The 286,389-nt window shown below is 45.3% G+C and overlaps 2 protein-coding genes across 8 annotated transcripts; both read left to right on the top strand.

Moving 5' to 3' along the window:
• Positions 1–45,222: 45,222 nt before the first annotated feature.
• Positions 45,223–143,233, top strand: BICD2 (BICD cargo adaptor 2). 3 transcript variants are annotated; one of them, XR_008468687.1, is made up of 8 exons: positions 45,223–45,693; positions 97,391–97,603; positions 118,512–118,664; positions 120,797–121,249; positions 122,259–123,278; positions 124,414–124,565; positions 137,586–139,489; positions 141,066–143,233. XR_008468687.1 is itself a non-coding variant. In XM_054216113.1 (8 exons), exons 1-8 carry the CDS (start codon positions 45,454–45,456, stop codon positions 141,069–141,071), a joined length of 2,403 nt encoding a protein of 800 aa, XP_054072088.1. In that variant the 5' UTR covers positions 45,223–45,453; the 3' UTR covers positions 141,072–143,233. The 3 variants fall into 3 exon arrangements, 2 of the variants coding, with proteins under 2 accessions (XP_054072088.1, XP_054072087.1); XM_054216113.1 differs by having other exon boundaries at positions 137,586–137,751; XM_054216112.1 differs by having other exon boundaries at positions 137,586–137,796.
• A 17,147-nt stretch (positions 143,234–160,380) lies between these two features.
• On the top strand, positions 160,381–280,438 carry FGD3 (FYVE, RhoGEF and PH domain containing 3). 5 transcript variants are annotated; one of them, XM_054216125.1, is made up of 21 exons: positions 160,381–160,604; positions 213,884–213,928; positions 220,871–221,041; positions 227,202–227,370; positions 228,504–229,101; positions 236,811–236,900; positions 238,092–238,228; positions 239,958–240,114; positions 244,397–244,535; positions 245,380–245,438; positions 248,394–248,540; positions 249,111–249,203; positions 249,670–249,749; positions 250,205–250,235; positions 251,006–251,107; positions 255,612–255,674; positions 268,212–268,334; positions 270,149–270,301; positions 272,719–272,859; positions 279,009–279,234; positions 279,686–280,438. In XM_054216125.1, exons 1-20 carry the CDS (start codon positions 160,469–160,471, stop codon positions 279,231–279,233), a joined length of 2,859 nt encoding a protein of 952 aa, XP_054072100.1. In that variant the 5' UTR covers positions 160,381–160,468; the 3' UTR covers position 279,234; positions 279,686–280,438. The 5 variants fall into 5 exon arrangements, with proteins under 5 accessions (XP_054072100.1, XP_054072099.1, XP_054072102.1 ...); XM_054216124.1 differs by having other exon boundaries at positions 279,009–280,438; XM_054216127.1 differs by lacking the exon at positions 213,884–213,928 and having other exon boundaries at positions 160,382–160,604; positions 279,009–280,438.
• Positions 280,439–286,389: the final 5,951 nt, after the last annotated feature.

Genomic DNA, 286,389 nt, shown 5'->3' with positions numbered 1-286,389 from the left:
GATAGTGGTGATCTGGGCATCACTCAGAACTTAAACCCAGCCGCACCCGGCCTCCCGCCTCGGTGAGGAGTGTTAGAACGCAAGGGGGTTTATCTTCTGCCAAAACCGCTTTGCCCCTTTTCACGCAACACGCATTGCTTACAATTTTGGTTCCAGTGCTCTCGTGTAGTTCTAATCTTGCAATGTTTTTGCTGCAGCATAGACATTAAATCGAGAAAGAAGGTCTTCCTCACCCACGCGCAGCCCTTCCCCACAGCTCAAGGTGAACAAACAAACTGGTCGGAAGGCGCAGATGGGGTTCGAACCCCTGATCTTCAGTTTATGAACTGCCCTCTGCTTGGGGGAAAGAAGGAGCAAGGGGGGCACTTTCAGAGTGATGGCGCTTGTCTCCTGGAATCACCGCTCTGCGTGATGGAGCCCTGCTTTCCTGGAGATGGCTGAACGCCTGCCTGCTGATGGGAAGCAGTGAATTAATTCCTTATCTTGCTTTGCTTGCACATGCAGCTTTTGCTTTACCTATTAAACTGTCTTTACCTCAACCCACGAGTTTTTCCACTTTTCTCCTTCTGACGCTTCTCCCCATCCCCCTAGGTGGCAGTGAGCTAGCGGGTGCGTAGGGCTGAGCTGCCGGCCGGGGCTAAAGCCAAACGGTGTCTGTCTCTGTCCTGTGTTTGGACTAGGAGTGCTTTAGAAAGGAGCTTTCTGCTGGGATCTGTGCAGCTCATAGCCCAGGATAGCTGCGTCTGTGACTACCACACAGGTTTCACTCTGTCAAGCCAAGCTGTGATACAAGGGCTTTGGTCTCCCCTGTGTCCCGAGCAAAGCCAGAAATAGCGTTATATGATCAAGCTCCGGTGGGACATAGAGGAAGCTTGTAAGGAAACCATTGTGTCCTGCCGTGTAGGCTTTGAACTAGCCCTGGTGAAAAAGCTGACCAGCAGATTGTCACGAGAGGACGCTCGGGATGCAAGGGCATGTGTTTCCCAGAGCTCGCTTGCCTGGTGGGACGTGTGCTTTGGTGGTCCCATGCCAAAAGAACGTGGACTGCACAGCAAGGCATTTATAGATGTATCTCTTGTGCTTCCCAGTGGAATAATCACCTAAGGCAGAGGAGACCGGCGCAGAAGCAGTGAAGTTCTGGCCTTTTTCTCAAGCCAAGGAGGCAATTTCACCAGGAGATGGCTCTCCTTAACAGCTGCAGGCAGCTGCCAGCTGTCTGAAAACATTGCAGCTCTTTCCAGGGGTGAGCTGATTGTTTTGTACCCGCTAATGGAAGGCAAAAAGAAAGCATGTTTCTCTTGGCTGAATGAATGGCTGGAGAAATGTTACTCACGTGGACAGGGGCGATCTTGGTGTTTGTCTTCGGAAGTCTGCAGATGGGATATGCTGGAGCCACATCCTCCCCATTCCTGGTCACGGAGGGCTTCACACTGTCACGAGGACCCAGAGAGCAGATGTCTTCCGCGGGACGTTTTGCCCCTTTAACCTGTGTAAGTGGCGGCTTTGGTTTTGGAGGGACTGTGATTCAGGTAAGCTAGGAAGAAAAGCATGTGAAAGGACACCTGCATGCAACTGCATATTTAAAGCTCCTTTGTAACTGAAGGAGTTTGAATTTCCAGCCTCATGAAATTCCCTTCATGGGTGACTTTTTCCTCCATGAATAATATACGTGAGTTACACGGTGCCTTGTAGTGCCAAAGAGTAAAATGCTAAGCACGAAAGGTTTTGCAACTGCATTGCTAAATTATCTTGAAAAGAAAGTGGCTCTCCTGCCAGCAGGGTTCCTGAAACAACAATGGAGGCACTAAATAGTTAATGGTAATATCAACAATATTTTATTGTGCTGAAGTATTCTAACCCCATAAGTAGCAGCTAAGCTGACTTGAAGCAAATGTAAAGAACGATTCTGTGATTATTTTCCTTTTTTTCTTTTCCAGGAGTCCAGATAGGAAGATCCCCAGCAAATGCTGCACAGTCACTAGCTGTTATCGATAGGAAAATGGCACCTTCCTAGCCACGGCAAAGCAGAGCTTCATAATGAAATAAAGTCCGTGTGTGCCACAGAATATCTCAAGTTGGAAGGGACCCCTAAGGACCATCTAGTCCAACTCCCCACTCCTCGTAGGACTGCCTAAAACTAAACCACATGACTAAGTCTTGTCCAGACACCCGGTGAACTCTGACAGGCTTGGTGCCATGACCACTTCCCTGGGAAGCCTGTCCCAGTGACTGACCACCCTCTCAGTGAAGAACTTTTTCCCAATGTCCAATCTGAACTTCCTCTGACAGAGCTCCTTTCCATTTCCTCGTGTCCTGTCGCTGGTCACCAGAGAGGAGATCAGCAGGAGATCAGCACCACAGCACCACCCCCTCCGCTGCCCTCCTTGAGGACGGTGTAGACTCTGATGAGGGCACCCCTCAGCCTTCTCTTCTCCAAGATGAACAACCCAAGTCACCTCGGCTGCTCCTTGGAAGTCTTGCCCTGCAGACCTTTCACCATCTTGGTGACCCTCCTCTGGACACACTCTGGTATTTTGGTGCCCTTCTTATATTGAGGTGCCCAAAACTGCACCTCATACTCGAGGTGGGGCTGCATTAGTGCAGCGTAGAGTGGGATGATCACCTGCCTCGACTGGCTCACGATATTGTGCTTGATGCACCCCAGGACACCGTTGGCCCCTTTGGCTGCCAGGGCACACTGTTGACTCCAATCCAACTTGCCATCAACCCAAACCCCAGATCTCTTTCTGTGGGGCTGCTCTCCAGGTTCTTGTCCCCCAGTTTGTATGTGTAACCAGGATTACCCTTTTCCAGGTGGAGAATCCGGCTCTTGCTCTTGTTAAATTTCATACAGCTGGTGATTGCCCAGCTGTCTAGTCTATCCAGATCTCTCTGTAAGGTCTCTCTACCCTCCAGGGATTCCACAGCTCCCCGTAGTTTAGGATGATTTGCAAACTGACTTAACCTACATTTGACTCCTGTATCCAGATCATTTATAAAAACTTTAAAGACCACTGGCCCTAAAATGGACCCCTGGGGAGCCCCACTGATGACTGGCTGCCAGGGTTAGGGTTTGGGTTAGGGTTACCTGATGTAACCCCATTTACTATAACTCTTTGAGCCCAACCCATCAGCCAATTGCTCACTCAATGTATTATGGACTTGTCTAGCCATGCACCGAATATTTTGTCCAGAAGGATACTGTGAGAGACAGTATCAAAAGCTTTGCTAAAATCCAAAAAACCGACGTTTTCTGGCTTCCATTGGTCAACGAGGTGTGTGACCTTGTCATAAAAAGGAAATTAAGTTCATTAAACAGGACTTTCCCTGCATGAACCCGTGCTCACTATGACCAATGACTGCGTTGTGTCTCAAGTGTTCTTCAATAACTCCCAAAATAACCTTCTCCATGACTTTACCAGGCACTGAAGTGGAACTGACAGGCCTGTAATTACCAGGGTCTTCCTTCTTTCCCCTTTTGAAAACTGGGACAACATTTGCCAGCTTCAAGTCGACTGGCACCTCTCCAGACTCCCAAGACCACTGAAAAATAAAGGAGAGAGGTCCCCCTATAACATCCACCATCTCTTTCAGTACCCTGGGATGAATTCCATCGGGCACCATATGCACCAATGCACACCCAGCTAAAGCAGCAAGTCTTGAACAAGTTCAGGGTCAGCTGAGAGTTTATCATCCCCCCAGTCACGGTCTTCCAACACAGGGCTCCACAGGTCCCAGGGCCCATCATTACTGTTAAAGACAGAGGCAAAGAAAGCATTAAACATCTCTGCTTTGTCTATGTCCCTAGGCACGTGAGGTGACCCCACACAACTTCATCAAGTAACAGACCAATGTTTTTTCTTATCTTCCTTTTGCTGTTAACATATTTTTAAAAGCCCTTTTTGTTTTCCTTCACAGTGCTGGCCAGCTTGAATTCTAATTGAGCTTTGGCTGCACAAATTTTCTCCCTGCAGCAAAGTGACCAGCATTCATGGACCCCATTAACTTCAAAAGCATATTCCCAGGGGTCCTTACTAACCAGCTCCTTCAGCAGCCCCGAGTCTGCTCTCATATATCCAGGGACAAAGTTTTGCTGGCAGTTTTTCTCCCATCACCAACAATTTGAAACTCAGCTACTTCATGGTCACTGTGACCAAGACAGCCCCCAGTCACCACTTCCCCCATGGGTGCCTCGCTGTTTACAAACAACAAATCTAGGAGGGCACCTTTCCTAGTCAGCTCCCTTAATACCTGCACCAAGAAGTCATCTGCAATGTGCTTCAGGAATTTCCTGGGCCTGTTTGTGTCCGCAGTATGCTATTCCCAGTTGACAACTGGGAAGTTAAAATCACCCATAAGGACAAGGGCAGCTGATCTAGAGATATCCCTTAATTCCTTGTAGAATAATTCAACAGTGCTGTTGTCCTGTCTATGTGGTCGATAGTAGACTCCCACAACAACATCTGCTTTATTTGCTTTCCCCTTAATCCTTACCCAGAGACTCTCAACCATGTCATTGCCAACTGCAAGTGCCATACAATCCAACCCCTGCCTTACATCCAGCGCCACCTCCCCCGACGTTGCCTGCCTTGCCTATCCTCCCTGAAGAGCCTATAACCATCCAGCACAGCAACCCTGCCAGAGAACTCATCCCACCAGGTTTTGCTAATGCCAATGGTGTCATAGCTCCGTAACCAGGCCAACGCTTCTTGCTTCTCTTGTTTATTCCTCATGCTGCACACATTAGTATAGAGGCATTTCAAATGTGCTCTGGTGTAGTCAGCACATTGTGGACCAGGCTGAAGGCCCTCGCTAGCACACTGTCCCTCAAACATTGATGTGTCGCCCCCAGGCTTATCTCTAGCGAGCCTGGTTTTACCTCTTCCCTCCCTTCAAATCTAGTTTAAAGCTTTTTCAATGATCCCTGCTAACCCTTGTGCAAAGATCCTTTTCCCCCATTGAGAAAGGTGTACCCTGTCTGTAGCCTGCAGGCCTGCTGTCGTGTAGACATGATCAAAAAACCCAAAATTCTATCAGTGAGCCCAGTCATGGAGCCAGGGATTGATCAGCTGGATCTTCTTATTTCTTCCCTCTTTGTTCCCTGCAAATGGAAGGATAGAGGAAAAGACTACTTGTGCTCTTGATCCCTTAACCAGTCATTCCAAGGTCCTGAAATCTCTTTCGATTGCCCTCAGACTTATTGCAACACCATCACTGCTTACATGAAAAAGCAATAATGGATAATCATCTGAGGGCTGTGCCAGGGTAGGAAGTTTTCTCGTCACATCTTTAACCTGGGCCCCAGGGAGGCAGCAGACTTCCCTAAGAAGTGTGTCAGGCCGACATATGTATTATCTTTATACAACTTATGTTTCATATGTATTATGAAAGTAATTTTAATAATATGTAGTCAGGAAATTGAAACTTTACTCCTATTGCAAAGAAGAAGAAAACGATGAGGTGGGAGCAACAAGTTAAGTGCAAAGATGCAAGACAAGATTCGTCCTGTGAAAGCCTTTGTTTAATTTCACACGCAAGGGAGTTATACAGTCAGGCCTGTCTTTAGCTGTCTGGAGAGCAATGGCTCTTGATCTTGAGCACCGAGGCTGACCCCAGCTCCCCACAGCAGAACTGAGCAGAGGCATTTCTGAGTTCCCCTGGTGCATCTGTCCTGAGCGCTGAACAGGCAAACTACCCAGCCTGGGTGCGGCAGTGGCGTTTTGAGTAGCAAGGTGTTAAGGGGCAGCTGAGGTTCCTCCTTCCTTCCTTCCTTCCTTCCTTCCTTCCTTCCTTCCTTCCTTCCTTCCTTCCTTCCTTCCTTCCTTCCTTCCTCCCTCCCTCCCTCCCTTCCTCTTTGTTGTCTGAACAGTCATGAAGTCTGACAACATATTATAAACAAAGCTTTATTGAGGGCAGTAAAAAAGAGGATCAACAATGCGCGCATTGTTGATCCTCTTTCTTACTGCCCTCAATAAAGCCACTCACCCAGTCACCAATAGTAAACACAAGATCACAAACGATGGCTGCAGTGGACTGCCAGGTACATAGAATCATAGAATCACAAAATGGTTTGGGTTGGAAGGGACCTTCAAAGATCACCTAGTTGAACGCCCCTGCCTTGGGCAGGGACATCTTCCACTAGACCAGGTTGCTCAAAGTCCCATCCAACCTGATCTTGAACACTTCCAATGATGGGAAGTGTGCGCTTCCACTGAGCCCAGGCTGCCACCAATTTTGACTTCTCTAATTAGTTCGTCTGTGTTGGTAACACAGATCCAGTTATGCTTCTTCTCTCGTTGGGCTGTCATATCAACTGGATTAAGAAAGTATCCTCGATGTATTCCCAAGGATCTCCTGGACTGCTTACAGCTTGCTGTGGTGCTTTTCCAGCAGATGTCAGGGGGATTAAAAACTCACCTTTTTAGAGGAACATGCCATAATTCCTTTTAGACTTTTCACAGGTGTTTCCTATTGGTTTCTAATACATCAGCAGCCCTTAGCTCTTTGTAACTACTCAAAACTCCATACCCTCCCCCCACAAAATCTAGTTTAAAGCTCCCCTTATAGGTCTGGCCGGCTTGTTGGCAAAGACCCTCTTGCCCCGCTTGGTCAAGTGAATCCCGTCAGCTCCCAACAGATCTGGCTTCTGAAAGGTAGATTCATGATCGTAGAAACCAAATTCTTGAGTATGGCACCAGCCATGCAGCTGAGCATTCACCTGTTCAATTTGTCTCTTCCTTCCTGATCCCCTTACTCTGACTAGGAGGATGGAGAATACCACCTATGCCCTGATCCTTTCAACATTGCTCTCTTTGAATGGTTTTAAGTTGCCTTGTTGCAGTGTCATTAAACCCTACATGGAACAGTAGGAGCAAATGATAATCTGTAGGGTTCACCAGGCTTGGAAGTGAACTGCGAATGTGAATGAGAGGTCTTTCTAGGCAGCAAACTTCTCTAGAAAAACTGTCTGGACAGCAAATGGGTGCTTTGTTGCCTCTCAGCAAGGAATCTGCAATTGCTAACACTTTAACATGCTTTTCTGGTAGCACTGGTTCTAAGGCAGATGGGTGGATGGATCAACTTTGTACAGTCAGTTTTTCCTGGATCCTGTCCATTGCTCATGTGCTCTTCATTCTCCAACACCAGAGCCTCCTACCTGTTACAGAGGGGCACTTCAGGGGGAGGGGGAAGGGTCTTTCTGTTCTGAGCAGAAACAAGGTACCTGTCTCCTCCATCTCATGAATTACTTGTGTCAGTCAGCTTGAGGTTGATTTCGGGTTTACCTTCCCCTTGCACAGCCTTAAGACTGTCACTCAGCCTGGGACAGTGAACAATACCGCGTATCAGTCTCCTGTTCGCATTCCCAGATGTACTGCGTCGCCTGTTGAGCTTCTCTTGTAACGTAGCCACTTGTTTGAAGAATTCTTCTAGCTGGGCACACTTGCAGGTGTGACTGCTGCCTTCAGGTAGCAAAGGTAGAGAAGCCTTACAGAGAGATCTTGAGATATAAGAGCACTGAGCAATCATCAACCATATGGAATTTAACAAGGACAATCACTGGATTCTGCTCCTGGGACGGTATAAACCTGGATGTACATATAGACTGGAAGACAAGTAGCTGGAATGTAGCCCTGCAGAAAGGGATCTGGGGGTTTTGGTTGATGTTAAACTATGTGAGTCAACAATGTGCCCTGGCAGGCAAAAGGTCCAACTGTGTCTTGTGGTACATTAAGCATAGTACAGCTAACCATTTGGAAAAAGTGATTGTCCCACTCTACTCAGCATTGGTGCGGCCTCATCTTGAGTACTGTGTGCAGTTTTAGGGCTCCACAATATAAGAAGGATATAAAAATATTAGAATATGTCCAAAGGAGGGCAGCAAAGATGGCAAATGGACTAGAGGGCATGACTTAGGAGGAGTAACTGAGGATAGTAGGTCTGTTCGGAACAGAGCAGAGGAAACTGACAGGTGATCTCATTGCTCTCTACAACTTCCTTATGAGGGGGAGCAGAGAGGGAGGCATTGATGTCTTCTCTCAGGGAATGGCTTAAAGCTGTATTGGAGAAGTTCAGATTGGCTATCAGGAAAAAGTTCTTCACTGAGAGGGTGGTCAAGCACTGGAACAAGCTCTCCAGGGAAGCGGTCATGGCCCCTAGCCTGTCCATGTTCAAGAAGTGTTTGGACAACACTCTTCAATACACTCTTCTTGTACATCGCCCTGTGTGGAGTCAGGAGTTGGACTTGGTGATCCTCGTGACTCCCTTCCAACTCAGGATATTCTATGATTCTATGACAAGCCTCCACAACAGCCAGGTGCCTGTTTTTGTGCTGTCATCTACTCAGCCACATATGGCATCACAAGAACCTGAACAAGCCAAGTTCTGGGTCCTGCCCAATCAGCTACCAGGGACATCACGAGCACCTGTACAAGACAGGTTTTCCTCCTGAGCTATCAGTTATCAGCAGCTTATTCAAACGGTGAAATGTTGACACGAGCAGCAGCAGTTGAAGTGCTGAGAGGAGTGCAAGGCTTGTGAGGTTGCCAGGAGAGGTCTGAGGGTGTTTCTGTGCCCCTGAAACCCTTGGGCTGTGTGAGTGGGGAGGGACCAGGCGGCAGCAAGGATGACCAGCTGCTGGAGGACACCAAGATGCTGGGGAACTGCGGCTTCACCAACCAGACCACATGCTCCCAGTCTCTCATCACTGGTCATAATTCCTCCACTCGCCCCAGGCACCTGACAGAAAGCTATGTCCTCTGCATCCTCTGTGGTATTATCAACCACTGGGTCCAGTGCAGCTACCGAGACAGAGCTCCCAAGGGAACATGCAGCCATCCAGATCTCCAGCTGCAGGTTGTGCCCAAGGTTTCTACTGGTGTAGAAACTGGGCAGTAGCAAGAATGTCTGTGGGAGACGTGCATCCATGTAGAAGAACTTCTGAGCTTGTTGGCCAAGCTGAGGTTGACTGGTGGAACCATACTCAGCCCTCATTGGAACAGAAATGTCAACTAGGCTTTACACATGACAAAGGAGATCCTGCACTCCACCGGGCAGAACGCAGTGAGCTGAGCAATAGTGGTGAATGGAAACAATTCTCTGCTCAGGGCAGTGGGAGAAGCTCCTCCTTGTCTACCTTGCCTTCCTAGGTGCCCTTATGCAACACATACAAGGCTCTAGAATTGGAAGGACAAGGACATGATGAGGTGGATGACAATCCATCTATGCTAGAGGAGTCACCGAGGTCAGGACAGCCTATCCCCTGCGTCATGACCTCCATGAAGTCAAAATGGCCAGTTTTTCCAACTGATCCTACCCTATCATCTGCACAGCTACCAGAAACACCACAGGCACCTGCAGAAGCCAAGTGCCTGCTCCTGCCCTATCATCTGTCTATTCGGGAACATGTGACATCACACGAACTTGAACCAGCCATGGAAAACAGGTGCAAAGTGGATGTAAAGTCTTACACTTTTTCTATAACTAGAGATCCAGCACGTATTTTAGGGACTTCTCTGGGTGTTGCTGCAAAGAAATGTCTCTTAGTGGCTGGCACGACAGGAAGGTCTGACTCTACCTCTACATCAACCATGTAGAGCACCAGCTTGTCAGGGCCTTCGCGCTTCCTTTATTGTGCTGGGCCCCCCCAGCCCCCTGGGGCCCCGCCGCTGGTTGGAGGAGCCTGTGCCTGGCTCCTGCCCACCGACACTGTGGGCAGCCACGGCTGCGCCCGGCTGTGGAGCTCAGCCAGTGCTGGTGCCTTGCAGAGTTTGCTGTTGGTATGAGCCAGACACTTGCATGACAGCTCTATGTCACACTCTGTCACACACTTTTGTGTCGCACAGTGGCTTCATTTGGAGAGAAACGACTGATCCTCAAAGCTGTCAGTAGGGTTTCTGCCACTGCACTCCCAGCCCGTACCTCATGCGGAAGAGCCAGAGAAGTGGGTGCTGGGGACAAGGGAGCCATTTCAGTTTCAGCTTGTAGCTACAGGGTGGCCAGGGTCAGGCCAGGGAGCGCAGGGGCTGGGGACAGGCAGGGCATGCTGGTTTTCCTGGCATGAGCTGCAGCTGATGACATTGGGTCCAGCTCTCAGGGCTGCCAGGGCGACTGGTCCGGCTGTCTAGGTGCAAGGGGCAGCCACTGCTGTCGATCAGGGCGACCAAAGCTGCGCAGAGGCGCCTGTGGAGCGAGAAAGCTACTGAGACCCTTGGCTGTGGGTGGGATGCAGCAACTCTCTGGACTAGAAATGCTTTGTGGCTCTGAGTAGCCATCTAAGAAAGCAGTGGAGGGGAAAGCAGCAACTCGTTATTCTCTCCTCCTCCTCTGCCATTTCACTGCACAAGCAGCAAGAAAACCAGGAATGACACTGTGTCTGTCATACAGCGCCTTTGTACATCTTGGGGATGCGAAACCCTTGTGCTTCTCTTGCCGACCACATCTGGAGGAGCAACTTGGGCCGTTACTCAGTCCTGTGCACCACAGATAACCTCACAGCAGGTTTGATAGGGCCAGGAATTCTCTTTTTCCCTCTGTTAGCAGCTCTGCAACGCCTCCTGGCTTGCAGCAGAAGTAAAGAGAACTCCCCAAGCCAGTGCACATCAGTATGCTTGGGAGCCTCTCCTTCGCCTCTCAGCCTTCTTTACATGCTGGGATGTCCATAATCCAGTTTTCCCAGATAAGCACTGTCACCCCCATCATCTAGAGGCAAGCACAGATGAGAAACATTTCCATAGCATGTTAGGCTCCTTGTCTGTCTTAGTGAACTGTAGGCACTGGAAAGGGATCAGGTAACAACATGGGAGCCAGACATAGGTACGGCTTATCAGCCTTCTAGCTGCTTGTGAACAGAGACAGTGGGATCTTTCAGCGTGTATGTACCCATGCAGGAGGAACAGAACTGTAAAGCTCCCTGTGTGAAGCCAGAAAGGTACTTTGAGCTAAAACGACTTTTATGATCATTACATCTCTTGGTGAGACTATTTCTGTTTGCTCCGAGCAGCAGGTAAGCACTGAAACTTGTCTGAAAGCCTGCACTACAGGGCCCAAATGGAGGTATAATTTAAATAGATACTAAAAAACTAATGCTAGTAAAGGCTGCTGATTTGCTAATGTTGAAGATGAAGGCTCAGTGCAGAGGTTCATTACGAAGTACCAAAGAGGTTCATTCGAACAGCCGTGCTTGGAACACTCTGGAGCCAAGCCCCTGTTTCCTCTTTGCAGCATCTCCATCTTCACAAGGCTCTTAACTCACAGTAGTGCCTGGGGTGCGCTGTTATGCTGGGGTGTATCACCGGCGTCACAATGGTGAATGTTCATGTAAAGGATTGCTAGGGCTTTTTTCAACCGCATCGACAGCCCTGCAGAAAGAATAAAGGGCCAACATGGTGTAAAGAAACCCAGTAACTGTTTGCCCTTGCCCCCCTTACCCTCATGTTTGCGTTGATTCTACAACAAGGCAGGAGGCTTTGCAGTGCAGTGAAAACAGAGCTGGTAGTGCTAATTTCACCCAAGACCAGGACATTCTTGAAGCAGTAGAATGTCTGCTGTTTTGTTTTATCCATGAGAGGATTTTCAGATTCCGTTTTTGCTCTCGATTGACTGTACCTTGTGCCCTGACATGGATTTACTGGGATGTTGTGGAGTTGAAGCCTCCTCTCCAGCATGCCAAGCCCTCGGGTGGGAGAGAAGCAGCACAACCCCCAGTTAACAAACACGCAATGCACTAAAGGAGCTTCAGTGCAGTGCTCTAGGATTTGGGTCGTTTCCAGAGAAATTAACAAGTCAAACCAAAAGAAAAAAGGGAAAGGGCACAGATGCTCTCAGGGTATTTGAGATGCAGTTCATCAGACCCGTTCCATCAAAAGTGAAACCAAGTGTGAATCGGCATGATGATTCGGTATCATTTATTTCTGGTTTTGAAAACCCCAAAAAGACATCTGAGCAGTTTGTTTCTCTTTCCATATTTCTAAATAGATGCAGGGTAAGAGTGAGTCACTGACTAAAAATAAAGCCAAGCCTCTTATTTTTTCATATCCTGAAGTAGAAAGTGGGATGTGCTGCATTAATCAAGCCTTGATTGGAAGTCCTGTGTAGGTTGGGTGTACTGAAAAAGGGGACTTGATAAAGCTTCCCTTTCTTGGGCGATTTTCCCCCTCTTGGGAATTCTTCATCAAGAAACAGAAATTATACAAAACTGTCACAGGGAATATCTTTGATAGGCTCTTACTTTCTATGTACACATGTGTCAAATTGTGATTTGAGAAGGGTTCCTTGAGACAGTTCCTAACTTTGTGGGTACCTAGTTGTTGCGGTTTGGCCTCAGACGGCAACAAAGAACCACCTGCCGCTCTCTCGAGCTTCTTCCCCCACGGGGAAGAATCTGAAGGAAAAGGCAAAACTCGTGGGTTGAGACCAAGGCAGTTTAACACAACAGCAAAGGGAAGAAGAAAACAACAACAGTAACGCGGACAGAGGAATGTACAAGCACGATTACAGAACCACTGCTCACCGACTGGACCCAGGATGCCCCCACCTGCTCCAAGCGGTGGCGACTTCCAGCCCCCTCCCCCAGCAGCTCAGAGTGGGCATGGCTCACATGGGGTGGGATACCTGTGTCCCTGATGGAGCCTGTGGAAAATTAACCCTATCCCCACCGGAACCAGGACATTATCCACCCCTTATTCCATACCATCTATGCCATGCCCACATCTTACAGGTTCCAATAAATTGCCACCACTTTCTCCTGTCTTACATAATATATATATATTTATGTACATATATATTCATGCAGATATAATGCCCTTAGCCTATGGGCCATCCCTCTAAAACGTCTGTTGAGTTCATTTAATCCATGGCTTTGGGGTCCATCTGTTAGAACAGGCTCTCAGGGCAGGTGAGATGGTGTGTGGTGCTGACTGTTCAATGCTGTATTTTCGGAGCTTGCGGCTGGTGTATCCAGTGTGGCTCATGCCCACAGTCCGTGGGCTGAAGATGTAGATCTCAAGGAAGTTGCTGGGCGCCAGCTGCTGAGGTCAGGTCTGATCCCATCACCGCTGTGCTTTACTCAGTTTTTCCTCAAAGTCCATCTGTCCTAAATTTGGGTGATTCTCACTGTAGTACAGCTGATAGCAATTATAGTAATGAGGACATACAGTGGCAGGGTTACTTAGCAATTAACATCATACCATTTGATTCGTTGGCTATTCTCGCCCAAAATCAGATCCCCATGAGGTACACATCGGACCTTCCCATCCTTCCACATCACCCACCAAGTGCACCGAGGTCCTTGGGAAAAGAAATCCCACAGATGGATTTGCCTTTGCCTGAGGCAGGACTAACCCCCACTGTCTTCCCTAACACGTTCTTCACGTGCACTACAGGGACTTTATCCCCTTCTACAGTACGTGGAAGTTTTGATTGGGTAGGGCCCGCCCGATTGTTAGATCCCCTGGTGTTAACTAGCCAGGTGGCCTTTGCTAAATGTGCATCCCAATGTTTTAAAGTCCCACCACCCATTGCTCTCAGTGTAGTTTTTAACAATTCATGGTATCGTTCTATCTTCCCAGAGGCTGGTGTGTGATAGGGGATGTGATACACCCACTTGATACCATGCTCTTTGGCCCAGGTGTCTATGAGGCTGTTTCGGAAATGAGTCCCGTTGTCCGACTCAATTCTCTCTGGGGTGCCATGTCTCCAGAGGATCTGTTTTCCAAGGCCCAGGATAGTGTTCCTGGCAGTGGCATGGGGCACAGGGTATGTTTCCAGCCATCCAGTGGTTGCTTCCACCATTGTGAGCACATGGCGCTTGCCTTGGTGGGTTTATGGCAGTGTGATATAATCAATCTTCCAGGCCTCCCCAGATTTATATTTCAGCCATCGCCCTCCATACCAAAGAGGCTTCAAACGCTTGGCTTGTCTGATTGCAGCGCACGTCTCACATTCATGGATGACCTGTGCAATAGTGTCCATGGTCAAGTCCACCCCTCGGTCATGAGCCCATCTATATGTCGCATCTCTTCCTTGATGGCCTGAGGAGTCATGGGCCCACCAAGCCATGAAGAGTTCACCCTTATGTTGCCAGTCCAGATCCACCTGAGCCACTTCAATCCTAGCGGCCCGATCCACCTGCTGGTTGTTCTAATGTTCCTCAGTGTCCCGATTCTTGGGTATATGGGCATCTACATGGCGTACTTTCACAACCAGATTCTCTATCCGGGCAGCAGCAATATCTTGCCACAGTTCAGCAGCCCAGATGGGTTTGCCCCTGCGCTGCCGGTTGCCCTGCTTCCACTGCTGTAGCCACCCCCACAGAGCATTTGCCACCATCCATAACTATCCAGCCTCTGAGCAGATCTCTGGGTGGTAGTCTTAAATAGTCGTTTAACCCTAAACAAGACCTGGAACACATTCAGGAGACATAACACTAGGAACATGCTGGTTTGAGCATTCAAGGATATTAAAAATTCTCAAAAGCTGTCACACCTGGCCCGAAGGAAAAAAGGGAGGCAAAAGAGCTGGGGAAAATGTTCCCTCCTGTTTCCCCCATAGACTAGGTGTGATTATTAATAAATGCCGAGAGATGATGCCCAAGGTACAGACAGGTCAGCAATACCACATAAACACCCCAAAATAACTGTCTGAACAGTGATGTTATCATATCATAAGCTGATATCGCACAGGACAGCAAAATGATAATCCTGATCCCTCTCCCAGAGGTGATAAACAGCATCGCGGGGAGTACATAAATCGTATAGGAAATCACGTAACACAGCCACGAGAACAAACCGAGCAACATGGTGACCAGCAACTATTTACCTAGTACAATAAATGCACACAACAAATTTGTTTTTACAAGCTGTAGTTTGATTTTGTTGTTATCTCAACCCTTCGAGCTCCACGTTGGGTGCCAAAAAGGATTGTCGTGGTTTGGCCTCAGACAGCAACAAAGAACCACGTGCCACTCTCTTGAGCTTCCCCCACCATGGGGAAGAATTGGAAGAAAAAGGCAAAACTCATGAGTTGAGACAAAGGCAATTTATCAGAACAGCAAAAGGGAACAAGAAAACAACAACAATAACACGAACAGAGGAAGGTACAAACGTGATTACGGAACCACCGCTCACCGACTGGGACCCAGGACGTCCCCAGCAGCTCCCAAGAGACGACTTCCAGCCCCCTTCCCCAGCAGCTCAGAGTGGGCATGGGTCCCATGGGATGGAATACCTGTGTCCCTGCCAGAGCCTGGGGAGGATTAACCCTGTCGCCACCCATTAGAGTTTTTTGGCCCTACTGGTCACAGCCTGCTGTCAAGAGCCATTAGAGTTAACAGAAATTGCAAAAGAGCAGAGGAGTTGACAGACTGTATGTCATCTGCCTCACAACCTGCAAAGCACCGTACTTGTGTACCATCCACCAAGGCAGCTCAGGGGTCCTGTTGCCTGGATTTGCCTATACCATGGTAAGCCACAGCAAGCCTTCTAACTCTTTGAGGAAACCAAGTATGAGTCCTGATTATCTGTGTCTTTTCTCCTCACTTCCCTCAACGCTGTGCCACTATCAACCACATAAACAAAGCATCAAGATTAAACCAGCTTTGGGGAGAATCCTTCCTCAGTCCCTATGATCCCTCTCGCAAGGCGTCATACGTAGGGGATGTTTGTGCACTAGCCACCATTTAACTGCACGCAGTGGTTTGTCTGTCATCTAGTGTCCAATAAAACATGCTGGTGAGATTAGTCTATTATAGCTGCCAAGTGACACTCAGGAGTCTGCAATTTTAAGAATGCTTCCGGCGTTTGGCTTTACCAGTTTCTACAGCGAGACCAGTATGACTTGCTTGTTTAACATGGACCCTATGACTTAGTGAGATGCTCCAACATCATCCGACTTCGTAATTTTGAAAGTATCACAGCATCACATGGCCTTATTTGGGGATGTTGTAACCTATTATGCTCTTTGTGGTCTGATCAGTAGTAGATCCTTAACCTTAATACAGAGATAGATCTTATTAGGTCTTAATACAGAGCCTCTGCAGTTCGAGTTGTAATTAATCAATCACATTTTTCAGGTATGGAGGTCACTAATTCATTTTTAAGAAGGGTAGAAAGGAGGACCCTGGGAACTAACAATCTGTCGGACTCACCTCTGTGCCTGGGAAGATCATGGAACAGATCCTCTTAGAAGCTATGCTAAGGCATGTGGAGGGCAGGGAGATGATTTGAGACAGCCAGCATGGCTTCACCAGGGGCAAGTCCTGCCTGACCAACCTCGTGGCCTTCTATGATGGATTGAATGCATCAGTGGACAAGGGAAGAACTAGGGATGTTGTCTATCTGGACTTCTGTAAGGTCTTTGACACGATCACCCACAACATCCTTCTCTCTAAATTGGAGAGAGATGGATTTGATGGGTGGACTGTTCAGTGAATGAGAAATTGGTTGGATAGTTGCATCCACAGGGTAGTGGTCAATGTCTCAATGTCTGAATGGAGATCAGTGATGAGTGGTGTCTCTCAGAGGTCCGCACTGGGACCAGTACTGTTCAATATCTTCATCAATGACATAGACAGTGGGATCAAGTGCACCCTCAGCAAGTTTGCAGAGCTGGGTGAGTGATGGGGCTGATATGCCTGAGGGACGGGATGCCACCCAGAGGGACCTGGGCAAGCCCAAGAGGTGGGCCCATGTGAATCTCATGGTGTTCAACAAGGCCAAGTGCAGGGTCCTCCACCTGGGTCAGGGCAACTCCCAGTATCAATACAGGCTGGGGGGTGAAGACATTGAGAGCAGCCTGGCCAAGAAGGACTTGGGGGTACTGGAGGGTGAAAAGCTGTACATGAGATGGCAATGTGCACTGGCAGCCCAGAAACCACCTGCATCCTGGGCTCATCCCCAGCAGCATGGGCAGCAGGGTGAGGGGGGAGATTCTGCCCCTCTCCTCCGCTCTGGGGACACCCCACCGCAGGGCTGCCTCCAGCTCTGGGGCACCAACATCAGAAGGACACAGAGCTGTTGGAGCGGGGCCAGAGGAGGCCATGAAGATGATCAGAGGGCGGGAGCCCCTCTGCTGTGAGGACAGGCTGAGAGAGCTGGGGGGGGTTCAGCCTGGAGAAGAGAGGCTCCAGGAAGACCTTATTGTAGCCTTCCAATATTTAAAGGGGGCTTATAAGAAAGATGGGGACAAAGATTTTAGCAGCATCTGTTGCAATAGGACAAGGGGTGGTGGTTTTAAACACAAAGAGGGTAGATTTAGAAAGACATTTTTTATGATAAGGGTGGTGAGACACTGGCCCAGGTTGCCCAGAGAGGAGGTCGATGCCCCATCCCTTGAAACATTCAAGGTCAGGTTGGATCGGGCTCTGAGCAACCCGATCTAGTCAAAGCTGTCCCTGCTTACTGCAGGGGTGTTGGACTAGCTGGCCTTTAAGTGTCCCTTCCAACCCAAACTATTCTATGATTCCATGTGTTTCTGTCTGTCTCTTGGCACAGCAGGACAGTGAGGCTGTAACCCAGCCTCAGGCAAATCACTGATGTTGGTGGTGCCAGTGGAGACCTGAGAAAAGAGTCTGAAACTGCTGGTGTTTCAAAACACTGCACACAACTGGGAATCCTTATGCAAATATCTGAGATAATTTATTAAAAATGGGATTATAATAAGGACTCTAGAAAGCTATTTTTGCTTCAACACAGACTTCTGTTTTTTCAACTAATGTAATGCAAATCTGTGACTGAAATAGGAGTCCAAATATTCTGTCCCTTGTTCTGTTTTTTCTAAGAGTCTGTGATTTCTAGCTACCTTTTTTGTGCACCACTGCATCTTAGGGCTGGAAAGGGCCCAAGTGATCAAATTCCAACTGAGTCGGGAGAAACATGAGCTTCAAGAGGGCGTAAGTGACACATTCATAGGGCTAGACTTGGGTTCTGATCTCCTCCCTCTGCAATAATTTCATACCAAAGACAGAAACCTGAATCAGCATATGCAAGAGTTCACCTCTTCTGTTATTTAAAAGTGTACAGGCAAGCAGCAGCAGCACAGACCCCGCAGTGGAGATCTGCAGCAGAGCAGTAGCTTGGTCTTCACCTCCTTCTACTTCAGAAGAAAGGTCCAAGACACACCAGGGAGAGAGTAACGCACGTGCGCCATGTGAGAACTGAATGAAGGGCCATAGTTAAAGCACGCTATTGGGGAGGCACTAGCTAATTTTTGCCAAAACTGGTTTTGTCAGATAGATGACACTAGGCATATCTGCTAGATGTTTCGGTTCCTTGCTTACCTCTCCTTGATAAGATGCTCTCTCTTAAAATATCAAATCCTTAATATAAACCAAGCAATTTTAATGCATAGGCATTTTATGATCCATAAAAGGGGTGACTATTTTGCTATCCATGTTTATGTACACATGCCTTTGAACAGAACCTATGGCCAGCTAGATAAACAGAAGTACATGCCGCTTGATAATTAAAAAGAGAGAATCTTCTGCACTATCTTTGGTGCTTCCCTTTAACCACAGTTCCTGGGTTACTAACCTTGGCAAAATTTAATTAGAACAACACAATAGCCACAGAATAAGCTTATCAAAGGGCACGCGGGCATTATAAAGTGCCGTTCCCCTTTGTGAGTCACAGTCCCTATAAAACTTGCAAATAACCGTGCTACAGTGCTTAAAGATCAGCTTTGCATATCCTAAAAGAAGGAGCATTTTATATTAATTCAAGCTCTTGTGTTATATTGATATATATGTGAATATTATATATCCAAGCTCTTGTGGCTAAGCAGGTTAATTCAAGCAACGGTTTAAGGCCATTGAGTTAATAATGATGGGTCATCTGCAATTACCATCTTGAATATTCCTGCTTAGAAAGACCTCAATTATGTCTGCTCAACTTCAGAATAACTAACTGAACAAAGCTAAAATCAGGGCTTGAACTGCTTCATTCTCTGCCCTTACACAGCAGCACATCAGCTCTGCAGCTAGTGCTGGGCTACTTAGGATTAGTCCAGCGCTTCTCCCTTTGACTCCAGCCAGCCATACGAGCAAACGCGAGTTGCTCTGTGTCTCGGTGGCTGTGCCTACAGGTCGGTGCTTTGACCACAAATAGAGAGCAAGGATCAAAAAGGAAGAAAAAAAGAGGTGGTTTGCTATTCTTATTTATGTTACAATAACACACAGACTTTTACTATTATTTGATGTGCTCAATATAAAGAAATAAAAGCTCCAGAACATTACGGGTTTTTCACTTGTAGCAATTGCATTTGTCACAAATTAATGTGACTGCTTTAAGCGGAGTGTCAGTGCAATTTAGGATGTTACAGGCAAACAGAGCTCTCTGAAAGCGTGCAGGCTGGCAGGGATGACTGAGGCCTTGATGTAGCAGACAAGATATAAAGAGACAAAGCATAAGATCTTCTTCTGGCAGGATCTGGGAAATAGGTGTTAGCTATGTTAGCTTATGTTCTTAGAACAAAGGTATTTATTTATAGAAAAAAAAAAGATACAGAACGGAAATTTAATATCAGGCATTCAGAAAGAAAATTACTTGCTGCAATTTTCTATGCTTAGTTGAATAGCTACAATCTCGCTCAGCCCATAAAGACGATGGCTGGAAAAAATCCACTTGAAACAATGGGAATTTTTGATGTATGTTTCACTGGGGCCAGGATGCGTCCCGGGGGAGGAGGGATGGGGAGATGTTTTGCTTATTTGTATTACTGTTTGCCCTTTCTCCTCCTTTCTGCTTTTACTTCTAAAGACCTTTAGCAAACAATCGAAATAAAAATGAGAAAAATAATATAATATTGAAATTAATCGTCTATTTGGTTTAACAGGTTTATAACTGGTAGCACAACAATAAATGCTATTTGTGTTCAGCAGCCTCGTGGAGAAATGGAGCATAATCGTGAAGGGTTTTGGCTAAGCCTTTAAGGGTTTTAGGACATACACTATACATTAAAGGAGACAATATTTAAACAGGCCTATGGGCATATGCCCAACACTCAGATTATGTGATAACAAAAACTTGCCACCAGTGAAAGATGCTGGTCCCCACCCCCTGAGCACGACCTGCCCGCAAGTGGCCTTATCAGGCACTGGGAATTACCGTTGTGTTCGACAGTTCGACAGTAGCTGGGCTTTACTGAAAGGTCCTGGATTTTAAACACTTCAAGTCATGTACTTTTGCGAAGTAATCATAGAAGAATTTTTCAATGTCTAGGCAAACGCTGGCAAGGGAAGACCGGAGCAAATAACGAGGGGGGCGGATGCTAGCTGAATGCGTTGCTTGGGCTTAAGACCAGACTTGCCTGTACCTAGAGGTTGGAGCCAAATAATGGACAAATACACACTTTACTGAAGTCTGGATCTAATTAAAAGTCAATTGATCATTTCTGCTGTGAAAAAAAAAAATAGGTTTAGAGAATTTGTTTTGTATGTGATCCATTATTATCTCAAACCACTACTGCTTCCGATCAAGCAGAAATGGGATCTAAATATGTCATATTACCCAGCTGCTTACAACTTGAGCAAAAGTAAGTTAAAAATGTTGGGGAGCCTTATTATTCACTTTGCTCAGCCACGCTTTCTTCACTGGTATGGACAGTGGGTTTGTTCAGTCTGCACATGCAAAAGTGCATGAAAACCCACATGATAGTGGGTTTGTTCAGTCTACACAACTGCTGGAGAGGGGACAGCAAAGGGCTACCAAGATGCTGAGGGGACTGGAACACCTCTCTGATGAAGAAAGGCTGAGGGATTTGGGTCTCTTCAGTCAGGAAAAAAGACGGCTGAGGGGGGACCTTATCAACGCTTATAAATACTGAAAGGGTGGGTGTCAGGAGGATGGGGCCAGGCTCTTCTCAGTGGTGCCTGGGGACAGGACAAGGGGTAACGGGCACAAACTTGAGCATGGGAAGTTCCACCTAAACCTGAGGAGGAACTTCTTTGCTGTGAGGGTGGCAGAGCCCTGGCACAGGCTGCCCAGAGAGGTGGGGGAGTCTCCGTCTCTGGAGACATTCCAACCCCGCCTGGACGCGTTCCTGTGCCACCTGCTGTGGGTGACCCTGCTCTGGCCGGGGGTTGAACGGGATGATCTCCAGAGGGCCCTTCCAACCCTACAATTCTGTGATTCTGTGATTTTGGCAGGCGCTAGCAGATGGGAGTTAATGAGGTTTAACTGCTGTCAACCCTCCTGGCAATGGTCAAGTTTCATACTTCCAGTTCGGAACTTCTTACTGGTTCAGGACTCTGCTGTGCAGTGTGGATGGTCAGTGCCCCGTGGTGGCCCTGCCTGTGGGGAGGGCAAGGTGAAACACTTCTGAAATAAAATTCTGAGTGACAAAATAGAAGACAAAGGGCAAAGGAATAATAATAATTTTAAAAAAAACCCATATTTTGATTAAAAAAACCCAGAACTTGGAACATTGCCTGACTGGAAGCAATTGAGGGACAAAAAGTCACGTCAAAAGCAATTTCAGGTATTTTCTGGAGAGTCCTGCTGGGATGAACTAATTCGGTGGCTCAGTTAATGCAGCATGCGATGAACAGAGGCAGCTGAAAAGGCAGAGCATATTCATTTCAGCTAATTCTATTATGGAAAGGGGAATAAGAGGTCTAATCTCCATCAGGATGGGAAGGGCAGCTGAGGGAACTCATCTGCCCCCATAAACACCTCCAGACATTTTTTGGAGCACCCTAATGAAGCAGAGGAGCTCAGGACCAGAGGGAGAGCCTCAGCAGCTTTGTACCACACGTCTGTACGCCAGAGCAGAGATCCCCACACACCGGTCAGTCAAGAGCTGAGGATAGAGACACAAAATGACATAAAACTGAGGTTAGTTAAGGATGGAACAGCTACAGAGCTATATTAGCCGGGCACTGGGTGGCACATGACTTCCATTTGGTGAACAGTTCTTAGTGTAGGTTGGAAGGACAGAACTGACACACACACATTAGGGGTTTCTATGCCAACAGGCATGAGAAAAGATGTGGGCCTCAGCTTATGTACGTGAAAGAAAAAAAATGAAAAAATGAAAAAAACCTTACAGCCCCATGAAACCTTTTGCTTCCTACTGCCAAACGTATAGGAGACCTCCAGAGACGGAGAGGCAAAATTATTTATAGCTAGTTTTAGAAATACATGCATGACAGAGAGTAAGAACTAATACTAAGTTCAGAAAGGAACTGGTGTAATTTTTTTTCCTTGATTCAGATTTCAAGACAAGGCAAGGAAACAGGAAGAAGATGTTTGTAATTGTTGAGTCTATTTGAAAATGCCTGTCTCAAGAACATGATAACGTAATCTAACCATTTTGTAAGGTACAGAATGATCAGACCTCTGTGGGCCTTATTGTCATCACATCATTTCTCTCTTCCTCTGTCTTTCTGTATGGATGGATGTATGTGTCTATATATAAAGTGTGTGTATAAAAATATTGAAAATACAAGCCTTCCAATTTCATGCCAAAGCAAGAAAATGTTGCCTTTTGGGTGGGTTATCCTGCAATTCCCACATTTTTTGTGAAACATCTCTTGCTGGCAGGTACGGCAGGCAGAACTCTGAGACGCCACGGTACTAGCACGCCTGGGGACTGACACCAGCAAAATAGCTGCGTATGAGCTCAAGGGAAAAACCTTTATTGTAAAACAAGTTAACCGATGGAGATTACAAACTGAAAAGACTAAAATGCACCCGACCTGTGAACTTCTTAACCCTCATTCAAACACTGGTTTCTGAACGCTTCCAAAACCTCACCAGTATCAGTTTATCAGCAGCTGCTGTGAACGGCAAGTTGCAGACCCAGGCATAAACTCCTCAGAGTTTGGAGGGGAGCATCCGAATGGGCATTTGGGCTCTGATCCAGCCAAACCCTGCAGCTGTACTAATGACCTTGAGAAAGGAGAAGCCCCAAACACTAATAATCAGGGTTTCCTAGGCCATCGGTTTCTCACAGATGGTCATTAATCCCCAGAAAACGCGTGCTGTGCCTCAATTGTTAATGCCTAATTAACCCCATAATGGCCACACCTCTGCCATAGCTACAGGTTTTCTGTTCCCCCTTAAATGTATTGAAGACCCTGATACTACTCAATCAAGGCATGTGCTTTCCAAGAGGCACAGCAGACTGTATCCTATCAATTACACTCCAATTACTGGGAAAAAAAGATCCCCGTGGAGTATAGATATGTCAGATGACACTTTGTACTGCTGCAAGAAACGCATTAGCCAATAAAAACCTGCTGATCCCAGGACTGTATGTGCATTCCAGATCCCTACATACAATATTCCCTTGGAAATTATAGTGCAGAGGACGGCTGTCAGCTTTAGTAACTTTTCTTGCAAAATACCCTTTTCCCAGGACTTCCTTCAGCTGTTGCACGTTGTGTGACTTTCCTGAGAACGGTGGCTGTCGCTGAACCTATCAGAGCAGCAGTGAGCAGCCGTGACTAAACAGTTAATAATTTATTTTCTCTTCACTAGCAGCGGGTGACTCAAGTCTTACCTCCTGCATCCACGATGACGGTTGAGAATTACCAAATCCTCCCAGCTGTGGTGTACGGTAAAGGCATTGGTGCTTCATGACATCTTATTTTCAGCCCTGGGAGGGCAGGGGATATTTTAACCCACGTTTTAGAGAGAATCATAGAATCATAGAATCATAGAATCTTCATGGTTGGAAAGGACCTTCGAGATCATCGAGTCCAACCATACACACACAAAAAAACCCCGACAATCTCTGTCACTAGAGCATTCCCTGAAGTGCCAAATCTAGATGTTTCTTAAATACCTCAAGGGATGGGGACTCAACCCCCTCCCTGGGCAGGCTGTTCCAGTGCCTGACCACTCTTGCAGTAAAGTCATTCTTCCTAATATCTAACCTAAACCTCCCCTGCCGCAGCTTCAGACCATTTCCTCTGGTCCTGTCATTATTCCCCTGGGAGAAGAGGCCAACACCCACCTCTCTACACGCTCCTTTCAGGTAGTTGTAGAGGGCAATGAGGTCTCCCCTCAGCCTCCTCTTCTCCAAGCTGAACATGCCCAGCTCCCTCAGCCTCTCCTCATATGCCCTGGTCTCCAGACCCCTCACCAGCCTGGTCGCTCTCCTCTGGACACGCTCCAGCACCTCAATGTCCCTCTTGTACAGCGGGGCCCAGAACTGAACACAGCACTCGAGGTGAGGCCTCACCAGTGCCCAGTACAGAGGCACCATCACTTCCCTGCTCCTGCTGGCCACGCTATTCCTGATACAAGCCAGAATGCTGTTGGCCTTCTTGGCCACCTGGGCACACTGCTGGCTCGTGTTAAGCTGGCCGTCCACCAGCACCCCCAGGTCCTTTTCTGCCGGGCAGCTTTCCAGCCACTCTTCCCCAAGCCTGTAGCGTTGCTTGGGATTGTTGTGACCGAAATCCAGGACCCGGCACTTGGCCTTATTAAACCTCATCCCATTGGCCTTGGCCCATTGATCCAACCTGTCTAGATCCCTCTGTAGAGCCTTCCTACCCTCCAGCAGATCAAATCTGCCACCTAGTTTGGTGTCGTCTGCGAACTTACTGAGGGTGCATTCAATCCCCTCATTCAGATCATTGATAAAGATATTAAACAAAACTGGCCCCAAAACTGAGCCCTGAGGGACACCACTGGTGACCAGCCACCAAGAGGATTTCACCCCATTGATCACAACTCTCTGGGCACGGCCAGCCAGACAGTTTTTAACCCAGTGAAGAGTACACTTGTCCATGCCATGATTCACCAGCTTCTCCAGGAGAATGCTGTGGGGGACAGTGTCAAAGGCCTTACCAAAGTCCAGATAGAAAACGTCCACCGCCTTCCCCGCATCCAGGAGGTGGGTCACATGGTCATAGAAAGAGATCAGGTTGGTTAAGCAGGACCTCCCTTTCCTAAACCCCTGCTGGCTGGCCCTGATCCCTTGGCTGCCCTGCACTTGCTGTGAGAGCTCATTCAAGATGATCCTCTCCATGATCTTTCCTGGTACCGAGGTCAGGCTGACAGGCCTGTAGTTTCCCAGATCCTCCTTCCGACCCTTCTTGTAATGGGTGTCACATTTGCCACCCTCCAGTCATCTGGTACCTGCCCTGTTGACCAGGATTGTTGATAAATGATGGAGAGAGGCTTGGGGAGCTTCCATTCCCCCCCATCCTCTCCTAGTTCCCCTCCTTCTGCCTGGTGACAAGAGAGCAGGTGATCCTCTGCCTCTCAGAGAAGGAGATGAAGCAGAGGGACATCTCAATCGTCTCTCATTTTGGATGCCCATGTCAAATAATCTCTGACCAGATTTTTCAGAACACGTTAATAGGATGTAGGTGACCCTCCCACTGCTCCTCATATGCTGGGGCGGGGAGTGACAGCCCATGCACCTCTGCCAGCAAGGTGTTAAGCTTCTCACCTGATGTCAGCTCCTCCAGACCCTCTTGTTAAACTTTTCTGTCTTGGGCTATTTCTCCAGCATCTGTTGAGCGATGCCTGCCTTATTCCTGGTCAGCAAAAGTGAGTCATCGGTCTCCCTCCCATGCTCACTGCAGTTGTTCATCAGAGTGGGAAGGGTCGTTTGCCTCCACAGTTTATGACAGAGAAGCAGAAATTGTGTCTCTCCAAGCTTCTTACTGTTTGGAGCAAACATATTTAAAGAAGGAGGGAGAGCTATCTTTGTGTCATTTGATTCCTACAGATCATCTGAACTCGGTTAATTCTGGCTTGGATTTTGGAAGCTCATCCATGCTGGCCAAATTACCACTCTCTTTATTGCCATCTCTATTTCATTGTTGTCTGGTCCTCTTGAAATCTTTCTGAGAGATCTCCTGAGCTGATGTTCTTTGCTTGCACGGGCTGTGTGCAGCACGACCTGGGAGCTGAAGTGCTGGGAAAAGATACAGGAGCTGTTTCAATCATGCTTTAAAATGACTTGTTCCAGATTTTTACTTTTGTAAACAGCGTTCAAAATTTTAATAATCAACTCAAAATTTGACAAGAGGTAATTCCTTTCTTAAAGATATGCTAAATATATACTGTTCCTATTTTTCCCACCAGTGGAGAAATCGGTGTAAAAATGCTCAAAACACCCAGCAAGTTACTCCAGCCAGCATGATCCCCATTTGTCCTCTCGGGCTTTCCTGGCTTATTTTGAAGGTAGAATAAGAAGCTCCTAAACTCTATGCTCAAGCCCACAGCAATTTTTGGGACCATCTTGATACATACCGGAGAAAGAAGGGTCAGGAATCTGCACGGAACCTGTTACTCCTTTGCCATTGCCATTTACCTCAGTTTAGCCATTTTTTGTTTTAAACCCTAGATGGTACCAGCCCACCCGTCTGAAACATTACTATGTTTATTTTAGCTTGCAGCGATCTGGCAGCTGGAATCACTCAGCCCCATGCACCCCATCACCTACCACCAGCTCAGACCCATAAACACGGTCCATACAGCTTGCTCAGGGTGTTTCCCTGTTTATAGCTGGGACTGAGGTCTCTTTTTGCTGGGGGCAGCAGCTTGCCACCTGGAAGTTGTTTTTGCTTTGCCGTAGCCACTTCCTGGCTTTCACATACTGCTGGAAAGAGCAGTGACTGCCTGCAAAGGAAAGGGCAGCATTTGAAATGTCAGTGGTCAAAATGAAAGAGGGTAGCAGCTGTAGCAACTGTAATTTTGAGGGCTACATAGATAGATTTGAATAGCAGAGTAAAGCTGAAATATGAAGATATTTCTTTCTTTCTCTCTCTCACTCCACTCCCTCCCTTTCCCCTCTTCACCCCAAGCCACAGTAATCTGAGCGTTTTTGCTAATTCACCAGCTGATTCAGCTCTTTGCTTGGGAATTTCCCTTGCAGATGATAGAGGTCACCTTAAGAAAACTGTCACATTCACTCTGGTAAAAGGCATTTGGGAAGCAGAGGATGGAGACGTTAGCTCCCTTGAGGGACTGGGACGTGGGTATTTGGGGGTTTCATTTGGTTTTTTTCGTAATTTCTTTTGACAAGCTGTGTACCAGAGGCTTGAAACAGAAGAGGACTTCAGAAAGATATCCTGTACCTAGCAACAGCATGTTAAATTTAAATCCTCATGGCTGTGATAAACAGGGAAAGAACATCCAACTCATTCTTGCAATCTGCAGCTGACAGGCTGTTTCTCAGGAATTTACTGTGGTTGTTTTGTAGAAGAGATAGGAAAAACATCTCTCCTCCTAAAACCCCTTCTGGGGATTTCCAGGTGATCAGGCAGTTCCTTCTTTCTCCAGAATGAGTTTTAACACTTTGGCAAATAGGTGGGTTTTTTTCTCTGACATTATATTGAATAGCATGGAATATTTTAAGTTCGTTTTTACCTAGCCTGTAGGTCATGAATTTTCCTTGATCTACTTGTTCATCTAAATTTTGAATTAGCTTCAGTGGAACAGGAATTAGGTTTGGAAACAATCTAGCTTAAGTTTAAAACGTATTCAAGCCTATCAGCCCTACCTAAACTCCATCTTAGTGTTCCTGGATGGATGGATCTGTGTTACAAGGCATCACATCCATGGCGACCTACGCTATCAAGTCGAACTTTTCGAATTTGGATATCCAGGTAGAAACCTGAGAGCTTTTCTCCCAGATGAGCTGACCCCCACCATACTGATGTAGAAGAATTGGATACCACCATTTAAAGGAACTTTTTATAAAACGGCGAGAAGTCAAAGACAGCCTGTGGCCCAGACCTTGGTACAAAATAGCATAGATCTGCCAGACTGTCCACTAGATGGAAGTGTTATCCGGTCCTTGTGCAGGGGATGTACAGGATCGTCCTTGCAAGGACAGAAATGTCACATGGACTTGAAAGGCCACAAAAATCCATGTGGAAGACCCTTGCGGTCCGCCTTTCCCTGCCACCCGCGCACTCAGCCCCAGTTTGAGCAGAGCCGAGTGGGGGGGACCTGCAGAGCACTTAAGGGTCCTTGTTTGCCTGCAGTTGGCAACCACAGGACTTTTTGTCCTGGTATTATAAGAGCTGCAGAGAGGCTCAGTAGTGCTGCCTGACAGAGAGGGCAGGGAATGACAACAGTCAGCAAAAACCAAACAGAAGACAGTATTTGTTTCAGCTTTTCTTGCCACAGTCATGACCTGAAATCCAAGAGACAGTTTTTTCCCTTTTATCTGTTTCTGCCATCCCCTCCCCAATTATTTCCTTATTCCTGCCTTCTTTGTTTTCTTGTCTTCCAAAAGATCAAGTACTGTATAAACATTATCTTCATCATTACAACCACCTCTGGGAACTGCCCAGTTGTCACAAGTGCCCTGCGCTCTCCTGGTGTGTTCTGCACTACAACACTTAAATTATTTTTCATTTTTGATAATCCTGCCAGAAAAGCTCGGCTCTTTGAGCAATTGCTCTTACCATTGTTTCCTTGTTAATAACCTCCACACCCTCTTTTTCCTACGCTCTTGTCTCAGGTCCGATCACGCTTACCTTCAACTGGAAATGCCCTCAGGCTAGGGACTGTGTGTAATTATGAAAGGGATGATTAAATCTCATTACTCTGAAGAAATTACTGTTAATAATGTTCTTAAGAATCCAGGCGAATGTGCATTGAATCAATGATGCTATAGGGAGAGGGAAGAATTACTATATGACCTCTTTGCCTTTACAAAATCAGCCTCAAATAAAGCTTATTTTTGTCCGAAACCTGGAAAAAGCCCTTATAATCTTATGCTGTCTTTATTCTAGGAAAGAAAAATCTCTGCTTGCGGCAAGCTGCTGCATCGCATTCTTTACTAGAGAAGAACTGCTAAAACTCTACTTGAAATAATAAAATATAAGTGTTGTGATTGGAAAAAAATGATAGGATCAAGAGCCATACCCATGTACAATTGACACCATCATCAGTCGAAGGCAGCCTTCTTGTTATAGCTACTATTTCCTTAGTCATTGGCAGAACACACGCAGCTGTCTGAGAGAGAAGCGTTAAGCAATGGGCCAAAAATGTTAGCAAAACACTTTCAAGGCTCACAACGTACTGGTAAAAGAGGCTTGTCTTCATTGCAGCTGGTAAGGATTAACTTCAGCGACTTTGCTCCGAAGTACCTTGCACCTACAAATATTTTTTTTGTCTTGGATTTATTTTTTTTCAATAACTAAGTATTTGGAGTAATCGTTCGGCACTTGAACATATGATTAAGCCCATTTATGGTGACGCAAGACCTGCTGGCTTCCAACAAAGTAGGTGTGGAAGCATCTCCGTTCCAGCGCAGCTGTTGCTCACGGGTCAGGTCCTCCCGCTTCCCTGCTGCTCTGCTGAGCCCCGTCTTTTCACCCGTGTTCCCTCTGTGATGACAGGTCTTCCCTCTCCCAGCATGCAGCACCAGGGTTCGTCCTCTCTGACAGACTCCCTGTTTGCTTCCCCACCTTCTCGTACTTTGGGTTACCCGGCAGTTTCAGGGAGACCTGTTCTGGCAGCTGGGGCTGGCTGGTCTCAGGGAGACAGGAACTGCCATCGCTCCACCTCCGTCTCCAAATAGACGTCATAACAAATACAGGATAGTGTGTGAGTGGGCTTTAGCTGGAATAACAGTGAAGCAAAGAAGCTCTGGTGCCAGTACAAGAATGTTAACAGCACAAAAGGGTTTTAGGAGCATACGCAAGGCACGCGGTTACAGAAACAGGTGAGATCGCACCACCAGCTGCTACATTTTGTAGATTTCCTAATTACTGCCCAAACTCTCGGGCCACACAATTTGCACAAAAAAATGTTGTCATCTGTCTTTTTTTTTTCTCATTTTTCCTACTGTAACATCAGCACAATGAAAAGGGGGGACGAAGTGCAGAGTGGGAAATGGCCGCCATGTCACAAGGAGAGATGTGACATGAGCTCCCAGGAGCACAGAGCTTTGAAAACCTGACTTTGTCCACGTACACAAGTCCAAAAGGTCTCACTGCACATAGCACGGTGCAGCAATCCTCTCCTGTGCTGCCCAAGCAAAGCACTGAGGATGTATTTCAAAATCCCATGGTGCTGCCCGGCTGCGGTGATCCCCAGGGAAAGCAAGCTGGGGCAGATGAGCCCCGCACGCCCAGCTGCTCCTGCTGATCCAGTGACAGGGAGACAGAAAACCTGCAAAAAATGAGCACACCCTGAGATATTTATATAGCCTAGGTATGGTAACAAAGCTGGGGTCATAAAGCGAAGTGTTTGAAGTGGGGATATGAGGAATGTAACCATACAGGAGAAAGAATTACGGCAGGAGATGAACTAAGGGCTTTGATGGCAAAGCTCTAGTACAGGAGGTTGTGGTCATCTGCAAGTGTTTAATCTAAAGGTGGGGTTGGGCCTTTTAAAGGTTTACTGGACAGGCAAGCAGCATGCGGAAGTGGCAGGAAAAAAAAAAAACCTGAACAGAAGAGAAATTCAACCCCACAAGTACAGCTGCACAGGATCAGTCCCACTGGAAACATCATCTATCTGCCGGGAGTGGAGAAAGAGGAAAGGGCAACCTCAGAATCTGTTTCTCAAAACACTCTGGTTCCACTCATTCTTAGTTTACGTAGAGTGTAAATAGTTCCGTAGAGTACAGACTCTTGAAGTAGGGGAACAAGGAGGCCACGCTATAAAGTCTCATTCAGATGTCTCCAAGGGTGCCTCACAAATCTCAGTTTTCTAATTGACCTTCTTAATTGTCACCCTAACCTCAGTTCTTCTCATTGGGAAATTACACTGTAGCCAGCGCCTGCTGCAGAACTAGGCTAGAAAAGTGGGGATAACGATCCCTTTCTTTTGATGTTTATTTTATCAATATTTGTGGAAATGTGGAAGTTTCGGTTCTGTCCAAGCTGAATCGCTGGTGTAGAAAAATCTGTAACAGTGATGTGCAGACATAGCTGTCTATAGCCAGCATGTATGCTCCTGGGAGCTTGGGGTTGACAATGTATTTGCTTATTTACAGAAGCCGTAAAAACAAACAGACTCTTCATTTCACCCCACAAATGTTTTATTTGAGTGTAGAGTACGGCACGTGGTAAGTGTTTGGACCATGTAATAAATACAGCTTATGTTCCCATTTTTATATTTTATCCTAACTTTCTGTATAAAAGCCGTGGGGTTTATATTTTTTCAGTCGTCTCCTTCTACCTCATCCTTCATTATTTCCTTCAGAGCGACATTGGTTCCCAAACTGAAGATGTTCATGATTCAATTATCTCTTTTCTAAAGGGAATAAATGCAAACATCTCTATGCAAATTGCAACCTTCTGGTGGGTATCTTCTAAGTCAGCAGAAGAACACAAGATACCTAATTACAGGTCCTGTATAGGCTAGTTTGTTAAAATGTGTACAAATCTTCTAGAAGTAGGATCCTCTGGGCTTTGCCTTACCTTCCAAGACTTGAGTGGGGAATCCATTCCCCTTCCTCCTTCCCACACTGACACTTCAGTATTTCCTTTCTGTTTGCTTGTGCAGCAGCATCAGGATAACAGCCGCAGCCACAGAGTAAATGATTTAGGGGATATCTGGGCTTTATTCTGCTGGAAAGAAGCTGTGGAGAACAAGATATAGAAGCCATATGTGCCAGGCTCTGGATGATGCTCTCTTTCCTCTGTTTGCTCTTTCCTGTTAGGTCAACAGGCAGCAGAGTTGGCTGGCAAGAGCTGTTGAAGCAAGGTCACCTGTGATGTTCCAGCCTGGCGTGCCTCTTCGCTAATGGCCAGAGCTCATCTTGTGCGTGGGGGCAGGTTTGCTGATCTGAGGGGCCAGTTTGGGGTGGTGGGGTGGCAAGTTTCTACACAGTGCAAGCTGAAGAAATTAAACGTGCTCTCTGAGGGCGCCTTTAACCATGCCTTTAATGATCTGTAATCACAGTTGGGCAATTGGTAGAGAGGCCATCGCATGCTAGCAATTCTGCCTAAACAGGGGGAAGGAGCAAAGTGGGAGATGTTACCAGGAGAGGCTGGGAGTAGCTGCACCAAGCTATGGGAGACCTGATCTTCCAGTGTCCCCCCAGGTGCGACCTTCCAACCTGCCCTTCCATGTCCTGGAGCTAGGCGCAGGTCTTGTGTCCACAGGAGAGGCTAGAGGGGCAGCCCGTGCCCCAGAGACCCCCTGTCTGTACAATCCTCTATCCCTGGACCGGTCAGTCTCCTCCAGCCTCTTCAGGTATCTTCGTGCACAGCCATTTGGTGCGAGCCTTTCAGCCCACCACACTCAGGGAGAAACAATCCTCCTCCCAGGGCACAGCATCTGCGCTGGTTACGTGCAAAGCTCTGTGAGAAGCTGTAAAACTGATGTGGTGTCCGAGGAATTGGAGCCGCAGTTAGCCTCTGTGGGGAGTGCCTGTGCTGGCCCCCTTCTTCTTTCTTTTGCACTTGTAGGAAAGAATATATTGAGTTCCTGCTCCTGCTGCTGCAATCCATTAACTGCCTTCCATTTCACAGCCGGGTGCTATTTTCCTCAGGGAAAGTGCTGCAATAAACATGCTTCGAATAATGAAAGCTCTCTACCCCATTAATGGCTTTTTGAGTTATGCCTGGAGGGAGAGATTTTCAAAGGTACTGCATGAGGTCCCATTTCTCCCTCTGCTTTTGAAACCTTTCTCTGTTACTGTACAGGCTCCAGGGGTGTCTGGGTCACCCAGTACAAACAAGAGCAAGGTCTTGGCTTTGGCCAGCTTTCCCCTCAGGTAAGTGGGTTGCAGTGCCCGGGTGGGTGGGTTGCTGGTGAGCACCACCTTGAGTTACTACTGCTTGACTGTTTACACCAGACCAAAAACATAGTAGGTAAAAAATCTTTCTGTGTGGGGAATATGTTGTGCTGTAGAGAAGGGAAAGGAGGTATTTTTCCTTCTCCAGAATGCAGTTATCCAACTAGTAGAGAGGATAGCGGACATGTTATTTGAACGGATAGGGGATATAGTATTTGAAGTGTTCAATGAAATTAAATTTTAGTCTTGTCTTTGAAACAAGTCACTTTTTTTTTTTTTAATACAACACATTTATTGATGACAAGAATATTCTAGAGATTAGAATGTGAAATTGTGATTTTCCTGGATCTCCTCCTGGCTGAGGGCATTGCGACTACCCGCCAAAAAGCACTTTCAAAGCGTGTTCTCCATACCTGGCTTACGGGTGCATGTCCCTACATTCGCTGGATTTACTGCATCTCCCACTGGCTTTAGCACTGCTGAACATCCAGAGCAGACGCGGAAATTCCAAACACACAGCACCTAGAATCCAGAGCCATTCCCAGAAATTAATACATACCTCTACGTGAAAGGTGTTATACTTCATAGCTGTTACATGGCTATCCCTGCAGATATCAAGCCATATAAATAGTAGTTATCTATATCAAACATTCAAATAATCATTATGTAGTTCTGGGAATGTTATCTGAAGACTGTCACACAAAGGCAAGGCATACCTTTCAGCAGATCAATTGCTTTCAGGGCTTTTTTTACCTGCAGTTTGTATTTCATGGGACTGACTCACCTTTTCCACAAAAGACCAAATGTACTTACTGGCCACTCTCAAACCCAAATTTCCTATGTGGTATGAGGGACTCTTGCGTGCTTTTAAAGAAGAATAACGCCTTCCCTGTATAGGTACCTTATACGAAAGCAGAATGTACAGGACACGCTGTGAAGCACACAAGGGTTAGCATCCGCACAATAAAAAGTCGGTCCTGCAGTGACATTTCATTTGGGTGTGCGACGTAACAAAAGAAGGTACACTGAGGTATACAATTTCCTTTAGGCTGGTTTAGGTTTAAGTTAAATGTCGTGACGTATGTCCAGTTAATGTGCTTTTATCTGGTTATGTCGAACCAGGAGATGGTATCCCCTTCCTCACTGGACTAGCAATAGTTAAGGAGCAAAATAAAACATTTCTCCAGCCCTCCTGGCTCCTGCATGGTCATGCAGACACTCAGGTAAGGAATTTTACTCATGTCAATAAGATCTTTGGAGTTATTCAAATACAGAACTGTTTGCAGAAGTTGGCCTGTGGTTTGCCTAAGCAGTGTTGCAGTTTGAGGCAGATAGTCGGGGTCAAAGCTCTGCTTTCTTTGTTCCTAGCTTTGCCCTCATTTCTGACATCTCCTTATTCCTAAATCCATGTTCAAAGCCCAACTTGATGATTCCAGTTGGTTTATTTAATTTTTCTTAATGTTTATTTCTTTGCACTGAATTATACTGTCAAGCATTGGAACAGGCTGCCCAGGGAAGCGGTGGAGTCGTCATCCCTGGAGGTATTTAAAAGATGGGTAGACGTGGCACTGAGGGACATAGTTTAGTGGTGGACTTGGCAGTGGCAGGTTTATGGTTGGACTCAATGATCTTAACGGTCTTTTCCAACGTAAATGATCCTATGCTTAGAATAAATTGCCATTTTAAAGATGTTACATAGCAGTACATAATCAGCTGGCCAAGTAAAACATTTGGTTTACTCTTTTCTCCGTAAGGATGACTTCAGGAAGCAATGTGACTTGCCCATCTGCAAAAGGTCTACCGCAGTAGGAGTTTAATATTCAGTGCTAACAGGTAAAGATGGGGATGATGGATTTAGAAACATCGTAAATGGCACTGCACTGTGCTGGGGACCATGCACCTTTGGGACAAAGAGAAGCTTTCCAGGTGACTGAAACCTGGTCCCTTGCGCTCAGCTGAGCAGGGGAACATGGGAAGTAAGAAGAGTTTGGAAAGATGGGAAAGAAACAGAGAAAAACATATGGGTAAAATACTGATAAATGCTGCACTCTTAAAAACTAATAGCTACAGCGACGTAAAAAATACAGCTAGTTTCAGTGAAGTGACAAATATGGGGAGCATCTTTTTCAAATGTGACAGATCTGGGATATGTATGGGATATCCGCATGGAAGGGATGCTTAGATGGAAACAGGAGAATGCTGGTTATGTTCTTGGCATCGTGGGCTTTCCATTCTGGTAGCACTTTGTCAGTGGACCTTCTAATTGTAATGATGTGCTACAATTACGATACAATTTGCATTTGTTAACCCCACAAGAATTGCAGTTATTCCAGTCAAGAACATGACCAGTAACATTTCTTTTATTTGTGCTACGTGTTGAATGGTGTTACCTGTATAATAGTGTGAATTTCTTCACGACAGGGTGACAGAGGGTTGCGGTTCTTTGGACGTGGTTTCACATCAGGCAGTCTCCAGGTTCTAGCTCCTCCCCTCCGACTGCAAGTCTTTTTCCAGATATGGTGATGAAAGACATAGGTAATGCTTTGGCCAGCTTACAGCCTTTCCTGACAGAAGAAGAAAGCAAAAGTCTAATTCTATTTTTGTTTGTATTTTTGCCCACCACTTTCTTTTTTTATGCGTTATTGGCAGCCCACCATCACATGGGGAGCTACCAAAAGAAATGGGGCATGTGCTCAGAAAAAAGCTCACCTCTTTCTGTGCACAGTCCTAGTGGCCAGTCTGGTGAGCTGACACTATGGATGGAGGCATCAACTCCCACTGACAGTGCTTAGGAAAAGCGGTGGTGCATCTGCTTTTACCTTTCACAGAATCATAGGGTTGGAAGGGCCCTCTGGAGATCATCCCGTCCAACCCCCTGCCAGAGCAGGGTCACCCAGAACAGGTGGCACAGGAACGCGTCCAGGCGGGGTTGGAATGTCTCCAGAGACGGAGACTCCCCCACCTCTCTGGGCAGCCTGTGCCAGGGCTCTGCCACCCTCACAGCAAAGAAGTTCTTCCTCAGGTTTAGGTGGAACTTCCCATGCTCAAGTTTGTGCCCCATTACCTCTTGTCCTGTCCCCGGGCACCACTGAGAAGAGCCTGGCCCCATCCTCCTGACACCCACCCTTTCAGTATTTATAAGTGTTGATAAGATCCGCCCTCAGTCATCTTTTTTCCCGACTGAAGAGACCCAAATCCCTCAGCCTTTCTTCATCAGAGAGGTGTTCCAGTCCCCTCAGCATCTTGGTAGCCCTTTGCTGTCCCCTCTCCAGCAGTTCCCTGTCCTTCTGGAACAAGGGAGCCTAGAACTGGACACAGTGCTCCAGCCGTGGCCTCCCCAGGGCAGAGCAGAGCAGAGGGGGAGGATGACCTCCCTCCACCTGCTGGCCACACTCTTCTTGATGCCCCCCAGGATGCCATTGGCCTTCTTGGGCACAAGGGCACATTGCTGGCTCATGGTCATCCCATTGTCCACCAGGACTCCCAGGTCTCTTTCCACTGAGCTGCTCTCCAGCAGGTCCCCCCCAACCTGTCCTGGTGCAGGGGGTTATTCCTCCCCAGGTGCAGCACCCTGCACTTGCCCTGGTTGAATTTCATAAGGTTCCCCTCTGCCCAACTCTCCAGCTTGTCCAGGTCTCTCTGGATGGCGGCACGGCCTTCTGGTGTGTCGGCCACCCCCCCCAGCTTTGTTTCATCGCCAAACTTGCTGAGGGTGCACTCTGTGCCCTCATCCAGGTCATTGATGAATACTTTCTGTGGACTTAGCTTTGCTTATAGCAGCAAAGAATTTGACCGTTGGGTACACACACATGCCTTTGAAGTACTGCAGCCCTGGGGTTTTGTCAGTGTCAATGTAGGCTCATTCTTTTTAAGCAAGTCTCTCTGGAGAAGGGACCTGCCTTGCTGTGCACCGGTAGTATCTCCGGTGAAGACAGTACAGCCACGTTTGTCTGTAAGCAGTGTTACAGCCACCTGCCGCACAGCCTGTGAGCGTATACCCTGAACCAATACACCCCTGCGTCTGCTTTGCAGATACACAAAAGCCACTTTGGAAAATAGTTCAGACATATAAAACTGCTGTAGCTATAGAAAGTAGCCCATTAAGGCCTAGTTGTCTCAATGGTTACATTTAACAAGGCGCAATTAACTTGGCACTCCGTTTCCTTGTTTGACTGCACCCTCCCATGGGGTCTCTGAACTGAGCAGTGAAGCATTTTATTATATTTTAATTGTAGACTTTATAATACCCAGTGAAACACTGCCCATACCAACACATTAGTGTTAGCCCTTTTTATACATCTGATTTTTTTAGTTGCCTGGGGTTGCCTTCTTATGGATTTTGGAGTTTGATTGGGTTGGTTTTTTTTTTTGATAACAGATATTTTTAATCAGTTCCGGAAAGGCAGCATTATCTGAAGGCCAGAGCAGAGGGATAGACATCAAAGGACAAAGACTAAGGTATAAGTCTGTTTATTTCTAACCAGATGTATAAAATAGGAGCCTACTGTTATGATCTTAAAACCACACAGGATCTTAAAACCACAGGCTGAAGTTGAGCCCTGCCTCAGTTATCAGCTGCTGACATTGACCACAACGATACATTTTCCTTTAACAAAATTTTTAATTAGAAATAAGAGGAATTTAATAGGCATTCAAGTTGTCGCAGACGTCAGTGAAATCTGTGAATTCCCAAAACACGTAAGTGGAAATAACGTTCTCCAAAACCCAGCACCTTTCTGTTCCATAACTCGTTAGCGCAGTGCTAAAGGCACAGACTAATTCAGCTGGGTGCTGGATCACACCCTGTTTCCCTTACGGTACCGCTGCCGGTGAGCTGGCTGGCTGGCAGCTTTGTCCCGGCACGCTGTGACCTCTCCGTGTGCTTCTGCTTCTTTCCAAAATGCACTAACTTTGCTCCGCTACCAGCCTACGCAACTTCACCAGCCTTGTGATTATTCTTTGTTTAAACCTGATGCTCTTGTCAGCGAGGGCCCTTACAGAACAGAGGAAAATAACGTCGAGCTCAGACCAATTGTGAATTATTTAGTTGATCATCTTTTAAATGAATGAAATGAATGCCACAGCCAGGTTTTGGGTGTTTGGGGGTTTTTTTTAAGTTTTTCCTTAATCTAATCTAGAAAACTGGCACTGCGGAATGCTACGTTTAGAACAGGGCAAAGTGAACAGAGAAGGACCAACAGCCATTTCCCACTTTGTTGAGCTACTCAGCAGCGCAATGGGCATGTGAATGCATCAGCGAGAGATGTAAGTTACAGCTTAACTTCCCTGATGTGGGGAAAATGCTCTATTTTAAACTCATGCGTCATCTATTGAGTGACATTAAGTCATTCAAAATAGATCAAATTCTGGCCAAGAGGTGAGATGCCACAGAAGCGCGTTTCTTGGAAGCAGAGAGAAACTTTTGAAAGTGACTTTTACGTGAGCTTTGTCTTGAATCTAAAGCAGATCTGACGCACTTCCCAGAGGCTTGCTTTATATTAAGAAAACAGGCATTGCCAGGACGATATTCTAGCAGTGAGAAAATTATCCAGCTGCAGAAATGCTGCATCACTGTTTCTCCCAGATTAGCTCTTCAGCGAAAATGATGGAGAAGGTGCCAGCAGCATCCTGGGACTCTGGCACGTTGCCGGGGTTTGCAGAAACACTCTTCAAAGGCACCAAAGCTGCTGTATCCCATTGGTGTTTTAAGAGCGTCCTCTCTGGGGCCAAACCCCCAACCCACTGATTTCAGGCACATCACATCAATTTGGAGTAATTCAACTGACTTCAGTGAAATTCCTGATGCGTGTAACAACGCAGCCAAAAAGCAGGCTCTGGCTGTGCCAGACTCGCTTCAGAGCTTATGAGAAGAGGGAAAACATACAAACGTCTTTTCTAACACTGGTGGAAGTAAGTAGAAATATTTCTTACTTGTACAGAGAAAAGCAAAATCTGTCCCTGCCAAAATACATGCCGCATTTCTGTGTGTCCATCTAATATATAACTATATTACGCCCCTGGAGGTGACCTTTGACACCTGAGGCCCTTCTGAGTTACAGTAGGAAAATGAAGAGGGGAAAAAAAAAAAATGAGAGAGAGAAATAGCGTTGCAATGATCCACTTGGTTATACTGGTACACCCCGCTGTGCGGGCTCTAGTTTTGCTTCAGTTTAAACATGTGCCTAAATGATTTATCTAAAATGGAACAGGCTTGGTTTAAATCCAAATAAGGGCGTGTTTACCTCATCAAAAGAGAATGAGTAATGGCCGTTCGTTTACTGCTTGTCGGTCAGATTTGCAAAGATGTTGTAAAAGGGAACATTTTCAGCAGTGTGAAGCATAAACATGGTCCTTTCCTGCAGCTCAGTTGAAGAGGTCAACCACTTGGGATGACTTTGCCCTTTCTGCAGACCTACAGGAGGGGCTTCCTCAGGTGAATGAGACCAAGGAAGGAAAATGCTGAAGAGCGAGAGGATGCAGCATGGTCTAGAGAAGCTGTCGGTGGCTCTGAGGGAGGTGCTGGGCTTGCAGTACAGGCGGGAGGAGGAGGAAATGGAGATGTTTGAGGGGGGGGGAAATCCTCCCTTCCTCTCTGGCTTGTTCCCTCCTGGCAGAGTAAGGAAGTATCCTGAGCATCTGCTCCCTGCTGCGCCTCGCAGGTGGTATGCCAGGCATACCATTATGTGGACCCTCCAGCCACGCCTTCTTCGGAGCTCCTGGCAGTGGGCCAGGCGCTTATCAGGCTGCACATCCAACCGCTCGGGCCAAGGCGCAATCCCCGCCGTTGTTGTATGCTCTCAAATCCAGCCCAGGCATTCCATCAAACGTCCAAAGTCAAGGCACCTCTTTCTCCTGATGCTTAGACATCTCAAGAATTCAGTTTCGTGACAACCAGCTCTTAATTCCTCTTCTCATTTCTTGCATGCCCATGTTACCTCCAGCAGCTTTGTCAGCCAGTTCAGCCAGGAACTCACCAAACTCTTGAAAATAAATACTTACAAGCCACCTGAGCCTTTCAGGTTCTTATTTTGAAGCATGTTTAAGACCAGTCAATGCCATACCTTACCCAAACATCTAGCTAGTCACAAAGTGTTCTTGCCCCTAAAGTAATTCTTTTTTCTCAAATAGAAAACAAGAGTAGGAACTGGGGACCGCTTGTCAGGGTTTCTTACGGTTGTTTCACGGTCACTTTAAAGATTTTTGGTTCTGGTGTTTGCTATGGCTGAGCTGCACACAAATGCAGTGGATAAAAGGAGAATGAAACAATGTCGTGCTGTACCACCTCATTTGGGTACACTTCAACTAATCCAAAGTAAGATATAAAAATAAGGGCATTTTTAAAGATTCTCATGTCTGCAGGCATCCCAATTTTAGGCACAGGTTAGGTTGGCTTTCCACATTCATTCAGCAGGGTTTATCAGAAAATTCAGCTTGTTCCAAGCTGGTCGTGCCTGCAGATACCTGAACATTTAGAAGCATTGGATTAGAGTGCCTACACGCTGTGGGGGTTGGACTCGGGTTGAATAAAACTAGCATTGCAGGGCTTTGCCTTTGCTGCGATCTTTCAATCCGGGAAAAATTTTTCTATGGGTAAACTCCCACAAGGAGAAACACTACCCGACTTTATTTTAGTATTCGAGATGGCACCACCTTGTGCTCCGTGGTTAGCTTTAAAATCTCAGCAGGAAAAAAAGACCGACAGTCTGCCTTCTCCATCTATTGTGTAAGGCTTACAGCACTGTAAACACACTCGGCCGCGACACCTTCAGTCGGTGGGGTAACAGCTGAGCCTTTGCATTAGTGGCATTTGGGGGCAGTGAACAGTGCCGAAACGGGCAGCGGACCCTGGCTGTGCCCAGGAGGAGGCGATGGGCACAGGCCAGGCCGTGCTCATGCACTCATTGCGAGCTTTTATTACGCTGCATCGTTAGAGCGAACAGTGACGGGAACCTGAGCTGCGACAAGGCCACTCCAGTTTTCTGAAACTGTGCAGAAATGCTTTTGAAATAGCTATTGCCGTATTTATAATTGCTGCTGGATATTTGCCTTTGCGTCTTGGGCAGTTTATCAAAATAACAAAGCGTGCAACCTAGCAACAGATCTTAGTTTTAAGAATGACCTAGAAAACAAGTAATTACCCAATGAAGTCACTTGCACTATGATGAGTTGATCAGCTCGTCTGTATTAATCCCCAAAACTGGTCAGGTCTCACAATTTACTCAGGATGTGAACCGAAGCTCTGTGTCCTGAGAGCAAGTACTTACGTGCAGATTTCAGCTTTGGAAAGGGAGGAGCACCAAAGGGCAGCTAATTTTGTTCAAGCCCGGGCTCGCAGAGAAAAACCTGAGCACAGTGAAGGCTCAGAAAGTATAAGGCAAAAGAAAACAAGCCAGTATTTATAAATTAAAAATATCTTATTGATGAATGAGTTGCGGATGGGTAAGATGAGCAATGCTACCTAGCAGAGGCAGACAAAAGAAAAACATAAAAGGCAACAGATTTGAGAAGAAATCCTAATACTTAAAAACAGCGTGTGGAGGTGAATCTGAGAGACAATGTTTTTATTTTCCTTGCTTTGGTTTAAAATAGAATCAGGAAGTTTAAACCCCCTAAAAATGGTCTAGGTTGCACGGTGACAGTCATGGTGGTACAGCAGCATAAATAATAAATAGAGTGAAGACGCCTTTACACGAGGATTCAGCATTATGGAAACGGCCTCAAGTTGCGCCAGGGGAGGTTTGGGTTGGATATTAGGAAAATTTTTTTCACTGAAAGGGTTATCAAACATTGGAACAGGCTGCCCAGGGCAGTGGTGGAATGGCCATCCCTGGAGGTGTAGACATGCTACAGAGGGACATGGGTTAGTGGTGGTTTTGGCAGTGTTGGGTTAACGGTTAGACTCGATGATCTTGAAGTTCCCTTCCCACCTAGACAATTCTATGATTCTATAAATAGCATTACACTTTTTTGTTTTCCACATTAATTTCATCTGAAAACAGTGAGTTGCAGCTACTGCCATTTTAATGTGGGCATTTCTCGATAAATGCATGGGGGGGACACTCTTTGAAAGCCACCAGAGCTTGAGCAGACAGGAGCAGGAGACAGTTCTGCCACAGCCGAGTGTGCCTGGAGCAGGATTTTAGGAGGTGAGGTCCAATCATAGAATCATAGGGTTGGAAGAGACCTCTGGAGATGATCCCGTCCAACCCCCTGCCAGAGCAGGGTCACCCAGAGCAGGTGGCACAGGAACGCGTCCAGGCGGGGTTGGAATGTCTCCAGAGACAGAGACTCCCCCACCTCTCTGGGCAGCCTGTGCCAGGGCTCTGCCACCCTCACAGCAAAGAAGTTCCTCCTCAGGTTTAGGTGGAACTTCCCATGCTCAAGTTTGTGCCCGTTACCCCTTGTCCTGTCCCCAGGCACCACTGAAAAGAGCCTGGCCCCATCCTCCTGACACCCACCCTTTCAGTATTTATAAGCGTTGATAAGGTCCCCCCTCAGCCGTCTTTTTTCCAGACTGAAGAGACCCAAATCCCTCAGCCTTTCTTCAGAAGAGAGGGTTCCAGTCCCCTAATCCCCAGTGAAGGTCGCCTCCCAGGCCGATGGCTGCCTCTGCATCATACACCCTTCTGATGGGTTTCAAGGTATTCTGAGATGGTGCAAGATTCCCACCACAGAGCTGTGGTATGGTTTGCGTCGGAAGAGTTGTTAATTTACGCTTCATTTATGATATATTTTTCCGCCTTCCTAGTGCGTTGGCTACAGCATGTTAACTCCCAGGGACACCTGTGTTGAGGGATTAAAAGTAACTCTGAGGAAGTGTTACTGACTTTAAGATGCACCTTCTCCCTCTGAGGACACCTGTTAGAGGCACCTCTCAGTATCCAAAACCAAATCTGCATGATTCGTGATGAACTACCTACCTGGATTTTAACGATCCCTTTGGGGTGTAATACTAGAATTTGCCAACGTAGCACATTCCTTGAAAAAAAAAAGGTGAAAAAAACCCCTACGTTTCTAAAGGGAAAGCCGATGCGACTGCTGCGCCTGCCAGCCGTCCCTCTTCTCCATCAGTCCATGGTGGGGCCAGTGTGGGGCAGAGACGCTCCTGTGCCGCCAGCCTCCCAGTTCTCTTAGGGAGTAATGGAGGAGAAGCAGATTCCCACAGTTTCACATGAAATGCGGTTGCCTGAAGGTTTTGCAGTCCGGCGGCCGTATGGTCCAAACCGACAATGGTGTCTTTTGCACCAGCTGGAAACGATGCAAGATCACAGGCAGCCCCAGGTAGTGCCTAAAAGTAACAGGTGCTCAAAGGTAACGAGCTTTGGCATGTGCGGCTGACGTGGCTTCAGAGGAACACCGAAACCCGACACCGCGCCAATGCCAGCGTATTCATTACAGAGTGAGTATGTGAGTATTTTCTGGCTTAGGCCAACCAGATATGTGTCTGCTATTAGAAAAAGAACTTTCCTGCGGAATTCTGAAAATAAAAAGCTAAAGCGATTTCACATACACAACGTAGGCTGAGGACATCGACCTGCGACTTCTTAGATCCAGGTGACTGAGTGTTGCATTGGTGCTCGTGGGACAAATACATCCCTGCACATGAGGCACGGGGAGCTCCAGGCAGCGTCGAGGCCCTTCAGAAAAAATTGTCTGAGGCAGTTTCATGACTAAGAGGCAGTGTTCAGATATTACACAGTTTATTCAAGGGACAAGGGTTTATATCTACCAGGACAGAGTGTGATGAACACACGCAGAAGTTGAAAGTAGCTTGAAAAAACCCTGCAGCTGTGAGCAAATACGTCGCTTTATGTTCTAGACCTTGTGGGGCACTCAAACCTGTAATTGTTTTTATCATGTTTGGCATTTGCTTACCAGTTCATTACCAATTATTTTTGACACTGGAAGAAACCCTGAGCCGCATGTGCTGCCCTAAAGGAGAGTGAAGCAGCAGGGGAGCCAGGCGAGCGCTCCTGCTGATGGGGGTGAAGCCATCATCTCCCCCGCCCTGGTGTAAAGCAGGGGCACATTCACACCGCCTTTATAGAGCTGCTTAGGAATTACAACGGTCCAACTAAGAGAGGCGTCAGCCTTCATTATGTTTTAGAAATTAATTCTACGCAACTTCTGTGCCTTTGCCACCACACTTGCCCAATGGTGTAACCTGTAGCAACAGCTGATTACATTTTCCTACCAGACTGACAACTCCTTTTTCAAGCGGTGTGGTGAGGTTGCCCAAGTATTACCGTCTCACCATTATTCGTGCTGGCTGAACTTGCTGCGACGTTTCCTTCCTTCTATCGGGCAGTCCGGCAGTATGTGAGCACCCTGTGGGTGCTCATCCTCAGTGGTATGGTCTGATAAATCCACAACAATTTACTGTTGTTGAGACACTTATTCTGTCACCTGATGACCCCTCCCCACTCGAGAAGGGGAACTGGGGAAAAACAAGGAAACACAAGGATTGAAATATAAATAGATGTAATAGGATAAGACTAAATAATCAACATTCGTAATACTAAAGAACCAGTATTGATCCTGATGCCAGTATAAAATACGCACGGACTGTTCCCAGCCCGTTCCATCAGCAGGAGCCGTGCACTCCCCGCGGGGACACCCAGTGTGGGACCCCGCGAGCGCTGGGGCTGCGGGAGGAAGGGAAGGGCTCGGGGCTCTGTCACCGGGGCAAGGAGTGCTCAGGGTGGCAGCCGTCGAGGGAGAGAGAGAGAACTCCTCAGCAAACTTTCTAATTTATATTGAGTGTGCCGTTTGTGGTATGAAATAACCCTGGTGGCCAGCCTGGGTCAAATGCCCGGGTCTCGCTGCTCCTCGTCCCTGCACCTGGCAAGGCTTGAAAACACTGAGACCCTGAATCCCACATGCCACAGCTGGCTATAAAGTAAGTATTTTCACAAATTCAAACACTAGAGTCTTCTAAAAGTGCGGTTCTCCCAAGCATTAGAAGGGAAATCAAGAAGAGTCGCTCAAGCCAGGATGCTCGGGACGGCGCTGGGGAAGAGGGTCTGCTCCCCCCCCGGCGGACTGAGCACTGCTCGAAGTGGGAACGGATGTCAAACACCAGAAACAAATGCAACGCTCACAGCCCTGGCACGGGCTCGACGCCAGTGCGTGGCATGTTAACCTTCCGTTCCGTCCGTGCTGGTGGGGCCTACCACACCCTCCCTTCTGGCAACGGGAGCCATCCCGCCGCAGCCCCGTGCCTTTGACCCCACGCGTGGCTGTTGTCAGACCTCCCTGGCGCAGCCCTCGCCCTTCCATGCTCCGAGGCCTCCTGGCTCCCGCCCGTCCGGGATGCGGGGTGTTTTTGACGCCGCGGCGGCTGAAGGCCGTACCACCCCGACCCCCGGGCCCGCTCTCGCCCCGCCGCGCTGCCGCCGCCGCCCGGCAGGGGCCGCTCTCTCCCCCCGCAGGCGCCCCCGCCGCCACCGCCCATCGCGGTGCATGCTGGGAGTTGTAGTCCAGCGGGCGGAGCGCCCCAGCCGGGCGGCGGCGGACGCGGACTACCGGCCCCAGCGTGCCGCGGGGCGCCGGGCCGGCCGTTCCTTTTGAATGATTTCACTGCGGTCGGCGCTCGGGGCGAGTTCGGCGGCGGCGTGACGGGTTCGGCGGCGCAGCGCAGCTCAGCTCAGCGGGCGCGTCGCCCGTCGATGGCAGCCCCAGCCGGCTCCGCCATGGCCGCCCGCCGGCCGCGCCGCTGTTAGGAGCGGCAGACGGGCTGCGCGTTCCCCCTTTCGCCCGGCCGGCTGGGACCCGGCGGCCGCCCCCGCCGACATGTCGCTGGCCATGGAGGAGGAGGAGTACGCCAGGCTGGTGATGGAGTCGGAGCCCGAGTGGCTGCGCAGCGAGATCAAGCGGCTCTTCCAGGAGCTGGGCGAGACCACCCGGGAGAAGATCCAGGCGGCGGAGTACGGGCTGGCCGTGCTGGAGGAGAAGCAGCAGCTGAAGCAGCAGTACGAGGAGCTGGAGCTGGAGTACGAGACCATCCGCACCGAGATGGAGCAGCTGAAGGAGGTGAGGCGGCGGTGGGGGGCCCGGCGGCAGGTGCCCGCCCTGCGGGCGGTTTGGGGACGGCGGGGGCGGGACAGATGGCCATCCCCGGAGCCCGGGGGTGGTGGGCTGCGGGGCCCCGGGGCTGCTGCGGGACGGCCGGAGGGTCAGCATTCCCCCCCCGCCCCCGCCGTTTCCTCGCAGAATTTGGAGGGGGTCGACCAGGCCTCGGCCTTGCTGCAGGCTGCCCGGTTAAAGCTTCCCTCTGCAGAATGACAGCTCTCGGGGGGGGGGGGGGCGGGAAGGAAAAAAAAAAATGGAGGCTTTTCTGCCCCAGCCCCTCTGCTGCGCCAGGGGGACGTGGGAGGGAAGCTGGCAGACGCTCTGTTTTCCCTTCCCGTCCCGCTTCCCCTCGGGCTCCGCAGCGGGGAGCGGAGCAGCCGGCCCCGGGCCGCAGCGGGAGCGGAGCCTGCCGGGGAGCGGAGCCTGCCGGCCGCCCCGGGGGACAGCGGAGCGCGCCGCCGGCCCCGGGCACCGAGCGAGCGGTGCTGGGGGTCGGGGGGGGATCCGGGGTGCTGGGGGGGCCGCCACATGCCTGCTGTGGTGGTGTAGGGAGAAACCTTGCGTTGGTGTCAATGGCTCCCTGATGCGGACCACCACCGAAAGGCTATCGCGGGCTTCAGCTCACACGGCTTTGTTTTGGTGCGTTTCCCTGTTCTTGGCCTTTTTTTTTTGTTTTTCTTTAAGGGGAACTTCAGATGTAATCTGTGCAGCGGAGCGAGGTTTGTCAAATCCCCTTTTCTTAGGTCAACTGGCGCATACGTTTTTCTCGTGCAAGACCTTCCCCAGGTCTCGACCACGGGAAAAGCGCTGCCTTGGGAAGAGTCTGTGCGCAGGGCGGCACTGACTTGCCGGGATACTTGGACACATGATTAGCTCTTCTGACGAGAGCATCGCTGATCCCCTGCCAGTCTACTGCATACTGTGTGTCCCAGGGGAACTTGCTTGCCTGCCTGTACCCTTGTTATTTTGGTGGCTGTTTCCGTGCAGGCAAACCCTGCGCTGCTTTTCGACTGATTTAGGCCTTGCCTTGATGGCAAAAGATCTGATGCAGCCTATAGAGGTGAATATGAATATACGTGGATTTATTTGTCCAGTGCAAACTGTATCCGGTGGGTCTTTGGTTTAGCTCATTCAGTTGGAAATGGACTTGAAGTAACATCAAAACGTGCTATTTCAAAGGGAAAGTAAATACTTGTAAATGGACTGGCACAAATTCAATTGAGTCTGTGGACACCCTCACTTCCTGTATCCCTTGTGTTTTTTGGTCTTGTAAACAAAGCTTTATTCTGCTTTTATTATGTTAAACAAGCATAAGCAAAAGAGGTTAATTACTTTAAATTACACGGCTCTGAACTTGTTAACTAAATATGCAAGCTGAACTCGTGAACTGCTATAACTAAAGCCACTTGAGACCAACAGGGTTACGGCAGCGATGCTGTGTGAAAGTCAAGGGTACAGGCAGCCTTGAAAAGAAGGTGAGAGCCAATAGACTTGTGCTAAAGGGACAGAAAAGTCAGTAAACCCTTTTAGTGGGTGGGATGGGAGACACGGCCTCGAGGGGTGACGGGACTGGCCCAACCCCATTCAGCAAGCCAGTGCCTGACCCGTGAATGGAAGCCAGATTGCGTCAGTCACTGGTAGTGCTTGATTCACTGGGCTGCGCTGCGTACGCTTGGGCATTACATGTTTTGGCTTTCAGGTGGAAGAAGGCTTGAAGACAACTTTTTTTTCATTCTTTTAGGGCTGCAACACTTCAGAAGATTGTAAAAGAGATTTAAAAAAAAAAAAAAGAAAATGGCAGGATCGGCAATGATTCACTCCTTTTTGCTTTTAACTTTCTGAAGGATTTGCTTTGTGTGTACGTGTCCCGTTGTAATTAAGTCAAAACCTGTGAGGCAAACAATTCTGGGAATAGCTTGAGGACTCTGCTAGTTAGCCGACTAGCAGAGTAGGCTGGGGAAAATGGGGAAAAAGAAGTGCTCCTCCAGCTTTCTCGTGATGCTTGTGGAGGAATCTGGTCTGCATTAGATCTTGTAAACCCCTAGCAGATGCATGAAGCATGCTCTCAGAGGAGGAGTTTGTCTTCTTTTTTGTTTATGCAACTCCTTGCTCTTCCCAGACACAGCTAGCGGAGCCTTGCGTACAAGGCTTGCCACATGTCAAGCTCCAATCTAAAGGGACTCCACCTTGGGTTACCTGAGGTTGTTCCTGGGGAAGGCATGGGATTGATGGTGGCACGTCTGACTCGAACAGGAGTGCTTTTCCATCTCTTGCTTCTGAACTATGACTTCACGCAGCCTTTTAAAATACAGCAATTCTAGCTTCTGTAAATCTTGTTTTGTTGTTCTCTACTACATCTGGAGACCTCAGTAGTGGCACAAGGCCACGTTATGCTGAGTGCTGTGTGGACACACTGCAGTTTCCTGTCCTGCTGGGTGTTGTAGGTTTGTGTAGGTTTTAATTTGTTTAATGTTATGAAGCACCCCATATCATGGCCTTGTTCATACCGTAGGTAAATGGGCTCCAAGCGTGGTAACTTTGTAATGCAGTCTGTTGAAAGTACAGGTTTTTCTGCTCCAATAATCAGATCTTCCGTAGCTTTCTGGCCAGGCTCTCCTACCTCCCCCCATCCCTGACTGTGGCAGAATTTCATAGCCTGAACCTCCGCAGTTTTATCCCTTCAGTAAGTGCAGATGGCATCCCCGGGGTGTACCCCATTTTGTAAAGGTGTCTGTGTACACCCAGTATTTGCCATTCGGGTCCTCCTGGTGAAGCTGGGAAGCTGTTCTGTCCTTGCACTGCGGCTCCATGCCAGCCGCTCTTTACCCAGGGTCCTTGATAAATCGTCCATTTACTGGCTTGTGTGCTGACTTGATCTCATATCTTTTATGATAATTATTTGTGCTGCATTTCTTTTTTTGCTTTTGTTTGAGAGAACTAAATCTAAATACAAACCTCTCCCCAGGTACACTTATTGGTTATCTTGAATCTCACCTTTGCTTTTGTAAAAGGGAATTGATTTCAAACTTTTATAGATAAATAACACATTTTGTCGCTAGTTCAGAGAAAATAAGCTACTGGCTTTCTTGTGGTGAAGCACTACATCGCATTGTATACGTATAATTTTTATTGTTGTTTTTTCCCCTCTAGGAGATGAAGTAATAAAGAGTTGTTTCTGTAGGTTGTGTTCAACTAGTAAGTCTTCCTGCAAACCTTTGTCTGCAATGGCGCTAATTGTATAAATTGTAGGACTACCTACCTGTCTGAGCTGGGATTTCTGTACTTACGGGGAAGATATGTAGGATCAGCTCTTTGTGCGCTCCAGCTCCCAAAAGTGATTGTCTGGGGATTCGGTTACTGGCGTTCCCGATGATTTGTAGGGGAATGTGGCATGGAAGGTTAGGTTAGAAAAGGGGTTATCTGGTTTACTCGCTACTTTCAAGTTGCTTTTGAGCTGTCAGTTAGATTTATAACTGTTGGTTCAGTTATGAAACCGGTGGCTCTCAAAAGCTCCTTTCTGATTAGGTGGTTGTGTTGTATTGGTGGTTGTAGACTCGTGTTTAAATCCCTCAGAAAACATGGGTTATTATATTATGCATTATTTATTTCTGTAATAATGTAAAAGTATGCAAGTAGACTGTGGCTGTCATTAAAGTCTAAAAGCATGTGTCAGTACATCACAGTTAATGTGATGTATATGGTTTTTGAGGCGGGGGGAAGCTTACAAGGAAGCGTGGAAATGATCTGTACGTGCCTCTTGATTTCTTTGTAGGATAGCAATGGGTCTTGTTTCTTTTTTTTTTTTTTTTTTCCTGCTTTTAAGGATCATATATTGACTTTATGCCGTGACGTGAATTCTCTCTAGAGGATTCCTAGATAGACTTGGAAGCTGTTGTTGAAAGAAAAACATTCAAATGACACCTTGCTGCTCCATTTCCTCTTTAAAGTGGGGCAGTACTGCGCAACTGAGGTGATATGTCCCGCGCTGGAGTATTTGTGCTGTTTATTTGAATGCGCTGCGCAGGTGGAGTGTACAGTATCTGTGATCACCGATGGAGGTTTTGCTTTGCCTAATTCACTTAAATATGTAACAGTTAATTGGATATGTGATACTTCATCCAGACTGGTCTAACATTTTAGCTGTGCACCTTCAAAAGTGAAGGAGAAATCGTACCCTTTCCTGTGCACCTTATATAAAACTGTATACCTTCGAGAGAGACGTATAAGCTGGTTAGTGAAGTAGCAGTGATTTTCCTCACTGGATTCATCTGCTTTCAAAGCACTTTACCAGTTGTGCTGCTGTCCTGCTGTGCTCACATTGTGTGTAGGAACATGGGAGCAAAGAGGGAAGAAATGGCTGGACTAAAGTCACCGAACAAGCTAGTGGCAAACTGGGATTAACTCCTCTGTGCTCCTAGTTCAGTGCTGGATTGACCAGGTCTTTCTATTTAATCATAGTAAATAATGATATTCAGTAGTAATAACTCTTAAGGCCTCAGGTACACCTCTGCAGCCTCCTGCTAACAAATATTCAGGTGTAGTACTGATTTCTGCTGCAGGGGAAGGACCTTAATGACACTTGAGATAACCTGTAACCTTCCAGCGCTGTTAAAACCAAAAGGTTTTGTGCACAAAATGAAGGAGATGTTTTTTTAAACAGACCAGCTTAGGTGAAGTTTAATTCTGGTTATATGGTATGTAAATCTAGAATAAATATGATTACAAATTGATGTTGTGGAACTGATCCCGGTTTTGCCCATACTAATGGAAAATAGTTATATTTTTGTGAACCTGTCTTGTGGATTTAGTGGTGATTGTTAATTGGACTCCCACACCTGCCACGCTTGAAATCTAAGAAGAGAACAGAATTGTTGTCTCTAGTGTAAAATGAGTCTGAAAACTGTGGTTGGGGTAAGCAAAATACTCCTGTGTAAACTAAGCTTCTTATATTTTGATAAATCGTAGTTCATTTATGTTAAGAATAGAGCCACCTGTAACTTTAATGTGATGTCTGCAGTGGTAGAGACACTTAGTACTGTGTTTTGGAAAAGGTACTTTTCTTACAGATCCTTATTTTGGAAAAAACAAAGCCTGAAAAGTTAAACATTCCAGTTTTTCCTGCTATACTAGAAATAGTAACCTGTAAGGTTTCATGTTGCAAACTTCTTTTTCTTTGCCAGCGTTGCTTAAACTGCGTTTCTTAAAATTCATAAAAAAAACTAGTCTTAAAGTGATGACTTCAGATTATTTTCTTGTAAAATTGCTGAATTTTCTTGGGCTTTTTCTGATAAAATTCACTGTACCTTGTGTAATAGAACAGCCATGAATATTTGGATGAATAGTAAGGACCTTCTTGTGGAATTAAATTATTAAAAAAAACCCTACGTTTCCAGAGTAGTGGTTTTCCTTAAACTGCTGTAGCCTCAGCTGAGAGCTGGGTTTTACTGAAACAGGATGTTTTATTTTTGTTTTGTGATGTTTGTCTGTACCTTGGCCCAGAATGACGGCTGTCCCTGACCCTCCAGCAAACATTAATTTTTAATAATTTCTAATTTTCTACATTAGATTAAACCCAAGGTTTCATTAAACGAAAGTTAGGCAGCAGTAGTGCCATTTACTACGTATTTTTCCCTGGAAGTATGGCAGCGCTGGGTGTTTGCTGTCCTGGTGGAGGGGGATACAGTGAACTGCACTATGGAAGTGAGCCAAAACTTCCCTCTTTATTCGTTTTTCCTTTTTTTTGTTGTTTTTTGTTTGTTTGTTTGTTTGTTAGCAAATTTCTCTTTGTTTTCAAATGAGATCAGTTCCCCGATTTGGGTCACCGGTGCGCTGCATGTGGTTGTGGTGGTACCGCCTCGCTGAGAGCCTGTTGGAGCAGCCGCAAATAGGTGATGAGAAGAGCATCTTAAGCCGGGCTTCTCGCTGCTGAGCTCAACGGAGAGACTGCTGCTGTGCAGCCCGCGTGGGTCCTTCTCGTCTGCCTGCTGGGAACTGGCCGTCCTGGGGATGCCGCAGTGGCGACAGCGTTATTGTCAGGCTGGCGTTATGGTAGGGGTCTGTACTGGGACGTAGTCTCTCCTGCAACACTCTTTGTCTTTACCCAAATAAACCGTTCCTCTTAGAGGCTGACATTTGGCATCCTTCAGCGTGCAGTCCCGGCCGAGGGCACTTTCGCGCCGAGGCTCTGCATGTGGGGTGGAGAGCGCGGCGGTGGGTTCCGCGGCAGGGGGCTGATGGTCTCGGCAGGAGGAACAGGACTCCTGCATGCCGGCAGCCTCTCTCTGCAGGTGCTGCAGGGGAAGGTTTCTTCAAAGCCGTATTGCTCAGGGCTCGGGTGAACCTGGAGGGCTTCTGACAGGCACCGCTACGTGGTTGCCGGCTGCGTCCTCCTGCCTCCCCGAAGCAGAAGTTTACGCAGCCCCTGAGGTGGAAACTAAAATCCTCACCCTGACTGGAAACTGGAAGTCTCAAACCTACAACCATCAGCGTTTTGTCGCATGGGGGTTTTTGTACAGCTCTGCTATGGTGATACCTGCGGTTCACTCATTTCAAATCACAATTCTTGCTTGCTATTTCAACATCGGCTGGAACAAACTCGCTAGTTTCAGGGGTGTTAATACCCAATTTATCCCTTTGAATTTAGGACCATTTTTCTTCTAATGTGAAAGAAAATTCTAATGATTTGGAGAATTGCCTGGTTTCCCTAGGAGGGGGGCAAGTGTGTGGGAACAGCAGTTTTTAGGTCTGCGTGCTGCTCTGGAGTTAATGGATTCACCATTTCCTCTTTCGTTCTACTGTATGTGAGGTTGTGACTAATCTGTAGCAGCGTGGGGCCATAAGATGACTTCCAGAGGGTGATGCATCCTCCAGGCATTCGTTTGCTTTCTTTCTTTGCTTTTGGCAGACTGCGGAGAATTGTTTGTTCAGATCTGGTAACCCAGCAACAGAGGAATATAACGTGGGTTTGAAATATGATCCACAAAAGCTTAGCAAAGGGAAGCGACGTAAATAAACGTTGCCATCCAAATGAATGCAGGAGCCTCCATTTCAGAGAATAGCTGAAGTTTTAAGTGCAATAGCTGCAGAACTGTGACTTCTTTTCTTATTTTCCCCTTCTTCCAGCTCTTGCCTTCCTTCATCCCGCCTCCTGCTTTCCTTCCCTTCCTCTCTCCGGCTGTTTTCCCTGCTCCGGCTGAAATGCCCACCAGGCAGCGGAGCCTGCGTCCACATCCCAACTGGTGGCAGGCTCGTGCTGCAGACAGGCATCACTTTGGAGTGGGCAGACGGGACCTACCCGAAGAGTCGGCTAAAAGCCATGCTCTGTCTTGCCCGTAAAGCAGATGGGTTTGCCACCAGGGTTCGGGGGAAGCAGGGACCCGCATAATGTCTAGAGGGTCCTTGAGTCATAAAACTGCTTGGCTCTGGGGTCTGTGTGCCTGAACATGGGCCTAATTGGGAATGTGTGGCCCAAACATAGTTGAAGCGTGGTGTGGGAATGGTTTCTCTGCAGTCCTGTGGCCACGTTCGGCACTGGGCTGGGCAGCGGCAGCGCCGTATCAGGACCTGTACAGCTCTCTCTGAAATTAATGGCATGTCTGGTGGTGTGCAGCGCTCCTGCTGCATGGCCTGGCCCCTGCGCTGTGCCGCACTCCTTTGTCTCCGTACGTCTTTTGTTTTCACCCCTTAATTGCTGCCTGGATTGCAGTCTGGATCTTAGCGAGCTTACGGAGTGGTGCTGTCGGCAGCGAGGCAGTATTAAGGTAAATTCATTAGAAGTCTCTCCACGTGTCCTGTCTGTCAGCGCTGCACAGAACTGGTCCTGCGGTTTAGCTCTGGCTCCAAGGCAGGGACGTGTGTTGACCTGATGGATGAATAACCTTATTTCTTCAATATTGCTACGAACGAAAAAGATGTTTGAACTGCCATCTAACCTGCCAAAGCCAAACAAGTTTAGTTGCTTCCTATGCACAGAGAGTTTGTTACATCTGCTTTTGGTCTCTTCCCAAGGCCAGAATCCTTTTTGTTTTCAAATGATCAAGGGATGATGTTTGTTTGGAGCTTGTTCTGTTGCATGAACAGATGACTCTGAAGTAGAAGGGCTTTTCTGGCACTCCCTGCACACAGGCTGTGTGTGTTCTGGGGGAGGGATCTGGTTGTGATGCCCAGCGCGCCGGGTATGGTGACCTGTGTAGTCCAGCCCAGCTCTCTCGCTATTGCTGGAGCTCAGTAGCACGTGCCTGGCCAGGAGCAGTGAATGAAACTTTTCAACAGTAGGACGTCAGGAAGAAAACAGAGAGAATGCGTTTTTCAAGCAGTCGGTATATAATTATTTTGTGGTTATCCCAGATGTCATTTGGAGGGGGTGTTCTGGCTTTGAAATGGGAGTTGGCTATTGTAGGGTGAACGTGGCTGTCCCCGAGAGGTGATGAGCAGAAGAAAGCGGTGTCATGTAGCACGTGCCCTCAGGTTTGGTACATGCTATCAAAAGAAGATCAAGATTATTTTGCCAATACATACTTCCCTAAATAAATTTTGGTCTCTGATTGAGCTGAAATCGTTCAGCAGTGGTCCTGATCGAAACTTTTCGCTGGCAGGGTTTAATCTAGTAGCTTTCTGAGACCTGTACCTATGTGAATAAAGGCTCCAGTCTAACTCCTGTCTTAGTTCACTACGTTCAACAGCTGTGCAAGCAATCCCGCTTGGCTCTCTTTTGGTGACGCTTTCGTAAAGTGTTTGTTTTTAACCAAGAAGTGGTTAAAATCAAATATTCTCAGCTGTTTAAATCAGATAATCATTTTTCACATTAAATATTTCTCTTGAAATGAGGAACAGGGATTGATCGAGTAATTTCCAGCTCAAATTTTCTTCTGTCCCCTTCAAATCTATATAAATGTACATAATTTAACAGCTGTAATACCAATAACAGTGAGGGTTGACCTGTAACAAGAGGTGTCGTTTTTCCCTCTGTCAAATACCTATTCTTCCGTGTGGTTCCTTTTTCCCCTCCAACTTCTGTGGCTTCAGTCTCTGGCATTTCTCATTGCAAAAGTCCATTTTACACATTTGGTAATGGCTTTCATTCTGTCATTTAGCAGTACTGGGATATTCTCCCACATCTTACAGCTGCGGTGGTAGGCAGAGGGTTTTAAAGGAGAATTTGCATTTTGAGTACGGCAGCATATTTAGCGTGACAAAATGTATAAGAAAATGCAAACCTTTGTGCCCCCTCTGAAGCGTTAGTACCCTTACGAAGGCTTTGTCCTGACCTTGTTCTCTAGAAAAATACGCTGATTTTCTTTTCTTCCAATTATAATGGAATGATAAGCTTTGTGATCTTAAATAAATCTGACCGCTCTAGCTTTGGTTGGCCAGCTTTCTGGTCTAACAATATGGATGGTTGTTTTTAAATTTGAATGGCTAGTTGGTTTTTGAGGTGAATGAGACCCTGTCACGTAAAAATCTCTCTTATGTGTACGTACCAACTAAGCCTAATGTGAAAGCGGGATCTTTAGCATACTGTTTAGCTAGACGGAATCTGCATTTAAATAGTATAAATGAGTTAACTCCAAGTCCGTGAAAACCAGAACATTTTGTTAAGTTGGAAAATCCCCTTGTTATGGCAGATTTATTAGGCATTGCTTGTGTGTTTGTGGAGGCCTTTCTTTCCTGATGGGAAGGAGAATATGACTGACTTTTATTTTTTTATATATATATATATCCTCTGACTTTTGTGTCATTAGTTTTTGGTAAACGCTTCTGAATTTTTCAGTCTGCTTGTGTTAGGGTATAATGGTCTCTTCCTCCTGGTGTTTTTGTGATCAAAACCATTCCAGGTGGGCAGGAAGGTACTTACCTGTCCCCTCATCTAAACTGCAAAGGTTACAGTTACATTGAGCTGACGAGGGCAGAATTGTAATTTCCTTTTCCTAATTAGTAAGATCCCTCTGATGAATCAGATGAAGTAATATCTGATTATTCAGTTGTGATGAGATCCTCTGGGATCTCATCCTGAGGTCCTGAGACTTCAGTGGAGCAGAGACCAGTCCAATATGACTTTGTTTCACAAGCGAGTTGTGGCAGTCCTGCCGGAACTAATTGAAGCAAGAGGGACATAAGAAAACATTAAGGCTTCTGTTCTGCCATGTGCTGGGGGGGACGTGCCGAGATCTGTGCCCGCCCTTGTGCAGCAAACTTGTTCAGGGGAGACAAACGAGAGAAAGCTGCCCCTCTAGCCTCAAATACAGTTTTTCATAGACAAAATCTTGGCTTTGCACACCTGCCTATTTATTGGCAGGGTTGCCAGTCTTAAATGCCAAGATATCAGGAATTGTGCCTTAAAAAAAAAAAAAACCAACCAGTCATGCCTATGGTTTTTTTTTTTGAAGTGAAGATAGCAGAAGGAGGAATTGAGAGTTAGGTTGACTTGTTTCTTTTGTGCACCCATAGAGGCTAGAAAGTACCTGAACCGCCGTGGCATTTCACCCTTCCCCTCTCCCGAGGAGAGCAATTTCCGTGGCTCCAGTAGTTGTGTTTTAAATGCCAAATAATTTAAGACCTCTCATACTCATGAGACGGTTTTGTATTTGCATGTCTGAAGTGTTAACTGAGCATCTAACCTTGTACAGATGTTTGTACTCCTAAGCCCTTAATATAAACAAATGCATGCACAAAATCATGCCCTGAGCTCTGTAGCTGCTTTGAGTTTAATGTGAGTTAAGGCTTGTGCGCTCAAAGAGCCTTTGTTGCAACTTTTCTAAAAACAGCAGAAAAGTGTAGTCTGTGTTGTGCTCTAATTACTTACAAAATGGGAGATTTAATGGGAATGCAGACAGACCCTGAAACCTAATGACCACGACTGCAATGACCTTTCTTCCCCGCCAACAGGAAAATTATGTGCTGGCATTTCCTTGGAGCTGAGCCTCAGTGTTTGGTGGGAGAGCATGCACGCTGCAGCGGGGAAGTTCAGTGAGACACCCTCATAAATACTTGGATTTTGTTCTGCAGTTGCAGCACCAGATTTTTGTCTTGTTTTTCTCCCTCCTTTCTTTAAAATGGGTTGGGAATGTTTTATGGGCAGGAAATGGGAATGGCTGTTTTGTGAGCGCAGCTGTTTTAAATAAACTTAAACCAGTGGAAGGGTGTTGAACTCTCTCCTTTTGGAAATGGCCAAAAATTTCATGGAATTGGAGTTTTTGGAATAGCTTATTTGCTTTTTGAAACAGCAAACTCAGTTTTTAAACTGTCCTCTTGCATCCTTGGTTTACAGCATCACAAGTTTCCTGACTCCGTCAACGAGGCTATTAAGGATGTTTTCCTCATTAAATTTGTGAGAAAGTAAATTGAAGGGAAGGGATTTTAGATTTTATGCTTTACTGCTGTTTAATGCTCTTTTATGCTGTTTAATCTGAAATTAACATTCTTTTCTTCTTTAATTCTGTTTAGGGTTTGAATTTCTAATTCTTGTTACCCTTGTTGAGAAAGGAAATACATCCTGAAATTCCAAAAATCTGTTTTCAGGTAAAACTTAATGTGCTCAAGCAATTCTTGATAAAACTCCCTTAGCTACAGTCCATGAGATTAGTGCTTTCTTTCACCTTGGTGCTACAGTACAGGCAATTAAATACTGAATGGATGGACTTGGCTAATTTAACGTGAACTGCGTTGAGAAATCTCTTTGAAGACATCAAACCTAATTGTAAACACAAATTTCCCAATGACACGCAACTAACACAATGCAAATATCTGTATTACATTGGAAGCTAATAAAGTATAGATGCGTACTGAGTATCTTGCAACAGGAGGCAGCTACTTGTATTTTTAGTCCTTACTTTCAGTGGCTACATATGCATACGTCTGGCAAATTCTAGCCCTATGAGAAGACTGAAAAAGGTCAAATCTTTCTTTTTTGCATACATAGCTAAATACAAGAAGAAAAGACCTTAAATCTGCTGCTGTTTTTAAGAATGTATTTTGAAAGATGTTTATGATCTCTCACATTTTTTTATATATAATGAAAGGACGCGTAAATCATTCTCTTATGTAGATCTTGGCAGCTGCCAGTTAAGTAGGGGGAAAAGGTAAGGAGAGCAAAAATGAGATATGAGCTAGCAACTGAGCTTGTAACTGTAAATCCTTGTTTATGCTGAGCATTATCAAAACATTCCCCATGACTACCCAAGCACTGTGTTCGACAGAAACCTCTTTCCTGGAGCTGTGGGGGTGGAGGATGTTGCAGCCCTGCCTGATGATTCCCTTCCTGATTCCCTTCGCCTTCCCTCAGTCTTCTAAAGTTTTGAAAAGGGTGTTGTGTCTGGTTTCCAAATAAACTTTCCTGGAGAGTTTAATTGGATCCGTGAAAGGATTTTTGAAGGCATTCCCAAAAGTGAGTTGGGCAGTTGTAGAGCTGCCTCTCTCATTTTCTGGCTCCTAGTCATTCAATGCTTGTCATTGCACGAAGGTTTGTCCCTTCTGTTCAGATCCTTTCTGATTACAGGTGCGGAATTCAGTCTCCTAATTCAATATGCATCTTTTTGGTAATTCAGTTAGGTCTTAAAATTTCTTCGTGTTCAGAAGATAAAAGGAAATAAATGGAAAAGTCAACAGATTTTTTTTTTTTGGTATTTTTTTTTCCTCAACGGATGCTGCTTCTCTCACCCTCCTGCCTGTCCCTAGATGCATTGTGCGCTCAAGAGCCACTGTCGTCTTCATGAACTTGAAAGGGAATCTCTGAGGCTGGGGGTAATCTACGCTGGACAGGCGGGACGACTGGGTGGCGGCAGGTAGTTCTGTCTGAGCTCCACGCAAGGAGAAACTGCAGTGGTTGATCGGACAGACATCAGCCAGCTCCAGCTTCCCTCCGGCCGCCCCTCCTGTGTTCCTCTGTAAACCCAGGGGGCTTTGGTTTTGTTCTGTTACTGGTGCCGATTGTGAAATCACTGCAGTTGGAGAGCAGAGCACTTTACATAACGTTTTATAAAGTTTCTCCTTTTTCTCTTCGTGAAGGATTTTTTACTGAAAGGTCTTCAAAAGTGAAGGCTTAGAGTAAAATAAAAATTATTCAGAGTTTTATTTGAAACTTAACATTACTAATCTGTTACAAGCCAGCCATATTTTTCTTAAAATGTTACCAGTTACCATGTGTAACTGTTGCTTTCAGTTGTGTGGGTATGCCAGGTTTTGTCCTGCGTGGGTTTATTTATATAATAAACATTACATGGTAATTTCTGTATTCACTACATTAGTGTTATAGCAATGCCAGATGTACAAGTACATGCACAGTTGGCTTAAAAAGAAAACAAGCCTTGTCCCAGGCTACTTTGTCTAAAGCATAGTCAGCAGGAAGGAATGTTGTTCTGCCCAGGGTCAGGTAACGTCCGGACGGCAGAGCTGTCTCTCTCTTGTGACTATCTCTAAATACCAGCCAACTTCAAATGAAAGTTTATCTTTGCAAGATAAGTAAGTTTGTCAGTGGTGGAGAGAGAGCTGATGGTGATCTTACAGCACATTTGCATGTTAATAACTTGGTGCTTCTGCGTCTTTTCTTGAGGAAGGGATGGTTTATCGGGGTGAGCATGCTGGGTGCCGCGATGGTGAGCAGCAGCGGCACAAGAAGGGGACATTCCACCGGGAAGCTGCCGTACGCCAGCACGAAGCTGACTGACGAACTGATGAGAGGCTGTACGTTCTGTGTGAGAATAAGTGAGATTGACCTCGCGATGGCTGCAGGCTGGGGGGGATGGAACGGAGTCAGGCCATGCTGGTGAGGAGCATCCGCTGGTGGGAACGTGTCTGTGTGTCCACTGGACTCTTGTGGCTCTGGGGTGCAACTTGGGGGTTGGGATATCACATCTGCTCGCTCCCACCTGCAGCTTTGTTTGTGGCTTCGTTTCAGCCACACTTGACTCAGACATAATAGGTGAAATATAAGGCAGCTATTTTTGTAAGTTTCTTCTTTTAAGGGTAATTAGTACTTTTTTTTTTTTTTTTTTTTTGCATGAGTGCAGCCTATGTTCTCTACTGTGAGACCAATTCAGGAAGCTATTTAAAGGTCGGCTGAAGCCAAAATACCCAAATTAATCCCTGGGAAATGAGACCGCTTGCACTTAACTGGCTAAATTAGAGCAGTGTTTGGGGAGCAGGGGTGTTTTAAAACGTCCCCCCCCCTCCGCCCCTTCCCCCCATGCTGGTTACAATGAAGTCTTGTTCTAAGATCCTTCAGTAATCATAGAAATATTTTAAGAGCACATTTGAGTCACTTGGAACAAATCCAGCTGTGTAGCTGTTTAGCTCCAGCCTCTAGTGTATTTGTGTTGCTACAGAACAGTCCATAAAAAATAAAGACTGAACTACAGAACATACGTGAGTAACCACAGACACAATGTGCCATGTTTAACTTATTTTCTCTTTTGCTGTTCTTTGCCCGTAACTTATGGAGCCTTCAACTTTGGAGGCATTCAAAACCCAACTGGACAATGTCCTGAGCAACCTGCTGTGGGTGGCCCTGCTTTAAGCAGGGAAGTTGGACTAGGTGATCTCCAGAGGTCCCTTCCAGCCTCAACTATTCTGTGACTCTGTTATTCTGCTGCTTTTTAAAATACATATATATCTGTGTGTGTGTGTTTTACATACTGTGCTTTATAGTATGCCCCATGGTTTGGGATACAGTTCTGAAGTTTGAACTCATTTTTATGATTTCCCCCTTCCAGCTATTTTTAGGCAGCGAATACTTGCTGAAGGATTGAGTAGCTGAATCTAGATTTTAGCAAGTGGAGCATGTGAGCTATGTTAGTTGTTTGACTGGATTTTGGGAGGGCTAAAGGAATGCTGTCTGCTGTGACACTTGCAGCATTACCTCTTAGGAAAGGAATGCAGAGATGTGTTGCCTTCTGTCAGTGTTGGGCCTTTCACAGGCTTCGTAGTTTCATTCCTGCATTTAGGTTTTTGCAGTGATCTTACTAATAGCTCTCATGTTCAGGAGTTTTGAAGCCCTCCTCTCATATGTTCTGCGTCATTCTACCCTCTATCCTTGCAAACTGCTATTTGATTCCTAGAACGGTGTGTATGAATCATGGTCACCTTTAACTTCTGAGGGGTTCTGGGATGGGAAAAATCCTGTATTCCAGGATTAATTGTGACTCAAGTGAGCCATGGTTGTCCTCCTGGGTCCCCAGTGGAGGTAAGCACAGTGGTGAACTGGAGGGAAACTGTACCTAGGACTGTCCACGGCCAGTAGAATCAGGCTTGAAGTATGTATTTTAGCTTGTGACTCCTCCTTTCTGAATTTTGGGAGGTTTTTAGGAAGATGAGAGAGTCTGTGAGGGCTGGGATGTAGGCTTTGCGTCACGGCTGCTGGGACAGTGGACTTGAACAGCGAGCTGACCAGGAAGTTTGGAGGAAAACTTGCCCATCCAAATGTTCTTCATTTCAGTCTCTCATGGATATGTGGGAAGCTAGGGAAAGCATAGCTTTCCTGCCAGTTTCATGTTTGAGATACTCCCCACCCAAAGACTTACTAATAAATCAGCTTGATCTTATCCTCTGTGTGGAAGGAGGCAAGGAAGAGGAATGTCTCTAAAGATTCCTTGTCGCCTGCTCGTTTGACTTTGGAATCAGGTAGAAACCAAACAACAGGAGCACTGTAAGAAATGCGGTGACAGAGAACTGCTAATATCTGCAGATACATCTGCAAAGAATGAAAGCTGTGTAGATTTACACTAGCTACTGTACTGGTTTGTAGCTAGTTGTTCTAATCTAGCCTGTGTGGCCAAGTGCCCTAAAATATAAACGAGTTATTGGGACCGAAGCAAATAGACTCTTTTAACATGACACAATGCCTGTTAACATCAAAATTGGTCTGATGTTCCCTCTGACCCCCCCATTGTTAGGGTTTGCAGGGAGCATAGTAAGGCATTCATTCCTTTCATGCTCCTCAGCGTGTGGGACTGCAGCTGGGGAACGTCTCTTGGAATTTGGCTTATCCAGGGAGCCTTTCGGGGCTGGTGAAGCCCCTGCAAGGTGTCTGTTTGCTTTTAAGGTTCTTGGCTCTGGGAACTGTGAGGACCGGCCTCAAAGAGCATTTATCGACCCGACCCTGTGGTCTGCCATGCCTTTTCTTCATCAGCGTGGTTGTGTATGTCCTTATCTTCACAACAGGCCTGTCCTGTACTGACTCACAATAGGCCTGAAATAGCATTATGGCTGACACTGTATTCCTATGTGTGCTTCACAAGGAATGTATTTTCTCGTCTTACTATCGTTGTTCTCTGGCAAGGTCATCTGCATAGAAAGTGATTAATTTTGATGAAAGTATTTCTCTTGCCCTGGGCTCCTCTGTTTGCTGCATAGTACCATGCTGTGTTAGTCATGTGTTCGCTTTGTCTTACTGCACATAATGTTAGGCTTTGTGTGAAGAACGTGGCCTTAATCTTCAGCGGGCACTGCTGTAAAAGGGAACAGAGCCTCCACGAGATGTGGAGTTTATGCAGATCTCCGTTTTGTTCCATGGCGCTTGGTTCAGTGAGGTTCTAAATCCAGGTTTTACTTGTAAGAGATAGCCAGAGCTACCAAGAGCAGCCCAGTACTTGGTGTCGGTGGGCACGTGAATACTCTCCAGTTCACAGGCTTGGATTCTTTAACTCTTCCTCTTGTCTTTCAAGATAGGTCTTAATGCTGCCTTTATAACTGGTGTTGCAGCAGAGTAGTTACAGCGTTTTCCCTTTGGATTTACTGATCCTAGTGTCTTGATACTTCAGGACTGTAGATTGTGTATATTTCTGTCTTTCTTCGTGGAATGCAGAAAACCACTCTAATAATGGAAAAGTTATGTTTGAGGAATTTGAATAACATCTGTGGAGAAAGCTAGAACTCCTCTTACTCCATTTATTTGGTTTTTCTTTAACTTTGAGGCCTTCGTGTGCCTGAAAATGGTGTCTCTTTATTATACAACAAAACAGCTTGCTCAAATTCCAGCTCTAATTGTGAAACGAGCTCTTGGAGAGACAGAGAATTCTTCCTTGTAGTCTTAAAAATTAAACCTGATCTGCTTCAGTATGTCACTGAGCGCAAGATGGGGTGCTCTGCTTCTCTCGGTTCTGTGTTGGGATCGTAGTTTGGTTTTGAATTAATCGTGCTTTAGGTGTTAGTCCTGTATAGATGCACCCAATGTTTTGTTTGAGAATGAACAGCAAGGGCAGCAATGGTAGTGAATGCAAAGAAGTTTAATAATATCCAAGGAAATGGTGGGGTGGGTAGCATGCTATTAAGTGTGCCCTTAAGAAGAGCCATGTGTTTGATTCTGAAAGGCTGAAGAATGTAGCTTTAAAACTTATTTCGGTGTTGACTTTGCTCTTTACTACAGTCTCTTGCTTAGTCTTCTAAATCTAGGAAAATGTACTTTTCATCAATTACCTCTTTGTGACCAGAGTAGGGCAAACCTGAATGGAGATGTGCTACAGCAGCTCATGAAGCTGAACACTGAGGTGTAGTTAATGCACTCCATGGCTCTGTAAACATCACAGTGTATCTGCCGTGTCCCTGATGTGTGGCTGCATTAAATAAGTATTGCATATTTGGGGTCTGGTTTCCTTCCAGGCCCACTCTCTGTCTACAGCACGCTACATCTTAAATGTAGTTAGATGCTTTCAATCATCTGTTGGCAGTAACTTCAGCGTCCGTGAGCTGCGGAATTCCTTCACATTCGGTCCTGGGGAGAGTGGTAGGGCGATGAACTTCTTTTATCAGCGTGCCAAGATTGTGGTAGTTTGCAGTGGTTTATTCAGTCAAATAATATTACGCAAGCACCCTGAATATTTAACTGCAAAAATATATCCCTCATTAAAAAACAAAACCAAGCAAGTCAAAATCTCACTACTGTTCGTTCCTCTAAAGTGTCTTCCAAGGTATTTTTGAATGCAGTGCCAGGCTACTTGGTGTTGAAGGGAACTTACATGTTTAGGGAATAATGTCCTGGGCAAATGACACAGTTATTCAAGTCAGGTATTGTTCTCACATAACCACTGTATTTCAAACTAGTGTGTGCTTGCTCGCTGAAGCTGAAGTTTGGTCATCTGCTTTCTCCGCCGCAGCTGAAAGGTCAGAAATGGCCTGCTTGCATGTGTGAAAACTAGACAAAAACTGTAGTTCTTGCATACTGCTAAGTTTGAAGCAGCACTGTTCCTTGTCCTGGCTAGGGTGGTTTCCCTGTCCTATGTAAAGATTTAATCTGAAATAATGTCTTGAATAGACTTGTGTCTCTGGCAGTTGCTGGTTAGCTACATTTGGTCAATGTGTGATTTTTAAGGACTCTTAAACAGCTCTGTTGGAGGCCATGCTTGTCGATCTTTACCTTGGGAGACCAGCACGGGAGACAAACTTTAGCCTTAGGCCAAGAAGTTGGAAGCGGTTACAGTGCAAAGTGGATGAGGACAGCTGGCTGCCCACTTGTATCTGAAGGGCAGTATGGTCGCGTCTCATCTTCCCCCTCCGACTTCCTCCTGCTCTTGGTTTTGTTCTTCCTCAGTTTCCTCCTGAACCCCATTGCAGCCTCTGCCCTGCAGGTTCCTTGATCTCCCTGTGCCATTGTCTTTACTGTCTTCTCTTATCTTTTCCCGTGGACACATGCTCTTTGCCTCCTCCTTATAAGATTGGCTTTCTCCCTTGAATCTAGTAGTTCTCATGGTTCCTCATCTAATCAGTCCTTTCCTGACAATTTTCTTCTCCAGCTCCCAGTCTCCTTGCTGAAGAGCCCCTTTCCCCCTTCCCTGCTTTCCAGGATGTTCATTCCCATGGCTCGGTCACTAGGCAGTAGCATCGTCTTTCAGGCCTGAGACCTTCAGAAGTGCCAGGCGCTGCCAAGCACTCGTAAGAAGTGGAGGAGGAGGAGGTTTAATGTTGGCTTAAGGCCTTCTCTATGCATAGAAATTACTACCTTTCATTGAACTTTTAAAAATAAAGTTGGGTTGAGTTAAACTGTGCAGCAGGCTTCGGGATGTCCAATGCCAGCCTAAACTGGGATTATTCCAGTTTATTGTTCGAGCACAGCTGCAAGACAGGTGTTACTGCTGCAGCAAAATCTGTTTGAACAAGAGTTAGATTTTCCTGGACCCCGTTCTGGAAGAGCATTAGGATTGCCCCAAATTAGATAACATTTGTAACGGGCTCCCAGGTGGCTATGAGCTATTGGATCTTGGCAGGAATATGGCAACCCTACACCTGAGGCATGTTGTGCGTCTGCTCCGGCAGAGCTCTCGCTATCCAAAAATACAGCCCGGTGCCTGGCTCACCCTGTCGCCAGGGAATGGCAGCGGCATGGCGAGCTGAGGTCTGTGGGGACATGCCCCTGACCTGGCCAGTCTGATGCCAAAATGGAAGAAATTGGCATCTCCCCTGGTATGTGGTCTCTGCCTGAACCAGTCGGGGCCCCGAGCTGAGCCCCTGCAGGCTGGGCCCTGTGCGTTATTTACATCCGAGCCCCTCTCAAGGCCGCCGCTCCTCCCCGTCCCTTGCGGCGCCTTCTCTGCCCCTCATCACCGCAGGCTCTGCCAGATTCACATGCCAATGAACGAGGGGTTTGTGTCTTCCTTCACACGCCATTGACCACAGAGCCCCCAGCAGCTGCAGCGCCACCAGCTGCCCCTTGCCCTGCCAGCCCCCAGTGGCCAGCTGGGGACAGCCCGGGGTGGCCATCGTGCCTGGCCCAGTGGCTGGCTTGGGACAGCCCGGGGTGGCCATCCTGCCCAGCCAGGCTGGGGACAGCCAGGGGTGGCTGTCCTGCCTGGCCTGGTGGCCAGCTGGTGACAGCCCGGGATGGCGCTGAGCTTCTGGCTGTGGAGCTGTTGCTGGCTGGTTGGAAGCTTTGCAGGATAAACGCTTTTCATTGCTGCCTGTGTCTGCCAGCTCCTATTGCAATTAAAGGGTAATCTTTTCTAAATGGTGCTAAATTAAGGCTAAATCCCTCCCTCATGCCACATAAGAGGATGAATCCTCGGTTTTCTAAAAACAGCTTATTGTTTGGGCCACTGTCCAGCTGACCCGTACAACAATGGTCTGGATAATTCGTCTGTTGAGAGGACTCAAACTTTTTGGTCGGTCTGTCTGTGTAGATCGTAGTCAGACGTTCCCTATGGGGGATTTGGAGAAGTAGAGGGGTTATTCACCATTTCCTTGTGCTGCATTTGCTTGGAAACTTGGGAGAAGTTTTTGTTTGCTGAAGTTCTTATCCTGGCTGCCGTGGCGGTGGGGAGATGGCTTTCCCCATGACCGGCCTGTGCCGGGCCCATGCTGGCAGCCGTCAGCTCGCTGCCCACTGGCTGTGCGGGGTGTGAGCCTCGTCTGTCAGAAAACAGCTTTGGCAGCATTGGTCAGGTTTTTTTAATCAAGGCAACTGTGTGTGTAAAACTGTAGCTTAAATGATGGTTGTTTGACACAAGGCCACTGCCAACGCATAAATCAGTGAGGAGGGGGGTTAACTTTTGACCTCTCTTTTGGGTTTGCTGATCTGGATTAATAAACATGATATGCAACAAATTTCATCCTGGAGGAAAGGTGGAGACTGCCTTTTGATCACTTGGTAACACTAGGCTTTTTTGCCTCTCTTTAGGTGTGAACTACTGTGTCTGCAATCAGAAGTTTATTTGCTTATAAATACGTGGGCTTGTTTGTCAAAGGGTTCTTAAATAAGGAAATGCAGTTGAGTAATAAGGAGGGACGGGGCAAGAATGGGGGCAGAAATTGGTGCCCAACTCATCAGTGAACATGCTGTTGTAAAACATCCAGAAGCTTGTTTTTATTCCATGTTTTAACACAGGTTCCTCAGGGAGAAGAAAATCATTTGGGGAATTTCAGTGATAGGATATGAAATCCTGCAGTATTATAAAGTATTATTATATAAAATCTTCTATTGTTATGTAAGATTTTTTTTTTTCTCCTTCCTGTTCACTCTACAACCAGATGAATAAATGTCTGTAGTATTCCTACAAAGATCAGACCTGGTTTTGGCTTTCTCAGTGCGCATGCGGTCTCCAGGACTAGGTGACTCCTGAAGTGGTCTGATCTCACCAAAGCGTAAGAGTTGGTGGTTCTTGCTGGGGTGCTGGCAGGTGGGTTCAAAGGCATAACCTCAGGCAGGTGGCCTTAGGCAGCTGAACCTTTATAGAGGTGTTTGGATTATAATTAATGGCAACGAAACCTGCATTACGTTCGTACTAAATGTGAGTTCAGAACGTGAGTAAAGATCATAGAATCACAGAATGGTTTGGGCTGGAAGGGACCTTAAAGATCATCTCATTAGAACCCCCTGCCCCGGGCAGGGACACCTCCCACCAGCCCAGGTCGCTCCAAGCCCCGTCCAACCTGGCCTTGAACCCCTCCAGGGATGGGGCAGCCACAAATGATGTGTTTACTTGTTTAAAGATGGGGTTTCTATTAGCAGCTACCATCTGTAGGAAGTATTCGGAAAGCAGGCTGCACCCACGTGAAAGGCCTCTGGCTGGAGATATGGTAAAAATCTTTAATGGGCATCCCCTGTCTTGGAAAACAAAAACACAAACAAAACCGAAGAGCTGGCTCAACAGCAGCGCTGATCAAAAGTGGCCTTTGAATTAGTCCTTGCAGCAGTTAAAAAATGAAGCTCTCTCACACGTCCAAAGTCTTAAATGAAGTTTCCTGCATGTGTGGTTTTTTTTTTTTTTTAAAGTTGATAATGACATTTGTTTCTTTTTAGTGGGAATGGAAGCCACTGAGAGCACTGCTGAGAAATGTAAACATTCCTCTGTCCTTCCTGCTGCTCAGCTTCACTGCAGTATCCTGCTCTGCTGCAGTCAGGGGTGTGATGAACTTGTGAGCAGAAGAAATAAAATTAGATTCATTCAGAGGAAGAAAAGTACTTCCTTTTTATTTTTAAACACTACTTTGCTGTCACTTCCTTAGTACTGCTTAAAAACCTGCTTAAAAACTTAGCCCTGACCTCTTTTTATTGGGTTTTTGTGTATGCGGTTATGTCCGGTGTTGTTTAATAAGCAATTTAGGATCTGCTGTTTGTGGTCAGGATTTTGCGTTTTTCATCAAGGCTGTATTTACTGTCTCCCATGCAAACCACAGAGTTCTTCACACCTTTACACAGAAGACGTACAGTCATACCGGGTCAGCATGAGCAGTACTTTGAGCCTAAGTGTACATTTGGAAACAGTTACCCATGGAGCAAGGCAGCAAAAATGAGATTCTTATCTCCTGAAATGATGAAACACACGTAATTATTTTTAAATTTGTCTGGAGGAGAGAGAAAATCAGTTGACTAGATGTATGTATGAAGTCTCAGTCTTCTTAGTTGGAAAATAATTCTTTAATGAAATACAAGATATATTTATGTTTTGACTTAGCTGTAAGCAGATGTCTTTCACCATTTTAGGGCCTCCGACTGTGATGTGCTTTCAAGGACTCCGAAAATTCGCGGACTTAATTTACTGCCTTTTATTTCTGAATGTCTAGAGCTTTGGAATAAAGTAACAACGTAGATTATTCAAGTTGCCCGTCTTTTGATAATCTTGAACGGATTGCTACAGCCTGATCCGCTCCTTTCCTTTGTAGTGTTTTCTGCAGTTTCTCGCTGTGTATACATCCATCATGCTGTTTCAGCATCTTTGTTGCTCTTCCTTAGATTCTCTGGAGCACTAGTGCCATCTCAGGTTTCAGACCTTGGCTCTGGGCTCCCAAAACAGAGGTTTTCAAGACACTCTTCTTGAACTTGTTGTAATGCTTTATATATTTGTTGATTTCTAACTGTAGTTAAAATACCCTTTGCATGTAGTAAGTATCTGGGGAGCAATTCTCTGAAGAGTTTGGGAATTCCATCTTTTCTGCGTTGAATCCTGAAAGTTTTGATGCATCTTTTAACTTTGAAGATTTATTTTTTGGTGTTTTGTGTTTGTCTTTTTGTTTGGTTGGGTTTTTGTCTGTTTGTTTTTTTAACAGTTTGCTTTTCTGTTGTGCTTTACAGTTCAGCCAATAATTAAAAAACCTACATGAGTTTTCCTTTCATAGTTCTTTAATTAACAAAAAAAAAAACCCTTTGGCATTGCCAAAATGAGTCAGGCTCTTGTCCTGTTATCATTCGGTCATTTATTTTAAATAATTCTGGTCTCTTTTCAGTATCCTGTGATTGTGTACAACTAATTTGCAGTCTGAAGACAGCTTTTTCTTGACTCTTCCCTGTTGCTTGCTTGCTGCGGCATTGCCGGGAAGGACAGGCTGTTGGTTTGGTTTGCTTTGCTTTGCTTTTTTCCTGAAGGCCCATTTTGGGGTGTGTTTTTGTTTGTTTGTTTTAAATGACAATTCTTCTGGAATTTTTTTTTTAAGTCAGGAACAGCCCGTGTTCAGAGGCTGTCTTGGGGTTTCTCAGGTTACATCCAATTTGGAGGATTTGGAGTTTATGCTGATTTCGGACACTGGCCTTGCTGTGATAAGGTAGCTAGACAAGGAGTCTCCCATTGTGTTTAGCAGCTTGGTCTCTCAAGTGGTGGGATTCATTCACTGCCTCCCCTCCCCTGGGCAACACTTAAATCTGTCCTGGTGGAACTGAGAAGCTTCAGTATGAGGAAAAAGTCTGTATTTTAAACTGGTTTTTTTGAAAATCTTGAAATATGTAACAGGCTTTCAGTTTTCTTAGAGCTGTAGTTCCTCTCGGGTAGAAGCTTAGACCATGCCTCCCATGTTAAAAAAGTCATTTACCATTCAGGCCTTGAACCTGATCAATTCTGGGCGCCCCCAAATGTGGATGGGAACACGTAAATCCTTGTCTATGGCTGTCCTTAAATCACATTCCATAGTCAGCCACTTAGCAGTGGCAGTGGCACTGTTTGTCCAGGAGTGGGAACTGTGATGTCCTCGTTGCCAACGGCATGATGTTTGGCACAGGAGCCCATCAGATGGAAGGTGTTCACTGTCTGACATGTGTGATCTGGCATTTAATCGGTTGAGGGCAAATCTGCAGTTTTGTCATCCATATAAACAAACTGTGCTGAGTGAACTCTGGAACTTACGATGCATGGACCATGCTGACTGGTCTCTTTTCTTTAAAAAAAAAAAAAAAAAAATTAAAAAGGGAATTTGGAAAGCCATTGAGAAGATGCATTTCTTTTTTCCCACTGACATCTTTTGGTGGAAGGGGAAAGTATCTGAATGAACTAATTCTGCCTTGTAACTCATGCAGACACCGATGTTTGGCTGAGAAATTGGCCAGTTTTGAGGAATGGGATCTGTTGGGGTTTTTTCTTATCAGTTTTAATTATGGTGTTTAGTGCAATTTGAGCAAAGACCGTTATTTCCAGCTGAAGTGCCAGAAATCACTTTTGTTATTTGCTATTTGTATTTATGGGACTGACCTTCAGGGAGACATGCTGTCATTTGTAAATATGGGGAAGAGCAACGCTGAAAAGCGGCTGCCAGGAATAATTGTAGCTCTGGTGATCTTTGTGCTGGCATGCAGCGTTTAATTCCTCTCGAAATCAAGACACTGTGGCCTTTGTCATGGAATTTCTACGAGTCTGTTGATTTTCATTTACCTTCTCCTTGTTTCCATGCTAAGTTGTCTGTCACTTTTTTTTTTTTCTGCTCGTTTAACAGGGGCATTAAGACTGCGGAACTGATATTGAAGGGCTTTGTGCTTCTGATGATCGCCAGCAGATTGCCATTGCACAAGGTTATTCCTGGTGTAGCTGTATTTCCTAAATAGAAATCAAATATCTATTAATAGAGTCTTTATTATTTTGTGCACCCTGCACCTTTGCTGTTCACCTGTATTTTTCCATTGTGTTTCCAACAACCTTATTCCCTCGCAGGTCAGGCAGGATACATAAAAAACCCGTAAGCTTTAATGTCTTAATGCAATCCATTTGGGTCGATGCCCTTGTGCTGCATCGTGAGGGAGGAGGTGGTATGGCAGGGGAGACTGCCTTTGGGCTATATTTGGCCGCTGACTGCACCGTGGTCGGCGCAGACTCTGCCGCAGGCATCCCGCCTGCAGAGCACGAGCTGGACGTTGTCTGCAGCCGGGGACTTGGCATGGCTTCGGCTTCGCTTTTGCAGCGGCTCTGTGCTAGCAAAGATCCCCTTTTCTTAACGATGGCAATTGCTTTTGCGCGTGCATGTTAGACTAAATAAAGCCTTGTGAGGAGAGCCCTACGCTTTCAGGGGCAACACAGAAGCTCAAAATTTGTAAGGCTGCCTGTGTTAAATTTAGATCTAATGGAAGAAAAATGAATTGGCCAGAGGGGCTGCAAGATTCTGTGAAGCAACCTGGTTTCGGTCATTTGGAGAGTCCTAATTTAAGGAATGCTGAAAGTTTTAAACACAAGGGCCTTGCATAGCTGGAAGACTGACAAGGACTAAAGGACTGATGCTCTTAATGGGCATCTGTAATTCATAGCAGCAGGACCTCTGCCTGTGAGTGGTAATTTTTTATAATTCTAAGTAACACATGATGCTTATTAAAATCATTAAGAGCTGAAGAATGAAGACTTATTTTGATGAATTTTTTTTAGCGCTGACCATAGAAGAAATTAGCATCTGTATTGAGTGAGTCTTCCTGGGTGTATTTAAGTTGTCTTACTAAAACCAGCAATGGCACAAAAAAGCGGCAAGAAATCAGTACTAGAATGGCATATTTGTGAAAGATTTTAAATGTGTACTGAGTGCTTCTTTCTTTCTGTGATACAAACAGCAGTTAACTGGGTAGCATGTATGAAGACTAGGCATCTCTTCTGATATCAAAGAATCACGGAATAGCAGGGGTGGGAAGGGACCTCTGGAGATGATCCCGTCCAACCCCCTGCCAGAGCAGGGTCACCCAGAGCAGGTGGCACAGGAACGCATCCAGGCGGGGTTGGGATGTCTCCAGAGACGGAGACTCCCCCACCTCTCTGGGCAGCCTGTGCCAGGGCTCTGCCACCCTCACCGCAAAGAAGTTCCTCCTCAGGTTTAGGTGGAACTTCCCATGCTCAAGTTTGTGCCCGTTACCCCTTGTCCTGTCCCCAGGCACCACTGAGAAGAGCCTGGCCCCATCCTCCTGACATCCCCCCTTTCAGTATTTATCAGTGTTGATAAGGTCCCCCCTCAGCCGTCTTTTTTCCAGACTGAAGAGACCCAAATCCCTCAGCCTTTCTTCATCAGAGAGGTGTTCCAGTCCCCTCAGCATCTTGCTGTCCCCCTTTGCTGTCCCCTCTCCAGCAGTTCCCTGTCCCTCTTGACCCGGGGAGCCCAGAACTGGACACAGTGCTCCAGACGTGGCCTCCCCAGGGCAGGGCAGAGCAGAGGGGGAGGATGACCTCTCTCCACCTGCTGGCCACACTCTTCTTGATGCCCCCCAGGATGCCATTGGCCTTCTTGGGCACAAGGGCACATTGCTGGCTCATGGTCACCCTGTTGTCCGCCAGGACTCCCAGGTCTCTTTCCACTGAGCTGCTCTCCAGCAGGTCCCCCCCAACCTGTCCTGGTGCAGGGGGTTATTCCTCCCCAGGTGCAGCACCCTGCACTTGCCCTGGTTGAATTTCATAAGATTTCTCTCCGCCCAACTCTCCAGCCTGTCCAGGTCTCTCAGGATGGCGGCACGATCTTCTGGTGTGTCAGCCACCCCCCCACCCCAACTTTGTTTCATCAGCAAACTTGCTGAGGGTGCACTCTGTCCCTTCATCCAGGTCATTGATGAATATATTGAAGAGGACTGGACCCAGTACCGACCCCTGGGGAACACCACTATTTACGGACTGCCAACTAGACTCTGTGCCCCTAAGCACAACCCTCTGAGCTCTGTCTTTCAACTAGTTATCTATCCACCCCACTGTCCATTCATCCAACCTAAGCTTCCCTATGAGGATGCTGTGGGAGACCATGTCAAATGCCTTGCTGAAGTCAAGGTAGACAACGTCCAGTGCCCTCCCCTCATCTATCCATCCAGTCATGCCATCATAGAAGGCTATCAGGCTAGTCAGACATGATTTCCCCTTGGTGAATCCATGTTGAGTACTTCAGATTGCTTTCTTTTCCTCCACATGCCTTGAGATGACGCCCAGAACAAGCTGTTCCATCATCTTTCCAGGGATGGAGGTGAGGCTGACCGGCCTGTAGTTCCCCGGCTCCTCCTTCTTGCCCTTTTTGAAGACTGGAGTGACATTGGCTTTCCTCCAGTCCTCAGGCACCTCGCCTGTTCTGCAGGACCTTTCAAAGATGATGGAGAGTGGCCCAGCAATGACATCTGCCAGCTCCCTCAGCACTCTCAGGTGCATCCCATCGGGACCCATGGACCTGTGGACATCTAATTGACCTGATTGATCTCTCACTTGATCCTCCTCAACAAAGGCAAAGTCTTCCTTCTATACTTGTTTTTATCAGTCCAAATCTTTACCATCTTCCACTTACGTTCCTGTAAATGAAAACAGAACTTAAGCCCTTGGTGTAAAAATTTAGGGCAGGAAGTGGGAACAGGAAAGACTTTGTCCTAAAGTTGCATTTTTGAGCCAGCAATTATGGGTGGAAATGGCAAGAATGGTATTTGTCAATAGTTAACTACAAAGGTCTTTAAATTGCTTCTGTAACTTCAGAGTTACTCAGTAGGCAGAAGAGAAATACCTTTCTCTCATACTGTGGCACAACTAGTTAACGTGTGGCTCTGGCATCCACTAGGAATTCACAGAGAAGGGAGGCAGACTAGCCATGCTTTAAAAAAAGACCTCAGGTTTTGTTTTGGAATGTCAAGGTGCTTAATGTCATGGATGCTTTTTGTTCAGGGTTCATGTGGAATTTTGTGTCTCCTTTTGATGCTGTTACGTATCAAGGTGTGGAAGTGTTGATGCCGACAAAATAAAAGAATGGGCTTGCGTTAATGTTGTTTTCATCAATGTATTAAAGTGTCTTGGTGTTCCCAGACAGTTCTGTCCAATTCTACAGAATTGCAGTTTTTTGTCATAACTGAAGAACTCAACGTCAGTGAGCAAAGCCCATTGCTAGAAGGTTGGATTGTTTGTGGTTGCCTGTGTGATAACAGGAATTGAGCCACCTCTTGTTATTTGGTGCCAAATGTGGACGTCTTCATTATTATGGATCCTGTGATAAAGTCTGAGCTCTGTACGCAAGGTAGGGGGGTACCTGATTATCATTCCTCAAGTAGTTGGAAAAGAGGTATGTGGAAATACAGTGATCGTGTGTCTACAAAACTGAGGAAAATGAATGTGAAACTGATGTAGTGGTTTTTTTTTTTTTTCTTTTTTAATTTATAGTACAGAATAAGTATTTACTTTCTAGCTATTCCAAGGAACGGCCCACGGGCATAAAAAGCAAGCTGGAATCTTTCTGATTATAGTAATTGCAGACATTCTCTAATTATTTAAACAATGTGGTGCTTGAAATAATCTACAGAGGAGGTGCCAGAGCAGCCCGGGGTACTGTCAATCTGGGCTTTGGAGACTGTGGCCTTGCTCATAAGGTGAAAAACAAAAATTAACTTAAATCACGAGAAGTATGAGAAATATTTAAATGCTTGAAGAGAAAGAGAGGGCATTCGCTTTGCTGCTGATGCAGTGTCATGAGAAATTGGTGATTCGGAACGCCTCAGGTGGCTACAGAGCAGTAACTGGGCCTGGGTGCCATCCCTTTGGATACCGGGGATGCCGCTTCCACGCAGGTGTGGAACCCGTAATCGCTTCAGCACGTATGTGGTTGTGTTCAGGTCTGCCTTTTGTGCTACCCATTTTAGCAAAGCCTCTTGCTCTTTCTGTCTGCCGGCAAGAACAGTGTATGTTATTTCTTTATTTTGACAGGCGTTCTGCTGTGAAATAGGTGGCGACTGCGGTGACCCTGATGGGGCTGTGTGAAAACAGCCACCAGTGCGTTGGAGAGGTGCTGTGCTGGGCTGCTTCCTCCACACCAGCGTGGTTCGCTGCTGGGACCCGCGGGGAGCGATGGGGCTCGAGAGGAAGGAAGTCTGTGCTTCCTGTTTGCCGGTGTCGCAGCAACGCACTGGGGCTTTGTTTCCTCCTGTAGTTTGCAGTTCTGTCTTCCCTAATCCTTCTCTCTCCTCCAGAAAGCGCCTCGTGGAGTCGTGTGCGTTGAAATGCATTTGTCCTCCTTTTTTTTTTAAGTCCCGGGAAAAGCCTGCCCTTGAACCGTTCCTGGCAGTGCTGTCCCTAGCAGCCAGCCGCCCATCCGAGCACGGTGGCAAGTCCCCCGGCAGCGCTCCCTCGCGCGGGCTGAGCGCTGATTTGGCTGCATGTTTCAGGTGAAATGGCGCACGCCAGCGGCTTGGCCGCGTGTGCAAGCAGGGCTGGCAGTTCCTCGCTAGTGTCTGGTTGTAGAAATTGTGTTACAAGGAGAAGGCTGGGGTTTTTTCACTCTCCCTTCTTGCTTTTTAACTCAAGCCTTAACATAAAGGCCCAAATGTGTCTGTGTATAATATTTTTATTTTTTTTTTTTAAACGACATACAACCATTATGGGCAATGGTAAGTAGATGTGCTGTGGGTCAACGTGAAGCCTGGTGGATGTAGGCTGCAAGCAAAAAATGTGAAATGGAATCAAGAAACTCATCTGGAGTTTGCTGTAAATACATTATGTACTAGCTGGACACAAAAGATTATGCAACTGTAGTTGGATTAAATTCTCTGTGCCTTTGCGCAGGTTCCAAGCGTAAAATAAATTTGCTATTCGGGTTTAAGGAGTTCTTAATGAAAAGATAACAAGAAAAAGTCTGCTTTTGTAGTGCAGAAATTGCTACTAATGGTATATTTGACGATGTGCCTTGTGCAGTCTTGTGTGCGTATGCCAGAATGATTGAAGACCACTAAGACCAAGATGCCTGAGCAGGAGGTTTGGTTTTTAGAAAGCTCTCTGTGTACAAGGCAAATGAGCAACTGAGCTCACGTGGGCACAGGCAACTTTAAAATATTTAGTAAGTGATTCCACAGTTATTATCATTCAGTCTCCTTTACTACTTCAGTGATTTAAAAGTGCGCTTAGGTATTTTAAATAATTAGCCTGAGGTTGATTTTTTTTTTTTTTTCTTTTATTTTCCCCCAAAGTGCCTCATGGCTTGGCTCATTCTGGCCCTGACAGCTCACAGGTATTTACATCTGCTGGACTGTGTTTACGCAATCGTATTTCTGACTCCTTGTGGACCAGGGTTTGTTCACGAAAGCCTCTATCATTGCCACATCAGAGGAAGCCACTATCCTGTTCAACGAGCAGCAGGGTGATGAGCTTTACATTAAATATGTTTTGCAGGATGCCACTTACTTCCTCGTGTTGTTTCTTGAGTGGGTGGCGCCCACTCAGCGGGCGAGCATTGCTCTTTGTCAGGAGGATTCCTCATGCAATGAGATGCTAATGGCCATTAACTATTATATTAAAAACACAAAAAAAAAAGGAAAAAAGTTACATGAATATTACTGCAGAATTTCATGCTCACTGTTAGCTCGTGGTACGGATAAAAGATCATTTGCTGGGGATTAAAGCTCTCCATAGTGCACCAAGTCTCAGTACTGAAGAGAAGAGAATGAAGGCTTCTAATTCGGTACCCTGTGCGTGCGGGTGGTCCTTTGGTTACCAGTCATTAAAGAGTGAGTGGAAGCTGTGTCTTCTCATCCCTAAATGCTCAGACTTGCTCCCAGTTAAAACAGCAGTCTTCTCAGCTCTCCAGCTGCAAATGCTGGGTGTGGGCACAGGAGGTGAGAGGGGTTGAGTCTAATTTCTCGGGGCTGGGTGCTGCGCCAGGGAGCACTTCCCTCTACACTGACTCCAATTTTTGCTTGACGTTTTAGAAGTCTGCAATGAAATATTGGTTGCACAAGCAGGTTGTGTTCGTATTCAATCAGTAATCTTTCTTGTGTGAGAATAAGGTGTTATACCTGGTATTTTATTTTTATGCTAACTTTATGGAAGGGTAGTTCATAATACTGCGGCAGCATCTCTCCATTGTTAGGTTAGCCCATCACGTTGGAGGACATCTATCAGGCTTTTATAGGAGCAGATGAGGAGCCTGATACCCTGAATTTCTGCAACGTCGGTTTGTTTCCTCACAGTTGCAGTCTATTACTTAACAGGCACCTAATGATAAGCAAGCTCTGCCGCAGAGTTGTGCTGCAGTCGTGTTCCAGAATGACTAATCCTGCTCCAACTCAAACCACAACATTTTATAGAAAGGCAATCTAGAATTATTTTGTATATTAATTGGGCTTTCACTAAAAAAAGCACACACCATTATTTTAACAAAATCGAAGCCAGATTGTGGACTGGACTCTTTCCTGGAGTGTGCACAGATCTTCACTGTTGCATCCCCTCTTGGAAGATCTGGTGACCGTGTGTGGGGTGGGCTGGCATGATAGGAAGTGATGTGTTGTTTTGAAAAGCCTCATGACTTCCTGGTAGGTACGGGATCGACAGTGAGCTGGTGGTTGTGAATCTGCTCCTGCTCCTTAGTCAAGGTCTGTGTTTGGCCCCTGGGGATATTGGAGTGTGGGAGAAAGAGCCTGCTCCCAAGCTTGTGGAAATGCGAGAGCTTTTGCAATGGGAAGGAACAAATGAGGAGCTGAGGTCTGTCCCTGTGGTTACACTGACACCCCCGTGGTGGCTGGCCGCAGTCTGAGCGTGGGCTGGGGCTCCCGAGGGAGCTGGTGTTGGTGCCGGGCTGGAGAGCAGAGCCTGCCATGGGGAGACTCGGACACTCCTGCTTCAACGGGGCCACACACGTTTGCACTGCACATGGCCCAGGCTGCAGTCAAACTGTTTGCAGATGTTCAAATATAAACAAAAAAGATTTTTTCTTTTTTAGGGGGGGTGTGTGTGGGGGGGGAGTAATTACACTGTTTCCATTTTGGTCTAATGTGAAGGACATAATCATAAAATCATAGAATCGTTTAGGTTGGAAAAGACCCTTGGGATCATCGAGTCCTGCTTTGTCAGATAAACATAACTTCTCCTAACTTTAAATACAGTTACATGTGTGACAACCAAGAGAACCGAGATCTCATTTTATTTTTCTTTTATCTACTTTGCAGAAGTTTTTAGTTGTAGCAAAAGTTCAACTGACTCTGTGGGAATAGCATCGTGGTACAGTACATTAGGCTAAACGTAAAAGAGCAAAAAGGCACATGCATGGGGGGGAACACTGGTGCTAATGGTATTGAATATTACTTAATGCTTGTCCCCCTGCCAAGTTATGTTGTTAGGTTGAAGGTAAAGACAAAGAAGCAATGCAATACTGTCAGCAGAGGTATCTCCGTGATGCATTTGCTCAGTTTCCAGGGATTTATTGATCAGGCGCTTGCTGGACAGCAATGGCTCTCTTTGTGTTTAACAGCACTTGATGAAAGGTTTCTCTTGCATGAATTTTTATAACAAAGGCTGTGTGAGGCATGTGCTTAATAACCACCCACAGAACCACAGAATGGTAGGGTTGGAAGGGACCTCTGGAGATCACCTAGTCCGACGCCCCTGCCAGAGCAGGGTCATGACATGTATAATTTCAGTATGATTTTGTTGACTTCTAAGTAAAGAGCTAACATTTTAAGAAGGAATGGGCTTTTTCTAACATCACTAGTGTCCGTTACAGCCTTGGAAAGTTCATCACATATCTTCTCAGGACTGTTAATGGACTTCAGTTACTTAACGCTTTGTGGTCAGCTGCCAGAGATCTACTATAATGTTTATAGATCACTGATCTTGGTTTTCAGTTTTTAAAAATTATTTCATTGTACATAATACCTACATCAAATTTCTGCACTATTGTTGTTCTATGCGAGTCCTGAGAATTGCTCAGCTCAAGTGCCTGTAGAAGAGCAACAGCCCAACCGGACAGTATTGTTCATAATCTGCTTGCAGGGCAAGACGAAGACCTGATATCCTACTTAACAGGATCAAACTGATGTTGTGAACTGACCTGTACAAGCAACGCATTCCGTCAAATTTAGCAGAAGGGTTTAAACATCAGCAATTGATGATAAAAATTCCCGCAGTCGGGGAGTGAGTTTTAGCTGTGCTTTGGTTCCCCAGTGGGCAGTGAAGGGCACCCTTTGCACTCGTGAGTAGACGTTTATAGTCTCTTCTGCTCTCAAACTACTAAACAGAGCTGATGTTCAGCAGCATTAACTCCTTATCCCACACATCTCCATCCACGGCAGCATCTTTCATTTCTTTATGGCCTGGTCTTGAGCTGTGCAGATGTCTGCTGGCAGCAGACAAGACCATTAGTTCATTGATCTGTTATCATGCAGAGGAGAGAAAGATGCCTCAGGAGAGCTTTTTAAAATTTTTTTCCTTTATCCATCAGACTTGAAATTATCCTGAAAGGAGGGCTTTTTTGTGTTGACTTCTGTATTGCTCCCCTTCACGTTCCTGCCCCCACATGCTCTCCTTTTCTTTATTTATAAGAAAGCACAAATGTATGCACACCAAAACCACTGTTCCTCTCTAACTTAAGCTCAGAAAAATGCATTTGGGGCCTTCTAATTTTCCTTCCCTGCTATGGATACAGTAATTTTTCTTAGAAAAAAAATGACCAACCAACCGAAAAAAAAACCAAAAAAAACCCCCAAAAAACCCACCTTGGATGGATGCCCATTCCAGTTGCCGAGAACCACTAGCGCAGCTGCTGGTTAGCCACTTACTTGCAGGTGGGCTTTGAAGCCGGCCACTGGCCAGGTGGCTTTCCCAGGAAGATGTCTAATGGTGGAGGCAGCACCAGGTTCTGATCTGGTCATGGGGACATCGTCCCGCAAACTGTCCCCAGGGCAGGACTCTGGGGGCTGGGAAAATGCTCCACGCTGTCATTAAGTGTATTTTTGATGTCAGTAGTCGCGTGTGCTTGTGAGTGACAGAGAACATATTTTGGGAAGGTATGAATACTGATTTCTAGCATGAGCAGCGAAACAAAACTAGTGTTTGCATCTTCAGGGACAGGGCGTTGTGGTGAGGGCGATGCTGGCAGGAGGGAACAGTAATGACTGAAATGCCTTGTGACTAGTGTCCTTTGGCTTTTAACCCCAAGCTCTCCAGTGCCTCCCCTTGGAAGTCAGAGCGGACAGTAATAAGCCCTGGCAGGGCTGGCTGTGCTCGCTGACGCCCAAGGGAGAGCGCGTGTGCGCTGAGCACGTTCCGGTGCCGCTGGTTGAAGGAGGGGAGGATGTGTGGTGTTCTCTGCTAACCGATACAAAGCCTTCTGGAGGGAAAAAAAAGCCTTCAATCTCTTTGAGCTGTTGTAAAGAACAACGGAAGGAAAACGCTTTCTCTGATTTTTTGATCTCGTGATTTTTACCCATCTTGATTAACTGTAGCTTTTTTAATTTTCTTGCTGGTTTGGGTTCTATTTAATTGTTGATGGATAACCCCCTTTTTCACTGGAAGCACAGCTAATGATAGCCTCCTAAAAGGGGCAGTTTCTGCAAATCCTGCTTGATTTTCAGCAGAGAAGAAACCGAAACGCATCTACTAGAGTGCTCCCAACCTGCAAACAAGGACCTCTGTCGTGTGTTTGCTCTAGCGATGGTACGTACGTGATGCTGCTTTCCTGGAGCATGCACACACGCAGACATTGCTGTGCTTTTCAGACTTTATTGGGAAAGGCAAGGGATTATTTTCAATCAAGCTCTTTTATCACCTTTCCTCCCGTATTTATGCCTGCTTTTCTATTCAATGAGTTTGAAACTAATTCCTCTTCTTTTTAACTTGCCTCTGGGAGGAACACATTGTGCATGTTCCAGGCGGCTTGTGATGGTGCATCATACACGGTAACGTGACTGTGATAACAAGCTTCAGCCCTTAAATGTCCCCGGGCGAGTGAAAGCAAGGGTTAATGCCTCATGTGGGTTCATCGGCTGAGTAGAATTAGCTTCATCTAGTGGTGTTTCACTGCAGAGAAAAGGGCAGCATGGCATTTATTAAAGGCGGCCCCTCACTGCTTAACATCTCAGCATCACGTGCGGCTGGATGCACAGCCCGGAGAACGGGGAGAAACGTGCTTCTTGGCTGGGTGAACGCTGCTGTGGGACGTGCACCGACGATGGAGACTTCCCTCGAGCAGAAACGAGCACGAGGGATGCTTGCGTCCAGTTTTCCCTGCACAATTCCTTTATGAGGTTAAAGGAGAAAAACACGCACCCTTTGGTGTGCAGGCCCCAGGCAGTCAGTGGTGCCCCGTCTCTCCCTTCCAACTGACCGTGCTTAATTAGGGCCCGCTGTGATGAGGCCTTCTGACTCCAGGGCGTTTGTGGTCGGGCAGGAGTTGCGTGGTTTGCTGCCAGCATGCTTTATCGTGTCGGATTGATCCTGTTTTCATTGTATTTTTCAAACCTCTCTTATGCTTTTGAAGATTACCTTTCGATCTCAGAAAAGCAGTCACTGAGGTAACTGTCTGAGGAATTAGGGAGGCTGGTGACTAGCAGAAATGCATTGGTTTTCATGAGCGTTGTGATGTTGTTTGCAGGACAGAAGATCAAATCGTAATGGAAAAAATACTCTCTCGTGTAACTGCTGTCCGTTTTGTCATCGGATTGTGTATGTAACAGTGTAAACGTGCTCCTTCTGTAGATGTTGATTCTGAAGAGACGGCCCTTGGCCAGTGATGTGATGATGTGGAAATACGTGGGAAATGCTTGTCGTGACCCAGGGTGCAAATCAGGAGTGAGCACAAGCTTCTCGCCTTCGTTATGAAGTCCACAAATAAGTGCTCTTCCTAGCAAACTGGGTTCACAACAAAGTTAAATGAAGAAAGCTTACTAATGCAAGGATTGCCTTTGAAAACTGCTGCCAAGCATAAAAGCGCTGGGGCGTTATCACGGATTAAGTTTGTCCTTCCTCCCGTGTTGTGTATGAATCTCTTCTTGAGACAAGGGCACTTTTGGACTAGAGCTTAGGTTGGTTTCATCTGCTCCTTCGTACGCGAGAGTGCAAGAGGTGAAGTATAAACCCCAAACTTGGTTATTGGGTGCCTGCCCTCCTCTTTTGTAGATCTACTACTACGCTGTGCTTTACAGGGCATTGGGACTGTTGTTTCTGTACTCGAGGTCAGGAAACTGAAGCAAAAAGGGATGAAAACAGCAGTCCAAATAGTCATACAAGAAACTTACTGAAGAGCTGGGAATTAAACCAGTCTCCTGGCGACATACAGCTTTTAATTCTTAACTTTCTTACTTAACAAAGACTGTCCGAAGGGAAGCCATTGCAAAAATTAGATTCCACATTTAATATTAGCAAACATTTTATGGGCAAGGATGGTTTGGTTTTTGTTTGTTGTTTGGTTTTGGAGTTGTTTGTTGTTTGGGGTTTTTTTTGGTTTGTTTTTTTTTTTTTTTTCTCAGGCGTGTTTCCTTTAATCTCTGGGAGGGATAAAATTGGGATGAGGACAGGAAAACTCTGATTTTTTTTTTTTTTTTTTTTTTTTTTTTGGGAGGACAGATGAAGCTTGTGAGTTTCCTCTGTGCCTGCAACTGACCAGGCTGGGAAAAAGGAGTCCCTAAACACAGCATGACCAGCATAGGAGAATCCTCCTCTCCATTCCTTTTTGCCCACTCTTTCTTTTTCTAGTGTAGATCTTTGTACCTGTGCTAATTTTGGGTTAGATTTGCGTTGGTGATCTTGTTTTATGGAAGTTGGTGTTGACCAGCCTTTTGACCTCTGAAGTGAAATCATCCTCCTGGCATCATTCTCTAATTCATTCTCTGTTCTTCAGCATCAGATTTGATGAACAAGGAAGACAAAAAAAAGACCCCCAAAAGCAATAGATAGGACTGAACTAGGTCATACAGAGGGAGTGTGTGTAGGAAGAAAAATAGTTTTGTTTTTTTTTTTTTTGCTGGAACTCTTTATCAACCTATTTTGGAAAGGGCTTTTTCGGTTTGTACCCAAATTTGGATTGCCATGAACGTTGTATGTTTAGTTTAGGTTTAATTTAGTTTTATGGTGAGATCAGGCAACTCCTTCCCCCCTGTTTTTTCTTCTGAGATGGCTTTTTCTTCTCCTGAGATGGCTTTTTCTTCTCCTGAGATGGCTTTTTCTTCTCCTGAGATGGCTTTTTCTTCTCCTGAGATGGCTTTTTCTTCTCCTGAGATGGCTTTTTTTTGAAGCGTATTGATTTAATTATGAAGAAACCTTTTTGATACTGTCTCACAGACACCTTGATATATCACCTTTTCTGCATGTTACGCACTGTTCAATGATGTGGTGACCAGGCATGAGCAGGATCACTAGATACTACTGTGCGATAAAGCGTGCCAGTAGGAATAAATTCTCAATGTGGGTATTTGCCTGTAGGGAGGCAGAGTAATGAAGCTGAAGGTTGTCTGGTCAGGAGACTTGGCAAGCTTTGGGTTTATTCCTTCTCTCATTGATTGATATTTAACCTTGGGTGAGGCATTTAACCTCCTTGTATCTCAAAAATGGGCTGTAACACTTCGTCCTTCCTGTGAGAGTTGAATTTCCAGCATGAGGAAGAGTGTAAAAATGTTACAGGTAACGTACAAAGCCTCATTGCTTGTCACTACGCTTCTTCCAGCATCTTCTAAGAGCGGCAGAAAGCAAGATGTATGTGTAAATCCTCACCTAGCGTTATGCGTGTATATTACAGTAGATGGAGACCCTTCTGTAGTTTAATGCAAGCATTGATTGTGCAGGTTTTCTCTCAGAAACCAGACCTGCGGTACTAAACTCTGCAGCATTAATTTGTTAGCTTGAGCTCATTTTTTTTTTTTTTCTTCCCTGTGCCATCTCAGAGATGCTTAATGCTCCTGGTCTCTTACCTTGCATGAAATCCAGAAGCCTTTTCACGGAATCACGGAATCTTCAGAGTTGGAAGGGACCTCTAGAGATCATCTAGTCCAACTCCCCTGCTAGAGCAGGATTGCCTAAAGCACATCCCTCAGGGCTGCATCCAGGCGGGTCTTGAAAATCTCCAGAGAAGGGGACTCCACAACCTCCCTGGGCAGCCTGTTCCAGTGCTCTGTCACCCTCACCGTAAAGAAGTTTTTCCGTGTATTTGAATGGAACTTCCTATGTTCTAGCTTGTGCCCATTGCCCCTTGTCCTGTCGCTGGGAACCATTGAAAAGAGCCTGGCTCCGTCCTCCTTAAACCCACCCTTTAGATACTTGTAAACATTAATCAGGTCCCCCCTCAACCTTCTCTTCTCCAGGCTAAAGAGTCCCAGCTCTTTCAGCCTTTCCTCATAAGGGAGATGCTCCAGTCCCATAATCATTTCTTAAAATGTGTTTCATCACTTACCGCTCTGTTCAGCGTAGCGTTATACCTCACGCAATCCCTTACCGTCTCTGCACGGCTGTACATGTTGCAGGCGGAACGGTACCGTGTGACGAGTCAGCGACCGGTTTCTGATCTTATTCTTTGCAATAGCACAGAGCTGCCAGCTAGCAGCGCCTGCCTTATCCTGACAGATTGTGGGGAAGCTCCCATGAATTATGCGGGATAGCCTGACCCGTTTGCGGGGCAGTCTGTTGGCCATTCTGGGCAGGCGACTTGCTGGCTGTGGGATTGCCTTTGCCGTCAAGGATGATGGCTGCTCCAGGTGCCGGTCCTGCGTGGTTTGCCTTACCAGCCTGCCTTTTGTGTCCCCCCACCAGGGAATGGTGGGGAAAGGGCTCCAGGCGTGTTCGGATTGCCTGCTCGCTAATGACCTGAAGGGGCAGTTCAGCTTGGTGGATCAGGGGTAGTTTAAAATAGCCGATGCGTGTTTTTCTCTGTGCTTGAGCAAGTGTTGCTCTATCCCTGTGATTCTAACAGGGCTGTTTTGTGGGACAACATGTTAAGCAGATGTTTTAAAAGACAGGGAGCAACCTTTCCCCCTCCTTAGTATGTTTTATCAGCGTACCGTAAAGGGGATAGGAGCTGCCTCAAATTTTAACTTGACAATGGGTTAACGGGATGGGACAGCCCAAGCGATTTCACCTTGGGTCAGTTGGGTCAAGAGTGTCCAGAAATAAATAAATAATTACTGCTTCATATCTGATGTGTGGCCTTTATGAAACAAAGGGATGGTTTTGGCATGGGCAGGTGTCCATATCAGGAAAACTTTGAAATTAAGAAAGCAATCTGAATGTCTGAGACCAGCAGGGAATCAGCACCAAAGGAGCACAGGTACAAGTGTCCGAAGAAATTTCTAGTTTCTTTCTTTGGAGAAAAAAAAAAAAACCCAAAACATCTCAAAATTGTACTTTTCCAGTCCTGAAGTATCTAGCTGTTATCCTTTCTGCATAAAAAACAGTGAAAGAGTACGACTGGGTCATTTTGCAGTGCGATCTTCAGACTTTTTTGCTATATTTTTTGCATTGCGGGTTTGGTTGTGTTGTTCGCTTCTTTGTTTGGGTCTTTTTTTTTTTTTTTTTTCTTCCTCTCAAACAGCTGTCAGCCTGAACTTCTATACCTGGGGATGAATGTTTTATGAACAGACTTTGTGTTCACTGCTGCTGCCCGCCCTTGCTTAGCTCATGCTGCCTGACTCTGCCCGTGCTTATTAAGGTGGTCCCGGTTCGCACGCTTGGCCTGCTCATGGCGTCCAAGGTTTATTGCTGAATGAGGGAGCAGAAGGGCGAGAACTGGAATGGCTGAGAAAAATGTCCAGCTTGACTCCCCGGTGGGGCTGCTAGCCTTGCTGAGGAGAGAGTGGGCAGAAGAGCAGCTCCATCACACCTGAGCTGTGGTCCGCAGGGGAGGGTAGGCGAGGAGATAATGCTGCCGACGCTCCTCATGCTGGATCTTGTGTGCGTTTCTAAATCTCCTGATTCAAGAGCTGTCATGTTAACGCCTTGTCACATGAATTCACTTTGGAAGCAAACTGACTCTTTGCTGCTTCAGCAGTTTCCACCCTTGAAGCCAAACTCTCAGCTTCAGTAATCCCTTTGGAGCCTCTTGGTTCATGCCCATAGGAGGATCCTACCTACCGAATCGTAAAAGCAATGGAAATGGAGCACTCCTGCCTGTGAACAAAAGCAGTCAAGTGCTGGTGATTTTAAGTGGAGTGTCTCCTGCCTTGCTCTGAGCCATTTCCACTGCCTTCATTCAGCCTGTGTTTTATCCCTCACATATTTTTTTTTTGTTGTTTTTTTTTTGGTGTATCGTGTGAAAGGAGTATTTATTGAGGGAGGAGAGGAGGCTACAGCCTCTTCCCAGCTGTGTCCGGCCAACATCTGGCCACTATCTCCTGTAACAGTATGTAGAGTTCCTGCTCAGGTATTGATTTAGGCACAATTGCATTTATCCCTCTGGACTGTGCAAGTTAATACAGTTTAAGCGTCTAGCTAACTAAGCTGACAGGCTAAATTAGACTTTTATCATCAAATCCTTTCCTCCTAGGGGCAGTGCACTGAAGCAATATATTCTAAATATAGGCTCCAGTATATTTTTGCCATTCTAAAAAAAAAAAAAAAAAAAAAAACCCAAACCAAACCTCTAAATCATCTGTGGAATGAATGTCTGTCTAGTCTGTGAGGGAGAACACTGCAATCTTTTAAGGCATTTGCATGTCTTCCTGCTGAACTTGAAATTTTGTTAAATCTCGTGTAAATCTGAGGGAAGCAAAGGAGCCCCGGAACCTGACCACGCCGCTGCTGGCCTGTCCCTCCTGGCTTGTCCTCTTCTGGCGCTGCCAGAGCATCCCTTCTGGTCTGCTGCGCCAGTCTGGGGTAGGGAAACTGGACGGCTGGCTTTGTATCTCTGAGGAGAACAAATAGGAGCCTGCACGAAATAACTCACGCAACACAAGACCCAGATGTCCTCTGAACCTTGTAGTGCGGTATCCAAACCTCACGTTTGGTTTTGGGAGGGTTTATTTTTGTTTGGTTGGTTGGTTTTTTTTGTTCTCTTAAAAAGTTCAGTCTTGTTCAGTTTCTTGAAAGCATCAACTCCTGTACAGCGCTTTCTTCTAGGGATGTGATGGCACAAAACGCCTCTCCTGTTTGGGCTGGAGCTTCCCGGGTGCTGCCGAGGGTTTAACAGCAGCGAGGTCTGCGAAATGAAGCAAGGCTCCAGGTAAAGGTACTGGAGCGGGTTAGAAGAAGTGTGAAGGAGCTCGGTAGCCTTGCTGGTGTTAAGGACAGCGGGGCAGCGGAGCTGGCTGTTGCTGGAAGGAGCGATGAGCATCTTCTGGCCCTGGTTCGTGCCCCTCCATCCATCCATCCATCCATCCATGCCCTCCGCCATGCCAGTGCTGCCGTCGGCCCTGGTCACCCAGCTGAAGGCGCTGGGAGCGGAGAGGGACCGAGTCCGTGGGAGCGCAGGATCAGGTCACACTCAAAGGATTACGATGTTTATGGGAGCGCGTGAAAACGCTTGTGTCGCTGCAGCTTTCAGCTTCTGATACAAGTCTGGTGTGTTTGTTTAAGGACTTGGCTGAGAAGCTGTTAGAGCGCGGGTCTATTAACTGAACAGTGCATAAATGGCCACTTTACAAGAAAATTTAAAATGAAAATATGTGAATGCAATGCACAAGAGGAATGTAATACCACCTTTTATTAAATCTCTTCCTCCCTGTAAAGAGGCATCAGTCTCTTCAGTGTTTTTGCACTTCATTATTGCTATTTTACATCGTTATGGTCATAAGGAATTTGCTATTATGAAAAACATGCAATGCTTGGTGAAGCCATGGAAAACATCTTTGATTTTGAATAATAATGAATAATAAGCAGAAAGAATTAGGAGCTGAACTGGTGGTAAAATTCTGTAATTCAGACAGACAATGCAGAAAAATGAACAAAAATTTAAATGGCTTTAAGTGCTCATTAATCTTCTCATGCATATTAACATATCCTGATTAGTTTAATGTTGATGAGACATATTGATGATTAAAATGAAGTTTCTAGGAGCAAAATACGAAAACGTATTTTCATGAGGGAGGACTAGAATACTAGTATTGCCTGGTGCCATTTGAAGCCTGCTTGCAAAGGTGCCGGCAGCTTGTCTGTCACCGGAGGAGGAACGCGCTTCAGAATAAGAGTGAGAGGCGCATTTAAATTCAGATTGCAAGCTGGGTTCAGAAAAGCCGCAGTCTGCGCTTCTGAAAGTGAAACTGCCCAATACAGATTAAATTCTCCCCAAAATCACAAAATGGGGGGGGGGGGGGAGGGGGGGAAGGGGCAGGAGGGCTAGAGGTTGGGGAGAGGTGGGAGGCATCTCGTGCAGATGGTGCCCTTGGGCGGCTGATGTCACCATGGGCCTGTTTGCAGGATGGGTGGCTTGATTCAAGCGTTTCTCCTCTCATGCTTTCTTGTGCCTGTTTTGCGGGATTTGGGGTATGAGATTTTAAGAGCAGCTGGTCACTGACCGAAAAAAAGCCACGGTTGCTGTTGAGGGTGGGAGGGGGTAAGGGAGTGTGAATAAGTTGCCGTATTGAATCAGATCTGCCATCTCTTCAGTCCAGCGTGTTTCCGCCGATGGCCAGCAGCTGAAAAGAGGCATTAGGAAGATGCAGAATTATCCTACCGGCACGAGGTAGCAATCCCTAACGACTAGAGACCATCTTAAGCCCCGACGCCTGAACGTTAACAACTTTTCCAAAATGTTTTGACCTTTACTTCTGTGTCATGCAAAATGTTTATGTGCAAAAATGGCCAATGTCTTGCTGGTATTTTCATGCCAGTGGTCTGATTCTCTGTCCTGTAGCATTGCACTATGGTTTGTTCTTTATATTTTTATTGAAACACTTCTCTCTTCCTTTTTTTAATCAGTTAGGCATTTGGTAAAAACAAATCCGTAGTCACCCCAGAAAGGCACATAACTTTCATTCCAAGCTGGATATAAAAAGTTAATTGCTTTACTACAAATACCTTACTAACATCTTGACTATCCTTCAGTTGAAGGTTTTGTGGTTAAACGTTGACTTGAAGCTAGCATTTCTTTGTCTTTTCCATTGCAGTGATAGGTCTGTTTTCCCTGATTCGTTTTCAGTTACGGATAACTGGCAGGATTGAAGATTTGATCTTTGACTTCTTTTTTTAAGTCTCTTCTTGCTTTTTTGTTATCATACCAGGTTTGTGGAATAAGCAGCGAAACATCCTCAAAATTCAGTATCAATAGCAAGAAATGTCTACAAGAGACTTACGATTTTTATATGCTGTTGATCTTATCCAGAGCTTGTATATCGAACATTAATGCTGGCTGGGAATCTGTGATAAGCAGAGAGCATATTAACTCTGTCTGTCTTCCTAGCTCTCTCTTTCTGTGAATAAAGCAATCTGGTAGCAAAATACCCTACAGTACAACAAAGAAGGCTCAAACAGAGCAGTCTGGAGAACAAAGGAAGGTTCGGCACCTCTAGGTTTAGGCTCTCTATAGCGGGGAAAATTAAGTCTTGGCCTCTAAAATAGATACTCTTGAAAACTGCAGTACTAGAGTTTTGTCATGTCTAAAGCAAGCTGGAGCTTGAAGTTGCTGCGTGGTTTGTAATCTGGATGCTGTTTGTAACGCGCGTCCATGAAGGTTTTCTGAAAAACCAGGACTGCTGGAGGTAGCACCCTACCTGTCAGCAGGGGATGCCAGGGCAAGGCATCGTTACTATTATGCATTATAAAAAAAGGGAAATAAAAACTTTTATTACTAGCAAAGGCATCCGGTTACTCAACATTTTGAAAAATGGTATGAATCCTAAAAGGACAGTGGTGTTTTGTCATGTCCCGAGCAGTTTCAGGTGACTTCATTTGCATGGCTCCTTCTGTGTCCCTGATCCTAGCGTGAAGGCTTTGGGTTAAATTTTTATTTTTTTGTTTTTCCCCCCCCCCCCCATCTGAGATGACTTGGGGACAACGCTAGTGGTCTTTGGCACAGTCTTGTTTTCCTATTGACTGCTTCTCTGTTGTCTCTGCCCAGCTCGGAGCGTTGCAGCTGTAAAGCCGGCGTCTGTCCGCTGCTCCTAGCATTATGCTCAGAGTTTTATTTTCCCATTTCTTCCATATGTCTACAGATACATAAGCAGCTGCAACCGGTGACTCCTTTTACATCCCGTGTTTGTAGTCAGTATTAGTGAACCCCTTGGCCCAGGCAACTCTAGTTCTGGACTGGCAATGCCACAGGCTTATTCCTTTGGGCAGGAAATTGTTAAGGGGACACAAAGTGGCACAAAAGTGCCTCTTTCTTTTATCCCATATGGAGGGTGGGCTGTGCACCCTCAGTTCTAACCAGGTTTGTGACTGATCAATGCACAGGTCAAAGACTAGCCGGATGGCCATCGTCTACCTTCTGGTACTGCTTCCTACTTGCTCTCTCCATTGTGATGCTGTCGCATGCAAAATCACCTCTCCTTTTGAGGCTTTTGGTAGCCAAATCCCACTGAAACATGTGTTTGTAAACCAATGAAGGTTTTTTGAAGTGCAAGGTTTTGCACGTGCGTTTCATTTTTAGTGACATCACCATATGATCCACCTCTGTCACTGCGATGCAGGGTCACTTGCTTGCCCATAGCCCTCTGTCTCGTGAATTTATGTTTGGAGCCTGTAGGTCTCTGCCTCCGGAGCCCGGGACTCAGACCTTTCAGCTGAGCTGAATTATGCCTCTGCCCACCTGCTAATGCCATTGTGCTTGAATATTGCCACTTTGCTCTTTCTGATGTTCTTCTTGATTCAAAAGTTAATTGATATTTTCTGTGTTGGTATTTTTCAAGCTTTCTTTATCCTTGATTAGAAACAGCAGCTTAATTTTTAGATCCGTGAAGCATCAGGAGCAAAACCACATTGTGTATTAGCTTTTTTTTTTTTTCCCCCCCTTCCTGTCCCTTGGTGGATGTGTACGGCTTGGTTGGCAGGAGCGTCCTGCTTCTCAACACTGAGCATGTACTACACGTGTGTGACTGTGGAGTACCTAAGGATTTTGTAAATACTGTAATGCAACACCCCCCAACCCTCCACCCCCCACGCCCTCCCCCCGCCCAAGACCAAAAAACCCAACCCCATCATTCAGGCTCTGCTCCGTGTCTGTTTCCACCAACTCAGAAATCGATGTGCTCCAAGGACTGCATGCAAGCAGGAGCTGTGCGCAGGGGAAAAAATGGGCGATTTACTTGAATTTTACCTTATTCCCCGTTTTCTTTGACCTTGAACTGTTTTCACTTAAGGAAGGAACTGGTGTGTAGTATGAAAATTTGGCAGCATACGTGTAATTCACTGGAAGATGTGCTACTGTCTCTGTTCACCGAGGCATCTGTCCTTCCCTCTATCTGCAGATGGAGAGGAAAATTTTAGAAACACTCAAAACTTGTGTTTATCGAAGAAAGGTTTGACGTTCTTGACATGCTGAAGAAGAGGTGTGGTAACCTCCCTGAACGTTGCACAGCAGGAGGATTTATTAAAATTGGGAGCTTCATCTCTCAAGCCCCCCCCAGCCTTAACCTGCCCAGGAGATGGTGGGGGTGATGCGCGGGTTGTCTCGGGCTCCCTCCGAGGAGCTGGTTTTCAGTCAGGGGATGCAACTTGAGCACAGTGTTAGAGCCACTTGGAGCTGAAAATATCCTTGGCTGGCATTCATGTGGAAGTGCTAAAAGCAGTGGGCTGTTGTATGTGGGGTTTCATGTGCGCCCTCGTTAGGACTTTTGTAGACTAAGAAGGATGGATTTAAATTTGCAAGTGCTTCCACTTCATGAGGGTATGTAAATGCAAATTTTAAGCAATTACAGAGTAGATGTTAAAATCACTAATAGTTTTAATGCTATCATTTATTTAGTAACTCTATGCTATTATTATTTAGTAACTCAGGACCAATTGGGGTGAGCAATTAGTACGTGAAAGTTTGGGGTTTTTTCAAAGAATAATCTATGTACGTCAGCATTTTGACGAAAGAGCAGACAGCTTGTCTCAGAAAGGATGAAATGATCCTTTATGGTCCTGTGGATGAAGAGGCATTAGCAAGCTCAGTGGGGTCGTCTCCAAATGATAACTAATGCCCGGTGTTGGCCCTAGGCTGTGTGCAAACAGGTTAACCAAGTACCTGCACCTCTTTGAAAATCTGACCTTGGTTTCTGATGTGTGTTTTAGAATATGTGAGGTTTTTCTTTTGTTAGTTCTCAACTGTTTCTACCATAGCAACCAAAGAATGTGAGATAAGCTGACCAAAGGAGGGGAAAAAAAAAAAAAAAAAGGGAAAAATAGCAGATTTTTTTTCTTTAAAAAGATCATTTAGGCTTGTGTTCAGGCTAAAGAATTACACCAGCAAAACATTTATTGGCGGGGGGATAAGTTTTTCATGCTTATTGCAAGCCAAAGTCCTTTTTATTTTGTGTTGTTCGTTTGTTTGGTTTTTTTTAATCTGAAGGAGTCAAATTTTGCATGTTACTAGGATGACACATACTGTCCAAAAGCTGATTTGTATTGTGGAGTCCTGAGCTCCTTCAAGATTTTCCTTCCTCTTTCTTAATCCTCGAAATCATTGTCTTTCCCTGCTCCCCTGGTTCTTTAAATGGAAACGACTTTATTTCAGTTGTAGATGACAAATGGATTTGTAAGCTATTTATCTTATGAAACCCCTTCACTGAAATATTTTTGTTGGTCTCTGTTTTCTCAGATGTGTTCTTTCATGGTGCAGGAACCTCCCCATCATTTTGACGGAGCAAAAGGGAGATCTTATTTTACTGTTTGCTCTGTAACATCTCGGGGGGTGGGGGGGGGACTCCATCCTTGTCGGTGCATCTGCTTTAAGGAGCTCTGGGGCTTTTTCTTTGCTTTTCCATTCTTGCGGTGGTTCAGCGTGTGCCTCAGCTCACACACCGGGTAAGAAGACGGGTAGAGATGGAAGTGTAGTGCCTAGGGAGGCGCGAAGGTCTGGAATGGTCCCTGTGCAGCACGTGGGCTAGTGTCAGATCTCTGCAGACCTTTAGGGACACCAGCTCTTTGCAGAAGTCGTAGAGGATTTGCTCTAGCTCAAAGACCTCTCCCCAGCATAATTTTTTTTTTTTTGGGTAGTGTTTGGTAGTCCAAGAAGTGTGTTTCAGAGATTCTTCGCGTTTCGTGTGAACATCTGCACATGAAGGAACTTTTTGAAAAAGATTAGGTAAAAGGTCAGGTTTAAAATCTTGTTAAGAAGTACTTGATGCCTTAGCAAGTATGCTAATGTGATGGGTTTAATCTAAAAACTGTTCGCTCATCTATAAGATGACTGGGATCAGATTCCTCCTGTAAAATACACAGATGAATCTCTGTAATCATCAAATGTAGAGGAAACTTTACCTTTTTCTGAGTCTGTCTTTTGAAAATTGGCACTTTAAACCCGGTTTGAAATGCGGTTTGATCCAGGGCTTCATTGGAGCTGGTTTGGGCCATTTTGTGTAACACCTCAGTTATTGGATGAATTTGCCTCATCCTTTTGCTGTCCAAATTCCTTTTCCCATTTGTAAAATTACTGTGGAGAGTTTTGAATTCTTGAGATTTAAGGCAGCGTTGGCTTAAGACTAAGTTTGTAGAAATCTCCTTGATTTTTAGCAGTTAGATTTTCTGGGCTATTTAAGAATATGATGCGCGCGTTCTCTAATTGCTTTGAGTCTGCTGATGTAGGTAATGCCACAAGCAAGAAAGTTGATTCAATAGCATTTTGGTCGATGATATTTATTCTGGCAAACCTTCATCAGCTCATTTTGGTAAATTTCTCGCTGGCTTCAGGGGTGCCATAATGAGCCTTTGGGCAGCATTCCCTAGCGTATGTGTGGGAGGAAGGCTGAAGGACTACGTGTACTGGCGTGGCTGGTAGGGGATGGCAGCTCGACAAGCGAAAAACTGTCTGGGTTTCAGTTGATCTGCAGCTTCGCAGCAGCTGCGGCAGCAGGTTATTAGCAATAAGCAATAATTAGCATCTGAATGATTTGGTGCATTTCTCAGGGCTCAGCACGTGCTCCTTGCAGGGTGCGCTGCCCTCGTAAGGGCGAGAACCCTGGCTGGGAAGTGTTCCACGTTCACGTGATCCGGGGAGAAACGGCTATACAGAATTGGAGGCTGCGCGTGGAGGTGGAGGTTGGTTTTGGTTAGTTTCACATAGTGCTAAAGCCAAAGGAGGGCTTTCGATCGGTCTCTCGTGCAGCTTTCTGAAGAGATGGATCAAACCTGATCAAACCTTTGTCCAGCAGCGTATAAAGCGTTTTCCAATGTACCGATGAGCGCATCTAGCTGGGGAAATAGCAGGATTGCGTTTTGGTTCATGAACTCTTTGATCTTGCTTTTGACCTGACCTTGGGAAATCTGGAAGAAGGGAACTTTGACAGTCCCTTAATGACTTGTTTTAATTCCTTGAGGCAGCTTTTCAGCAGAACACGATGCTTTGCAGCCCTTGTGTCCAGCAAGGTGTGTGCAAATGAGTTGTCAGAAACTCATTTATTTTGTGAAGAGACTATACTCCAATGGGCAGTTATTCTGCTATAACTGTGAATGCTTTTCTTCCCTATTTTGGTACCTTAGTAGACAGAGGTTTAGGAAGAGGAGGAAGAACAGAATAACTTTGACTTCTATTTCTGTGTTTTATATAACTGTTAAAGCAAAAGTGGATGGGTGGATGTGGGACTTCTGGGTACATGAAGGTTTATGGGTTTCATGCGTATCAGTAAGAAGTCAGTTTCCCTTTTTAATACCTTGATTTAAAACAGGCCTGGGTTGTAGCCGTGGAAAGTAATTGCATTGCCCCTGTAATTTTGCACAATTTTGTTAAATGTCCTGTTCCACACAGGCTGTTGCAGTTATGAAGATGGCTTGTAACATGAATGTATGAGGTCCTTTCTAAGTACGTACAAGAAATAACGAAGCTTGATTAGAATGGAGGTGCTTTTTAAGTGGTCCCTTATAAATCGACCCAGATGGAATTGTTCCAGGCTGCCTGTCCTGATGACCGTGCCTGTTAAGGTGGTTTCTTGTGTTCTGTGTAGTGTCAGAGATGGTTTACTCACAGTTCTGTACCCATCTTCCTGACCCTTGACAGTAATACCGTCGAGGTAGTGGCAGGGTTTCTGCTGACGCTTCACAAGCTTGCTGGTTGAGAGCAAACGGAGAAATAACTGGGGCCCGCAAAGAATAGCAGCATCCTTCAGGGGTGACCCACGAGCTCGCGTCCGCGGTTGGTCTGGGTGAGCTGGCACCTGCAGGTCTCGTTTGGCTGAGTTAGTCTTGCAATTTGGGACAAGCCATCATAAAAGGCAGTTTCTAAAAAGGGAGCCCGACTGTCTTAGGGCACGGAAAAAAACTCTCAAACATAAAAGTGAGGTTCACGGAATAACAACACACCTTCAGGTGTCCTAACAAAAATAGGTTCTCTTTTATGAAAATGTGGGAAACTTGTAAACTGACCAAAAACTGTCACGTGCGAGTATGATTTAAAACACGTAATTTATTGCTATACAATTTTATCAAGGCCAAAAATGCATAAAACCATGAAAAATAAGGTGGTATTTTACAAGGGTAACTAAATGTTAATAGCTCTTCTAAATTTACATTAAGCATTCTGCTTCAAGGCTTAAGGCAATCCCCAACTCTGGGAGATTACGGGGTTTCTTGCACCTTTCTCTGAAGCATCTGGCTTAGCCTCTATAGAAGACAGGATATTGGATTAAAAAAAAAGCCCAGTCTCATCCACTCTGCCAGTTTTTGTGTTCAAATACTCCCTGTCAACAGTGGTGTCTGCAAAATGATGACATTCTCTTCTCAGCTGTTAAAGAAAACCAAGGCCTAGCGCCTGCATCGAAAGTTTTAAGAGCAAATTAGTCGTTATTCTCAAGAATTTCTCCCTTAGCGGTACTGCTGAGCACCTCGATTGAATCATGCTTGGGCTCTGCTGTCGGGCTGATGAGATGTGGCTTTGAGTATCCTGAGCTTCAGCGTGTGCTCTGCGTCGGCATCCCGCTGCTGAGAAATGGGTGCCACTTCCCTGGGCAAACGGATGCCCGCAGTCCCTTTCTCTGTGTCAGAGATTTGTAAAAAATGCAGGTCTAGAAAAGGTGGGTCTTAATTCTTCATGGAAAAAAGATAGCGTATTTGAGAGACTTGCGTGTTTTTTGCTATCCCTTTAACATTTATGGACATCTTAGGTATTAGGCTTTTAAGCTGCTTTGTTGAAACTCATTTGACAAGGACTTGCACAGATGGTGCTTTACTTTCTGTCTGAAATGTGACGCTTTTTCATTTCCCTTGGGTCATCTCAGTGAATCTGGCTAGAATTTTTTTTTCAATGGATATTTGTCTCCTGTATCTTTGACGTACTTGCTTATCTGAAATAAGATTTGATCTGATAGGAGCGATATGTGGGCGTCTTTCAACTGTAGGAAGAGCTAACACCTTCAATCATCTGTTTCAGCCTGGTGTATTCAATAATTACTGTACTATTAATGCATCTGCTGTAATATACAGAAGTAATAAAATACTGAAATCTGCTTCTCTTCAAAGCAGATTTTTTTTTTTTCTGTGCCGACAGTATATTTCTGAAGAGCTAGCAAAAGATGATTAATTGAAAATGTAATGCACAACTAGACAAGGAGTTTTATGACATGCTGATCTGTCCTTGACCTGGCTTAACGCCTGGTATTAATGTTGGCTATGAAAATCTGCCGTATGGATATGGGCATCCCTAAAGATGCTGTGGCACCTGAAAGCTCCAAATATGTATGTATTGGATTGTGGTGCGCGCACACGCAGCAGTTAAAAAGATATTCGTTAATCTCATTGACTTTGGTCCATCTGCCAGGCCTTGTGTTACAAATATATACCTACTTAAAATGTTAAACTCTGTACTTTATAATGTCTGTTAGCGAAAGCCACTGGCGGCTTTCTTAAATGCTGCAGCTGGGGTGTCGGGAAGGGCTGCTTGCGCGCGTGCTGGAGAGCAGTGCCGCGAGGAGCATTGCCTGGTAGAGTTTCAAGCAAAATACAAACCTCCAAAAAGAAACGGGAGGAGGTAAAAAATGAGAATGTCGGGTCTAAACAGAGGCGCGCGATGCTGAAGAGGTTAGATTCCTGTGACCTGCCTCTAAGTCCTTTCGCTGGCGCGCTGCTAGAGGTGACGTCCCTAGACCAGGTGGCAGCGCTGGTTGGGCGAGCGTCCGCTGACCTACTTCAGCCGGAATGACCACGTTGGCTTAACCTGGTTCGGGAGTAGCCCTGCTAACCTCGCGTGCTTGTGGCTGCGGTGGGTTAGCAGGTTCGAGGGGGCAGTAATCTCCTGCGATGAGCAGGTGGTGATGTGTTCCTTTGGTGTAGCTGGATCAGGAAGAGTAAGCACGCTCCCAGCTTAAGAAATGGAACAAGCTTCTGATACTAAATCTGTTTTCAGTGATTCATTTTTTGTGGAAGTAAGTCTGACCCGACTATAGAGACTGCGTGCACGCAAAAGTGTCTGGTCGTCTTGCCGGGTGTCTTGTTGAAAACCAAAGTCTTGCTTTAATAGCAGACTCAAATAAATAAACTGTTGTTCCCTCCCACAAGGGTTTGTATGAGGTTCTATCCTGTGCACCGTCGGAACACACTGTTTGGGTGCTGCGTGTTACTTTCAAAAGCCCCATGTGGCCACTTGATAGTATTTAAAGGTCTCATCCCAGAAGAGGGGGGTGTAGGAAAAGGTTGCATTGGTTTGCATCAAAGAAATACGAGGGTAAATAGTTTCAACTCCTTAAAATGAAAGTTACTTATGCAAAATTCTGAGTTTAGTAATAAAAGACTTTTTTTCCTGACTCTCCTAGGCTTTTGGGCAGGCCCATACCAACCACAAGAAGGTAGCAGCAGATGGAGAAAGCAGAGAGGAGACCTTGATTCAGGAATCGGCTACCAAGGAGGAGTACTACATGAAGAAGGTTATGGAGCTGCAGACAGAACTGAAGCAGCTCAGAAATGTCCTTGCCAACACCCAGTCTGAAAATGAACGCCTTAATTCTGTTGCACAGGAACTGAAAGAGGTGAGTGAAGGCGCTCAGTGCGCGCCGCGGCGTGTATTGTGGTTATGTTGTCTTGTGCTGCGTAACCAAAATAAGGAAGATTCTTGAGCTGATCGTTAACCTGCTTAATACTGGCAGCTGCTAAGCTGGGTCGCCTCTCGGAGACTTCAGCAAGGCATTACATCCAGCTGAAGCTGTAATTCAGCAGTACAGTAAATCCAGCTTTCTGGTTCCATCCATTCAACCCAGCCTGTCATGGCCACAAGAGTTCTGACCCAGTGCGAATTCACCCTGCCTTGTTCAAATACCTACTAGTTCTGCAGTGACCACGGCATTGTGTCCCCAGCTCGTTTGACAGACACGGGCCACGCTGGGGCTGTGCGTGCTGCGCATCAGTACTTCCAGTCCGAGAACTGCTGCCTTAAAAAGCAGAGGAATGTGTTTAGTCCAAGCACAGAGATGCTTTGGAGGTACTTTTTCTGCCTCACTCCCCATACAGATTTTCTTGTTGCACAATATTTGGGACATCACTTCCCCTTTTATTACTTTTTCCACCCTACGCTTCTAAGGATGTGTGAACATAACAAAACACTGAATTGCACAGAAGGAGTAATAGTGAAGTTTATAGGTTTTTTTCTCATTGAAACGATGGCTCTTACTTTTTCATAGGTTGCTTAACTTACTATCTTGAAGTACCTTTGACTTTTTATTGTTTTAGTATTGAAACTACCTGTTTCTGAAGGGAAATAATCACTGAGAAATTGACCTTAAAAGCTTAATTACTTAAGAAATCTGTAGCTCAGGAGGAGTCTCTGTGGCACGGATGCAGAAAAGACTGTTTTGAGAGCTCAAACTCTTGCTTTTATTCAGACTGGGTAAAAGATAGAGACTGTAAACCACAGTCGGACATGGTAAACAATCAGCGATTATTACTCATGAGCTTTCGTGCACCTTCCTGTGAAGCATTGGGTGCTCGTCTTATGTGGCCCGGAGATAATCGACGGGCCTCCCCTGCCAGGAGAGGAGCCAGCTGAGATCCCACGTCTTAATCTCTGCATACTCCACATGACCACGGCTGAAAATCACAAGTGTTCCATTTAATTTCTTTAGGACGTAGTAACAAATGTGTGGATAATATTTGGTGGTAAAATTCATGAGGAAATGTGGGTTGGTTACTTCTGTGGAGAAGTGGAGTTCAATAGTACCCCTCTTTGGGGTATGACAGAGGAGATTTGTGGGGCAAACTGTCCCGGGTGATCAAACAGGCCAGTCAAGCTCTCGTTTAATTTCGTGGGTCCTGGCTGTGGGATACCAGGGCTGGAATCAGTCCATGTGCTCTGCTTGGGCAAGGAACCGGTCCCTGCAAGCACACACACACACAACTCTTGCCTTCATTTCCTAACCTTTAAGACCAGCTTAAAAGAAAAGCTCCCCACCCCAGAGGCAGCATCATGTCCGTAACGGATTACAAACGCTCAAGAGCATGCTGAGTGGCAGATTTCAATCCAGCTCCCTGCGCCGCTGCAGCTGAAGGTGATTTTTCCTTCTAGATGATGCCATGTTGCGGCCACCTTTGCTGGGAGATGCATTTTGCTTTGTACAACCCTCTGCTGAGCTGTCGGTTTGCAAGGTTTTAGGGTGTTTTTTTCCTTATGCTTTGTCCTTCCACCTTGGCCACGCTCCCTTTTGCACAAACGCACTTGTATGAAATGGGGTCCAGTGAGAACTGAAGAGCGCAGGAAGGGGGGAAGTGGGTGACGTCGTGTTTCTTGGGAAGATTTTAATTTTTTCAATGATTTTTTTATTTTATTTTAGGATCTCTTCCGCTGAACAGGGGAAGATGCATTTAGTTAGTTGACTAAAGGCTGATGATGATTCACTGGATGTGACTGATTTTTAAACTTTGAATGGAAACTGAACTCAGTGAAAGAAAAATAAAAATCAAAACCTAATGTGATAAATAACTGGAACCTTGGAGTTAGGGGTTTCTCTGCCTGTCACTCTGTGTCCTCTCAGTGTGTGTGTGTGCTTCTTTCCTTGCCTTTTTTTTAGCCTAGCTGTTCCTTCTGCTGCTGGCAAATTGTGGTGGGGTGAAGAGGTGAGGAGGAGAAAAAGAAATGGCATTAGAGCTTTAGTGTTACAATGAAAACACCTGAACCATTTGGCCATTTGTGGCTTGGGATTCTTTTCCTCTGAAGATGTCTCTGTGTGTATTGCGTTTTGGTTTGAATTGCCTGATAATTACTGGTAGGGAATAGTGAGGTGGGGTGTGTGAACAGAGATACCGGCCTTCCCCTGGAACCACGAAAAAGCCCAAGTCGACACGACCATCTTGAGGGACTTGGCTTTTCTCTTGTCGGTGCATCAGAAAGTGGCAGAAGTTCAAGTAGTTCCTCTGTCACCGTTGTTGTCCGGGTGAGTGGAAACAGGAGGATACGCACAAGCCTCCTGTGATGATTTGTAGATCTAATAGAAAATTTAACGTGAAAGCATTGTGTGAGAGAAATCAAGAGGAACGTGTTGTGTCCTTTGTAAGCTCGGGAGCAAGATGGAGCAGTGTGCTTTTCCCCAGTCCCTGCTGCCGCGCTTAGCTTTAGCCTGCCTCATGGTAAAAGTTTTACGTTGATGTTAGTCCAGGGAGACTCTGTGCTGTGAAGAATGCTGCAGCAGCCTGAAGGTGTTGGGGATGGGGGGGGAACGTGATCTACTGTTTTATACTGCAGAGACGGAGTAGAAATTCCTCCCTTTTCTCTGGTGGCTGAAGAAAGAAAAACTGCTGTGGCTCTTCTCCATCTTGTTGTAGAGAACGTCTGTAGGCAGATCTAGTCTTTGTAGTGTGTGTTTTGGAAGTCAGGTATTATTGCCTATCAAGAGAACTGACTTGCAAGACGTCAGGGGAACAGGAAACTTTACTTCCATTGCAACTGTTCTGAATTTGGTAAAGGTAAGAGGAAGGATGTGGGAAATGCTTGATTGTGTGTCCTCTGGCCAGGCAGAGGCCGCCTCCTGTCAAAACTAAAAGGACGTTTAAAAGATAAAAAAGAAAAAAAAAAAAAAGTAAAAGGTCAGGAAATCAACTGAGGCTGCATCTCTGCTTTATTTTATTATTATTTTTGCTTGTCAGGGCTGGCTGCAAAAGTGTTTACCTGCTGTTTTGTATCTATCTGATAGGATACAGAGTTTTACTGTTGCTGGGGCTTTTTCGAAAAAAACTTGTTTGGCCCTTAATGGCGGCAGAAGGAAGATGGTTGAGTGTATCTGGCAGCAGCTCCTCTTGGGATGATGCTGGTAGCAGCGGTGGCGGTGGGTTGAAGCCAGGCGTTGACCCGCATCAGTTGACAGCACGCTCAAGACTGCGCGTTTAAGATGATGTCATTCCTTCCGTGTCTTCTCAGGACACTCACACAGACGCGATGAGCTGTATTTGGAAGGAGAAGAGTGACATTTGGTACACCTGGAGGTGCTGTAGCAGACACAAGTGGTTTTGACGCTTTCTGTTGCGTTATCTAACTTTGGCCTGTTGAGACAGGCTGACGGGGCGGTTACAGATTACGAGTTTTACTGCTGTCATTAGCTAGCTCAGCAGCTCCTGTGGCCTGGAAGAGCCACTGGAAGAAGTAATTGCTCCTGAGTAATCGGTAATTGCCGTTTCTTTTTAATCTTCTTTCATCTCTCCTATGTTTTAGCGGCACCAAAACAGATTTCATAGGGTGATGTGGCTGTGAAGTCATAAGCCAGCCATGCTCAGTATAGAGAAGCTGAAAAATAAATGAGCAATTCTTTCCCAGGAAAGTAAAAGGTGTTCTGATTATCTAAACTAAAGAAAGAAATATAAAAGCACACACATTAAATTATGTGTTAGTTAAGAAAAACAGTTGACGTGCATGGTGCAATATAATACGTACTGAATAACTTGTGGGGTTTTTAAAACACGCTACAGCAATGTATGAGTAATTTCATTCCTCCAAGGCTACACAATACAAGCTGGTTTTCTGAGGTTTGTTCTGAAGAAACTTTCTCGTTCTGCATTATCGGCTGATAGGCTTCATCAAGAAAGTGTGTGTCAATCTAAAGGATAACGAACAGCATGCGGTGACCCAGCCCCGTATGCACAGGGGACTTTCTCTTTTTCCTGTTGGGATTTTCAAGTCCGTGTCAAACACGGACACACAACTGTTTATTCTGGGGGGTTTTTTTGTTCGTCTGTTTTTAACCTTAGAGAAAAGGAATACCCAGCACAGAGGTCTCTGCTAAGATCTGTCATTTTTATCCCTCCGTCCTATTCTCTTGCCTGACATTGGAGGAATGGTCATCGGTTTGTTTTTCAAGAATTTCAAGTGACTCTGACAACCCTCGTGCTCTGGTCCTGTTGATAATTTCCTTCCCTAAGTTTACGGCTTATGAAGTTCACCCATACTGTCAGAGTAAACCTTAAAAAACCAACCAGCCCTGACATCTTCATTCTTCAGTGGAGACCTAGACCTTGGTTCCTGGCTGTGGGCAGCTGAATGCTTCACTGAAGGACACACAGAAATTGCCGGCGCTCTGGTTAGAGCAGCTTCAAGTGGAAGCTGATCTTCAGTCACTGGAAACATAAGACGCACTGCTTTAGATCAGGCCACTTCGACCACGACTGCCTTACGCGTGCTGGAACGTCATCGCTTGCAGTCATCTCCCCGTGTCCTTGGACACAGCACTATTACAGATGCTTGTATCGGCTTTCTGGGCCTTGCAATTAAAAATACGTGAACCGAGGTGGAAGAGACATTCCTGGGAAGCCCAGGACACGGTCTGTTCACAATAGTTGACTGTTTTAATTGCTAGCAAGCGTTTATTTTTCAGAGCCAGTGTTTTCACCATGTTAGGCCGTTGTTTGTTAGACGTGACCCTATCCGCTCAGAGCAATGATGGCTGGTAATTCTTCTGTGAATACACCGTAATCTGATTGCTGAAGTTCTTCACGTTTCCTTAACATTATCAGTGAAGGAAGAGTTTTCCTGAAGTTATGATTACAATTCTCTTTCCCACTAGGATTTACAGCTGAGATGCAGAATAGTCCTTTGTGTTGCTTTCTCTTTCTCCCTCTTGGATGCTCTGGTAACCCCCACAGGAACATGCACAACACATCTCCCCTGCAGCTAAGGAAGGAAACCCTCTGTGTGCTGCTAAAACCTTTTTTTCTTTTTTTTTTTTTTTAAATGGGTTTTTATTATGTTTCAAATGGATACAAACACAATGCTGTACTTCCTTGCCTTTCCTAAAAGCTGTATCAGGAGCCGTGTTTAAAGAAGGCGTGGGTTTCGCTATAGCAGAGAATAAGTGGAAGCAACACTTTATTGTGCGCTGTATTACAGCCTGCGCACTACTGCTGAGTGTGTTCAAGTAGTTTATTACATTTTATTCTAGATTTGAAGTCCTGTGGTTCATGTAGTCTGACCTGTAGTTCTGTGTCCAATCAAGATGGCTCTTTCTTCCCTTTTTAAATAGAATGCTTTTTTTGATGAAACAAAATTATATAAAATTCTCAATGTTATCGCCTTAGTATTTCTGGATATATTGCAACAAAGGTCAAAGAAACTTGAAGTAATGTTAGTTACATAGCAAAAATATGCGCGTAGAACATACTTGTACACGCTCGTATGGTGTAGAGTAAACCACCTTCCCCATGCTGGTAGTGTCTCATCTGTCATGCCGCACGTGTAGGTGAACAGCTCAGAGAAGGGAAAGTGCTGGGAGGTTTATTGTCTTTCATAAGAATAATCTTGGAAACGAAAGGAAGAAAAAATTGCTTGATCCCTAGAGGAGTTCTTTCCAAGCAGAAAGGCAGCAGAGGAGGATTTGCAGCTTTTGGAAGCAGAAGCATGAAGAATGGAAAAAAAAAAAAAAGAGGTCAGAGATGTGAATGGCATTAAAATGGTGTCAAATGCAGAAAGCGGGGGGAAAAAGGCACGTTTTTCATGGAGAATATGACTTGGGAAGGAAGATGGCTTTAGTGCTAATATTTGGATTAATTGGGGCGAAGGAGGCTGAAGAGCTGTGAAAGTTGATGGTAGAATTGGTTGCTGTGGAGCAACAGAGCTTGGAGTTCTGGCAGTGTAAGGTTTGTGGTTGCGCTGAAGGAAGGTGTAAATACAGGCTTTTCTAGAAAGCTTGCCTCGAGGAGGTACAGAGAGTTGGAGACCCCATGGAGGCAGAATGAGCTGAGAGAGAAACTCGTCGTGGTCACCAAAGGAATGGGAGCAAGACTGTTGATCCTAGCGAAAGACGCAAGAAGAAAACGGAGGGTTAGGGTAGGATGTTGATAAAGAGCAAGGAGCAAACTCCTTTCGTTTAAGGCACTAAACCAAAAAAAAGTCATGTCTTCATTGGGGAATATGATGAGCTTTGCGAGAAGGCCTCTGTAGCATGGCTTTGTGGGTGGCTTCAGCCTTATGTACCCAAGGAAGCTGCCTGGGTGCTGGGATAACTCCCAGAGGGAGCCGGCGAGGTGTACGCGGGGGCAGGCGGACCAGTTACACGAGTTGCTGGAGAAAAAAAAAAATAATACAAGAAAGCAGAATTGTGTAAGAGAGCCGAGCGCTTTGCATAAACTTTTATAAAGCCAAATTGCAGGCTGGTGAGTTGTGGGGAAAAGGATATTTTGGTTTTTAAAAAAAAAAAAAAAAAAAAAAGAAAAAGTAAAAAGCAGAGTTTCCCCTGCTCTGGCTGATGAGTGTCAAAGTGTGACCACCTGAGGTGGCTGTGCTGGGGGTGGTGTGGTTGTCCTCTCCGCTGCAGGGTTGGTATGACCCATCCCTCCCTGCCAGTCCCGCACCACGTATGGGGAACGCTGCCAGCGGTGGAGGCATTTGCACGTTGTCTTTTCCGCCCTGAAAGCTTGTAGAAATGGATGTGAATTAGCGCTGAATGAGGGAGCGCGGCAGCAGCGTGACACGGCTTTCAGTGCAATGCTCGGGGATAAAGATGGTTCTCCCGCATTTCTTGTTCAAGGATCCCGTGGCAACCCTTAACTTCTAACGGAAAAGCCGCAGAGCACAAAGGCTTTTTCAGGGCTGATTACCTGTGGATTTTTAGGTCCCTTCTGGGCCCAGGTGTAGTGCTCAAATAATACGCCACAGCAGCGTATAGAAGATATTCCTTGATTCATTGCTGGTTTTTTTCAGCTGTGCATATGGAAGCACATTTAAATCATGCTAAAATACACTGAGAGTTACCTCTGAAGTGAGCAGTGTGGCTGGAAATCTGCTGATAAACGTGCTCCCGATGTAAAAGTGGCTGTTTCCAGATGGGTAAAGCTCCGTTTCTAAAAGCCAGGCAGTGACGAGCCTCTGCCTCGAGGGTACTGAGCCCATCAGATTTACCGTGCGGGACTGGATTTCTTGTCCTCTAACGTGTTGAAAGAATTAGAAGGGTCACAGTGTGACTAGTATTGTGGGGTTTGGGTTTTTTTTAAAAAAAAAAAAAGGAAAAAAAAAAAAAAAAAACCAAAACAAAACAACCATCTCTTGTCCAGTGCAGGAAGTTCAAAGGCGGCGATTAACAGTACAATAGCGGCACGCCGCTGCGTGCTGGCTCAGCACATTGCGGATGGCTGCAGATGGCACCTGGTTTCTTCCCACCTTTTTATTTTCATTGAAGTTGATTTTTTTGATTTTTTTATTTTTTTTTAATACCGACAGAGCGCGTTTGTGTTTGGTTTGTTTTGGTTTTTTTTAAGAATGACGACAGATGAATATTTTTACAGAAAGGAAGTACTGCAGAGTGTTTGTATCCATTTGAAACATAACAGAAATCCATCCCAAAGAAGGCGAATTGTCATGGAAATTCAGCTGATGTGCTTTGCGCTTATTCAAGGAGGCATCTGCTCGTGATTTCTCTTTTGTTGTTGTGCACTGATATATTCAGAGGAAAGATGTTAACTACCGTGTTTCTCTTGCTGTGGTGGCAGCTGCCTAGAGACTCAATGGCCAAAAATCAATTAAGAATGAAAATGGGGGCGTTGAAAGTCACTATTTGAACTCTGTGTTTTTTCATTTTTTTAAAGAACTATTCAAATAAATCCGTGTTCTTCTGACAGTATAAAACTCTAAATATGATTCTCAAAGGTTCGGTTATTAGTTAAGATTCCACGAGACGCTGTTTTTGGGGGATTAACCTCGTAGTACGCTTGCGGGGGGGGGTCTCTTCGTTGTTCCGTTGCAGTTAAATCGCTGGGTGCCTGGCGGTGCTGCAGGAATAGCAGGATGAGTCCCGTCAGGCACGGCTCCTCGCCACCCTCCTGAGCACCTTTTGTCTACCCAGGGTTTCCGACTGGCATGAGCAGCGGAGGGAGAAAGTCTCTTCTGTGCATCTGTAATCTTTTAACAGATGGAAAATAAATACGCACGATTGAAAGAGTAGCTGGAAGGGCTCTAACTGGTGAAACAACGGCTTGAAGTTCCTTTGCAAGCTGTTAATTAAAGAGGGTTTGGGGTTTTTTTTTTTTGTTTTGGTTGTTTTTGTTTTTTGTTTTTTGGTTTTTTTCTTTGATGCTGAGTGAAAACTTGCACTTTGCCTGTAGTGTGATTTTTTTAAGACGCCGAAGCAGGCAGATTGCTTTGTGTCAGTGCTTGGCACCGCTTCCGTTAAAGCAGGTGGCCCTTGGCAGTCTGTCCAAGTAACATTTGTTTGGGTCAGATTGGTTGGTTTTGGGTGGGGTTTTTTTTTGAAAATAGGGAAGAGCGTGTACTACAGTATGCCTCAAAGCAGTACTGTAATATGCTTGGGGAAAAAAAAATCTTTTTTTTTTCTAGCTGGTAATTCTGTACTGATGCACTGACTCAGAACTGCACCCTGAGACAGATTTTCAAGGCACGTACAGTGTGTTTTGAGAACGTGGCTTGTGACAAACCACCACTCGGGCAGAAGCACAAAGAGCCAGCCAGGGGATGTGCCTGTAGGATCAGAAATAACACATTGCTGTGCTGTTGCTGCTTTTGCAACTGTGTTAAAATTCTTTTTTTTTACCCTATGTTGCGATTTTCAAGTATAGGTTTGGTGTACTTTACTGCAATTCCTCTTTATCCCCTTTTTTTTAGGTGAAGTGGATTTGGGGTGGTAATGTATCGAGTCTCCCTCGCCAGCTCCCCATAAACGCCCACTGGAACATCTGGAGGTGAAGGAGGGGGTCCGGATTTTTTTTAAGTGACGTTGATTAGTATTCTCCCCGTTTTTTTGCTTAGTGAGCGTAGCTACCTCATTAACTCCTGCTACTTTTTTAGCATTTGATTGCCCAAAACGAGGTGTCCGCTACTCTAAAAGTTGAGCGGATGAGAGAAACCGGGGGCAGCTGGCATTTTCCTGAACCAAAGCTCCCTGTCCTCTGTCAGACTGGCCCTGGTCTGAGCTGTTCCTGACGTAGCCAGGGCTGAAGGGGAAATACTGAATGGAATAACCAGCTACAATGAAATCCAAGCTGCTTCTGCGTCAGGTAGCTTAGGTCTGGAAGCCAGAGAGGTATCCTCGGCTTTTCTTATCTGGGGTATCCCGACCCTCCATTGCTGCGGAGATTGAAAAGGCGACGCATTTCAACCTGATAAATAACTGGTTCGGATCTGGTTTTTGAGAATAGCTAAGGAAGTTCGTGGTGTTACAGTTGTGTGGCCAATGTGAAAACAGTCAGCAGCTCTAGGAGCAATATTTGTTGGGACAAATGGCTAACTAGCAGTACAGGCACTGGCAACTGCTTCGGAGAGTGGGATGCCACCACTTCCACTGTCGTGGTATTTTGTCTTAGAAATGCAGTATCTAGAATGGAGACTTGCCCTTTTCGTGTCTTAATGGTGGCGTTGAACAGAGCTGTTCGACCTTCACAATTTCTCAGCCATTCGAGCTCAGAGGAACTTAGACAAAAGCTCTTGCGGGAGGAAAAGCTAGCATGGGGTCAATGAACACAGCTTTTTTCACGACAAAGGGACTCTTCTGTTCTGCTGTTGCCAGTTCTGTCTACATGTAGATTTCTTTGTACAGTATAATTTTAGTGTGATCTACCAAAAAGGTTCTTAGGAAAATATTCTTTTTTTTTTATATATAGAAAGAGGGCAGTGCGTTACTTTTATTTGGCCAGAGATTGACTTTTTTTTTTCCTTGCTTTATGAAAATATAGGTCAATGGCCTTATAATAGGCACAGCGCACGCACTTGGAGTGCGAATGGTTGTGAACAAAACAGTATCTTGCTAATTACTGGTATAGAACTTCAGTGTACCGTATCCCGCATGCAGAACTCAGCCGCTCTCTCCAAAGCGTGTCCTGCAAGGAAGGGGCTGCTGTGGTGTACATACATTCAGAACAACTGACACAGTGGTGGTTTTGGCTTTTCAAAGCCTCTTGTAGCTGTAAGACAACAATCAGGAGACAAAAGAAACCTCTGGAAATGGCATTTAGTCATTGTTTGACGAAGATCTAATTTGCTGTGTCCCCACATCTGTTTATTTCTGTAGAATCCAGGCTAGATGTAATGCAGTGTCTGGAGTACCGCTCTGAAAAGGGAAGCAGATTTCATCATTTGCTCATAATACATATGAAGTAGTCGTATTAGGTCATCAGAAGGTTATTAAAGTCTGTTCTGCTAAGTGGTAAACAAGGCTGCTGAAAGAAAATCTGAGCTCCTTGGGTCCTGTTGTAACCTGCGGTTCGTCTGTTTGAAAACAGAGATGCCGGCTGTGATACAGCAGGAGCTGGGGTTATGCCCCTGTGGATCTCCCTCTACTCCATTCTCGCTTTCCATCCCTCCTCGCCTGATCCTCTTCTCTCGCCAGAGGTTCTACCTCTAGTTTAATGCAAGTTAACACGTGACAGCTTCATTAAAAAAAAAAAAGTTTCACTGGAGACACTTGCAGTTCACGCAGTCCGTGTGCAAGTGGGTGTGTTGTGTGTGAAGCGTTACTAGAAAATGTTGCTGGTGAATTGGAAAACGACTTTGAAGTGGGAATGCTGAGTGATCCCGGCTTGGCAGCATGAACCGTGCTAGAGCCTGAGGATGCCGGCGTGAGAGCTGTTCCTGCAGCCGGAGACGAGGACCTGGCTGAAGTTGGCTGTCGAGCGTCAGTGAAGACTGGCAGGGCTATGCCATTAGCAGAGCAGGACTATGCCGTGAGCAGGAGCCCGGGAAAAGGAAGAGCTATGACGCTTTTTATCCAGAATCTCAGTGTAGAGCTTACTGCGTCCGTTGGTTGCGTGGTTTCCTACAGCTGACGAGTGCTGGAGCCCCTCACTGCCCCGGGCAGCAGAGGGAAGGCTGCTGCGTCCAAGGACACGTGGCTGGACCTGGTGGGTGTTGCTGTGAGTTGGACCGGGGTTTGGTGTCACTCCGTGACTTGTGCCATGTAGTCTGGGCCTTTGGAGCTGCTAAGCATCTGCTTCACCTCTGCTGTACTCCAGAAGGAGTACTATGCCTGTAAAGGGAAAAATCTCGATTTTTTTTTTTATTATTTTTACTTTTTTTTTAATCCAGCCTCCATAAGGCTCCCATATGATATTGTTCAATATTACGGCATTTTCCTTTATTCCATGACGTTTTCTGTTAATAAGTACCACTTTCATAATCTAAATGTAAGCAGAATCTTTCGTATACCTCCGCTAGTTGTAAAGCGGTATAATAGGTATCATTAATGTAGACAGATAACTCCTTCGAGATTTAGTTTGTTAAAATTGCTTGAAGGAGTGATGGAGCTCTAAGCCGGTGGTTTTGGGATGACTGTATCTCGGTAGGATTGGGTGGTGTAAACTAAGCAGTTTCCACATCCAGGAGGTGGGGCACCTTGTGAAAATAGGCCACTAATGCTGGGAGTATAAATTCAGCCAAAGCTTTCATCTCGTGCTTTACATATAAATTAGTTATGGCCAAAGTCAGTCGGTAGGAGACCTCTAATCTTTGATAGCCATACTAACTCAACCTTTTGTCAATTTTATTTTTACTGTAAATTCTTCTAAGTCTGACCAATTTGTGGCATCTAGTGCTGAAGTACCGCAGACTCGCTCCCGGCCCGCTGCCGCGGCGTGCTAGGGTTAAACTGCCCGAGAGAGGCTGTCGCCGCTGGAAACGGTTAATGGAAACTTTAACACAGGCCTCTAATATTAGAGTAAGAAATATGAGTAAGAAAATAAATGGGCCTTCAAAAGACCTTGTAACAGAGGAGGGCAGGCTTTAATTAACCAGAGAAACTTGTACTTAAGATGACTGAAAATATGTGGTTTGTGGACATTTCTGATGAAGCAAACTTAACATGGATTTGCAAAGGCACCTAATAGAGTAAAACTGCAGTTTTGGACTGCAGGCATGAAGCACGGAGCACAGCGTAGAGTAGATCTTCTCTAATATCATTGAAGGGGGAGATTTTTGGTCATTAATTGTCACTGATTAATAGAAGGATGTTAAAATCAAGAAACAACAAAACAAGTAACAACAACAAAAAAAACCTAGACCAGGGAGAAAAGTGTTTAGAAGTTATCAGCGGGCTGGAAAAAGTGGTTTATAGAAATACTAAAACATTAGACTTGTTTTAGCTTGGTTAGGGACAAGCGAGGCTATTCAGGACATCGACTGCAGTGACGACGAGGAAAGGCGTAATGGGGTTAGACGGGGTTCCCGGGCACTTCCCCCCACGGGGGGCAGCTCCTGGCTGCGGCTGTCCCCAGGTCGTCTGGTGCCTGGGGACATCGGCCGCAGCTGCTCTGGGGGCTGTCCTGGCTTGGCCAGGGCTGGGGCACCCGCGGGCCCTCGGGGCCAGGGCTAGGGCAGCTCACGGGGTGGTTGACCACATGCAGGGCCACCAGACAGTGAACTGTCACCTCACCGAAGACAGTCCCCGTCCGGACGAGGGCTATGGGATGTATTGTGAGCCGTGTTCCAGCAGCATGGCTGGTCTTGAGATGAGGAGTGTCTTCCTGAAACCAGAGATGTAGGCCAATTTCTAGACAGGGAAGTTGGTCCGTTTTGAGTTTGCTACCAAATTATCGCTGTGGATTGCACGTGTTTGACTCTCCTAAGACACCTGTGCATTAAAGGAGTCCAGACTATATCCTTCAGTTGGGAAATGAAACCCTGAGAGCTTTCAAGGATCTGAAATCCATTTCAGCAAATTACTGTCTCAAAATTTGCTTTGTGATCTCTTGTTCTGTAACTCCTTAGAGCCACCACAGCTTTTCCAGGCAGAGCAATATCTCACTTGTAGGTTTTATTGCCGTTTTCTGCTAAGGAGTGCAGATATTGGGGGTGAAAATATATCTGAAATACAAAAAACTATGTTTGATGTCACAGTATACTCTCGTTTAAAAAAAATTAAATGTGAATTAGAGCAAGGAATTGAAATCCATCTTTGGTACTACTTTATGCCGCTGAGAGTGCGCTACAGACAAAAACACAGAAGAGGCAGCAAAGGCTCTTTATGCTTTTTGTGTAAGTCTAGCTGGTTTATTGTTCATTTTGTTTTCCTGGAAGTGTGCTTCGTCTTTCCAGTCCCCTGCTAGTTTGCATCCACAGAGAGAACTACTGCACTTGGAGCTCGGTTTCAGGTACTCCTGAGGTATACCTGAGCTCAGCTGTCCCCCAGGGGACGGCATCCCTGTGCCCTCCCAAAGGTGGGGGAACAATGGGCATGACGCTGGATGCAGAGGGCTGTTGTCTCCGTCACCGAGCTCTTTTCCTCCTTCTCCTTTCAGATTGAAGGAGATTTGCTGAAACAACCTCGAGCTTGTTTCGTTACCATCTGAAAATACAAACACAGCGCACAGAAAACCCTTCAAAACCTGCCAGTTGAGGCGGCAGGCGTGCGGCTGGCGCTGGGTGCAGTGGTGAGCGTCGCCCATCTCTGCGGGCGGGGGGCTGGGGACACTTTGGGTTGCAGGGACCCTTCTTAGGGCTGGGCTTAGCTCCACCAGCCCTTCCGGAGGTCAAAGACGACAGCTACCGCAAAGCTTATTGTGAGGTCTTGGAAGGGTTAAATGTTTTCTTTGTGGCAGTGAAGGACGTGGAACAATGCCAGGCATTTAGATTTGAGATTTGAAAAGCAGCTGGAGTTTAACCTCTCTTAGCAAGCAATTCAGTGCAGGAAGGGGGAGACAGTAGTAATGTTACACAGTGCCATTCATAACGCTGTCGTCGAGTTTGGGTCAAAGTTTTCCATCCGGACTCCCAGGCTTGGCTGGAGCCTTGGTGCAGAGCCCAGGCCCACCCGGTGCTGCAGGAGGACAAGCCCGGGGTCTCCTGAGGGGCAGCGTGGCTGGGAAGGCACAGAGCGAGCGGGGTCCCCTGTTCTGCTCCTGGAGCTCAAAAATGGCTCCGTTTTATAGGTGATGAGAAACGTGTGGAAACGAGACCATGAACAGTAACTGACTTATTCCAGTTTTAAAAAGGGTTATTTCGGATGGACTTAAAAAGTTATCCTCTGATCTCAGAGATTTGTCAGTGTCCCCAGCTTCTGATCCCGAGGCTCATTGCAGTCCTCCCAGCTGCTTCTACACCATGGGTCTCTTTGTTTCTGTGAGGGCATTGCACCACTGCTGCTGCCTGTGTGGGCTTGCGCCAGTGCCAGACACCTCGTGTTTAGAGCCCAGTGGGCTGCCGGGGAAAGACCACCAGTTTGGGTGGGCAGCTAAAGCCTGCGGTCAGGGGGAGGTGAGTTTATCCTTGCCTGAATTATAAGGTTGCAGCTGGAGAGCATCACTGGAGCAGGGCTGGATGCTTACACAAGGAACTGAACCAGGAGTAGGAGAGACGCCCAGCCGTGTGTGCACAGGTGTAAACCCTCCCCGTGACAAAGAAAGGGTTTGGAGGATGTGCTTGGGATTTGTTTCTTTAAAGCTTCAGAGCTGTGGGAGCATTATGTACAAACGATGATAAATAGCTAGTGCACCCTTTCTGCAGGGGGTGAGTGTGCCGCGAGTTGTGCGCGTACCGCTTCCTCCCTGTCATCTCTTATTTTTGGTCCCTGCGGGATGTTTGTCATGGAGTTGAACCTGACTGTGCTGGGGAACACTGGGCACGTCTCACCTGAATTAGAGAGCTTCAGATCTTGTCTCCTAGTCCAAAAAATAAAAAGTAAGATTGCAACTTCTGCTAGGAAAGAGAAATCAGGTCAGATTTGCTCAGTGGCTCCAAATGCATAAAATGAGCATACACCTGGCCCAGGTGTAGGAGAAACCTCGAAAGGGGTGAGGTGAGGAGCCTTTTTTAGTATGTTCTTTTAGTGTGTGTTAGAGAACAACCCCAGGCGCTCCCCCGGCGCTGTGTCCTGGGGGCTGGCGTCATGCTGCTGAGCCGTGCCGGCGGCGCAGAGCTGCCCGAGTGGCGGCTGAGCGTGGGGGTTCAGGTTCCTGGGAGAGCGCCGGGGACGAGCGCTGCACTGGTGGGCTTGGGGCTTCCCTCCTGCTTTTGACTGCAGGCGCTGCTGATGGGGTTTGGGGTTTTTTTTTGTTGTTGTTCTTCTCCCTGCCTCATTCCCAGAGCGAAATCATATTTCGGAGGAACCTGGGAAGGGAGACTTTGACTGGGATATGAGTCAGGTCTCTCTTGGGGTTTTTTTGGCTCAGTAGTTTTTTCTGCATGAAATGTGATTAAAACTTGACTTTGCTTTTGAAAACACACCGACGAAACACTATTTCTTCTGCTCCTAAGTGACCATAGTGCTCCGTCTCCCTCTTTCCTTCCCTGTTTGTATCTGCCTCTGTCTGCAGTCACACCAAGGCTTAGAAAGCTGAGCAGCTTTTCAGCAGATAGACCGTGTCACGGCATGACTTGCAGCAAAAGAATGCAGAAGAGCCCAAACTGCAGTTTAGCATAATATCTACTTTATTTCTCTCCAGTGGGCTTGTGTGAACACGACACCAAAAGTACTTTCTATACAAATAAAGTCTGACTGGTGCAGACAGTGACTTTCTCAGCTGGTTGTGTGGTCTGTCTTTTGCGATGTTTCTTTTGAATGCGTTTGTCTTGTAGAATGCTGCTGAGAGCACACTAGTTTTTCTGTCGCTTATTAGAACCATTTTCTTAGTAATTTCACAAACAATGTTTGGAGAATAGGACACAGGCGCTGGATACAATTAGAAAAACCAAAGGTCTGTATCCACAGGACGGTCCGTTCCCGTTGTGCAGGGCCGGAGCCGTGTGTCTGTGGCTCATGAACGGAACCGAAGTATAAACGCTATGATAGTGACATTTGAGCGACTGGGTGACTGTCGTATGTCACTGAGCGTAGGTGAATGCTGAACAAATGTCATAAACACGAGTTTGGGGTGGTGGTAGTTTTATGGTTTTACATATATAAAAAACAGCTACAGGTATAGCAGTGCCTGCCTCTCAGCTTTCACCAGACTTGTTTTCCTTTCCCGGCATTCACTGTGTGCGTATTGGGATATAGCCTGACTTTTGTAGAGGAGTTGTATGGGAAGTAAAACTGCTTCTTTTCCCAACTTGAGGTTGCCTGAGCCATGGTACCTACAGGTCTTTTATTTATAAATCTTTCCCCATACAAAGGAGCATCTTACGCTGCAGCAGCGCGTGTGCACACACGATATCGCAGGTGCAGGTGCGGATGAGGAAGCAGAGACAGGCCACCGTGGTATTTCTCCTTCGCATAAATAAGTAAATACATGTTTTAATACTATTTTATGGGCAAATTTTTAAAAACAAGAAGCTCGTGTAGCTCCAACATCTGAGGAAGACGAGAGAGAGAAGGGCCTGGTCAGGAGGTGCTGCTGGGCCACGCGTGGCTGCTGGGCCACCTGCCACCCCCGGGGCCTTTGTCCGATGCTGGGGGCTGCAGCCAGCCTTGTGACACAGGAGATCTTTGCTGCAGTACTGAATGATTATTTTTGGTTTCTTATGCAATCTTAATTTGGCACTGTTCTAGGGGTGTTTTCTATCCCAGCCCTTAATTACGCAGTTATGTGATACTTTGCCACAGCACCCCACTCCTCACATGTGCAAAGGAAACGCAATTAAAACCAGGTGGGCAGCTGGGAATTTCACACACAACTTGCAACTGCTGGTTTTTGTAGCCTAAATGACGTAACTTCTTAGCTGTGTTAATGTCTAGTGATTGACTTGAAATTTTCTTTTTGGGCCTAGAAAAGCTTTATGGTCCGTGTTTTGAGTAATTGGTGTCACCAGCGGTACCTGCGGTAGGTGGTGTGGCTCTGAGGTCGGCTCTTCTGGAGTGAGAGCTGTGGGTATGAGACATGTTCAGAAAAACACTGGCTGAAGCGCCTGCTTCAAAAAAGTGCTGAGGAAGGCACTAAGTTACGTAAATGTCCAAGGATTAGTCTTCCCAATTTTCATGCTGATATTTAATAAAATCTTGAAGAAATGACGTTTTATTGATTTTTTTTTTGATGGACTTGGTAGTGTTAGGTTAACGGTTGGACTTGATGATCCTTAAGGGTTTTTTCTAACGTAAATGACTGTGATTTTCTCCTCCCCACAGAAACAGAATATTTATGAGTTGCAGTCCTTTCTGACTGCAGTGTGTTTCTTCCAGAGAGTCTGCATCCATTGTTGGATGCATTCCTTCCTATGAAGAACACAAGAGGGAATTATCATATGTAGAAATATTTATTGCATGAAGCGTTAAATCTAATCCTAGAATTAGTAATAAATTTGGGCAAGCTAAGTTTTGACTCTGGATGATAACAATGTTGTGTAAAATTAGGTGTGAGCGTGTTCACTGCAGCGGGGAACTCGAACTGAGCCGTGAGCTCAGGAGCTGGTGGAATTTAGGGTGACAGAAACTGTGCTAATGACACGCTTCGCTTGCACGACCAGCCTCTCACCGTGTCCAGGTTGTGCAATGCCTAAAAGAAAGGAGGGAATGACTGAGATACCTTGAGATTTTTTAATTGATTATTTTAATTCTCAGGGTCAAGTTATACGTACCTTTATGTGCTGGGGTGTGCTAGAAAAGTAGGTGCTAAGGAGCAGACTTTTGGCATGGATGGAGGGCAGTAGTTGTGGTTTTGATAGGCAGGCAAGGGTGGATTCAAACTGCTCCTGAGGAAATCTCTGCCATTTCTATCAGAAACCCCACGCAGAACTCTCTGAGGCAAAGCTGAGAGGATGAAAACGCTGAAGACAAGCTCTCTAGCAGCAGGAGCAGAGTAGTCAATGGCCTTCAGATCAGGTGAAATCACGGCCTTTTCCTGGGCAGGGTGGATGAGAGGCCTCTGCGTAGCAGCGATATTCTCTAGATTGAGAAGTTGAGGGGTTTTGTCAGGCAGATCACAGACATATAGAATGGTTTGGGTTGGAAGGGACCTTAAAGATCACCCAGTGCCACCCCCTGCCCTGGGCAGGGACACCTCCCACCAGCCCAGGTCACTCAAAGCCCCGTCCAACCTGGCCTTGAACACTCAATGGGATTTTATGGCCATAAATTCTCCACACAGTGGTAGTGATGTTTTATAAGCGCTGTATGATTCGCTTTGGGTGGAGACGAGGCCTCTCGAACAGCTGAGAGCCTGGCCAGGCATGCTCTTGTGTTCCAGCTCCCCCTTCTCCCCTGCGCCCGCGGTTGCCCAGGGCAGAGGAGGAAGGACAAAGCCACTGAAGCAGCAAGACTCAGAGAAAGGTTCAAACCCATCTGTAGCTCTGCTAGCTTTTTCTGTGTGCTTGAGGAGCTATAAAACACCACTCATGCAATCCATGTGTGTCTGTCTTCCAATGCATGGCTGCCACCTTCTTGATGGGTAATAGAAGAACCTGATGAAGGAAGGATGCAGTAGCTTCTCTTCCCTGCAGCAAAAGATTCCGCCTTTTGGTCAGTTAGATAGCACGGCACTCGACATAACCTTGCAGCTTGCAAGCATGCACGTTTATTTGACCAGAAAACGCTAAGAGCAAACTGAATGTACAGCTTGTTAAACAGCAGTAAATCTAGGTTTTATCTTCCTTCCCCAGTCAGGAAACAAGGGAGCTATTTTTAAACCTGGCCTTCCTGTACACACTGAAATAGAATGACTTTTTCTTGTGCTAGACGGAGCATGACAATACTTTCACATTAAATGGGTTCTTACTGTTGCTCTGAATTAAACGGGCAGGATTGGACAGAAACCAAAAAAGCCCAGCTCCAATGATTTATCCAAGCATTGACCTCTGCAAAGAGACAGATTAGATCATCCAGGGAGGAAGAGGAGCAAAGCAACCTGAACGGTGGGGAGAGAAGCTTGCTGGTAGCTTTGTGGGAGGTCTTCCATTGCATTTCACTTACTCGGGAAGGGGGAAAATTACAGATAAGATCTCCGACTTCATATGAAACTCGGTGTGATGCAAGAGCCTTTTGCAGTTCCATCAAACAGTTTGGATTGTCTGACTGGAGGCCCTTTCTGCCAAAGGCAAGAGGTCTTCATTGCGGTTGTTAAGCAGAAGTTGTTAAGATGCGAATTCATGTCAGCCTGTAGCCTTCAGCTGCCTGCGGCGCATCTTCCCCTGTGGCCCTGGGTCTGTTAGAGCCAACGCTTGCTCAGGCGTGGAGTATGGGATGTAGCAACTCTTCAGTTGCGTTGTTGCGCTGTAGTGTCTGGTTTCAGCAATTAATGTTTATTTTAGCTTCTCAATGTGCGGGGAAGTAGTAGTGCTCTTCTCTTCATTGCTAAAAATAAGCAGACAAGTTTATATAGTCTAATCTCCACCTGACATGTGAGGGAGCTATTATTTAAATTTATTGGCCTTAACGCTTGCAAGTGATGCTGTGTTTGCGTTCAGGACGTGCCAGATTCAAGTCTTGGCACATGCTCCTGCCGCAAACATCTCCTTTATCTCTTAGCTTTCTGTAGGTGCCTGCTGATACCTGTTGTGTTCCTGCCGCGCGCTCACAAGAGGACTGAGACCGTACTTTATTCATTGCCAACACTCTTGTTTCTATCCAGGAGCCGAGAACTCTAAGGGACTCTGTATACCAGAGGATGCAGCTTTCTTGGCTAGGCTGATGGATAGATGAAAACAGAAATAAGATACCAGAACCTGCCTAGCCGAATTGTTTAGCTGTCTCTTTCATGAACTCGGGTTTGTTTTGAGCTGATTTAGAACTGTTGGGAAAACCATCCTGTCACTTCACAGGTACAGCTGCTAAAATATCTGGATGCTATTTTTATAGGCAACTACACTGCCTATTTGACTATCTCTGAAGCTATTCCTACTAACGTTTTAGAACATTTTTTTTCCACTTTGTTTTAACTAAGTATTTAAGGATGTGGCTTGAAGGAAAATAATGTTGGGAAAAAAACAGAGCTAAGTACAGTGAGCCATTCACTTAGCTGGATATGTGTTAGCTCAATTTATTTAAGTGTCTATGTATATTCATGAAAGATCTAAAGGTCGTACTACTCCAATATATCGAGTCAACCACAGTTGCTATTTCTTTCTACCAGGGATCTTGGATTTCATTTGAGCCCTAACTCAGTGTCTCCCTCCAAAAGGATTCATTGGAACATAAATCAAAATTACTGCACTGGGCATAAAGAAAAGGTCTGTTGAAAAGCAACAGCAAATACATGTCCGAACAAGAATCTGTCTTTCTCTTGTGAAAAGGCCCTTCTTGTTTAAGTGTTCACAGATCCAGGCATTGACTTCTGATCTGGAAAACTCTTGTCTGTTGCTTTCAGCCGGTGAGACAACATTGGTGTGAATGCTGCTTTCCCTGCTTGCTCATTAACTTCTGAGTCAAAAATCTTATATTTGAGTTAATACGTCTCAGCGTTTGTAAGAGAAGCAAGAAAACAAAATCTAATTATTGTGTAAATGACTTGGTTTTCTGTAATTTCATTCTGTAATTTCATTCGGGAGGAGTTTCTGTTTGAATAGAATCTAATTGATTAGCACACGTAAGGAAAGATTAAATTTTGAAGTTTAATTGCAGCTGACCAAATCACCATGATTTTGGGGTTTGTTTGGCTTTCCAGGTCAATCAGAATGTGGAGATCCAAAGGGCCCGTCTGCGAGATGATATTAAAGAATATAAATTCCGAGAAGCACGTTTGCTGCAAGACTACACTGAGCTTGAAGAGGAAAACATCTGTCTCCAGAAACAAGTGTCCGTCCTGAAGCAAAATCAGGCAAGCTTTTAAAAATAGTAACCATTGCTTTGGCAGCACCAGTTAATTCCTGTGTTGTGGCATTGTTCTGTCTCGTTTGAACATCTAATCACTTCTTTTCTATGTTTGTGCTGCTTTTAAGGCTATAAGCTCTATCTTTAAGTACCGAGAGTTGTCCCAAAACGTTTAAGACCTTTCTGACACAGTCAGACCTTATGCACAGTCATAAGACTTTATTGCTTCTGCTTTGACCTCCAGGTCCTTCCATTTTCTTCTCTCTCTTTGATGGAAATGAAATCTCTACCAGTCTGCTTTGTTATGTGGTTTAGTCTTTTTGCTACAGTAGTTCTTCAAAGCTTCTTTGCAATACTTTCCATCCATCCAGCTGTCCATCCTCTTCTACGGTATCTCTAACTAGGTCTATTTCTGAACGTATGTTTTTATTTCTACTTAGTGCTTACATCTATCTCTCTGGTTATGTACTGCTCCTTTCTTCTCACTACTTTCTTTAAACTTGGACTACTGTTACAGTAGCTCCATGCTGTCAGACCTGTGTGACTGCTTATCTGAAAAGTCATGTTTAATTGCGCACTCCCGGCTATTATCAGAAGTTTAGAAAACTGCATTTTTGTAAAAACTCAAGAATTTCCCTGAGTTATCATTTGCAGAGGTAATTGGATTAGACGTGGTCTTTGGCATGGCTCGCTCACCTTCATTTATCAATTGAGGACTTGCTAGTTTTATTCTCCAGGTACCTGCCAGCCTCATTGTATAAATAAAACTCAAGGTTCAATTGAGAAAATTGTATAACGTTCCTGAAATATCAGCTCTTGAGGAAAATAGTGGTGCTCATACCATCTCTTGCAGTGAGCACGTAGCAAAAGCTTATTAGGGTTTGCTTCAGATCTCCTTCAGTGTTTCGAACGAAAGCTGCACTGCCAGGCGAGGTATTTGGGATACTGGATGTATTTCATTTGTCTCCAGGTGAAACTCATTGGCCTCACTGATATGCCCAAAAGGGGGTTCCGGGTTGGACCTGTTCTCACCTGAATATATTTGGTCTAATTACACTGGTTTGGGTGCCCCGACATGCGGGTAGGGATGAAGGGACTATTTCACTCTAGATGCAGGCTGGAAGAGGCAGTGAACTGGTAAAATCCAACCTGTGGAGTTGGCTACTTCTGGTTTTTACCTTTCTTTGTCTCATTCATTGTATTCAGAGGAGCAAGTGACAGTTCCCAGCTCCATGTTCGCATTCTAAAATAACGATATTCAACAGGCCATTCTGGGCTGTGCCAAATTTAACCTCAGATGCTATCTTGTCAGTTGCTAGTAATTATTGACTACTGTGTTTGTATTCGGGAACCTTTGAAAATAGACCTTCGCAAAAAAAAAAAAAAAAAAACAACCTTTGCAATCTGAACTATTTGAACTCAGGGGACATATATAGAACCAAGAGCTAATTCTTTTCATGGCAATGGATTATTTCATTTTCTACGATGTCCTAATCCTACGCGATGAGTTTTATTAAGCTTTAATTATCCCACTGACATAACTAGAAGAAGCCATCAAATTTTCCCAGGCTTAACTTGCAAAACTGAATTACAAAGCTTGTAATTGTGCAGAAATAATAAAACATTTTATTTTGGATGTAGAAGAGCAGAGTTTGGTAGCTAGGTGTATCCCAACAGTTTTAAGCGCAGTGGCATATTTCTAAGAGCAGTGCAGCGGTGTCAGAAGCATAGCTTTGCAATGCTGGCTTTTGGAAACGTTGAGCTTGAATTTGTGGGAAGATTGGCCAAGGAATTTGTTAATCAGAGAAAGAGTTTGCATAATGTGCTAGGAAAGCCTGTTTTGTGATGCCTCTGTATCACACGCTGTATCTCCCACCTGGCTTAACTGAGCTAGAATAAATCAGCTCATTCAATGATTTGCTTAGAAATTTTATTCCATGGCCTCTGTGAAGGTAAATTATGTAAACAGCGTTGGCAGTCATAGTGCCAAAGCTAGACTCCAGAACTGAAAAAAATTATTCTATTCTCACCATATTTGGTGAAATCAAACATTCAGAAGTAAAATTACTTGGTGCCTTGCAGGCAGACATTTTCATGAGAGGTGGTTTGGTTTTTTCCCCTCCTTTTGTGTATCTCCAGGTGGAGTTCGAAGGCCTGAAACATGAAATCAAAAGGCTCGAAGAGGAAACAGAATTTCTCAACAGCCAGCTAGAAGATGCCATACGGCTGAAGGAAATCTCCGAACGCCAGCTTGAGGAGGCCTTAGAGACGCTGAAGACAGAGCGGGAGCAGAAGAACAATCTTCGTAAGGAGCTCTCTCACTACATGAACATCAATGACTCCATGTACAACAGCCACCTGAACATCTCTTTGGATGGACTGAAGTTCAGCGATGAAGCCACAGAGCCCAATAATGATGAAATCATGAATGGATTTGAACAGAACTGCCTCAGCAAACTCAGCAATGGCAAGAATAGTACATCAACGCCCAAGAAAAACGAAAGCTTCCCTCCAGCCCCAAGTCTGGTTTCAGATCTTCTGAGTGAATTAAACATTTCTGAAATCCAGAAGCTGAAACAACAGCTTGTACAGGTAAATGAGTTTCCTAAACAACTGTGCACTTCCAAATAGCTGCTAGGGTTTATTCAGGTTGTAATTGCAGTCTTTTTCCATATCTCATGTGACCATCATACAGTATGAACTGTATTTGTAAAGGCTCTGATTGATTTAGAATTTGAGGACGTTAAATGTTTGTCAGTGGAAAACCATAGCTCTCTTTTTTTTGGGTTTTGGTTTTTTTTTTGGATGCAAAGAAGCTAGCAGTCATGTCCTGTGTTTGGAGGAAAGTTGCAGAGCATCTTCTGTGCAGTACATGCCGTGTCTACTTCCTTATGGCGCTAGTGAGAAAGACAGTATTTTGTTTAAAAATGGATAGTTACTCCAGTCATCTTCATGAAACAGAGTTTTGTACACCATAGCTCTTTTCTGTAATTAGTTTGAAGAACATGAAGTTTTAATCAGTACCAAGCATTTCTGTCTTACATTTGTGCTATTGGGAGGTTGGCGAGTTTGAAACAAGGTACATGTTTGTGTTGCATAGGAATGTTTTCAAGTTAGTTTGTCAAGCATTTTTAAGCGTTCTATAAGAAAAAGCCTTTGTGGGGGAAAAAAAAATACTGTATTTTTTCAAAAGAAGACCTTTCGGAGAAGAAACTTTAAAAGTTTCAGTATTTCCGAGTCTTTCATGAAGCTCTAATCTTCCACCGTGGACTAGCTGCATGTCTTCTAATATTTACTTGATAAATTGCAAGATAACAGTAAACTTCAGCTTATCTTCAGCTGAAAGGATGTTTTCACAATGAGACCATCAGCTATGAAAGAATTGTGTAAAAATGTGCATTTTGGAGCGGAAATGAGAAAGAATTGGCAAGGAACGCTGCACTTGAGATAGTTTTAGAATAAATTAAATAGTCTTTTCCATAACGTGCAAGTGACTGGATTTCTGTAACCATATGGACCTTGGCTAAGTTGCCGTCTCATACAGTAAAACCATTTAAGTGATAGTTTCCTTTACATAGATATCTGTGTTCGTGCATTTCAGATGGAAAGAGAAAAGGTGAACTTGTTAACAACGCTACAGGAGTCTCAGAAACAGCTGGAAAATACACGGGGGGCCCTCTCAGAGCAGCATGAGAAAGTTGGCAGACTCACAGAAAACCTAAATGCAATGAAGAAGCTCCAGGTCAGCAAGGAACGTCAGTCTGCCCTTGACAATGAGAAGGACCGAGACAGTCATGAGGATGGAGACTATTATGAAGTTGACATCAATGGGCCAGAGATCCTGGAGTGCAAGTACAAAGTGGCTGTGGCAGAGATTACTGACCTAAAAGAAGAGCTTAAAAATCTTAAGGCCAAGTACAAAGAATGTGAGTCTAAGTATGAGGAAGAGAAGAGCAGATATGAGACTGAGAGCCAAGCTCTCACCGAAAAGATCACCTCGCTAGAAAAATCCAGTAGGCATGATAGAGAACAGGTGGCCAGATTGGAGAAGGAGCTGAAGAAAGTCAGTGATGTTGCCGGAGAAACACAGGGCAGCCTCAGTGTGGCCCAAGATGAACTAGTCACCTTCAGTGAAGAACTGGCCAATTTATACCACCACGTCTGCATGTGCAACAATGAAACTCCAAACAGAGTGATGCTGGATTACTACAAGGAAGGTAAAGGTGGACGCAGTAGCCCAGAGACCAAGGGAAGAAGGTCTCCCATTCTTCTTTCTAAAGGGCTGCTGACTATAGAGCTAGGAAAGGCAGAGAGCGGAAGCGGTGACAGCAGCCCATCTCCAGTGTCATCTTTGCCGTCTCCTGTGTCAGATCCTCGGAAGGAACCAATGAACATCTACAACTTGATCGCTATAATCCGGGATCAGATCAAACACCTGCAAGCTGCTGTGGACAGAACAACCGAATTGTCCAGACAACGTGTTGCCACTCAAGAACTTGGGCCAGTGGTGGACAAAGACAAGGAAGCTCTCATGGAAGAAATCCTGAAGCTGAAGTCCCTGCTGAGCACCAAGAGAGAACAGATAGCAACTCTGAGAACTGTGCTGAAGGCCAACAAACAGGTAACCAGGTCTTAGAGACGTGAAGGTTATGAGCTAATTCATAAACACGAGAGAATTTGGCTTTGAGGTCACCCTGCCTGTACCCTCAGCTCAGTGGGGCTTTTGTTGCTGATGCGTGTTTAGTCTAAGGCTGAAGCAAGTTGTTTCATTAGAGACACACAACTGTCCTACTGTACGGCTGAGTGCTGGGGCTTTAACTGGCGTTCGCTTGGCACGTACTCATGGGACATTTTATTACGCTTAAGATATCTTGAATCTACTACCTCTCTGAATTATTTCAGTTTATATTAAATGTAAGACAGCAAAAATGAAGAGGTAAATCTTATTTTCTACTTGAAAGAATTCTAGTAGTTGCCCTTAAAAGAGTTCTTAAACTTATATACTCTTCTCTCTCAAACTGCAAAATAAAAGAAAGCCTTCCAAGACGAGGATGTAGTATAAGAATGTGGTCAAAATAACAGGGGTGAAAGGTAAAATTAGTCTCTGGGGATTGGGCTCTCCCGTGTGATACACATTAGCAACGCCGCAGATGGAAATAACTGCCATTAAGACACCACGTGACATCCTTTGTTGTCCCCTCTAAAGTTAAAAGTAATGCGAATTGAGGTTTTCTTCAAAAAAAAAAAAAAAAAAAAAAGTAGTGTTTACGAAACATATACCTACTTTTAAGTTTTTTTTTGCAAATTTTAATAAAGGTGTCCCGAAGTGTAAAATCAGCAAAACGCTGTAAGGGTTAGAGAACTGTGCAAGTGATTGATGAATGCCTTTAAATCTAGAGATGCTCTATAGGCTATTTTGTTCTTTGTGTTGAGAATAACTTACGTAAAGTGTTTTCTTTCAGTAGTTGGAGACGGGTGTCACTAAATGTATATTCTGTAACTTCCTAGATCCTGCTGCGTGGTTAATGGGAGTGGGAGACCCATATGTCTGATTTGTTTCCAGTGTTCAAAAAAGAAATTTTATTTCATTTGTACAAGAAAAGTTGACCAGAATTTTAACGTTCCAGTTAAGTTAACAAAGTAAATGTTTCCGTATGTGAGTAGTGATTAGAAATCATTACTCTTAGCTCTTAGCCAGCCACTTTAAGAAGAATTTCATTAACTGGTACGTTTCTGTTCTTCTTGGTAAACAACAGACCGCAGAGGTAGCCCTTGCCAACTTAAAAAGCAAGTATGAAAATGAGAAAGCTATGGTTACGGAGACAATGATGAAACTGCGAAATGAGCTGAAAGCTTTGAAGGAGGACGCTGCTACTTTCTCTTCCCTGAGAGCAATGTTTGCTACAAGGTAAAGAACACGTGAACTCCGTAAAATGTCATTCCTTGTGCGTGGGAAGAGCTGAACAGCCTGCCCACGTGGAGGGCGGCGGGGTGGGGTGCCTTGTCCCATGTTGGTTGCTTACAGTGTTTGGCTGTGATACGTTCCAACTGATGAGGAAAATGCCAGGGATGTAGTATGTTGCCACAAACCAAGAAGTTGTTGTGGTGGTATTTATTTAAATCGTGTGCGAGATTATCTCTGGTGCTTTAGAAGCCATTAACTCTCTGAAGAGTGACACTTATCAATGCAAAAATGAGCGTTTGTTACACAACGAAGATGTGACTCTGCTTGACCTGTAAGGATCCAGAAAAAAGTAAAAGGTGTTGCAAGCATTATTATTCTTAGGTTGTCCATTGTGCAGTTGGCACCTGTCATTTCATTTCCTTGTGTGAGCTGATTTGGGTTGCGTATGTCTTTGGAACTTGCTTCTGCTTCGTAGCTGTGCTTCGTGGTGTTAACAGACAAAAATACCTGCTGGCACGTCACGTGCCGGAGAAGTGATAAACGCTATTTCGATCTGCATGTTGCTTACTGCTGCTGCTATTCATTTCTCCTTTGAGTCTATGCATTTCTTTTGAGGAAGGTTGAGGCAGCAACATCGTGTTAGACAATCCAGACCTGCTTCACAGCTAAGGAACGTTCTGTTGGCTCCTGCGTGGAGATAGCCCTGGAAAACAGGAAAAGAAAAAGCTATTATCTAAAAATTGTCAGTTCTGGTTTGGTGGGATTCACAGGGGCAGCCCTGGCAATGTTCCTTTGCCTGTGTATTCCGTGTGTCGCTTGAAGAAGATGGAGAAGAGAGATTGTAAAGGATGCTGTTTAATGTAACCTAGACACTTGCTTTTAAGCTACCCCAGCGGGACGGGGGAGTCCCCATGTGCCGTATGCTGCTTTGTTCTTGGCCTTCTCTGGACACTTCAAAACAAAAAAATCCCAGAAAAGGTTTTCTTTTTGTCATCTGCTAAAAAGTACCAGAGTAAGGAAGCATGAGGGTGCTTATGAGAATTCCTGAGGCTTTTCTGAATGGTCTTTTGTGAGGGTGGTTCTGCAGCAGCTCTCGCGTTCCTTGAGTAACCTTAGGCTTCCTGGTGATTCAGCCTTTCTCAGCAGCAACGGAGCATGTGGGTAAGCGTGGAAAGGAGAAATGGATACCAAGGAATGCTAAAGGTTGAATTGTGGCAGCTCATTTATGCCAGAGAAAGGAATGCCCTGTACAGTGTGGATTTGTCCTACTTTCTTGCCTTTCTGTCTCCTTTTCTGGAGTGTAATTAATATGCAGAAATTGCAGTCGCTTTGTTAGTTGTGGGTAAGCCTGAAGCTGAGAGGAAAGGGAAAAAGCATACTGTTAACTTTCAGTTGTTTTTCCTAGATACAGATAGCTAGCTGTCTAAATTACACGTCGTGACAGTGTGTTTTCCTGCCTCAGTGAGGAAGTGAGAGAGTGACCGTGAGCTGGTTTGGCGAGGAGGAATTGTCAGCGGGGTGACTCTCTCTCTGCCTTTCTCTGCGTGTCTAGAGGTCAGTCTCGTCCTTTTACTGGGAAGGCAATAATGAGGATTCCTTGGCATGGGGAAATGGGAGGCAGAATAAAAGTTTTTCTGAAAGCAGCAGACTGAAGAGCTCCATCCTGGAGGAGGAGTTGTGGGTTGGAGGCAGGAGCGAGCCCTGGCTGGGGAGGCACAACAGACTCTCCTGCCTAAATGAGAAATGGTAATTTATGAACTTATGCTTTACTTAATAACTGTAGTGGGGGGAAAAAAAAGGGGAGGGGAAGGCCAAGAGGACTCAAAAAGATGAGGATGGAGTGAGTGGAGATGTGTCGCGCTGAGCCTTTCATCTTGTGAGCACTTTCATTCCTGACCGTGGCATGGCAGATAAGCAGCTGGGCCTTACACTTGGCATCTAGCCTGCGACAGTTGCGCAGAATGTGAAGAACTGCTTCTTTCTCCCAGCGTGCCCACTGTTTCAGATGCCCCAATCGCTATCAGGACCTGTAGGTCTTGACAGTAGGGTACAGTCGCCCTTCTCCCCCTGATCCCTGGTCAGAGAGGATTAGCACCTTGGTGGCCGGCTGAGCACGTTCCTCGGTCAGGGGCTGCTTCGCCTCCGTCTCTGTTTCAGGCGAGGTAGGTTTGGAAAGGGTGATCCTAGGTGCTTCAGTGAAGATAACCTCAAAAACTCTTTTGGAGTCTGATTATTTTTATTTTTTTTAGGTGTGTTTCAAAATATCAGAAGAATGTAACCATGCAGTTTGTCTTCACCATCGCAAACAAGCTGCTGATGGAGCACCTCTCTACAGAGTTGTGTTTCTCCTCTGGCCAAGAGGTTTGCATCAGCAGAGACTAATGACGAGTGCTGGGGCCGTTACCTGGCTGTGGTTGTTTCGGTGTGGGATGAAGCAGACTGCTGCACGCAGCTCTGCGTTTTCCACGGGAAACTGCCCGTTTTGTAGGATGCAAGAGGGTTGAAGGCTGGGCGTGAATATAGTAACTGACCTAATTTCCTTTTTAAAGTAGGCTAATCCCACTAATTTGACAATGCTACCAGCTATTTTTAATAAGTAGTGAAAATACAATAAGACCTCAGCCTGGAGACAAAGGGAGGCTTGCAAAACACAGATGAACAGCTTCCAGCCCTGAGGGGCTGCTGCAGCACTCTAAGCAACGCTGTGCGCCTCAAATTACGCTGTCGTACAAAGGAATAAATCAAGATATGCATAATGTACTATAGACATACATGCAGTAGCTGTCCTGTTAAAGTCCAGATTTTCTTAATCAACACACACATCCCTGTTGTATGCAGAAACAGACTGGAAGCCAGATTGAAATCTGCCCTGTAGAGCCGAAAAGGGAGTTGATCTGCTTAATTAGGCTGTAACAGGTATTTATGTAACACTGTATTACAATCAAACATTTTGATGTCTCATTAGTAAACTCCCTCTTCACCAGAAAAAAAAAAAAAAAAGATGCAATCACTTCCCCATTTAATGTCCAAAGAGAAGCTGAACATCTTTTCTTGTTTTACTTTGCCAGGTAGGTTTGCGTTTGCTAACACGCAGCTTGGGGGCTGCAAAACGTAAATACAAGGCCTGACGATGGTGCAGCAAATGTTCATTAGGGTGCAGCCTTCAGCTTTATTCCAAGGTGTGAAGTGGTACTTCTTTCTCTTTATGGGTACCATCTGGCTCCTGTACTTTACCTGCTATGTGGAGCAGCTGTTTGAAAGAGTATATCCCCAAAATAATCTTTCTCAAAATTCATCGTACAAAACGCACTACTGTGGTTACTGTTTTGAGGGGGTTATGAATGTCTTTACGTAGGAATTTCACAGATTCACATGATGAGATTGAACATTGTAAAGAAAGCAGTCATTTTTAATGTACACTTGCAACATTGAACTACAATAATATATGGGGTGGGGATGTTCTGTATTTTAAAGAATAAATCCTTGCAAATTGTCAAAAGAACACGCAGCTTCACACCAACCATTCACGTTAGAATTTTTACCTTGGACAGTTATAAACTAATAACTAGTTTGTTTTCAAATATAATCTTCAATGGAAATTTCCAAAAGGCAGAATAAGTCTTTAAAATGCGACGCTTACTCTCAGAGTTTGAACTGTCTCTGAGTTTTAACTGCATCTCTGTAACAAAAAAAAAAGTATAAAGAGCACATATTTGCAGTTAACTCATTTCACTCAGGTCTTTGTTTAAGTATATAGAATCACAGAACGTGTTGGGTCGGAAGGGACCTCTAAAGGCCATCTAGTCCAACCCCCTGCAGTGAGCAGGGACATCTGTAACTAGATCAGGTTGCTCAGAGCCTCCTCCAGCCTGGCCTTGAATGTCTCCAGGGATGGGGCCTCCACCCCCTCTCTGGGCAACCTGGGCCAGCGTCTCACCACCCTCAGTGTAAAGAACTTCATCCTAACGTCTCATCTAACCCTGCCCTGCTCTAGTTTAAACCATTGCCCCTCGTCCTATCACTACCTGCCGTTGCAAACAGCCCCTCCCCAGCTTTCCTGTAGGCCCCCTTCAGGGACTGGACGGGGCTCTAAGGTCTCTCCGGAGCCTTCTCTTCTCCAGGCTGAACCCCCCCAGCTCTCTCAGCCTGTCCTCACAGCAGAGGGGCTCCGGCCCTCGGATCATCTTTGTGGCCTCCTCTGGACTTGCTCCAACTGGTCCATGTCCTTCTTGTGCTGAGGGCTCCAGAGCTGGACACAGTGCTCCAGGTGGGGTCTCAGGAGAGCGGAGTAGAGGGGCAGAATCCCCTCTCTGGATCTGGTGGCCACGGTTCTTCTGATGCAGCCCAGGATGCCATTGGCCTTCTGGGCTGCAAGCACACGTTGTTGGCTCATGCCCAGCTTTTCATCCACCAGCACCCCCAAGTCCTTTTCCGCAGGGCTGCTCTCTATCACCTCATCCCCCAGCCTGTATTGGTAATGAGGGTTGTCCCGACCCAAGTGTAGGACCTTGCACTTGGCCTTAATATGAAGACCATATGATATATGGATCAAGGGATCACTTTCGAAGTGTTTATTGAGTATTTATTGAGTTCGATGTGACCAACGCCCTATGTTAACAGCACCAAGTAAGGAAAAAGCAGTGAGTGAGAACAGGAGTTCCCAGTCTAGAGGTAGATACCACTGGTGGTATTCAGGTCACTTCAAGGTGGTGCATAGGGAGAACAGAGAGCCAGGAGCTGCTACTGTTTTTTCCTGGCAAAAATATTTAACCTCCAAAAATATTTTATGGTAGGCTTAATTTTTTTTTTAACTCTCATTTAGTGGGTTAAGAAAACTGAAAGATTTTATACATATATATATATATATGTGTGTGTGTATATATACACACACACACAGAGAACAACAGAAATCCCTACTTAAGTGTGAGGAGGGGGGCTAGTGGAAAATTTGAGATAAATTAATTAATCTTCCTCTAAAATATTGTCAGAAGAAAGACTGACTCCTTTCTTTGCTAGACAAAGAGCTTCTCCCAAGTGCTTTGAGAGAACTTGAAGTGAATATGTCCCGTTTTCTAATTATTTTGGTGGGAGTAAAGCACGGTTTCCTTGTCTTGTAGGTCATGCTATGTATCTAGACTGCCTGTAAGCAATTTGTCATTCAAACTTGCAAGCGCATTAGAGCTCAGGTTTCTTAAAATTTATTTTGGGAGGGGAAAATTATTATATCAAAACATATGAGAAAAATCCAGCTTGGAATTTAAGCGCGAGGCTCGTTTAGCTTAATTTTTCAGTAAGGAAGGAGGGAGGTAGAAGACTGTAGGTTTCTGCTAGTTGTTTGGAGAACACTTCCGAATCTGCAATTTCCAGAGCACACCGCAAGGGATAATGAAGCACAGGTACGCAGATTCATCAACTGCCAATTCAAGGCAAAGTCCTTAAAGGACAGTTAGATGAAGAGCAGGACACCAATGTGGCCATCACTTCACAGCCAGGAAAAGAATGTACTAAGAAACGCTTGTCACGGATTCAGAGTTTAAACACAATTTTGCATTTTAAAAAGCAAAGGTTGTTTTATTTTGTTATGCTACTCTGTTCCTTGCCTTTGATTTACTAGAATTTGAGTAAGCATCCTTCCAAAAATTCTACTAAATATAAAAAAGGGGAGAAGCCATACACAGTGAAAGTACAACATGGTTTTTCACCTTTCTCTTACCTCTGTTTTTTTTTTCCTGCTGTTTTTCTGTCTTTTGATATAGCCTGAAGTCTCTTGTCTCCTTAACCTGCATGTTAAGTACTACGTGCACTCGTGGCAAGACACTGTAATAGCTTCTCTCTAGAAGTACCTGCCGAGTGACAGGTTACAGGCAAACTCTTGCAGTGGAGGGAGCAAAGCCAGGCTAAAACCAGCCGAGCTGGCTCCTCGCTGCCTTGTTTGCTCAGGGTCAGGCAACAAAACCAAAAAACTAGATGAAGTTGCATTTTTCCTAATAAATCCTGAAAGACTCGAACAGGCTGAGACGTGACGTAGGCTACATCTTTACTCCTCTGATTAAAGACACACGTTTCTCAACTTTGCTCTTCATGTATTTTTGGTTTCTTTTCCAGAGCCTGAGAACAAGCAAGGATAGAAAGAGAACAGGCATTTCTCACCACTCTAAAATAAACATAGAACAGTAATTAACAAATATAGCAGAAGCAGAAGGCTTTGAAAAGCAGAGAACAAATATGCCTGGATGTCAATCATGGCTATCCTCGTGTTCCAGTGTTTCATAAATTGTAAATAAAGGGAGAGACAAACTCTGCAACAAGTCAGCAAGGGGACAAGCGGCAAGCGTTAGAACGTACTGGAAAGCCTGATGGCATGTAACAGGAGATTAAATTACACGATAGTGCTTGTGATAAAGAAACAAAATCATGATTACACACAAGAAACCAGCAGCTAGCTATTGTTCATTAATGGAGAAAAAGTGTTTCAATTGAATACACGTGTCAGTTCAGTCATACAAGCTCTGTCAGTTTTTCAAGCATCTAAAGCATTTGGGAAAATATTCTTGCATTCATGGACATCAAAAGCCTGCAGAATATAAAGGAGTTGAAACTCATGCAAAGAACAGTGCAGTCCTTACGGGATTGAGAACTGTAGCCAAAGGGTCTTCATACTGGACTCCACACACTAGAAGTATTCGACTTCTCTAAAAATATCCCATAGGATAAATGCTCAGAAGAGCCAGACACAGAAAATGTGACTTTGAAAATTTCCAGAATGGGATTCCCAGACAGGAGTGACGGTATTTGCCTCCTATTCCTGGTGCTAGATCTACAGGTGATGAATGATGTCTGGAGAGAGAAATGTCTGGGCTGCCAGCACTCACGTGAAAGCAGGGAGACGTCCAGGCAGGACGAAGGCATTTGACTCTCCTATGGACACGCTGAAAAAATGTCTTGGGCATAGTCATATTTTTAACACTGATGTGCCTGCTCTGGACCCTAAATGTGCCTGGCAATTGGAATGTCTACTACAAGCAATGCTGGAATATTGAGGCTCAACCTTGGTGAAGGTGCCCCTTGTAGACAGACGCTGGGCCTGGGTTGCAACAACGAGTTCACGCTCTTTTCCCAGATATTTTTCGTGGTAGCCGTGTCCACACCGGTTCCTGTGTGCTGTGTTTGAACGCCGGCCGTTAGGGAGAGTAAAGCACAGGAGGTGTTCCTGTGGTATAACAGCGGTGCTGGAGAAATACTCAGACTAAAGACAGTAACAGCTCTCGTTACGTAGCTTGTCTCCCCTTTTGGTTTTAATCAAAATGAAAAATGAGTTACTTCAGAATACCTCATATGTGAGACTGCTGCAGCAGCAGTTACTTGTATCTGTAGTCTTCTAGATAGGCAAGTCTTGGTTTCCTTCGGCATTAATAAGTGTCAGTGCCCCAAACCAAAGCACGTGCGCAGCTTCAGTGGTGTAGGGTAGAGAGGGCTGGAGAGTTCGGGATTAGATCCTCCACCCCTTGCCGTCCCCTTTGGTGAAGAACTGGGAAAAATGTCCTGCCTGTGTGACAGCTTTATGATTGCTCCTAATCTAGTGGCATAGGATTGTTAATTTCAACCTTGAAATACAAAAAAAAAGAGTTTTCTTTTGAATTCTAGGAAGAGGGAATTTGCTGTAGAAGTTCATGTTCGCTCTGTGAGAATTTTTACCGGTGGAAATTCAGAAGAGCTGTAGTGTCCAGCAGCGTGGGGCTGGCTGTTCCCTCTTAGTGCAGGAGGTAATTCTTCCCATATGTTTCAAACTACAGGAGAGATTCGTGGTCTGATTACTTCCTTTAATAGCTCTTACTAATGGGCATTGATTACACATGGCTGATTATAAACGTTCTGGAAAACTACAGCTAGTTATAAACTGTTCTCTGTTCTTAGTGAAAATCACGATTTATACAAATAAAGGCCACAGCATTAATTCCTTTCAAATATATGACTCAGATGAGCTTTTGGTGCAAGGTATTGAGGAAGCAATTACAAATTAGCTAGGGTTTCCCTAGATTCTCCCTTGAACTTGCTCATCTATAATGATAAACTGCCTAAATCTGGTGTGTCCTTTCTCCTGCGTTCTTCAGGATTTGTGCTTTATTTGGTTCTTCAGGAATTCTTGAAGAACACGGTACTGGAGTGTGGATCTGCCCAGTTTACAACCGTGCAAACCAAGGCAAGAAATGGGCTTAGATCACTTTCTAAAACTGCCTCCGGGACGCTGACGCGGCAAGGGCTTGGTCCTGCAGCCGGGGCCGCGCTTGCACAGGACACGGGGCAAACTCGCCTGGCCTGGGGCTGGGGCTAAGCTTTTTAATACTGCCACCTCAACGGCTTTTTAAAAAGCAAGTGCATTTGGTTTTGTGGATATGTAAAAGCATCCAGCGCGAGTTCCTTCAGAGGAGACCAGCTCAGACAGATTGCGTGAGACAATCGTTATGACGTGGTTTCTGAAGGCATGCCTGTCTTCTGCTGGCAGGCCCCAGTAACAGCCTTCTGTGTTCTTCCACTTCAGAACACAAATGGCGTATGGCCTGGCTCTCAGTCCTGCCCTTGGTGCTGAGGAGCACAGCTCTGCGGTGCATCATGGGGCTCGTCTCTGGTTGCCATACAACACAGGTGGAAGACCACTGTGTGAGGGGGAATTCAGTAGCTTTATTCATAGAATCATAGGGTTGGAAGGGCCCTCTGGAGATGATCCCGTTCAACCCCCTGCCAGAGCAGGGTCACCCAGAGCAGGTGGCACAGGAACGCCTCCAGGCGGGGTTGGAATGTCTCCAGAGACGGAGACTCCACCACCTCTCTGGGCAGCCTGTGCCAGGGCTCTGCCACCCTCACAGCAAAGAAGTTCCTCCTCAGGTTTAGGTGGAACTTCCCATGCTCAAGTTTGTGCCCGTTACCCCTTGTCCTGTCCCTGGGCACCACTGAGAAGAGCCTGGCCCCATCCTCCTGACACCCACCCTTTCAGTATTTATAAGCGTTGATAAGATCCCCCCTCAGCCGTCTTTTTTCCAGACTGAAGAGACCCAAATCCCTCCGCCTTTCTTCATCAGAGAGGTGTTCCAGTCCCCTCAGCATCTTGGCAGCCCTTTGCTGTCCCCTCTCCAGCAGTTCCCTGTCCCTCTTGACCCGGGGAGCCCAGAACTGGACACAGTGCTCCAGCCGTGGCCTCCCCAGGGCAGAGCAGAGGGGGAGGATGACCTCCCTCCACCTGCTGGCCACACTCTTCTTGATGCCCCCCAGGATGCCATTGGCCTTCTTGGGCACAAGGGCACATTGCTGGCTCATGGTCACCCTGTTGTCCACCAGGACTCCCAGGTCTCTTTCCACCGAGCTGCTCTCCAGCAGGTCCCCCCCAACCTGTCCTGGTGCAGGGGGTTATTCCTCCCCAGGTGCAGCACCCTGCACTTGCCCTGGTTGAATTTCATAAGGTTTCTCTCTGCCCAGATCTCCGGCCTCTCCAGGTCTCTCTATTCCTAACATAATCTTCTTCCCGATGTTTCTCCTTTGCTAATAGACAATTGTCGCTTCCTCTGTAGATGAGCTGGTTCTCACCAGGGGTTGGGGCAAAGGGAAGGTGGGGGGAAGGTGTTAAAATTCAGTCTTTAACACTAATCACTAATATAAAGATTCAGTTTGAAATAGCAGGTGGCTAATATCCCTTATAGCCGAACGCAGTCAGCGCTCATTTACATGTCGTTTTAACTGCTTCACTGCTAGTATGTTCCCCGGCTTTAACAAAGTGATTTTAATCCTCCATATTTTAATTTCTCACGTAGGTTGACAATTTACTCTCTCAAGGTGGAACTTAAAGTAGTTGATGCTTCTCTCAAGAGGCCTCCTTCAGTCACATCTGTCTCGCCTCTTGGAAGTTGTCACACGGTCCTGGCGCTGATTGCACAGGAGGGAGGGCAAGTGTAATTACACCCACGAGCATTTGGTTACGTTAGGTGGTTTTTTTTCCCCGGAACACATCTTGATTCAGTAGTGAGTTTAGCTATAGATGTTATTAAATATAGCATATGCTAAAGCCTAAATAAAACAGTACCCAGAAATAAGGCACAGCTGGTATTTGTGGGAAGCAGGGGTGTGCAGCTCGAAAATGAGACAACCAGTTGTTATATTCTTCAATAATTTGGCTTCAGATAGTGTTTTAGAGGGTTTGGGTTGTATTTCTCATAATTCTATTTAACATTAAGGGTAATTATTTCGTCTGTGTAGATGTTTGTTGTAACTGGCGTTGTTTTTAAAAATCTAGTTGATGTTTCCTTAAGCTCCTCTTTTTGTTGTTGTTAATTACCAGTCCTAAGAAAAGAGGCAACATCAAAGCCTTCTGTTCACCATCCTCTTAAAACTGTGGATGTGTAAATGTACAACAGGCTTATGCTAATTTCATATTCTTCTTTAAAGCATGAAAGCTCAATTATTTTCTTTCAAAGGTGTTTTTAAAAGGGAGACGTCTTGTTTTCTGGCCTTCTAATGATTTTTGCATTGAATATTACAGCTGGGAAGTCGCTCAGCCCGTGGCAGATGAAATTGTGAGAGGGAAGGATTGTTATATCTGCAAAGCAGCGAAAATATAGATATACACACCACAAAAATACGCTGCCGTAGCTACTGCCAGTAGCCGTGCGTTCAGCTGAAGGAGTGCTAGGGCGCTGTGTCGTCTCGTATGCTTAAGGGAGGCTAATTTTTTTTTTTTTTTTTTTTTTACTGAGAAAATCAAACTGGGAGATGGTGAACAGCAGGAGTGAAGGACAGAAGTAGGGTAGATCCCAGTTAGATCCCAGTCCAGCTGTGCACGCGATGGCTACAGTAAAGGCTATAGTCAATGCCTTGTAATTTCTAAGGACGTTCATTTGCTGTTTTAAACATTTGTGCTAGCAGAAAGCTGGATGAGATGATGACTTGCTACAATGACCTTTTGGAGTCAAAATCAGGGCTTTAATTATAGCTTGGCCCACGTGCAAACGACTTTACTGCCTTTTAGACTCTGACAAGCCTTCATCTGTGTTAGCAGCCAGCTGTCAGTTTTGGCACAACTGACCGTTTGATGGAGAGGCATTTGAGTGACACCAAAAACGTCCAGAGAAGAGGATTAAGGGATGTTAGCGAGACCCTGTGGGAAGCCCCTACTCTGCTTTACTGCAGTGGTTTTGTTTCCTTTTCATCATCTCTTTTGTTTCTGGATGGGGCAGGGGGAGCAGAGAGACCTGCCCCTCTTGCCTTGGCTGGCTTTGATTAGTCCTTCCCTGGGGGTAGCCAGACCGCAACCACCCCTGGCACGGCTTCACTCAGCTGAAAACGTTAGAGCTAAACTAACTTCTTGTTCTGTACCAAAAAAAAAAAGTGGACGCATTTTGTTTTGCAAGAAAGGAACTGGGAAAAGCAGGGGGGAACCCAAAAACCTCCCCGTAATTTCACTTTGCCCCAATCTCTCGGCAGCGTAATACTGAGAATGAAACCAGGGTAATGGGGACAGGTCACCCCAGTGCCGGGTCACGTTTGGCTGAAGCGATCGCATTACATTCCTCAAGGAATTGGTAACGTTTTCCGGACATTCCCCTGGTTTGTGGAGCTCTGAAGGAATCAGGTTGGAGGCATGGGTAGAAAAGAAAGCAGCGAGGTAAACTGGTGGTAGAACCAGACTCGCGCGGCTCACGTAGTGGCCCTAAACTCGGAACCTTCTGGTTTGCTAAGCCACGTTGTGGTTGTAGTTCACATGGGTTTTATATGAATATTGCTGGGTTATGGCTTAATCGCCACGTGTATTCAAAAATAAAATTCTATTTTTTTTACTTACCCTTCCCCCCCCCCCCCCCCAAGCAAATATAATTAGGAATATGGGCCTAATCCTGCTGTTGGAAGTCAGGGAGAGCAGAATTCAGGACTTGATAGTGTAAGCACAGCTGATGAATCTGCATGTGAATGCAGTTGTGTTCTGGGCAATCATTACTTAGTGATGATAAATGTCCCTTAAAGTCAGGGGCCTTTCCATTTTCATGTTAAAAGGAACTTCTCTGCTAATGTTTTTGCATCTCTGAAGAAGCTCCATTTTACAGATGTGGCCATTGTAAATGCCGGCTGGTACCTATGAATACTTCTTTTTCTACCCAAACACAGAATTGGTCTTCTATGTGCAGCAAATATGCATCTACATGTAAAGATGTTAATTTTTTAAATCGTTCAAGATGCAGTGTGCAAGTTTAAGTAGCTTCTGAGCTCAGTGACAGTGGCTGTAGGTGGGACAGCTTGCAGGCACATTCCCCCGCAGGCTTCCCAGTAACGCTCAGTTCCTTTGCTTAATTGTTTTTAAATTAATTTTGATGGTGAAAACAATTATGTAAAGGCCCCTTGCTATAGAAAAAACAGTAATGAAGTACTATTTGTGGAATTTTTACATCAGGAATCGGAGTAGGTTAAAGTAGAATTATGAAAGATGCTTATTTTTAACAAGGCTCTTCAGTCACCACTGGAAACTTGTTATTTGGACTCCGTGCGTAAAGTAACAAACTGCGAAGTTCAGGTGCTTCTCCAAAACGGTACCGACGGCCATTTCAGTAATGGCCATTTTACAGCGCTCCTGCTGTTCCCCTTGGGCTCCCGTTCCAGCCTAAAGCTTTACAGCCGTTGTGGTCTCTGTGTAAGCACGGACAAAAGTAACTTGACTGCACTGTGTCTGTTCCCTACGGAAGGACACCTCGCTAATCTTTGCACGTGCCTCCTTTGGTATCAGACTCCGTCCTTCTCTTAGCCGAGGATGCTGTTCGTTGTACTACAGCTCGAAAGGCGTGATCGGAAGTGCCGAGTGTGGGGTTGTGAGAACCCCAGTGAAAAGTAATTGTGATTTTTCTACAGGTTTGGTTGAAGTTCCTATTTAAAAGAGTGTGTATGCAAGCACCTGCAAAGCTGTCGCTCTGCTAATATCGGCCGGACACAAGGGATTCATGTTTTACAGGTGGAAATAGGATCGCTAAAGATTGATGTATTTCATTGCAGATGTGACGAATACGTCACACAGTTGGATGAAATGCAGCGGCAGCTCGCGGCGGCTGAGGACGAGAAGAAGACTCTGAACTCCTTGCTTCGGATGGCTATCCAGCAGAAACTGGCACTGACCCAGCGCCTGGAACATTTGGAGCTAGACCATGAGCAGTCCAAAAGGGTGCGCACAAAATCTGCTTCCAAAGCCAAGAGCAGTAACCCTAGCGTAAGTCACATTCGGTCCTGCGGAGACAGGCCTGAAGGATCTGTCCTTAACAACCAGGTTTTTTGTAGTGAGAAATACAAAATCTATTGTGACTAGGACAGGCGTGTAGAAAAATCGTATTATGCATCTTATTTTATGCTGTAACTGTCAGCGCAAATCCCCACTATCTAATGTCGCAGTGAGTTGACTTGTACTAGTATGTCGTTGAACCAGGTAATACAAATTGTATTATGGTGGTCTTAACTGTAACTCATTCGTAAGTACGGGGATGCTATTAACAAGTTAATAGTGGAAAGGAATTAGCTTTTTCCACAATTAACATGTATGGGTTTTGCTGTTTATGGTAAGTGTTAAGAGAGTACACCTGGTATAGTATATCTGGTGCTACTAACTGTAGTTCGTATAGCACAAAGGTGATCCTTCCTCCAGGGTTGCAGCATGCTTCGATAAATGCTTTCACGGGCAGCAACAGAAAACCTTCCTTGTTATCGTGGCTTCAGAAGTGGTGAAAAGCAAATGTTAAAATTAGAGACGTGTCTTGAAAGTGCAGAGCATTTGGAAACTGGAACCAAAATTAATGAATCTGCCCGTCGTGGCAGGTATGAAGAAGTTGCTGTCACATCACCACTGACCAAAGTCCTAAGGCTTTTATAGGTGATAAAAGCTAGACAAAAAACTCGGTAGGGTACCTTCTTTACACTCTGCTTCCCTCTCTTCAGAGGGTGAACCAGAAAAAACTTGCACATTTATATTAAAAATATGCAATATTTAACCCCGTCTGATATAAAACTTAGAATTTTAAGAATTGGGATCCTACCTGGTAGACAGTTCCACTTTAAGAAGTTATGCTGTGGAAAAGCGTCACGTCCTGAAAGGATCTTTGTGGTCTCGTGTTGCTCCTTGCAAGCGTAACGCTTTGGAAAGAACTTGTTTTCTATATTACTGTAACCAACACAACATGTATGTGTAGAATTAATGTGACTGTGCTCTAGTATTGTCAGTCACAGAAAAGTTTTTCTCAGCTTTCAGTATTAAGCTAAATAGGGTAGTATTTCAGAGCTCTGATCATTTTTTTTATTATTTTCTTTTTTAAAGACACAAAAGATATTGCATTCCTTATGCAAGCACATGTTTCACAGGGCTCTACATTATAGGCAGAGGAAACTGAACCAGATCATCCTGCTAATAATGACTTATAAGTAGCTTAGTATACGTATTAATCTTTAAAAACAAACCTTTTGTCTGCTACCAATCTTTTAAGGGGCCTTTTTAGCCGCTTAATTACAATGTGTTTGATAATATAAAAGTGTACTTCATAATTGGTGCCTATATAAGAGAAAAAGATTGAAAATGTCGTTTCTAAAATTGCGGAAGATCTGTGGAGCACAAGAAGGCACGCTTTTTTCTTTAAACCGGAGTTTCGAAGTGCCTCGCCTCAAGCTTTATTTTAATGTAAAGCCCTGTTCATTTTGTACTCCTTCAAATAATTTTGTATGCCTATAGTATTACTAAAAGCAATGCGAGACTGCGCAGTTGTCTGCTCGATAGCGGTGTTTTATGAAGCCGTTCTAATACTCCTGGTGTGGTACCGCCTCATCTCACTGCCATTTCTTATAGATGGTCAGCAGCTTGCTTCCCGCGCATTGCCGCTCTGCCTATAAGTAGTCAGGAGATCTCACAGTACTAATACGAGGTAATAAGGAGCACAGCTCGTTTTCCCAGTGAGGGGAAACCACCTGGGATTTTGGCTTCCCAGGTATTAGCGGGGGCGGGGGGGGGCGGGGTGCGTGTGGAGGGAAGAGGCTCCTAAATTCATACGGTGAGTCTTGAAGCAAATGGAGCTGTAGGAACCTTGCCGCGAAGCTGGGAAACATCAAAATGCCACAGTCCAGCGCCGGAATTGCATTGACCGATATTGAGAGGAAGGGAAAAAAAAAAAACAAAAAACAAAACAAACCCAAGGGATTTCAGGCTTAACACGTTGCTCAAGCATCAGCGTGTGAGGAGGTTAAGCAAACAGCAATTCTGGCTTGAGAAACTAGGCCCTGTGCGTCTATTATTACTTTTTTTTAGAAAACACTGAATTCTCCTGAATTTGAGCTTTAATATTGCTAAATAGCAGGTTTGATATTTTAGAAGCAAGACACCTTTTAACTTTTTGCAACCCTGCTTTCACTTCTTTGCTGCACAATCTTCCAAAAGGCCTTTATTCTTCTCGTTCCTGCATTAAGTGTAATTTAAAAATAACTTGTAAAAGCGGGCGTTTGAGTGCTAACTTTCTTTGCACCAATAGAAACGGTTACAATTTTGCTTCCGCTGTGGTAGGGAGCTTTAATACAGTTTTCACTGCTTCCATGTCTCTAATGGCAGTACTTTTGCAAAGTACTGATGGGAAAAAGGTAAATTGGAGAAACTAATTGAATGCATTGTTAGGGTTTTTTCACATTAACTGGAACTTTATAGAAAGATGTCCGTGTTAGCAGCCAGTGACTGTCACCGTCGGTCTTGCCTCACACTTTCAGTTCCAAGTATGAACAATTTTGCTGTTGGCCCCGTAGTCTTAGTAGTCGTTTCCATCTTCATTCGTTTCTGTGGATCTTTAAAACAAAACAAAAAAGCCAAGAAACCTGACTGCTGGTTGAGCTTGTCAAGGTTATGGTTTAACTTATTTTAGCACCTGTTCTAAAAAGAAATGACAAATGGTGGTAAGGTGACTTGATCCTGCTGTTTGTATTTTTAGATAATATTTCAGGTTGAGTCTTGTAATTGACGATTAACAATTTCTTGACATGTACGTTTGCTGTAAGTCTCTCATATCGCTTTCAATGGGTTGGGATAAAGCATGGAAAATTCCTTAAGCCGTCACCTACCTCTGGAAGCAGGCTCTTCTTCCGAGCGCTTTTCTCCGCGTTGGCCTGCATGATCTCCTGACCCGCATGTTTCTGAAGAACCTAAAGCTTCATTGAAAATGTTTCTTGCACATTCGTTGTGGTTAACTTGTGCTCGAACGGCAAAGCTTCATTCAGTACTTGTAAGAAACTTTCTGCAAAGCTATTGCTTCCGGGCTAAACCCATAAAGCATCGTTTCACCGGCTTGGAAAGCGTCTATGAGCTAAAGCGGCTGCTTCTACCCCAGTAACCTAACAGACACCCTCAACCAACTAACCTGCTTTTGCAGCACGTTATTTTAAGTTCTTTCATTGAGAAATAAACACTGATTTTTCTTTTTTTTTTTTTTTCTAATGCTATTTTATTTTTCCATTTTTCAGCTGTAGAGTAGTCCCTGGAGAAGGCCTGTACAACAGTGCAACAGCATTTCTTAGCCTCTTTCATTGTGGTTAAAAGTGGTAGCCCATTGCACAAAGAATGAAACCACTGACCTGATCCTAACTTTTGAAAACACCTTTTCCTATATACTACCTGAAACTTTTGTGTCTGAAGCTATAAAACAAACAAGCTTTACCTGTAAGTGCTGCTGCAGTAAGAAAACTTACAAGTGCTGAAGAAACCTACTTCAAATGTAATAATCGCCACATTAGTTCATGATCTACTAGAAATGTTCAGACGGGAGAATTTCTTATTTCATTGCATACGCTCATTTTTTTATGTCATTGTTAAACCTGTGCACTTTTGATATTTTTCTTTAGCTTCTTTAATTCCTTATGTAGAAGAGTTTATACAAATGCAGTAATTTGTGCTCATAGTCTCTCTCCGATTTGGGCTTGTGATTTTTGGATTCTACGTCAGCGTGTGGCAGAGATTTTTGGGGGGGGGCTCTGGATTGTGATTAGAAAAGAGTTTCAACGAAAAACAGGAGCTCTGCTAAACTGTGTGCTGTGCTTCAGCAGCTTTTTTTTTATTATTATTATAAAACGTTAAGCTTTATATGTTCAAATTACTGACTTTTTTTTTTTTAACTGCCATGTTCATTAAGAAATCCAGGGTATTCAAATTCTGGGGTTTTTTTCATATTGTATTATTATTCTTAGGAATAGTTCAATGTAACAAGAAGAAAACTTGACTTTGCTCTGGTTAAAACAGTAATAGGCACTTGAAAAATATTAAATAAGTAGTATTACCTATAAATTCCAGAATTCCTGGGTTTTAGGAAGTTGAAGTATTAATGATTAACAGAATTTTATACAACTATACCAGTTAAATTCCAAATTGGAATTGTTTTGTTACTTTTTCGTTTTATTGTGCCAAATTATGGTACATTTAGAAAGAAAAATTCTAAAGTTGTCAATGATAGGGTGTTATGTGTCAGCACCTTTCTGTCATTAATTATTGCCAGTAGTGCCTTTAAATCATTTTAAGGGAGACTCGTAGAATAGCTTAGTCTAAGTTCTGTGGCTGAGGAGAAATGGAACGGCTGGTTTGGAATTTAGTCAAGACACGGAGCAATAAGTGCAAAGTGAACTCCCCTTTCGCACATTTTTAATGGGTAGTCTTACTATAGAGATTATATATTCAAGGAATTGTAAAAAATTCTGTTAGTCAATGATATTTCATCGTGCAAATCCTTGCAAATTCAGGGGTATAGAGAGAGAGAGGAAAAAAAAAAAAAAAAAACAAAAAACACAAAAACAAACCAACAACAAACCTAAACAAACCCGAATACACTTTGGGAACCAAACGGACTCACGTTGAAGAAACGAGCAAGGTGTATTAACACAGTTGTGGTAACCGTACAGAGGGTGTATCAGGAATATTGATGTTATGTTAGCTTTGTATGGTGGTGGACGCAGTTAACCATAGTATTGTTTGCAAACGTGAACAACAAAACATTGGTGTCTTCTCTTGCATGTTGTATCTAATCATTGTAATTTCAGGAAACAGAAACGGAGAAGCGCATCAACAAGCCGTACCCATCTCTCTACCGTTTGTTGAGGCTCACGCGAATGATTAAATTGGTACTTGTTGGGGGGGAGCCTTTCCGCCCCTCAAAAAAAGTACAAATTGAAATAATATTGACAGCGCGGGGAAAAGATTTCTGTTTGCTGGAAAAAAAAGCATTATTATTCCTAGATGTGGGGACTTATATTTCCATCTTCTGTTACAGTATTGATTCATAAGAAATATTGTTGCATTTAAAATTACTACATTTGTATGTGGGTATTTATTTGAAATGATGTCGAAGTACTGTATTATGTTTCATGTGCATTACCTTTTAGTGGTGGATTGGTCTCCATTTAACATCGTATGCATGTATTCTTGCCAAGTAACCTTTACACAGATCCGGAAGGGGGGAAATCTTAAAGAGAAAATGTGGAAACTTCTTAAAGGTGTAACTGTGTGTTAATTGGATAACCTTAGGGAGGCACAGAGGGCCAAACGTTACTTCCAAATTAATAAAAAAGCGTTTAATGTAGGAAAGCAATCTGCCTGCGTAAAGGTAGTCACATTGGCAGTATCAATAAAAGAGAAAAGGAATCACGTTTTCTGCGTGTTGTTTTCGTGTTTTAAGAAGGTGCTGTTTTAATTAGTCTTCCTAAGCCATTTTAAGTGTGGGGCTACATAAATATTAATTTTTATCTGAGGGAAACGGAAAACTTAAAACCGCATTTGCTGCGGAACTAGACAGTTTATTATTTGAGCTCCTATTTGTGGAGCGCCATCCTCTGGGCTGTTCCACGAGATTTTCCCGGATTAGTTTTGGCCTCCATCGGACCGGTTTAATCTGTTTCACCAAGGAGCCGCGGGAACGCTTGCACCAGGACAGGAACGGGGAGGGCAGGACTAAAGCTTTTGGTGGCGGTAGTTGCAAGTCTTCGTGAAATTACAGCTTAATTTCTCATATACTCTCCAAAATGCATGAAGATGATGTTTATCTGTAGAACGAACAAACAAACTCACAAAAAAAACCCTGAAGGAGTGCGCTTAAAGTCTGAGGGCGAGGCGAAGGTTCGCCCCACCAGTGCAAGGACATTCTTGGGTTGATGAATCGATGTTGTCCCCTGAAAATATCAACTATGGTTTTATACTACAGTTTAACAACTCTTACGCCCCCAGGTAGGATTGCTAGAACTACTCCGCTCCTTGTTTGTACACCTGGCAGCAGTCGGTTGCGTTACACCAGCTAATCCCTTTGCGGTGTAACTGCAGAGCGACACGACAATTTCTAGTTAGGCACTGAAGATGCTGCTCGGATTGCGTGCAACAAACTAGCAAAGCGTATTCGCCAGGACGCTTGCGCGGACCGTGTAGTTCCGCATTTGTTGTAACGGGGGCTTTATCTGCAGGGTGATCTAAGGGAGAAACATTTCATAAACAGAAATGCGTGCAAATGACAGACGAACAAGAACAGGCCTGTGGAAACAGCAAGACAGTGTGACTCCAAAATACGTTAGTAAGAAAATAAGAAAACAAGAGCAGGAGAATATTTAGCCTAAAAGCCTGTCTAGTGAGCGGCTATTAATTAAAAATATCAATTTCTTTGACTCTTTTTCTGTGTAGAAAAAAATGCAGTGCCTGGAGGGAATGTCGCCTGTGCCGTGTTGGGAGGGTGCGTCCCCGGCGACGTTCCGTACGGCCGATGTTGCTGTCTTCAGTCTCCGGGCTAATCTGCCAGCTAACATAACGCTCCTGCTTGCCACGGTGTCAGGAGTTTAGTAGTGATCACTCGTTTCTTGCAAGTAAGGCTTGAAAACAAGCTACTAACTTTCCAGAGGAGGAAGAGGGCAGATTCCAGTAGACGTATTTAGATGCCTAAAGGTAAAGAGAAGTGGACCTGAAAGCCCCATGTACCTAGTTTTGTGGGATGAAGGCAAAGAAAATTAAGACACGGGTGCTTTTCGGAGATCCCACTGGATAAGATGGTAAAATTGAGCGATGCAAATATTTACAGAAGTTGCAGTTTCAAAAATATACTACATCTTGTGATTTTTTTAAAGGCTGATGAGGTACACGGACCTACAGGACCAGGAAAGGGTATTTTTCCACCCAGGACTTAGCAAGAACACGGAAAAACTATAAAGACCACTTCTGTGAGCTCAAAACCAAGCAAAGCAACCAGTTAATATTATTTTGAGTATATGATTATTTTGAGTATTGTATTGAACGTTTATATAGAAAAGGTTCAAGCAAATATTCCTTAGTGGCTGCTGGGGAAAACACTCACATAGAAGCTCCTCAAAAGATGACTTCATCCTATTCCTTTCTTTTCTTCCAAGACGGTTGATGTCCTTTCCCAGTAAAGGAGGGGGGTTTGCTGCTTCTCGGTGCAAATTCCCCCAAGAAGGAGCTAGCACAGCTGCAGAGTGAACTTTTTTCCCCTTCTGTACGGAGCATGGTCCCTCCAAGGTAATCCCAGACCCGTTCTCTCCGATGTGGAGTCTGGGTCAGCCACCCTTCCCGCATCCAGCCCTGTGGCGCTGGGACGTGCCGCTCTTAACCACGTCATCAGGTTTGACAATTAGCGAGTGAAGTGTGGTAAAATGTCTGGGATTCACTAACTGTTTTTTAAAAAAGCCAACCAACAAAAAAGCTGGATCTCATTGGAGATACTAACGATGACTATTTCTGAAGTAACGATAATAGGACGAGTGGGGGGAGGGGGATGTAATGAAAGCTGATTTTTGCGATTTTGCTGGAGAAAACCTGAGAGGAAGTTTAAAATTTACTTAAAACCTAATTAATACTGATGTTTAACGAGGAGGATGTACGTAACGCAGTACTTGCCGATTAAGGCTACATACCCGAGGCAAAGCTTGCCCTCGCTGCGCACAGATGAGGTGACTTTAAGCTGGGGTGAAGTAGGCACACCCAGATTTCCACCATCCTGGCAAGTCAAGTGTCGAAGTTGGTTAACTAAACTGAAAATGACCTTATGGGTGGATCCCACAAATGCTGCGGCTTTTTACTGAATGGGATGTTGGGTTAGAAGGACGCGCTGCGAAGGCCAAAAATGTACCTGCCCCGTTCTCTTCATGTTGCAAGCATTTTGAACAACTTCACATTTTTAAAATATCTCTGGGATTTTACTTTCAAAAACGTCAGCAAAGGGACCTTTGAGTTGTGACTGTCCTGTGCCGAAATACCGAAGGATGCTTAACAGGCAGGAGAACCTTTAAAACTTGATTATTTGTTAAACAGATCATACGTATTAAAAGAGCACAACTTTAAAAAATAAATTCTTGCTAGCACTTGCATAATCCATTATTCTCAATAACAATTTTTTTTTTTTGCTTTTTTGAAGCGGATTAATTCTGCTTTCCAAACAGTAACATATTTGAGGAATTACAAATCTCCATATTTAAGTGTAAGGAGAGAAGGAAAAAGAACTGTTCGTTTTAGTATTTGCTGCTTCACGTTGCTTGACATTAAGAAAATATTTTCTCCTTTGTCTTCTCCTTGAAACCTTGCTGCCTATTTTTTACACAGAAATTTTAGGTTAAAACAGTATCCCAGTATTCAGGTGGTGCACGCTAACTCAAAACTAAGGAAAACGCTCGGTTTGGCCATTTCATAATCAGAAATATTTTTCCCTTAATTTCTGGTGATGAGGCTGTTCCTAACTAGGACAGTTTGTATACTTATTGCAAATCATATTGAGTAAACATTCAGGTAGCTTCTACTAATCCCAAACGTTATTATCTTATTTTCCTGGATGGCTTCCACCCTGGAATTCAAATTAATGCAGCTCAAGGCTTTATCAAGGGATAAAGAGTAAAGTATTTGATCCAGCGGCAGAACATTAGCTCCCTGTTATCGCCAGATGAACAATGAGCCTTTATTAAGCCAATTATTAAGTCTTCGAGACGGAGCATTAAGATCTCCCTTTAGAACAGCGAGGTCGCTGTCGGGTTAACGCCCCAGTGCTAATGAGGGCTCGGCAAGGAGGGGTGTAGAGCGGGATCTTACCTGCATCTAAAGAAGAGCTTCAACTTGTGCCTTATTACGATGGGGAAAGCACTAATTCTTTTTAGCTGGTAGTCAGGTGGTTATTTAGTAACAGGTCTCAAAAATAAGGCTAGATTTTGTAAAAGCGAGTTCCTTGTCGTTTTCCATTTCTCCATAGGGACAGGATTCCCGGCTATCAGCTACCCCCAGTATGCACGCGCTTTTCACACTTAGGGTGTTAAGTTGGTTCGGGTTTGGGGTTTTTTTGTTTGGTTTTTTTTTTTTGGTTAGTGCAAATACTCGAGTCAAAGAGCAGAAAGCTCAAGGAGAACAGCCAAAGCGCAGGAACCTGCTGTCAGCGCGTCACCAGCAAGGTTTCCTCTGCGGGTACTGCCGGTGAGGTTAGCAGAGCTGTGCACCACCGCAGCCTCCCCTGCCGGAGGTTTGCTGTGCCTCAGACCTGTTGGCAAAAAGTTGGTGTTTGCTCTTTCCTGACTCCAGCTGCTTCAACCTGAATAACAAGCCAGGGAACCGAGAGGGCTCAGCATAGCGTGCGTATCGGTGTCAGCGGCTCTGAAGGTGCTGCCGTGTTGCAGGATGAAGCAGCTGCCCAGGTGAGCTGAAGTAGCGCATCTGATGGTGCTCCGAGAGCTGGGCCAAAAGAAAACTGTGCCACCACTGTAAAGTGTCAGACCAAGCTCCCTGTCTTCCTTCTCTTCTCCATGACAAGGGAGTCTTGGGCCTTCAGATCTCGCCACGAACAAGAGCGCTGCTTTTCTCTGGCAGGTTCTTGTCCTGCTGTTGGGTCTGTGGAAACTGCTGAGCAGCCATTAGAACCATAGAATCATAGGGTTGGAAGGGCCCTCTGGAGATGATCCCATCCAACCCCCTGCCAGAGCAGGGTCACCCAGAGCAGGTGGCACAGGAACGCGTCCAGGCGGGGTTGGGATGTCTCCAGAGACGGAGACTCCCCCACCTCTCTGGGCAGCCTGTGCCAGGGCTCTGCCACCCTCACAGCAAAGAAGTTCCTCCTCAGGTTTAGGTGGAACTTCCCATGCTCAAGTTTGTGCCCGTTACCCCTTGTCCTGTCCCCGGGCACCACTGAGAAGAGCCTGGCCCCATCCTCCTGACACCCACCCTTTCAGTATTTATAAGCGTTGATAAGATCCCCCCTCAGCCGTCTTTTTTCCAGACTGAAGAGACCCAAATCCCTCAGCCTTTCTTCATCAGAGAGGTGTTCCAGTCCCCATAGCATCGTGGTAGCCATTAGGTATCAATTTTGGTCTTTGCTGACATTACATTAGGAACCAGCAGACACAAGAATGAATCCAATTTTCAGGCACAGTGTAATTTGTTTTTCAGTTGCGGAAACAAAGCCATCTGAACTCTGCAGGACCTGCTGGGGGTTCTGCCGGGCGGTTCACTGGGGCTGGCACCTTCTGTTACGCTGCCGGCAATTCATCAGAGAGAGTGGCACCTTCTAGATGTCTCTGAATTGCACCTTTCTACGGGCTGCCAATGAAACTACATGCCTGACTTTGCATCACTGATAGTGGTTTTTAGGGTTTGTGGTTTTCTTAAGTTACCACTTTTAGGTACAGCACTAGAATGGTAGGGGAAGAGAAAATGTTGCATCTTCGACTTCTACCTTTTTTCCTTTATGCTATATGGATGAAAGCCTGGGCATATTTTTTTTCCTTTACATAACACAGGAATATATATATATATATATATATATCTTTTCTGATTGAATGTTTACCTTCTTCAAAAAAAAAGTTTGCTAAAAGTTTGTTCAGCCTTTAATTGGAACAATGAGGACGTGGAATAGCTGAGAACACTTCTTCCACGAGCTCAGTTATGCAGAGGCTTAAAGCGTATTTCATCAACTCAGTCAAATACGCAGTTAAGCTCTCGGTGATGTTCACAACCCCCCTAGTTATCAACTGTCCACAGCAGAACTGGAATCACAGCCCAGAGAAGGGCTTGTGGTTCTGTCTTTCTACTCTAGTTGCAGAAGCTGGTTGGGCAGTGGAAAATACATGCCTTTTTTGTCCCCCCTTTGTTTCTTATAACCATTAGAGTCATTATTATCGTGAGGTTTCACGATTCCTCTTCTGACTTGAGTTCGGACTCTTCATTCTTCTTGGGAATGACTTTTTATTCTCACCTGGAAGGCTCTTCCCAGAGGTGTGGTTAGACTCACTTTTCCTGCTTCATCATATCTACGGAGCTCAGGAGTCTTCTGAGAAACCTGACAGAACATCTCCTAGCAAAAGGGCAACACATATATCTCCTTCCATTTCTCTATCATTAGTAGGAGGCGAAATTGTCCTTGCTGCTTCTCCCATCCCTCTGAAGGCCAGCTTTCACCAGTGTCCCATTTCAGAAGGGATGTTACTCCCACAGAGGCAGAAAAAAGCTAGCAAAAGCAGCCACTGGTCCAATCCCAAATATCTATTCCTACAAAAACTGATGCGTTTCAGTGGGGGTGAGGAGAAGGGGAATCACAGAATGGTTCGGGATGGAAGGGACCTTAAAGATCACCCAGTGGCACCCCCTGCCCTGGGCAGGGACACCTCCCACCAGCCCAGGTTGCTCCAAGCCCCGTCCAACCTGGCCTTGAACCCCTCCAGGGATGGGGCAGCCACAGCTTCTCTGGGCAACCTGGGCCGGGGGCTCACTGCCCTCACAGCAGAGAATTTCTTCCTGATATCTCGTCTAAATCTCCCCTCTTCCAGTTAAACCATTACCCCTCGTCCATCCCCATCTTTCCTGTAGCACTTTTAGGTACTGGAAAGGGCTCTAAGGTCTCCCCTGAGCCTCCTGCCCTGGAACTGGCAGGAGGAGAAACAAGAAAGTGTGGGGAAACTGTGTATGCATGAAGCTGATTTTTTAAAAAAACAGTGAAAAATGAGAGGTAGGTATGCAAGAACATAAAAGAGGCAGCAAGGAAAAAATGGCAGCAATGAGGCAGGATGGACTACGGAGCAACTCGAAGCAGCTGGATCTGCTGCGGGCAGGGATTGTTTGGCATAAAGCCTAGGAACAACTCAATTCCAAAAAAGCAGCTGGCAATTTAGTGTAGTCTGGTAGTACAGACTGCGCAGTGTGCATTTCCCCGTCTTAAAGGGATCGGCTAGCACATTTATTGGCCATCAGGGGCTAGGAAGAGGCATATGAGACTACAGGAAGAAGGCACAGTGCAAGAAAAGGAGGAGAATGTGTGGGAGAGGACGATGTTCCCTGGCATATTTCAGTGGTTTTGTGTGTGGTTTCAGACCCTCTCATGCAAGTCTCCTGGGCTGCAGCAATCCTCTTTGTTTAAGCTTCACTTCATAGAATGATTTCCTATCAAAGTATACCAAGATATTTCTTCTAATTAATATCTGAGTCAGTCTCAGTACGGCTGTACATAATGTCAATACCGAGCGTAAGCAGATACATTTGACTAACCTCAGGGCAGGTTACTTTTAAACATGGTTTTAACTAAATTCTTTTCTACGTTGTTTTAAGAGAACTAAGTTTGCTGCCCAGGCTACCTATGGAAAGCCAGTAGCCGAGACAGCGGCTGTGTCCGTACCAGCTTCCAAAGGTGAAATAGCCGAAACACTGTGATACCTTGTCCTAGTGATGGACACGCTCCTGGGGGGCGCTGCGGGCTCTGAACCTTCGGTACCCTCTGGAAATGGTGCGGAAAAGTCATGGATAGAGAGAAAGAGAAGGCCAGTTAGGCAGAGGCAAGAAAGCCGGGCAGCGTAGGACAGGTCCACGGAGAGGGAGCCGCAAGGTTGTGTGGGTAAGGTGGCAGTGGGTCCCCGAGTGTTTTAGAACTTAATATTCACTGTGTGATAACCACGTAGTGCCCAGTTCTACCTTACTCATTTAGCGCCTGCATCTCTGCGACGGCCTCACTGGAAGTCCCTCCTTTAGCCCGCGGTCGTTGAGCATAGCTGACACGTGTAAGTGCAGATGCTGTTGTAAGTCTGCTGGGGTGGTCCATTTCCAAAAAAAGCTTCCAGGTTTTGCGTGATGACAGACTACGAAGGCTCCCGACACAAATACACATATTCTGATGTGCAGTTGTTTCTACCGCACAGTCTAAAACTGGTTTTAAGCGTGGAGAAATCTTTTCCAAGACTGAAGGGGAGGCAAGAGTGCAAGTCCGTGCGAGGCAGTACACCTGCCCGTTGAAGACTTGACAGGAATTCTTGTCCTTTGACCTTTGCTGGCTGTGGTTTTCATTCTTAGTGCCCAGCAAATCAAGGCATACATTGGGACAGATTAGTTAAAATTTGTACTAGCAGATCAGTTTATGCAGCACGGCTGGAGGATCTGGCCAATAGGAAGGTGCCTCTTAAATCATATTCTTTACAAGTCTGGCCACCACTGACGATCTGAACTGTTTTTTCTTCCATGCGGCGTTTGCACGGAAAGCTCCACATTTCCAGTTCCGCCCCCTCACGCTGACTACAGACCTGCTACATGCCTGGCCCAGCTCTCTTTGTAACCTCATCTCTGTGAAAATAAGATTGACTGTGGTCTGAGAGAAGGGAGGAGAATCCCCAGTGGGAGGTAAATCTTGTTCACATCTTTCCAAAAACTCTTTTCCAGATATCGGGATACAAGGGGGAAAAAACAAACAAACAAACAAACAAAAAAACTACAGAAGCCCAAATGCCAGTGCTTCAGTTTAGTGCCAGGGGCTGGTTTCGAGGTCTTGCCTCTATAACGTTATTCTAAAAGGCACGAGCCATGAATAAGTTCACGGAAGCTCGCTGGGAGAAGGCGGGATGCCCTGTTCGTGCTTTCCTTCTCTCTGGCTTCCCGCAGCGTTGCAGGGAGTTGTTTCACCTTTGTTAGCTTTTTCGTTCCAGGTGACGGTACGTTCCCGCGGAGAGCGCTGTCAAAGCTTTGTGTGGCGTTTGCAGATCCGCTCGTTGCGCTTGACCACCCGATGCCACTCGCCGCTCGCAGGCCCTGGGCTGCCGAAGGTTGGAGCGGTTCTGCCGAGCGAACAGGAGATGGCAGCTCGACACCGGTGGTGCGGGCGGCGCACGGCGTCCTCGGCTGCCAGCAGAGAAAGTGGGAGCCGGGAGCAAAGCAAAAATTGTCACGGTTCTTCCACGCTAAAGGATTTGCCTTCTGCCTCAAGAGTTCTCCTCCCTCCCCTCCCTCCCCTTACGCCGCTTGGCTCTGCCAGTTGTTCCCCGTGGCTTCTCACAGCTCATCTTGAATGTATTTCTTGCTCTTCTGACACGTTGCTAGCTCGGCAGGTTTGGAACATAAAGCTTTATGAATGGTTACCATTGCTGCAACTGATTAGCCGAAGAATCACGTGACAGACAATAAATGGAACCACAAGTGTGAAGAAATTTTTCTACTTTTTTTTTTTTTTTTTTTTTTATCCCTCTGGTAACTCAGCTTGGTTCTTGAGTCTTTGCCATTTGTCAGCATGCCACGTACATTTAGACCTGTGCTGGACCTGCCGTGACCAGGAACCTGCCCTGCCTGCTAATTTTAATGCCCGGTAGCAATGGGTTGTGGGCCAGCAAAAGCTGTTTCCAGCCGCACGTTAGGTCAACAGGCTTGGCGGAGCGGGGGGTCAACCAGCAAGAGCTCAGCCTGCATCTGCCACTTTGCCCGTCCTTAACCCAGAGTCCGAGAGCGCTGTTTCAAACCAACGTGGCCAAGATTTCGTCACGGGCGAGTACAGCAGACTGCGGGCGGTTCTGCGGGAGGCGCCGGCAAATCGGTGAGCACTTCCACGTATTTTCTGCTCACCACGTACCGGTTTGTGCAGGGGCTTTGTGAAAGGTAAGAAGCCAGGCAAGCACTGCAGAGAGGTCGAGTCCCATAGTGCAGAGAGGTCGAGTCCCATAGTACAGAGAGGAACAAAGCGAAAATTATTGAAATAAATCATAAATCTCATTACCTAATGGATAGCATGGCCACATATGCCTGGCAGATAGAAGAAAATTAAATATGGAATTTTATAGAAGCTGTTGTGCTTTGGCGCTCTTCCCTGTCGTGCCATCACTGTTTGGGGTCGCACGCTATTTTTAGGAGTCAGAGAACCAGGAATCTGCTCTTGCTTTGCAACTGATCAGGAAAAGATTTAGGGCTGATGGGAGAAGTACGTTGGGCTTCCTGCCACCCCCAAGCTACTTTCCATTAAGGAGCAATGGTGAATTCCTGCATCTCTGGTCTCCTCATCAGTCGTTTCTTGCTGTTTCTGTTCTAGCTTGCTTCCACATGCATTTTGGGAAAGGTGGACCTGTCAGCTCAGGGCTCTGCAGTGCACGGAATCATCCGGAGATAGGATAGCTTTGCCTGTGTAATGTTACGTGCTTTGGTTTTGGTTGTGCGTCCTACTCATTATGCCTTCAGTGGCAATTTCCCTACTTACACATCTTCTTTTCCCCCTTCTTTCAATGGCTGCAGGAAAATCCGGTGTCTGGTCACAACATGATCAACTAGTCTGAAAAGTTATGAAGAAAGATGTGTCTAGCTGATTGATTGCTTTGTCCTGCACGGACCTGAATTCATGCTGCACCTTTTTTGGTTGCCATCACTCTTCGCATAAGAGAAATAACATGATAGATGCTTTTACCGTTCTGGTAAAAAACAACCCCCGGAGGCAAACAGCCCATCTCTGTGATAAGACTGAAGGAAAACCCAGACTTTAGCGGGCAGTATTAAGGTATCAAGGCAAGAAAAAAAGGATGGAACTTTGCTACTGAATCATGGTAAGATGTGGATGTCCATGGAGATGTTGGCAAAAATTAGCCCAAGAATGTTGCAAGGGAATTTGATACACAGAAAGGACCTACATTTAATGGCTTGCACTAACGCTGCCACCTTTTCCTTTTTTAATGGTTCAGTCTTCACAGAGGTGGAGTCTTCCTCTCATTTGCAGAAAGGATTAACACACAGACGTGTTTTGTTCCTTTCTGGACACTGGTGGAGAAAAGTCTGAGGTAGGGGAAGAAAAACAACGTGGAGCAAATTGAGGTCTAGATGACTGGCTTCGAAGTAATGAAACGAAAAGCCTAGTTTCATTGGTTTACGAAGTTTTGCTGCCTAGTGCTAATGCAGGAACTACGGTAATTAATTCCAGTGGCACACCTGCTAAAATTGGTGTCATTTCTTAACAGGAGATGGACCTACTACATCAAAAGTAGTAAATAATTCTATTATTTAATCAACAACTAAAGGCTAATGGCACTCCAGGAAAGACTTGGTTTCTCAGATTTAAAGAAACTCCACCAGAAACTCCAGTCTTGGGTCTGTAGTTCCTCTTCAATTGTATTTTTTCCTTCGTGAGTAAAGCATGTGGGAGACTGGTTGGTGTGTTTAAGCCTCACAAATGGATTCCTGGTAAAGATGATGCCCCTTAAAGCCTGTCTTTTCTCATTGCAGTGACATCTAAGAAAATATAGGCATGAAGAAAAACAGATAGTCTAGCATCTCTTATCTCTTAAGTATATCCAAAATGTATGCACAAGGTAAAAATTACACCTGCTACATAATTCAGCAGATAAAGATCTAGGAATAAAGTCCTTTGGCTAAAAAGCCACTCGTAGATTCTGACTTTGATGGAAGTCGAGGCTTTATACAAGTATATCAATTAGATTGGATTTTAAGAACTCTTTCTGAAGAGGTCACGTAAGATGTTTATGCTGATTCAGCCTACCTGATAAATTCTGTGAGAAGGCCAGTTGGCCATCCAACTCCTTGAAGACAGGAGCTGCAAACTGACTGTGCTTTAATAAGTCACGTTTACTCACCTGCTCTCCTGGGGACAGCGCACAGGATCTTCCACGCCACAGAAAACAGGCACATCATTGCAGGGCAGGAGCTACACGTAGACCTTTCTCTCCTCCCCTGCTTTCTGACTTAGCTAAGCTACGGGGCTGGCCAGAACGGTAATTATCACGATATTAGGATGTGGTTGTAAGGGGAGCTTTGAGGGCTGCAAGAGTAGGTTTGGGGTAATTTCTTGATGTTCCGGCATTCATCAGGATCCTGATAACACATAGACCAGGTCTAGGAGAAGAGCAATTCACGACGGCTGGTTTGAACCTTTTATACATAATCATTCAAAACTGTTATTGTATGAGGACCTTTTAATAATTTCATGAAGGGTCAAAGATAAGCTATTTTTAGAGGATACCTGTTTGTATTCTGGAGGATGTAGTAATAGATTACGTAAACATTGTAGTAACCATTTTGGTTATTTTTTTTTCAGAGTAAAGAAGTTCTAAATATTTTGGCTTCGACTGATTTGCCGCATCACCCATAAGTCACGGAATAATTACATAATTGATGTGATGTATTTGGAGTAATATAAAAAAAAGAGATGAGAATGCCTTTCTCAAAATTCAAAATAAGTCATTGTTTGTTTCTGCACCGATTAACAGTGACCAGGATGACAAAAATCAAGTGCCTTAACTCTCTCTTCCTGTTTAAAGGCTAAACCTTATCGTCTGCCAGACCATTGGGGCACGTCTTAAAAGTCAGCATTTCTAGCCTCTTTCAGGCCGAAGCTGGAGTAAATTTCTAACCTAAAGGTGCCCAGAAAAACAGTATTTCCCTCTCTCGTTTGACAGAGATTCCAATTATAGTACCTCTCTAATCAAAGCAACAAGCCGACAGAATCTCAGTTTGGCTGATTTCAGGTTACTGAAAGCTTTGGGGTAAAGTCTACAATGCCCTTTAGATTATTTAAATATGCAACTAATAATTTGTGAAAAGGCGTAACCTAAATCCTGCTCAACACTAAGAGCATTTAGGTACCTCTGTCCTTTTCCTTTTGCATAATGGAGCTTATGTTTCTGAAAGACATTGACTTTTGAAAAGTATCGCCTTCAACGCATCCGCGCCACGTCAGATGACTCAATTCACAAAGCAAATCTTGGTTTTGAGGGTAGTATGAAAGTCAGTATTGTTTGGAAATGTTTAATCGAATGGTGACAAGCTGTAACTCCTCAATTACTTCATAATGTGATACAAAATAAATTATGAACATGGGAGTTGAAAGCACCTTCTGGGTCACTGAGTTCATCCCCAATTCTGCAGATGAATGTACATGTCTGACAGGTCTACAGCTTTCAGTAACCTAAAAATATAAATGCAAACCCACAGTAAACAGAATCTAATATATGCACAGAGGTTTCTGTAACGCTACTGTGTTCTGTCCTAAGTTTAGCCTCGGCATTCTGGTTGCGGCTAGCAAACAGAGACGCACTCACTGAGAGATCAAGAGTCTGCTGGCTGCCACACATGTTGACTTTCAGCTAAAGAGGTCGGTAACACCTCCTCGTTCTCATCATCCTCTCCCGTGGGTGCAGACGGGCGCAGATTAAGTGTAGCTTTTCTGGTCAGGATATTAGGAGTGCCCTAACAATCTAGGGTACTGCCCCCTTTTTACGCCAGGGGCACAGAGGAAGGCATGTGGATCCACCACCCTCGTAGCTCATTGTTATTTGTCAAGGAAGGGCAGCAGGATTATTGTTTTCCCCAGCCCAGCATTTAGAAGATGAAGAATGGCTCCGTTGCCCTCCTTGGGGACTCTAAGAAGAAGATTTTTTGTTGTGAAGATCAGGGTCTGGAAAGAGGTGACACACTCTGTTCATCCGTCATCTGTGATAGGAACCAACTTCTGCTTTCAGGGAGTCCAGATAACAACTCTGATGTATATTATCTTAAGAGGATCTGAATCAATTCATATTAAAAAATGCTAAGCCGGTGTATAAAGAATACCAGTGAGATTAGAAAGTCCGAGATATGCAATGCCTCAGTGTTACGGAACGTTAGCATTGATTCAGAATACAAGCCCTAATTTAAGTTGAACTCCATTACGAAGCGGGGATAAAACACAGAGTATTCCACTCTGCGATAAAAATCTTATGCCAGATAGAAAAGCTGCTGACGGGACTTGTGCCCTGAATGGAGGACTGCTGTACTTTTTTCTGCAGTTCCTTATTTTTGTCTCTGTTTTTCTGTTGTTTTTTTTTTTTTCCCCTGGATTCCTGGCTGCTCTGGGAACTGGTGTTGGTGAATATGGCAACTTGCTTTTGCCTAAGGTATCATTAAAAAAACCCAAACCCTACGTCCGTAGGGTTTCAGCTTAAAAATATTTCCCCTTGCAAGCTACCTTTGATGAATCATTTTTTCTACTTTTTTTTTTTTTTTGCAAATTTAAAGTGAACCCCACAGAATCCGTCTCAGTGCTGCCGTAGATTTTATTTTTTTTATTGCAATTGCTAGTTTAATCTCATTGTGAATGCAAAATAAAGCAGTACTTCTTTCTCTGCAATTGGAAAGGCTCGGTTTCAAATTCATGAAAATGAGATTGCATAAATACTCAAAAGGCACGTTACCATAACCTTCAAATCGTCATCTTCAAAAGCAAAGTAGTCTCTCCAGAAAGGGAAAAGAAGCTCTGATCAAAATTCTGAGAGTTATAAATAAGGACTCTGTACACAAAGGAACTTTGTATATTCAGTAGCGTGTCATATGATGGCAAAAGCACATGAGGGTCACCCCAAGGATTACATCATCCGGAAGAACACAACATGCATCTCTTACATGAAAAGCACGTCAGACAAAACCCCTGTATTTGCCAAGTCTTAGCTTCTTGGTCTCCAATGTCTCATTAAATGTATAAGAGGTTATTTTTACCCTCTTTAGATTTATCTTTCCTGGACATGTGCTGGTAATCCTCATTTAACTGCAAAGCCTACCATGAGGGAGAATTAATTTGTGTTGAGGGAGCTCTTCATGTAAAGGAATTTTAATATGATATGACAGGCAACTTTTTTCTTTTGGGGAGGAGAAAGAATGAGTATTTGTGTGAACTTCACTAACTGCGTACACTGCGTTTATTGACCCTCTTCTCTTACCCTTGCATACAAGCGCAGTAGACATCAAGGGTTTGAAAACAATAAAAAATATCCCACGATAAAGACCATATTCAACGGTCGTTGCCCGATGCTTCAAAGCTTAAAAGAAAGAAGTACATTGCACTGGGTACGAAGCGCAATTTGCATTTGCAAATAAGGTTTAATAAACCCAAGACCTTAAGGTGCTCAGCAAGGTCCAGTTCAATGCAGGAGATGATCGCCAATCGCTCTCTATTCTCTTCAGCAGAACCTTTGACTTCTTTGAGGTTAAGGCTGAGAAGGGCAGAAGTGACGGAAATGTTAACAAGGCGACCTTATTCCTATTACGACTTCCTTCACTGAAGGGGAAGAGCTTGGGTGCCTGAGACAGGCAGGTTAGGAGGAAAGGACCTAACGGAGTTGGATGTGGCTCTACAGCCTGCAACGCAATAAAAGGCTGAGTCCTGTGCTTTGCCTCAGGAGTCGTAAACTGTGCCACAAAGCACAATCCCGGCTTTCGTTCCCTACGCTTTTAAAGGATTGGATGCCTCTCCATTCAGGGGGAAAAGAATTGCAATATTCAGAGGAAGTGTCCCTGCAAACACCTTCCTGTTCTAGAACCAGATCTGCACTGTTCTGCTTTTTTGCTGGTAGTGTCAGGCGACCTTCTCGGCAGCTTTCATTCCTTCAGCTCCCTAGCAGAGTTGGAAAAAAGAGCCCTTCTTTTCTTTGTTGCTTATCTACCGAAACTGCTCTCCGACTCCAAATTTACTTACCTTGGTTGAAGAAATGGCTTATTCTTAGATGTGAAGAAACTTATACTGGCCCTTTGTTACAGTCTTAGCTGGCCAAAAGTAATGGCTGCAATTTAATGTTTGCTTAAATTGTAAAGTCCTCCAGAATTACTCTTGAATATAACTGGGTCTGGTCAGAGATGCAAATTAAATTCTGCAAATGCCCGGACTGTATGAGTTGGGAGCATCTACAATTAAAAATGCTCTAATTCTCTAGGGAAACAAACAAACAAACCAACCAACCGCCAAATCAAACCAAAATGCTGGCTCGGGTGGGGAAAGAACTGGACAGGCAATAAAACGATCCTTTCAAAGAGCGCTGGTTATTTGGTGTTCTGGTGCTGTATCAGATATGCTTAGCTGCTTAAAACAAACAGTTATTTGTCCCAGCTTTATAGTTCAGAGCAGAGACCTTGCTTTCTTGAGAGCAAAAAAACCTGGATAATTTTCAACAATTTTCGAGTTTGTGTCTGCTGCTGGACACCCGTTGTACCTGATAGCCATGTAGCAATAGTTGGTAAGCTCAGATCTGCCTGGTGAAAGCGCGTTAGAGATGATCTGCCTCGTTGTCCCAAAGGACGGGGCTAATCTCCGGGAGCTATAACCGTGTCGTACCGCAATAAATGTGGGGTGTCCCATCTCCGAAATGGTTTACTTGTATGTTAAATTTGTATACGTATATTAATGCTTTGAGGTAGGATTTCAAAAGTAACATCAAGAAATCCAGGTTGGTTCATTACTGATAAACGTACTTTCTTACGCTGGTTTAACTAGACCCTATTCATAGAGTTACTGTAGAACGGCTACTCTTTTTATCCTGTAATAATTAGTCCAAGGAAATCCATTTTATGAATTTAATTACGAGAAATATTCTTCCATTCCACCACGCTATTGAAGTTACCCCAACGTGTGTTCCCATAACAGGGCCTACATCAAAGCCGGACGTTTCAGGGGAAAGGTACGGAGCAATGACTGATTACCGGGTAATAAAAGATAGACGAAAGCTCCATGTAGTTAACTTTTGAATTTACTGTTTTGCATTTTTCCCTGAAGGTAAATACCTTTGTGAAGACAGTTTTACACAGTTTTATTCTCTCAGAGATAGATTACTTGATACACGTTTTGAAGTCGAAGACGTTTGTTGTGCCCGGTGTGACCGGCTCCCCCCAACGAGGAGCTGCTCCCCGCTCCCAGAAAGCTCTCCTTTTGCCACCCACCCCACCCCAAGGGCAGGGTTTCCCCCCGGCTGCAGCACACCCTCTGCCGCAGGGGCGCTTCACGGGCGCCGTGTCACAGGTACGGTGAAGGAAGGAGCGCATCGCCCCCGGGCTCGGCTGCCGTGGCTCCGGCCGCGCCCTGTCCCAGGCGCCCCGGGGACACCCCTTCGCCCGACTTTTCCGCAAGCCCCGAAGGACCTCAGGGCTCGGGGTGGGTTTCTGGGAGGTGGGACGAGGTCGGTCGTCTGAGGGGACTAAACAACAGGGCTGGCAGCTGGATCGCCCTCCCACACTACCTGGCGGAGAGGACGCCGGTGCGGGCAGCCACCGTGGCCCCGGGGGCGCGGCTGGGCCTCGCTACATGCCCCACGGCCGCCCCCGGCAGCTGCAGCGGGAGCGTTTCGCTCCGAGGGCGACAGCTGGCGCGGGAGCCCGTCGCCCAGCGAAGCCGCCCTTTCTGTCGCTTTTGACGTGAATTTGGGCTTTGCCCTGCAGACGCCTCCCGCTTCTGGACCGGGGAGACGGGCAGAGCCGGCCCTGGGGGCTTGCGCCCCCCTCCCTCTGGCGGCGCGTCCCGTGAGGGGAGTGGGCGGCCCGGGGGACGCAAGCGCTGGCCGTTCCCCTCCCCTCAGCCGCTCGGCGGGACGGGGGCAGGGAACGGGGCGGGAGGGTCTTCCCCTCCCGCCGCAGCGGCCTGCAGCGGGGCCCCCGCCCCTACCGAAGTGCTAGGCCGGCCGGGCGCTCTCCTCCCCCGGGCCGGGAGCAGCATCTGGTCCACCGGCAGCCAGCGGGTCCGTCCCGCGGGCCGCCTGGGCCGGGCCGGGCCGGGCCGTGCCGAGCCGGGGCGGGCGGCGCGGGGCCGAGCGGCGGCGGGAGCCCCTCCCGCCTCCGCCGCCTTTGGGGGCGCCTCGTCCCGCTGGCGGCGCCTCACGGCGCGATGCAGCTGCAGGGGGAGGGAGAGGAAACCCACCCCCATCGCTCAGCGGCCGCCTTTGTAACCGCTCAGCCCGGCCCAGCTCGCAGCAGCTCGGGGAGCGCCGGAGCGCGGCGGCGGGAGCAGATGGAGCCGGAGGGTAAGGCTGCGCCCCCCGCGCCGCGCCGGAGGCTGGGCCGGGCCCCGCTGCCCGCCCGGGGAGCTGCCCCGGCGGCGGCGGCACCGCAGCCGCCCCCCCCCCCCCACGCCCCTGGGGAGAGACTTCTGTGCGAGCTCCGCGCTCGCCCGCCAAGTTTCCTCCTCAGCGGAGGCCGGGGCGGCCAGGGGCCGCGGGGAGCCCGGGCTGGGCGGGGGGCGCGGGGTCTCTCCGGCGGGAGCGGGGGGAGGCCGGTCCCGGTCCGGCCCCGCTCCAGCTGTGAGAGGGGCCGGAGGGGCAGCGCGGTGCCGGCGGCAGGGCCCTCCTCTGCCCGCCCCTCCGCGGGCAGCCCCGGGCGGCGGCGCCCGGGGGTCAGGCGGGGGTGGGAGCCCGGCCCGGAGCGGAGCAGCCTGAGCAGATCCGGGGTGACGGCTTAACTTCTTTTTTTAATTTTTATTTCTTTTTCCTCCCCCCCTCCCCCCGTGAGCGGGCTGGCGCGTTTCTAAGGCAAACCCATTGTCAGCGGTGTCCCAGCCAGCCCGCTCTAGGCCCGAGCTCCGCCGCCGGGGTGGCGCTGCCCGGGGCTGCCGCCGGCGCGGGGGGCAGCGCCGGGTGCCCGGGCAGGCGCGGGGGGTGTCTGCGGGCACCGCGGGGAGCCCCGGCCCGGCCGCCCGGCTGACAATGCTCAGAGGCTGCGCCTTTGAGTAAATACAGTACTAAGCTGTGTAAATATATTTTTAGTTCTCCTAAAACCACATAAAACCAGTTCTGTTAAACACTTATTTTGGTAAGACTATTATTAACTGCATAGATCAAATTTATTTCCTGCAAATCCATATTTAGGCACTTATGAAATGCCAAGTTTTTCTCCACTCTCTCCTTTTTAAATACCTTTTGGAGCTGTTAGTACTTATAATGTAAACCGTTTCTAGTTGCAAATTGGAAACCTCTGAGCCATAATGGTCTGTTGCATTTAGCTGGCTGTTTCTTGCAAGCCATACATTCTCATGCAAAAAAAGAAAGGGCGGGGGGAAAAGCCCTAAAAAACCTTATGAGATTCATGTTTAGAAAATTGGCTGCATACATCGTAGCTGTTTGTTAAACCTCAGTACCTAAGTCACATTTTCCATTCTGAGTATTAAGAGTAGTTAAACTATGTTAAAGGGATATACGCTACCTTAGTTCCCTTGCAAGCTTTAGGGAATTTTAACACAAAGGAAAATGGCTCTACAATTTAAAAGAACCTGGGACTAACCACTTCTTGCAGTGCCTGATACGCAGCAGCACCAAAGAGACTATTGGCAATTGTTAATGACCAGAATTGGTTTTGTTGTGCAAGCAGAGAAGTAGGCAGAATGTAAAGTTATGTATGGTGATAAATACATTGATAAAAGTATTCTTGCATTCTTTATAAGAAGTTTATTTTTAACAGGTATCTAGTTTTCACAATGCTATTAGGATGTTTTAGTTACACAGTTCATACTCAAACTAGTGGAGCTGTGTTTATAAAATCATACCCTGAAATAAGCAAGCTGGTGTTGTTCCTGATTTAGCTCATTTATGACCCGGTTCTTTTTATTGTACGTCTCCTTGCTGTAATAAAGCTAGAGAAAAATTATAAAAATGAAATTGAGTTTAAAGGAATTTCTGCTTTTTTTTAAAAATGGAAGTCCTCTGCCCTACTTCTTGGGTAGGTAAAGGCTGGATCAACCCAAGGAAGATGATGGTGAGTTGCAGACCTGCTGAGGTTCCCCATCTGCCCTGGATCCAGGGATATGCAGGCAGTCTGACTTCTGGCACCTCCTGAACTACTTGGGTACCAATCTTTGGTATGTTACGATTGGAGACAGGGCCTCCCGCATGGAATCAGGCCTGCAGGAGCTGGAATACCTGTGTCAGCAGCCTCACTCTCCATTAGCTATAGAAGGAGCTGGGGCTCTCACAGTAGACACTTGTAGATAGGTGCTATACGTATCCCACTGTACGTGTGAATATGTAGTGTTGTTGACTGTGGTTGTCTCTAGTGAGTTATTTCTCTTTACCAAGTTACAGCACCTGAAGTGTGGTGATCTAATGGAAGTCCGTAGAGGCTAAGCTTGCTCGCTCTTATGACTTGGATCAAATGTGCCGTGCATGTGTAGTCCTCGCTCAAATTATTCTTGAGTAGAGCTGACATTGCCATTGTCCAGTCCCCTTTAGTGCAGCTCCTTGCTGAAAGTGAAGCCAGGACTCTTTCTTCACAGAGGAGGCTTGCCTCTTTCCAAATGTACAGATGAAGCCCTGTCAGGTGCCTTCCACAGAGACGGGGAAGAAGTACGGAGTGTTGGTACTAGGTTGCCCTTTCCTTAAGGAAATCCAGTGTCGTCTAGGAATGCCATGGGAAATATCGACCCACACAGTTCTTGTGGTTGTCCCCCAAACTCCAGACGTCGACTGAGGTGATTATGTGTGAGGAGGTTGGGACTTCAAAGCTTCTTTGGTCTTGAACTGTCTCAGAGATGCAAGAGAGGATGTTATGTTCAAACCAATAAAAATGGTGGAATCAAAATAGAGTGGTGATGGTCCTCATGGCTTCTTGTGTGGGATGAGCTTCCAATAGCATGACCCAGAATGAGGAAGACCATCTTAGGTCAGTAGCAGTGGAAGCAGGTTGTCAAAATCCCGGGACACTGTGAGGGAAGGACTTGGGAAGTCAGAATCCAAGGTGATGTTTTTTCACTTGTGCGTTGTTTGCATTGCAGTGTTTTCAAGACAGGCTTTGTGGCTGGGTTTTCCAAAGCATCCCAAGGATTTTATACTGTGAGCTCCCTGATCAGGTTGCTATGTGTTTGGTTTTGGGGAAGCCCTCTTCTCAAACAAGCTGTGTGAGATGAGGTGATTTGGGGACTACCGTCCTCTGAAATGCTGTCTAAAATCCATGTGTTTCCTACTGGTTTTCAATGAAAAATGAACAACTAACTTCTGTAGGAGGTCTTTGGGAACAGTTTTGTCTTCTGTGTGTGTCCGTAAAGTGTCCAGCTGAACGGACACTGGATGTTCCTGACTGAAGCTTGTCTACCTGCCCAGCTCAGTAACAATGAATGTATGTTTTTTTCAAATTGTTGGTACCTTCTTTTATTTTAGGGATCTTGTTAAAATTATTTGACGTCAGTAATATTGGTGCAAATGGTCCTGTTTGGTTTGTGAGTGTGACCGAGTGGCCTATAAGAGAATTGAAAGGGCAGAGAGTATAAATGCAACAGTGTTGTAATTAATGCTTTGTTTCCTCTCTGACTGTGCACCAGTTTCTACTAAAGCTATAACCTTATAAAATGCTCTTGAGTAAGATTCACGTTCTTCTTCGAGCTTTTTTATAAACACTTAAAATATTTTTAATTTACTATATACTGAAAACTCTAAGAATTCGAAACTATTTGAAAGACGTGTCTGGTAAAACCTAAGTAATAAATATCTCTAGCTCCCAGGACTGGATACAGATACCGTGTTAGAGATTTGAGCTATTGATTGTGTAGATGTTAACTTGTCTGAATGGTGTAAATAGTGTGGCAGATTAAAAGTAGTAATAACTACCGCGGTGTTCATTGTTGTTGGCGTTATCAAATTTTAATGTGAAAGTGAATGTTTCACTTGAGAGACCTTGGTTTACGATTCTTGTATAATGATGAATATTGACACTGTTTGCAAAATATGTCTCTCGTTCCAAATTCTCTGAACTAGTTGAAAGTTCATTTTAAGTAAAAAAAATAACTTCATATATTTTTCAGATGTGGAAACAGAGAATTTGAGATAGCCTGAGACAAGGTGGACTGAGGTACAAGTGAGTGAGAGAGAGAAATTACGAAGTATTGCTGAACTCCTCAGCCAGTTCTTTCCATGAAGTGGCAGCTGTCAAGCCGCACTGCTTACCCACCACCAGCTCTCAGGTCTCTCATTTTCTTGTCCTCTGCCAACCCCTTCAAACTTCCCGCTGAGCACCAAGCCCAGTTCCCCTGAACACAGGACCCTGGACCTCCACCGTGAAAATCCACCATGAAATTGGGAATAGATGTTTGCAGATCAGTGTTGCATTCTCTGGAGCGTACGGTAATTGGAGTCCGTCAGTCACGACATGAAATTCTGGCTGGTTTGGAGGTTATGAGTAGTGAAATTTGAGAAGGCCTTTGTTGGTGGAACAATAGTGGAGGTACACTGGAAAGTGCTTCCACTGAAACTTTTTGCCCCTCCCTCTATACCCCCCCCCCATTCCCCAGCCATCTCTTAAAAGTGAGGTTTAGTGTAACTGTATTTGCATTTTACACTTTGCAATGTCTTAAAAGGTTATGGGTCTTCGAATTCTATTTCACAGTTTGTGGCTTTTCACTTTATCTGTACTGGCTGTCATGAGGAGTTTCTGGTGCTGAAGTACTGCGTGTTTGCTTTACCTTGGTACTGGGCGAATGCTGTACCAGCCAGTGCAGAGAAGAAATGCAATGCATGGTGTCCTCTCCTGCAGTGCTAAATGGAAAAAACAGCCTGATGTTCATCTCCGTTCCCTCGTTGGTATGGCCATTGCTTTTTCTGGCAGTAGTCACCATATCACCTGGCTTCTCGGGGTTAAGTTGCTGAATTTAAATGGCATTTATTTAAAGCACGTTGCTTTTGTGGTCCCTGGCAGCTACCTTTCAAAATGCTGTTCTTGCTGCTTTTTCTTCTGGCGTCACTGACTTCTGTTGCTATTTTGGTCTTTCTGTGAAACGCAATTGTATTTCAGAGTTTATCGGTATTACCCGCTTCCTTGTTTTCTGGGTTGCATTTTTCTTATTATTTGGCCAGGCTTAAGACCCTGGTGTGGGACAGAAAGCCGGTGATTCAGTTGCTGTGGGAGGGCTGGGTGGGGAACCAGGTAGGAAGGTTGGGGAGAGGAGGTGGTTTACATCGCATAACCTTAGCTGTCTCGTGCAGGATTCCCTGCGGGGTCCTTGAGGGGCTCAGAGAGATGATATCATCAACTCGTCACCTCCAGAAGCTCCATTAACAGAGGGTTGAGGTTCCTACCTCGGAGCTGGGCTGTCTGAATAACCCTTCAGATATCGTCAGGATACTTTTCTCCCTCTTAGTAGGATTGGTGTTTTGGTTATGAACTCTAGAACCCCATGGCTCTTTGACAGTCAACTATCAGCATAAAAAAGTTGCAGCAGTGCTAAAATGGCATTTTTCTCCTGCATTAAGACACTTGGAACTGCCTAAATGATGTAATGTGCATTGGTGGTGAGACTGGGAAGGCCAGGCTTACTGTTGCATGACATCCCCAAGAGGCTGTTCAGATGGACCTTTGTGGGTCCCACTCTACTTGTGTTGGGCAGTAATGGCCTGGAGAAGGAGCTTTTTTATCTTGAAGAATTCTGTCAAGTGTTACCAACTTTTGTGTCTTTCTTAAATGCTGGTGACTTTCTGGGGAGCTCAGTTTTATTAAAAGCAAGAATAACCATTTCTAAGTTTTTTAGTTACGCAGGCTTTTATGTACGTTTAAATGTGTTGGAAGTACTGATTGCTGTTCTGAAGCAAGTTCTTGATGTTGGGTAAGAAGCTGTCATCAGGCAGTGAACAGAGTAATGTACAATTCATGGTCATCAAATTTGTTGTTAGTAGTAGGAAAAGGCATCTCGGGATGACAGAATCTTCAGTGCATTAACAGAGAGGGATGGAGCAGATGACTGGCAACTGCTGTGAGAGGCGAGGAACTGCTAAACATGGTAGGTCCTCAAGAATTTCAGTACGGCCATGAATAATTATATTCCTGAAATTATATTTTAAAGGGATGAAGCATCTCCTTTTGAAAGCTAGTTCTAGATCTTGAGTTTCTTCAGAGATTGATTTGATGCTGCTTCTTAGAAATTCTTTGGCTTAATATTCAAGGAGAGAATATTTTTATGCCGGACTGATGAATGAATCAATTTTGCATTATATTTGCCATTTTTCTCACTTCAAGCATTTTGAATATTCTGTTGCTGAAGTATACAGTCACTGCTTTAAGTGTAGCTACCTCTGCTGTTAAATTATGGTGCTCGTTGAGCTGGTTAATTAATGTGGAAGGCTAAAACAGTGACACTTTGGTTAGATGTCAGCCTCTTATTGGAAGGCCAACCACCATCCTTTGGAGGGAGCATTTGGGTACAGTGTATGCATGCAGCATACGCGTTTGTACACATCGTCCTGGCAATCTGGATGGAGATTTTTGGAGCCTACCAGCCTTCATAATTAAAGAATCTGATTTCTAAAAGTCCAAAGAGCCTTGTAGTCTCATTGGTTTTTTGGAAAGCAGGAAGGCATCTAAATATTGCTTGGATGTCAGAGGTTTCTCCTGTTTATTTTAGACTTCTGAAAAGCAGGCAGGTGTCTGACTATAATGAAGGAATTTAACACTGGGCTCTAGTTTTCTTAAACTCTTGGCCTCTTTTTATTCTTTCTTTTTGAGCTTGCAGGCTCTGAGCAAAAATTCTTTCTAGGTAACTTAACTCTGAGCAAATATTTACATTCATGAGATTCTTGCTACTTCAGCAATCGTTTTGGGCTTTGAGGTTGGAACAGGGGGAAAGTTACTGTACCAAACATTGGGGCTGGGGAAGGAGTGGGGAAAGGGAGGCTGAAGAAGCCTCCAGATACAGTTTTACCATGTTAGGAAGGAATCACCTGTTCAGTGTATTTTGGTTGTCACTCCACGATCATTGTCGTATTCCAGAATGAGATTTGCAGAGATGTCATATTTCCTGCCACTTGCCCTATGTATCTGATGGGTGCTTGTGATCTGAACTTCACCCATGCCTTCAAAATGCGGAATAAAAATGTTTGTGTAAAAACTGAAATGAATGCAGTAGCAGAAAAAAGACTGAGATGGAAAAGAAGGAAAAAGCAGCGAGTACAATGCAAAAAATATTGAAAGGGGCATAGGAAGAGATTTTGAAGAAAGAGCTCTAAAGTCAAAATTACTTAAGAAATCTGAAATTTGTAGAAGAGGAAACCTGTACAAAACATCGATTGAAAACAACCTGTGGACGCTGCAGAAATAAAGGAAAGGTTCTCCAGGGTACAGAACAACAGAGAGCTGAATAAATTAGGCAAAGGAGGGAGTGATCTCCCCCAAAACCAATGGATGAAAATACCACCAGGTCTCAGCCTCCTGTGTTTTATTTTTCTACATTTTACCGTTGTCATCCAACAGCATGCCCTGTGCTGGCAGCACCGCTGCTGGGAAAGAAAGAGGATGAGAGGGAACTCGGTTTTCACTCCCTTTGTGGGAGAAACAGGCAGGTTTCTCATGAGGGTTCTCAGCAGAGGCTGAAAGCTGATGTAGCTTCCTCCCCGCAGCCTGTCTCTGACGCACTGCTTGGGGCTATGTTTGGAGCCCCACCGTAGTCGTCTGGCCCTTGGGCTGCTGCTGCTGCAGTGTTGCTCACGGCAAGCTGCCGGCAGCACAGTGGAGCACGCGCTGGCATAGGAGAGCTGAACGAATGAAGCCAGCACAAGCTGTCTATTGTATTCCCTCTTAAATTTGTCAGAAAAAGGGGTTGTGCCCCCGCAGATAAATGCGTACTGTTGGTTGACACGGTTCTACTGGAGCTGTGGCTGAATCTACAATAACTTACGCCGATTAAGGGTCTAGCCCCCAGGCTGCAACAGCATATAGCTACATGTTGGAACTGTTACGGTTTGCATTGAACTAGCGTGTATGGTTTTTCTGTTTAATTTTTTTTTCCCCCTGTTTGTTGAATATCTATCTGCAAAGCCCTGGATTGGGGGTGGATGAATTTTGCCAGGAGAAAAATCTCAGCCGTTCCAATTTCCTGTTGGAGCCAGGTGTGCCACCTCTGTGCATCGCTCCCACCGGCTGGCGGCGGGGGCCGTTCGCTCGCAGGGAAGTTTCCCAGGGAGGAACAAACAGTGCTGCCTGCTGAGCCCTCCTGGACCTGTTTTACTAATTGCTGTTGAAATTCTCACAGCCCGTTTCTCGGCTGTAAAAATGCAGAGCCAAATATCAAAGTTGGGGGGAACAGTCCCCCCCTCATTATTATGCAGTTCAGAAATGAATTTCTTAAATTTTTTTTTCAATTTAAGCAAATAATACATGTCTTGCCTTGCCATTCCTAGTTTACTAATGGAGTGTTCACAAGTGTTCACAGCTAGGAGAGAGGAAGATTTCCTCAAAACAATAAAATAATAAAAGTAGTAAAAAAAGCCTGTCTCATCCATACTGTCTGGTGTTGTTGGAATTGGGTCGCCGGTTTGGGTTACGGCTGCTTGATTTTAATGGTTGTGCAGTTGAAAAAGTTGCTTCACTTGGAATAGAGAACAGATGCTTTGCTTATTCATTTGAAAGGATGGTCTAATTTTTTTTTTGTTTTATTTCCCAGACAGCGCAAGTGCGAAAAGTTGTTTTAAAAATTGCTAATCCTCTTGTTAGGACAAAGAAACTGTGGGAGGGAATTTTGAGACTGAAGGAACTGTTGTGTTAATCGTCCATCTATTCCAGGGTTCAAGCTCTGCTCCCAGCAGCTGCTGCTTCACCCTTGAAAAACTTCATAGCAAACAGTTATGGAATAGCTGGCATCAAGAATTGGTTTGGGTTTTTTTGTTTTGTTTTGTTTTTTCCTTCCCCCCACACCCAGTTGTTTAAAAATTGGATTGTGTCGTAAAGCAGGAGGGTTCATAAACGCGCCAAACTCATGGCCTCCACTGAAATAGAAATTTTCTTATGGATGGTAGTGGATTTAAGGTACGTATTTAAAAAAAAAAAAAAAAAAGTTCATTTCTCCTTGTTGAGATAGTAGTACAGGGTGGTGCCACTGTTCCACTTGTATGTTCAAAGTGTTAAAACATTGTATTTTGACAATAAACTCAGGGAGGTGGGGGATGTTCAGCCCTGTCGCTGTGTGCACAGGCAAAATGTTGCATTTTGAATTTAAGCTGGCTGTCCCAAAGCGGTGAGAAAGCTGCAGATAAGTCGGTTCCAGCTGGAGCAGAGCACGCACCGTTTTGGTGCTCCCTTTTCTCTCCGTCCTCCTTGTTCAGTTAGGTTTCAAACAAAACCACCATTGAAAATTGAGTGGGATCATGCTTAAGGATTAGCTATGGCAGCGGAGCCTCCATAACGGGGTGTTTTGTTTTCTGTTCGATGGAGGGTCGGAAACCCAGGAGCCATAGGTGGTGCCTGTAATTTGGGAATGGCTTGGTAAAATGTGCTTAAAAATCTTAAACCTTGAGAGCACGGGCTTTAAACTTGGCTATTGGATTTCTGCTACATCTGGTTTTGCACCTGCCTTGCTTGGGTCTTCCAGCCCCACAGGTATCAGCCTCTAAGAGTATAATCCAAATCTGCCAAACTCATTAGATTATCCTGGCTCCTGTTTCCTGATTTATTCCGTCAGCTTCATTGGATGAACCTAAAACTCCTCTTGAACCCAGGACACCTCTTTGTCCCACCCCAGGACTATTGAGGGGCCCTCATGTGCTACCAGTGAAGCTCAGCATCAGCTTCCCACGTGCTTTTTCCATTTCTCACTGTTGTTGGTCTCTCACCTCTCCTGATGTCTTGCAGTTCTGTGGTACCTTCAGGATACTCCTATCTACATCTCTTTCGAGATACGCTTCTGTTGTGGCATCTGCTTGGCAGAGAGTCTGTCACAAAAATTAATAAACCCCAGGTTGCTACAGTTGTAGGCTATCTTAGCATTGATCTTCGGATCCTTCTGGTGGCCAGATTGCAAAAACGCACCTTTGTGCTTTCAGCCCTCTGAAACTTTTGGTTTTAAATCCAGAACCTTGGGGTTTAGATGAATCACGTGCATGCAGTTTTGATAGCTGCAGAATGGTGCTGCTGCTTCCCTGGTGTTTTTTTTTTTTTGGTGTCCGTCTGTGTCCCGTCCCATTCCGTCTGGCCCCTCCTCTTCCCCACCCCCCGCCGAGAATTCATGTTCTGATATCTTGCAATGGAAAAAAATGATCTTATATATTAAATCAGACTTTTGAGCATGTCAACTCTGGGTGTAGCTTGCAGAATTCTGGGTGTGGTGATATGATAAATAATGAAATTGGTCATCGTTGTCATTCCCTAGAACTGTGCATCCTACGGAGAATCCCCCAGGCGCCCTACCGAGGAGGCGCTTCGCACTGAACATGGGCTTTTTAAATTTCACTCTGTAGTGAGGGAAACAAGATGAGGCTTTATCCAATACCCATTTGATTAGTAAATTGATATCTCATATTGATCTACCTTTTAAAATGCATTAAAGATGTCTGAACCTCATGTGACTTATTTTGTAAAAATACTGCAAAATTGTCCTCTGCACTGAAGGCCTTAGAAGACTTTTTTGTGGTATATAATTGAAGTTTTGCTTTTTAAAATGTTGTTTGGGATTTTCAAAGGAAGCACAGTTGTGAAAGGGGAGCAGTTCAAATGTAACTCGATTCTGTAACTTCCATTTTGATTTCGTTTGGTTTGGTTTTTTTAAGACTTGAAAATCTGTGGTGGTTTAAGTTTTTGGTTTGGTTTGGTTTAAGTTGATGATGGTGACTGTAGTGGTGTCCCCTTGCTGAAAAGGCATATGGCAGACCTTAAAATCGTTATTTTGTCAATCTGGCATAACGATGCAAGAGAGAAGACGGTCATTCATTTCAATTAGAAGCAGAGTACGCAGAGTGCTCTGGTTTTTAGTTTTTCAGCAACTTTGGTGTGAAAAGACATGACCCAAAGGAATTTTACGTTTTTACCCCTGACCTGACACCTCTGCTGCCAGATAGTGAGGGGAGGTCACACTTAAAGTGATTAACTGAGGATGGAGCAAGATAAAGCCTTGTCTGAACAGCCAGATAGGCAGTACTTTGCATGGGTATTGATTCTTCTTGGATGTCTTATAATGTCAGTGGACAGACAGTACGGGACTCGAGTCAGTCATCCATGTCGCATGCCTATAGAGAAAGGGAATCTGTTTGAAAAATGCTTTTCCGAAAGGGAACCTGGACTGGAAATATTGGTGGTGATGTTCAAGTTACCGTTAGATTTATATGCAGAGTTCTACTTAAAATGCTGCGTCTTTATTGTATGTATTTTTAGGTGGTGTTATGGCTGGGTAATAGACTCATGGAAATATGTCTCTTGAATGAATGTGTAATTAACGCTTTATATTATGTCCAGAATAAAGAAAATATAAATCACAAGATTTTTATTCATAAGGACTGCATTTAGAATCATAGAATAGAACCATAGGATCATTAGGTTGGAAAAGACCCTTGGGATCATCGAGTCCAACCATCAACCCCATTGTAGAAAGTTCTCCCCTACACCATATCCCCTAACACCACATCGAAACGACCTATTTAGCAAATAGGTTTGATTTTTCTTACTTAGGAATATGCAGAAACTGGATGTGGATTGTTACACTTTCTTGTTTGGGCTCTGATTTTTATTGGTTTTGTTTTTAGTGATGAAAAGGTGTTGTCCTGTGTTTACCTGATGCTTCAGCTGACTCTGAGTTTGTCCCCACTCCCTGCATACAGGTGGTGTATTCAAAATGGTGTGTAGATCTGGAGTCTTCATTTAAACTTGCTGGTATTGATGCTTGGATTAAACTGTTCTATCTGATATTTTTTTTTCCCTCTCCTTTTAAAATATGTTAAATGTATTTTTAAGAGCTCCATGCTGGATCTCACAATTGCAGGATTTGAGCTAGTTTGTTTAAACAAAAAAACCAACAAAAACTGGAAGTCTGCATTTTTTCTGCATTGTTATTTTTACACTTCTTTAATGGCAGTCATGATAAAGTCTGATTTATGCAGGGTTTGTGGCACAGACACAGCTGTGGATTTCTACAAGCAGAATTTTAGAGAGCTTAGAAGTGTTTGCAGAAGTTAGATAATGGCAGTATTTGGTGCTGTGCCCTGGCTGAAGTATGTAGCATATTAAGTAAAGATATCGACATATCTGTTCTCGTCCTTCGGGCTGGTCTAAATGGGTCAGTGTTGCTCCTCTCTCTTCAGGCCTGCTCATTAAATCTGTTCTGTGTGGTCCGAATGTAAGGGCTAAAATCAAGATAAATGCATTTTCAGGTTTTTTTGACTGTTGAAATTAAATCTTGCATGTTTTTTGGTTTGGATTTTGTTTCGTAGTTTGGGGTTTTTTTAATATATTAATTGCAGCACAGTCCCTTCTTGAGAGCAATCAGGAATATGACTTCCTTCCTTCCAGGCTGTTTTTCAGCGCTGACAATTGTCTTCTAAATATTTGGTCCGAACTGGCAGATTCACGCTCCATCAGGCAGACCTGCTTCCGAATCCATTCCTGGCACAGTAACTTTTCCAGAAGGTTAATGCAAACACTTACAGTTTCTTCCTTCCCTCAACTTCTGTCATACTGACCATGTAAAAATAACTATTTGTTTTTAAATTTGAATTATTTTCTTTTGCTAGTCTCCAAATTTGGGAGTGCTCTTTAACCTCTCTTCTGCTAAGCCAACTTGTAGGTATCAGGACCTGGCTCTTTGGGGCTGAACATGTAAACTAGGCTGAGGTGTGGCCAGGGTAGCTGAGGGTCTGCTGGCTGGGAAGACAGCAAAATCTTTGTTATAAGTACTGTTTTGCAGGCGGGGGAGTGGGGGAATGGGGTTGTGTGTGTTTTTTAAGCAGGTCTTTGAAGAAGGGAGACCCTATAGCAGCTTTCTAGCATCTGAAGGGGGTCTACAAGAAAGCTGGAGAGGGACTTTTTACATGGGCATGCAGTGATAGGATGAGGGGTAATGGCTTCAAACTGAAAGAGGGGAGGTTTAGATGAGATATTAGGAAGAAATTTTTCACTCTGAGGGTGGTGAGCCCCTGGCCCAGGTTGCCCAGAGGAGCTGTGGCTGCCCCATCCCTGGAGGGGTTCAAGGCCAGGTTGGACGGGGCTTGGAGCAACCTGGTCTAGTGGGAGGTGTCCGTGCCCAGGGCAGGGGGTGGCACTGGGTGATCTTTAAGGTCCCTTCCAACCCAAACCATTCTGTGATTCTATGAAAATAACATTGTCTGTTGTACACATGATGAAATACCTCCGTCCCAGTTGAGGCAAACAGCAGATCCTTGGCTATTGCCAAGGTTCAGCTTTAGTTTGCATTATATGTTGCCAGATCCTTGGATGGGTTTGCCACTAGAAAAGGAATATTATCTTCCGAATTCAGGTTGGCTAACCCACTATTAAAAGTGGTTTTTACTTACAACCAACAAAATGGTTGTAAGTTAGGGCACGCCGTAGTCTTATATCATGTACCCAGGATTGTTATAAACAGTGAAATGCTTTCTGCTCTCTACACAGTCATGTTGAGTTTCATGGCTTTTAGGATGACACTTCAAAAACAAGCACCGATACTCGATTTTTAGTGCCATAGGCAGCCTACAATGCTAAGCAGACCCAGTACAGCAGAAGATAAAATATTTACCAGTGTCTTGTCAGGGAAGAAAAAGATTCTTCTGATTTCATGGGGATTCAGTATATTCCCTTGCAATTATATCCAGCTTTGTAAGAAAATTGGTATTTATTTTGCTGAGCTTTAGGTCATAAGTACGCTCAGAGATCTCTCTGAACCAACCTTGGAGTTTCCTGCAAGTCATGGCATGGGTTTTCTCTCTTTCACGTTCAAATGTTGGGTAATCCTTAGGTTGTTTTTAAAAGTGTTTGAGGATACAGATTATAAAGTCATGTCAGTGTTTAGGATCTGTGGTGCTTAACAGTTGGTGATTCTCTTCAGCACATCAGTATCGTTAGGAAAAAGCCCAAGCTATTATAAGTTCTTTTTCTATTATCTTTTCCACTCTCTAATGACAGGCTCATTTAATGGGCTTTATCATTTAGGTGGCATGACGGACATTGGTCAATAAGAGCAGGAAATGACGGGGAGAAATGTTTACTGTGTGCTACACCCCTCTGTTCCAATGGGAAAATAAAAGTAGGAGCAAAACTGTTTTATTTTTTTCCCTTCGTTTTCCTCTTAGTCAGATGGGTGCAAGTTCATTACAGTGGAAATCAGTCGAAGAAGCTCTGTTTGCGGTTCTGCTTATGAAGAACATGGGTCCATCTAGAAAGACTAGATTTCTTTGAACTTGGGAAACAAGGCAAAATTGCAGCAGCCAAAGGTGTCTGGTGTTCTTGTGGTGAATATAAGATGTTTTATGATCAGCGGCTCAGGGGGTTAAATATATACTTAGGAGGGCAGTGGGAAAAGTGAGATGCTGGATGCTGAAAAGTGGGGGGATTGGGGTTTGGTCAAAAAAAGGAGCTTTGCAATAGTCTTACTCAGCGGGGAGTGCTCTAAACCGTTGACGACTCTGCAGCAATTCTGAGCGTCTTGCAGGGGGTCACAGCGGTAGCGGGGATTGTCTTGGCATCTTGTAATGGCTAATCAAGTCTGAGAGAAGAAAAGCATTTTCTGCATTTCTGCAGCTGCTCACCGGTGCTCCACTGGTGCTGCAGGAAAGCCCTAATTGCTAACATTGTTAGGGATTCTCTCCCCCCCAGCCCCTTCCCACCCCCCCATCCCATTGCAATTCTGAGTTAGTACTGTGCTGGCAGACAGCATACTTGGCACCAACAATAAAGGCAACACTAGAAAGAAGTGCGTTTAAGGAATCTGTAACATGTATGTCAGGAGAAGATTTCTTTAGTTGGAAACTGGTGCCGTGGTGGAGTTCTGTCTGTTTGTATTGAATAAACTGGCATTTAATTAAGTCCTCAGAAGACCACAGATCTCTACTGGAAAAAGTGGGTGTTGTAGGAAATTCTAGATATAGCCATGCTAATTCTCGTAAATCTCTCAGCTTCTTTCCATGCCCCTAAACATAGGGTTTGCAATCCCTAATGGGGTATGAAGACACCGTATTGAAGTGGCTTTACTTGGCACTGTGTTAAGACATTCTGGGGCCTTGAGCCGTAACACAACTTGATTCTGGCACCGTTGTTGCACTGCAGTTTGTGCAGGAGGGCTCCTCTTATCATATATGCAGAGTCAGGAGCTTTTAATCCTCCTAGATCTAATGGCAAGACCATATCTTCACCTCGTGGCACCAGGGGTACACGCATGGGGCTGTGTACTGATTATTGTTCTTTTTGTGTTGTTTTTTAATAAATATTTTAACCTCCTTAGTTACCTTAAGTGTTTTTAGATTTTGCCCAAAACAACTGGGCATGGAATTAGGAGGTTACTGGGAGGCGAGGTGCTGCTCGCATGACTGTTGTTTCAGCTTTTTGTGCAGTTAGGCAGGCCGTGTTTTGCGCTTAGTCGCCTGACAGTTTTGAATCAGGAGAACCAGAAACTTGTCCTGTTTCAGGTACTGACTTGGACTGTATAATTTAAACCACTGAACCTTTAGTTGTTAGTATGGAGTACTTGCACTTTAATCTAACTGGGAATCAGCTACCTTTGAATTGAGCCTTGAGGTAATCTTTTTGGTCTTCGTCAGCTCAGTTGGACTTCTGACAGCTCTTGAGAAAGTCGAGAGGAGGACTGGCTTTGTTTCCTCTGGTCTATTGAAGCTTTTTGTCTCCTTCTTACCTCATCTGGGGCAGTTGAAGACTTTGTTTGGAGTCTGAAAAAAGAGGGTTGGATTATTTTGAACTGACTGGAAAACACTGCTGGACTTGGGAGCTTCAGCTTTAAGGCTGCCCAAAGGCTTGGACTGGATCTAGGCCAGCTTGTTATTGGCAAGGCAGCTCTTTGCATGAAGAGCTGGGTCTCCTGGTGTTTTGGATACCTTTAAGGTTTCAACTTGATTTGGAGTGTCATTTAGTGATTTAGAGCCGCATAGTCTCCCTTGCAATCAGATGGATCAGCTCTCCAGCCACGGCATCAGCATCTATCAACGGCAGCTGTGACTTGGGATGTGGAGGTGAGCAGTCCCGTGGGTGCTGCCTGGTAGAAATCCCTGCTGAGAAGCTTGCTTTCTCTCACCTCCTGAACAGCCTGGACTTCGTTTAAAAAAAAAAATGCTGCAGTGGTTGGCTTCTCTCTTGTGTCAGGTTTGGGGGAAGACTGGATTTGGCTAGTACAGGAAGGCATTTAAACCGTTCCTGGAGTATTTTTCTTCCTGGTTCAGGAGTGGGAAGCAGTTCCATTTGGTATTGCCCTTGTTAGGGTGTATTCTTAGGTTTTAATGTTTAGCAATAGGTTTTGCTTAGGTAAAACATTTATTTTTAGGTTTAAAATATCAAAGAAAGGGAAAATAGCTCATGTCGGCTAAGTCTCCATCAGCAATAAATGCAGCCTGTAGAAGTGGATCTGTGTAAGGAAGCTGGTGCTGAGGACTGCCCTGTGTGTGTCTGAAGGGCTCTTACATTAAATCAGCTCTAGATAGGCCCTATGGACCCAATGCCTGTTAGCTGCTGTTGGGTGCTAGGTGCACTCCTTGAATGCCTCTTCTAATTTCAATTCCTCCAAAGGGAGTCCGGGTCATATGCTCCAAGGCTGTGCTGAGCTACAAACCAAACACAGTAGGGTGAGGCGAGGTGGGAGACTGGCTTCAAAGGAGCTCTCTGGTCAGAACTAAAATGGGGACGGTGACACATCCATCATCAGCCCTGCTGAAATCCTGCACAGCGGGGTTGGACAGCCGGCTTGGTGGGGCCATGCTCCACAGCTCAAATTGAGTGTTGGCTGGTATTCTCTGCCCAACGTTTGATCCCGCACAGGGAAGGAGCATCAGAGCGTGGATTGATTCTGTATCCAAAAGGCGTACTTTGCTCATCAAGTTAACTTTGGATTAATACTCGAGCTTGATGGAGTCTAACGTCTGTAGACCTTGACAAACAGAACCATGTTGTGAAGGCTGGGTTGCCTTCTCTGGCAATCAGATTTTGCAGTGGTTTCAAACAGTTAAAGTTGCTTTAGTGCCATCGATAGCCATGATCTTCCATAGTAAGTGATGAAATTGTTTGAAAGGCCAGGAAGATACTGCTGATCTTTCTGCCTCGTAACATGATGAACACTCATCGTCTTCCTAACAGCTTGAGTGTTTCCCAAAGGTATCTGCACCATGGTTTGCTTATCAAGTTTGCTAAACAATGTATTTCAAAATAGATGTCTTTAAAGTAATATATTTGGTGGGGTGGGGGGGAGGAGTTACTTTTAGGGTGGAAGCATTAAAACTGATAGAATTTAATATTTTGGTGGTGATCCTGGCAAAGACTTTTCTTTCTCTTTTTTAATCTTCGTAGCTTGGTTAGAAGTTTATTGTAGTTGCTCTTCTGGCTCTGCATCCTCTTCGGTGATAAGAAAGGAGAAGTATATTTTTTTAAATCATCATGTCAGAGGTAGCTCGTCTTGGTGTAGAGAGAGGAGACCAGAACGTGTGTTGAAATGCACAGAAAGAAATAGGAAGTTTGGTTTCTAGCTTGTATTTGCTTTTTTATTTAAAGCGTTACAGCTTACCTGTTTGCCTTGATTAAGGCATCTGATTTTTTTTATTCTTTTTCCTCATGAGGGGGAACAGTTTGACATACCACTGAAGTTGATTGTTTTCTTTTAAAGCTCCAGTTCCTGATTCAGGTAGTTACTTACGGATCTCAGATTACATTTTTTTAAAAAGTCAGTCATTTGACCAAGGGTTTTTTAGTGTCTTTGCTGGAGACCTGTAGCTTTCTGAATGCTTTTTAGTAGCTTTCAGATAGTAAGTCGTAAATAACTGGAGTTTCCTGAACTTCAGTGAGGTAAGTCCATCAGATCCCCAGGTGTGTTATGAGAGTCTTATGGCCGATCCTCTTCTAAACACCTGTACCTGATAGAGGTTTGCACTTCTGTTTGCATCTCTGAGGTCACAGGTAGATGTTCTCTCTGCTTAGTTTGTTTATTTTTACTTCCGTAGTAAAATTTGCTCTAAGGAAAGGTTACTTTCAGTGCAGTTCTGTATCAATCCACCAGATGACACTTGATGCTTACAGATGAAAAGATGAGTGGTCTTGCATTAAAAATTCTGTATTCCTTTGTTGATTTAGAAAAAGAAAAATTCAGAACATTTTGTTTCCAAAATGTTTTCATATGGTACTTGTAAAATTTTAAGTGTGCGTATCAGAAATGCTTATATGATCAGAATTGCTTATATGCTCTACTTGGGCTTTTCCTACGTGCCCATAAGAAAGAAAAATAAAAATTGAGGGTAGACGTTTTCATAAAGGCTTTGAACAAAACTGTGCAGAAGGTAAAACCACAGTCATAGTTACCTTCTGATGAACTGCTGTCGGAAATTATACTCTTGTTGAATGAGAGGTTAGTGGTGGGAGCAAGGACACTCGGAAGGGTTTACGCTGTTAGGCTCATTGGAAGGGGAGTTTTTTTGTAGTCCGTTTCTGCGGTGGAATCCTGGTGACTTTGCAGGCTTTACCACAATACGGACACTAATTACAAATACGTAGATGGTTCAGACGCAGCTTTGTCAGTGCACAATGCTGTTGAACACATACTCGTCCGTGCAAGCCAAGCTGTGATGAGAAACCAAGGGAAGGTCGCTCTGTTTTGTACCAACGCAGAGCTGAACTCACTGAACAGCAGCGGTGTGTTAAGACAGAGGATTAAAATCTGGTGTTAGCGTACAGCTCCTGTGTGTATTTTTGTGTGTGTAGGAAACCGGGTAGACAAATGAGCCAGAAAATTTTGCTGTAGTAATACTTCTTTTCTTAAGTCAATAAAATAATGTGTTGTAAAGGTCTCTGGGTGGTGGTTTTTATCAACTTGGACTCACACCATCAGATACTGAACTCGGGGTGAGTACCAGAAGGCTCCCAAGTGCTGGGGAAATGGGGCTCCATCCCTTTGCGACAGATCCTGGAGGCACGTTACGTCCCCAGCTTGGTGGTCGTGCCGTATTTATCTCAGCGGTACTTTCGTACACCTCTGACAGTTTCTCACTGCTGCTCATCCTGAGAAGCAGTTGATAATTAGGGAGAGGGAAGTACGAAATGGGTTGCATTTAGCTGTTGCAGTTCAAACTATGTAGTATTAGGAGACTTAGAGACGTGTAGAAAGGGTCGGTGGCTGGTTTGTAAGTAAAATGCTTAATTTTATATGAAGTAGTCCCCCTCCTGCCCAAAAACTTATTTTCTTGCAGTTTTTGCTCTCCTCATGTCTTTATGCTCTGCTGAACATTTTATTAAGGTACTGTGCCTAAGCGATATGAGCAATTACATTGTGATTTTGGAAGTAACGTGCCTCACTGGTGTTTTTAATCAAAAGCTTTAAAATTACTCTAACATTTTATCGATACTATCTTTGAAATAATGCAACTTGAGTAGCCAGCACATGAACTATGTTTCTTTTCCCAATGGCAAACATAAATCTGTGGCTGTGCCTTACTTGTTTTCCAAGGTAACTTACTTGTGTTTCCTGTTTTATTTATGAAGCAGCTGGTTTGCATTGCTCAGCAAAGTGTCTGCTTTGAGGCCCTCAGTCCTGGGAAGCGTTTTGCTTTGCGTGGCTGTGACCTGGCATTCGTGCTTCAACGGGCGTCCTCTGAGACACTTTGACATCCTTGTTCCTCTTAATGCCGTTCCTGATGATGAGAGAAGGCACAGCGAGCGCAGACGTTTGAGAGACGTTTCCAATCTGAGACATCAGAGAGTATGGTCTGAGGATTTGGCGATTGTACTGGATTGACTGAAATGTAAACTGGGCATTTCCTGAGGGATATTTTTTTATTTTTTTATTTTTTTTTGGCCTGGTTGGAAAATACCAAATCATGGCACCTGATGTAGCTCCCGCAGAATGCTTTGCACTTAAACATACTCAGCATCCACGGTGCAGGCAAGGGGCTGGTGGCGGCACCACGGAGGTCACCGGTGCTGGCTTTGCTGCTGGAGCTGGGAGATTGCAAACCGCGAGATGTCCTTGCAGTCCTGAGTGCTCGGTGCTGTGTTTTGCTCTTTGAAATTAGCTTTCCTGATGAGCAATATAAAGTCTGAAGAACTTAGGGTTTTATGGGGAAATTTTGAAACCTCAAATTCAATGCCAGTATTTTTGTTTGGTTGTCTGTTTTTTTTTTTAGTAAAACTGAATCAAAAAAATTACCCCCCCCGATAAACCTTGTCTATTTTAATGCACTAGAACCTATTACTCTCTCTCTGGACAACTAGTACAGGGCAAAAAGTCTGCAGGACAGGAGAAGTGAAGGGGAATGATATTTCTTGCGAAGACATGGGAATCATCTGCTTAGCAGATGTTTAAAATAAGTCTTGCAACTGTTCTGCTTATAGATGTGTGTGTGTACATGGTTTTATGTACATTCTTGGTATAAAGACAGAGTTCCCCTGAAAATACCCCTGATCAGTTAGTGATATGGCAGTATATATGTTGTCAAGTCCACCTGTGTTTGAAATCTGTCCCAGTATAAATCTTGGGGAAAATTCAGGATGGATCGTTTCCATTAGTGGACCCTTGCCCAGGAATTTAGTTCGATCTGCGTAGCTGGAAAGATTGGGTTGTTTGTCTGTTCAGGACTGCTAATTTTAAGGAGCTGCAGATCTATGCTATGTGGCCCACCTTATACATTTCCACTGCCTTTTTTTTTTATATTTTTTTTTTTAATTTTTTTTCCCCTTTCCTCAAGTTGAAGAGAATGCAGAGAAGGCTTGAAGAATTGCTCGTGGATATTGACCTGGCCTACTGATAGGTTTCTTTCTAACTTTGTAGGAAAAAAAAAAAAAAGGAGAGGGGAAAGATTGGACACATGGAGCTGCAGGCACCTCCTGAGAGCAGACGAGCGCCAGACGTATGGGTGTCTTCTGGAGAGCTGCTGCTCAGAGCTGGACTGAGAGCCGCTGGAGCTGAAGGGCCGCGTGCATGCGTAGCGGTGTTGTCTGTCGGCCTAGCAATTCCTTTAGCTAAGGTCCAGGTTTTTAACGTTCAATGTAAATGAACAATATTTTATTTATGGTTGCAGGATTTAAGCTGACTTTTGCAATTCTACAATTCTACTTTTTTCAGGTCTTATACACTCTCTTTAGCCCAGGCAGAAGTTCGGATGTTGTCTAAGTCAGTCAAAGGGTCAGTCCGGGATCAATTCGGGAATACTGTAAGAACGGCTCACTTGCGAAGCTCTGTGGTCTCCCTGGGTGAGATGCTGCAAGACCTGACCGTAGGGGTACCTCCATTTAGATGAGAGGTGGACAGTCCTAAACACAGCTTGGAAAGCTCTTAAGTGTCAGGAAGAACATTAAAGTTTATGTTTGGAGGGTTGGCGAAATCGAGTTCAATAACTGGTACCCTTTATAAATGGGTCTGCGTTTCCCTTTGTCTTTTATCCTGTGCCCACACTGAAAACGCATCCTCACCCCTTCCCCTTTCGCTTCCTTCACCCCTCACACCTAGGCAGTATACTAAAATAGAGCAATTCCACTTCTGATCTCACGAAAGCTAAGCTGGGATGAAATAGTTTACAGGCCATGTATGTCCCTCCTCCCCTCCCTCTTCCCTTTCCGTCTGTTATCCAAATCCTTTCTTTTTCACTTTCACTCTTTTTTTTTTTTTCCTTGTATTGTTTACGGCCAACTCTTTTGTTACTCTTTTCTTCATTTTTGTCTCAAAGCCCCATAAAAGAATTATACTGAAAAATAAAGCAGTAATTCTCAGCCAAGATGAACTTTTAAACTGTTCAAAGGAGATTTGAAATTAGGCAGTGGGAGTTTATGCATCCCTAATTAGAAGCAAAACTAAACAAGCACGACAGATTTATTGATGATAAACCTCAGCCCTGATTAAACATCTGTTGAAGCTCAATTTAATAAATTACAGCAGATTATTGCTGCCTGAGATGCAGTTACTGGGTGTTTGCCGGCCTCTGGAGGAGCCGCATCGTGATGTGTTTGTGGGAACAGTAAGGGCAAACCTGGGGCTCTGTCTGCTGCGCGCGCCTTGCTGCAAGAGTTAAGAAAGTCCCTTGTTGTTCTTAAAATCAAAGTAATTTGTTTCATTAAAAAAAAAAAAAACAAAATCCAGAATCTTCTCAAGGTATACTACTGAAGGGGACAAAAGGTAGCACATAAAACTTAATTTTCTTTTTCATTAAAGAGGATCTGAGCAGATCCTGAAGGCAAGCAGAGGCTGTAAAGTTCCTAGGGCAACAAGACATTTAGCTTAATATAAACTTGAGCTTACTTGTGCGGAAAATCGTGTTTTACAGGTTGGAGAAGAGTAGGGCAGGACAGCAGTCACGAGGCGGTTCAGTGAAGCGCTGGTTTAGCGCTGTTGGAACTAACCCAGGGGCACGGGTGGTTGGTTTGACTCCCGGCATGCACGTTTTCCCACTGTGGGAAACCTGGGCATTTCTTGAATATGGTGGTTCGCCTCTCCTCGCTTCACTTGTGCCCTGCTTCGTTTTTTTTTTCTCCTACAGTCCAACAGGTCTGCATTTTGGGGTTTTTTTTGTAACTGGTACGGTCTTTTCCCACCTTTTCCATACAGGGATACTCTTTTTTCGTATTCATTTAGCAATACCGAAAGATATTTCCTCGAGAAAATGGGTTTCTTGAGCCAAGAATGTATTTCCAAGTGTTTGTCTAAAGCATGTCATTAGTATGGACAAAACAAACGATAACCAGCCCAAATCCAAACCTCTTGGCAGCAAACTAGAACAAAGAACTCTTTTGACTGTCTTGTGCCAGATATTTAAACCCAGGCAAGAGACTGTGCTTAAAAGAACAACATTCAAAACAGAAGCCCTGGGTGCCGTAAAATAGGCAAGTTAGTGCAAGAGAAGAGGGCCTGGTAACTTTATTCCTCCAGCCAGGATGTAGTTTCATGGCTATTTGAAAAATAAGAGAACAAAAGTAAATCCTTCTCCTGCAAATGCTGCGTCTTTTCTGGGTCCAAAGCGTCTCAGGCTAAGCTCCTGTCATGGAGCAGAGCTCCTCCGAATAGCCCTGCTCGGCGCCCCAAAAGGATGCTGCAAAATAGCAGCTGGCAAAAATCAAAGAATTCGGTCTGTTGATTTGTATTCCTTTGTCTGGTTCCCTTCAGCAAAAACCTGTGAAATCTCAGCTGGGAGGTGTCTGAATTTTTGTAATTGATAGATTATTCCGTGTCAATAGAAATGTTACTTCATAAAGTGCTTTGGGATTTTTTTTTATTATTTTTTTTTAAAGTCTTTTGTGGAATAAGATTATCATTAAGCCTGATTAATTATGATTGAACGCGTTCCAGAGTCCAAGATGAAGGCTCTAGAAACTACAGGCTTGAGTTGATTGTAATTTTACAGATCTTTGTACAGGCACTGATTTTTGATCGATGCAATATAGAAATTCATAGGAACGCCCAGATTTTTATTTATTTATTTATTTATTTATTAAATTTGCATGAATACAGTTTTAACTTTTCCCTTGGTGTAGGAAGATGCACTGATTTGCCATGCCAGGCAAGTGTGCTGCTGCCGGTTCCTGGCAAGGAAACTAGGTCATTTGTACCTCTTAAGCCTGGTAGACAAATGAGCAATTGAGTGAATTGTAACCTTTCTCTTTACAGCAAAGGATAAAATGAAGGGGAAAATTAAAGAAAGACCTTTGCTTTGTTTTACATGAAAGCATACACATGTACAGATAATTGCAAAAGCTGCGGAATAAAGCTTTGAATGCAAAAGCTTTTTTCATAAATCAGAAGTAGAGTAATAGGCCGTGCTACAGTTGCTAATATAATCATGGTCTCTTTGTTACTGTGCAAATTTCTGCGGAGTAATTAGTCTAACACCATTTTTGTTGTTTCTGAATCAATTTGAAAACGGAGCAAGGGCAAGCAGAAGACCTCTGGTGCCAGTTGGGTGTTTAAGTAGAGGAAAGCAACGTAGCGTTCTGCCTGCCCCAGTGGGAGACGCGTGCGCCAAGCCTGAAACCAGCGCAGAGGAGAAGACTCTCCTATTGCAGGGTGCTGTCACCTTCGCTCGTGAAAAATGGCTCTTTATTCAATTACATTAATGAAATTAAACCTTTCCATTTCTTTGGCTAAGGCTGCTGTATTTTGGCATGTGGATGAGAACTGGTCCCTGTTTAGAGCATCCCAGATCTACGTATAGATCCTCACAAAAATACAGTTTCTGTTTTGTATAATATTACTTTAATATAAATTGATATATGCCTCTTTCCATGTGCCAACGGATACCTTTTTAATAGAGTTGTGAAAGCGAATCCAATGCTCTTCTACTAGTGGAGGAGAAGACCTTTCCAACGTTAAACCTTGTAGTGGCAGCTGTGGAATGACCCTGCTTCAGCATAGCATGAAAAGGAAGGACGCTCTTTGCAAGACTTGAAGTTTTGCTTGGAAGCACTAATTTAAATCTTTTAAGGGAACGATCTCTTTGCGAGTATACTTTGCAAATACTCTGGTGCAAATGAATCTCTATGGTAAGATACTGGGTTCTTTTTACTGCTTCTTGCATGAAATGCTATTATGGTACTGACTTCTTTGCATGGTGTCGGTTCTCTGTGTGCTGCTTTACAGGTTTTTTTTCTGCAGAATTGCATATTCTGCTTGCATTGGACCGTGACTAATGTACGGATTTGCTTTCTCTAGCGCCAGTGATGTTCTGCCAGTGTTTTAGCAGGGGATTCCCTCAAGAATTCCCCGGCTTCTCCCATGTGGCCAGGAGTTGTGTGCATCAAGAATACATGTACTGCGTTTATTTACTTTGGGGAGTGGGAAAACAAAGGCTCCCGTTTACTTTTTTCTTTTCTGTTTTTTCTGAAAAGATACCACCAGCTCAACAGCTGGTGCCGGAGGGGGCGGCAGCCCTGTCACGGGAGCTGGGTAGGACGCCCTGGCCAGGAGTCCGTGCTCCAGTTCTGTTCCCGCTGTGAAACCTTGGCAACACTTTCCTTTTTTTTTTTTTAGTTCTTTTTTTTTTCCTTCCTTTTCTTTCATTTTCAAGCATTCTTTGTTTGGACTGTGAACAAAGACTGTTTTTAGTACGTACTTGTACAGTGCCTATCTTGCTGGGCTCTGCTTTCCTTTGGGATTGTTAGGTGCTTTTGTAGTAATAATAAAATTAAAACTAGACACTGGTCAAACAAGCTGCTATCAAAATGCTCTCACCAAGAGCAAGGGCTGTCGTTCCACGTCCAAAAAACACATGAAAGCCACAGAAATGCAGATGATGGCTTACCTTACATCAGGCGTATACGCCTGTTGAGCTAATTGCAGAAATTCATTCTCTTCACTGCCCCTTCCCCTCCTTTCCTTCTCCCCACGCCCTTCTGCACCCCCTGAAGCACATCCAAACGCTGCGGCCAGCGCTAGTGCTGTGTGGAGAGACCATGACCACCCACCAGGGCACCGGGGGGGGCTCGGGGAGACCTCTGTGTCCTGGTGGTGGGGGGTTTGTCTTTTTTTTTTTTTTTTTTTTTTCTTTTTTTTAGTATGGGGAGGATGATATGCTCCTGAGATCCTGTAGGATGACTGTGTCCGGGATTTGGCAAGAGGATGAGTAAAAGTAGCTTTAGAAAACGCAGCCTCTAATGAAGGTGTCTGTGTGCGGTTTGCTGTTTCGGGAAGGATCTATGGATTAAGTGCCCCTTTTTCATACTTGGCAAAATAAGCAAATGTGAGCATTTTTCAGCCTGTCTTTACTGCTGGACGTTTTTCTAGTACCGGATTTCAGAACTTCACAGACCCGAGCGCTAACAGTGTGCTGCTCTCTGGCACTGTCTGCTATGGCAGCAGAGATTAGAGGTTTGGGAAGAAAATTACTCGCTGGTGTGTTGTTTGTGAATAATTTTTTATTCCCGTTGCTCTTAAAGAGTCGATGCATAAAATGAATCGGGGAAAATTACTGTAACAGCAGCAAACTACCTCTTTGTAAGTTTGTAGTTATTAAAGGGAATGATTGTCCAGGTGTATACACATACATGTATTCACGTATACGTAAAATATATGCATGCGCGTGTGTATATATATATAAAATTAAGAATTATATATATAAAAATTTAAAAAGAATTGACCTGACTCATGCTCTTGCTAAAGCCGTTCAGAGTACACAACTGTGGTTCCCTTTGTACAAAGGCTATCTTTGTTTTTCACGTGAAGTCATAGTCTATTTAAAACTCTTGTGTTTTAATAATGGATTTTGCTGGAAACTGGAGGAAATGAGTCCGTGGGGTTTTGTCCTGATAAAAACCAAATTGGAAATTGCCAAGTCAACTGTGAATAAATACAAATGTCATATTTTGTTGTTTCTGCTTTCCGGTTTTGTTCCTCTTTTCTCAATGTTTTGGAAAAAAATCATAAAGCTCACATCAGTGACTTCATACAAGTAAGTTCTACTTAACTTTCAAAGCGTATACTGACAACGGAAATAAAATGAGCATGGCAAAAAGGCACTTCACACCTTTCACATTCATTTCTGATGCAGGTTTGCTGCTGAAGGCAGGTACTAGCACTGCCTGGCTGTTGGGTGATGATGGTGATAATCATCCATTACCAGTACAACGAAATTTAGTACTTACTGGACACATGAAATGGAAGTAGCAAAGATTTTTTTATACGAAGACACATTCATCTGGTTTTATTGCTGAATAATTTTTTTCCTTTTAGAAGAAAAATTAGCAAGCTTAAGTAGCTGAAGTTATTTGGGCGTTTAACCTTCTTTTGACACCAGTTACACCCTTCAAGTGACTTAAACTTCTCTGTTTCTTTTTCCTGCAGGATCTTAAGGGGAAGTGTCTAAAATAAGTTGCAGAAGTCCATATGACCAGGGCAGAATTTTCTCTTCAGTTTGTTTAAGCCTAAAAAAGCAAAGATGCAGAGTCCTTAAAGGAATCTTATCTTTGCAGCAGAGGTGACTGACAGCAAAGCTAGTTCCATTTTCTTAAAACTTATTTGGTTTTCGAAAACTTATCTACCAGCTGAGCAGTGATAAAACACCATTGCTGGCTTTATACCACCAAGGAAGCTCCAAGTGTACTGAACAATCATGCTGTAAAGTTGCAACGCCCCTGTAGTAACTGCAGATTTGGTGAGGGGGGTATAATTGATAAACACTGTTTCATAAGAAAAAACTTTATTGATATTTTAAACCAGCCTTAGTTTTCAGGCTAGCAACTCTAAGCTGTATTAGCATGTACGAGGAACATTTCTGCTGGTGTATGAGAAGGAAATGCCAGCCATCAGCAGAGATAGGTTTTAAAATGCTTAAAAAAAATCATTTCAGCATCCTTTCTTGTGACTCGGACTAGGTGAGAATACGTGGGAAACCTGCATGGCTCACAGAAAGCATCCTGAGTTGACCCCAGTCAGCTCTGCGCAGGGGAAAATTGTAAAAGTGCATATTGCAAACCACAGCCCACCCCTGGATACAGCAGATACCTCTGTAAATCCATTTTCAAGAGCTGCTGCGCCATTTCAGTGTGAGTTGTTTTACTTGGGAAGCCATAGCGTATTCGCGTGGCGCACTTGTGTAGCTCTCAGACAAGTCAATAGTTGTACATTTTTGTTGGTTATTTAAAAGTTAGCACTCCATTCAAAAGAACGGCTCTTTTGCGTAATGTTACGGTATGGCTCAAGTGATTCAGTGCATCCTCTGGGTTTTTTGGTGATGTTTTTGCCCCATGCAACTACTGATACGATTAATACACAGCAGTTGAAGCGTCTGCATCAGGTACGTAGTGTGCAGTTAGGGAAGCTGCCAGCGTTTCCCTTTGTTTCGTACGCAGGTGAACGTAGTTGTCAGTATTAAATAAAGGGTAGACAAATAACAGGTATCTCCTTGTTGCCTGTGTACATGATTTGAAGTGTTAGTTTATCCTTAACCATGGCCTTTTTTTTTTTTTTTTCAATTATACCTCTATTTTCTTCTTCCAGTGAGAGGTTATCAATAATCTAAAAGCTACTAGCAACTGAGAGATTAATTCTTCATTTCGTTGCCTGCGAACAATTCTAATAAAAAGCTTCCAAGATTCCAGGAGGATCACATATAATGAATAGCCATCCACCTGTCATTCGTGTTCCAGTTACTCTTTCTCGATAAAAGACTGAAGTCTGTTTTTTCCCTTAGCTTTGCCCATCTGATATCTTGCCTTTTTCCTAGGAGACGCGGTATGATATGTTGTGTTACGTTCCTCAAGCCCAGTGGTATTCGCCACTTAAGCACAGGAATGTAGGCTGGTAAGGATCCGTTGCTATTTAGCTGTTGGAAAGTCTAGAACAGTAATGCTTTTTTATTTGTTCAGCGAGTCTTTGAAGAAACCTCCTGGATATCCTTTCCGGCCACACCTGGCTACATGTGATTTTTATATACATATAAAAATATATGTGTTCTTCGATTTTTGATGATCCACGGATGCTATTCCTGTAATTTCTTGGCCTTCAGCTGTGCCTCAGTTGTTACCTTTGTCTCTCCCTGGCAGGCTACCTTCCAAAGAGCAGGATAATACAGCTGAACTGCTCCCATGTGAATTCCCCTGCTCTTGCGGAGCTTCCTCGGTAGTCAACAGCGTGGCTTTTTAATCTGGTTTCCTGAGGAAGTGGGGTTTATGCAATTGTGCTGTCTGTCCTTCCTTGCTCTTGCGACTGCAGGCTCATTCCAGAGCAGGCTGATGAAAGGGGTAAAGAGCTCCAGAATACGTTGGGTTTTTTTTTTTTTCTTTTTCCTTTCAGCTTTTCCAAAATCCATTATTCGAATAGACAGGTCGCTAGAGAGGAGGAGACAAGTGGGCAAAACCATCGGGCTGGCACCTGCCAGCTGGGCGATGGACACATGGGTTGCTCCAGACTAGCCCCGTCCCGCGCGGGTGGGTGCCTGCTGGGGACGTGAGGGGCACGCCGTGGAAAGCTGGCGTCGCTGGGAAGGGACACGGCCAGAACCATGTGGGCCTGGGCTGGGTGGGCCACGCAGAGCTGCTCCTCGCCTTTCGGCTGCAGCCGTGGCTGGGCTGCTCTGGTTTCTGGCTGTTTGGATTTTTAAGCCTCGTCAGCCCTTCCCCATGGCTTGCTTCTAGCAGTGGGTGTTCGGTGGTGTTTTGCCGCGTTTGCGTTGGCAGATTTAGTTCTGCTCTTCCCCGAGTTTGTGTAGGAATTGTGATTTTGCTTTGAGTGAAACTTTGCTATTAGTGGTCATAAAGACGTGATGGTGGGGGCAGCTGTGGGAGCACAGGAAAGCACAGAGTATCGTGCCCTGTGCGAGTCTCTGTGTACCATGTAATCAGCAGAACTTACTTCTATTGCGATGTCATAAAATAAATAACATTCGCATTTTATTTGTATTAGGCTTTTTTGATTTGTGGCCTAGTGAAGAAACACTGAAATCCTGTTTGGGGAGGAAAATGGGTGGAAATACGTGGATTAGGCTGTTTGCTCTCTGCCTCGCGGGAACGTGGACTACCTTCCCTCTGGGGTTTCTCCACTCCTGTACCAGCAGTATGTCTTCTAGGGATGGTATATGTATGAACGTAATATTGCTTCATCTTCCTGCTGGGAGATGTTCTTGGGGAAGACATCTTTTCATACAGTTTGGGGGTTTTTTTTCCCATCTCTCAAAGAAAAGGTGCTCTTCCACAAGCTGCATGTTGAAAAAGCCTTTAGTAATTCCTGTGCGTTCAGAGACAGCGCGTGGGGACTTTTTTCACGTGGAAAATTTAAATACGTTAGTAAGAGCTGATGGTCAACTGAGGTCTGTGGAAGTTGCTGTTGCTTTGTGGGAAATACTGGGCAGTGAGTATTGCGCTTCTGTCGCATTGCATTGATGTCCCTGCACCCAGCAGCTCTTGAGCTGAATCAAACGAAATTTGTATCAAATCTAATCAGTTTGATGAAACTGTATTGACCATCTTTGCCGGGATTTTGGTGCCAGGCTTCAGTTTAACGTGGATTATTTTTGGTTGGCTTTTAACGGGCGCTCGTTGACAAGACCCAAGGAGGGGGAGCGCGGCATTGGTGTGGAGCCGGGGTCTCGCCGCAGCAGCCGCCGTGGAGCGGTGCGTGGCAGTGCCCGCCCTGCTTTTGCCGATGGGCTCTTCTCAGTTCTGCAAGCGACAGCAAAATCATTGAGGTGATCTGTTTCATACTACGTGTGATAATTGTCCGTAACAGAAATGCTACCTTGCATTTGAACGATAAGCTGACGATGCTCCTTATCGAGCCTTCCTGAAACTAGTCATCCTTGCTACGGCCTCAGCTCTGCAACAGGTTCATCCTTGTCACGCAATTTTTAATTGCAATTGAGCATTAATTACCATCTGCGCAAATTCCAATATGTAAATAAAATTCCAGTTCTCCAGCTCCTCCTTGGAAGGCTCTTACACCACGCTTGTTTCAGGCAGCGTCCCCCCAGCATCTCTGAGAAGTTCCCTGCTTTTCAGCTGTATGAAATTCAGTGAAAATGAAAGTAAGTTGAGATAAAATTGTAGTGGTAGTAGTAAAACACATTTTCTTCTCTTGGTGTAGTCCCACGCAGCCTGGCTTTAAAGCATCTCCAGCGAGTAGCAGCGTTGCCATCAGCGAAGCCCCCTCCCCTTCCCACATTTATTTCCATGGTAACCCGGGGAAGGCATTCTGCAGCCTCAAAACTACTTTTGCTCTTTCATCATGCAAGCTGGCATTGTCAAGGGCTGAGTGTATTCCTACAGCTTTGAATGAATATAAAAAAAAAAAAAAAAAAAAAAAAAGGCTGAATTTGGATGGGCAGTTGTTATTTGGGAGGCCCTACAGCAGGAAAGAACGGGCAACCTTCAAGTGACCTAGTGTCCGTACGCTGCTTAGTAAGGAAAAAACAGTCTTGCTTCATTAATTGATTAACTTGGAGGGTGGGGGCTATCAGAATGATCCGTCCGTGAAGTGAATGCGGCGATTTCCTGAATCGGCTTGGAGGTAGGGGGGAAAGGGGCAGATGGCTGGCCAGGCTGTGCTGGTGAGCCGCCGGTAAGCTCGCATGCTGGGATCTGTTGCAAATCTTGCTTTCTCGTGGAGTCTTTAATGTCTTTTCAGGTATCATTTAGAAAATGGTGTCTTAACAGATGCCTGCTCTTTGACTGTATTATGCATTTGCCTTTTATTGGTGTAGAAGCGGGGATGTTTAGCGGCATTTGGCAACGCGTGCTCTGTGTGAGCAATTTAGGAGCTGGTAGTAAAGTGTTTGCTGTGTTTCCTGCCATAATGAGCTGGATTGATTATATGATCTCTACAGTGCATGCTTTCTAAAATCCGTACTTATGCAGCATTTGCGTGTAGATGTTGGGAGAATTTTATTATATTTGAGCAGGCTAAGGCTATTTGATTGCTATGTGTGATAAGAGTAGCATGTGGAACTGGTAGGACGCGGTGAAAGAATTGCAATTGCTTGCAAGCAGTAGCTGCAAACAAGGAGGAATGAAATGATGTTGTAAGTAATTATTTTTAAAACATTCTGAAAGTGGAAACCTGTCTTAATACAAGCATGGTCAGAAGCGTTTCAAACGGTATCCTTATCTTGTATGATAAACGGATTGGACAGATTATTGTTTTTAATTTTCTGCCTGTTTGCAGAAAAATGTCTGTTTCGATGTTGTCCGAGTACATGAATCGCAGTGCAGTAATAGTATTGATTAAAATATTTCAGGGCTTCTGCCTGATCAAAGGATTAGATTGCCATTCGATTGGCTTGTGACAAGCCGGGAGGATTTTTGTTTTTCCTTCCTTGCATTATTTGGTTGGGGAGGGGTAAAAATGTAGCTTTCTTCTAAATGTGTCTGAAGTACATAATGGCTGTGAAGTCACCATGACAACACAGGGACCTGCATCAGATATTTCCTCCACCCCTTCTCTGTTTTGTTGTTTTCTAAATATTTGTTATTTATGCATTCTCTGAGATGTTTGAGGGGAGGATCTTAAAGCTCCCATTGGTATGGGACTTTTAATGATACCCAGCTCTTAAAGTAAATCGTGTTTGCAGGGTTTTCTTTGATTAAGTTCAGTCCGATGTATAGAATTGTACAGCTAAGGTGGGGTCTAATCAAGAACATGAGCGCTTCCAGCAGGAGCTAAGGGTCTGCCTTTCCCACAGTTCCAGCATTGGAGCCCTGAAGACTTGTGTTGAGCTCTTTGCGTGGTCCTGGAGCTTCCAGTGTTCCCATGGCATTGCCATGTGGGACGTGGGGCCTAGGGACTTCTGGCAGTTTCGTATGAGCTGAGGTGTAACAAACAGCATCTTTTTTCAGGCATGACTGGAGTTTGGGGCAAGCTTGGGGACAGCAAGGAAAAAGTCTGATCGTGGTCAAGAAACAAACAGTTCTTACACTCTTCTTTGCTAAGGGGGGCTGAATGCACCTCCCAGGCAGAAAGAGGGTGGAGGTTTTTGCAAGATGCGGTGCCAGACGTTCTTCCCACTCGTTGGGAATTTCTAAAGATGCGCTGCCTGGGGTGGAGCGATACTTGTCTTCGGTTCCCCTCTTGGTCTGAGGCACTCAAATTGCACCACTCAACAATTTTCCCAGCCTGCCGAGGGTTAGACCGTACAGGGCGCATCAAGCTCTTCTGAAGAGCTTGAAGAGCATTATTAGATCGCCGGGTTAGAGAGGGTGTGCAAGAAAGGCAGTCACTGCAGCACGGTGCTTAAGAGGCTTTGGTGGGGAGTGGTGGTGGGAGAGCATCTGGCTTCTGATCTCCACTCCCACAGCTGTGGGCACGCGCGTGGAGTTAGATGGGTGCTTAATTTGTGGTTAGTGTTTTGGGGTGACCAAACTCCGGAATCCTCTAGGTGAGTATTTACTTTGGGGAGTAGACGTCTTACCTGGAGGTCTCTCCCTAGTGCCGCCATCTGCCTCCTTTCGGCAGGATTTGTAGGATGGGAGGGAAGGCGTTTGTTTCACACTTGTAACAGCAACCCGTGTAATTCAGAGTGAAGTTAGTGGAATGATGCGTAGTAGCAGGTGTTCTGTGGAGATGGTGTTTCAATGTCAGAGAAGGGTAATGATGTACTTCGAAGTTAACATTATACTTCTTGATGGAAAAAAACCACTGTAATTTGGGTAAATGGAAGGTAAAAATCATTGTAGTTGTTGTCGCTTGTAGTATCTGTGTGTGTAGTATCTGTGATGTCTTCTGAGAACATATGGATTTACTTGCCCTTGTGGCAGAGTTGTGAGCATGTTTCAGTAGTGAGGCAATTAAAAAGCAAATACAACACAACGGTGGCTTTTGTCTTTGTCTTATTACCCTGCATGCTTGTTGACGCGAGGAGATGAAAATCTGGGCATTTTCCTCTCCACTCACATCAACCTGATGTTTCGCTTGCTACCACATGAATAATATGACTTCTTTTTAATTTGGAAAAGTGTCGAGTTCTGTCTAATACTGGAGCTGAAGTTCCAAGTAACGTTTAACAGGAATTATCTGGAGCTGGGTAGGATTGTGTCCTTTGAAGAACCGCGTGTCTACGTGATACAGCTGATTTCCTCTTCTCCTTAATGTTACCTGATGTTATCATTTCAAATATAGCAACTGTGTAGAAAATCCAGTCCTAAGGAAATTCATCTCGAGTGTATGGGAAAAGATTTCATTTGAGCCAGAGGCTAAAAACAAGGAGATAAATCAGTGATGAGAACAACAAGTAAGAGCACGAGTCTGATGGAGTTAGGTTATACAGATTTTTGTGGTTACGTACCTTGCTTTCAAGATCCATAAAGTTAGCAAACATACCATAAACACTAGAGGCAAAAACTTGAAAGTCATGAATTTAGGAGTAGTTCAAAACCGAACCAAACGAAACCTAACCCTCCCCCCAGCGACAAACAAGGAAACAAACCCCCTCTTCTTCCCAAGGTTCGAGCCAAGCTGGGTGCTGTAAGGAAACCCAAACCAGAAGAAATCCCTGTAGATGTATGAAGGTCCACTGGGGATAGGGCAGATTGGCATGAAGATGGCATTACAGCATTCTTAAGGTACTTAAGGGTCCTGGGGATTGAAAGGATGCTTTTTACTCCATCTGATGTTAGCAGTAGTGCTTTAAGAGCCCACTGACACTCACCTGAAATCAAGGCATTTGGCTTTTTTTTTTTCTTATTAATTTTGTCCTATTAATTTACTAAGTTGGGAAGGGAAAGACTTGGTTTCAGTCCTGCAGAATAGGATTACATTCGTTTGCAGTATTTTATTAGGAATGACCTGGTTTTGTCCTGTGTCGGAGACTGGCGCTAGCTTGTAGCGTAACGCCTCTTCTTGCTCTTTCCCAGCACACGGGGACTGTTGGCATATGGACTGCCATGAAGAACTGCATCCAAGGTCTAAAAATTCTTTCCAATTTATAGGGTCCTTTCCCCAGACCCCCACAAAAAAAGTGAAGAATTCACCATAGCGAATAAATTCACACTTCACTGTTAAAATGGAATCCTGTTTTTATAGAGCTGTTTTCCTTTGCCTTCCCCCCGAAAGAAAACCCCAAAAGTTTCTGCGTTTGCAAGTTGCACCAGGAAACCAAAATTGAGCATTCTCACTTAAGCATGGGATCAGTTCAAGTTTCATTTCCCCTATAAATGCAGATATGGCATTAAATAACCCTTACCACAAAAATGACAGAGGTCTGGGAAAAATGCTTCACTGAAAATTCTAAAGCTCTCAACCTCTTTGGTTATCAAAGACAGGCTGGTTTTAACTTGAGTTAAACGTATTGAATGACTGGCCAGAATGCCATGGTCTGGGAGGGTGGGAAGATGAAACTGTTGTTACTTTGCTTGTAAAGGTGATTTTGTTTTTAAGAAGAAAGAAAAGTGTCAATTTTTGCATACTTCTTTCAATACTGCTGATTCCTGTGAAAGTATTTTGTTGCAGAGCAAGAGGTTTCCATATTCTTTTCCATGCCATTATGCAAAAATAATTGAGACGCAATACTTCTGCCTGCTGGCCAGTTGAATTGCTGTAGCCCGTGTCGTTCACAGGGTTTTGCAGAGCGCAGGACCTGTCAAAATAGCTGCCCTATCTGTTGCTTGATACGCTGGCGTGGAAATAGATGACACACGGAGAGGTCGTGGAGCTCCCGCGAGTTGAGTCTCCCGTCCAGAGGAGCTGCCCAGTGCTCCTGCGTTCCCTCCGAGCAGCCTGGATAGAGAAATACGAAGGGCTTCGGGACTGGGTCCTTAAAGAGTTAAGTGCAGAGAAGTACTAACCAGTGAATATTTAGGTCATGGAGGACTGAGACTGGAGAAGGGCTGCACATTCGCGACAGCTGGTGGGTTTTCTGTTGGTAATAGACTGGAGAATATCTTCTGTCTTGTCTTAACACTGGGTTTTGAGTTTCTAATTGTACTTTCTTTTGCATTTGTGTTCTTCGTTGCATTTGCGTTGCTTTGCAAGAGGTGAGGTGTGCAATGGGTCTCTAAATGGGCTTTCTGGAACTATTACTTGTGTCTTCCGTCATGTCCTACATCCCGAGTTGGAGCTGATTTCCCAAGAATAGTAAATGTTTTGAAGATGAAATAGGGGTAATTTGTTGTCTTTTCTGAGGCAATGCTTCCAAAATTCAGTGTCTTCCTGACTTTCTGCAGGGCTCTGACCCATAAACCACTTCTCAACCGTACGGGTAGTCCTGGCTTTGAACACTGCGGGTGAGTGTTTGGGTGACACGTGTTGTAACTGTAGTCGTGTGAGCAGTACCCCTGAAATCCGTGGGATTACTCCTGCGTCTGGCCACGGCCACGTTCGGGCTTGAAAAACTTTAATTTAGCATCCTGGGTAAGGCCTGCAGGAGTTTGTTGTGTTTGTTGTGTTCCCTCTCTGCTCTGGGCCAGACGCACCCCTAGAAGCTCGGTATGACGGCGCTTGCCTGCAGCTGAACCTGTGTGAAACAGTTCTGCTCAGGGAGACTTTTATCCAAGCACAGCCGTGCTAACGTGGCTGGAAAATAAAAGAAGTTGGATTAGCACAGAATTTTTAATAGTCTTGCGAGAAGGGCTGGGTGTCAGTGGTTTGGAGAAGAGTCCACTGAATAAAGCTTACTGAAAACACTACATTAATGGGGCTTCTTTTATGGTTAGTGTCTGTATTTACATGGGAAAAGTAGGGTGAGGATGAGTAAGGGACACTGAAACACTTGCTGATGTAGCAAAAAAGTGACCATGTTTCTGAAAGGGTAAGATTCACTTTTGGAAATGGAATTATTTCATGCCTTTGTTCATGGTTCTAGAATTTGTAAATTGTCATTCAGTGAAAATAACTCGCGGTAATTGATTTTGCTTTTTTTCTTATCAATGGACTTGGTGTTTCTGATTAGTTTCTTGTCTACTTCAGGAGAGGGTTATCTGTATTTGGGAATGAATTGGGTTTTTTGCTTGGCATTGTTGAGAATTGCTCAAACTATACTATTACCATCGACGTCCACAGGAAATGAAATGCAACGTTAGTATAGGTGTAAACCCTGAGTAGCCCCCACACCCCCTGCACTCATGATTAGAAAGGTAACTTTAAAATGTTAAGAAAAGACAGGCAAACATTCCCATTAATATGGTATTCTCTCCTGGTTTCTTATATTTCCAGGGAAGTGGAATTACATGCTTTTTTTAAACGTTAAGGTAAAAATAGGTAGCGTATACTTTGCTGTGTACAATAGAACTTCCATCTCTTCCTACTTTCATAATAATTTTGTTTGGCAATAATTTTAGTGTGGGTAGATCAAGGCAGGGGCATTGCTGGTGGCACAAAGCTGGGGGGGGTGGCTGACACCCCAGAAGGCCGTGCCGCCATCCCGAGAGACCTGGACAGGCCGGAGATCTGGGCAGAGAGAAACCTTATGAAATTCAACCAGGGCAAGTGCAGGGTGCTGCACCTGGGGAGGAATAACCCCCTGCACCAGGACAGGTTGGGGGTGACCTGCTGGAGAGCAGCTCGGTGGAAAGAGACCTGGGAGTCCTGGTGGACAACAGGGTGACCATGAGCCAGCAATGTGCCCTTGTGCCCAAGAAGGCCAATGGCATCCTGGGGTGCATCAAGAAGAGTGTGGCCAGCAGGTGGAGGGAGGTCATCCTCCCCCTCTGCTCTGCCCTGGGGAGGCCGCGTCTGGAGCACTGTGTCCAGTTCTGGGCTCCCCGGGTCAAGAGGGACAGGGAACTGCTGGAGAGGGGACAGCAAAGGGCTGCCAAGATGCTGAGGGGACTGGAACACCTCTCTGATGAAGAAAGGCTGAGGGATTTGAGGGCTGAGGGATTCTTCAGTCTGGAAAGAAGACGGCTGAGGGGGAACCTCATCAACGCTTATAAATACTGAAAGGGTGGGTGTCAGGAGGATGGGGCCAGGCTCTTCTCAGTGGTGCCCAGGGACAGGACAAGGGGTAACGGGCACAAACTTGAGCATGGGAAGTTCCACCTAAACCTGAGGAGGAACTTCTTTGCTGTGAGGGTGGCAGAGCCCTGGCACAGGCTGCCCAGAGAGGTGGTGGAGTCTCCGTCTCTGGAGACATTCCAACCCCGCCTGGAGGCGTTCCTGTGCCACCTGCTCTGGGTGACCCTGCTCTGGCAGGGGGTTGGATGGGATCATCTCCAGAGGTCCCTTCCCACCCCTGCCATTCTGTGATTCTGTGATTAAATGGTGGCATCTTTGCAATTGAGAGACAAAATGTTCACAAAATTCAAATGTAGCTGTGTCTAGTGCTCTCGAAACAATGAGCTTTGAGGCAGTATCTGTAGCCTTGATCTGAAAGATTGTTCTGTCTTTTACATGAAAATAAATAATTTCTACCTTACGCGTTTTCTGAGCTGCAGTCTCTTGTGCTTGTTCTGAGCAGGGTATTCTGATGGCAACGTTCCATTTACTTTTTTCTGCTATTATTTTTAAAAAGTAGAAATTGAATCTGACAGTCTGGTGCCCTGAAGTATTCAGCTGACAGCGAAATTGTCTAAATGATACGTGCTCGTTTATTTCTGCACTTGCCCCGTGTTGTGTGCCCAAAGTACAGCAGTTTGGATGAATGTTCGTTTTTATGCTGCGGTAGTGCGAGAGAACACTAAGAGAATATTTCAAAGTAGGGAAAATCCTGGTTTTTTTCCTTCATCCTTATGTACTTGGAAACCGACTAAAGAGCTCTCTCAAATAGTATGTGAATGTGTTTATTAAATTAACATGAAATGGGTTTATTTCTAAGCCACTTAATTAAATCTAGGGGGACATGCAATGCAAGTCTCTCGGGCTACGCGTTGCTGCCGGTCTGGAGCGTGCTCAGAGAGAAGGGATGAACTCGGTGGGGTCAGGCAGCGATGTGGCGCGCTGGGTGCTTTGGTCCGAATGCTGGTGGAGTGGTGGAGAGAAAGTTGTCTTGACCTTAAAGAAAAAAAAATAATTGAAAAAGGTCAGAAGAAAAGCGTATTGGGAACTTTCTACAGACGCGTTTTCTGCCTAAAACAGTGGTGTCCAACATTGGTTTACCTGTTGGCTCAGTTACTGAATGGAGCTAATAGAGGAAAAACAGTGTACTGTACTCCCTTCGTTGACTTCAGCTTCGGTTAAAAAAATTTTTTTGCTACATCATGTTGTCACCATGGTGTTGCTCGTGGTTTTAATGAATCCTTCAGAATAACTGATTGAGAGCCTACATTAAAAGTGCGTCATGTTTCCGTCCTTGCCTAATTTGTATTGTGTCTATGGATCAAAAACCACACTTCCATGGGCACAAAAGATAGTTGTGCTGTGCAAATTAAGAGTCATCCTGCCGAAAGCAGTGGCGCTGCCCTCCTACCCCCGTTCCCATGATCTGTGGTGTGTGCCCACGTGGTGTGTTTGGAGCGCAGCTGAGGAAAGCAGAGAAAAGGAAAGTGAGGGCCAAGAACACAAGTTTAACATGTCACCAACTTATCAATGGCTTCAGCAGTGAGGCAAAAATTCTGGTGGGAGAATAATTCCTCTGATGGGTATGGACGGATCTATTGCTACATGTAAAGTAGCTCCCAGCAATGCTTTGAATCATAATTAGGGGAAAAAACAGAAGCGTATTCAGTATGTAAAGTACAGCAGGTGTGACCATCGGTTCTCTTTAATGTAGAGGAATTTTCCTGTCAACAGAAGGAGTATTTCAGACGGGACCTGCAGTAGTTGAAGTGTTTTTCCACCAGCAGCGCTGGCTGGTAGTTACTACAGGGCTACTGGCTGCAAGTTGCACGGTTGCATTAGTCCAACACGGGTTCAGTGCTGCCAGATCTGCTGAGTTTTCTGGGTTAAAATTTGGATGAGGGAAGTCAAAACGTAGGGAGGATTCAGATGAACCTGTATCTTGGAGACAAGAGTTAAAAATACTTCTGCCGCAGTTTACATGTAATAAGAACAATGAGAATTAGACTGCTATCGGTGGGTGGGCTAATGATAGCCACCTAAGGATACCAGATTTCATGTGGTTTCGTTAAGCCCTGGACTGTCCACCTCCCTTCGTAATGAGTTTTCCACCAAAGTACTTGCTGTTTCTCGACACAGCTGTGCACAGTGCAGGCACTTGGGTTTTGCAGATCAGTACTGTTGTGTCATGCAGCGATAAAATATTGCTTCCTTGTTTATCCTTTGCTGATCATACCACCATTAATACTTTCTTTGGTGGTATAGATTACGTTCCTTTCAAGCTTGGTAATTACATTGTCTTCAACGTGTGGTGAAATTTAAGCCATTGTCCACCCTGTGAGGACCGTCTGCTGATGAATAGCTGCATGCGCTGGTACTCACACTCGCTCCAATTCATCTGGCGAAGAATTGGGTTTTGGATGTTAATTATCCAGACAAATCAGCAATCGATTTAAAGCATTGTTAAGGACAAAGAAAAGAATAAATAGCTTCTGCAAAATATGGCATTGTGAATGGTACTGATAGTATCTGCTGTAATTTGTCTGTCTGCCTTTGAAAGCGCTGTGCAGAAAGATGAGCTTAGCTTTTTGAGGTGATTGCCCATAGTGAGTATGAATATTAGCCTGTTCCTTCCTTGGTATCAAAAAGACAAAAGGCAAATTCATCATGTGCTTTTTGTAAAAATAAACAAACCAAAACAAGCTACTTAAAACTGGGCCTGAATCTTGCAGTCCTCCTGCGAAGCGTCCCTGGTTTCAGTATCTGTTCATGCTTTCGTGCTCCAGGAGAGGCATTGGCAGGGTGGGAGATGGGTGCTGAGAACTGTGCTGAAGCACGCGGCACGTTGGAACGAGTTTGGGAGCTGATTTGGGTCAGATTAGGGGGATGGCTGTGTATGCACACGCGGTATTTAAGCTACGGTAACACCACCAATGAATCGATGCTGCTGGGTGGCTGGTGCCCCACTGGGGGGACTGTCGGCGTCTCTGTGAAGTGGTGCAAAGTGCCACCCACAGATTGATTCTGATGATGAGAAAGGAGGTGAATGCACGTATAAAATGGAGTTTGACCTCATAAATACCGTGTTGTGCTGCCTCATAGCCAGTGAACGCGCTCTCGCTTGAGGTGTGTTTTCTAACACAACAACTTGAAAAGCTTGCTCGTCTAAGAAATGCACGTGAATGGTTGTGTGACGCACACAAAGGCTTTAAACCAGTTTTACCATTACCCTTTATAGTTTAATAAGAAAGACTAGGGCCTGAATTATTTCGGAATACCTTTCTGCCAAGGCACCTCTCTACCCACGTTGTCCTGCTTCGTCTGATGTGCTGCTGTATCCAGGTACCTACGAACTAAAGTGGGTTCAGAAATAGGGAAGTGTTGATTCTCTCTTGGTTGTGGATGAGTGCTGCTTAGGAGAGTTTTATTTTTGCTTAATGGGACTTCGTTAAGTTTTGAAAGAAATTCTCATTTTTTTAGTGGAAAACAGAACGTTTGAAAAATCTCCAGGAATGATTTCCACTCCTCCCTCCCAGTTTTAACTTCTGAGCCAAGTGAGAAGAGAGGATTAAACGCAGCTTCTGCAGTGCAACATACAGAATCCCTTTGTGCTGTTAGGCTTGAGTCTCTTCTCAGGTAGCCTGAAAATGTTAATTGAATTGAAGTAGTTAAGGGACCAGTACTGGCCTTTGATATGCTGCTACTGAAGTTTGGGGTTTTTTGGGTTGGTTTTTTGTTTTTCCCCTGTTTTTTCCATTTGTCCTAAATTAAGGAATGCCCTAAACCAAAAGAAGAATTTTAACCTTATAAGAATCCAGGAATACAACCGTTTGCGACCAAATTATGGCAGAACAGTAAGTTACTGTCTTATCAGCTCAGATCCTCGGTGGTTAACGTGCGAGCTCTTAGCTTGCCCCAGTTTTGAGGTAAAGCGTGTCAGTTTGAGGTTTCTCGTTCTCTGCGCTCACCCAGGCAATGATGGCAGGTCTTCGGAGGAGGCAGCAGTTTGCTAAGCTGTGGTAACTGGGGGTGCCGCGTCCCTCCCGCCTGGAGGCAGCAGCAGACGGGGAAGGAGGACAGTTATTTTTCTTGGTGGAAAATGTTTACGGGCATTTCTTCCCATTGCTTGCCGGCTTCTGGAAGGCTTATTGCCGATATCCATCTTACGATGCAATGTCGGGCGGAATATGGATTTGCACCTAATGAAAATAGAGTGAAAAAATTATCTTTGCTGCTCGATGGCTGGTACCCCACTGGGGTGGCTGTCTGCATCTATGTGAAATGGTGCAAAGTGCCACCCACAGGCAAATTAAAATACTAATTTCTACAGCCATCTTGCAAGGGAAGCTAAAAGCCATCAAAGAAGGTTAAACAGGAGTAGAGTATTTCATGTTGTTGCTGGTTCTACTCATGCCTCTCTGTTAGTCAAAGGCTGACATTCCTTCTCCTCAGTTTGACACCGTTATAACTTGCAGTTATTAGCTCTTTGTCGTTGTAGTGTCTGAGATTTTCCAGCGCATCATCTGCTTATTCCAGAGAGTTCCCAGTTTTCTGGTCTCCTTCCTTCATCAAACAAGGAAAAAGTAGACACGGGGCAAAAAACTGACCTTCAGTTCAAGCCAGAATAAATTTCTAGACTTCTTTGCTCCCAATTCTCCCTGCCGTTACTACGGATCTGGTCCTTCCCAGGTCGCAGGGAGGACCACGCGGCTTTCTCTGTGGATCCCTCCTCCCCTCCCCAGCGCAGCCCAAGCTCTTTATGGTTCACAGTGAGTCGAACGAGGTAGGAAGAAGCGTCCTGACGGTGTCCTCTGCGCTTGCTGCTGCAGATGTGCCGAAGGGATGGATTGCAACGTGTGCATGGTGTGGTTGGCCTTGTTCAAAAACGCTTATGGGAGTTCTGCTCACAGGGCTCTCCTCTGTCCTAGTAGGTTTTGGTTCCCAAGGGCAGGGCTTTCTAGTCTTTCATCCGTCTGTCGTTGAACATCTATGGCAGGGCGTAAATAACAATGGTAATGACGGTCTTGCAACCTGGCGTGTTTCCCTGGGGAGAGCAGCGACTCCTGCCCCGCTGTTCCCAGGCCCCGATGCCCAGATGGTGGTGGCTCTTAATAGACTTGCGTGCATCCTGTCTGAACACCAGAACTACTTAATTTGGCAGCCTTTGTCAGTTTATACACAGTCATTATGAATCCCGCAATCTGCCTTTGAGGTGACTTTTTTTAATGTTAAAAATGATTTTTTTTTTTTTTTTTTTTTTCAAGTACCGAAGCCCAGTCATTTTAATTTAACATTATCATCTGTATTTCCAACAGGTTGCTGAGCGGATTAGAGTTTTATGCTGTTAAATGTAATTACAATTTAAGTTCTATGTTCAAAGAAACTAATGTGTAGTTATGGCTCTAGCTTTTATATTTGTAATTCTGAAAATGTTTTTGAATAAAATATATCCTATTGTATAGAAGAATGAGGAACCCCATCATATAATACAGTTTAGAATATGTGATAAATTGAATTTCAGTTGATATGAAAAGGTTTATATAGTTTTCATGGCTAGAATGAATTCTTTGCTTTAGCTGTAATCTAACCATTGTAACTCCGCCACCAAAGGAGATCAGTGACCTGAAGTATTTGGGGAACATCTCTGATTGAGTCACTTATTTTGAAAACTGCATGTACTTTGTGTGGTCTGCACTCTGGCATTCAGATATTATTTAACATTTTTAAATGACATGCACAGAATACTAAGATTACTAAAACATGGGCTGGGTATCCGCTAAATTAAACTTGTCAATACAAAAAGAACCGATGATTAACGCACTTCATGTTTGTGCCACTTAGGGCAGTTGTGCTTTTCTGTTACCTGATGCATCCACCTGTTTGAGGAATTGGAAGACGGACGTAGTGTTCTCAGCTCTGCATCTTGTGCTCTGGGCCTTTCCCTCAACATAAGCCCGTTGCAAGGCATGGTGCCTTTTTGTGCGCCTGCGGATGCCGAACTGCTTAGCGGGGAGGAAGGAGTATGTCTTCAGTCGAAGAATGGTTTTCCTAGATGCTTGGCTAGGGAAATTAGGCTGTAGGGTTGCATTCCTGGATCTAGCCAGGCGGAGGAGGCGCAGCACGGTGAGAAACAAGTTCGCTCTGAAAATCGGAGAAATTAAGTAGAATTTTTTCCATTTGTCTCTAGTTTTACTCTGGTTGTTTTGTCAGCAACTGTGCGTCTTGCAGTGAACAAAACGCAGCATCCTTCCTCATCGTTAGCACAAACGAGCTTTTAAATTAAAAACCGCCTCTAAGCAATTACTTTGCAGTTCTGGTTTTTCCTCTGCTACAGTCCATAATAAAACCCGACCGGAGTTTTTCCATTTCGAGAGCCCAGCTTCAGCCAAGGCAGGCCGGAGCCGAGGGCTGGTTCCCACGGGGTGCCTGCAGGACGGGCGAGGGGCAGCGTGGTGGGGGGACGCGCCGGTGGCCCCGCCGGAGTGAGCGGCGGGGGGGGAAGCGGGGCTGGGGGTGCTGGCAGTGCCTTGCCGTAGCCTTCGGAATCGCCTGCGGCTGCAGGCTGCCTCTTCGGGTTTCTCCAAAGAGAACTGTCACTCCCTAACGAGGGAGGTGGGAATGGCTGATGCAGGCTTTGCATGTATTTGTGAATGCCAGATTTGGATAGGGAGAGGATGCCACCTAAGCTCTGAGCATCTCCTCGTTAGCCACAGTTTATTTATGAGCAGGATAACATGGCGTAAGGCACCTTCTGAGCACTAACTTTGTTTGGTGACAATCACCACGTCATTTTGCTCATCAGATGCAAAAGCAGAGCTCTGGTGCCACGGGGCAGCGGTGGGTCCGCGGCCAGTCGGTGTCAGTCACTTGTGAAGCGGATTGTGCTCAAGCGTAAGGGCGTGATCAGGCGCTATTGCAGTTCATGGACGCATGTGCTTTGGGGGTTGGGTTTTTTGTTTGGTTGGGTTTTTTTGGAAGGGCTTCGGAGGGCTCGCAGTGCCTGCTGAGCAGGGTGCTGCCAAGGAAGCAGAAAGGGGAGTAGGGAATTTGCAGAAGTACTGGTATTACTGGTTTATTGTTTATTGATTGATGCTAACTCAGGTCCTCACTTTAGGTGTAAAGATACTGCTCTAAAAGGTGTCTCATTCCTCGCCTTGCCATGTGGCATTTGCAGCAGGTAAGGCTAGCTGAAGCCAATACTCCTCAGATCTGAAAAAACCCAAACCAAACAAAAAAATCATTCATCCATGGCCCGTTCTAAGGAACTGACACAATTCTGATGATATAAATAAATTATACTTTCACTGTCAATGATTGTAAGAGCTTAGAATTACAAATTCATTACAAGAGTCATTCATTATCTGAAATAATCTTGTAATGATCTCTTTTCTCTGGTTTTCTTCTACAATGAAAATTCCTTGCATTTTTCGTAATAGCTTCTAAATTTCTGTAATCGTTTTTATTTTTAAATCCCTGTGTTATTTCCAGTCATCCTTTCTCCTTAATAATGCAGCTTTGCCAGCAAGCATACGTTGTGTGCATTGTGCATTCTCCACCAATAAAAGGACAATGTGGAATAATGATGCAGAAATTTCATGAAAACCAGCAATTATTGAAACAGTGACTGCCATACAGTAAATGCTGGTTTATGCAATATAATTTTAAACACATTTATATTTGAAAATGGTAGTTGCCAGTTACGTTTCATGTAACGATAGATCAAAGTCTTCCTTAGTTTATTTCAGGATTGAAAGCTATCACCTAAGCAAGGGAGAACATGCGCTATTTTCAAGGTGTTAATTTGAATATATATTTGGGGTTAATGATCCAATTCTGAAGTTGTCACCTGTTTGTGTTCATCTTGAGCTTCAGATGTCTTCGGTTTTCTTTAAAATCATTACTGGCAGAGTTGTAATGCGATTTTGAGATTATGCGTGATATGGCTTTTTCTTTCGAATGAAGATTTAGCAGTCCGTCACGAGGATTTTATTGCTTGTGGTTTATAACTGTTGTCCCAAATAATCACCTAGGTGCTTACAAAACGCCCTTATTGTCTCATCTGGCAGTTACTGATTTGGTGAAAGTGTGCTTATAGATAACAGGAGAGATGAAATGGTTGCTGCGGATAGAATAAATGAACTGGGGCTTTGTTGGGGAAACTCATGCTGGTTCCTTTCAGTGCAGTGTTTTTCTGTAGTCTGTGGTACAGGCCTTTGGGCTGCTGTTACTTTCTTTGGAGCTTGCCAGGCTGAGGTAGATACAAAGGATGCTTTATACTATCCTGCCTCTGCCCTGGGATCCAAAATACCGGACCTGGTTCGGCGGTTTTCAGTCTCTTCCAATTTATTTATCTGTGTGTTGTTTCCATGGAACACCTTTAACCTTTCCCGGTTCTTTTCCTTGCTCTCGCTTTAGCCCTGTGGATCACAGGGTGAAGAAGCGTTGCTCTAGGCTAAGGAGACATTAGTACAAGGGAAATAATGCTCTGCTCTCGGTTCATCTGCAAAGTACAGAACGCTTGTGTAGCCCCTCGGAGTTGGAAGCGACGTGGAGTTTGACATGGAATAACGTGTCAGGCTCGTCTCTGCTGTGTGTGCACAGCCGGGGGCTGCACGGGCGGTGGTAAGGATTGTGCTTTCTAGTTAGCTGAGAGACCGGCGCAGTGGAGCACGAACCTTTGGTCATTGCTGTTGGCTGCCCAAAGTCTCCCAAAAGTGGGGTCTGGGCTCTCGGTGGCTGGACCCCTCTGAGGCTTCCGCCACGACGGCTTTGCGGTAGCCACGGGGGATTGCTTTGGCTGTGGTAGAAGCACGGGCGTGAGGAAGCGGCACAGAACGAGGAATGCCTTTGCTTTTAGCCCCTCAGTGCTGTACAGGCCCTTAAAGGCTTCTCTGAACCGTGATTACGGTTGTGGCCCAGCGTGGCACTCGATCTTCCAGCGTGCAGCAGGGTGTACCACGGTGACCTGTTTGCTCCTCTCCAGTTCCTGCCCGTGTTCAACCTCATCAGACAGAAACAAACCGTTTTCTTCTGACTCCTTTTCTCAGTAGAGTGCTTCTTTATTGAGAAAGAACCATTTATGTTGTTCTTTCATTACATTTGTATTAAATAGGAAGGAAAACAATTTCTTTTATCATTATAGATGTCGTACCGTTGTACGTCTGTCCATCCTTGGAGATAGTCAAAGCAGGTTCTGAGCAACCTGCTCCACGTGACCCTGCTGTGAGCAGAGGGCTTGGGCTGGAGGATGCACAGCCCCTTCCAGCCTCAAAGACTCTGCAGCTTTGTCGTTCTCCGTAAAGGCAGTAAACTTCAAGTAGAGAGTTACCGAGCCAGCGCTACGGGCTGGAACATGTTCTCCTTTAATGATTATTGTGAACTGCTGGAAATACACTACTGTGAAATTCCTCTGTATTTTGCCATGTGCAGCTCTGCTACCAAAATAGCGCATCAGTGTGTAAAATCAGTAAAAATATTCATTATGCTTTTCAATAATGAAGTTGAATTTTCTTAGCCTCTACAGTATGGAGTGCCAGCACGTGGTGGTAACACGGAAAAGCTAGTTCTGTGCTGCAGAGCTCCATAGCAGAACATCGGCACTCAGTTTTACCTTCTTTTATTTGGTACCTAAATAGACTTTTAAATGAGCAGCAGCTAATTATTGGTTTACTAAAACTAATAAAACAATTCAAGATTAAAGAAGAAAGACAGTTGGTTCGGACACTGTTGGAGAGGCATTATATTGTCTTAAGTGAAGGATAATTTTTACTCTCCTCATCGGTTAAACGAGAGTTTGCGCGTTGGAATGTGTGCCACTAAGAAGATTCACAAGCACATCAACTGGGCAGCGTGAGAGGCTCTTGGCGTGCTGCTTTTGCCATTAGCAAAAAAATTCAATAAGCTTCTAGTAAAAGGAGGAATGAAGCCCGTGGAGCCTTTTTTTATGACACGGTTTTAAATGAAGGCTGGAATCTTGCTTACAGGGACTAGCACCTGGCTGTTCCTCTCCTTTGGGTAGAATAGTCTTTTAAATCGCTGGAAGGTGGGCAGTGCAATGCTTTTCCCTCCTTTTCTTTCCTCCCTTCTCACCATATAGACAATTCTGGGAATTGCAGATCTGCTGTCTCCCTCTTTGCTCTTGTGAGAGAATCCCCGAGACAGTAAATCACCCAGACGCAGGTAATCTGAAAGGAACAAACCGAAATGGCTTTAGCTGGGATGATTTGTTTGTGTCTAACTGGTACAAAATCTCTTTAGGTTTTTACAGTAATGGATTGCTCTGGCGTTACGACTCCTGTGTTAAAGCAGTACAGATGTGAAGTCCCAGGAGTGTTATTAGCTTGAAATATGTTCTTTGATTTGCATAATCAGTGTAATTATAAATCAGGACTCTTCCATCATAACGAAAAACCTGTTACCCGTCAAGGGAAACAGGAAAAAAAAAGAAAGTTCTGTGCTCATCGAAGAGGAAAGTCTCAGGAACGCTGAATTAACGGTTCTGCCCGCGTCCCGTCCGCGGGGGTCCAGCGTGTGCATCTTCGCAGGGGAGAGGCCGCGTTGCAGGCACCTGGCATCAGCCAGGGCTCCGAGGCTGTCAGACAGACACGGTGAAAATGCGTTTATAGCTGCAGCTGTGTACCGCACTTCGCCCTTGGTGGCCCTTCGCCTGATAGCCGAGGACACTGCGTATAGGGATCAAAGACAGTTTCATGCGGGGTGTTCCTGTCGGGGGGGCCGGGGGTGGTCCCTGGGTAAGCATCCTCGTGGTGTGCAAGAAACATCCGGGCTCAGTCTCGAGAGCAGAGCTAAACGGAGCTAATAACCAGAAAAAGGTGGGATGAGAAGCCAGTTTGAACTGTGAGGATGGAAGGGGAGGGAAAGGTAAGCTGTAACACCGCTGCCCTGCTGCAGGACACCGCGGTGGTGGGACTCGGCCCCTGAGTTGGAGAAATGCCCCTTCTTCTGGTCACCTTGCTAGAACAACGTGGTGAAATTATGATGAGAAATGCTTGTCTATCAATAAGTCTATCAATAAGACTTCCTTCCAGAGTGCTCTAGTCTGTGTCAAGTGCTTGCCTTAGTTTTTTTCTCCAGGAATGTTGTCTGCCCAATACTATATAATACCGCTGAACTTTTTTGTAATAACAAATCAGGAATAAATTAGGGAGGAGGGAGCATTTTCTTCCGTTTTTAATGAATCTTTCTGCAAAAGAGAAAAACGAGGTCTTATGAATTAACGAGTTCTGGGTTTCATTGTAATTGTAATGAAATATAGGAATGAAAATCAAGTCCTCCCTCCCTCTTCTAAATCAGGCACCTGCAGCAACTTAAACTGGACTTTTGATATCTGGACCTTACCTGCTGCGGGAATTAAGGGCGACATCTAGCACTGAAGTTAAACAAGTTGGTTTGCGCTTCAGAAGGCAAAAACTAGGCAAGACTTGTACGCACCAAAGAGACGGGTCCGGCTGCTCGTCTCTCCTTGCCGGCCTTACTGTTGTAGAGGACCGTCACTTGACGTCCCCGCTCGCTGGCCGAGTCTCCTGACGTGCGTTGGGAGCAGCATTACTGGCAGGGCGGTTGTCACCCGCAACGCCAGGCTGGCTGGTATCTGCCCCAGGCTACTTCTTTACTTCGTCGCTCTTTATGCCGCGATCTTTATATGTCATTTAACCTGCTTTCCTTACTAGATGGAAGAGTCTCAGGGTTTTTTTTCTTCTCCCGTAGATCTTGGTGTCACAGAAAGTTCCTGTGCTTATTGTTTTAGCCTAGAGTAAATCAATTATGCCATTTTGGGGGAAGAGTCAGCTAAATGCTTCCTCCAGAAGAATGAGTTTTTTGTAGCCTGTCCGTTTTACTTTGTTAAATCCTAAAAGTTCACAACTGCCTTCCAGTTTTGGAGATTTGGTGTTCAGTGTCCCCCAACGTTTAGGCTCTGTATGCCTACTTGAAAAAAGCAGTCTAAGTGTAAATTTTGAGAAAACGATAGCTAAATTCCAGAATTGACTTATAGTCAATAATAGTCAGAATAGCCAGAAACATAATAATATTAAATATTATTATATATATTATATATAAAATATAATAGTCAGAAATACTCTGGTGTCAGAATAGTCTCTGACACTAGAGTAAGAGATTAAACGTGGGGTTTTTTAATTGAAAATCTGTTCCCCGTGTCACTTGCATGAATGTCTCTTGAGGCTTGAAATTATATTGCCAAAGTCCGGGACCAGATGTGGTCAGATGTGTCCACAGTCTGAGCTGTGACAGAAATGCTATTGCACTGAAAAGGTTCCTGGGAGGCACCTGTGTCAGAGTCATCTGCGGCGATGAAAGCAAAGGGCAGACCGATATTCTCCGGAGGGGCACAAAACATAGGCAAAATAAGACAGAATTATGCTGGCACAGTTTTCTTTACGAATTAGCAAGAAAGAGCTTGAGAGTTGCCACTTAGATAACGTGGAGGAGCACGCGTTTGGACGCTGGCATCGATGGGGTCACTGACTGCGTGGTTTGTTGTCGTAGCTCAGACAGCAGCATTCCGGATGCAGGAACAGAAATCGGAGCTAGAAATTAAAGTACTTTAATTAAGCCACAGGAGAGAGAGCATACACGACTACTTAAAAAAAGCCCCCCCGAACCCAAAAAATCCAACAGCCCCCCACCTAAAATCCAGCAGGAGTTTAAATAAATTGATTTAGAAGCGTATCAGCCAAGAGACAATGACATGTGGTTTGCCACTCTCGAGACTCGCATGCGTGCGGTGCTTGGGTGACGTCGGTGTGCAGTTAGGAGAGGCTTCCCCACGGTCCCTCGTCCTCTGGGGGAGATGGGGTGAGGGCAGTTGGGGTCCCTGGGGTGCCAGCCCGGAGGAGCCGGGGCGCCTTCCGCGGAGGTTCCGTCCGACCCTGGCGTTCGGGGTTGACTCCTGTGACTGAAGGGAGGTCGGGGCTGTGCGGCGCGGCCAGCCGTGTCCTCCGTGTCCCTGCAGATGTTAACGGAGGGCTCAGTTTGGTTTAAAAAGATGACAGCTTTCTTTGGTTTTCGTGTCACTGATAACTTCAGGAAACGAAGGTGAGAGATTGCTGACTGCGATACCACATCCTGTTTCGCACAGGAAAAGAAAATATTTTTGGTTTGGGGCTTTAATGTCTTGATGGGGAATGTATTCTGTGGTGCATTATTTTGGTTTCTTTCTCATTTTCCTTTTAAGTGAGTGTATTTTTATTCTGTTGTCAGTATGCTTTTTCTGGTTGCCACTTCCACTCCTATAGCCCCCTTGGAATCACCAGGGTCGGCAGCTGGTCCTTGCTCCCTTTCAGCTGCTGGTTTTTTCCCTTTGCCTTGTTTTCGGTGAGAATTGGCTTGGCAGCCTGCTATAAAATAATATCACTTTTTTGCTAGGGAAAAATGGCCTTCCGTACAGTTAATGGTAGATTCTGCCTTTTTGCCTGGGAAGTCATTTAAATTTTCTCCGTCGGCAGCAAGTTGAGCTGATCCTGTATTACACCCCCGCAGATACTGTCATTCCCACGTTGGTGGCAGCGTGGAATATCTGAACGGTCTCTTAAGGCTCCTTGCTTTGTGTTGCCTGGGCGTGCTGCGGTGGCCGGTGGGGTTTGGAGCAACGTAAAAAGCCTAAAACCAGAAGGGAGTTCCTGCTTGGTTTCTTGCCTGGTTTTTGACCTGTCCCAGTGTGAGGTTGTGTGTAATGGCTTTATGGCAGCAGGGTTTCTACGACGTGCTCGTGTTTTGGCCTTTTCTTTACCTTACCATGTAGTAAGTATATCGATCTCGGCAGCCCTATGTTGAGTAGCGCTGTAATACGGAATTAGTCGTGGAGCTCCTCATTTCTGTCACTCACAGATCTTCTCCTGGCTGTTGTACGTTATATAAACGTGTATAAATTATATACATACATGTAAATGTAGAGCAAACGCTTAAGAATCGCTTTCGTAGCCAATTTTTAATAGCAGTGTGCCAGCTAACCATGTCTTAAGGGAGAAGCCCTAGTGACCAAGCTGCACCCAGCGCTCCTGGGAGGTCGGAGAGCCCGTGCTGACACCCGTGGTCCTGCCTCCCGTGCTGATCGAACGATCCCAGCAGTGTTTCTTCCTGCCCAAGTGTGGGTCTGGGGCATGAGTTTTCTTAATTTACACGCAGGCTAGAAAATGAGGACTGTGCTGCCGTACCCTGTCTGGGCAGCGTGGAGTGGGACAAGAAGTGTGCTTTAGTGTTGTGAGACAAGGGCGGATGTCGGGCTGTTGAAAAGCTAATTCTCTAAATGAAATCAAATCATATCAAAAGAATCATGAAAATTCTGTAATGATTTCTTTAAAGCAGTTGTGGAGTAATCCCTGGCGGCGTGATCAAGTGTGAAAAGTCCCAGAGGCGGAGGACGGTTTGAGTGGCATTGCACAGGGATGCCATGCTGTTCTGGATGGGGCGATACCAACAAGATTGTAACGAGAGATACGGAGACTGCACCGAAATAAGCATGTAAAAACAGAAAGAATTATAAAATCAACAGTGAAATCTCAGCCCCTTCTGAAGACAGTTGTGAAATAGTCGGGGGTCAGATAATATCCTTAATTTCAATGGAAGCCGTGTCGCTGCCTCTCACTGCGGCTCTCCAGCGCACGTGGGGAGCTCACTGCTGGGAGCGACGCTCGGCAAAGCCACAGACCTTCGAGACAGGCTTCAAGAAGGACAGAAAAAGTCGGAGCTGAAGAGTGATTTCTCAAGAATATGTCCGTTGTGATTCAGATCACGAGAGGCATAAGGTGTATGCGAGCGCCGGCGTAAGCGTGGTCTCAAATTGTTTGGATTCGTGCGCAGGAACTTGCTTTAAAAGAATCTGATGAGGTTAAAGGTGGGAAATCTTATTGCAAGTTTATGGAAAATCCTATGACAGCGATGTTCAGTAGTGACCCTTGGGATGCTATGGAAATGTGTGTTAAAGGAAGTGTCCTCACATAAGGCATTTAAAAGTAGTCAGAACAGGATAAAAGTACACCAAATCCCCAAATCCCAAATCCTAGCACTACAGGCCTCGGGAAGCTGCTGGTCCTTCTTGTGCTTTACACGCACAAATTTGTTTATTTTAGCTATTTAGTTCTCTCCGTGAAAAGTCCTCTCTTTTTTTCCGGGGTGTATTTCTGTGTTGTTGAGCGTTACACTGAACATACCGGATTTCTCGTAGCCCTTCTCAGACCGAGCGGCTTGGCGAGGTTCGCAGGCTCCGTGTTTTTCTTGTAAGGATGCAAACCAGCAGCCCTTCTGTGGCTCCCCGGGGACGGCGCTTGCCCCGAAAGGAAGCATTTAATTTGAAAATTTTACATTTTGTCCGTTCCTTTATCGTTTCCCATGGTAGGATTCTGCTGGGAGAGCAGGAGGAGGGGGGAGAAAGAGCGTTGAAAATTTTCAGGACTTCTGATGGAAGTCTCTTAACCAGCTCCTGCTGAATTGCATTTACTATCACTTCTGTGGGCTGCTTCCTAGCAGAGCTTTGTGCCTTTACCTTCGGAGGGCTCTCTAGACACCCCGATCCAACCGTTTGGGGAAGACTATGTGTGGTTGCACTCTGGCACTTCATTTCCCAGAGGAGCCGTGGAGCAGCCTGAGAGTTTCAGTGCCGAGAACAGGGATTTTCTTGGTTTCCGTGGCATGTCGCTGCTGTCACCGGCCGTTCTTGCATTAATATTGAACTGTATCTAAGCCCAAAGCTTTTTAAAGAGATGTAGCTTTCTCTTCTTTCCTACTTCAGAAAGATTCCGGCTCCCAAGCCACCCGCTTCCTATGCCTTACATTTCGGACATGTATGAAACTTAAAACCAAGGAGCATTTTTCTGCCAGCTCTTCCTGTGAGTTGTGCTTAGGAAAGCTCCTCCGCGGGTGTTTGCCACGTCCGTGCTCTTTGAGTCACCTAACCGCGCTGGTGGTGGGAAGCGGGAGGGGGGAGGCCGGTTCCTCTCGGCATGGCAGTTTAAGCCGTGGGGTGAGAGCTGCAGCAGGAGCTGATCTCCCTTATTTTTGGTTGTCTTATAGCTGGAGCAAATACGGAAAAATGCGGGGGTCTCTGCTCGAACACAAGTAAGTGACTGATGTACTTCTTTTGATAGAGAATTGCCAGATTCTCGCTCGCTTTCAAACAGAACGTTTTCTGGATTGTGTCTGTTTCTGAAAGGTTATGGTGGTAACTTTGCTGTCACTCGTTTTACTGAAGCTGATGTTTTGGAATACCAGAAAAATAGGTGTCACGTGAAAGAACCATTGTCAGTGTCATTGAGGTGGGTCTGACAGAAGGCCGTGCGTACGGCTCCAGCTGCTTTACCACCCCCGTCAGAGGGCCTCAGGGTGCACGGGCAGGAGGAAGAGGTGAGTTTTTAAGTGGGTTTGAGGAAAATGCTGGTGTTAATGAAGCAACGTGAGAGGTAAAAGAAGGGTATGCCCGGTGGCAGGGGGGGAAAGGCTTTGCTTCCCCCTGCTCTCAGGAGGGCGTTAGGAGCTGGTCTAGAGCAGGGTAAAGTTGGAGAGGTGAGGAAGAACACCGGCTCCGGAGCCGGCGGTCCTCGACCACTCTGAGGATGGTGTTGGGTGCGTCGTGGCCGACTGGAACAAGCAGGATAACGTTGTGCCATTACCGGAGCTGCCGCCATGAGGTAAATGCCATCGCAGTGCGCGGCGGGTAAGGCTGTCAACGCTGGATTTTCCCACAAGTGTAGCGAGTGCTGTAGCGCCCTGAAAGAATCCTTTACCCAGCGGTGTCTGTAACACAGCCTGCGCACGAAGGACACAGTATTACACCACTTGCCGCATTCCTGCTGACACAAGGAAGACGAACGCAGCACCTTTTAATCGGTGTCAGAGTTCCTCTTAGCAGGGTGGGTTTTTTATTCAGATACATACATTAGCTCTGCCCTTGAAGCCTTCTGCTTTCTGGCAGTAAGTTTCTGCCTTAAGAGCAGCCTCTCCTCCTTGAAAGGCTTTTGCTAAGGAGGGAGGGATGAAGAGAGAGAGAACTTCGCTATCAGTGACAGCGTTAGGGAATGCCCAAAGTGGATGTTTCAGTTGGAAATAACAGGGATGCTTCAACTGGGCATAATGAAACCTGTCAGCGCCCGCTCAGTCTGTAGCCAAACCTTGGGAAGAGCGAAGTTCCTGTTAACACGTCTATTAAGATATCTAGGCAAGAAGTAGCTTTCAAAATAACTCTACGTGCTAACAGCTGAGGGTTTTGTCGTCGTTATTTTTCAAGCTGGTCAGTTCTGGGCACATGCTTAGTTGTCCAGACTCCAGTTAGCTTCAAAAATGTCTTTTACTATTATATCGATTCTAGTTCATTTATCTCTGTGTATTTTCCTGCAGACAGGTTTTTAATCAGGCTGGTGATGGTTGCGTGTCCATTTGATGTGCATGATGCATGTTACGAAACAGCGTTAGAAACGGACACCACTGCTGGATGCATTTCTGGACGCAACAGCCAGTTTCCGTCTGGAATATTTTCCCTTTCAGACACTTGAAGAAGGAGCAGAGAATTGTAATGCCTTCCTGTGCTTAGAGTTGTACCTGATGGGTCACATTACGCCGAATTGCCTTTTGTAGCTGTTGACTTCACTGATGTTGCAGAGAGCCTAAATCGGCAAAAAAATCGGGAAGCTCCCGGAGGTTAACTTGTGGGCAAGGGCAGTGGGTGATAGCAGTCGTGGCGGGAGCAGGAAAGCCCTTCCACTGGTCACTAAGGCTGTTGTCTCTTCCCTCGAGGTGGCAGGGAAGGTTTCCCTGAGGAGGAGGAGCAGGGCCCCTGTGGCCGGGGTCGTGCTGCCTGCGGGGCAGCTGGGAGCCCTGGTGTGCTGGTTTGAATGGCACAAGACGAATTCCTAATGCTTGGGAAAACGGGACTTTTAGAAGACTCTAGTGTCTGAATTTGTGAAAATGTTTACTTTATAGCCAGCTGTGGCATGTGGGATTCAAGGTCTCAGTGTTTTCAAGCCTTGCCAGGGATGAGGAGCAGCGAGACCCGGGCACTTGACCCAAGCTGCCAACAGAGTTATTTCATACCAGGAATGAATGGCACATTCGATATAAATCGGAAAGTTTGCTGAGGATTTTTTCTCTCCCTTGACGGCTGCCACCCTGAGCACTCCTTGCCCCGGTGACAGAGCCCCGAGCCCTTCCCTTCCTCCCGCAGCCCCAGCGCTCGCGGGGTCCCACACTGGCTGTCCCCGCGGGGAGTGCACGGCTCCTGCTGATGGAACGGGCTGGGAACAGTCCGTGCGTATTTTATACTGGCATCAGGATCAATACTGGCTCTTCAGCATTATTAATGTTAATTATTTAATCTTATCCTATTAAATCTATTTATATTTCAACACTCATGTTCCCTTGTTTTTCCCCAGTTGTCCTTTCCGGGTGGGGAGGGCTCATTGGGTGAGAGAAAAATTGTCTGAACAACAATAAATTGTCGTGGGTTTCTCAAACCATCACACCTGGGGAGAGCTTCCCCTCTCCTGGGTGTCCCAGGTTTGGGCATGGCAGAGCGCAACATTTCTGGTTCTTGCTGCTATCAGTCACAATCTCCAAGATGCATTTTATTTTAAACTGGAATTATTTTTGAAGGCCGCTGCCTGGGGACTAGGTGCCAAGCGCAAGATCCGAATCTGTCTTGTGCACTGGGGGAAAAGCCCAAGAACTCAAGTTCAGCCACTTGGTTTCGTCTGGTCACTTTAACTGCTGCACTCAGTGGAGCACCCAAAATCCTTATATTTTGTCTTGGTCTAATAGAAATATATAGCACAACCTTCAAGTTTGTGACAGCATCTAAGAGAATTTAAAAAAAAAATACTTTCTTCTGTCTGCAAACAGCTCAGTGAGGAAAAGGGGAGATGCTTGAGAAATTTTTCTGTGCCATGAAGGGTTTCCTGGTGGTGTTGAATCCTCTCAGAAGGACTGAAGTTATTTTTCCATTTTAGTGAAAATATAAATTGTGTATATATATGAAAATCCTAGGCATTTTCAGAAGTTTCGTGTTTTACCTTAGTAGGAGCCTTGAGTTCGTATTATTTTATTAATGCAAAAAATTATCTCTGGAAAGCATCACCTTTGGTCCTTTTCCGCTTGGATTGGTTTCGAACAGAGAAATTGTAAACAGCGTTGTTCACGTGAGCAGAATTACAAACGAGCCGTGAAGTCCTTGAGCTTACGTACGTTGGAGACACGAGGGCTGCGCGGGGCCAAGCTGGGTCGGGCGGCGGAGTCCTCTCCGTGTGGAGCACGCGCAGGGCTTTCGGGCGGCGGAGTCCTCTCCGTGTGGAGCACGCGCAGGGGTTGGCAGAGCTCTGCCTGTCGTGTGCCGGGGAAGCGCTGGCACCTTCCACATCCAGACAGGCTGCACCTTTCTGCCCGGGGCTGTTGCAGGTAATCAGGGGTCAGACGTGAAGTCAGCATCAGCCAGGCTCTCTGGCAATAACTCTTTATTAGTAGTAGCCTTTTATAAGGTTTGGACACAAATAACCATTTTTCTTGGTCAATTTGCACATAGCGGTACACCTCCCAAGTGTTTCCACGGCTAAGCCGGTCTGGGGAGGGTTTGCACAGTCTAACGCTGGACCGGAGAGCAGAGAGGAGGCGGTTTCTGTGCTGGTCCTGCAGGTTTGGTGGGTACCGTCACCCGCTCCCACCTCTGGGAGCGTCTGGGCAGAACCACGGACATCTTGGAGGTGGCTACCTGGGCTACGCCTGGATCTTATTTACGGTGTCCCTCTCGTTTTCCGTGCCCAGGAGTGTCCTGGAGCGTGCTCGGCAGACAGTGGGTTTTACTTTCAGAGAACTCCATGTGAAATAATCCAGTGAATCTTGTTTCCACACATCATTTTCGAGCACTTGAAAAAGTATGTAAGGAAAGTAGATTTTTGTCTTGTGTGCAAAAAGCAGCCCTTAGGGGCCACATCAGAGATGAACAGAGAGAAACATCTTGGCTTAAATTAAATCAAATAAGAATGAAAATCACTTCTGTGGTTTCATCCATGCATATTTGTCTTGATTTAGGGCCAGCACGGCATTTGTGTCCCTCCCAGTTCCTCTTCTTTCCAGCTACTTACCAGTTTTATTTTCTGCTTTGTGCCCACTTGCTCCTTGGATGTCCTGTCAATAAATTCATGGCTTAAGTGCCGGCAGTAGGTGAACGGCGATAAATTCCCAGCACTAACCGGTATGTGCAATCATAGAATCATAGACTCTTTTAGGTTGGAAGGGACCTTTAAAGGTTATCTAGATACAAGATGATATAAAATATTGTATTTTTAGAGGACTATGGATTATTTTTTGTTTGGGTTATTATCAGGTCTTGTTTAATGGGAAGTAGCAGAATGCTTCACTGAGTATTGACTCTGCCGGTGCCTCTGAGCACAAGCCCTAGAGCATTCAGAGCCAAGTTCAGGGCTTGTTTCGGGCAAGATGGACACGTCTGTTGAGTAATTACTAGTGGAGGATCTTGCGCCTGGATTGTTTGACAGGATTATGCAGCAGAAGAGAAAAACTTGTTTGTGGATTTTTAAAATTAGCATCAAAGCACGCTGCTTTTCAGTAACGTAAGTGGGTTGGAATAGCTCTTAGCCTAGACATAAGAGGTGTCTGGTGGTGCTGTGCACTTGAAGGCAGGCAAGTAACCACTGGCTCTTACTGTTACCAGTAAGAAAGGAAGGTGGTTGGACCTGCTTTCACAACGATAAATCTCAGAGGAAAGCAAAAGGAATTGGGTTTTTGTTCCTTTTGAAACTTTACAAAATGGTATCAACAAGACAGTCCCTTTTTGGGGCAGTGGTTGAGGAGGAACAGGGAATGCTGAGGGCAACCGGTACCTTATCCCAAGTCAGCGCAGAGGGAGCTGGGCTTGGCTTGGGATGCCCAGCTGAGGACGCGCCAGGGACGCAGTACCCGAGGACAGGAGGAGCTGCGGCTCCCTCAGCCGCTGCGGGGGCCGTGCCCACGTCCAGCATCTCCTGGGGGCTTCAGCACCTGCCAGAGAGGAGGCCGGTGCCGTGCTTCTGCGATCAAACGACATAGCGTGGTTGGAGGTGTCTGCTGATCTCTTCTAGAGCTGTTGTAGGTACAGAGATTTGTCCACCGAGAATCGGATCGCTAAAGTAATTTTTAGGGAAATACAGTACTGCTGCATTGCCTTCCGGTCACGGGCGCTGGAGGGTACCTGCTGAAGCAGTGAGCTCTCTCTTCCGTAGGATGCCCTTTTGATTTTCTTGAATTAGAGCTTTTCCCTTGTGTGCTGTTTTAATTTCTTCCTGTGCCGAGCTGCTGTTAATAAGGACGAAGTCTCGGTCCTTTCCCTAAAACGCCGTCCCGTTGCAGCACTGCCGCTGCCGTCACAGGGGGCTGGTGGTACCCGGGGCTGAGGCGTCCGCGTGAGCTCTTTCTGCCGTGGTGTGTTCGCAATGATCTGTTAATCCGCTCTAATAATCCACTCTACTTTCACCGCGTTTTCCTGATAAGTGAAATTATATTTGAATAAAACCTAATACTTATAAATTCCTGGTTTCAGCTGGAAGGATGTTTTAATAGCTGGTCTCAAATCTGCTGAAAAGCAGGTTTTGTGGCAGAAATGCTAATGAAGTTTCATCAGCAACAACCAGCAGCCAGACCGAGCAATTCAGGGGTTGTATATTTGGGTGACAGAGATCAGTAAATAGACTCGTGCCATCTGAATCAATTTTTGTCAGCGAAATTGACTTTCAATATTTTATGCTTATTTAAAAAAAATAATCGGTGTCACCGTGAAAGTCTCCGCATTTTGAGGCCAGCTCGCAGCTAATCTTCCCAGGCAGTCTGTACAGCTCAGATTTCAAAGTCTTTATTCAAAAGGTCAGACCATGATTTAATACCATCAGTATAAACCCAGGATAATTTCGTGGATGCGGATGGAGGTGCTTGTCATCTCAGTTTTTTGATCGTAACATAAATCCGGCCAAGAGTAGGTTGCCTTTGTGAAGCTGATGTCGTGTTCTTGAACACGTCTGAGGAAGGTGAAGGCTGATTTTTTTCACGTTTAGATGAATACTTTCTACATGATGCAGGTCGCCTCTCGCTCCAGCAAAACGCTGGTAGTTTCAACTAGCCCTCTTTAAAATGGGAATATGGAAAGAATGTCTGTCATGTTTTCTTTGCCCTTTTTTTTAATGCGTCAGCGTTCCAATTTCTACATTTGATACGTTTTCCCCTTCTCGGTACTGCCGGAAGCATATGTATTCATGTGTTCATATGCAACAATTTTAAACCACAGTCCTTTTTAAACTCTTTTTTTTTTTGCCTTCTTATGACACACCAGTAAAGCTGGCATGAGGATTTCATGTAGGCTTGCCGCAAGTCCAAAAAACCCCAAATCCGCTATGGGAAAGTGGATATATGGGTTTATTTCCACAGTGCCCAGAGAAATGTTAAATTAAAAGACAAACAAACATATTAATCGCTTCTTTCTCTCTTTTCCCACTGGATCATATCTTAATGGCATCTTCTAGACTGGAGCCTTTCGAGGGAATGTTAATATTTTATGTAAGGAGGAATAATAAATAGCTGTAAAATGCAGCTTGAGTGATTAAGTCTCCTGAAGGAATGGCGCTTGTACCATTCCATTCCCCCCGTGCAGGACACATTTCTAATTCACCACAACTTAGGTGTATTTTACCAGATAATGTGATGATGCGCTTGTATTTCTTTTTGGAGAAATCCCGTTGGAATGGTTTTTTTGTCTTTTATTTTTACTCGCTTTGTTTGGGTGTCCGTAGTGAAAAAGTAAGTAATTAAAGATAGGATTACTGAAATTCCGTCTGTCTTACCAGTCAGCTAGTTGGACATGCTCGTTAAGGCTGGGTATATTGATGGTAATAACTTGTGAGCGGACGGCTCACCCCTCTGCTACCACCCTCCCTTTCCTCAGGAATTTGAGTGAGCAATATGCTTCTAGAAGTAACACAAGTTTTCTTCAGGATTAAATAAATATTGACTTTTTCCCCCCCTCTCCCTCAGGTTGCCCTTGTTCTCCTTTTCAAATCAAATGTCACATTGACTCAAATCCGGCGTTGGAAGCATGCGGGGAACTGCAGCACGTCAGCCCAGCACAATGTATCCATCAAACTGGAAGGAAGCCCAAAACCAAAACTCCGCTGGCCAAAATGCATCCTCTGCAGAAACCCCAAGGCAAGTGGCTTTGTCCTTCTAGCAATTGTACGAGCCGCTATCGCGCATGAAGCGTAATCTTTTTAAATTAATCGTTTTAATTTTAGGTCACAGCGAAATAGTTACTTCTGTGTTCTAAGGTTCAAGTACATCTGGTAGGGTTTTATCATGTTCATTTTTTCCAACGTTAGAGAACCTCTTAGGGAAGCCTTCAAGGAGAAGTTGATGCAGGAATAACAGATTACTTCACTTGTCAATGTATGTTTCCTGTACTGCTGTTATACCTCCTGCAGCTGTGAAGTGTAAGTTTAATTTAGCAATGTTGTTTTCATTCTTTATTAATATTTTTTTTTAAAAGTATTTAGGTAAGAATAGCTTATTGTTTAAACCAGATCTGTTTTCCATTTATTGTAAGAACTACGCGTAGCAACAGGAAATGCCTAAATGGAATGAATGTATTTAAAAACTGAGAAATAGAAGCTGAACCAGCCACATGCAAGTGTAACGTGGGCTGTGGCAATTCCACAGACCTGCCAGACTCGTAGTCAAGTAGGTGGCAATCCCAAAGGACAGTGGAAGAGACGGCAGGAAGAAGCATGTTCCAGCTGGTCTCCAGGCAGGTCTTCTGGTCTCCCCAGGCTTTTCTGCCCTAAAACTTCTGAATGCTAAAAAAAAAAGGCTGCAGTAAATTTCTTGGAAAGAGGATAAATCGTTTTCATGTTTCTCCATCAGTGAAATGACAGGTGGTCTCTCTTTGTATTGTCGATTTGTCAAGTGCCTCCACTGCCACCACCCCCTGCTTTGTAGAAGTGGTCAAATATTGTATTTAATGGGTGCTTGCGTTAAGGTGGTTGCGGATGCGGAAAACATGTAGTTTGGGAGGCGTTTGGAACAAAGGCGGGTAAGCCTGAAGAAGATACCAAGTTCATAAACCAAAATTTTTTTCAAGAAGCATGTCCATGTGATAGGCACTCACTGTCATGTGAGAAACAAAGAAAAGATGTTTTGGTCGCCATGAGGGTGTGTTGGACAAACCGCACCTCTGCACCACCACCCCCTCCCGATTCAAATGCCTGTAGGAAAGCAGTTTTCTTATATGCATTCAGCCTTAAACAACTACAAAGAAAGTATTGTATTTTCTGATTCTGGAAGTAGACCTTAAATGCTTGAAACGCCTCCTGAGGTCGGTGTATTTATGGAGCTTTCACCTTGAGGTCTCGAGCGTCCAGGTTTAACTAGTGGGTGTTCCATGAATGTTACTAGTTACTGTTGTTAGTATTCCATGACTACTGCCAATGAAAAGGAATACCGGAAGTGTCTGTTCAGTAAGGAACAGAATGAACTCAGCTGGTGTGGATCCTTTCGTGTTGTACTGACTGCCCTGATTTCCAATTACAGAGGACACGGCGTGGTTTTTATGGGTAAGTATTTCAGAAAAGTTGGAGGGAGCCTCCTTAGCTTGATCCATCATATCATGCTTAAAAGTTACCCAAGTGGATTAGTGTGATCTATTTCCATCACTGGGATGGGTACTACTTCTTCTTTCTACTGCTCACACGCATCCAAGCTCCCTCTCCCATAACCAAGGTTACAGCCATAACCTTGAACCAAAGAAGTCGGCGTATCTTACTGGCTTGCTATTGCTCTGAAAAGGAGGGAAATTTGTTCATGAGGTGAAATAAACACCCAAAGGTAAAATGGTTTCTTGACTAGTTACTCTCGCTAATACTTTTTTTTGACCGAACTCTGTTTGTTGGGCTTCTTGATGTTACTGTAAAAGTAGTTCCAGAAGAAACAGGAGTCCCAGTGAAAATTCCCACGGGAGCGTTGTGTAGTGCCCGATACTCGAGAATGAGACCACCTCGTGTTGTCTCAGACTGAGCCACGTTAGCCAAAGCTACGAATCGCCATTACAAGTCTTGGTCATGGATGTGTCAGTCATCTTCCTGAAAGACACTTCTTTGTCATAAATTTTAAGTAATAATTTTATTATTTCACTTCACTTTATAATAAAAGTACTTTTAAAAAGTATCTGCAATTAGCTTGCATATGACAGTAGAGAACAGTATGTACCATACTTCGCAAGGAAGGGAAGATGGTACAATTTTTTTTTCTCTTCCCTTTTATTGACTTTGTAATTTGAAATGTTTTTTTTTCCATTAATGTTCTGTTACTATATGGTTTGGATACCCAGTAAAGAAAGGAAAACACTTCATGCCTCTCCAGGAAAATTAAATCATCAAAATAATAATAATAAAAAAAAAGGTTGTTTTTATTAAATGGACTGTATTGAAGTTGACATTTTTCCTATAAACCATCCTTGCTTCCTCTTCGTGGCCATGTCCAAAAAAAAGTAGTTGTGACAGTGTGGTGCGTCTCCTTGCAGCAGACATAAAGTTTTCCTCAGTTTTTTGTTGGTATTTTTATGCAAGAACCTTTCCTCCCAGGGCTTTGTCCCTAAAGCTCCACGGATGCCTCATTAAGGCATTGATTTGTTGGATGGGATGCACTGGCATCACCACTTGAGACTCTAGGAGCATCTCTCCACCCTCACCCGCGGCTGTGCTGTTGGGTCATTTATTTACTTCCCAGGGCATAACCCTTCATAATCTGCTTCATGACGCGTATTTATTTGGTCCCTTCTTGTCAAGGGACCTTAACTGAAGTCAGTAAATCCTCAAGCGCGACTCACACCACTTGAGATTCTCTTGATTAGGTCTTCCTGGCTTTCCCAGTGAGTCACAACAGACCCACCGCCGCTGGGATGACTGACGGGAATGCCTCCATCGAGCTGCTAATAAATGTGTCGACCGTTTGCATTACCGTAGAGGAGGCACTTGTGAGAGGGAGGTTCACGCGTGGGGGCTGACGTAATGCAGAGGCTGAGCCACTTGTTTTGCAGGGAGGCAACGGTCCTTATTCCGTGCTGTTTGACAGACCCGGGGTCAAGCCTGGACAGTACCTTCTCCCGCATATTTAACCTTGCCTTTCTCTTTTCTAGTCCTGTCCTGCTGCTTCTCATTATTTCACTTGTTTCTTCTGCAACAAAGAATTCGTGTCTTGGTTTCTGCCTCCTCCAAATAGCTGTGGGCTGCTGTGTAAAATCTTCAGGAGACGGAGGACTGGGGAAATACCATTCCAGTGCACGGCTTCAGCCTTCAGGCACCACCTGAAACATGCTCCATAATACTAATCTCTTCCATGCAGCTGGCTTGCTTTCTTTCCTCTGCTGGTTTACTCGTCTGCGCGCATGACGGGCACTGGAAGCTGCATCCAAGGACATGCTGCTTTGTGCCTGGGATGGAATCACAGAATCATAGAATGGTTTGGGCTGGAAGGGACCTTAAAGCCCACCCAGTTCCAATTCCCCTGCCCTGGGCAGGGACACCTCCCACCAGCCCAGGTTGCTCCAAGCCCCGTCCAACCTGGCCTTGAACCCCTCCAGGGATGGGTCAGCCACAGCTTCTCTGGGCAACCTGGGCCAGGGGCTCACCACCTCACAGCCAAGAATTTCTTCCCGATATCTCATCTAAATCTCCCCTCTTCCAGTTTAAAACCCTTAAAATCCTATGGCTCCCCTCCCTGCTCCAGAGTCCCTCCCCAGCTTTCCTGGAGCCCCTTTAGGGACTGGAAGGGGCTCCAAGGTCTCCGCGGAGCCTTCTCTTCTCCAGGCTGAACCCCCCCAGCTCTCTCAGCCTGTCCTCCCAGCAGAGGGGCTCCAGCCCTCCCAGCATCTGCAGGACCTGCAGGAAGAAAATAGTAGCGTTGGTTCCTGTGTGGAAGGTGGCTCCAGAGCGTGGGCAGGAGTTCTGCTTGGGCTCCCACTTTGCGTCCTGGATCCCTGCTGAAAAGCAGCACCTTCTTTTTTCCTGGGGCTGACTGTTCATTTAGTGCTGACGATGGTGGCGCACGTACAGATGAGCTCATCTAGTGCTGCTTGGGTTTAGCGTGCAGATCTTTCATTCGCTCTTTTGTAGAAGTCCAAAATGGTTCTGAGTTTATGATATGTAACACCGCTTCCTTGTAAATTCTGGATGTGGGCTTTTTGTGTCGGCTCTGGAGTAGACTTCTTGTGTGGTTTGAATTTTGTTTCTTAAGTAGTGCTTGATAAGATCAGTGGCTTTTTCTCCAGGCTGCTGTCGCCTTTTCTTAAAATTCTTTTAGTAAATAAACATTCAGAGCTAACGAAAGTGTTTTCCTCCTTCCTTTTTGTCCAGAGCAGAGTGTGTTGTCTCAGGTGATTCAGGTAAAGATGTAAAATGTTCACGTGGACAGCAGTGACAGCCGTTGCTCTTAGTGTCGGGGCTTGGGCAGTGAACGTGTAACCATTGTGGACCAGTCTGAAACTAGGAAGGCTCAGACAGCGGTGGGGTAGGTTCTGCTCTGTCTGCCTGCTGCCTTATGCGCCTTTGGTAAAGAGCCTAGAGCTTGGCTTTTCTGGCTAGATGGCCGGGTGGCTCCGTGGCTCCTTTTTTTAGGTTGTTTAGTTTTGTTTCTAAAGGAGGAATGTGGCTCGGTACTCACTGATCACAGTGTGCGAGCGAAGACCTGATGAACAAAACATAGAGCTCCACCATCCCGTTTGCATGCAAGATGGTTTTCTTTTCCTGCTTGCCTGTTACTCCTGTGTGAGACAGGTTTTGTGGTGGTGTTTTCAAGATCGAACCATAACCTCTTTATTTTAAGACGGATGGTTTTGGAGACTGGGAGAATCCGTCCTTTTGTAGGAAGCATCTCACTAAAGCTCATATCCTTAGAAGACTTGGTTTTATTCTCTGGTGAAATAAGCTCAGTAATGTAGGTAGTTTAAGATCTGAGCTATACTCAGAGGTCAAGAAGTCTTTCACAGTCCTTCGTCACTGACCTGAGACAACGCCTGTCCACAGCAGCTCCCCAGCCGCTGGAGCAGGGAGGCCACCTGGGCTGATGTGGAGCTTGGAACAGATGCAGAGCCTTCCGCAGGGCAGGGACAAAAGGGCTTGGCTTTTTGGGTGCGTACGCCTCTGTTTAGCCTCCTAAAGAAAGTAACCCTGAAATTACGTCCGGAACAGTTGCTAATTAAAGCTCCATTACGGTGTTAATCACATTATGCTGATGTGCCATATGGACCATTTAAAAATTGGAAGTGCTTGAAATAGATTGTTCTTGAAAGTGTTGTTTAACAAAACACGTATTCAGAGTTTCCTCATTTAATATGTTAACTCTTTGGATAATGTAGACCAGTGGGGATACTTGGCAGCGCTGCCCCGAGCACCGCGTGCGCGTTGGGAGTAATCGCGCAGTGGGTTTTCCTGCCTTACAGTGTCGGGTCTGCCTCGGTGAGGTTGCTTTCACTGTGTGAAACCATAACAGCACGTGAACCTGTTGTCATGGGTTACTGCTTGCGTATGTCCAAAACCGTTTGCTCTGCAATCAATATAAGGTCTGAATAAATTTTTCATAATTAACATTATATTTAAATTACATTACTTTTTTTAAAAAAAAAAATACTGTATTACACTTTGTACGTTCGCCTCCTAGTGAATCCTTAAGCAGAAGAGATACGTTCTTACATGTGTTTTATTTATATCGTATACAACTCAATGTAGAACCAAAAGAGGAAGGAAATTTATGAAGACTACACCACGGAAGAGATGGGGGAGGGAGAATGAAAGGAAGAAAAGCTATTGTGTTCTGCCTGTGGCGGTTTTGCCCAAGCAAACACAAGGCACTGAAATCCATGGCGGCATTGGTTTTCGGTAGTTTTGGGTTGGTTTTGTTTTGGTGTCGTCCCCCTCCGCCCCCAGTATAAGAGGTTCAACAGAGTGCATGAGTTTTGAAAAGCCATGGGAGGGGAAACTCGTTAGCACGACTGAGATGGTGAGCACGTTTGCAAAAACGAAGTGTGAGCTGTGCATCCTGTTTGGTAACAAGGAAGCGGTGAAGTTCTGCGAGCCGCTCCGTTCGTTAACACGTCTGATAGGGCTGTAGAAATACAAAATAGAAGCCTGTCGTATTTTTTTAGCGTACGGCAGCTTGCTTTGGTGTAAGAAATTCATTGGGACTGCACTTCTGCAGTTTACAAGGGATGGTGAAGGAATGGATACTCCTCATTCTGCATTGAGCACTTGGATTTTGTTCCCAATTTAGGATTAAGAAGATGGAGATTTATCCTCCTGTTTTTTCCCCTCTCTTTTATTAGTACCTCCTAAGCCTGTCCATCTCAAACCTGGGCAGGAAAGAATTCCTCCTGCACCTTCTCGGCCTTTGCCAGCTGATCCCAAGTCGTCGAGGAGCTTGGCACCTGGAGAGGAAGAAATACCGATATCAGCAGGAGTCAACACGCTCATTGAGAAATTTGAAAGTATTAGGTAAATATGACTGCGAGATCTGCTCTAACCTCCCTTTTCTGCATTTTTAACTTAGAATGATAAAACCCAATTGTAATTATCATGTAGAAACTCCTCTCAGGATGTTTCCTACTGGAAGTGCAGAACTTGACTTGACTATGCAGTTGGGGTTTTTTTTGTTTTGTTTTTTTTATAAAAGCATGTATTTCAGCAACTTTTAGTTTGTAACATACGGTTGTTCTTAAGGAGCTTAAGACCTGCTGCATTTGGTAAGTGTTCTCCCAGAAACAAGTAGCCCAGAGTCTGCTTTCAGTAAGTTGACGTGATGTTGGGATTGGTTTTTGCATTATAGGAACTTGATTATTGTGATATAAAATAATTGAGTTTTCTGTCTAAGATTCAATAAACGTCAGACATCCTGTTAGCTTGCCTCTTGGCGGAAGGGGAGAGTTAAATTGCAATGTGCTGTGAAACAACGTTGTGGAGAACAGCATTTCCTCTGAAACTTCGTGTATAAGAGACATTAAATAGGGTGAAATATACGTTTTGTGCTGTAAAACCGTCTCATTTTACAAACACATGAAAAGTCTCTCTAAAGACCAAATGTGCCCGATGGAACTAAGTGATTTTTCCGGAGACAGAGACACTGTGCCGTGCCTTGGAGTGTATTATCGCCTGGGTGAGCCTGGTAGGGTGTCTTTTGAAAAGAAAAAAGTTGTGCCTTCTTGTGCTTCAAAAACATCCTCTCCCTGGCAGAAGATACCTTGTCCCAAAGGCTTTGTTCTGTTGAAGAACGTGAGTTCCTGTTTAAACGAACCCACAGCCAAACGCTTCTTGTAAAAGATGATTCCTCCCTCCCTCCCTAAACCTTGAAACCAGACTGTTCTTCAAGGCAACGTGGGGAGTGTGAAAGGCCTGGGACACTAGTGGTGCCATTTCAGTAAAACTTACGGCTAGGGGTGGTGTGGTTTCTTGTGAAATTGTTGGGTGAATATTATTACAACGGTGCGCACGCACTTGCCTCCCAGGGTTGTAAAGGGGCGCAGGAAATAACAACTTGAATCGAATAACAATCAGGCCCTTTCTCTTTTGGGGCACTTTGAAACCTCTGAGTGTTAATATGAATGACTGCGGTGCTTTCTCTCCACCCGCAGGCAACCTGTACACATTCTTCAAAGAAATCAGCTAAATTTAGCTCTTAAGATGGAGCCTGGCCTGGACTCACCCAAACAACCAAGCTCGTGTGACTGTGACATGGGGGCTTCCAGCAGCTCTTCCACAAATGAAAAAAGTGAACCGAATGAAAACGAGCCAGCTGCACCGTGCAGTGCAGACCTATCGAACACAGACATAATGAAAATTAAAGAGCTAAGCATAGGCGATAACAAAAGCCATGAAGACTGTACGGCTGTGACTGTGAGCAAAGAGCCCTCTGGAGAGCTTGGCAATAAAGACTCAAGTGCGGAACTGAACGGTAATGGTAAAATTCCCAACAGAGACAGTGGCATCGACAGTCCTTCTTGTAGCGTGGCAGGGGAAACTTTCCCCAGTGAAGACGGCACAGAGCAAAAGAAGCCCAGCGTGGGTGGGAACCCAGGGGAGATGGAACCCGACAAAAAGGGCACCAAACCTTCGTCTGTGGAGCAGAAGAGAGACTCCACACAGGATGAAGACAGTGACATTGATGAAGGAAGTAGTGAGGAACAAGAGACAGCAGAATTGCCAAAGTTAGAATACTTGGACGTAAACAAGGTAAGGTGGTTTATTCGTTACTGTTAAGTGCTCTGAAACCGGTTCCTGAATCTAGCCAGAGAACCCTTGCATCACTTTCATACGTTGTTTGGGTTTTTTGTTTGGTTGGTTTTACGTCAAAGGATCATGACGGTCATTGTGATTTCCTGCTTGATGCAGGACATAACTCGTTCCTGACCTAGACAGTATCTTTTAGAAAGGTTCCCAGTCTTGATTTTAAAGGTTTCATACAAGAGAGTCCATCACAGCCTGGATTCTTAGGCTGTGAGACAACTTCTAACAGTAAGCTGTTAGAATGAAAATGCTTTTGTAGAGAAAGGCTCACACCTTGTGTTTCTCGTTTGGGTTTGTCGAAGTTCAGCTTCTAGTTGTTAGATCACGTTGTTTTCAGTGGGGCTCCGTGGTATGTGGAGGACTAATTGGATAGTGCACCTTGCAGGGTCAGGGCCTTGCCTCCTCCTAGGACATGCGTGATGGAGAGCTCTTCGAACAGTCATTTCTTTATTTTTTCACACAAAGCCTGCGCTTCTATTGGTGTGACTGCTTTTGAATGCAAAGAAGTTGTTTTGAGGGCAGTTATATCAAATTACTCTTCAGGAAAATGAGGCTAGAAGAGATTTGCTTTGAATTTTGCTTTGAATCCAGAGTAACGTAGTCCAGGCTGTTGTGTATTTGCTGCAGCTGTATAAGATTAAGGACATATTCCTTTGATTATTTATCAAGAAAGTTATTTTTAGAAATAGTGGTGATAGAATGGGTTAGATTTTTCCAGAAGAAGAAAACAGAAGATGCTTTGAGCCAAATATTCCACTTTTTGCTTGGTAGGGTTCTTTGTTTGTGTTTGGGGGTGGTTTGGGCTTTTTTCTCCTCCACCCCCCACCCCCCAGCCATCATGACAATAAAGTTAATGTACTAGATTTTTATTTTTTTAAAGAATATGATAAGTGCTAGCAACTAATGAACTGTAGCTAGTGGACTGCAGTGTTCACCCCTCAGTTTGTGCAAATCAGGTGGTTCGGTGGAAATCAGCAAATAGATCCCGATCTGTGCACGTCAAGATCTCGTCCCTTGGGAAACGTGGCAGTTAAAACTCATTCAGTAGCTTCTGGGCCAGCGGCAATTGAAGAGTGATGAAAATTGCACAGGGGCAGGCGGTGTGCAAGAAGGTTCTGTCTCTCAGAGCTGACAAGTTACAGTTTTAAAGTCCAACTAATGCTCTGTAGCGTCCCCTTTTATTTCCAAGAATAGAAGCCTGATGAGGCAGACATACCTACAGGAAGGTGCGACATAGCCCCAGACTTTCTCTCACGAGTGCGTTGCTTTATGCTGCCGTTTTTCCTGCTGCTTTATCTCAAGCTCAGGCTGGTGTGACTAGACTCGCCTTCCTTTCGTGCCGTTCAAAACAAAGCCTGGGACTCCAGTGCTTCATTGCTGGGCTTGCTGCTCCTTCTGCAAATTTGGTGGATGTCGATCCTGCAGGTTGCTAGCCCAAGGTTTGCCAGAGGGAAGCGGAAAGGACCCGGCAGACTAGGAAGCAGTGAGGGCTGCAGGTACCAGGTCTGTTTGGCCAAACCTGGCGGCTCTCTGTAAATGGATGTGAGGATGTGATCTTGTTCGCTTCCCTGCCAGTCTGCAGTCCCACCTGGCAGCTGGTGTGGATTCCGGAGGAGGAACCCATCACAGAATCACCGAACGGTCAGGGTTGGAAGGGACCTTTGGAGATCATCTAGTCCAAACCCCCTGTTACTGGGCGCCACAGAGAAGAGTCTGGCCCTGTCCTCTTGACACCTGCCCTTTAGATATTGATGAGCATAGATGAGATCCCCTCTCAGTCTTCTCCAGGCTAAACACATGCAGGGCCCTCAGCCTTTCCTTATCAGAGAGTTCCTTGATCATCTTCGTAGCCCTCCGCTGGACTCTCTCCAGTAGGTCCTTGTCTGCCTTAAGCTGGGGAGCCCAGAACTGGACAACCATCAGCCTGTCCCACCTCCTTGAGAGCCAGGGAGGACACCCTTGCCTTGGCACTGTACGTTGGACATGGCAGCCTGGACGTGGAAGGCCGCAGTGCAGATTGCCCTTGGGCTTGCGCAGGAGTAAATCCATGGCCGTATGAGTCAAGGGATCCAGCAGGACTGCAGGGTCTGCACTGCCAAAGGAGACCTCTGTCTCTTATCTTGTATGCAAGAATTTAATAGGAGGAGGGTGGCAGGAAACAGCTTAGTGATGGAGACTCCAATTAACATCTGTATATTAGCATCTGTTAACATCTAATCAGTCCATTGACATCTGGTATCTCTTCAGTAGTCTGCAGGTGAAAGCTTGTTTACATCTCAAATGGGCTGAAAAAAACCAGAGTTAGGAGGTCGTACCTCTCTGTAGCATGATTGGTGAATTTATAAGAGAGAGAGATCTATAGCGAAAGATATTTTTTTGTGTTGTTTTCTTGTGCTAGTCTTCTCCCTGAAGTGCATGTATGTGAGGCACTTCATGTTCTCCCTTGGATTTTGACTTGATTTCACCTTCAAAAAGGCATTTTTGACCCTGACCAAGCTACACTAAGTTAGCTTGTCTTTGCAGCCACAGGGAGGGGGAAGGCTTAGAGATTTGTTGCCTCTTCTGTAGCATAAGGATTGTGCCCTCTTCTGGGGACACGTGTGTGAAGCCAGTTTGTGTGTCAGGCATGGCATCGTCCTCCTGCTCTCTCTGCTTTGTTTGTGTTGCAGATTTGGGGCATTTTGGACTAAGGGTTAGGTTAAAGGGCCATGGCTTCCAGTGAGGAGAGCCAGCGCAGTTCAAAGTTGACTTGTTCAGTGGTTATTCTTAGGCTGGAAGCTCACGCCACCCTTGGCAAAACTGGTAATTTTCCAGAAAACAAGGTACCTGCCCCGCTGGAGGGAAGAGGGGAAGAGTTCAGTCGGCAGCGGCTGCTGGCATGAGAGCTGGGGAGACCCCAGCTCCTCCAGAAAGCTTTGTCTCAGGATCCAGCGTCTTTTTCCTGCTTCCCCCTTCCTATCCCTAGGACCAGGCCTTGCAGCTGCACGACGGAGGTAACCAGCACTCTCATTAAATATGAAAGTTTCCAGAAAGGTTTGTTATAGTTGGAGGAGGATGCATAACAAGTACAGCTGCGGAATGATTTAACGATGGCTCGGTAACTCCTAGGATATCAAGTTAAGTGAAGCTCATGAATAAACATAAGTAGGAAAAAAAAAATCAGATTCGCTTTGTTCTTCTCTAATTTTCTACTTCAGATATCTCTCCGTCCACCACCCAGGCTTTCACACATCCTAGAGCTAGTGAAGTAACATCGCCTGATATATGACTCGTATTGTTTTATTTAGTCTAGTTTTACCTCTGCAGTGTGATGTGGCTTCCTTTGGGAGTCTGCAGCGCAGTCTAACGGGTCTCACTATTAGCACACAATTATTGCAATATGTTTTAAAATCTCAGGAGTGACTTGCTGGGATTTCCAGTCACCTGTTATCAAAATGAGAATGAGCAAGGGGAGCTTATTAGTTTTTATAATGTCTCAGAAAATGTCAGGAGCTCCAAGAACTGAGGCATGTTAGCCTTGATGGTTACAAAAAAAAAAAGAAATGACAGAGAAGTGAGACTGAGGGGCTGTCATGCGCTGTAGTCATATACCCAGGGCTTTTGATGACTGCCTGGGAGCAATGGAGTAATGCTTCTGAGATGGCTAACGCTTCCTCATATCTTTTTGTTGAGATATTTTTCACTAAGAGTAATATGTTCTCATTAGTAATCACCAAAAAATGCCTTTCTCCATCTGTCCTCCTTCCTGCTGGGTAAAATAGTAATAACGAAGTCCCACGTGGGCCTTATACAGTCCCTGACACACACTTCCATTCTGCCTGTATGTAGCTGGAATTTCACTTCGGCTTTCATTGTACAGTTTGTGTTGGAGGATTTGGCCTGCAGTCCTGCAAGTCAGACCTTTGGGTAAGATTATCTCCGTGTAATTCCGAAAAAAAATTTGCATAGGTCAATGGTTTAGTCATAATGCTGGTTAAGAAAAATGAGATATGTTCTCATCGTCTTTTTTTTTTTTTTTTTTTTTTTTTTTTAAATACCCTAGGGAAAATGAGATCTCAATACAACAAAGACGACAGCTAAGCAGAGGATAACTTTTCCATATTGTTTTCAGCATTTTTGAGTAGGAAGTTGTCTGTAATCTTTCTGGGACTTTCTGCATTCTTTGTAGGGGTGACTGGTGGGGTTTTAAAGCATAACAACTGTGTATGATTTTAACCTAAGCTGTAACCCAGCAGCTTTCGTGCAAAATTCACCGAAAGCCTCTTGTGATAGAGATGCTAACTGAATATGGTTGTGCACAACCAGTTGTATGAAAAATGGTTGCTGCAAGTTTTCTCCCATCAAGCCTTTGTTTTTTACTTGAGATTTTTATTTCAAATGTGCTTTTCCCGATGGCCGGGTCAGTCTTTACATGCATGAATCTGTGGCCCAGGTGTGCTGGGCCGGTGCCCAGCCGGCTCGGTGAGTGGGCTCGCAGGAAGCACTGATGCACTTGTGGCCACTTGCATGCCCAAATCTGCTCGGCGTGTGCCAGTTCCCAGTTCATATCTGGGACTGGGGTGTTTCAGGTGCGAACATATTCCCACCGCAGATGTGAATCTGACCTTTATGAGAAGCTGGTTCTGCTTGTTCTCAGGCTGGCGTTTCCTTTTTGTTTAAAAAGTTTTATGGACGGCTACAGCTGGAAATGAATTTTTGAACCTTCCACAAAGAAGTGAAAGAGCATCGCGCGCCTGCTGCTTCGAGCGCTGGAGTGAGCTTCCTGTGTCATGAAGTCAACACCTACTGCTTCCCTTTTCTCATCTTCCTTGTCACCCCGCCAGCTAAACTGCTTTAACAGGACTCTGCGGTAGATGTCCGGCTGTCGCGTGTGGCCGGGGAGGACAGTCCTCACCTGCCGTGGCCATGCCGAGCAGTCACCCAGCAAGCGCGTTGGGCAAAGCAGGAGGGAAATACATTTACAAGACCGGCACAGCCTAAAATCTGCACAGGGTGGAAGAGTACAAATATTTGACATTTCTATGTCATTTATGTGCTTCATGAACGGAACATTGTTTTTCCAGGGCTTCATCAGTAAAGTTAAATATGCTTCACTGGTGTGGCTTAAAGACTTAAATGAGACTGTTACGTGAAGGAATATAGTCCACATTTGAGTCTGCAAATTTGTTTTACTTTTCCTTTAGAAACATAGACCATGAAATATCTTGTTCATAGTGAACTGAATTGCGGCTCAGGCTCTGTTAAAGCTATCCTGCCATGGCACAAAAATAAGGTTAGAAGAATAGGACCGCCTCACATTTAATTAATCTACTGTTTCATTTAAAACATTATGCCCATTGAAAGGCAAATGTGTTGCAAATTAGTCCGAAAAACATGCGTATCTCTGCCGGTAGCAGAGACAGCAAATGAAGATAGAGTCGCGCTTTAAAACCGAGCTCAAGCTGAGAGTCTGTTCAGCCGTTGTTTGGTATTTAAGCAGATGTCAGCAAGTTTTTGTGAAATATAAACTGAGTTGCAGATGGTGAAGGTCAGAAGGTTAAAAAGTGCCTGTGCTATGTAAAGATTTACTTCTGAGAAAAAAATGTATCTGGTTGGAAATAATTATTTTTCAAATTCTGAATTCAAACAAATCAAAGGATGCTCATGGTGGCTGGCATGCCGGCCTGATTACGTCAGTGCCTTTCGTTCCGGCGCTCTTCTGCATCCAGCAAAACTGGCAAATAAATCCGTTCTCAACGAGAGACCCTCGCAGTTACTGGGAATTTGGGCGGCCAGCAATGAACTTCATTATAAGCTGCAGTATGCTGCATTTGCTTGTAACAAGTTCAAAGCTTTGTTGCGCTGTGATTTATTTTTTTTCTTTCCCCCTAAATATTAATATATATCACATGAATGAATGAAACAGGTTGTCGCGTAGTGTGTTAGAATAGCTTAAAAGAGTTTTTGAGTTTGCTTGAAATAATTTTGAGTAGCAGGTAGGCAGAGTACGGGTTAAAGTTTTATCCGTGGCGTGGTTGCCTGTCTCCAGGTTTGTGCCTAGAAAGAGAGGGATTGCTTTAAGGGAAGAGCAATGCTGTTTCAAATCCAGAAAAGCTATCCGCCTTCCTTCAATTAATACTTATATCCCAGAAGTGTCGGTACTTCGTGCTAAGTGGTACCTCATTTCGTGTAGGATAACTGTGGGTCTGGTTTGTTTGAATTCACGGCTAGCTTTGAAAGATCTTCGAGGTCTTTCGGTTGTACTGCAGTTTGCCTAAATGTGGGGAGGGTTTATTTAAATTTTTCTCGCCAGCTTTGTTTAGAAACAAAACAAGGAGATGTCAAAAAAGCTTAAAGAGAGCATTTAATTGTTGTTTTCTAACAGTCTGATGGTGGCCAGCCAGGGTTATGTCTAGAAATGCCTGCCAGAAATTGTAGCAAGTGCACAGAGATTTGGGATAGACGTTGGTGTCGCTGGTAAGGGACCCAGGTGCTTCCTGAGCTGGAAACAGCCCTCTGTGTTTAATAGAATTCAGCTGGACTTTTACTCCATGGATTTGTCCAGTCCTTTTGTGAACCTGCATGAAGGTTTACCCTCTGCCGTGACATGTTGCTCGAGGACACAGCTCTTGGTCTTGAAGCAGCACCTCCGTAATTTTATTTGATGCTCTTTAGTTTTCCCATGGAAGAAAGACGGGGAAATTGCACCCAGTTGATGCTCTCTGTTCCGTTAATCGTTTGTACCTCTCTCTTGTCTTCATCACAGTTGTCCTGTTCTTCCAGATCCATCCTGGTAAATTTTCCCTACATTTGATCATCCTTGCGGCCCCCTTTTGGATGTTTGTGTTCCTGAACACGAACCAGCCAGCCCTCAGTTCTGGACCCTAGTTTTGCTTTGGTTATGCGTAAGCATGGCGTTTCAAGTCTAGACCCTTAAAAAGATACCTAGAGTTTGTCAGAAAGCTAAAGCCTGTAACCTAATCATTCACATATTTTTAAGTACTTAGAGAGCAAAGAGCCTGCGTAGCTTTTGGCTAAGCTGTGAATGAAGTCGGTGCTTCGTAACTGCGTTCAAGTTTTTCAATTAGTCCTTTCTGATACTATTTTTTTAAATGAGCTTAATGAAAGACTTCACTGAATGACCTGAGTTACATTGCTGGAAATTCTTTCCAGGGGATTGGCTGGTGTTCAAAGCTGCACAGAAATCTTAGGAATATGCCATAGAGACTAATGCTGCGCCGGCCAGGGAGAGAAATCTGTGGCCAAACAGGTCTGGTTTCTAGTTTTCTTTTTAGTCACAGGACCTGAATCCAAAAAGGAGAACAGTTGATTTATAGTTTAGTGCCTTAGTTACCAAATAGGCTAGACGTATTTGCAGATTGGGAGGATGTTTCTGGTTCTTTATAGAAAAACATAATGAACTAAAGTGACGTCCTGGCCATTGACTGCATTAGTAATTGCTCTTTCAGCAAATAGCTTTAAAAATGTCTATGGAGCAGACTGATCCTTTGGTGAGGGACGCGGAGCAGGTTCTGAAATGTGTTAACCTCCTTCACTTCAGGCTTCTCTACTGGCAGGGAGTTGAGCCCACCGAGAAAATGGAAAAAAGAACAGTTGGTGAAACTTGGGTTTGTAAGTGCAGATGGATTGTGTTATGTGTGTAACTTATTTTTCAGTGTACAGAGCCCCAAAAGCTATTCAACATCGCAAATGAACTGCTCCATACAGAAGAAGCGTATGTTAAAAGACTCCATCTGTTGGACCAGGTAATGACATTTTGAATAAACTCTGCTTTCTTTCCCGTGAGCAGCAATGGTGTCTCCTGTTCATCCCCTAACCTATAGCCCGATAGTGTGAAAATGGAGTTTGCTTGCCAGGCTGCGTGCCGTGCCTCCCAGAGGTAGGCTTTTGGCAAGTGGGTTGCCTGAGATGAGGATTAGGATGTCAGAAAGAGGAATGGCAAAGCAGCAGCCCAGGATACAGACGCCATCAGCATTCGGTTCCTCCCTGAGCGTACGTGGAGAGGAAATCACGGGGAACGCTGAAGGCACTGGGAAATGATGAAATCCGTGACTGCTCTGTAATGTGCGAGAGGTTTGAGTTTTACTAAAATCAGGCCACATGGGTCAGCCTCATCCTCACAGCAATTTTTTTTATTTTTTTTTTTTTTACCCACTGTGTTTCGTAATTGGTGTCCATCATGTTTACACGTGGGGATAGGGTAAAACTGGTGTGATGAGTCTGAACTTTTCTTCTGCATATATATCTGCACGGTTTGGGCATTTCTATAATTATCTCAAAGAAAAAATACACGAATGTGCAGGAGAGAAGTAAAAATGAGGATGAGTCACGTTGCTAATGAAGGGTTTTTAAAAATTAGGAAGAAAAAGAAAATAAAATTGTCACCTTGCCAGGAAACTTGGTAGAAGCTGTAACTTGCAGAGCCCTCTACCCTCCGCTCTAGGACCTCTATGGAAGACTTTCCAGTGTTTGCTTTGGATGAGCAGAGACTGTTTCAGGACCTTAGAAATCTAGGGTGTGTCTTTCCCTTTTGTTCAGTACAGTGTAATTTTTCCCACAGAGAAACAAAATAATGATATGGTTTGTTTTGCTTCGCGTAAATAGGAATAAGTGCTGTTCAGGGACTGCTTGTTCTGTGCAACTTGCGCTCCCGAATACGAGTTCCCTGATCTTCTCAGTAGTTTCAATCTTTTTCAGCTCACCCCTCAGATTTTTGTAATTTACCTCTGTGGCCCACAGTCATAAATCTAACCCTAATTGACAGTGGGCTTACGTTTTGTGAACCTCCCGAAAGACCCCAAGGAGTGACTACCAGCAGTCAAAAACGGTAGCTGTGTTCTGAAGCACTCAGCTTTCTAATATGGCAATCTCCAACCCGTGTGTCTAGGATTGTTTTTTGTAAATGGATGGTGATCCTGTCTTGTTGTCTCATGCAGGTTTTTTGCACTAAGTTGTCAGAAGCGGGTATCTCATCTGACGTGATAACGGGCATCTTTTCAAATATTTCTTCCATCTATTGTTTCCACGGACAATTTCTTCTTCCTGAGCTCAAAACAAGAATTACACAGGAATGGTGGGTAACTGTCATTACAATTATTTCAAAAATATGTTTTCAAGAAACTGTGGCAACCGTAAGGCCTGGTCTAATTCCAAAGATTTTAATTGTTTAATGCAGTAGTTTGCTTGTTATTTAATGCATTAGTATGGAGTCTCTTATGCATTTTTGAATACAGGAATGGACCTGAGTACTCAGAATTTCTGGAGTATATTGTGAGAATTTTTTCAGCCCAAAGTATTGCCCGAGTTGTTTTCCTTACTGTATTTCCAGTCTCTTATTATTGTACTATGAAATTGCAGTACTAGGAAGGAAGAAAATTGCTTATTTTGGCCCCATTTGTGAAGTATTTTGGCCCCACTGCGGTGTATTAAAAGAAGCGCAATTACTTCTTTAAGAAGGAAAACGCACCGTCATGTCACAGTCTAGACTTTGCATGCCATGTTGGAGACTTCATGAGAAACATCCGTTTCCGATTTGCTTTGATGAATTTTGTTATAGTTATATAAAATTTAATTGAATGTTAAAATTAGCATTATAACAGCAAACCAATGGGAAATCTGGACAGATGAGATAGATGACTTCATATCTCTAAATCTGCTTATGTCTGTTATGCAGCTGCTTCTGTTGTTGAGCACCACAGCGTTGCACAAGTTTTTACTCCAGAATTTGTTGGCCTTCTGTTCTAGGACATAATCAATATTATTGGTTGCAGTGTATATGTAGTTTCTTTAAGAAAATCTATGTGGGTTGGTTGTTTTTTTCAGTGAGTATCAATGGCCAAATACCAATTGCGACTGTAGTCAGTTGCAGATGATGCAGAAATGCAGCACTAGCGAGAAGCGTTAATGGTAAGGCAGCTCTAGGAAACTGGATTTGAAATGACACACTGGCTGCCAAGAGTGTCCTGCAGTGGAGGGTGCAGGTACTGCTCACGTGGCACCTTTCCAAGCACCCTCAATGATGAAGACAAGACCAGAGTTCACATCAGCCTTGGCTGAGTCCGGTCTTCACATAGTTCATCAATAACCAGAAGGAATAAATGAGTGTCAGCACCTTTGCACCTGACTCGCGTTTACAGGGACAGCTATTATAAAAAGGGGGGGAAAACTGGAGAGTTGGGAAGTCAGAAAAAGGCAGAAGCTCGTTAAGTGGCTAAAGGGGGTCTACTGCGGTCAGCCTGCAAAGTCACGAGTTCAGCAGGAGAAAAAAGCTGGGGGTAAAACGGCTGGCGCTCTGCCTGGCCGTAAATTTGGAGGAGGCAAAGATGTGTTGCTGCTGCTGCTCCCAGCCCGAGGGGGGCTCTTGGTGAACGTATGTCGGGCCCCCGCGGGACCACCCAGCTGAACCGAGCCATCTCTTTGCATTAAAACCTCTTCACATGTTGGGCTATTGTAGAAAAGATTATTTTTAAAAAGTAAAAGTTTCCCACAAGATTTTGTGCTGGACAGGAGAGATAGATGTTTCTTTAACGACGCGTAGTCAGTTTGACTCTGATCTGCACTTAAGAGTGACGGTGGGGGCAGAAATACCATCCTTTGTACATCTGGATGAGTGTTTAAGGTTTCATCTAGGGTACGATATAGATTACTTTAAACTAAACTTAGCTTGAAATATCTTCATTGCACATGTGTGTAAGTGCTTGTGCATGCGGGAGACAACTGTGAAAGTCTTCCAGTTGTGTTTTCTCTCTGAAGACAGTGTTGATTTCCAGAGACTTCAGTACTTAGCTGTCTCTTTCCTATAGGAATGTCAACCCACGGCTAGGAGATATCCTACAGAAACTGGCTCCTTTTCTGAAGATGTATGGAGAATACGTAAAGAACTTTGACAGGGCAATGGACATGGTGAACACATGTATGCAGAGGTCCTCTCCATTCAAAGACGTTGTTCAGAACATACAGGTAAGTTCTTAATTGGCATAATATGGCTTGGAGATCATAATTTATTTGTGTGAGTTTATTTTTTTTTCCAGTGCACGAAACACAGTGTTTAGCTACAAGACAATACTGCTGTAATAGTAAAAATATACAATTTTAGCGGCCGTCCTTTCTTCTCTTTTGCTTTGTGACACAGATTTTTCACATAGATAGCTTTTTCTCCACTCACATATTTAAGAGGAGTAGCAGAAGTGCAGAATGAAACTTTGCCGTTGGTCCGGCAATTCAGACTGCAAACATGTCCATTTATAAACTCCTTTTGATTTATCTTCCCCATTTACTAATTTGCTTTTTAATAAATACATTTTTCCTTCTGAGCTGGGTGTGTTTGAGTTCCGGCTATCACTGGCAGCGTCTGCTCTTCGTCTCATTTTTCCGAGGCTCACAAAGTGGCACACGGCTCTCGGGGATCGCGGCTCCACGGGAGGATGCTTAGCCTGGATTTTCATGTGTTTTCTCTTAATTATACAAAAAGCTGTGCGGGGAGGGGGGGTTGGGAAGAACTCTGTTTATGCCGGCGTATCCGTAAAACCCCTCTCTCCCCCTCAGGCCCTAGGCCAGCTGAGGGGATGCAGCAGGCCTCTGCCGGGCCTGGACGCAGGCCCCGTCCCCGGGGAGGGCTGGCAGGGAGCGGGTTAAGCTGAGGAGGGAGCGCAGCTGCCTGCCCTAAATGGGAGGATTGTGGCCGGGCCAGCTGTCGGGAATCAAGTAATCCCCCAGCAGGCTGGGAGAGGGGGAGAGGAGAGGCCCTGCACGGAGGGTCGGGGCTGCCGGTGAGACTCGGGCAGAAGCTTGGAGGAGCAGGAACTGGGGAAGGTCCTCTCCTACCGGGCTCTCGCTCCACGTGGCCTTGTCTTAACCACCTTCTGCCTGAACCCGGCCTGCTCCCACCGAGGCTCTGTGCAGCAAGCACTGAAAAAAAGCACACGGGCGTTTTGCTGTCTTCAGTTTGTGCCAAGCCACTGACGTGGCTTTCTGAAGTGAAAATCAGTTAGTGACTGTTTTCCCTACAGCGCAGACATCTGCCCGCCCTAAAACTCATCTGTCTCTTCTCACCACCAAGCTACAAACACAAATGAGTTGTGCTAGCTGTCAGTCTGCAAAACTGGTCTGCAGCTGTCCGAGACCATGAGTATTTCTGCTGTTGCTTGAGCAAAACTTTGACAGGTAGGAAGAACACAGGCACTGCATATAGGAGATGCGATTCTGAAGCCTACTGATGGCAGTATTTCACTGCGGGTTATTTTAGCAGCAACATCACAGCACCTTTTGCTTCTGTCAGTGACTGTACCTGCAGGAGGCAAAGGCTGGACCCAGAACACTTAGTGCACTCATCTGACCTGTCTGAGTGCTACCAAAACCCACGGTCACTTTTCAAAATACCAGTTGAAATCTGTTGTGATCCTGCAGTAACGCACTGTCCACCTAAGCTGTTCATGGAATAGTTATGCAGCTGAAGGCATTAACAATTATTAATTATGCTAAACTAGGGAAAACAGAAAACAAAGATCACATGGTACTTAAAATGGCTTATGAAGTTTACTTTATCTGACCTTGAAGATAGACATACTTTCTGTTTGGTTCACATCTACCTACTGGGGCCAAAACTTGTTGAGTTCATTAGGACTTTTCTTCTGTCGCCTTTCTCCTTATGCCATCCCTTAAGTACTTTTAAATATGTATGTCCCACTGACAGGACAAGAGGAAACAAGCACAAACTTGAGCATGGGAAGTTCCACCTAAACCTGAGGAGGAACTTCTTTGCTGTGAGGGTGGCAGAGCCCTGGCACAGGCTGCCCAGAGAGGTGGTGGAGTCTCCGTCTCTGGAGACATTCCAACCCCGCCTGGACGCGTTCCTGTGCCACCTGCTCTGGGTGACCCTGCTCTGGCAGGGGGTTGGACGGGATCATCCCCAGAGGTCCCTTCCAACCCTACCAGTCTGGGATTCTGTGATTTCTGTGTTTTGGATTGTTGCATGAATGAAACACAAAATAAACATCTATCCTTCCTCTAGTAAAGTCATTTGAATTGCAGTGTAAACTCTCTCTATAGACTTTTAAAAATTGCATAGCATTAAGCTTTTCCTATTGGGAATAATTTATTTTGTCACTGCTGACTTTTTAGAGAGGATACACTTGGCACGTGAATACAGCTGATGTGAGCCTTGAGGTGACTTCCTTCTCTGCTTCCCTGTTGCTGTTCAGTGTTAGGGTTCATCCTATTGCAGGAATAAAAAGACAAAGGAGAAGGTTATAGTAACTGGATTTGGAAATATAAACCGAGTGCTAATACGCAGTAGTGCAGTTTTGTGTCCTTTTTAGTTCTTCCCGTAATCTCTGATTCTTTCCACCCCAGTTGTATTTTCTGGGAAACGTGGTGCTATAAAACTCTGAGACCTAATAAATTCACTTCATCTCCTATAAACAGAAATAACTGCTCACTCTGCTACAGCATGACAAGATATTTTTAAAAGCAAATTTTGAATTTCTGGAAGGACAGCGAATATTTTTCTATCGGACATTCATCTCATTATCTCCAGGCTTTGCTTGGAGAATCGTGCGAGTCAGCAGTGTGGGCTGTAATATGGCAAATACATGAAACAAGCGCCTTTCTCTGAGAAAAGCATACTGAAATTAATGTGGTTGTTGAGGGGTTGCTTACACAGGCCAAGACGCAGCATTAGCGAGCTGACGTAAAAACAATGCTATGGAGAAGAGCGCGTGTGTGTATGTATGTGGTTAACATTCTGGTGTGGGATTCGGGAGTCAGATTACATCGCTAACAGAAACTTCCTGTGTGCTTTAAAACAACTTACTTGTTCTTACTGTGTTTCTCATTTCTCTTCCCCTCTTTTAAATAGAAATATCCCTTCACTTCGTAGGGATCCTTTGAAAATAAGTACATCACAACACTCAGTACCATTGCAAGCAGAGATCGGTGCATTATTGGGTAAAATTTAGTGTAATCAGTCTCAAACCTACCCCCCTTCTTGTTCAAGTGGAAAAAAAAAAAAAGAGAATTTGAGGCAGCTCCTTCTTCAGAGGTGGTGTGGGAACAGTGTATGTGCTGCTCGTACAGTAAGCTCTAGGAAGCAATATGTCCCTGTGGGGTTTCGAATTTTATGTAGTCTTTGGGGGGAAAAGCACTGCAGAGGGCTATGGATGGGAAGAGCTCTTTTGAGCCTGTGAAGAAACACGCGAAATCTAAAAGATTCTTGCGTATCTGCAGAAAATGCCAGACGTGGGACAAAGGTGAAACCTGTCAGCTCTGATATCTGCTGGAGGGTCGGAAGGCTCTACAGAGGGATCTGCACAGGCTGGATGGATGGGCCGAGGCCAATGGTGTGAGGTTCAGCAAGGCCAAGTGCCGGGTCCTGCACGTGGGTCACAAGAACCCCATGCAGCGTTACAGGCTTGGGGCAGAGTGGCTGGAGAGGTGCAGACCGAAAAGGCCCTGGGAGTGTTGGTCCATGGCAGTTGAATATGAGCCAGCAGTGTGCCCAGGTGGCCAAGAAGGTCAACAGCATCCTGGCCTGTGTCAGGAACAGTGTGGCCAGTAGGATTAGGGAAGTGATGGTCCCCCTGTGCTGGGCACTGGTGAGGCCCCACCTCGAGGGCTGTGTCCAGTTTTGGGCCCCTCACCACAGGGAAGACGCTGAGGTGCTGGAGCGTGTCCAGAGAAGGGCAACGGAGCCGGTGAGGGGTCTGGAGCACAAGTCCTGTGAGGAGCGGCTGAGGGAGCTGGGGGTGTTCAGCCTGGAGAAAAGGAGGCCGAGGGGAGACCTTCTCGCTCTCTGCAACCCCCTGAAAGGAGGGGGTAGCCAGGGGGGGTCGGTCTCTTCTCCCAAGGAACAGGCGATGGGACAAGAGGAAACGGCCTCAAGTTGCGCCAGGGGAGGTTTAGGATGGATATTAGGAAAAATATTTTCACTGAAAGGGTTGTCAAGCTTTGGAACAGGCTGCCCAGGGAGGTGGTTGAGGCACCATCCCTGGAGGTGTTTAGAAGACGCGTAGATGTGGTGCTGGGGGACATGGTTTAGTGGCGGACTGTGTAGTGTTAGATTTATGGTTGTACTTGATGATCTTAAGGGTCTTTTCCAACCCAAATGAGCCTGTGATTCTATGATAGCTTGAGATGATGTTTTACACTCCTCTAACTGTATGTGAAAGGTCATTTTTCATTGCTGTTTAACACTAAAGGCAGGACAAAACCAAACCCTTCTGTGCTTGTTTTCTCTCCATTACAGAAACAGGAGGTGTGTGGAAACCTGACATTACAGCATCACATGCTTGAACCAGTGCAAAGGATTCCTCGTTATGAGCTTCTCCTAAAGGACTATTTAAAGAAACTTCCAGAAGAGTCTCCAGACAGGAAAGATGCTGAAAGTACATGGAAACTCCTCACTGTCTAATGAGCATAATAAAATCTTGGAGAGTTTTTTCTTTATGTGTTCAAGTACTTTCAACTGGGGCTATGGTAGAAATGGAGATTTGAATTAATCAAATTATTCCCAAATGTAGCACAAAGGGATTTTGAATGCTCTTAGAGTAAAGAAGAAAAGGGTTGGTATGGCAGCACCAGGAATGAAGGGAGCTTTGGCAAATAAACAATGAGAAAATATTGAAGTTTGTAATGGTAGAACATCTGGCATTTTTATTTAATCCATTACATGGCCAAGGACAAATACAGAAGGACATCCTTGCGATAGCCAGAGAAAGAAAATAAAAATAGCCTTTAATGTATATGTTTCCCTAGGAAAGCAGGTTAGGTTCTGTTAACACAGAGATACAGGAGAAAGGGACTCCTGGTGGTTTCTAGGAGTTTGTGGTGTTGACCAAAACGGGTTGTTACTGTAAGCATACGGTTTTAGGAAAACATTCTTAAAAACGTTCTTGTGAAGACTTAAGTGATACTTAAGTTAACTTTTAGTAGGTTGATTCCTAGAAGGTGGATTTTTTTGTCACTATGAGCCTTGGCTTGCCTGGACTTTTAGGAGAGAAAGACTAAACATTTAGATGCACATGGACCAGCTGAACATGCAGAAGTGAGTGTGTTTATAACTGCTTATAAGCATTCCTGTTAGTTTATGGAAGGAAAAAATACAGTTCTTGCTTTTGTAACAGCGATTTTGTAGCAAAAGCACTAATCAGGGAGGTAAAAGCAAACCCCACAGTGCTATCAACGGATATAATCTAGAGAATGCGTAACTGTTGCTACCTTTATTTGCAGAATCGCTGGAGCTCATATCTACGGCAGCAAACCATTCAAACGCAGCCATCCGAAAGATGGTGAGTAGAAATTGCCTAATGGAGTTGTAATCTGACTGAAACGCCTGGTTGAACCAACGGTCCCCCATTGCAATAGGCTCGGTAAAGTAGGCTGGGGAGAATTTTTAAATACAGTGAGTCAGGCTTTAAACATTAGTTGGATATCTGAGTTCTCGTTATCATAAATGATCCTGTTGTCGTTACCACGGGTTACTGGCCCTAAATGTCGTTTTCCTTGTTCTAAGGACCCAGTGGTCCTCCTTGAAAAGGGGGGTCTTCGTAAAACTCAGTATTTGCTTTTCATTGAAAGAAGTTGAACGTATTCCAGTTAGGTCCATTCATAAGGTGTCCTTGCAGATTTTCACGCTGTTTTTTAGTCCTACAGGACTACATCAAACTGGAGGTTGTTTCAGTTTGATTTTGGATCATTTTAAAGGCACAGAGTGTGCATTTACTGTGTGTCAGTAGCTTTGGGAAGCTATACTTCTAAAGCTGGACAGTCTGAGATGGTGGAGATTTTGAACATTAGCACGTGTTTTACGTACAGAACAGCTAGTACACTGCCATTAAAGTAAATGGGCTTTGTAGTTACAGATGTTATCCCTTTTGTGTACCCAAGTGCCCCAGGAGCTTGTATGTTGATTAGGCTTAACGCTGACTGAGCGTTTGTGGGTGCAAGGTTTACATCCCCTTCTGTATCAGACCCTGCTGGCGGGGACACCATGAGACCACGCTTCCTGTGACTGCTACGGGGAACTAACCAGCTGATGTCTGGGTATTTCCAGTATGTCTCGGTAACCAGCTGATGTCGGTGTATTTTCAGGATGTCTCAGTGAAAACCAGTTTTGAAACCATCTATTTCTATTTGAGTCTAGCGTATGCTCTTGATAAGGACATATTTTGGTGGAAATTTTCCTGGTTTGGGGCCTGGAACAACTCCTCCCCAAGTAGCAACTATTTTGCTGGGGACTGTGTACAGTATCTCCACAGATGGCAGGAATATGAAGCCACCAGCCAGTTGCTTTTTCTATTGGTATGCAAAAACCTGTTAGAAAAGGCTTCTATAATAATTTTGCACCCTCTGTTTATTATTGATAAGAACCCATACCCTCTAATCAGGGCTTCTTACTGCATCGAATTCTTCTGTAATTAATATCCGAATAGGAATTTCAGGTTTGCCCTCGTGGTTTCCCAGCTTGCCTGTCCCAGCAGAAGGGGGTGCGGGTGTGCGGGCTGCTGGGGAGCAGTGCGGTGCGAGAGCTGCACCGTCCTGCACGCGCGCCTCAGCAGAGCCCCGTGGGATGGTGCAAAGAGCTGCGCCAGGTCAGAGCTGAACCATAAAGACAAGCAAGGGCTGTAGCAAAATCTCCGAAAGTTAGTGGAGGTTTGAATTAATTGTTGGCCACTTCCTCCTGTTGTGACGTAGCAGAAGAAATAAATCCTGCTTCCAAAGCCGACTTTCCCTAGACGTGCATATGTCGCTCAGATTTTGGATCCTCCCTTAGCGTTCTAGTTTCTTCTTTTAGAAAAATAGCTTGATAAGGTCAGTGGGTTTTGTTTGGTTTGGTGTTTTTTTTCTTTGGTTTTGTTTGTTTGTTTGGGGGGATTTTGTTTTTAATTAGCGGGTTCTCTTCCTCATCTTCCCATTTGGTGAAAAAACTCTACTGCCTTCTGGGGCTTAGGTCATTTGCTTATCTGTTCTCAGTCCACACTCCTTCCTGCTTTCCGTGTAGTTTTGCAGCATTTTTGTTTTATCAATTTGGATTTATCTGGGTTTTTTGGTGGGTTTTTTTGGTTGTTCATTTCTTTAATCATTGGTCAGAAGAACTGCTGAGGCCAGGAACTGGTATGTTATATACTTGTGGTGAAACTTCTGGAGTCAAATGGGGGTAAACAAAGTTTGTAGAGACCTGAAATTCTAGGCTATGGAGAGGTCGAGGTATGATTTAGAGATGTGCTTAGGGATATTTTTGGGTGTAATTGCATAGATTTCTGTCGTCACTTTTTGACCGTTTGCCGACTGTGCCATTTGGAGCACATCAGTCCAGCTTATGGTTGAAAGCCAAACCTTTCCAAATGCTCTAACTCAGTAGCAAGATTTACGCATCTTTCTTAATTTGACTTGTATATAGTGAGCACTTGCTGCAGTGCTTACTGTAGCAGCTGCAAATGGGTGAGCTACTTACCTCTGTCCGCTTGAATATTGTGCAGAACTTTAATATTTGGAGAACTTAATACAAAGTAGACACAGTGCTTTGCTGAAGAGGAGAAAGTAATCCCTTCATAAGGAATTTTGACCAACACATAAGGATGACTAAATTACATTAAAACTATATTTTAAGCATTTTGTCCTGGCCTGTTTCGTAGGTACTTTTTGCCGTGGAGGCCCCTGCATAGGCCTGCAGCGTTCCCCATACAGCCGAGGTTTTAGACTTAGCTTAGAAATGCAGGATATGACCACGCTTCCTGATGGACACCTACCTGCCATTGTCTCAGCAATGATAGAAGAGACGGAACTTCTCAGAAGCTGAGAAACAATCATACTGTAGCAGAAATCTTAGTCTGAGATGTGAGGTGGAAGCTGAGTTAATAAATTCAATGTTGGAACCAATTTGGTAGTGTACTGGTCTCCAAGTTGGCCATTGATTTTACTGGACCCAATGCCATTGCTTCCAAAGATACATACTTACTGTTGAATAGGAATATCTGAAAATATCAAATAGATAGATCTCAAAACATCATTAAAATGGTACAATCCAAGTATGATTCATGAGTGGCTAGTACAGTGCGGGGAAGAGTATTGCAGAGTATGGAAAGGTATTCATTAATTTTTGAAAATGCAAAGCTATAGTAGAAGTGAAAGACTGTTTTCTTTCCTATTTATTTACACTTGCCAGAAAAACAATACTGTGCGTAATAGACCAAGTGGAATCATTTTTTTTTTTATTTAAATTGCTGGGGGTTTTGTATTTGCAGGAAAAGATGCACAAGCTTTTGGAAGTCTATGAGCGACTCGGTGGTGAAGAGGATATTGTTAACCCGGCCAATGAGCTCATTAAAGAAGGACACATTCAGAAACTTTCAGCAAAGAATGGCACAGCGCAGGATAGGTATTTATTCCTGGTGAGTATTTTCGTTGCTCTCTTATTTTCAAAGCTGTGTGGTGAAACAGTATTATTTCCATCTTCCCCATTTCAAATGCAAAAAGCTTTCATCAACTGAGCCCAGCCACTCCTTCCTCTGAGCAGCCCTTTTCTCTTGGTGCTTTTTCCTCATGGATTCCTGTCCTCCTTCCACGCCTGTGCTTTGCTGATGGCTTGTCAGGCCCAAAGGCGTCTTTCCCGTCTCCCTCCTCGGAGGCTGCGTTTTTGCGAAGCGCCCGAGGAGGTGCGTTTCCAGCTGTAGCACCTTTGCTGCGAGAGAGGGGCAGCTCTCGCTGACGTGAGAGAGTAGCGCTCGTTTGCTTTCAGGGCAGTCCAGTTGGTACCAGAGAGCAGGGAGAAGGGGGAAGTGACTGGCTGATGTGTTTCTGCCTGTCCACTTCTTTCAAGTGACGATATGTGAGCCTAGCTTGCTCCTTAAATCTCTTCCGGAGAACTGCGTCGTAGAGTAAAACAGCAGAGTCCTGAGCTGTCAAAATGCAGGCTGTGTCCAGCATGTAATCCCTCCGTTTAAAATCTGCCCTTGTTACAGTTCAACAGCATGGTGCTATACTGTGTGCCAAAACTGCGGCTGATCGGCCAGAAGTTCAGCGTTCGAGAGAAGATGGACATCGCAGGACTGCAGGTTTGCATCTCTTCTTTTCCCCCGGTTCTAATGCTTCCCCACTCGATAGCACCAGGTCTCCTCTGAATCCAAAAATATAACAATATAGGTATGTAGAAATATAATAATATTCTAAAATCCAGTTTTGCGTCTCTTTTTTTGGAATTGTTATGAGGTAATCATCCAAAGGTGGGTAAGAAAACGGCGACTCTCTACGTTCTTTGATTGAAAGCTTTCCCTTGTCACCTAGCTGACACAGGAGCCACCTTTTCCCCTACTGCTGTAATGGGCTGGTTAGTGATACAGATTCAGTTTTGTAGCAGGACGAGTAATTATGGAAATAATCCTTTGGGTTTTTTTACCTCTGTACTGTATTCTGAGTGATCCTTTCAACTAAGTATTTCAAAGAATGAGTGTATTTGTAAGTTATTAGAAACGAGTGAAAGACGGTGGAGACTAGTCAGAAGCTGACGTGTTCTTTTTACAGGTCCAAGAAATTGCCAAGCAAAATGTGGCTCATACGTTTTCAATAACAGGAAAAAAGAGATCGCTGGAACTACAAGCCAGGTATGGTGCTTGTTCCGTCTTTTGAGATGTGTGAATATTTATGTAGACATTTATGATCTACGGGATATGGCTGTGCTGGTACAACATGGCTTTAAACCAGGAGATGGGCATCAGAGATGCACCTTGGACTAGATGATCTCCAGAGGTCCCTTCCAACCCTATGATTCTATAACTTACACGTACAAGAGAATACGTTGGTCCTGAGTCAGAGTGTGTTGAAGTGCTATGTTGATTTGCTTTATTGAATGCTTATGGTGTTTATAGTAGCGCTTGTGGGTATTTTTGGCCTTTGGTAATAATTGAGGTTACTGTTATTAATAATGTTTATAAAATAGTGGATAGCAAAGCTAAAATCTTGATGGTTATAAAGCTGTAAAGAAGACGTGAATTCAATTTACTGAAAATACTGGAAGTAGAATTGTGATGTTTTCTCTATTTTTCTTTTGTTTTAACAGGACAGAAGAGGAGAAGAGGGAATGGATTCAGGTTAATACAAAACCATTATGATATGGGCGGAAATCACCATGCAGTCAGCCCCTTCTGTTTTTATAATTATCTTTTGGGGGTTCTGAATGAACGCGGCTGGCTGAGGAAGCTGGGTAGACCAGGCTGGCCAAGCTGCTGGTGGAGAACTGTGGAGCCACAGCCGGGGTGGGTCCCAGTGCTGACCCGCTGTCCCCAGGCAGTGCACCAGGGCGTCCAGTGGGTTCCCCTTCCCTGCAGTCCTCAAGCCCAGCGAGAGCAGAGCCTGAGTGGGAGATTTGCCTTGTGTATTCTAGGAACATAGGGAGTTCGATTAAATATGAGAAAAAAACTTCTTTACGGTGAGGGTGACAGAGCCCTGGAACAGGCTGCCCAGGGAGGTTGTGGAGTCCCCTTCTCTGGAGACTTTCAAGACCCGCCTGGATGCAGCCCTGGGTGACGTGCTCTGGGCAATCCTGCTTTAGCAGGGGAGTTGGACTAGATGATCTCTAGAGGTCCCTTCCAACTCTGAAAAAAAAATCCGTAAATTCCATAATTCCTTAATTCTTGTAGCCTGACTTTTAGAGACACTGTCTGATAGCAGTGTTTGTATCTTAAACAGTAGTGCGTTAACCCCACCACTCATACTTACTAAGGTTTTTAAGTTTCCACTTCATTTATGCGAGTCCGAGGGTTTTTCACTAAAATGGTAATCCTAACCATTTTCCTACGAGATACTTTTTCCCAGTCTCCTTTTGTGACGCTGCTCATCTTTGCTGGAATTTTTGTCTCAGGTCATTCAAGCAACAATTGAAAAGCACAAACAGAACAGCGAGACATTTAGAGCGTTCAATAGCTCTTTTTCTCAAGAGGAGGAGCATCTTCCTGATTCCTCAGTAAGTATGAGTGCTTCATTCTCCTTCTTGGCTATAACAGTTTTACCCACGGTTAAACTAGACTTAACGCACCCGGCTTTACAATAGTGTAGCCTTCTTCTTGATTTTTATATTACATTACGTGATAGTCAGCTGCATTTCTCTGCCTCTCAGACGCGTATCAGTCGTAGTTACTCAGCCATGCAGGTGTGGAATAAATTACCCCGGGTAATTCAGTGCGAGAGCCCTATCAGTCATGTTTTCCAGACGAGTGGCTCGTTTAGCATTACAGGTGTAATTCTTCAATGTTATGAGTGGGTGTCTGTCTGGAATGATGTTTGTGTGCCTGGGAGATTCTCTCCATTAACCTTTCCCCATCTCCTGAGAGACGCAGTTTGGGATTATTTATTTTTTCTTATGTTATTATTATTTAAAAAGCTTTAAAGGGTTGAAAGGAAATTGATGCGTTTTAAAAGGATCTTTAAAATACTGTCTTATAGATAACAAATATATTTCAAAAAGACTATCCTTCAACTAAATATGCAAAATAGTCTTGAAAGTCTGTTCTGTTTCTGTACAACTGTAATGTGTTACTCTACGCTGTGTCCGCTAGGAATTTTATTTTGGAAGTATTCATGTGAGGATGATGACAGTATCCCTTCATTTGGCCTGAAAATGATGGTGATGACTTTAACCGCAGTCATTTGCTACAAGCTAAAGAGGAGAGGTCCTGGGAGAGGGAAATTTTTAGGAATTTTGTGCAGAGCTGCCTGTGTGTTGGCGATGTCAGTGGTCAAACATGGTAGATCCTGGGAGCACAGGGAGAGAAGGTCTGTCTGCAGAGATTAAACTTGGGGATCTTTTTATCTTCCCCCTTCCCTGTCCTCTTAAACATGGGGGGGTGGGGGGTGGGGTTTTTTGTTGGCTTGGGGTGGTTTTTTTGTACCTAACCATTTTTGAACCTCTCCTTTCCCAGATCTGATTCGGTGACTCAATAATGCTGGATTTTTATCTGACTGATTTCCCAGGGGGCTCAGAAGAAGTGTTAGATATTCCATTCATCCCAGCAGCGATCACAGACTGAGAGCGGAGGTCTTCACAAACCTCCGCAGAGTCTGGGACCCCACTGCTGATAGCCACCAGCAATGAGCCGTTTTCAGAATATGACGTAGCTTCCTGATCACGAACTATTCGTCAGCTAAAAATACTCGGAAAAAATTGGAAAACAATCAGTCGGTGCCTATATTTTTAAGTTAACTCGTAGCTGCCTTCAGAACCAGGATGCTCTGATGGAAGAAATCTTTTGCTAATCAGCAAGCTAATAAGCACACTTCTTTCTATCTAATTAAGACACAGTGTCTGTTCAACTTCATTATTATTATCTTGCTTTGTAAATTCCATTTTATTTTGCTTCTCTATTAATGCTGTAGCCACATGTTTATACTCTACTGGTTCATAAAAGTCAATCAGAGCAGAAGTCTGGTTTATCTCCTGGCTGTGATATTAATGCAGTATGCATCTTAATTTCTTTTATGCCTGAATGCTAACCTGCATTTTTAGGAGATTAGCTTATCTAGATAATCAGCTTTGAAAACTGATGTCACGGCTAAATGTGGCAGAAATTGCTGTCGGTTATAAAGAGCTGAAGGTACTTCCAGTAAGGAAAACTGGCCAAATACTGAGAGCATTCTTAGTAGCGATGCGCTGCTGTAGGCAGCATCTACCATACATCTCTCATCATCTTTATGGAATATTAGGCAGCGTGCTTTAGAGGAAAAAATGACAATAATCTTCCTTTTTTTGCTCTCATGAGTCAAGAAATAGATATGCACTCATGGATTCCCGGCTGGATCTGTAACAGCTACTAGAAATTGGACCCTGGTTCCAGTAACCCTGTAGAAAAAATAGCCAAATTGCTTCTCTCCCATCCTTGGCCATACATTTGATATGTTACAGTGCTTATGATTGATTTCAGTTGCATGACCACTGCGTGCCTTCGCACACAATTCTCACCGTGCTTTTTTCTTCCCTGCTGACTTAAATGAGCTCATCAAGCACTAAGGATTGATCTTGAGCCTGTAATTTGCCTACAGAAGACTTGGCAGTTTCTTGGAGGCGCAGAGATCTGACATTTGACCCGATTCTTAAGATTATGCGTGAGCAATAATCTACAGCATTAATAAACTCACCTGTCAGGAGGTGACTTCTCAGTGTCGTTGCCGGTCAGCTCTCTGCAGGGTGACCATAGCGGTGGTCTTTTAAAGAAGTCTTCAGAAAGCTTCAGGGTCCTTTTGTGGCTTAGTTCCTTCGGAAACAGGACACTCATTTCCTTGTTTTCCATTTTCATCTGCAGCATTTCAAACTATGTGAAGGGCTTTTTTTCAAGCCATCTAAAAATGTTCCCAAGGAAAAGGAACTCTCTTACTACAGCTTCATCTCAGAAGAGTTGGAGGCTCATGGTGTGGGGGAAGGACCCAGTTTGGGCATTATTAGAAGGGTGGCAAGGAAAAGTGCCACAGAGAGCTGAGCTCTGCACAAGTGGTATCCCTAAGATTTGGGAGTGCTTCTGTTAGTTAAATCATGATTTTTAGATCCTATTAAATCATCCTTATTTCCCACCCCCGTTTCTGTTCCTCCCCCTAGCACTGGAGACTGTCTGACAAACACACGTATAACTGTCTTCCTCTGTACCGAATCTGACATAGTTTGCATGGTAATGGTAACATAGGGGGGAGAAATCTTTTTCAGGTTAAGAGTAGTGAGTATTTGATTTTTAGTATTTTATTCCAAAGAAATATTAAAAGGGCATGGGGTTCTGACCAGGCAACTAGAGAAATCTACTCTTTTCCCTAAACTTCCTGGGGTTTTTCTCGTTCTCTCCTTCAGACCTCTCTTTCTCTCCACACTTTCCCTTTCCTTTCCCAAGTCCCATGTTGCGGCACACAGTTGTCCTTCTGCTAGGCAGAGGGGTCTAAGTACCTGGGTCGATTAGGATTCCAGTGGAAAGAAACCCCTTCCCACAGGACTGGGAAATAGATGACATGGAGACCCTAGGGTTGCTGGGCTTTTGCTGAGGCAGAAATAGTTGGCGAGAGTTGAGTACGTGATGCTTCCCTTCAGTTAAGGGAAGGGGCACAGCCCTGGCCCCAGGGGATGCGTTGTCTCGATTGCGTTAGTGGATAAATAGATCTAACTAGGTATGGGAATGACTAGCTCTTCAATTTGGTGGCTCACTGAAAGCCACAGTTCAGGTTCTTTCTAATAACAGAGATTAAACCTTTTTGCTTTCAAATGGAAAGAAGCTAGAGTGCAAAAATGCACTGGAGACGTGGATAATCTCGAAATACGAGATGTCGTCTAATTGGCAAAGGAAGAATGATCTATGGGAATAAGAGGAGAATTTTTCGTAAAGAGTCGAACATTTTGAGAACCTCCTGTAAACTAGCAAACTCCCTGTAAATTAATGACAGATGAGATGGTTTCCCTTTTAGGATATAGCCTATGATTTTGGTGTAGATAAGCTTGTTATTTGCTCTCTATATGTATTGAATACTTACAATATTGAATACATATAGATGCCAGTATGCATTTATGAAGAGCCCCCCAGGACAGGTTGGGGGTGACCTGCTGGAGAGCAGCTCTGTGGAAAGAGACCTGGGAGTCCTGGTGGACAACAGGATGACCGTGAGCCAGCAATGGGCCCTCGTGGCCAAGAAGGTCAACGGCATCCTGGGGGGCATCAAGAAGAGTGTGGCCAGCAGGTGGAGGGAGGTCCTTAAATACTGAACGGGGGGGTGTCAGGAGGATGGGGCCAGGCTCTTCTCAGTGGTGCCCAGGGACAGGACAAGGGGTAACGGGCACAAACTTGAGCATGGGAAGTTCCACCTAAACCTGAGGAGGAACTTCTTTGCTGTGAGGGTGGCAGAGCCCTGGCACAGGCTGCCCAGAGAGGTGGGGGAGTCTCCGTCTCTGGAGACATTCCAACCCCGCCTGGACGCGTTCCTGTGCCACCTGCTCTGGGTGACCCTGCTCTGGCAGGGGGTTGGACGGGATCATCTCCAGAGGGCCCTTCCCACCCCTGCCAGTCTGGGATTCTGTGAAGAGTTTTATGAAGAGACGTATTGCAGTTAAGAAAAACTTAACTGAGTACTACTTGAACAGAGTTAATATTCTTCCTCCTCAGAATCCACTGGCTACACGGAACACTGGCTGGTTTGGCTTGCAGGGCTCGGAGGCAGCGGAGTAGTTCAGAAGGTGGCGGGTGGCGTTCTGCAGAGCTGTGGGGCCAGGCACTCGCTGCAGCGAGGAGCAGGCTCGGCAGTGCAGCACCGGCTGGAAAGTCCCCGCTTTGTAGCCAACCCAGTATTTGAGAGAGGCTGAGCACATGTGCAGTCCAAGTGTGCTCACAAGCAAAACAGTTGAGGGGCTGAAAGCAAATGACGCCATGTTTTCTTTTTCAATATTTTCATATCTTTAGGAAGAATGTCCGTGTTGAAGTTGGTTTGTGTCATTCTGTTTCCCTCAGATAGCCAGCACCAGCTCGGTGGAATCGATGCCAGGAGCAGATGGGGGTGGTGCCTTTGGAGGGGTAAGTCATTTGGCACTGATACTTTCAGCAGGGCAAGGTGTGGGGCAGGGGATGTTTCTTTTGTAGCAGGAAAAAAAATCAGAGATACTTCAGTACATCGGTGTATAGACTGCTGTCTGGCGGTGCAGCTGCGCTGTCTTTAACTTCTTGGCCAGGTTACGTCCCCGGCTACTGGCAGAGTTTGCGCCATCAGTGAGTTTAAATCCTCCTCTTCCAGATACGTGCTGCACACGTGTGTGAGCCTAGTTACGGGGAACGTAGCTGGAGGGAAGTCGATCGGTACGTTGGTAGCACTGGGGCGTTTTATTGTGGGGTTTTTGTTTTTTTTTTTTTAATTCTGATGGGGAGCTGCACGGGGGGGAGGAGGGCAAAGAGAGACAGGGAAACCTGGCTGGGTTAATACTGTCCTGTTGTGTAACTCAGGATTTCATCTCCAGGAACAAATTTTGATTAACACTTCTTTCATAGCGTGCTTTCCGTGTTTCTGCCAATGCAGAGGAGGAAATGCTAGTACTTTCATACATCTCTGGCCTGTAAGTGATTGGCTGCTGCAAAAGCAAAATATGCTTTTAAAGATATTTTTCATTTTGCTTTGTGTACGACACCTGTGACTGCTGCTGAGTCAGAGCAGAGGTTTTGAGTCCTTAATAAGGCCTATTTTTTAGCATTCTTATCTCTCCCTTCCAAACTGCCTTCTGAGAATAACAGATTTTCAGGAGATGCCTTAGGGTCATCTGAGTTTACTGAAAAAATCCCCAACAAGAAGAAATAACGACCAAAAAAAAAACCACCCTATCTGCTGAGGCGGACTATAGGATTTATGTATTAGTATGACCTTTTTAATAACAAAGGAGCCACTTAGCAGGCTCTTGCAGTCCTCTGGCCAAGCTTGTTAACATACTGGTGGGGTTTACAGACTATCAGTGAAAAGCTGTTCGACAAGCCAGCAACGTGACCTGTGCAGACAAGGGCTTATTAAAAATAAATGTTTGCGATTAAAGTGCTCCTTGCTGTTTATTGCTTGTTCACACTTCGTATTTTCCCTAAGCAAGTTTTTACGTATTTGTAGTCAGTTCTGTGATTAGTGCCCCTGTTCCTTGAGTTACAGATGCTAGAGTGAGCTGGCTACTTAACGGAAAAGATGCTTTATATAGTACTTAAAAATAAACACGTAAAAATTTCTGTTGGTCTTAAGTTTCTTAGGGAAACGTAAATTTTAGTTGTAATTAAATAAAAATTTGGATCTTTTCAGTTGATTATAAATAGTTGTGTCAGTGATTTGCATAGTATTTTCCTTAAGTATTTAAAGAAAAATTTAATTTCTGAGATAGGAAAAAGAAAAAAAAAGGGAGACGATGAAAAACACAAAGGTAAAAATATGCGAAATTGTGTATTATTGATTCTGGGATCTTATTCTGCTGTACTGTAGCAAATGCGTAGCATCAGTGTGAGCAGTAAATTCAGGTGTGAGTCGCAGCTTTAGAAAATAGGAATTTTTAATGATGACGTCGCTTCAGAAACATCTCAGTGAGTGCATGAGCAAGTCCAGTCTGTGCTGAACAGCTTCCGCCTGCAAACCACTGGGTGGTGGTGGCGGCCAGCAAACGACTGTCTCCTTGCTGTGGTGCTGCTGAGGACCCTGCCGGGGTTCTCCTGGGTGCCGCACCTCAGCGTCCCCGGGCAGTGAGACACGATGCAGGGAGGAGAAGCCGCTTGCTCCGCAGCACGGTGGACGCTGCTGCGCTGCACACTGGCACAGTTCGTACGCTTTCTGCTGAACCTTCTGCGCGTGCAAGGAGAGTAAAAGCCAGCGGAAGATTGTCCTGCATGTCATCTTGCATATAATGATGCTGTCGTTCAGAGAAACAAACTGAACGACGTTGCTGCATTGCGAAGTGTAAAATATGCAATGTAATTTAAATTCGTTTCGCACACATATTCAGCATTTCCAAAAGCACCTGCTGATATTCTGCCCCATTGCAGGTGTCTCCAAATATGTAATTTGTTGTCCTGGTTCCGGTGGGGATAGGGTTAACTTTTCCTGGTATTCCATGCCATGTGAGCCACGCCCACCCTGAGCTGCCGGGGGAGGGGGCAGGAAGTTGCTGCTTAAAAGCGGGCTGGGGCGGCCCGGGTCCGGCCGGCGAGCGGCGAGCGGCGGGGGGAGCGGCGGTTCCGTAATCGCGTTTGTATATTCCCCTATCCGTGTTGTTATTGTTGTTGTTTGCCTGTTCCCTTTGCTGTTCTGTTAAACTGCCTTTGTCTCAACCCAAGAGTCTTGCCTTTTCTTACGATTCTTCCTGTGTTTGGAAGGCACGAGCGAGCGACACGTGGTTTTTTGTTGCCATCTGAGGCTAAACCACGGCAGTCCTTTTGGCGCCCAACGTGGGGCTCGAAGGGTTGAGATAACGACAGAATCCAACTAGAACGTGGAAAAAACGGTTTTGGTTTTTTTTTTTGTATGCATTTATTTTATTAGGTAAGTAGTCACTGGTCATCATGTTGCTTGGTTTGTTCTCATGGCTGTGTTACATAAATTCCTATATGGCTTATGTACTCCCTGCGATGCTGTTTACCATGTCTGGAACAGGGATGAGGATTATCATTCTGCTGTCCTGTGCGATATCTGTTTATGATATGATAACATCACTGTTCAGACGGCTATTTTGGGGTGTTTATGCGGTTTTGCTGTCCTGTCCGTACATTGGACACCGTCTCTCAGAATTTGTTAATAACTTCCCCAGCCCTTTTGCCTCCCTTTTCTCCTTCGGGTCAGGTATGACAGCTTTTGAGAATTTTGAATATCCTTGGGATACTCAAACTAGCGTGTTCGTAGTGCTATGTCTCCTGAATACGTTCCAGGTCTTGTTTTGGGTTAAGCGACTATTTAAGACTACCACCCGGAGATCTGCTCCGAGGCTGGATAGTCAGGGGTGGCATGGCATGTGGGAGAGCATGGGCAGGTACCTAGAGAACTACTCACCTCCAATGGTCTGGGACTTCACCCCTGAACAATTACAGGACCCTGATAAAGTGGTAGAATATTTGAAGGGAAAATGCTGTGGCTATTCTAGAGAGGCACAACTCACCGCGCTGTGCTGGGCCCTGGCCAGTATCTACCAGGCACTGCTCAGAATTATGCAGCACCCTCAAGGGGAAGAGATGGAAACCAGACCTGCGGCGGCCCCTGCGGCTGCTGCAGCCCCTGCTGCAGCCCCTGCGGCGGCCCCTGCGGCTGCTGCAGCCCCTGCTGCAGCCCCTGCGGCGGCCCCTGCGGCTGCTGCAGCCCCTGCTGCAGCCCCTGCGGCGGCCCCTGTGGCTGCTGCAGCCCCTGCTGCAGCCCCTGCGGCGGCCCCTGCGGCGGCCCCTGCGGCGGCCCCTGCGGCTGCGGCGGCCCCTGCGGCGGCCCCTGCGGCTACTGCAATCCTTGCGACAGACACTGCGGCTACTGCAATCCTCGCGACAGACACTGCGGCTACTGCAACCCCCGTGGTAGCCACTGCCACTGAACCAGGGAACCAACCCATGCCAGTATCAGTTGCCCCCATACAAAAGAAGAAGTACACAAAGAAATCAGTTCGCTTAGTAAGAGATGATGATGAACCAGGGCCATCACGAGAGCAGGAGGAAGAGGCAGAACCAGAGATAATTACTCGATCCCTATCCTTGAGTGAGCTGCGGGATATGCGAAAAGATTTTAGCCGACTTTCAGGCGAGCACATTGTCACCTGGCTGCTCCGGTGCTGGGATAATGGGGCCAGTAGCCTGGAATTAGAGGGTAGGGAGGCCAGGCAGCTGGGATCCCTGTCTAGGGAAGGCGGCATTGACAAGGCGATCGGGAAAAAGACCCAAGCCCTCAGCCTCTGGAAACGACTCCTGTTAGGCGTGAGGGAGAGGTACCCCTTCAGCGAGGATGTTGTATGTCAGCCAAGCAAGTGGACTACCATGGAAAGAGGTATCCAGTACCTGAGAGAATTAGCCGTGCGGGAGATGATTTATTATGACTTGGACAATGCAGACTTACCCACAGACCCTGATGAGGTGCGATGCACAAGGCCCATGTGGCGGAAGTTTGTACGGAGCGCACCATCGTCATATGCCAACTCCCTGGCAGTAATGGAATGGAAAGGTGAAGAGGGACCAACGGTGGATGAGGTAGCTGGCCGGCTCCGGCGATATGAAGAAAGTCTCTCTTCCCCCCTTGTCTCAGCTGTGGAGAAACTGTCGCGGAAGGTCCAGCAACTTGAAGAGAATATGTCCTACTCCCCACCTGCACGGGCCAGCATCTCAGCTATTAGAAGCAGGCATTTCCCCACTCAAGAGAGAGAGTACAGAGGGTACACACCACGAGGCACCCTGTGGTTCTACCTGCGGGACCACGGAGAGGACATGAGGAAGTGGGACGGACAACCTACTTCGATCCTGCGGACACGGGTACAGGAGTTGCAAGGAAGGACAACCACAAAAGGGGATCCCTCCAGGAAAAGTGCCGCCCCAGTTTCCAGTGGGCCGTTCCCCAGACAAAGCAGAAGGCTTGATCTTGCTTCTGATCCTCTTGAAGGAACTTCCAAGTCATTTATGCAAGAAGTGAGTAATGGATACTATGACCAGTATTAGGGGGGCCCTGCCTCCGGCCAGGTGGAGGAAAGGGATAACCGGGTTTATTGGACGGTGTGGATTCGATGGCCTGGCACATCAGACCCACAGGAGTATAAGGCTCTAGTGGACACGGGTGCGCAGTGTACTTTAATACCATCAAGCTATAGAGGGGCAGAACCCATTTGTATTTCTGGGGTGACAGGGGGATCCCAAGAGTTGACTGTACTGGAGGCAGAAGTGAGCCTAACTGGGAATGAGTGGCAAAAGCATCCCATTGTGACTGGCCCAGAGGCTCCATGCATCCTTGGTATAGATTACCTCAGGAGAGGGTATTTTAAGGACCCAAAAGGGTACCGCTGGGCCTTTGGCATAGCTGCTTTGGAGACAGAGGAAGTTAAACAGTTGTCTGCCTTGCCTGGTCTCTCAGAGGATTCTTCTGTTGTGGGGTTGTTGAGGGTCAAAGAACAACAGGTGCCGATTGCTACCACAACGGTGCATCGGCGGCAGTATCGCACTAACCGAGACTCTCTGATTCCCATCCATGAGCTGATTCGTCAACTAGAGGTTCAAGGAGTGATCAGCAAGACTCGCTCACCCTTTAACAGTCCCATATGGCCGGTGCGAAAATCTAATGGAGAGTGGAGGCTAACTGTAGACTATCGTGGTCTGAATGAAGTCACGCCACCGCTGAGTGCTGCTGTGCCGGACATGCTAGAACTCCAGTACGAACTGGAGTCCAAGGCAGCCAAGTGGTATGCCACGATTGATATAGCGAATGCATTTTTCTCAATCCCTTTGGCAGCAGAGTGCAGGCCACAGTTTGCTTTCACTTGGAGGGGCATCCAATACACCTGGAATCGACTGCCCCAGGGGTGGAAACACAGCCCCACCATTTGCCATGGACTGATCCAGACTGCACTGGAACAGGGTGAAGCTCCAGAACATCTGCAGTACATTGATGACATCATTGTATGGGGAAACACAGCAGAAGAAGTTTTTGAGAAAGGGAGTAAAATAGTCCAAATCCTTCTGAACGCTGGTTTTGCTATAAAGCGAAGTAAGGTCAAGGGACCTGCGCAGGAGATCCAGTTTTTAGGAATAAAATGGCAAGATGGACGCCGTCAGATTCCAATGGATGTGATCAACAAAATAGCAGCTATGTCTCCACCAACTAGTAAAAAGGAAACACAGGCTTTCTTAGGTATTGTGGGTTTTTGGAGAATGCATATCCCAGATTACAGTCAAATTGTAAGCCCTCTGTATCAAGTAACCCGGAAGAAGAATGATTTTAAATGGGGTCCTGAGCAACGACAAGCTTTTGAACAAATCAAACAGGAAATAGTCCATGCAGTGGCCCTGGGGCCAGTCCGGGCAGGACAAGATGTTAAAAATGTGCTCTACACCGCAGCCGGGGAGAACGGCCCTACCTGGAGCCTCTGGCAGAAAGCACCAGGGGAGACTCGAGGTCGACCCCTAGGGTTTTGGAGTCGTGGATACAGAGGATCCGAAGCCTGCTACACTCCAACAGAAAAAGAGATATTGGCAGCATATGAAGGGGTTCGAGCTGCTTCGGAAGTGGTTGGTACAGAAGCACAGCTCCTCTTAGCACCTCGACTGCCGGTGCTGGGTTGGATGTTCAAAGAAAGGGTCCCCACCACACATCATGCAACCGATGCTACATGGAGTAAGTGGATTGCACTGATCACGCAGCGAACTCGAATGGGAAACCCCAGTCGCCCGGGAATTCTGGAAGTGATCATGGACTGGCCAGAAGGCAAGGATTTCGGAATGTCACCAGAGGAGGAGGTGACGCGTGCAGAAGAGGCCCCACCATATAATAAACTGCCAGAAAATGAGAAGAAATATGCCCTGTTCACTGATGGGTCCTGCCGTATTGTGGGAAAGCATCGAAAGTGGAAGGCTGCTGTGTGGAGTCCTACACGACGGGTTGCAGAAGCCAGTGAGGGACAGGGTGAATCGAGCCAGTTTGCAGAGGTGAAGGCTATTCAGCTGGCTTTGGACATTGCTGAGCGAGAAAAATGGCCAGTACTTTATCTTTACACTGACTCATGGATGGTGGCAAATGCTCTGTGGGGATGGTTACAGCAGTGGAAGCAGGGCAACTGGCAGCGCAGAGGCAAACCCATCTGGGCTGCTGACCTATGGCAAGATATTGCTGCCCGGATAGAGAATCTGGTTGTGAAAGTACGCCATGTAGATGCCCACGTACCAAAGAATCGGGCCACGGAGGAACATCAGAACAACCAGCAGGTGGATCGGGCCGCTAGGATTGAAGTGGCTCAGGTGGATCTGGACTGGCAACATAAGGGTGAACTATTCATAGCTCGGTGGGCCCATGACTCCTCAGGCCATCAAGGGAGAGATGCGACATATAGATGGGCTCGTGACCGAGGGGTGGACTTGACCATGGACACTATTGCACAGGTCATCCATGAATGTGAGACATGCGCTGCGATCAAACAAGCCAAGCGTTTGAAGCCTCTTTGGTATGGAGGGCGATGGCTGAAATACAAATATGGGGAGGCCTGGCAGATTGATTATATCACGCTGCCACAAACCCGTCAAGGCAAGCGCTATGTGCTCACAATGGTGGAAGCAACCACTGGATGGCTGGAAACATACCCTGTGCCCCATGCCACTGCCCGGAACACTATCCTGGGCCTTGAAAAGCAAGTCCTGTGGCGACATGGTACCCCAGAGAGAATTGAGTCGGACAATGGGACTCATTTCCGAAACAGCCTCATAGACACCTGGGCCAAAGAGCATGGTATCGAGTGGGTGTATCACATCCCCTATCACGCCCCAGCCTCTGGGAAGATAGAACGATACAATGGACTGTTAAAAACTACACTGAGAGCAATGGGTGGTGGGACTTTCAAACACTGGGATACGCATTTAGCAAAAGCTACCTGGCTAGTTAACACCAGGGGATCTAACAATCGGGCTGGCCCTGCCCAATCAAAACTTCCACGTACTGTAGAAGGGGATAAAGTCCCCGTAGTGCACATGAAGAATATGCTAGGGAAGACAGTCTGGGTTAGTCCTGCCTCAGGCAAAGGCAAACCCATCCGTGGGATTGCTTTTGCCCAAGGACCTGGGTGCACTTGGTGGGTGATGCGGAAGGATGGGGAAGTCCGATGTGTACCTCATGGAGATCTGATTTTGGGCGAGAATAGCCAATGAATCAGATTGTGTGCTGTTATAGCAGTTTCCTCAAGATCTACATCTTCAGCCTACAGACTGCGTGCATGAGCCACACCAGGTGCACCAGTCACAAGCTCCGAAAAATACAGCATGCAACAGACCAGCACCACCCAGCATCTCACCTGCCCTGAGAGACTGTTCTAACAGATGGAGCCCAAAGCCGTGGATTAAAAGAACTCAACGGACACTTTGGAGGGATGACCCATAAAACTAAGGGTATTATATGTGTGTATATATATATATATATAACAGGGGAAAGTGGTGGCAATTCATTGGAACCTGCTGGGCATGGCATAGATGGTATGGAATAAGGGGTGGATAATGTCCTGGTTCCGGTGGGGATAGGGTTAACTTTTCCTGGTATTCCATGCCATGTGAGCCACGCCCACCCTGAGCTGCCGGGGGAGGGGGCAGGAAGTTGCTGCTTAAAAGCGGGCTGGGGCGGCCCGGGTCCGGCCGGCGAGCGGCGAGCGGCGGGGGGAGCGGCGGTTCCGTAATCGCGTTTGTATATTCCCCTATCCGTGTTGTTATTGTTGTTGTTTGCCTGTTCCCTTTGCTGTTCTGTTAAACTGCCTTTGTCTCAACCCAAGAGTCTTGCCTTTTCTTACGATTCTTCCTGTGTTTGGAAGGCACGAGCGAGCGACACGTGGTTTTTTGTTGCCATCTGAGGCTAAACCACGGCATTTGTAAATGGAAAATACGCAGCTGTATAAGCATAACGAGAAGAAAACGATTTAAAACCCCTTTGTTGCTCGTGCGTCTGCCTGTATAATATATAAGAGTCTCATCAGACTGTGTATATATTGCGTTGAGGTTTAATGTCTGCCTACTGGCCCAGACAGAGTGAAACATATAGCAAGTAATAAACAACAGAACGACAGTCTCCCGAGCCCTTTGGTTTTCTTGCTGTTCCTACCAGCTCTTCGGTGTTTCTTCCCTGCTTTTCAGAAGCAAGTGGAGGCTCCGGTGGTTCACTAATGATGTGGTGTCTGCTTTCCTACGCGCTCCAGCCACAGGCCTTCACCGTGCGGCCACGCAGCTCTAGGCATGAGTTGTGTCTCTTGCTGGGGTATATCCTCTTTTCCCACCAAAATTTTAAAGTTGGAGTAAACTGTCAAGGTTTAGAGAGTTAAATGCAGCTGTACGGTAAAAGCAAATTAGTGGTCAAAAAAGCGCAGTCGGAAAGAAGTTGATGTAGATACTGGCTCTGAACAGATTTTATGCAAGTGTTTTTTCCTGTCGGACTCACCAGCCTCAAAACAGAGCTGGGTACACCAAGAAAGATAAGAAATACGACAATTATTCAAGTGCATTAGTATCAAGATACTCCACTTGAAACTAGGGCAGCTTTATATTAGCTTCCCTCTTAACGTACATCAAGAGTAAATAAGGTAGCTCGTATAATAAAGGACATGGTTGCAAAGTGACTGTTACGTTTATCTTTGATGAACAAGGTTTGTGAATTACAATGCCTGTCCTTGTTTTCTACAAACCCCTCGCTGTTCTGATGGTGTACAGTTGAGAGTCCGTGGCAGGGTCAGCTTCCCAAGCCATGGCTGGGGGGGCCGGGGGGGTGGCCCGTGCAGCAAAGCCTCATCGTTTTCACAGGGATGGAAAGCGAAGGGCTGCTTAGTTCTTTCTCAGTGTCAGCAGTTAAATAACATAATGTTGAAGAATTCTTTCTTCTATAATGGCACATTGGAATTTGCCAAGTCGTAAAGAAAATAAATGTTCGTTTTTATTATCTTTTCTACAGCTGCATTAGCAAAGTTTCAAACTCTTGTGTTCTCACTGTGTTCTCATAATGTTGAGAAATATTATGAAACGTTGCCGATATTCATCAAACACTTAAAGACCTCTTCATATAGCGCCTTTTTTGATTGGCGAAGTTAGTATTAAATGCTTGTATGCTAAGGCACGGGTTAAAAGACAATGGTCTAAAATAAATATACTGGTCTAAAGTAAGAGCTCATGCATAACTGTCGTAATATCGTAATAGATGTTGCCCAATATCATACGCTTTCTGCTTTCTTTCCTCTGTCAAATATGTGGGTGATGTGTTTCTGAAAGTGAACACTGTCCAGACTGTTTCGCCCTCAGAAGGAAGTCAGAACCGAGATCCATTAGGGGAAGTATTCAACTTGAGTCCTTTCTGCGTTGTAGAAACACGTATTTGGGTGATGGTGGATATTCCTATTGACGTACAAATCAAATTAACCAATTTCCACGGGAAGCAGTCCATTCAGTTAATGTTAGAGGAACTTCAGCATTTTTCCCATGCAGGCACATGCAGGTATCAATTGAAAGCCAAAACCTGGTTTTGTTCAGCATTCGTCAAGATTATCTTTCGATCACAGCTCACAAGGCTAAATGGGGCCTTCATTTGTGCTCTTGCCATTCCAGCAACACTAGTGAAATCGTTGTTAACGTAAGAATCGAAAGGCTTCTTATGCTATGTGCAAATTTTAACTGCTAAGAAGAGAAAAATTCGGGTTGACCAGTGAGGAAATGTTCCGAGATGACAACTTAAGGGGGATCCATCCCTAGCCAGCTGGAGGAAAATCAGTGTTCTAAAGAGTTACGTAGCTTTAGCATCCAAATCAGAGTGAGAAACGGCTGACTTTAGCCCACGCGTGTGATACAAATAAAAAAGTTACTCTGTAGATTGCTGTGGATCAGTAGAAGCTTTTCGAATCACTTTAATTATACGCCTTACTTGGAGGGGTCTAACAGAGTCGGAGAGGACCGTTTTTGCCAGTGATTCATCCAAGGCATTGTTTGGTTGGTGTAATTCAATGTCGAACTGGTTACATCTGGTTCTTTGCAAGAAAAGTGAAATACTGCACTCGGCTGAAGCGTGGGGGAGGACTTGGATTTGCAGGCATTCTGTTTTGCTGAGCAATTAATCTGTACGTATATGGGGCTATCGTGGTGTTCCTGAATGAGCCAATCCGTATGACCGCGCTTCACCAAGCCGAATTGCAAAGCGATCCTACGGATGTGGGTACGAGTTTGAAACATAGCTATTGCAGCTATAGAAAAGATAATACCAATAAAAAGATCCAATCCAATTAGAAGTAATTAGCTGTGGTTTTGTTGTGTAATGCCATTACAAGGCAGGGTGGTTTCAATAGCTCTGCTCAAAGACAATGTGCTTTCCTCTGTAACCGGGGAATGGCAGGGCAGACACTCGGGGAGGCTGAAAGATGGGAGAGTGCTGTCAGCTTATAAAATTTGATTTTTTTACTATTTTTTTTTTTAAATTGGCCTGCAAACCCGGATTAGTGACTTCTGCAGGTTAGTCGTAACCACCTTAGGGCAAGTGGCAGGGTTTCCCTAGCGCTGGTGATACCTGCCTGCTGATCCCTGGGCACCCTCCGCCAGCTGTAGTTGCTGCTGCCTTTCCGCCCACCCCCACGTGCCCACGGCCTTGGGTAAAGAAAGGCTTCGAAGAAGGGGAAATTTTTTGAGCCAGCTGTTCTCTCTCAAGTGAGCTTACGCCTTAGTATGCACGGGTGGCTTAAAGGGAAGCGGGGGAGTCAGGAGTCCAGGATCTGTGTAACCCACAATGGGCCTGATCTTCACCTGGGCGATTTTCAGAAAAAATACAAAATTCCTCTGCTCTTTCGATTTAGAGGAAGTGTTTCTTTCTCCCAGTAGTTTGTTAAATGACTACGTCAAGGAAACGAAAATGAAAAGAGTTATCAAACCTCTTCTCATGAAAGAGCTGTGCTGGAGGAATGGGATGGAGCCACCTTCTCTGGGCTGGGATCTCCGTGCTGGTGCCTCCTGGCTGGGAATGCCCCGGGCTTACCCCTGGGGACCTGCTGCTCCTGGCACACAGCCGTCCTGATGGGGAAGGGGGAATGGTATTTATTTATTTAAAAAATAAAACAAAACGGGGGAACTACCTAAAGTTTTGTGTGAAGCTGTATTTTTATGAACTGCACGTTGTCATGTTAATGCTCCTCAGTTTGTCAGAAAATTGGACAATTGAGTTCAATTATACCCAGTGACTTTGGTCACTCAGTATAGCTTAGGTGCTTAGCTTAAGAGGCTAAACTTGCTTGGCTATCTAGACAGCTGATAAAAAGCGTCTTCTGCCAAGAGCAGTTGATAGCAGGTCCCCGGTGTAGTTGTCCTGGCTTCCTGAGGAGCTTTATGTTTCATCATGGGGCGGGAGGGAGCCTGGGGGATCTCCTGGACTATGCATTTGAAGTTGGGTGGGGCTAAAACCCACTGCCGGCACCGTCAGTCGAGCCGCTTTTCCCCAGACCTTCTCATCTCCTCCCCACAAACGGGAGAGTTTACAAGGCACTCGCAAAGTCGGCGACATTTACCTCAGCCAAGTCCCACTGCAGAAGGGAGGAGGATGAGTGCCGGAAGGAAGGCTCTTCTTGACAAGCCCACATTGCCTCTTCCTCCTTGCCCACAGGTGGTGAGACGAGGTTACTCAGTGGCTGTAAGGGCACAAGGGGGCAGGGGGACTTGAGGAGTTGTCTCTAGCGATCTGAGATCACCTAATGCCGCACCAGAAGCACCCGATGGCTGAGCCAGCCACAGGTCATCGGCAGGGCTGATGTGAATTCTTTTCTAAAACCATCTGAAACCCAAAGAGGATCTTTGTCAGTAGGAGAGCGCTACGAAATGTTTTGCAATCTCTTTTTTTTTTTTTTTTTAAAATATATCACACAACTGTACTTTTCATTTCAGAGCGATTCCTGTAGGAAATCTTCCAAATCCAAGCGCGACAAGGAGAAACAGGCTTGCAAGAGCTGCAGCGAAAGCTTTAACTCCATCACTAAAAGGCGGCACCACTGTAAGCAGTGTGGGGCAGTAAGTATCAGAATGCCCCCGGTGCGAGGGGCCTAGTCAGAGCTGTTTTAAAGGCAAACCCAGCACCTCCGTGGATAAAAAGGTGGTGCTTTCCCTGGGGATGTGCGTGTGTCTGGGGAGGGGCCTGTCCATTCTATTTGCAGAAACGGAATGGCCTTCGGACAGCCTTGCCTCACACAGCAGCTCGTTCTAGGATGAGCAGCTGAACACAACGATACTAAAGATGGACGAGTCCTTCTTTCCCCAAAACTTGTCCCTGAGTTGTCCAGAATTGCTTGTGCCAAAAAGTCAAAAGTCATTGCTTGAAAAGTCAAAAAAAAAAATCAGTTGTGGAGATTCAAGGCCGGCTTACTGGAGGCGCTTATCCAGTGCCATCCGCTGACAGCTTAACTCTCTTTTTTCTTTCTGAAAATCACAGCCACAGCCGAGATGAGATTGATTTCTGTAATACGACTTGAAACCTGCCGTCTGTGACTTGCGTTTCATGGTTCGGTGTTCCTAATGTAACTAGTACAGAATAATGTTATTTAAATACCGTTATTCATCTGAAGTGGAGGTAAATTTTCAGCTGAGGAGAGACCTGAATGTATAGTTAAGATGTTCGAAGAAACCTCAGTCTCAGCAATTGCAATAAAATTACTGTGGAGGAGACACTTTTGCACCGGAGTTGGGGTTGTCAGCCAGCTGGCTTTGTTTTTATTAAGAATTACTAAAATCATGAAATACATTTCTGGAGGTTTAAAATGTTCCATTGCAAATCTCAGTATTATTAAAGAAATGAAATAATAGCTTTCTCCCGTGGATGAGAGATAACAAGAATTGTGTTATTAATATTTATTGTTAAACGGTTGCTGGTTGTGCGATGGTTTGTGATGTGGCCGTAGCATTCAAATTAAAGAACTTAATTCCTCTCGAGGAAAGACGGTCAGGTTTCTGAAAACGCTAGCTTGCTTTTTTTATATAACGTGGCAGAGTGGTGCTTCAGTTAACACTTGCTAAATTTAGGCCCTTACCTTCGTATAGTAATTAACATCTTGCAACGAAGCGTATAACAAAACATACTGGTACCCGAAGGGCGTTTGGGCTGTATGATTGTACGGGGCGTTCAGGACGGATGTGGAACGCGGTCGACGGCCCCGGCACTGCGTCCTGGGGGATGGCTTCTCTCCCTGGAGCAGCTGGTGGGGTCGGAGCGGAAGCGTGAAAACAGGTTCCAGAGCTGCAGCTCCATCACTCTTCTGCTGCTTTCGAGGGACGTGGTGTGTTGTTGTGCGCTCTTGGCAGCTGAGGAAAGCAATCCAAAGTTGTTAACTTGGCATCGGACAAGTCGTTGCTAATGGATAATACGTTGGACTGTGTTCTTAAAACGGTCCGTGATTTTGGGGATTCCTCAGTTCTATCAGGCCGAACTGCCTAATTGAAGAGGAAGCGTCAGCCACCTTTACTCTAAAAATCAGTCCTTCCTGGACCATTTTGTGAATGGCATTAATAAGCACTAATTGCTTTGTCAACCTTTTTGACTCATAAAGACTTATAAGAAAAGAAAAGCAAATTTGCATGATGTTGATCGTAAAGTATTTCCCAAAAGGCGTATGTTGTCTTTAATTAGGTGTATTGGTACACAGCAGGGGATCACAAAAGCATGAATTATTAATGTTGGCAAATAAAGTAAATATTATCTTGGTCTCTCTATCTTCCACTTACATTAGTTTCCTGGATTTTACTTTAAATAACATCCATTCTGCCAAGTCACTTTCTTTGGAGAAGGGTTGTGTTTTAATGGTGCCTAATAAACCACCGTCTTTCTGTTACAGGTGATCTGTGCAAAATGCTCCGAGTTTAAACCACTTGCAGATAATAGCCGTCACAATCGAGTGTGTAAAGAGTGTTTTCTGCAGTTACCAGCGAGCCCCTGCAGCCCTGGCGTGGAAGCAGTCGGAGAACAAAAGAAAAGACTAGCTGCAGAGGTACAGTATTTAGCTAAGAAACTTTTGGTGTGCTAGCTGCCCTTGTGAGTCTTTTTTATTTATTTATTTATTTATTTATTTAAAACAAATGAATGAAATAGCTTGGTTATCTTCTTTCCCCCACTGTGATATTTGATCCTCTGACCTATAGCTTGTGTCGAATGCTGTTTGTAAGCATTCATCGCAGGGCGCGGATCATACGGGGGTGCACACAGGTTTTGCGTCTAAGCTTCAGCTTTCAAAGTAACGAAAAAAGAGCAAAACTTCTGTTTTCTTTTTTTTTTTTTTTCTTCTTAATGGTGCATTTCCGATCTTGAGTTGTACGCAATAACTATTGTCAAAACTTGGCAAAATAACTCCATATAGAAGATATTTCACACTCCTTGTTTCGCGTCCTGTCAAAAAACAATTAAAACGATTTTTTTTTCTTAGTCGGTTGTGCAAAAACATGGCATCCTCCTGAAAGACTGTCAGGATTCATGGAAACTTTCTCAAACCTGCTCTAATGCAGACTCTTTTCTCCAAGACGTGACTTCCGCAAATTATACTGTGGAAACTGCTGCTTCAGAAGTGCCACTGATGTCGCCAGGCTTTGTACCGTGATAGTGGCGCGTCCTGCTCTTGTTTTTTACAAGAACAAGAAACGTATTGGCAAACTGATTTGTTTTATCCTCACCCACAACAACTGAACCTTCTCTTACCGATGCTTTTTTTAGACTATGGGCAGAGCTGTGAGTACCGTTACGTGCCACGCTTTTCCTGGGCCACCTTGAAGAAAAGGGTTTTATTTATTTTACCTGTGAAATACAGCCAGAAGTCACTGCGTGTGTAAAAGAGGACGTTCGCGTCGATTGAAAGTGGATCCACAGGGACGCGTCTCCTGAGGGTGCGTGGAATTCTTGAAAGAGCCACTGAAACACCGAGAACCTGACTTCATCACAAACCATCCTTCCCCTCCTGATGCGCTGACATACGCCATGCTGCTTTGAGCACGGCGTGGGAGATCGGGGGACAGTTGCAGCCTAGACTGAATAACATCTTGCCTTGAAAACCATCTCTCTGGAAGCCACCCCTCGGAGCCGTCAGACTGCCTTCCAGCCGCCTTGCACTCCTCAGCAGAACCAAACTACGCGGAAAAGAGCTGGAGTCGGAGCAAGAAATGCAAACTGGAGTGCGTGTCCAGAGCTCCTGCAGTAAATGCTTCCTCAAATAGTCTTCTCAGACTGCCCCGCTCTGCTTCCCAGCATGTCATATTTCTTTCCAGGCTACTAAATGTACCTACTGGGCTAAAATTACACCAGCACTGTGTGCCAGAGCGAACTCAGCTGCTCGGGTGTTTTGTCAGCTTTGTACCCAGCCACGTCCAAGCGTCTCAAGAAGTACAAGGTGGGGTACAGCTACAAATGCACAGCGCCCTTCCCTGACCTACCCTGTCTGCAGAGCGCGGAGAAGATCCTGCATCCAGAGCTTGATACTGTCAAAATCTTCCGATAGGCGCTACAGAGGATGAGCACTTCGTGTGCTCAGTATGGCCCGTGCTATCTCATGATAAACTCGCTAGCCCTGTTTCAGCAGAGCTGGTTGCCAGTAAAGTGAGAACCTGCCACCTCCCCAGCTGAGAGCTGCGTGAACCTGAAAAGCCAGAGAGCAAACCAGTGGAACGTGGCCTATGGCTTTAGTTCAGATTACAGCAGAAAGCTGTAAAAACCCAAGGAAAAGAGTCATTTTTCTCTCCTATACTCAGGCTTTTAGCCTTGTGCAAATTGTCAAAGGATCAGGTAAAATGCAAGAGAGTCGATGTATAAAAAAGAAGAGCTGGTCTTTTCCTTTCCCTCCTATTTACATTACACTTTCTTGACAAGCTTAATAGCCGCTGAGGAGGTTGCCGCGTTACAAATGTTATTAGCAGCTGCCAGAAGTCCCCAGGAGACTTCTGTGCAAAGTCTAATGGGAACAGGAATTTTTTTTTCTTTGTTTTCCATCAAAAGACAGACATTTCTTTCCATCTTTCGTTGCCCTGGTGCTGATTCGGCTCTCTGCATCCACGCACAAGAGTGGCTGTTAATACACTTCCTTCATTAATTTGAAATCGTTGCCCTGCCTACTTTACTAAGCAAGGAACTAGGTGCATCATCGTCATTGCCATTCCCCGTTTACATGGCGGTGGTGGAATTTAACTTCATGTCTGCTGGGAACAGTCATTCAGCATCTGCCTCTATTACGTGGAATTGTGCTATTTCTTGATGGTTTATAATAATGATTAAACTTTTGTTCGGCTACGGGCTCTCCGGCGTTTGCCCTACAGTATTATTTGACTCTGGACAATTTAAGTATACTTTATGCTTAATGCCAAGTATTTTGCCCATGTAACCATCCATGGAAACAGCTCTTTTTTTTTTTTTTCCCCCTTCATCCAGAAGCAAAGCATCTTGGCAGCTGAAAACAGCCTCTTCAGCAGCTACCTCCAGTTCCTTGAGAAAGGGAAGACTTGGTACAAAATGTGGGTGACCATCCCCAAGACTGAACCTCTTGTTCTGTATCTGCAAGGAAGCAGCCAGGTAAAATGACATTCCTGAGGGTCAACGCACGGGGCGGGGGGGAGCGTAAGTTTAAATATGTCAAGCTGGGAAATAGGTCCAAGGATTTGGCGTGGTTTCAACAACAAAAATGAGCTTGGTGCTCTGAATATAGCACAATGCCTCAGAGATTTCACATTTCCTTGTTGCCTCTAGTTGCTGCTGATATGCTTACGAGCAAATGTTTAAGCTCATAGCTTTTCTTTTCCACTTTTTAACAAAAAAATCACAAAACAAGGATAATTTGGTGACCTTTTGGGTTTTTTAGAGGTTTCAGACAGGTGTATTCAAAAGTCTTGTTATCCTGTCGTTAGGGAAAGCACTTCCCTGAAAAATGCATAGGACTACGGAACAGCCCAGATATTGCAATTGCTAGATGAAGCTTTGCTTTTATTTTTTTTTTTTTTTTAAACCTAGTTCTGGGTTGAGAGGGTGGATGAATTTGTGGAAACGTAGATGTTCTTCAGCCTGAAAATTGGACTGTGTTTGGTAAAGCTCCCTGTTGTAGCACCTTGTGATTTTATGTTTACTTGAAATAATTACCTGTGGTAAGCATTTTATTTTTTTTAAAGTGGGCCATCGAAGCTAACTAGCATTTGTGTGTGATGGAAGTCAAGCCATAGAAATATCTATAGCAAGATAGAACATCCAAAACAGAAATATGGTTCGTGCTTCCTTAGTGCTGAAGGTCAAGAATGACAATGCTGAAATGAGATCCCCCAGAGCCAGTCTTGGATTTGGCAGGTGACACATTTATATACAGCTTTGGTTTATCTCCTGGGCGGGACGGAAGAAGAAATGGGTCCGAATTCTGCGTACCTGCCTACCCTGCTTTCATTGTAGTGTTACGAAGGGGTTGCTTTTTATTAGCATCAGTTTGTACGGCTGTAGCTAGGAACAGTCTGGGAACTGAATATTACTCATGATTTTATAAAGCTATTCAAAGTAAAGCTTACCCCGTAGCAACTGCTCGCCAAGAAGTACATGATGTCCTTAGAAGCGTGTTCGTTTTGCTGCTTGTTAGCAAGAACACCTCTGGTTTTAAACAAGCGCGTGTCATGTTTTAAGCACAGTGCTGGAGAGACTGAAAGCTTGAATTTGGAGCTCCCAACACAGCCCGCTTGGCTTCGTCTGGGATTCAAAGCCCACACTGGGTGAGCTTCCAATTCATCCCACAGGCCGTGAGCTGCCTGGCTTCCCTTCTAGTCAACAGGCGATGCATGACTGAAATTGCAAGTTGAAAAAGCAAACAGCCTCAGACAAAGCGCTCAAACGAAAGCAACAAACCCAGTCTTTAGATCTCTGTGGAGCCAGAGTCTGGGGAAAGGAAAAAAAAAAGGCTTTAAAAAGCAAAGCAGAGAGAATGGCTTTGCTGCTGAACTCTTCACCGTGCCTCAGCAAAGGACCAGTGCAAGCCCCGGATCCTGTGCAAACCGAGCCCAAGTGTCTCGCACAGGCAAGCCTGGGGAAGGAGGATGGGAATAGAGGGAGAAGTCTAAATTCTTTGGCCTTCCTCACCCAGGAACGAGGTGTGTCATCCAAGAGATGACTGGAACAAGGAGTTGGGAGGAGGCAACACCTCATACGTGGTATGACCTAGAAAGGAATTTCTCCTTGTGCCCAACCGGTTGTCTCGGGACAACATAAGTAATGACCCATGGGACGTAAACCAGCCACGTTTAGTGCACAGCAGAACGATGCTGGGTTCTCCAGGCCCCCTCCTGACAGTTGTGCAAAGCCAGGACTGGAAGCTGGAGGAGCTTCTGCGCTTCAGATGCTACGTTCTCTGCTCCGTGTCCTGCCAAATTTGATCTTGAGCCTCTGTTGATATTATTAGTAAGATCCTATATATTTTAGGGGAAAAGGGTGCCTTTGGTACTGATTGTTGATTTTATGACAGTTAAATTTAGTGGTTCGTGTCCTCAACTATTTCAGGTGTGAGATAAATCTCCCCATAAAGCAGCAAGAAAGCACACAGGACAAGGTTGATCTGTCTTACATTCAATAACCAAGCCAAGATTTACTCTCGGGAATCAGCAGTTGCAGGCTGAGACTATAAACAACAAAACAGAGCCCCTTTTTCAAGGGCCTGCCCTTCCCCTTTCTGCAGTTTCTTCAATTTGCATCCAACTGAAGGGAAAAATTGCGAAGCACAGCCCATTCCTTGGTATTAGCCCAACGTTCTTATTAGTTCTGGCTTACATACTAGACACTAGACTTCTGAGAAAAATGTCTCCCAGAGCTTCTCTCCTGGTGGCCGAGTGTCTGGAATCAGTTGGGAACCACTCACGTGCTTGAGCGTTATTTTCCCAGGCATTGTTTGGTTTTGTACAGCCACCTCACGCGTCTCACAAACCTCTTCAGGCCTGCAAAGAAGCGTTTCAGTGCCTAAAAAAAGAGGTGCCTTTTGGGAATAATATTGCCAACAATGGCATTAAAGGTCTTGAAACACAGACCAAGTGAAGCATGGCCGTAGGAGTTTGAATGTTGGGGGTTATTTTTAAAAAGAACAGAAAGAATAGTTTGTCTCTTGGGAAGGAGGAATAAACCAAACTGAATCTGGAGCTTCTGGTACAATAAAAGCCCGGACAGTTTTTGTCTTCTGCACCCCCAGCCCTCACGCCGAAGAAAGAATGCCAGTGCAAATGGCAATACGACTCGCAGGCTTTAAAATAGCAAGAAAACGGCACTTTTCCTTTAGAACCTTGTTCCAAGAGAATGAATTAATCCCCCGAGTGTTCACAGTTTAAGTCTTGCATAAGGCTTTATGCATGAGGATAAAATTCACGGCTTATTTAAGTATGGAAATCGTACCCATTTTATCTGTCCTCAAACTGAGAGAGAATTTGTGCAGCTGTTTGTCATGTTTATCTGAGTGGAATTATAAGAGTTTGCTTATGAGCGAAGACCACCTCCAGCTTAAGGATCAGCGGTTTTATAGAAACGAGTCCGTCTTTCCAAGGGCTCCACCTGGAGCTTCTGCCCCCATTGGCCTTGTAAAGTGCACAACCACCTCCAGAGCTCTGACGTTAATGTACACCCGATGGGGAAATGCGGAATTAAGGAGTCCCAGCTAGCTAGAGAAGTCAGGAATTCTGGAGAAATACAGAGGGTAAATCCGGCACAGTGAGAGCTAGTGTATATAATAATTATCAGGTTTGATCCATGAGAAGTTTTTGCTTTACAAGTTCCGAAGAAAAATCTTTTATTCGTCATGTAAATGTGATTTACTCCTAGAAAATAAGGCGGTAGCTGAGCGTGAAGTTGAGCTCAGGGGTTTAGAGAAGTGTTTTTGTGGCTTGTCTGTTAACCCTGTTTAGGTGAAGCCCGAATTGGCCCTGCACTCCCGCTGCCTGTCCGTCCGTCCTCATGGTCCGGCAGAGCTCTGCCGCTTGGCACGCCATCGCGTCGCAGGAGTCTCTCAACCCTTGGGAGGGCGGGGTTAGGTCGTAAGCGGGTAGAGAGTGGAGTTTGGGTGGAAAAACAGGGATTTTCTAAGCCTATTCAAAGGCAGGAGGGGAGAATGATAGCGGTCCCTCAGCGTGTGACTGTTGTTCTCCGTACTTGTGTGGGAGAGCTTGTACGCTGCAAAAAGATGGGCAGCGTGAGGGGGGTGTCTGTATGGAGGGGTGCGTAGAACTGCCGGTGTGGTGGAACCGAGCTGTCCGTTCCCAAATCTTAAAACCTGGGTGTTGTCGTGGCCGTAACAGAGCAATAAATAAATGCGGCTGTAATTACCTAGGTAGATAACGCGTTAGTATTACGCTGCTTAAGAGTCAGGGGGAGAGCACAACGCCTGTGGTTACCGGCAGTATTACCCAACGGGCAGATTTTTGTGTATCACTCGCTATCTCAGGAGGATTGAAATCAACCCTAAGGGGCGGCTCCTGTCAGCACTGGCTGGTTCGGTTTGATGACGTACCGGTGTCGTGCAACCCCGGTGTGTTGCATACAGAAATATTTTTTTAAAAAAACAATTCAACCAGGCCAATGCAGGAGGCTCTTAAAAACGGAATATGACGTTTATCTCTCTAAAGCCTGTAAATCCGAGTTACGTGCTCGGTGTCCCGCGGAGAGATCTGGTTTGGGTGTGTGGTGTGACCGGAGGCTGAGTGCTTCGCCTTTATCGGTCAGTAGTGCAGCTTTTCAGAGATAATTTAAATCCCTTCCTTTTGGATCAGGCAGGTACAGAGAAAGTGGCAAAGGCATCATATTGTGAAAAGGGAGGAAGCAAGACCAAAGGCAGTCTGCTTAATTTGCCTGTGTCTGCGTGTTATGGGTAGGTGTAACATGTACCGTTCAAACATCAGTTTGCTCTTACGCGGCACTTCTTGGCTGCAAATGATGCCATTTTTCATTGTCGTGGGCAACCTCCGATTTTACATGTGACGGGCCTTGGTGTCTGTTTTCTAAAACAAGATCAGTGAAGCAGGCATGGTTGAGCTTGGGCGTGCTCGGGTGCGTTTTGTGTTCATCCGTCTCATATTTGCTCGCTTTAGCGCTGCCACGTGTGCAGGTCTGGAGCCAGTTCAAGCTTCTGCATGTGCAAGACCTCCCTGTCGTACAGATGCAGCTGTGGTGTCAGGATCGAGGAATTGTGTGCTGCTTTTAACACAATAACTTGCACTCAAGTAGGAACTGAATTCTTTAGTGTTGGACCCAAAGTTGACGTAAATCTCCTTGAATAGCGCTCGGTCTTCAGGCAGATGGACTCTGACATTTTTGCATAACGGTAACAAGTAGTGGATTAATAAATCAGGAAACCTCTATTGATTTAATAAAATGCACAGACACATTTTTGACTCTGTATTTTTTGCCCCTTTACTTAACGTATGTGTTTACATTGATGTGAGCAGTTCTGAAACTTGAGTTCCATCAGTCTAAGTGTTAGAAGAGTAGATTTTTTTGCCATTGTTCTCAGAGCTGTGGTCCCTTTCCAGATTTCCTAAGTCATCTGCGGTCAGTATGAGGTGCCAAAAGAATGATTTTGCCACCTCTTTGGGGGATGCCCCGTTAACTTCGGTATGAGGCGTTGAATTTGAGTGGGCATCTACACAAGTAGCTGCTACGAGAGGCGATGGCTTCTTACAGGTGCTTGATGCCTGCATGGTTTAGACTTCAGTCTGGGGACCCACCTTTGAAAATGCTTTGCTGGCATCCATTGAAACGAGCTGCTCGGTCACAGCCTTGCCAAAGTATGTCTTTCCTGAAAGCTTCGTGGAGGAGTTGGTTGATGCTCAAGATGTGACTGCCAGAGAGCTGTATCGCTCCTTAGATCTGTGAGTTAATCTGGCCTTTAAAGGATGTTCAAGAATCTGAGCTTCAACTTCCTGAAAGGCATCGTAAATAACCCAGAACCTTCCGAGAAGATTCGCTGGTTGATTTAAAATCTTGAAATTCTCTTTTATTTTGCAGTCTCTTCCCTGGTAGTTGTCTCGCAGTGTCCAGCTCTGCTTATTTGTCCCCTTTAAACCAATCTTACAAATGTCCCATGAGGTTCAAAAGCGACTACACCAAACTATTCTCAGCTGGATCTGATTGCTTGTACCTTACGCAAAGGTTTTTTCGTAAAAGGCAACATGCGTGAGTTATATGAAATTACATGAAAATCCCCAGCCATGCCACTGCTGGATCCGTGTACTTACTGCGAAGGAGAATCTGTTAAGAAGAATAAAGCACCGATAAGTCGTTGCCTCTTACTGTTTTAAGTTCGGCACGGCCTCTCCTCTGTTTTCTGAGCACAGTGCTGAGCGAGGAGCCGGAGGCGCATGTGCTGCGGGTTCCTGCGCGTGCCGAAGCGCGTGCCGAAGCGCGTGCGTGCAGGCAGGACGGCGGGATGGGCTGGAGCGCGGCAGGGGTCAGCCAGCGGCACCCACCAAGGCGCTCCGGTTTGGTGAGGGTTTGGGGTGCAACTGCCTGGCCCGAGCGTGTGCCCGGTGCCCGTACCTGGGGTGTCGGGTAACGCGTCTCCAGTTACATCTCACTACTTCAAAGCAAGCTCTGAACTGTTTGAAACAGGCCTTTGCTTAATCCCATTGAGAGGAGATCTGCCCTCCCTGCGCAGGATACCCCCCCCCCCCCTTCAAATCCCCTTTGTTGCTGAATTTTGACATTTGTTCTTTCTTCTTTAGGATGGACGGAGCCCACGTCCTGTTCCTCTGCCTGGATACGAAGTCAGTTTACCAGGTTCTGGTGAGAAGTTTGAAGTGAAGCATGTTTTTAAGCTCTGCCAGTCCCAGCAAACTCTGTATTTCAGTGCGGAAGATGAAGAACTGCAGATGAAATGGATGGAAATTCTCACCAAAGCAGCCAAAGGGGAAACTGAAGATACGGCTGAAGGGCTCAGCAACCCATAGAGCAAGTTCCATTTAGTTTCTTTCCTACACGCTATAAACCATCACTTGAATTTGGTATTCATGGCACTTTGGAATCTGTATGGCTTTATCTCTTCATGTGTCTGCGTAGGAAGTTCAGTGGTTTCTCTCCTTTTATTGTACATTTCTCACGTACAGTAGTTACCTGGCATATATTATGTTAAAGGAAAAGGTAGTTGTAGTTGTTGGTGGTGTCGATGCTGGTTTTAAAACAAAAGACAAGGAGAAAAGCATTAATTTTAACAAAGGTAATGGAAAACCATCGGTCTCTTGTTTTCCTCAATGTATATTTTCCAGCCCTTTTGATTGCTGTCAGTGCAGGATGTGTATAGTCTGTGATTAGTTCTATAAATGCTGCCTTTTAAGTTAAGTGTTGTAAAGGCTTGTGCTGGCCACTGACATTCCGTTCTCTGTCCTTTCCCTCCTGGTAAAAGGTCTTTGTGAAGTGTGAGCGATGTGCTGAGTATTTTCCCTTTGCTAGACCTGTGTCTCTGCTATTTTGAGATGACCTGTTCACAAGACAACTTCTGCGGAAGGGACTTCTAAAAATGACTGCGCGCTGTGCAGCAAAGAACATCAAGAAGCCTCGTTGATTTTAAGCATTTATAATATTGTTTTGTCTTCTTTTGAAACCAATACCTTCCTTCCTTCTATTTGAACCCGTTTTGATGTAAGTGAGCAAACGTTTTATACTGCAAACTGGGTTACGATCAATAAACAAGAACATTTTTAGTACACACAGTACAAAAAGGTGACTTCTTTGTTGTATTGGTTAATTTAAAAGTGACCTAGGATTTATTTATATAATTTGTAAATAATGTTTCATAAGTATTTTAAGAATTTTTTAAAGATCTCAGCTAATTAACAGGATTTAGTGCATAGAATGAGAGATATTTGTATGAACTGAATTTGTAATTTAATTTTCCTGTTTACCTGTATTTGTCTTATTTTCAAACATAAGTGCTTATCTATTTAAATAAAAATTCATGCAGTTAACTCCTGAGCCAGATTTCCAAGGCACAGCAAGCTTTAGGTCAACGTTTAATATAGGTTTTAAAAAAAAAAAAAAAAAAAAAAACAAAACACCAAAACAAACAACAAAAAAAGGCATGTCTGTTCTTAGTGGTAGTAAGCATGTAGTACCGATAAAAATTAAATAAAATCTGTCACAGTATTGTATTTTTAAATGGTTTGGTTTAACTTTTATTTCCTCTTCAGCCTTCTACGTTTTCTGATAGTGGTAGAAAGAGCGAGCTGCTCCGCACGGCCAGAGTTTGTTAGAATTGGTGAAAGTCAGGGAGGATCAGTGAGTATTTTTCTTACCTACAGAAAAGGATTCGGTTTTTTCCTTGTTTGGGTTTTTTTTTTTTACACTGGTGTAATAAATCGTATACCTGAAGTCCACGGTGCTAAAAATTAGAAGCCATGTATTTAATTAGCTACTGGTACAATTTCACGAGACCTGCATCTTCCCTCTCCTCCCTGCCCCCCCCCCGACGTTAGCATGAGAAAGAAGAACAATTATCGTATGGTTCATGGAAATTAATTCTTCTCAGTGTGTGGTATTTCCTCCCCCAAGCTTCACTGAAAATGTAACGATGCAGAATGCTGGCCTTGAAAATTGACACAGTTTGTAATGTTTCTGGTTTGGGATTGCTTTGTTTGGCTTTTTTTAAAAGTTTTTCCTTTATTTCTCCACTCCTGTGGTTCTTTGGAAGGGAGAGTGGTAAACCAAAACAAAACTAACGCACCTTAATGCATCTTTCATTTTCTGTTTTTGTTAAGCAAGAAAAATGTTTAGCACACGGGTTTTTTTGCAGGTTTTCTCCATTTTGTTCTTTTTTTATAAGTAAGTATGTCAAAATGTACGTATGATCATTTTATATTCCTCACTTCACCTTCTTTCAAAAAAAAAAAAAAAAATTATAGAAAATACGTGTAGCGTAGCTGGAATGATAACACACGATGGCACCCCTGGGCATTCGTGTCACGGTTCCCAGGCAGCAACTTCTTCCCCAGCCTGTCTTTCCACTTTCAGGGGACACGGCAAGGAACGTGCCCGGGGACTCTCTGCCTTGTGACTAAGACCCAAACCGGCAAGAGCTTTTATCGTTTAAAGGCAGCGCCTTAAACCTCGTCTGGAAAACTAATACAAGTCCATTGCAGACCACGGCGCTCTGCTCGTCTTTGATGGAGTGTGACGATGCTCAGCCCAGAGCCTAAAACGAAACAGCCGCTGGTGTTGCAGGTTGGGGTCAGTCATGGTCGGCAATGCGACTGTTCTCCAGGCCGGCGGTGCTTCTGCGGTAGACTCGTCTGTTATCTTCTTTCAAAGCCTGATTTAGCTCCCGGTGAAGCTGCGGGAACTCTCCGTTGAGCGCGGCTGGGGTTGCTTTGCGTCGCAGTGAGCTGCCTCTCATCCTTTTCGAGGCGTTATTCAGGCTTTGGATTATTCTTTCCTGTTCTTGGGACGTGTGTGTCGTTTACGTAAATGAGTTCAGTGAAACAAAGTTTGAGAACGTGATCCTGGGAGATGAATCTTTCAAAGCATCTGAACGCACATGTTTTAAGGATACAGGGAATAATCACTTCAGACTTCCGTGAATCCTGGTTAGTTCATGTATCCTGCCACGTCAAGGAAATAAGCTGCTCTTAAATAAGCTGCTCTTTTCTTTTTCATTTTTTTCTCTTTTTTTTTTTTTTTTTAAACTTACGAACCCAAAGGAGGGCCTAAGATGATGGCAGTCTGGTTCACATGATGATAAACAGGCGTGCCAAAATTGCAGTCAGCAAAGCCAAGGAGGGGTTCCCTGAGCTTCCCAAATCTGCGTTCTCCCCATTTACTTTTATCGCTGTGCGCTCAAATTCTAAACCCTCGTTGTTCCCCGGCTTGCAAACTGACGGGGCTTGGGGGTGCTGTGGGGAAAGCATCAGCGAGAGCCTCCTGTCGCGGGATGCTCTTGCCGGGCACGTGGGTTTGGTCACTGTCGGAGTCGGGGTGCTGCTTGTATGAAGCCGTACTCGGCCTCATCCTTATTTTCGGCTCTGATGAAACCAGAGTATTACACTTCAGTGACCCGTTGGGAAGCACACGGTGTTGGTCAGCGAGATGGGGGAGATGGTGATCAGTCTTCAGCGTTGGAAAGCAAAAAGCATGTGCAAAGGCAAGCACACACACTTCGCTTCGTGGAGTCCCCGCGTTGCCGTCCGTGGAACAGGGCAAAGCCCGCGGGGAAACCTCTGCAGGGCCAGGACCGGGGAGGAAACAATTCACGTGAACTTTACGGGCATTTGGCTAGGAAGAGCTAGCTTCTTAGTTTCAGCCTTTACTTTTGTACTGTCGTTTCTGTCCGTAATATTTTACAGATCTACTAGATGTGTACGTACTCCCACAAACAATTGCATATGCGAAAGAGGGGAAATTTTATTGTGTTTTAGCTATTTATTACTATAGAACAGACGGGTATAGTGCAGAAAACCTCCCAACGCTTTCTCTGATCATTGGGTGGGGTTGAATTTTTGTTGAATTCGCGTAGATTTTGAAAATACCAGGTCAGTTCAGACCAACCTTCCATACAAATGTGTTTTTCATGGACCCCGAGGTGTATCATCTGGCATATTTGTCTCCAAGAGCCACCTGAAATACAAAGAAAGGTTTCTTGTGGCTTTGGAGTTCCGTAGTTCCAGTTGTCCTTCCAGTAAATCAGTTACATCAACGGCTCAGTCATACGGAACTGAGTGTCTCGGAGGGGGGAGATACAATTGTCAGGATTTTTTTTACTAGTTTAGGAAAGGAGAAGGAGATCTCTTGCTTCTCGTACAGGACACTGGATTTCCAGCATTTTGGCTGGTAATGGAAAAGAACTTACGTCAAATGATAAAGCTGAAAGTGTTATTTTATTCTGAAAGAGCTATGTTACGTTGGTTTTGATCCAGCTCTGAAATGAATCGAGTATCTTTCTTCATTTATTTTGTTTGTTGGAAAAAAGACAGTCACGTCATCAGTTTAACAAGCGCTTATCAAGGTACAACGTGAGCTCCCAGACTTGAAGAGGTAAATATTACCTGTTAGTAGATCTTATTCAGGCGGAAGGCGGCAGCGCTTGTTTCTTGTTCTTCGGGATGACGTAATAAACGATTCGGGGTTTTCTTACCTATTTTGCATCCTGGCATAGTTTCCCAGAAACGGCTGCCCGGCAATACGGAAACTGTAGGTCAAAGCTGGTGGTTAACCAATCCGACAGCCGCTTTACTTCCCTGCGGGTCTGTCACCAGCAGCATGGAACGTTTAGCTGCCGTATAGAAATGAGTGCGTATCCTGTAAACAAGCGCCTTCCTTTTTTACAGACCTACCATTTCTCTTTTTCTCGTCTTCAATCCATATGGGGCCCGGCGAGGTTTTTCGTTTGGCTTGCGCTTCTGCCTGGGTTTTCGCTCGGCGGGGTGTTCTGCAGCCCCAGGGACGCTGGACGGAGTGGAGTGATTGCATTTTGCTGTAAAATGAAATAGTAATAAAAAGGGGCTTTTCGGAAAGCAGTTGCTGGCTGTCCTCGCAGATGCTGTGCAATCTGTGATCACAGGAGATTAGACTCGAGGAAGAATTCCGTTTGGAGTCTCTGAAGCAGAGTTTTGGGGAGCTATAACCAGCTTAAGGGGATGACTTGCTCAAATGCAGCAAAATAAACTCAGCTGTCTTAGAACGGCTGCTAGCGTCGACAGTGTGAAAGACTGTTACTTAGCCATGGCTTCTCAAAGCGGTTCAAAATTCAAACCACAAATCCTCACCTGGAGTAAAGGATATTAACTTCGCCAGTGTGTTTAAATGGACGTGGCATCTGGCCCGCGATGTTGATTTTATTTTTGACCAACAGCGCACTTCCAGAAAGCCTTTGCAGTACTTATTGCCCCCCTACGCTCTCTACACTGTCCCGCCCCAAAGAAAGCTTATTTAAAAGCGAGTTTCAGATGGGTGCACTGAGCAGCGATGTTCAGCTTGATGAGGAAAGGGATGGAAACCCCAGCCGTCTCAAGAGCCTGCGTGTGCCCGTGTCTGGACGACGCATGCTGCGTTGGCAAGCTCTAATTTCCAAGTTCCACGGTCTCGTTGTCGGGGGGACCTCTTTTCCTTGCGATTGTCGAGTAACCTTCTGATGTTTCAGGAAGATGCTCTGCAGACATGGAGTTCCCTCGTTAGATCGAAGAGGTTTCCTGTGGTATGTAGCATTTGTGGTATTTGAGTCCGAAAAGGAATAACCAGTTATCCCGGCATCTCAGAATGGGCAAGAATCCCTCAAGACTTTGACACGATGTTACAAGAATTAGCCGTTTGCTCTATAAGGCCTGGCGTCGTAGTGGTCTAGAGATTGCAAGAAGAGGTGAAACTGGAAAATACAAAGTTGTCCCACTTCTAGCACTGAAGCAGATGCTGAAGATGGCAATGCTTGGTGGGAAACTGGTGGCAGCAAGTACCTGCTGACTTCTGAATTGGGTAAGAATAATTAAACACTGCGTGTTGGCCTTGCGCGTGCATCGTTAACTTCACTCTCCCCATAGGGCGGCACGTTTTGGCTGTGATAAAAGGCCCAGCGTTGACTCAGACTATACTGAAGCTGTAAAGGGATCTCGGGACGTTTTCATTTTCAACACTTTGAAAGTTGCCCTTAACAGTTAGTAGTGCGGGTGCTTTGGGCAAACCTGGAAGCACTGGGGTCTTTCCACGGGAAGATGTCTAAGGAACTCGGGTGCCGTCGTGCTGTTCGTAGAGTGGACAGTGCATTTAATTTTTTCACAGGGAAAGTGGTACATTAGGTTTTTGGAAGTCCTTTTTTAATTACAGTAAGTGCTGTTGAAACCACATCATGGAGAAAGGGAGAGAATTAAATAGGAAAAGCTTTGTATGGAAAACAACATGAAAGAGAAACTCATTGCGTGTGTTGTACAAATGTTAGAGCGCAGCAGAACTTCAGGGGTGGCGTATCAGCAGCTGTGGAGAGACGGCAATAACGTACTAGTTTTGGTAGTAAAATTGTGTATTACGGAAGAGAGAAAACCCGAAGCCTGTTCCTTAGGCTGTGCCAGAGACACCCACTGCTAAAATAAGGACGGGTCCTGTGCACGTCCGATTCACCGGGGAGGAGCCAGACCTATTTGCAGAACTTGAGCACCCAGAGAGAGGGTATGGACCACGTGCTTGTCAGTTCATGTGGGGAAATCCCTTGCGATAGTCAAGCTCCAAATCCCTCTGTTAGCCAGAGCCAAGAAGCATCAAATTCTTGGAGCTGGGTGACAAAAGGTCTCCTTGAAGTCACGTTAAGTGGTGGTGTGAGATTGGATTGATTTGCTCGACCGTAACAGGCGTGTCTGTCTGGGCTTGGCAGAGCGCGTGACATGGCGCTGTGTCCGTGTGTGCTGCTGCGTGTCAGTAAGAAGGGGACTTGCCGTGATGCTGCTCTTCATGAGAGCGAAGCTCAGAAGGAAGTGGCCGGTGCTCTCCTGCGAGCAAGGGAGGCGGTGGGGCTGCGGCCTGTACAAAAGCGATGGGGCTGCCTTGTCTCCGCTAATGGAAAGGTTTCCGCTGGAGGGGAGATGGGGCATCCCTGTGATCCTCCGGCAGTCGTGGCACAAAATGAGACAGTAGAGGGTAACGTCCTCCGTTCTGTGGATGTGAATCCTCCCTGGGGGCAGCTTCATCCCGTGCACTGAATGTGTATCGCAGTGCTTGCAGAGGAGGGGATCAAATTAAACATCTACACAAAATGGGTACCCTGAACATGGCCCAATTCCTAAGCCTTTAGTTTTGCGGCGTAACGTTTTTCAAGTAATTTCGGGAGAGGGTTGAATGGTTTTCGCTTAAAAAGGCAATTTCATCTTAAAAAAAAAAAAAAAAAAGAAAGAAGTATTGTCTTGCTTCCACTTTGGTTATCCAAAGAGTTGCAACAGCAAAGATTTCTGCTGTAAGATAAGAAATGGAATTATTCCGGGATGTGATCAAATAAATTACAGGTAGGGATCGGGGCGAGGGGAGCAGCGTGTGTGGTTTTGCTGAATTAACAGTTGTGTACTTGTGCGTGACTCCGGAACTGAGGAGGGCTTGGGCCTGGAAACACGCACAGCCTACGGAGGGATTCCCAAATTCGCG

Source organism: Rissa tridactyla, chromosome 10 (assembly GCF_028500815.1).
Source record: "Rissa tridactyla isolate bRisTri1 chromosome 10, bRisTri1.patW.cur.20221130, whole genome shotgun sequence".
Taxonomy (NCBI): Eukaryota; Metazoa; Chordata; class Aves; order Charadriiformes; family Laridae; genus Rissa; species Rissa tridactyla.
The sequence above is the reverse complement of the archived record's forward strand: the minus strand, read 5'-3'. Positions and strand labels throughout refer to the sequence as shown.

Excerpts from the sequence above, each read along its gene's own strand:
- BICD2 (XM_054216112.1), top strand. The coding sequence starts at position 45,454 with ATGTCGCTGGCCATGGAGGAGGAGGAGTACGCCAGGCTGGTGATGGAG. Across the intron at positions 121,250-122,258 it reads TGAAACAACAGCTTGTACAG|ATGGAAAGAGAAAAGGTGAA; the intron begins GTAAATGAGTTT and ends CGTGCATTTCAG. Across the intron at positions 123,279-124,413 it reads TGCTGAAGGCCAACAAACAG|ACCGCAGAGGTAGCCCTTGC; the intron begins GTAACCAGGTCT and ends GGTAAACAACAG.
- FGD3 (XM_054216125.1), top strand. The coding sequence starts at position 160,469 with ATGCAGCTGCAGGGGGAGGGAGAGGAAACCCACCCCCATCGCTCAGCG. Across the intron at positions 229,102-236,810 it reads AATACTTGGACGTAAACAAG|TGTACAGAGCCCCAAAAGCT; the intron begins GTAAGGTGGTTT and ends CTTATTTTTCAG. Across the intron at positions 240,115-244,396 it reads ACGTTGTTCAGAACATACAG|AAACAGGAGGTGTGTGGAAA; the intron begins GTAAGTTCTTAA and ends TCTCCATTACAG.